At 44.2% G+C, this 288,358-nt stretch overlaps 1 protein-coding gene across 3 annotated transcripts; it reads left to right on the top strand.

Moving 5' to 3' along the window:
• Positions 1 to 92,945: 92,945 nt before the first annotated feature.
• On the top strand, positions 92,946 to 240,872 carry spop (speckle type BTB/POZ protein). 3 transcript variants are annotated; one of them, XM_072487099.1, is made up of 11 exons: positions 92,946 to 93,076; positions 138,449 to 138,535; positions 163,043 to 163,191; positions 167,915 to 168,036; positions 176,966 to 177,117; positions 181,282 to 181,409; positions 202,761 to 202,938; positions 204,725 to 204,780; positions 205,540 to 205,662; positions 221,037 to 221,179; positions 238,830 to 240,872. In XM_072487099.1, exons 3-11 carry the CDS (start codon positions 163,114 to 163,116, stop codon positions 238,972 to 238,974), a joined length of 1,125 nt encoding a protein of 374 aa, XP_072343200.1. In that variant the 5' UTR covers positions 92,946 to 93,076; positions 138,449 to 138,535; positions 163,043 to 163,113; the 3' UTR covers positions 238,975 to 240,872. The 3 variants fall into 3 exon arrangements, with proteins under 3 accessions (XP_072343200.1, XP_072343199.1, XP_072343201.1); XM_072487100.1 differs by lacking the exon at positions 92,946 to 93,076 and adding an exon at positions 105,573 to 105,627; XM_072487098.1 differs by lacking the exon at positions 163,043 to 163,191 and having other exon boundaries at positions 92,952 to 93,076.
• Positions 240,873 to 288,358: the final 47,486 nt, after the last annotated feature.

Genomic DNA, 288,358 nt, shown 5'->3' with positions numbered 1-288,358 from the left:
AACCCCCTTCACCTTGTTGTTGGAGGCAACAGATAATCTATTGACAAGCCGTACGTTTGATCTAAAGTGGCATCTTTTGATCAGTGAAAAGGACCAGAAAAATAAGGTAGTGGTTGCAGTTTTGATCAGCTGGTAACAAATATGGCCTCGACTTACACTATCTCAAAGAACTCAAGGCTGCATGACATGCTCAGTACCATTATTCTTCAGTTGACCTCTTAGTTCTCCAGAACAGTCTTCAAGGTTTCGTCCTCGTCTTTTCTTATCATTCCTTTGTGGTGAATGTATTATACCAATAATCCACCACTGTATCAGTACCATGCTTTGCCTTTGTATTTGCATCTATGCTATGTTGTGGGCTCTACCTATGGGCCATTGTATGGCATCATCCAGAGGGGAACATGTTGGGACATGTATGGGCTCCGCCCATGGCTCCTCCCGTTGAGGCGGCGCACAGTATTGTATCAGTCGCAGTCAGGCACTGTTCTAAGTTGATTAAAGCCACGGTTTACCTTTACTCTTGTCTTGAGTGAATTGATGGTTGAATCATCCTTTTAAAAATGTGAGCGAGGTTTCGCACCAAAGTTGGAGATAGTGGCAAGGGGAGGACTGCGAAGATGACAACATCACTGCAAGCATTTGGACAAAGAATTGTGAGATGTACTCTGATACAGTTAAGGAAAAACATTGGCGCTTAGAAAAATACACGTGAGTAAATTCACTAGATTGCGAGATTGAGATTGTGCTAATAATTTTTAAAAATAAATTTAGAGTACCCAATTCTTTTTTTCAATTAAGGGGCAGTTAGAGTGGCCAATTCACCTAGCCTGCACATCTTTTTGAGTTGTGGGGTGAGACCCACGCAGACACAGATAATGTGCAAACTCCACACGGACAGTGACCCGGGGCCGGGATCGAACCCGGGTCCTCAGTGCCATGAGGGAGCAGTGCTAACCACAGCGCCACTGTGCTGCCCCCGAGATAGGACTGAGAAAGGCCAATTTTCTGCTCTCTACTCCTGTTCAGTGGGTCACTGCACTGAGAGTGGAATTCCAATGAATCATAGAATCATTGGATTCCTACAGTGCAGAAGGAGGCCATTCGGCCCATCAGGTCTGCACGTACCCTCTGAAAGAGCACCCTACCTAAGCCCACTCCCCCGCACCATCCCCATAACCCCACCTAACCTACACATCCTTGGACACTATGGGACAATTTATCATGGCCAATCTACCTAACCTGCACCTCTTTGGACTGTGGGAGGAAACCGGAGCACCCGAAGGAAATCCACGCTGACACGGGAAGAAAATGCAAACTCGGCAAAGTCACCCAAGGCCGGAATTGAACACAGGCCCCTGGTGCTGTGAGGCAACAGTGCTAACAACTGTGCCACCGTGCCCCGGTGGTACAGAATTAATGTATTGCCTCTACCAATCAGAATCCACTTGTCAACCAGTCAGCACTCTCTTCTCGTGCAGTATAAATTGTTGGTATTCTTGCATTCTGTCCTGATGAGTACAAGGTGAAAAACTTCAGCAGCATGTCTATTTTTTCAGCAACAAACTAATATTTTTCTTTCATCTCTAAAGGAAGTCATGCTATAGCACCAACCAGTATCTCCGGCTCTGCTACTGCCCCTACCTGCAGTGACCTGTTAACAGATCAACTATATTGTTGATGATCTTCACTAGCCAAGGGCTGAAAATCTGCATGCAGCCCAGTAAACAACAGTACACAGCATAAGTGATGAAAGACATTACAAAGAATGAGAGTTTTCTGGCAGAGATGCAAGATAGTAGTTAAATCCAGTGGTTCTGATGACACTGAAAAAGCGACTCTTTCACAGTTACACATAATGAGAAGCCCTTGATTCAATTACTGCCTTGTGTTCTGCTGCTTGCTATCTATTATCCTGTAAAGTCTACGTTCATCCCTTTTAGCTGGAACACTCTGGGTAGAAATTCCTGTCAAGTGGATGAATAAAATTATTCAAATGTAAATTGTGACTTTTGTGTTGTGTGTTTTTTGTCTTTCACGTGAAGATAGAAGATACATGTGCTGTGCTGAATCATTGACAACTTAATGCTATCGTGCCAAACTCATTGCCGACTGGGTGAGTTGAGACTGACCAAACCCATATTAGGGTCCATGCAGCCTGCAGATAAAGAAGAGTTTGACTCATCAACTTAGCCAATATTTATTGCTCCACCAACATCACTAAAAATAACAGATGATCCGGTCATTATCACAAGGTTGTTTAAGAACAGAATTGGAGTAAGAGATTCATGTCCTTGGATGTTGGACATCAACACTGACCAATGCAGGGATTGAACCTCTGACCATGTTGCATAGCAGTCTACTCAAACTATCTGAGCTGACCCGGCAACACCATTTTAAATGTCTCCAGTAGCTGTGGTCCGATTTGAACTGATGCCTCTGTGGCAATTTCCAAGCCCCTGGATTATTTCTGCTATACTACTTTACCCCATCTCTGACAGACATCTGATAGCGAGTGTGCAATCAGTGATGGCACCTCCAACAGTGCAATATTCTCTCAGCATTTCTCTTCAAACTCCTCTTTGTCGCAATGCTCAAGGAAGCCACCAGGGACAGGTCTGCAGGTTTAGCTTTCCAGTCATGGATACACGTCAACCTCCCCGGTATTCGTGCCTCCACCAAAGTCACAATATCACAGAATTGTTACAGTGCAGAAGGAGCCATTCGGCCCAGGATGTATCAGCCTCTGGAGTGGGACATGAGCCCACAACCTTCTGACTCAGGAGTAAGAGTCCTCAACAGAGCCACACCTCAGCAGGTTCTTTGCATTAAGTCGAGCAGTTGCATGGGCAGGTAGGGGCAGTAGCAGAGCCGGAGATACTGGTTGGTGCTATAGCATGACTTTCTTTAGAGATGAAAGAAAAATATTAGTTTGTTGCTGAAAAAATAGACATGCTGCTGAAGTTTTTCACCTTGTACTCATCAGGACAGAATGCAAGAATACCAACGATTTATACTGCACGAGAAGAGAGTGCTGACTGGTTGACAAGTGGACTCTGATTGGTAGAGGCAATACATTAATTCTGTACCACCGGGGCACGGTGGCACAGTTGTTAGCACTGTTGCCTCACAGCCCCAGGGGCCTGTGTTCAATTCCGGCCTTGGGTGACTGTGCCGAGTTTGCATTTTCTTCCCGGGTCAGCGTGGATTTCCTTCGGGTGCTCCGGTTTCCTCCCACAGTCCAAAGAGGTGCAGGTTAGGTAGATTGGCCATGATAAATTGTCCCATAGTGTCCAAGGATGTGTAGGTTAGGTGGGGTTATGGGGATGGTGCGGGGGAGTGGGCCTAGGTAGGGTGCTCTTTCAGAGGGTAAGTGCAGACCTGATGGGTCGAATGGCCTCCTTCTGCACTGTAGGAATCCAATGATTCTATGATTCATTGGAATTCCACTCTCAGTGCAGTGACCCACTGAACAGGAGTACAGAGCAGAAAATTGGCCTTTCTCAGTCCTATCTCGGGGGCAGCCCAGTGGCGTTGTGGTTAGCACTGCTGACTCACTGCTGAGGACCCGGGTACGATCCCGGCCCCGGGCCACTGTCCGTGTGGAGTTTGCACATTCTCTGTGGCTGCATGGGCAACTGCTCGACTTAATGCAAAGAACCTATCTCTTCCTCCTTCCACTGAAGTGTGATAAAGGCAATCAAACCAATCAAAGCCCTTGGCCCAGATGGCATTCCAGCAGAGATTTGGAAGTGTAATAGCACAGAGTTTATTAACAGCCTTACCACCATCCACAAGTATCTGTGATCAGGAAAATGTTCCCCTGGACCACAAGGATGGCAAAACAGTCAGCTGGAAGTGGGAAAGATACAAAAATGCATGCAGCAACTATGGAGGAATAAGTTTTCCCTCAATCACTGGAAAGGTCACTACAACGATCCCATTAAACTATCTACTAGTCAGCCTCGCATGGTGCCCTTCTGGAATCGCAGTGTTGTTTTAGGATTTTGTTATATTACGGTGATTGGTAATATGTTGTATTCTTTGTCTTTTCTTACAGAATGACCCGATGTAGTGTTGACAAAGAATATACCAATCAAAAGATTGAAACAAAACTAATTTATTATTACACTACTGATTAAATGAAGTTTGCACTCTCTGCTGAGCTATAGATGATAATAATTGACATTGAATCTGTCTTACAGTATTCAATATTCTATCTAGTCACTAACTACACTATGATCTAACCTCGTGCTATCTATCTCTACTTAACATTCAATCCGCTCTAAGCGCCTCCTTGTGCTTCTCACCATGCTTCTCCCAGAATTGCTTGAGAGGCTGTCTTATATACAGAGAAGTAGTAACGCCCTCTGGTGTTTGATTTACACATAGATATAATTACTAACCCTTCACTAACCTGACTAAATACATATCATTACAAGTTTAACCATGATGCAGCCATTATAGTGTTCGCAGCAAGACAACAAGGAAAGTACAGACTGAGAGCCAAATCAGGATCAATAAATGCTGTTCATAGACCTAAGTAAATCTTTTGACAGTGTGAGTCAACCTGGTCTAAGGCACTTGCTCTCCAAGCTAGGATGGCTAAATCAGTTTATTAAAATCCTGTGACTACAGCATGATGGCACAGTGTTTGTGCCTGTGGCGAGATATACAATGCCTTTGCAGTAACAGCAGTGTAAAGCAAGGGTGTGTCATGGTTCCTCAACTCTTCAAACTCCTCTTTGTTGCAACGCTTAAGGAAGCCAACAGAAACAGCTATGCAGGTTTTAGGTTCCATTGATGGATGCATGTCAACACCTCCCCCCCCCCCCCCCCCCCCCCCAGTATTTGCGTCCCACCAAAGTCGCAGTACCACAGATTCCCGCTTTGACAGCCCTCCAGACTTCAAATGTTAGCTCGCTTCTCTCTCCATACATGCTGTCAGACCTGCTGATATTGTCCAGTATTTTCTGTTTTTGTCACAATATCACAGAATTGTTACAGTGCGGAAGGAGCCATTCGGCCCATCGCGTCTGCACCAGCTCTCCCAATGGGTATCACCATTCTCCTGCCTTTTCCCATAGCTCTGCGATGTTTCTATTCAAATAATCATCTAATGTCCACTTAAATGCCTTGATTGAAGCTGCCACCACCATTCTTCCAGGCTTACTATAAACTATAGTCAATATTCCTCCATGTTGAACACCAACCACTTGGAGGCAGTGCTGAGGGTGACAAGATTACAGAATGTACTCTGGGTGGGGGATTTCAATGGCCATCTCCAAGAGTGGCTCAGCAGCACCACTGTGGGTGGCACCGTAGCACAGTGGTTAGCACTTCACAGCTCCAGGGTCCCAGGTTCGATTCCTGGCTTGGGTCACTGTCTGTGCGGAGTCTGCATGTGCTCCCCATGTCTGCGTGGGTTTCCTCCGGGTGCTCCGGTTTCCTCCCACAAGTCCCGAAATACATGCTTGCTAGGTGAATTGGACATTCTGAATTCTCTCACTGTGTACCCGAACAGGTGCTGGAATGTGGCGACCAGGGGCTTTTCACAGTAACTTCATTGCAGTGATAATGTAAGCCTACTTGTGACAATAATAAAGATTGTTCTTATTGTAAAAGACTTTGAGTTTCCCCTTTATGTTAACTACCACGCTTTTCTCATACTACCTCTTCACTTTTCTAATTTTCTCCTTCACCTCACTTCTGGAACTTCTGTAATCAGCTTGTTCTCAATTGTATTCTCTACTTGACACCTGTCATAGGCACACTTTTTCTCCTTTGCAATAATTCATTTTTCATCCAGGGAGGTCAGGATTTGTTTCCCCCACGTTTCCTTTTTGTGGGAATAAATCTTGACCGTGCCTGAACCATTTCTTCTTTGAAGGCAGCCCAATGTTCAGCTACACTTTTTCCTGCCAACCTTTGATTCCAGTCTAACCAGCTCAGCTCCATTCTTGACCCATTGAAGTAGGCTCGTCCCCCCCCCCCCGCCCCCCCCCCCCACCCCCCCAACCCCAGTTAATTATTCTTAATGTAGATTGCCCATTGTACTTTTCTACCATCCTAAACATTACGATATAATGATTACTGTCTCCTCAGTGTTCGCCCACTGACCCTTAATCTGCTTGGCCCATCTCATTTCCAAAACCAGGTCTAGCAGCGCCTCTTTTCCTGCTGGAACTGAACACTGGAAATTCTCCTGAATACACTGTAGGAATTCTTGTCCTTCTCTGCCCTTTACACCACCACTATCCCAGTCTATATTCAGGCCAGAAGTAGTAATCAGACAGCTTCTGCATGTAGATAAACAGTGCCTTAGCTGCCCCCATCGAGGTGCTCAGTATAAATGATACAAACATGCCCTACGAAAATGAGTCTTCCAAACTTCCGCATTGCAGACCACGTTGCTTGAGAAAACGCTGCAACTGACTGGCCCATGTGAAGGCAAACACTGAAATTTGGTTCAGCATGCTTCGAGACCATTAAACCCACAACATTCAAAGTGCCTGGAGGTGGCACAGCTGAAGAATGTTCCCCCAAACACCAACAATCACGTACATGAACTGCCAGTTCTGTGGAGGTCGATGCCGATCTTGCATTGGACAAATCAGACAGGAGAGGACCCCCCAGAAGATGATGAAATTGTTCAGAGCCTGGACATCCGAAAATAACGAGGGAGATACCACCACAAGGCTGTTTGTGGGGCCTTACTAAAAAGGCTCTGCCTTTCCTCTGTTACAAGAATGACAATACGTCAGATGTATTTCATTGGCTGCAAAGTACTTTGTGCTGAGGTTGGGAAAAGCATTAGAAAAATCCATTTTTAAAAAATCTTTTCAGTCGGTTGGCTTGAATTTGTATTGACTTCCATAGTTGAAAGACACAATGAATTATAGTTATTTGAGTGGATCCAGCCAGTTTTCCATTTCCAGCAGAAATGCAATACATTCGACAAAAAAAATGAAGTGCGGGGCGCGATTTTACTAAAAGGGAACAAAGTCCCATAAGACGCCACTCACGCTAGAATAGGGGCCTCAGCGGGAGATGCACAGCCAAGGCCGCACATAGCCCTGTTTTGTGCACTGAAGAGCTCCGTTCGCTGGAACTCCTCAGTATAGCAAGAGATCGGGACACCATTTTTAAATGGCATCCCAATCTCGAAGGCCGCCAAAACAACCCTTGATCCCCTCCAAGCCGCAACGCATTATGGTACGGACTCCGCCCATCACACTCCCTTAACACCCACACAGAGTACCCACAGCCCAATCACCAATGCACAACAAATGTCAGCTTGGCAGTGCTAACCTGACACCCTGGCAGTACCCATGTCAGCTGGTAGTGTCACCTGAGGCCCAGAGGGCATACACCTAGGAGCCTCCAATCCCCTGGGAGACCCCCACAAGTGGCAGTCCATCTGGCCCCCATTTCTGGAGACCAGTGCTGAACAGCACTCGCCCGTGGTCCCCGAGGCAAAGGAAATTGATCCCATGCCTCAGATAACTCAGGAATCTGCACATTAAAGTGAGACTAGCTGTCTCGCTCTAATATGCAGATTTGCTAAAAAGTGAAACCGCCCACAATGGGTGGGATTTACATAGCAACATCTCGCAATATCGCGTTAGATCTTGCGAGGCATTGTGAGCCGGGTAGATCACAGGAGCGGGGTCTCCCGGCTTTGATCAGCCACGCTGCGGCGAGCTGCTTTTTGGGCGCAGCGTGGCCATAAAATCGGTTTGAACAGAAAGAAGTTGGCAAACATTTTCCTCAAGCATCTTGGTTTCCTTACATTCATTTCAGGGTCATTTTACTGTAACCCTCTGCATATTGCCAACCCCAGCAGCTTCAACATCGTTATATACAGTTGTGACTTTAAGATCAGTTCCTATGTAGAGATGCAAAATATCTCCTGGTAATTGGAACAGGACATGGAATTTCAATGCATTTTTGTAATGTTTTCTGTCGTTAATTGTATCTGTGCGCCCAAGCTTAGGATCAGGAAGGTTAACGAGGTTGTTTAGTCCCCAGTCACAGAAGTGGCAGAAGCAATAGCTCAGCACAAATTGGGAATTCTACAGTTTTCCCCTTATGGTTACTTGAAAGAAATAGTGGCCGAGTAGCACACATAGATTTGTTCAGGAGCACGGTGTAGTGCTGAAACCTGTATCCTCCTTGAATGCTCTGAATTCTCCATGGCCACCTTCCAGTGTTGCCAACCCTCCAGGATTGGCCTGGAGAAAAATCCTCGGGACATTGGATAAAATTGTTTCTGTTTGCCATTTTCTTTGAATATTTCTCTTTACCAGATATAAAACTGTTGAAAATGGGAGAAAGGAGAGCCTGTTTGGCCGACAGCCAGGCATCATCTGATTGGGCAGTCAGCTTTCCAATTGGCGTAGGAAGGCAGTACGTCACAAGGACGGCTGGGTTGGCTGACTAACGGCAGGAGTGTGGGAGCAAGTCAAGTCCAGGATTACATTTAATGACTGTTCGCAACCCTACCACCTTCCCCAGCCAGCCGCAACCCACTCCAATCCCCAATGCCCCCACTGTGGCAGTATGTCACGAATATCACAGCAGCTTCGAGTGAGATCAGACACTTTGTTCAAGTGCTGTACAACTGCTGTGACTGCAGTTCTTCAATAAAGTTCATCTCGCGCCATGTAGCTTTATGTAAGCAATAAAGTACGATGACTCAGTCATGAAGCAGTTGGACACTGTAACAGCAGGAACATGAGGGCAATGCTGGATAGGTGAACGAAGGCGGGTTGAATGACCTTTCTGAATAGTAATTAACTTGTGATCTTGCAATTACTGGGAAATAATGTCCATTTCTTTTCCTATCGAACACTTTTGGTAATAGCTAGAGAGCATTGGAAGTACAATTTGATCTATTTGCGATTTTAAAAAAAATCTCCACACTCTCGAAGTTGTTTCTTTTTCCTCTCCTTCAGGTTTTGCCCATGCTGCTGCAGCCAGCTTTTTGTACCTCCTCTCATTTTTTTTAATAAATGTTTTTTATTGGGTTTTTGAACAAAGTATATTTACCGTTATGTTCACAGGATAAAAAACATATATATATATATATACACACATATATAGAAGAGAAGGGCACACCCAAACATACCAGAGAAAAGAAAATAGTAAATAGTTTTTAAAAAATACAATAAAAAATAAAATAGGATAACTGGTAGGGTATGATTTGTTCTGTTGTAGGTGTAACATAAGCGGAGATCGCCGTGGTACTGGAGCTGCTGCGGAACACGGATCTCAAACATTTTGCCTGGGTATCGTTGCTGGTTGTCACTGTACGCTGAGGTATGGCTATGTGGATTGAAACAGTTCACTCCTGGTACCATGATTTGTTATGTTGTAGGTGTAACATAACCGGCTTCCATGTGGTGCACTTGACAAAGGAAGGTTCAGACGTGGAGATAACTTCAACACGTTTATTAAACTATTTACACTTCTATTACTCGGGTTCGACATGATTGCTAATCCTATTATAGCTACCCAGACTGACTAACCAGTTGCTGCACTCCACGTGGTGGGTGTAATATTGAATCAACCCTGTGTCTGTACTCACTGACTGTCTCCACTGGAAAGAGGCAGATCATGTGTGTGGTGTCCTTTATATATGGGTTGGTGTAATGCCCTCCTGTGGTGGTGTCACCTCTGTGTGTATCGTGAATGTCCATTGGTCATGTCCCATCTAACTGATCTATTCGTTGAGTGTGTGCGTGTGATGTCTCCTGTGCACCCTCTAGTGTCTAGCTAGCCTCCATGTATTTACATTGATGCACATCACCACAGGGGTTGCCCCATGACAGTGAGGTGGGGGGGGGGGTTCCATATCTGTGGAGGGGGCTGGGGGCAATTTATTTTAATGTAGATCGGTGTTGCTCCATCATGCCGAGCCCCGCCCCGCCAGCATGACGACATCAGAGATGCCATTAAGTGCAGCAGTATCTGGCGAGAAAAGCCAGCTGTGCAGCTGGGGAGCTGCACTCTGGTTTTCTCACCAGAACATAGAGAAACAATTGCAACATATCACCAATTGTCTTTATGCAGGAAAATGCAGCCCACAACAGGAGGGAGGGAGAGCAGATGGGAGGGAGGGTACCGACATGCCAGGGGAGGACTGTGACCTTGCCTGTGCCAACAGCAAAGTCAGCCTCCCCCAAGCATTTAGCGAGGAAGCAGACATAATCCAGACAACTTTGGAAAATCGAGGCGATTGATGAGTACCATGTTTGAGCCAACCTAGGCAGCCGCTCATTCTCTCTTCTCTCCATTCCAGGTGCCAGCAGGAAGAGGGTGATGCCAGCCCCTGCCTCTGAAGTCAGCCCCAGCCCCCAGGACACTTCAGAGGAGGACAAGGACTGTTTCATACCTGCACAGGCATCACAATGTTCATGTGTACCCCCTGCCAGCCCAGAGACACACACCTCGGTGGGACATTTGACTCGTTTAGGCTCAGACTCACACTCTGCTGGTCACCTCACACACACGTATCCACAGCAGGAGAAGGCAGTGGTGGCCAAGTCTCGGGTACTCGGAGGAGCTGGAGAAAAGGCCCTTACTAAGGTAGATTCAGATGACGGGCCACTGGAAGTGGCTATGGAAAAGATGCTGAAGTGTCAAAGATATGCAAGGGAACATCAGGCAGAGGTGTCAGAGGCCCTCAACAGAGTCCGACGAGAGATGGTTGAGTACATCCGATGCTTTCTAATATCATGGCCCTGACACGCAAGTGTATCAAAGTCTCCATTGGGAGGATGGTGATGCCATGGAGACAATGGGCCAGCAGGATGCCCAGTTTCTCCCTGATTTGCACTCGGACCTGCTCACCATCGCTCTAGCCATGGGTGAACTTCTATAGTGGCTATTGTCATAATATACACCAGTATATCATGGTGCAGACACACACACTGAGGGACACACAGCAAGACCAATCAACACACACAACACCGCAGCCAATCACCAGTTAGAGCACACTCACTATAAAGACAGGGGCATCAGAGTTCCCGCTCATTCGGGATGCAGCCTCTTAGAAGGACAGAGCTTACAGCTTACAGCACAGATCTTCACCATGTGCTGAGTGCATAGACTGGTTAGGACAGGCATAGGTCTTTAGTTTAATCTAACATCGTGTTAACCCACAGTGAAAGTATGTTCAACAGTTTCTAACTTAATAAAATAGTGTTGTACTATTTTAAGTGTTGGTGGCCTGTATGTGTTCCACGGGTCCAGAGCACCCAACACATCAGCTATGTGAGAGAGGAATGGGGCATCCTGACATCCTCCAGGTACCACTTCTCCTCAAGGAGTTAGGGAGGGGCACTCATTCACCCAAAGAGAGGAGGATCCTCTGGTGGACACTCCAAAGGTGTCCATGCATTCCCATCCCCTTTGCCTGTGATCCCAACAGCTCCACTGTTCAGGCTGAGAAGGTGCACCAGCCCCTGAGCAGGAGAGCTAAAGCAGTCCAAGGCCCTGCAGATGATGCCCACCAAAGTCATCACAGACAAGAGGGTATAGTGGTCAGATGGATGTCTCCACCTCTGCTCCGGATGTTAGGATTGCACTGAGAAGTAGTGTAGAGTTAGGTTTCTCCACCTGACACTTCATGATGCCGGCGGGAAAGTACGCCATCATGAAACACTTTCGGAACAACATGGCATGAGGATGTCGAGACTCATCTGAACGATGCCTGAGGCTGCATCTGGAGTTCAGGATGGAGGCTGCTCACAGCCCTGGGCCCTGGAATACCACAGCAGTGGGTGGGGAGGAGAAACTGCAGATGCATTTTCCAGAGTCGGTGACATGGAGGAGATCCACCTTGCCATCTCAGAATGATCCCAGAGATCTAGCTTCATTCTCAGGCAGTCCACCTTTTTTCAATAGTGGGTCAGTGAGGTTGGGTGCCTTTTCATTATGACACCCGGACATGACTGCGGACTACGCACCATCCAGGTCTGCCCTGCCACTGAGTATGGCATAAAACTCCCAGGTGCAGAGTTGGTTGGGGACAGAAGATTTGGCTATTTTCCCGCCCGCCTCCGCAGCAGGAAACATTCCACATTTCCACCCCCTGCCATAGGACATAGTCGAAAAATGGGAGAGTTCCACCCATAGTTTAACAAATAAACTTTTCACGGGGACCATGGGGCGGGATTCTCCGTAATCGGCACGATGTCCGCCGTGAGTGGCCGCTCATGGCATCCCCGCGCATGCGCAGTGGAGGGGGTCTCTTCCACCTCCGCCATAGTGGAGACCATGGCGAAGGTGGAAGGAAAAGAGTGCCCCCATGGCACAGGCCCGCCCGCGGATCGGTGGGCCCCGATCGCGGGCCAGGCCACCGTGGGGGCACCCCCCGTGGCCAGATCACCCCGCGCCCCCCCCCCCCCCCCAGGACCCCGGAGCCCACCCGCGCCGCCGTCCCCCGGCGTCCCAAAGGTGGTTCAATCCACGCCGGCTGGCGTGGGTTGACAGCGGCGGGACTTCGGCCCATTGCGGACCGGAGAATCGCCGGGGGATTCCCGCCGACTATCCGGTGGCGGCGAATTCACGACACGGCGGGGCGGGATTCACGCTGGCCCCCGGTGATTCTCCGACCCGGTGGGGGGGGTCGGAGAATCGCACCCATGGTGTCTGATCTAAATTGACAACTTGGAATCTAAACTCACTACAAGTTTTGCAAGTTGATGGCTGTTACTGGAAAGTGAGGTAGTAGAATCTGACAAAGCAGTTGGACAAACATTTACTCACCAATCCTAAGTGTGCTGGAAAAGAATCTTATAAGATACTAAGTGGAATAGAAAATAAAAGATTGATCTAGAGCATTAATTAAATGAAAACCTTGACTGTAAAACATAGAGACATGGATAAAAACTGTTAACATCGAACTTGGGACTGATATGAGGAGATACACTTTTGCACAAGGACTGATTAATACTTGAAAGACTTCAACTTCCCACAGCAGCATTCCAGGAAAGAGGAAACAACAGCTACCATTTTAAACATCGCCAGCCGAGAGTCAAACCTTTTAGGTTGCTGCAGTCGAACGAGCAATCAGTGACTTCTTTCTAACTTTGCCTTTCCTGATTGAATCTTAATTTGTGCAAAAGCTAACCTCTTTTACTTTGTAATTCGTATTTGTCACCTGTGTGTGTGTGTGTACATGTGTGAGTGTGTTTGTGTGTATTTGTCTGTGTGTTTATGTGTTTCTGTATGTGTGTGTGTTTGTGTGCATGTGTTTACTTGTGTGTGTGTTTATGTGTATGAGTATGTGTATGTGGTGTATGTATGTGTGCATGTGTGTTTGTGTGTTTTGTCAACCACAAAGGAGTCCACACCGAGTTGTTCACAGGAAATAAAGGGCGCAATCATCTGGCCCTGCTGCACCAGAAAAGCATCTCGCCGCGACGCAGCGTGGCCAGTGAATGCCGGGAGACCCCTCTCCCAGTACCTACCCAGCTCGCAACGCCTCCCGAGATTCAACAAAATCTCGCGAATCGTTGCAATGGGAATCCCGCCAAGAATGGGTGGGATCAGCTTTTGGCAAATCTGCATTTTTGAGCGAGGCTGTAAGCCTTATTCTAATGTGCAGATTCCCGAGGTACCTCAGACTTTGGGATTCAATCCTTTTGCCTCAGGGACCTCGGGCGAGCGCTGTTTGGCACTGATCCCCACAATCGGGGACCAGACGGAATGACACTCGTGGGGGTCTGCAAGGGGATTGGAGGACCCCACCTGCATGCCCTTTGGGCAGGGTGGTGCCTTGGCACTGCTGGTGCCAGCTTGGCACTACCCAGGTGGCACTGCCAACTGGCAGGGGCACTGTCAGGTTGACACTGCCAAAGTGTCAGGCTGGCATTTTTTGTCCAGTGTGCGTGTTGAAGAGTGCGGGGACCCTCCCATGTTGCGTTTGGGCTGGGGGGGGGCGGGGGTAGGTTGTGGAGTTTTTTGTGGACCATGGAGATCGGGACGCCATTTGAAAATGGCATCCCGATCTCTCATGACAACAGGGAGTTCCGGCAAGTGGAGCACCCCATTGTAAAAAACGGGGATATGTGCGGCCTCGGCCGCGCGTTTCCTGTTTAGGCCCCTTATTCAAAGTGAGCCACGTTGAATAGCCATGTGATTCTTTGCACTGCAAGTGCCGGGAAACACGCAGCTCAACGCACTCGCTTGGGGACTTTGTTCCCTTCTGGGAAGATCGCGCCCAAAGATTTATTACAATAACTATTATTTGCACAGTAAGAAAGATCCCAGCCGGGTCTCTGCTGTCCATACCCAAACTGGCCAACTTTATACAGAAGATAACGATACATGGTTTCGGGTTCCCCGTCCCTTTAACGTGGGAACGCCTATTCCGCAAGTCCTCACGGGGAGTTTAATCATTGCCACCTCGTAATTCCCGTGTGGGATGTGGCAGTGAATGTATGTGTGTGCTCGTGTATGTGTGTTTATATTTGTGTGTGTGTGTGTGTATATTTGCATGTGTATTTGTGTGTGTGTGTTTATGTGTGTGTGTATGTGGGTGTGTATTTGTGTGTGTGTGTGTGTTTGTGTGTGTGTTTGTGTGTGTATGTTTACTTGTGTGTGTATGTGGGTGTGTGTTTATGTGTGTGTGTATTTCTGTGTACATTTGTGTGTTTATGTGTGTGTGTATTTGTTTGTGTGTGTTTGTGTGTGTGTTTATGTGTATGTGTTGCGACCGTCAGGACGTTTACTTTTAAAATATTTTTTGAATGCCTTTACCTGGGTGGATTTTTAGCACAATAGATATGTATTTGTTTAAACTCGCAGAAGCCTGCATGACTGAGATATTTGCAATCAGCAGGTTAACAATCAAGTATATACACTGAAGTGGGACATTCGCATTTTACATTTCAAAAGCTTATTCTGATCAACCGAGAAGTGGAAAAAGAGGCGGAGACCCTCCACCCATTCACACCTGGTTGTAACACTGTCATTATCTCTCACGTAAACATGAATTCAAATCCTACCATGGCAGCTGGGCGAATTTAAATTTAATTACTGAATAAATCTGGAATAAGATGCTCGTCTTATTAATAATAATTATGAAACCACTCGATTGTTGTAAAAGCCCATCTGATTCACCATTGTCCTTCACGGAAGGAAGTTTTCCGCCCTTACCCAGTTTGGTGACTCCAGACCCACAGTAATGTGTTGACATTTAACTGCCCTCTGAAATGGCCGAGCAAGTCACTCAGTTCAAGGGCAATTATGGATGGACAATAAGTCCTGGTCTTGTGAATGATGTTGGCATCCCAAAAATGATTTTTTTAAAACTGCTGGAAAGGGGTAACCAGTGGCAGAGAGGAACAGCAACAGTTTTAAACTGTTTTCAATGTCTTTGGGACATTGAGGAGACCCAAAGAGGATTTTTTCATGAGCAGGAATCGAACGCATGAGATGCTTCAGCTTAACTGATAGACCATTGTAATGATATGTATATAGGCAAGCTAGTAAAAGGTTAACTATTATATCTCTGTGTAATTCAAACACTAGAGGCCATCACCATTTTTCGATATATAAATCAGACCTCAGGGAATGCTGGGTAGTTAGCAAAGGAGAAAACCTGAGAACAGTACAAGGAGTAGATTAGAGAGAGTTAACATGAGGATATTATTAGTGACTACTAGATTATTGATTACTGCTAGACAGATTCAGTATTACTTTATTAACTGTAGTTCAGTAGCATGTGCAAACTTCATTTAATTAATCGTTACACAGCAAATTAGTTTTATTTCAATCTAATGATTGGTGGATTCTTTGTCATCAACTCAACGGACCATTCTGGAACAAAAGATAAAAAACGCAAAGTATTTCCACCAAGGGTAATATAACAACCATAACATATATAACCTATTTAGACAACAGACTATTCGAGTACAAACTCTGATGAATATTCCTGCAAATATTTCTGGGAAAAGAGATACAGGCCAGGATTTAAGAACCTCTCCCACCCGACAGGATATATCGGGCGGCACTGAGGCACAATGGTTAGCGCTGCTGCCTCATCGTGCCAGACACCCGGGTTCAATTACTGCCTTGAGTGGCTGTGTGGCGTTTTCACTTTCTACCCATGTCTGCGTGGGTTTCCACTGGGTGCTCCCGTTACCTCCCACAGTCCAAAGAAGTGCAGGTTAGGTGGATTGGCCATGCTAAATTGCTCCTTAGTCATCAAAGGGGATAGGGTGGAGAGTTGGGCCTGGGTAGGGTGTTCTTTCAGAGAGTCGGTGAAGACTCAATGGGCTGAATGGCTTCCTTCTGCACTGTAAGAATTCTATGGTTGCATGGTACAGTTGTGTCGAAGTAAACGCCAATTCAAACAGCCTGCGAAATCACACTAGGGGAGACACAGCAGGGCGTGCCCATAAAATCCTGGCCATGGAATACTCCACGCAGTAAGATGTCTTGGCTAAACTGTTGTAACAACTAAAAACGGTGCTTTTATAGATGGAAATCGCAGTCGCTAAACACAACCATGTGCTGAAAATACTACCTTGTCTAGGCCAGCCCAACAGTGTAGATAAATAGGCACTTATATCACAGCACCGAAAATAACGAGTAGTTCTCAGAAGATAGTGATCCTCAGTTTAACTTAAGCATTGGAAGCAAGTGCACATTTTTAACCATTAGCACTTTTGTCTTTCATCTTTTCACAAAGTTATTTCAATAATGGTTAATCACCTCCTATTTAAAGTAATTGAAACCATTTGTCATTGTGCTAGCTCGGCCCCTTTAAGGGGGTGGGCCTGGTGGATCACATGACCGGTTTGGGGCCAATCATGCGGAAGCACGTGAATCCCGGCCAATACTGAGATAGCGCGGGATCCTGGGAGCAGAACACTGGGCAATGTGAACCCTGGAGCCAAAGAAACAAGACCCATCCTATTGAGTTCTGTGCCTGTATTATTACTGATGTGGAGATGCCGGCCTTGGACTGGGCTGAGCACAGTAAGAAGTCTTATAACACCAGGTTAAAGTCCAACAGGTTTGTTTCAAATCACTAGCTTTCGGAGCACTGCTCCTTCCTCACCTGAGGAAAGAGCAGTGCTCCGAAAGCTAGTGATTCAAAACTAACCTGTTGATCTTTAACCTGGTGTTGTAAGACTTTTTACTGTATTATTACTAGCATTGGCGTTTCATCAATAAACCCTTTTGTTACTACTGGAAGCCTCCAGCATGTTTCTCTTGCCACCACATTGGCAATGAGGTAAAAGGTTCGATCGCAGCTGGCAGTACTTCGTGGTTCGAGGAGGGAAGGAAATAGCCATCGTAAAGAGAAGAAAGGGCCAACGAGAGTTGAGAACCATTAAGTCGTGAGTGAAAATGCCTCTCATCGGTAAATGGTAGACCTGTTTGACCCAGGAGCTGAGGATTTGAGCCAGTACATTGAACGAATCTGCTATTTCTTCACTGCGGATGAGATCACAGCAAAAGACAAGTGTAAGGTGATACTTCTGACAGTTTGCGGTCCCCAAATGTATAATCTAATTCAGAACCTCACCCTCGGAGGCACCCAACTTAAAGATCTTTGATCAGGTAGTCAAGGTGGTCAAACAACTCTTCAACCCAGGGCAGCACGGTGGCGCAGTGGTTAGCTCTGCTGCCTCACGGCACCAAGGTCCCAGTTCGATCCCAGCTCTGGGTCACTGTCCATGTGGAGTTTGCATCTTCTCCCCGTGTTTGCGTGGGTTTCGCCCCCAAACCCAAAGATGTGCAGGCTAGGTGGATTGGCCACACTAAATTGTCCCTTAATTGGTAAAAATGAATTGGGTACTATAAATTTATTTTAAAAACAGAACTCTTCAACCCAAGGCCCTCTGTTATCCTCCAACGTAATAAATTTAACTCTGTGGTTAGGGACCATGAAGAGTCCATCTCAGCTTGCTTGGCCACGCTTCGTCAGCTTGCTGAGCACTGCGATTCGGGACCACGCTTAGTGATATGCTGTGCAACCGGCTGGTTTGTGGGATCCATAACCTTAATATCCAGAAGAAATTCCTGGCTGAAACTACCATAACATTGGAAAAAGCGATCGAGGCAGCTCAGGAGATGAAGTGCTCCGAAAAAGGTGCCACTGAGCTCCAAAGCGTGGCTGATGGGGAGGTCAATCAAATATGGGCCGGTATGGTCACGAGGTGCACAGCAGGATCAACAGGCACAGCAGAGAACCAGACTTGATCATCAGAGTCAAAGGACAGGGTAAAAGGACAGGACATCCACCTAAGACAGAGGTAGACTGCTATTGTTGTGGGGGGGACCATTCCCAAGAGATCTGCCATTTTCAGGGGTCTTTGTCTTTCCGACGCAATCTTAGGAGGCATTTTCAAGCATGTTACTGCACAAGGCAAAGCACTGGAATGTAAAACAAACCCAACAGCACCAGCTTTCCACTGCACCACTGATCATAATGGAGAAAACTCTGAAGGGAGCATGCAATGTACCATTTGAATCAGTTTAGTTGAATAAGATGGCCCCGATTGAAATTGTCCTAAAGTTAAATGGCAAATCTTTGACAATGGAAGTCGACACTGGAATTTCAGTAACAGTTGTGGTATATCCACAAGTATATCCGTGACAGAACTTATCCTTTAAAATTGAGCAACACCACAGCCAAGCTTTCCACTTACACAGAGGGGAACCCTGAAAATCCTTGGGACCACAAGCACACCCGTGGCTTATAATGAAATGAAATGAAAATCGCATATTGTCACAAGTAGGCTTCAAATGAAGTTACTGTGAAAAGCCCCTAGTCGCCACATTCCGGCGCCTGTTCGGGGAGGCAAGAGGCCCATTTGCCCCTGGTTGATGTGTGAGGGCACAAACCCAGCCTCATGGGAAGGGACTGGTTACAGAAAGTCAAGGTCAATTGGGTGGAATTATTTTAATTTCCAACAGTCTTTCAAGAAGTCCTGAGAAGGTATGAGGATGATTTTCACAATGAACTATGCCAGAAGGGGCTGTTTAGCACAGGGCTAAATCGCTGGCTTTGAAAGCAGATCAAGGCAGGTCAGCAGCACGGTTCAATTCCCGTAACAGCCTCCCTGAACAGGCGCCGGAATGTGGCGACCAGGGGCTTTTCACAGTAACTTCATTGAAGCCTACTTGTGACAATAAGTGATTTTCATTTTCATTTCATTCAGATTGAAGGCATCAGAGCCATAATATATGTCAATCCAGATTCAATGCCCAAGTTCTTCAGAGCCAAGCCAGTTCCCTACGTCCTTCATCAGAAGGTTGAAGCTGAGCTTCAGAGATTTGAAGAGCTGAGCCCAATCATAGATCAATGAATTTACAGTGCTGAAGGAAGCCATTCGGCCCATCGAGTGTGCACCGGCCCTTGGAAAGAGCACCCTACCCAAGCCCACACCTCCACCCTATCCCCGTAACTCCACTTAACCTTTTTGGATACTAAGGGCAATTTAGCATAACCAATCCATCTAACCTGCACATCTTTGGACTGTGGGAGGAAACCGGAGCACCCGGAGGAAACCCACGCATACACGGGGAGAACGTACGGACTCTGCACAGACAGTGACCCAAGCCGGGAATCGAACCTGGGACCCTGGAGCTGTGAAGCAACTGTGCTACCCACTGTGCTACCCACAATTAGACCACTCAGTTCTCTGAGTGGGCAGCCCCCATTTTCAAAACGGATCGATTCATAATGAACTGAAATTACCCATAAATCAGCTGTCCAGGTGGGTAGGTACGTGATTCCCGTATTAAGGACCTCTATGGCATGCTGGTGATTGGAGGCCTCACCCACTCTAATTTAAATCTCAGCCAAACATACCTTCAATTCAATTTGGACGAAGAGTCTCAGACGTTTACCACAATAAAAACTGACAAGGGCCTTTATCAGTGTAAGAGGTTGCCATTTCCTATCATGTCAGGTTGCGCTATATTCCAATGTATGATGGAAAACCTCTGCCAAGGAATTCCCAAGGTGATGGTCTCCCTTGACGACATTTTGTTACACCTCTGAAGAGCACATGACTAGCCTGGAGGATGTTTCGGGACGCTGGGGTCCGTCTCAAGTGTGAAAAATATACATTCCAGGCCTCAGAAGTGATGTATTTAGGATTTCACGTTGATGCGGCAGGGCTGCATCCCCTGGAGGAAAAAGTCAAAGCTATCCATGAAGCCCCAACACCCAAGAATGTAAGTGATCTCAAATCTTTCTGGGCATGGTAAATTATTTTGGAAGACTCATTTCAAATTTAGCCACAACATTGGCACCATTACTCCAAATACTAAAGAAACATCAGCGGCAACAGAGGGAACCCCAAAATGAAGCTTTTCGAGTGGTGAAATAAGCTTTTCAATCTTCAAACCTTTTGGTTCACTTCGCCCTGAGAAACTGATTGTGAACAAAGAACAAAAACAAAGAACAGTACAGCACAGGAACAGGTACTTTGGCCCTCCAAGCCTGCGCCGATCATGTGTCCTATCTTGACCAACCGCCTGTATCCTTCTATGCCTGCCTGTTCATGTGTCTATCTTAAAGGTTGCTAAGGTATTTGCCTCAACCACCTCACTTGGCAGTGCATTCCAGACCACCACCATCCTCTGTGTAAAAAACTTCCCCCGCGCACATATCCACTGAACCTTTCCCCCCTCACCTTGAACTTGTGCCCCCTTGTAATTGTCATTTCCACCCTGGGAAAAAGCCTCCAACTGTTCACCCAATCTACACCCCTCATAATTTTATAAACTACTATCAGGCCGCCCCTCAGCCTCCGCATTTCTAGGGAGAACAATCCCAGTTTATTCAATCTCTCCTCATAGCTAATACCCTCCATACCAGGCAACATCCTGGTAAACCTTTTCTGTACTCTCTCCAAAGTCTCCATGTCTTTCTGGTCATGTGGTGACTAGAATTGGACACAATATTCCAAATGTGGCCGAACCAACGTTCTATATTACTGTAACATAATTTGCGACCTTTAATACTCAATGCCCCTTCCGATGGAGGCAAGCATGTCATATGCTTTCTTTATCATCATTTCATCCTGTGCTGCCACTTTTAAGGATCTGTGGTGCCTCCCCTTATGAAATGAAATGAAAATCGCTTATTGTCACAAGTAGGCTTCAATGAAGTTACTGTGAAAAGCCCCTAGTCGCCACATTCCGGCGCCTGTTCGGGGAGGCTGTCACGGGAATTGAACCATGCTGCTGGCCTATCTTAGTCTGCTTTCAAAGCCAGCGATTTAGCCCAGTGTGCTAAACAGCCCCATGGGGCAATAGTATCCCACAAGATGGGAGATGGTTCTGAACACCCCATTGCCTTTGACTCAAGAACCCTTGCAGAAGCAGAGCAGAACTATGGCCAACTCGAGAAAGAGGGCTTAGCAGTCAGAAATGACCTGAAGAAATTCAATTAATATGCCCTACTGGGCCTTTTGAGAAAGGAAAACAAACGCCACTGATATCCCCGTCTAGGGTTCAGCATTCAGCCTTGCATCTACCGGCTGACAATTATTCTTTCCAGCACCGGCCAGGCACGCAGATTGCCAATGCAGATGCATTGAACAGGCTCCCCCTGTCGAAGAGCGTCCCGCCTCCACCAGCACCCCAGGAGATAGTGTTGGCGTTGAATTTCCTGGACACCTTGCCCATGTTCGCTGTCTATATAGGAGATGGTGACCATAACCTCGGCGGCCACAATGGACGCTTTGCGCCAAGTGTTCACTCTTCTGGGACTGCTGTAGTCCAATGTATCTGAAAAAGGTACTGCTTTGACAGGGGATGACTTCCAGGCTTTTGTTTGAGCTAATGGTAAACGCCACGCTAGGACAGCCCCGTACCATCCTGTGTCTAATGGATTGGCCGAGAGAGCCATTCAGATCTTCAAGAACCCATTTGGCTCTAGTATTTCGGAACTTGGTTTGGAGGGTGGAGGCGCATCAGGACTCCCAGAGAAGTCAACAGGTTGCGCGAAGGGGCGATAGATCATTCCAGGTAGGGAACCCAGTTTTGGTCCATAACTTCTTCTTGAGGCCGTTATGTTTAACTGGATGGATTGTGTCCCAGTCAAGGCCTGTGTCAAACGTGGTGAATGTAAATCGAAGGGCTGTCAAAAAACACATAGACCATTTGAGGAGCCGGGGGGGGGGATGTTGAGCCTGTGGGAGTTCCGGAAGGACTTGAAGGTCTCCCGACCCAGTGACTCTTTGATGCACTCTCTTCCCGCAAATGTCTTTTGTCACGTACATGGGGCTGGTTTAGCACAGTGTGCTAAATAGCTGGCTTGTAATGCAGGACAAGGCAGCAGCACGGGTTCAATTCCCGTACCGGCCTCCCTGAACAGGCGCCGGAATGTGAAGACTAGGGGCTTTTCACAGTAACTTCATTGAAGCCTACTTATGGCAATAAGTGATTATTATATTATTATAGAATCTGTACATAGTTATTGTGTATGATATTATAAGGGACTTACGGGGGGGGGGGATGTGGTAGCCTGGCCTCTTTAAGGGGGTAGGCTTGGCAGACCATGTGACCGGCTCGGGGCCAATTGCATAGGAACGCGCGAACCCCAGCCAATAGCGAGTTGGCACGGTGAGCTTGTATTCTGCAAAGTCCACGGGCTAGTGAATCTATCCAACCTCGTAAGACCCATCCCGTGTGGGTTATAACGCACGCCTTGTAACCAAAGTTGCTCATCCTTGATGTCCTTTTATTGAACAACTGCACCCTCTCAGGGGTTGATGTCCTTTGTAAAGTTAAGACAGTCAAAATTGGACACAACATATACAGGTCGAATATCCTTTATCTGTAAATCCCAAAACTGAATACATCCAATGAATGCACTCTTTTTAAACCTTTAGCACGGGAAGTCTGTTTGTCTGCACTAGGTTTCTGGTGAACATGTCAAAATAAACTTTTTCAGGTACTCTATATTCAGTGATACATCTTACTTTTCCAGCCATTTTACTTAAATATTGTGTTGTAAGTTTATGTATGAAATTATCTGAAATCCAGAATGCAATTGGCCCCGAGGGTTTCAGATAAAGAACACCTGACTTGTACTAACTGTTGTCAAAATAATGATCGATATAAATTTAGTATTACCTCTTTACTATTCTGTTTATAAGGTCTTGCGTGCATACTTAAACAGTTTTATCGATTTATCTTCCCACTTTTAAAGATTTGTGTGTCCATTAGTGGAGGGAGCCAGCGTTTAGAATCGCAATCAGAACAAGCACCAGTGTAAAATGCCTGAAGCACTCACCGTATAAACTCACTGATTCATTGAATTACCTTGCCCTCAACTCGTGATTAGAGTCAGCTATTAGTGATAAACCCTATGGTTTCTACCTTTCAGCATCACCTGCTCACCCAGTTCCTCGATTCACCAGTACTTCAATTTTAATCAGGAGCAAGTACCAGAAGTGCTGCTGTTCCCTCTCTCTTTCGGTCCAACTAAGGGTGAAAGAAACTTCTAACTGATTACTGTAACAGTCAGCACGCACTCTGCTCAGCAGCGCTTTCATTGAAATTCTAATTTTAAACATTGGCTTTAAGTTGAGTGCTTTGAAATATATGGCTGATTCAAGTGCTGGCGAAGGGAAAAAGTGACTGGAGAGCAACAGAGATTTTCTCTGCATTTGCCCAAGGTTTTAGCTGTTTCCTGCACACCTTTCAGCATCCTTTGCCATTATAGGCCACTTGCCCCGCATGTGGTGACTTTTAAGCTTTAGTAATGCTGTTGATTAGATGCATCTCTCATACTGCACACAGGCCAGCTCAAAGACTGCACTTAGAAAGCAGTAGCCCTCGGGAAATGTTGATGCATTTTCTGAAGCCGGGTTGCCGTAGCTAACGCAGGAGCAAGGACGGAGTGTAGTGGAGTTGATATCGTTAAAATAAACAACCTTCATTTAACATTAAACAAAAGTTTGTTCTGGCTTGTTGCTGGATTCTTTCAAATCAAAATAAAGTGCTGGAATGAATTCAAATAAAACGAACACTGCTCACAATTATTTATATGTCTGCTACATGTTATCCAAGCTAAATATTGAAATGTAAAATGACATCTTGACAATAGATCTTGAGGGAACACAGAGCCTTGAAGGGAACTGCTACTGTATTGAGATTGGGAGGAATTTGCCGAAGAGCTAGAGCAGAACAGAAAGTTAGTTCGATAATAAATAATAAGATAAAAGCAAATTACTGTGGCTGCTGGAATCCGTAACAATAACGGAAAATACTGGACAATCTCAGCGGGGCTGACAGCATTGGTGGTGAGAGAAGGGAGCTAATGTTTCGAGCCTGGATGACTCTTTGTCAAAGCTGTCAAAGAAAGTCAGTTCTGCTGATCTCAAAGAGACTGAGTTCCTCTAATAGCCAGATGTTTCTCACACAGCATTTTAGAGGCATTCTCACTAGAAAAGTTATACTGCACTGGAGGTGAGACATCTCATCATGTGATCTATCATGGAATGGTTTCCACACATGCATAGGCAGAATTTTGTGCTCTGCTGTTGTGAATTTGGAGGCGGGAGGGAATTTAATCGGGCGGATGGCAGCGAGTGATTCCATCACCTTGCCACCTCCACCCTGATTAAGTCATTGGTGGGAAGGGCCATGGACGTCTGTCCCATCACACCTCCAATTGTGGTCCATAATGGGGCAATTAATTCCTACTTAAAAGTTTCATCCCATCACTGTTAGGATTGATGTAACAGCAAACAGGGCTATCACTACACAGAGCGTACACAGTGGACTGTTTGTGATATTCTAAGGGTGGCTCCTTCATTCAAAGGCACCCTGTGGAAGGCAGTCCTACTGAAAGCTGCTCCCCAGCCATTGCTGTGACTCGCCCTACCACCCCTCACCTGTGATGCTTCCCCGCACCCCTCAAAACGCCTTCGAACCTCACTCTGGCCACGCTTGCTACATGATCCTGGGCCTCTGACGGGTGTCAGCCATTTACCACCCAGGTTGCACGACTGAGCAAAGAAGCTGCCAGCCTCTGATCGGCAGGTGGAACTTCCCTCTCCCTGGTCCTGATCCCATGGACTGCCCACCGCTGGCCTCTTAATTGCCTGATTTGCTTGTAATTTGGTGTGCCAACCCAAAGGAAACAAGGTGGGTCTCTTCCCAACTCTTCAGCCCACAACAGAGACCCCCATCTGCTTCATAAAACTCCCCCCATTCTATTTCCCAGCTTTCCCGTTTCTCCATTGAAGGTGGTGATCTGGTGAAATACCACTCCTTGGATTCTCGGCTTGGGTCACTGTCTGTGCAGAGTCTGCACATCCTCCCTGTGTCTGCGTGGGTTTCCCCCGGGTGCTCCGGTTTCCTCCCACAGCCCAAAGATGTGCAGGTTAGGTGGATTGGCCATGCAAAATTGCCCTTAGTGTTGGGTGGGGTTACTGGGTTATGGGGATAGGTGGAGGTGTGGGCTTGGGTAGGGTGCTCTTTCAAAGAGCCGGTGCAGACTCGATGGGCCGAATGGCCTCCTTCTGCACTGTAAATTCTATGATTTTCTATGATTGGGTATAGAGAGCTTTATGGTAGCTTGTCCAACCTTCACCTGCCAACCCTAGACAGTCAATGTCTCTGTGCTATCTGGCTCCATAGGGGGTAATGCAGCACTTGTTCATTCCTGCTTTTACCTGATATCCCCACAGCAGTGTTTCTAGCTGCCTCTTGTTTTCCTCTCCTAGCCTTGGATGGCTGAAGCCAGGTAGAATGATGCTACTGTTGTACCAGCTGAGATCAAGCCAGGGCTGATTGAATGGTGAAACAGACTCGATGAGCTGAAAGGCCTAGTTCTACTCATACATCTTGTAGCCGTGTGGTCCCTCTCACCTCTCTCACTTGTTTCTGATTAACTCGCCCAGATTTTCATGAAACCATTCCAAACCTACATTGTTTATGCTGTAGACTTGACTATTGCTGAGATAATGTCACTTTAATGAATTTGGTTGCCTTTCGTAAAAAATGACATGCAGGTCGCTTTATCAGAATGATGGAATTGTCCTGACCAGTCAACTGGAGCTGATATTAATGTTTCAATAAAAACAGGCATTTGCTGCTTGTTCTTTATAAACAGGGGTCCCAAATATAGTGCAAGTTCTATCAGTGTGGAGGTGAGTCCAGCTTCTATCTGATGTATCTACACAGCGACAGTCTTGGTTTAGTTGGTAGCACTCTTGCCTTTGAGTCACAAGGTCAGGGCTTCCTTAGCCTGAGCACAAAAAGCCAGATTGATGTTCCAGTACAGTACTGAGAGAGTGCTGCATTGTTGGATGCACCACCTTTCAGACACGCCAACTGCTTAATTGGGTGGATGTAAAAGTTCCCATCACACAATTTGGAAGAAGAGCTGGGGAATATACCCCCACCACCCCAACCTATCTTGGCCCATGTTCACCCCTAAATCGAACTCACAAAAGAATAGATTATCTGATTATTACACGTTGCAATTTGTGGGTCTTTCTGTATTAAATTGGCCGCCGCAACAGTGCTCAAACTTCAAAAGTTGTTCATTGGCTGTAAAGCGTTCTGAGATTTTTGTTAGTCATAAAATGAGCTGCAAAAATGCCAGCTTTTCTTTTCCTTTTCAGTAGATTTAGCAGCACTGAAAGAGAAAAGTCAAATGGTAGGTGAGCAAATAATAATCTTTATTGTCACAGGTAGGCTTACATTAACACTGCAATGAAGTTACTCTGAAAAGCCCCTAGCCACCACATTCCGGCACCTGTTCGGGTACACAGAGGGAGAATTCAGAATGTCCAAATTACCTAACAGCACGTCTTTCGAGACTTGTGGGAGGAAACCGGAGCACTCGGAAGAAACCCACGCAGACACAGGGAGAACTTGCAAACTCCGCACAGACAGTGATCCAAGCCGGGAATCGAACCTGGGACCCGGCGCTGTGATACAACAGTGCTAACCACCGTGTTACTGTGCCGCCCGTAAAGGCTTAGGATGTCCAGCCCACACTATTGGTATTGGCAGCAGAGATGGGTCCTGCCCTCATTCATGTTGGTGCATTTTCTATGCACGGGTTACCAAAAGTAGCATCTTGATTCTTTCTTAAACAACTGTGGTATGTATAATTCAAGCTTGCCATTCCCGTAATTTATAAAAATTATATTCCAATAAATGCCATAATAAGTATCACAAAGAACAAAGGGTAAGACATGAGAATATGGTTGCCCCTCTGGGGATTCTAGATGCAATGTGGAATTTCTTTGGCAGCGCTCTAATTCTGAAATTATAGTCCAGAACTCATAGTACATCGTAAGCAGCGATTAAACAGTTGCACTTACGCCAGTCTGGTTGATATACTTACATCCAGCTTGTGGGTGACTTATGTTATTCCACGTATAGCTGCTGGTGCACAAGCTATAAAATGTAAAATGTTGATTAAAAATTCTCTTCTGTTTTGGAAGAGGATTGACTTGCAACAAAAGGAGTTAAGAGAATTAATGGTCACTGAAACCTCAACTCAAATTTAACATATCGACAGAAATAAATGCCTCCCGTGGCAACCAACTCCCGCCCTTCCAGCAACCCTCCCCGCTCCACCACTACCTGACCCTTGGCCTTCACTTGCTTCTCCCATCATTCCATGAGGCAGTATTATGTATATTAGTGAGAATGGCTCTCAAGCCAGTTGCCTTACAGTGCCATACCTGTTTAGAACGGAAAGTGGAAAAGAAAATTGGGAAGAGCACCAAATCAAGTCAAGTTTAGCGGGTTGCAAGTCCTGGAAAATCGCGGGATCTGTCAATTCAAATGATGTCGATAGGGTGGGAGCAAGAGACCTACCTAGAGCCAGATACATTGGGGAAGGTGGAGCCCCGCCTCACTCCACCTCTTATGGGCAAGGCACCACGGACCCAACAGCCTGGGAGACCCCCCTCGCACCCCCCCCCCCCCCCCACCCCTCAGATGCCGTTATGACAAGTCCACGTTTGAGTGGACTGGTACTAAATGGCACCCTGGCGAGGTCTCCCAATCTCGGCCGTTAAGTCCTGGGAGAATCCAACACAGACATACTTGAATGAGCCTAAAGGCTGATTTAAAAATGTTGATCTGAATCTCACCCAATGAGGGCAAGATCCAGATCGCGACATCTCGCGAGATTCCATTGAATTTCGCAGAAGTTTTGAGTGTCGGGAATCTCGACAGAGGCCTCACGTGAGATTCAACGGCTTCGTCGTGTCACCAAGTCGGGTGCGATGAGGCCAGTAAATTCTGTCCTTCAACTGCAATCAAGATAATCTTTTAATCAGTACATAACAAGCCCAATGAGACGGGGTGAAATTCTACATATTGTCTTTGGATATAAAGCTGGGTAAGTGGATGAAGTAGCAGTGGGGGACTATTTTGGATTTCGTGACCATAATATAATTGGATTGAATACATTATGGAAAAGAACAAAGATAGAACAGGAGTACAAATTCAAAATTGGGCTTCGACAGATTTAACAAAGCTGAGAGATGAGCTGGTGAGATACAGCTATTTGAAGGAAAACTGTGTCAAAGCAGTGGGAGGCATTCATAGGTGAAATTCTATGTGCACAGTGTAGACATGTCCCCACAAAGAAAAAGGGTGGTACTGTCAAATTCTGGTTATCCAAAAGCAGACAGGTCAAGATAAAGCAGAAAAAGAAAGCTTATGATAGTCACAAAAGACTTAATACCGGAGAAACCAAGAGGAGTATAAAAAGTACAGGGGTGAAGTAAAAATGGAAATTACGAAAGCAAAGTGAGGTTACGGAAAAATATTGGCAGGTAAAATCAAAGAAAATCCTAAGATGTTTTACCAATACATTAAGAGCAAGATAATAACTAAGGAAAGGTTAGGGCCTATCAGAGATGTACATGATAGTTTCTGGATTGATTCAGAAGATGTGGATAGGGTTCTCAATGAGTACTTTATCTCTGTCTTCACTGAGGAGAGGGATGATTCAAAGATTCTAGTGAAAGAGGCGGGGTGTGAAATATTAGATGGTGAGAGGAAGTACTGGAAGGATTGGCATCCTTGAAGGTGGATAAATCACCAGCTGTTGAAGAAACTCAGGGAGGAAAACGTGAATGCTCTGGAGATCATTTTCCAATCCTCACTAGATACACATGAGGTACCAGAGGATTGGAGGTCTGCAAAAGTTGTATCATTATTTTAAAAGGGTGCAAGAGATAGGCCAGAAAACTATGGGCTGGTCACTCTTATTTCAGTGGTGGGAAAATTAGGATAATTCAGGATAAGCTGCCACTTAGAAAGGCATGGATTAATCAGCTATAGTCGACATGGTTTTGTTAGGGGAAGATCATGCCTTACTAACATCATATAATTTTGTGAGGATGTAAGAAGTGAGAAGGATAGTGTAGCGGATATGGTCTACATGGATTTTGACTAGGTGCCACATGACAGATTGGTCAGAAAAGTGAGATCTCATGGGATACAGAGGGGGATGGCGAATCGGACCCAACATTGGCTCAGTGACAGGAAAAAATGGGTAATGGTTGATGAATGGTTTTGTGAATGGAAAATAGTTTCCAATGGTATTCCACAGGGCTCAGTGTTGGGGGCTTTGCTGTTTGTTGTGTATGTTAATGTTTGAACTGAAATGGTGGAGGCATGATTGGGAAATTTGCAGATGACACAAACATTTCATTTCATTTTTTCATTTCATTTCAATTGGCCATGTAATTGACGGTGAAAAGGATCACTGTCAATGGTTTGTTTGGGTGTGTGGAAAAGTGACAAATGGAATTCCATCTGAAAAAGTGTGAGGTAATGCATTTGGAGAGGGCATACAAAGCAAGGGAATACTCAATGGATGGGAAGATATTGAGAGGGGATAAGGAAGTGAGAGACGTTGGAGTACATGTCCGCAGGTCCTTAAAGGTGGCAGGACAAGTGGATAAGGTGGTTAAAAAAGCATATGGCGTGCCTTCCTTTCTTGGGTGATGTATTGAATACAAAAGCAGGGATGTAATGATGGAACTGTGTGAAACATGGGTTAGGCCACAGCTGGAGTTTTGTGCACAGTTCTGGTCACAACATTATAGGAAGGACATAATTGCTCTGGAGAGAGTACAGAGGAGATTTACAAGAATGTTGCCAGGGAATGAAAATTGCAGCTATGTTCTAGATAGGTTAGGGTTGTCTTTGTTTGAACAGAGGAGGTTAAAGGATGACCTAATTGAGGTGTACAAAATCATGAGAGGCCTAGGCAGAGTAGACAAGAAAGACTATGTTTGCTCTAGCTGAGAGAGTAATTGCCCACTTGACCAGACGTCGCAACACAGGTGAAATTAGAGTTTATATTAATACACATGGTTTTGAGTTAAATTGACCACAGTCACCAAACTTTAAACACAAGTAACCTTTTATTATTAACAGTAATTATAATTAAATAGGCAAAAATACAACTGGCTTTCTGCCAAGTGATTCCCATCCCTCCCCCTCAACACTTCCAAGTCCTCCCTCTCTCGATATACACACAAACAAACAACACAAAGGGAAAAAGGGTGGTTGAGTGGTAAAGAAAATATAATAAAATATAAGGATAAAGGATCTTTGACTCAGATCAATATCTTCCAGTTTGTTTCCTTCTCACGGTTAGGCCTTCAGTTGGGCACTTTCTTTTCCTCCAGCTTGTAATGATCTTCACTGCAGGCAACCAGCAGCAGAGAGAGGGAGAAACACAGCTCCTCTTCCTTCGAGGGTCTCAAAGCTTCTGGCAGTTTCTCGCCGAAAAAAAACACCTGATCACCGTCTGGGGTCACATTTGAAGAAAGTTATTTTGGTGATGTCCAGTGGCATTGTCAGTGTAGGAATCCGTCTGTAAAGGATGCGGCAAACATCCATCATGAAAGATGATGATTTAACTGCCATGCTGCAACATCTTGAGTTTCTGAAGTGTTCAATTGTTGGAGTGTCAGTACTTTTCAAAGATGGTGCAAGTGTAAGCCACAGGTCCCAGGTTCGATTCCCAGCTTGGGTCACTGTCTGTGCGGAGTTTGCACATTCTACCCGTGTGTGCGTGGGTTTACTCTGGGTGCCCGGCTCCCTCCCACAGTCCAAAAATGTGCAGGTTAGGTGGATTGGCCATGCTAAATTGCCCGTTAGTGTGCAAAGGATTTGGATGAGGTTGCTGGGTTGCGGGATAGGGTGGGGGTGTGGGCTTAGGTAGGGTGCAGACTCGATGGGCCGAATGGCCTCATTCTGCACTGTAAATTCTATGATTCTCTATGATTCTATGACAGGAACGAATCGCTGACTGTTGTCAGGCAGAACACAATCCCTGGCTAACCTACCAGTTGCCAGTTAGCCAATCAAACCGACTTCCTCCAAAGCAGTTTCTATGATTCACTACCCTTTGGGTAGGGTGGTGCCCTGGCACTGCTAGTGCCACATGGGTACCCTGGCACTGCCAGTCTGGCAACTTGGAAATGCCAAGGTGCCCAGGTGACACTTCTAGCTGGCAGGGGCACTGCCAGTTTGCCAGGTTGGGACTGCCAAGCTGGCATTGTTTTGCACGTTCGCAATCGGGTCGGGGTTGTCCAATGTGGGTGTTGGAGGGTGCGTGGGGGGTGGGGGGGGAGGACCCTCCCATGTTGCGTTCAGGCTGGGAGGAGGTCAGCTTTTTTTGTGGGCCTCGGAGAACAGGATGCTATTTTAAAATGGAGTCCCGATCTCTCGCCACAACAGGGAGTTCTGGCGAGAGGAGCTCCCCAGTGTAAGAAACTGTGCAGCCTCAGCCGCGCATTCCCCATTTAGGCCCCTTATTCAAAGCGAGTCGTGTTGAATAGCCATGTGCTTCTCGGCACTGCGAGTGCCGGGAAACACGCGGCTAAACGTGTTCGCTCAGGAACTTTGTTCCCTTTTGGGAAGATCGCACCCTTTCTTTCAACAACTGGCTGGAACAGCCTCATGAGCCAAGTCTAATGATCTCTATATGTGCATGTACACAAGGGGTTAATGTGTAATCAGTAGCACCACATGATCACTAGAGGGCCGGACCAACAGGGGTATAAAAGGCAGCCACATTGTGTCTCTCTTTTGGCTGCACTGTGACCAAGGCAATAGCAGACTAGTTTAGATGGCTCGTGGAGTTACGTATAGTTACCGTAGTTAGATCTTGTTAACCTTATCACTAGTATCAAAGTTAAAGTAAAGAACCCATGTAAATATTGTTGTAGTTACTCAATAAACCTTTTGTTACTACTGAACGAGTTTGAATCGTCTTCATCAAGATTCAGAATACCTCATCGCTAACCAAGGTTTGAGTAGCACATGTTACCTACCACACAGGTAACAAAACACCAAGTCATTATTTTTACTCGCTTCTCTTAATATGTTGTACCTGTAGCTGAACCATTCTGCTCCTTCAAAGTAAAGATCTAACTAAAGAGAGCCTAATGAACAAATAAAAGGCTGCTATTTCACCAAAGGCAAAGGGAGATGTTAAGACAGACGGTTTGCTATCATGCAAAGATCATTACAGGTTTTCTCTCATTGATTGATTGATAGTTTGAGGGGTGCAGAACTCTCTATTTTTGTGTCTTAATTTGAAAGGAGATTCTGATGCCAGCGATACCGGGTGGGAGGATTGATGTCAGTGATCCTTGGAGGCTGGGGGCTGATGCGTGTCATAATATACATCTATGTATATAATGGAGTGCAGACAGGCAGTGATTGACACACAGGATGACCAGTAAGCACACAGAACAGAGCAGCCAATCACCAGACAGGACATGACCACTATAAAGCCAGAGGGCACCAGTTTTCCCGCTCTCTCGGGACCCAGCCTCTGAGACAGTCAGAGTTAGTGAGCTGGCCAGTGCAAACACCATGTGGTGGCTAGTACGTCTGGTTAGGCTAGTATCAGGTCTCCAGTCAAGTCAGCATAGTGTCAACCCACAGTTGAACATGTATAATAGTTTGAATGTTAAATAAAATCGTGTTGCATCTTATCAAGTGTTGGAGGTCTGTCTCTCGCTACACTGCATCAAGTGCAGTCCACATCGACCCAGCCTACCCAACACATCATGGTACCAGTGAGTGATGCTGACAATTGACGGACCTACCTTGAGTGAATCAGCGTTGACCAGCAAACAGCCATCCGGTGACATGGAAAACGTCCGCCCTCCTCCGCAGCTCCGCATCGCCGGCAACCTCGGTGCAAATTGGAAGGTCTTCAAACAAAAGTTCCAACTCTATCTAGAAGCCACCGACCTCGAGGCCGCATCGGACGCCAGGAAGATCGCACTATTCCTCTCCACAGCCGGGGACCACGCCATCCACATCTACAACTGCCTTACATTCGCTGAAGGTGAAGACAAGACAAAATTTAAAACAGTCCTACTGAAGTTCGACAGCCACTGCGACATTGAGGTGAATGAGAGCTTTGAACGGTACGTTTTCCAGCAGAGGTTTCAGGGTAAGGATGAACCTTTTCAATCCTTTCTGACCCATCTCCGCATCCTCGCGCAGTCATGTAACTATGACTCGACCACTGATTCCATGATCCGGGATCAGATCGTTTTTGGGGTCCACTCCGATTCCCTTCGCCAGCAGCTCCTGAAAGTGAAGCAGCTCACCCTCACCATCGCCATCACAACGTGCGTCCTCCACAAACATGCTAACAATTGGTACTCCCACATCAGGGCGGCAGAAACGGCAAAGCTAACTTCCCATGAGGCTGAACGGGATGCAGGCCATCGCACAAATGCAGGGCATTTTTTTGCCCTGCAAATAAGTAGCGATGAGAGTGGCCATTGCACACGCTATTCCTGGGCCCCTGCACATGCGCTCCACGACCGAGGGGACGGCGAGACCGACGACCAGACTGCGCAGGTGTGTACGTCGTTCGACCGCACTGCGCATGCGCGATGGCGCACGGAACACGCTGACGTTGGTGTCATGACGTGTCCAAATTGTGACTCCGCCTATTTAAAGTGGCAATGTCCGGCAAAATCACAACGGTGTCTAGTGTGGCAAGCTTGGCCACTACGCAGCCCTTTGCAGATCTGCTCCTCTGCCCAGCATCCAGCGATCCCAGCCGCGGCGCAGAAGCGTCCGTTCAATACAGCAGGCCATGCCAGACCCCGACGGCCCAACAGATCCTGATGTTGCGTGCCTCAAATCTCCATACCGGGTGGGCATCATTACGAAGCATGCGCTGCCTTTCTCCTAGACAGCGAAGCACCTCCCGATCCTCAGCGTGGATCCCGACGATGAATGGTGTGCTGTCCTCACAGTCAACAAGGCTCGCATCCGGTTCAAACTAGACACCGACGCATCAGTGAACCTCATCTCCATATCCGATCGTGACACCATCCGCGTCAGACCAAGTATTCTTCCACCGGCCTGCCAGCTCCTTGACTACAATGGCAATGACATAGCTGCCAGTGGCTCATGCCAACTCGGAGTTTCCAATAAGTCATTTAAAGCGACACTGCGATTTGAGATCGTAGGACCTGACAGAGCATTCCTGCTCGGTGCTCGGGCCTGCAAACTCCTGAACTTGGTTCAGCGAGTCCACACCATGTCATCCTCACAGGCGACGGCCTCACCTGATGAGAACTTCCAGGCTGAAATTGATGACATCATCACGCAGTACCACAGCGTGTTTGACGGAATGGGCACACTCCCATACCGATACAAAATCCTGCTCAAACCAAACGCCACCCCTGTGATCCACGCACCACGTCGGTTGCCAGCACCCCTCAAGGACCGCCTCAAGCAGCAGTTACAGGACCTCCAGGACCAGGGCATCATATCAAAGGTCACAGAACCCACGGACTGGGTCAGCTCCATGGTCTGCGTCAAGAAGCCATCAGGGGAGCTTCGAATCTGCATCGACCCCAAGGATTTAAACCACAACATCATGAGGGAACATTACCCGATACCAAAACGAGAGGAGTTGACCAGCGAGATGGCTCATGCCAAACTATTTACGAAGCTGGACGCCTCCAACGGGTTTTGGCAAATACAGCTGGATGCATCCAGTCGCAAGCTGTGCACATTCAATACCCCGTTCGGTCGCTACTGCTACAACCAGATGCCTTTTGGCATCATCTCTGCCTCAGAGGTATTTCACCGCATCATGGAACAGATGATGGAGGGTATCGAGGAGGTGTGCGTGTATGTTGACAATGTCATAATCTGGTCTACAACTCCTCAAGAGTACATCGATCGCCTCAAGCAGGTATTCCACAGAATCCATGAGCATGGCCTCCAACTCAACAGAGCCAAGTGCTCGTTCGGTCAATCAGAAATCAAATTCCTTGGTGACCACATCTCGCAGCAAGGCGTGCGGCCAGATGCTGACAAGGTTTCGGCGATCAATGCCATGAAGACCCCAGAGGACAAGTAGGCGGTCCTCCGCTTTCTAGGGTTGGTCAACTTCCTTGGGAAGTTCATTCCCAACATGGCGGCACACACCACAGACCTCTGCTATCTCGTCAAAAAGTCGCGGAATTCCAGTGGCTGCCCGATCATGAGAACGAATGGCGTGAGCTGAGGGCAAAACTCACCACAGCCCCGGTTCTGGCGTTCTTCGACCCTACCAAAGAGACCAAAATATCCACTGACGCAAGCCAGGACGGTATTGGGGCAGTGCTCCTCCAACGGGATGACTCCTCCTCATGGGCCCCAGTTGCGTTTGCCTCCAGACCATGACGCCCACTGAGCAACAGATCAAGAAGGAATGCCTGGGCCTCCTAACGGGAATCAACAAGTTTCACGACTATGCGTATGGCCTCCCAAAATCCGCGGTTGAGACGGACCACAGGCCACTAGTCCACATAATCCAGAAGGATTTGAATGACATGACGTCTCAGTCACAACGAATCCTTCTCAAGCTCCGCCGCTATGACTTTGAACTTGTCTACACGCCAGGCAAAGAACTCATTGTTGCAGATGCCCTTTCCAGGTCTATCACCACACCGTGTGAAAAAACTGACTTTGTCTGCCAAATTGATGCGCAGGTGCAATTGTGTGCCTCCAACCTTCCGGCCACTGATGAGAGGGTCATCCAAATTCATGAGGAAACGGTCAAGGATCCTCTGCTACAGGGTGTGATGCAGCACCTCACGAATGGCTGGCAGACAGTGCCCCCAGTTTTACAAAATCAAGGACGACCTGACGGTGGTGGACGTCATCCTCATGAAGCTCGATAGGATTGTGATTCCGCAGAGTATGCGAGCTATGGTGCTCGGCCAACTCCATGAGGGTCACCTGGGGGTCGAGAAATGTCGATGCAGAGCTCGAGAGGCAGTCTATTGGCCGGGCATCAGCCAGGACGTTGCCAACACGGTCCTCAACTGCCCCACATGTCAGAAATTTCAGCCAGCTCAACCCAAAGAAACTCTGCAGCAACATGAGATAGTGACCTCCCCATGGTCCAAAGTCGGTGTCGACCTTTTCCAGGCCAAGGGGCGTGGCTATGTCCTCCTGGTCGACTACTTCTCCAATTACCCTGAAGTGGTGAAACTGTCCGCCCTCACGTCGAAGGCGGTGATTAAAGCATGCAAAGAAACGTTTGCCAGGCATGGGGTACCGCTCACGGTGATGCGTGACAGCGGTCCCTGTTTTTACAGCAAGGAATGGTCTGATTTTGCCCGCCTATACAACTTTTATCACGTAACCTCCAGCCCCCTCTACCGCAGACTCAGGCTCCGACTTCAACCTGACGCTGCTGGCATACAGAGCATCCCCGCTGTCCACTGGGTTGTCTCCCGCGCAGATGCTCATGAATCGCACTCTGCGAACCATGGTTCCAGCCATCCATGTTCCAGACCTTGACCACTTCACAGTCATACAAAAGATGCAGCAGTCTCGGGCCCAACAGAAATCAGCATACGATGCTCATGCCACGGATCTCCCCGAGCTGGTCCCAAATGATCCGCCACAGCTATGGTGGTCAAGCAAGTGGCCCCGAGATCGTTCCTCGTCCGCATGGCTGATGGCCCTTCCTACGACGCAACAGACAGGCGCTGCACAGAGTTCCACGCCCGCCACTTAACCATGATGTCTCGCCTCACACAATGCTTCCTCCGGATGTGCTCTACCACGAGGCCACCGATCTACCAGCAATCCTGCCGACCTCTGCGAACACCGCATTGGCGGCGGTCCCGCCTATCCAAGTGCAGGGGGCCCCTGATCCACCCTTGAGGCGGTCCACCAGAATTCATCGCTCGGCACAGAGACTAAACTTATAGACTGAACTTTTGCACAACTTGTTACCTTATCGTTTTGACCTCTGTAAATATCGTTGTTATCGTTTCATCTGCCCTATATCTGCACTAGCGACACCTTCCTGTGTACATAAGGTCATTTTAGCATATTGTGTATATAGTCACGCAAATATACACATCCATACGCACATGCACTTTAATATTTATTATCTTAACACACACAATACAGAACAAAAAAAAAGGGGGTGAGATGTCATAATATACATCTACGTATACAATGGAGTGCAGACAGGCAGTGATTGACACACAGGATGACCAGTAAGCACACAGAACAGAGCAGCCAATCACCAGACAGGACACGCCCACTATAAAGCCAGAGGGCACCAGTTTTTCCGCTCTCTCGGGACCCAGCCTCTGAGACAGTCAGAGTTAGTGAGCTGGCCAGTGCAAACACCATGTGGTAGCTAGTAAGTCTGGTTAGGCTAGTATCAGGTCACCAGTCAAGTCAGCATAGTGTCAACCCACAGCTGAACATGTATAATAGTTTAGATGTTAAATAAAATCGTGTTGCATCTTATCAAGTATTGGAGGTCTGTCTCTCACTACACTGCATCAAGTGCAGTCCACATCGACCCAGCCTATCCAACACATCAATGTGTGCAATCATTGATGGGGGGGCCCCAATGCCCATGGTGTGGGCAGGGGGGGTCATTGACTTCATTCTGAGACCGGGGCCTCCTTTAAAAAGGGCGCCTCAATCTCTCTGAGCTGGGCTTGTCAGCATCTTTAGGCCCCGCTCCTCACAATGGTGCCGCACGATATGCCCCCCCCTTCTAAAAAATGGCAAAGGGTAGGAAGGTCTAACTAGAAAACCTGCCTGTTTCTCTGGCGAGAAACACGCCGGTTTTCAGTCAGAACCTGACACATTGCCGTTTTTTGGCAGAATTCCCGCCTTAATTTTTTTTTTTTATAAACATTTTATTGAGGTATTTTTTGGCATTGCAACAGCAGTAGTATAAATAATGTACATGAGACTATAAACGTAGTGCAAATACCACCTCCCTCCCTAACAGGTTCCACCATTAATTAACCCTCTAATCTACGCTAACCTACCCCACCCCCCACCTTCCCCCTCCCTCCCCCCCCCAACCCCCTGCTGACGATTAATTTTCCACAAAGAAGTCGATGAATGGTTGCCACCTCCGGGCGAACTCCAACAGTCACCCTCTGTTTGTGCGCGCTTGTGCGAGTCCAGGTCCGGAATCTTCCCCAACATCCTCTTTATGAATTCCACGTCATCCCAATTTGGCGCATACACATTAACTAGCACTACCTTCATCTCCTCCAGCTTACCACTAACCATAATATATCGACCTCTAACATCCAAAACTATTCTGCCTACCTCAAATATCACCCGCTTATTAATCAAGATCGCACCCCCTCTAGTCTTTGTGACCTGCCCCGAGTGGAAGACCTGACTGATCCAGCCTTTCCTCAATCTAACCTGGTCCACTACTCTAAGGTGCGTCTCCTGCAACGTTACCACATCCGTCTTCAGTCCCCTCAGGTGCGCAAACACATGTGCCCTCTTAACCGGCCCATTTAACCCTCGAACATTCCAAGTGATCAGCCTAGTTAAGGGGGCACAGTGCCCCTCACTACGCCGATCAGCTATCCCCTTTCTTGGGCCCGCCTCCTGGCTGCCCCCGCCACAGACCTTCTCTCTGTCCCTCCCTCGTCAGCAGAAGTCCCTCCCTCGTCAGCAGAACAATTACCCCCCCTCCCCCCAACCCCCCCTAGCAACACCACTCTGAAACCTAACCCATACAATAAACTAAACATATGCACACACCCCCACTGCACTTTCATGAGCTAGCTCACCCAGCTAGCTTGGTGGCCCCCGCCCCCAACGCCAAATAGTCTTCCACCTATTGTTCTCTCACTCCCCTCACCCCCGCTCATACAAACAAATTCCCTCATCGAACAATCCCCACACAATCACCCAGCTGAAAAGAAAAACACTGAAATCCAAACAAGCACGACTCCATCCCACAATAGTGCATATCAAATCAAAAGGCATTGCCAACATTCACCAAAAAGAAAACCCAAACACGAAAAACCTTTTTCCCCCCTTCTTAAACAGAATTCAAAAACAGAAGAGAAAAATACAAAAAAATAAGTCAAAAAGTTACATCAATGTTCAAATGTCCTCAGTTCACCACCAGTCCTTTTCGCGAAGTCCAGCGCATCTTCGGGGACTCAAATTAATAATACTGGTCCTCATATGTGACCCAGAGACGAGTCGGATACAGCAGTCCAAACTTCACCTGCTTCTTGAAAAAGATTGACTTAATCTGGTTGAAGCCTGCCCTTTTCCTGGCCACCTCCACACTCAGGTCCTGGTAAACCCGCAAGATACTGTTGTCCCATTTACAGCTCCACGTTCGCTTGGCCCACTGCAGAATACATTCCTTGTCCAGGAACCTGTGGAATCTCACCACCATTGCCCTCGGAGGGTCCCCCATTTGCGGCTTCCTTGCAAGCGCTCTGTACGCCCTGTCCACCTCCAAGGGTCGGGAGAATGTCCCCTCCCCCAGCAGCGTCTCAAACATACCCGCTATGTATGCCCAAGCATCAGCTCCCTCAGACCCCTCCGGGATCCCGACAATTCTTAAGTTCCGATGGGACCTATTCTCTAGGTCCTCCACCTTCTCCAGCAGCCTTTTCTGCTGGTCCCGCAGCATCCCCACCTCCAGCTCCACTGCAGTTTGATGCTCTTCCTGCTTAGCCAGCGCCTTCTCAACCTTCTGGATCGCCCGATCCTGGGCATTCAACCTGTGCTCCAGCCGATCAATCGACTCTTTTATCAGGTCCAGGCAGTCCCGTTTCTGCTTGGCAAAGCCATCCTGGATGACCTGCATCAACTGCTCCGTTGATCGCTGGGCCACCACACCAGGGGTCCGATCCTCGGCCATGCTGTCTTTTGCTGCAGCTTCAGTCCAGCCCTCGCCTGTCTTCTTATTTCTGCCGTTTCGTGCACTTCTGGTTCTTTTCTCCATACATCGATACGTGGAAACGGTGCCCAGTTGCCTCAGTCTTCGAATTTACCGTTTAAAACCGGAAAAACGTCGGGGGGAAAGGTCCAAAAGTCCGACCAGAGCGGGAGCAACCAAATGTGCGACTTAAAACTTCATAGCCGATGACACATGTGCTTCCCTTTCCACATGCCAACCCCCCCGTCCCCCTCCGCCACAAGTTTTTTGCCAATTGAATCTGGTACATTTGGAATCCTGTGACTGACTTATTGAATCACTAGGGAATAGCTTTGGCATCGCTAACAATTTATGACCCTTTGCTTCTCAATCTCATGTTACCACTTCCTAGGGCAATTAACCAAGAGGTTTTACGATTTTAATTAATTTATAGCCTTTAGGCTGCTTGGAATAGCTAAGAACATGTGTTGGCTGAAAGCATTTTTTTTGGCACTCAGTTTTGTGTGGTCAGCTTTCAAGCTCCTTTTCCATTTTAGACACAATTTAGGGTATTTCTGTTCCGAATCCCAAAGGAATACTTTGGGCAATTTACCAAACACTGTTCCAACAAAACTATCTTGTGAATCAAAAATGTTTCTTCAGTGGATATAATCTTGATGCAAAAATATTATTCTCAGTCTTACGTTTTGATAGATAAGAACAATAAATTTGTCAAATTATCATTGCATGATCTATAATACAGTTCACTTTACCAAATGTATGAGGAAAATCGTTAGTCCCACAAAATAGTTATGTATTTGAGTACTTGCTCAGTTCTATGTTTTTCTATTAAAATAGTTCAATGTATATCATTGTATTGAGAGACACAGAATAATAATTGGAAACAGAGAACAAACTCCTTCAGAACAGGCTATCTTATTTATATTATGTTGCAAATCAATGGACCTGAACTGATAGAATCTCAAGTTTTAAAAGATAAAATCTATCCAGGGTTAAAAGGCAGGTCAAAGACTTGAAGGGATTTCTTAAATGAAAGTGTCTGCAAAAGGCAGATTCAATTTCAACTCAACTATTTCCATTTGGATTTAATGTGGCTCCACTTTTAACCCGAAGCTCACTTCTGTAATAGATTGCCTTTAATAAATTGGCAGATTGAATACGGATTTACTTCCTTTGCATAAAATGGACCCAGCCCAGGACTGTTGGTCAAGCTACCATCTACCATGTAAATTGCTGCTGTTTTGCGCAAGGCATAAGCAACAAGCCCAGATTTAAATCCAATCAATGGTATTATCTGTGTGTTCAGGAACAATTTGACCCAGTTTCAATTGTTTCATGTTTGGTGCTGTCAATCACTTTATTAAAAAAATTCTACAATGCCATTTTCTTGTTGGAACTGGCAGAGGTGGTAATCAAACATTAGGTTTCTCTGACCAGACGGCACCGTGGCAACTGTTCCAGTTCTGACCAGCAAGAAGCAAGGAGCCATTGAAGCACTGGAGAATGTTCAGGGAAAATCCACAAGGCTGATTCCTTGTGGCAGCAATCTGAAATGTGAAGAACCTTGGGATTGTCAGCCTGAAAGGGTGACTTAGAGAGACTAAAATGGTTCAGGAGATGGAAAAGTAAACCCAGACTATGCACTTTAAATTGTGCAAGTAGAAGAAGAGGACATTGAGTCAAATTAGTATTTTTAGGAGTGATTGTAGCATGTGGATCAGACTTTCAAAACAATTAGTGGAAGCAAAAATCCTGGGGTAGAAATGCATTCACCTTTCCCTGCTGATGTGTTGGGTAAGCTGGGTCTGCGAGGACTGCGTTTACTGTAGCACAGAGAGAGACAGGCTTCCAACACTTGAAGAAATGCAACTCTATTTCATTAAACTCTTAACTATTAAACATGCTTGAACTGTGTGTTGACACTATGCTGTGAGTTGACTGGAGACCTGAGGCTAACCTGACCAGACTATCTTACTACCACATGGTGGATGTTCTAGTTGTTGCTCACAGGCTCTGACTGTCTCAGAGGTTGCATCCCGAGAGCGGGAAAACTAGTGCCCCCTGGTTATATAGTGGCCGTGTCCTGTCTGGTGATTGGCTGCTGTGTTCTGTATGTTCATTGGTCATCCTTTGTGTCACTCACTGTCTGTCTGTGCACCATCATATACTTGTGTGTATATTATGACACCTGCCTCTCTACTTGTTAAAATCTGTTACATCACAAATTATTTTCCAGTTCTGATGAAACCTGGTAGTATTGTGAACCATGAGTAGGATAGTGTAGAACTTCAGAAGGATATAGACAGGTTGTGGAATGATCAGACAAGTGGCAGATGAAATTCAATACAGGGAAGTGTGAAGTAATTCATTTTGGTGGAATGAATGAAGAGAGATAATATAAAATAAACGGTATAATTCTAAGGGGGTACAGGAACAGAGGCATTTGGGTATATATGTGCATAAATAATTGAAGGTGGCAGAACAGGTTGAGAGCACAGTTAATAAAGCATACTGCATCCTGGGCATGAAAAACAAGGAAGTTATGTTAAACATTGGTTCAGGGCGGCATAGTGGCACAGTGGTTAGCACTGCTGCCTCACAGCACCAGGGACCTGAGTTCGATTCCAGCCTTGGGTGACGGTCTGTGTGGAGTTTGCCCTTTCTCCTCGTGCCTATGTGGGTTTCCTCTGGATGCTCCGGTTTCCTCCCATAATCTAAAGATGTGCAGGTTAGGTGGATTGGCCACGATAAATTGCCCCTTAATGTCCAAAAATATGCAAGTTAGGTGAATTTGCCATAATCAATGCGTGGGGTTACGGGGATAGGCAGGGGAGTGAGCCTAGATAGAGTGCTCATTCAAAGTGTTGGTGCAGATTTGATGGGCTGAATGGCCTCCTTCTACTGTGTAGGGGATTCTATGGAACTCAAGTGTTGAGCACCGCTTTTTAGGAAGGACGTTAAGGCATCAGAGAGGGTGCAGATAAGATCCACGAGAGTGTTTCCAGTGATGAGGAACTTCAGTTACATAAACTGAGAACACACACGAACAGACTCAAAAACAGCTTCTTCCCTGCTGTTACCAGGCTCCTAAACGACCCTCTTATGGACTGACCTCATTAACACTACACTCCTCTATGCTTCACCCGATGCCGATGTTTATGTAGTTACATTGTGTACCTTGTGGTGCCCTATTATGTATTTTCTTTTATTTCCTTTTCTTTTCATGTACTTAATGATCTGTTGAGCTGCTCACAGAAAATTACTTTTCACTGTACCTCAGTACATGTGACAATAAATAAAATCCAATCCAATCCAGGATTGGAGAAATTGGGACTGTCCTCTTTAGAGAAGGGAAGGTTGAGAGAAGACTTGACAGAAGTGTTCAAAATCATGAGGGGTCTGGACAGGCAGAAAGGGAAAAACTGTTCTCATTGGTGGAAGGATAGAGAAACGGAGGGCACAAAGAAACTGTTAGAGGTGAAAATATTCACACGAAGGCCTGAGTATAAGTTTTAAAAAGCAGTTTATTATATTTGAATTCTGGGAGGAAAGGCCTGTGTCTTTTGCTCACTTGGCCTTGATACCAGATTCGTTGGATGTTGCTTCGCCGTTCGTCCATCTCGCCATGTGACTCTAATTTCTGGCAGTCAAAGGTTTGACTACTCACCTTGTCCACCGGCTCGAGCGGCGTTCAGCTCAGCAACCTCCTGTCGGACTACGCCAAATGTTAGAGGTGAAAATATTCACACGAAGGCCTGAGTATAAGTAAAAAAAAGCAGTTTATTATATCAGAATTCTGGGAGAAAGGCCTGATGCTCCACAGCCTTTGACAGCACATTTTCTCACTTGAGCTAAGGCTCACACGGGTTAATATACAGATTCAAGAGGCGGAATTAGTTGTATTCTCATTTACATACAATTAATCAACTATATTCATGTCACACTTTATTACATGCAGTCAATCAATTTTCCTAGCATCCCAGTTATCACATGTATGATTAAAGTGGGTGTTGTCTTACCCGCCCCTAACTTCATACAGAAGTAATTCAAAACTAACATAATGATGTCCTGTCTACAGCTCGGGTCCTTGGGCTTATCAAGGACACATAGCATTTCTTGTTCTGTGAAGCTGTTATCAATGGCTGTTTAAATACTCCCTAGGTTCTCATGAGGTAGTCTACACAGTTTGTAATTTATTGTTAAAGGAAAGTGGCTAGTTCAGCCATTTTGTGTCTTTAGTATTGCTAAAATAGTTAACAGCCATTTTGTGTCCTTTCTGATATTAACAAGCATTGTGTAAATACTATCTATTTCTACAAATTGCCTCTTCTAAACAGGCATCTAAACCAATGAGTACCTTTTGTCTCATCAGAACTCTTCAAAAGTAATATAGGAGCACAAATGTAGTTACAGGGCCACCTATAATTTATATCATAGTCCAGTATCAGAAAATGCCCTCCAACAGAAGCAATGGCAGCGATATGAAGAAAAACCTTTTTCAGGCAAGTGGTTAGGATCTAGAATACCCTGAGATTGTGGTGGAGGCAGGGTCGATTGGTGCTTTTAAAAAGGACTTGGATCATTATCTGTCAAGGAAAATGTTTCAGGGGTTCAGGAAAAAGGCAGGTTAATGTGTGGATATGATTATTTGAGTCTGGAACTCTGCCTCCCTCAACAAAGGCTAAAATCATGCTGAGATCATTCATCTCCTCTACTATGAGGAGAAAAGAGTGAATCCATGGAATGACATATCAAAAGATCCTCTTAGTTGGAATGAAATAAAATTATCTTTTTAGTAGGCTTTTTTTGAAGCTATAGCAGCAGGCACCTTAACCCTAAACTGGAGATCAATTCAAAATCTTAGCATTGGATGCTTCACCCTGTAACACTTAACACCTTCAATCACAGATTCTCTTTTGCTTCTCTTATAATGAGGCTCTATAATTTTGTATAATAACTACAAATGGGGAGTATTTTAAGACGAGCTGCTTTTACAAAATCTCCACCCGGCTAATCTCGTGTGCTACGAGACTCTGCCCCATTCGGGTAGATTGTGTCCAATGTAAGTAAAATATGTATCAAAAATGACATTATTCAGGATTTCTTTTACTATATTTTACATTTTTCCTTTACCTTGTCCTTCTCACCTCTATGGCTTTCTGAAGTCAGACTGAAATGAAAATGAAAATCGCTTATTGTCACAAGTAGGCTTCAAATGAAGTTACTGTGAAAAGCCCCTAGTCGCCACATTCCGGCACCTGTTCGAGGAGGCTGGTACGGGAAATGAACCGTGCTGCTGGCCTGCCTTGGTCTGCTTTAAAAGCCAGCTCTTTAGCCCTGTGCTAAACCAGCCCCAGACTGCACTGAATCTTTATGATGTTTTGCATTTGACTGCTTTTCAGAGTCGCTTTTGGGTATTGTTCTACAAAGGAATATACTCCAAACAGATTATATATTTTTTAAATGTAACAATATTAATAATGACAAATGTTTCACATCTAATGACACTGTTCCTTTACGGGATGATTGACTTTGCATGCAGAACATTTCACTGACATCTTAAAATGCTGAACTTTTCAAAATACCAAGGAGGGGGAAGTTCAGAAGTCCTTGGGGCCATACTCAGGGAATTGGTGATAGGAAGTGTTATGGTCCCAGATAATGTTAATATTTGATAAATCCAAGATTTTTTTATTAGAAACCACGGAAAACAGTTACTAAACACATTCACAGGAGTCTGCTGTTGAACTTTTAACACAGAATAAAATGTTTATCAAACAATAAAAAATTAACTATATTACATTCAACAAAAAGGTTGGCAAGATTTCAAATCACACTCTTCTCTCATCCCAAATATACCTTTACAGATAAAGCTAGCACAATATATAATACCTACCTATCTTATACTACAATATTCAGGGTGCATGCGGTATATGTGAATCAATAGACGAACAGTGGTTGGACATACCACACCCCAAAATGAGAGACAGATGCAACCAAAGTTGTTTCCATGGATTTCTCATCAACCACCAAGCGTTGGTTTGTTACACTGTGAGCCAACCAGTCTTACTGAAACTCTGTGTTCGCATGAGTGTTTCCAATCTTCACACTCTAAGAAACCGCCTTGGAATTCTTTCTGAGATATTGCTTCTATTCAGACACCTGCAACAAGAAATCACCTCCAGGTTTTCAATCTCTACGTCTGATGTTGCTTTCCCCTGGATTGTCCCATACATCAGGCTTCACCTTCTCAGAACACTTATAGATATTCGGCCATGCCAAGCAGAAACCACTGCTCCAAAGATCTGTAGTAAGGAGTCACAAACCTTCAGCTGCCTCCTCGAATCTTCTGACTTCTCTCAATTCCACTTTACTTCACGTCTGCTCCCGGGAGCTTTCTTTTTAACTCACAACCAATTGCTCCACTCATTTCTCTCAACTTTGTTCAACAGGAACTATTTCTAATCTCTGTCCGTGTCCTTTAGCCAGGACCATCTTCTGAGATCTTTTTCCGATCCTCTCTTTGTCCCTGCCTGGGACTTAAAAAAAAAAAATTTGTACTTGGGATGCGAGCATCACTGGCTAGACCAGCACTTATTGCACATCCCTAATTGCTCATCAGAAGGTCATGGTGAGCCGCGTTCTTGAACCAATGCAGTCTATGTGGTCTAGGTACACCGCTGCGCTGTTACCAGGATTACCAGTAACGCGTTCCCTGTCCTCTCCCTGTGTTCTGCACTTCTTTCCAATGGTGCGCCTGTTTAGGTCACCTGACCTGCAGTTTTGCATAATTTCTCTGCTGTGCTTATTTTTCTCGATGCAGATCTAGCTTCCCAGTCTGAAGAAATCAAAAAATGAGCTGCGCATATGCGCATGGCCGGTTTCTGTCTAAGGTTGAGAAAAAGCACCAACTGTACATGTGCGGCATACTCTTCAATCGATGCGTGCGCAGAAACCCAAATGCCCGCTGGAAACTGTAGCTGCCAGCCTCCAAATTCCCCATCTCCGATTTTATTTGTTTACTTGGGGGTTCGTGGTGAGGTTTCAAGGGACAATCAGCGGCTGAGGGTTCAGTGATGCTGTGTGAAGCAGTGCAGAGGGTTGTTGGAGGGGATGCGGAAGGAGAGGCAGATTCTGGGGGTTAGCAGAATGAGGGTGGTAGATTTACAGTCACGGGTGTGGGCTCATTGGGCAGGTAGGGGGAGCACAGTATGATAACAATACAAAGCTCTCTTCCTGTCACTTTGTCTACTGAACCATGACAGGAGCAGCCATTTTAAAATTTGTTTCAGAGGGCTGTTAAGAATCAACCACATTGCTGTGGATCTGGAGTCACATGTAGGCCAAAGCATGGAAAGACATCAGATTTCCTTCCATGAGTGACCCAGATGGGTTTTTATGACAATCAATCATAGTTTCACCAATGCTGAGATTAGCTTTCTGTTGGGGGACATTTTCTGATACTGGACTATGATATAAATTATAGTTGGCTCTGTAACTACATTTTTGCTCCTATGTTACTTTTGAATAGTTCTGCTGAGGCAAAAGGTACTCATTGGCTTAGTTGCGTGTAGAAGAGGCAATTTGTAGGAATAGGCAGTGTATACACAATGCTTACTAATATCAGAAGGGACACAAAATGGCTGTTAGCTAAGATAGCAATACTAAAGACAGAAAATGGTTGAACTAGCCACATTCTTGATTTCTAGGGAGTATGTTAACAGCCGCTGATAACAGCTTCACACAATACCTCAAGGTCGCAAGCTGCAGACAGGACATATCCTTAAGTTAGTATTGAGAGAGGGCAGCACAGTGGGGCAGTCGCTTAGCCCTGCAGCCTCACGGTGCCGAGGTCCCAGGTTCGATCCTGGCTCTGGGTCACTGTCTGTGTGGAGTTTGCACATTCTCCCCGTGTTTGCGTGGGTTTTAAGGTTGATGTGCAGGCTAGGTGGAATGGCCACGCTAAATTGCCACTTAATTGGAAAAAATGAATTGGGTACTCTAAATTTATTTTAAAAAGAAGTTAGTCTTGAGTGACTTTTGCATGAACTTAGGGGCGGGTAAGACAACACTCACTTTAACCATATATGTGATAACTGGGATGCTAAGAAAATTGATTGACTGCATGTAATGAATTGTGACGTGAATAGAGTTGATTGATTGTATGTAAATGAGAATACAACTAATTCCGCCCCTTGAGTCTGTATATTAACCAATGTGAACCTTAGCTCAAGTGAGAAAGAACACTGCGAGGCTGCGGAGCTTTCAGATCTTTCTCCCAGAGCTCTGATATAATAAACTGCTTCTTTACTCATTCAAAAAGGCCTTTGTGTGAATATTTTCACCTCTAACACTTTCAATTCCAGATTTCATTAATTGATTTAAATTCTACCATTTACTGTGGTGGGATCTGAAATGTGTCCCCAGAACATTAGCCTCTGGATGACTAGTCCAGTGACATTACTAATATGCCACCATCTCCCCCTTCAAATATAAATAGTATAAATGGTGTCTACATGAACCAGTCGGAGGCTGAGAATTCTACAGTGAGCACCTCACCTTCTGACTCACCAAAGTCTGTCCACTACCTCCAAGTCACAAGTCCGGAGTGTTCTGGAATACTCTCCACTTGCCTGGATGAGTGAAGATCCAACAATACTTAAGAAGCTCAACACCATCCAGGTCAAAGCATCTCACTTGATTGGCATCCAGTCAACTAACTTAAACATTCTGGGTAGCAAATAATTATCCAGACTCAAAACATTGGCTCCTTTGTCTTTCCAAGATGTTACAGACTTGCTGAGATTGTCCAGTATTTTCTGTTTTTGTTAAACATTCACTCCCCCCACTACCAATGCACCATGGCTACAGTGTGAACCATCTACGAGATTCAATGCAGCCACTTGCCAAGGCTTCTTCGACAGCATCTCCCAAGCTCACTGCCACTACTAACTATAAGGACAAGGGCAGCAGATAAATGAAACACAACCATCCATAAGTTTCCCTTCAAGTTACAAATGGTAGTATCCACGCCAAGAGAATAGGCATGAAATGGCAAATGGGAGGCAAACAATACTCTTTTATTTACGATACACAAATCTCCTCTCCCAGAAGGGTCTCCCTCCTCGACCTGCACCCAGGTCAGGGTTTTCATTCTAAGAGGCTCTCCTCGTTAAAGGAGAACCCCCACCCCGTTATCGGGGATGTTCGTATTCTGTGGAGGTCACAGGGAACTGAATGGTCGACAGCCCCTAGCCTCCATGGGGGTTATAACACTTGAGAATAAATGACAGTCTTTCATCTGCACTGGGTCAAAGTCCCAACTACTCCAACATAATGGTAGTGTGGCTGCACTTACATCACAGACTGCAGCGGTTCAAGAAGGCAGCTCACCACTAACTTCTCAAGGGCAATTAGGAGTGGGCAATAAATGCTGACATGGTCAGTGCGATCCACATTTCTTGAACAAAGTAAAATCTACAGTAGTTGCTTTCGTGCTAATGAAATGGATTTAAGTTTGAATATTTTTATTTGCTGATGATCGCTCAGAATCATGACGACATTTATGTCACAGAGCTATAATATTAGCAAAGATTTTTGGTATCTTTCATGTCTGGCTTCATCGCATCCTCTCTTTGAGAATAATGACAATGCTTCTTTAAGTGATTCCTTCTCCTTGCTTTGGAATGGCAGTTTTGCAGAATGTCTCCTGCATTTCAAGTGCGCTATGAAAAAAATCCATGTTTCTGTTTGCGCTGGACCATTTTTTAATGTGTTTGCTGATGCTTTTAATTATTTTTCATGGCTCACCGAGTATATTGAGTTTTGATTTGATTTGCAAAGGTGGTTTTCGTGCTGAACTATCAGCTGTCACTGGCTGGTTTGTTTATCATGTTACTCTTGATGTTCTCCGTATGTGAGCAGTACTTTCTGTTCAAGCTGTGCAGATATTTTTTGCTGCGCTGGGTTCAAAAATGACATGCAATGTTCACTTGACCTCACAACATGACCGTTTAGAAAATATAATCAACAGTTCCAGTGACTGGCAGGTTCTAGAACCAGCCGGTGGTAAGCCTTTGTGTAAACTTCCACACTTAACATAGATTAATTATGTCTTGAAAATGAGCATTTTATCCCTGTAGTTGTCATGCTGCTTACCAGCAGGTTTTGCTCAGTTTATAGCTTTCCCTGACTTATGCTCTATATATTTTTTTAATTGGTCAAGTTTCCACAGAGCTCAGGTAAAGCTCAAGACATAGCGGTATATTTGGTGGAGCAGGTTTCCACTTTTGTAAGTAAGTTATTGGGCAAAGTTCTTATTAAGGTCTTTCTGAGATATTTGTAGTCTTGGGTAGATCAACAGGAAGTATTTATTAATGACTAGTAACATATAAATGGTAAAGGTTTAAGCTAGGAGCTGTCTTCTTGCTTTCCGCTACACACAGCTCAGTCCAACACTGCACCCTAGGTCCGGGTCATGTGTTCTGTTACATCACTGAATGGGCGGTACTGTACTCAGTCTCACGTTTTCCCTTTGTGTGCCCTTATACTACACATCCCCCAAGTCTTCATCCAAAGTAGTTACAAATAACTCCATTTACCCCATGTATTTCCAAGACAACTACTCCTCCATCTCCGCCCTCTTAAGTCTCTGAGTTAGAATTTCAATGTGTCTGGAAGCCTTATAATCCTTCCATATCTTGTTCTCACTGTTGGAGGAATGGTAAACTCTGTGGCTGCAGGTAAGTTTTATTGAATCAAAGTTTGTTCTGGGGTCTGAGTCTCTTTTCATCCGCTTTCTTTTCCATTCTTTGGCATTAAATCACTCTTTGCTGATTCTCTAATTGCACTGATACATGGTGGTTCTTTTATCTTGCTCCTTACAGGGTGGATGAACTCTGGTTTCACCTCTATAGATTTTTTTTATCTCTCTTACTTCATGTGGCTCGCCATGATGCACGCTGGGATGGAAGATGGCTCTTCCTGTTGCGAGGGTCTGACTTGGTAGTAGGTTCACCTTGGTGCTTGGCTGTGTAGTGTGCTATCATCAATGGCTGGCTGCTACTTGGTTCCAACATTGTTTGTGGCACTGTCCTGCTGGCTGGGGATGGCTGGCTGCTCTCTGGTCTCAGGGTTTACCTTTCCAACTGGCGTTTGAGTTGGAGGTTGAGTCTCTTCATATTGCTGGTCCCTCTCTTGACTGCCATATATTTGAAGTGTTGTGGTAACCATCTGAGTGCTTGGCTGCTCTGACCAATGAGGGGCTTCTGGCACCTGTAATGAAAGTGCGAGCAAAGAGAAAAGACAATTCAGAGCTGAAGTTCCAGTCGAGAGAATTGTTCCTGTTGGAGCTCTCAGGAACCTGCAATTCTATATCATATACAATAGTGGCTGTCTTGACCTCTTCTTCTACTTTGAGGAGATTCAAGGTTACACAGGCATCTCTGTTCAAGAGAGAAATAAACTGGATGACTTGGAACAACTTGAATATTTGTTTGCCGCCATACCTTCATGCTTCTGGATTCTTCCATGTGACCAGAGTTCAGATTTCTCCGGCCCATAGAGTGGCGTGTATGTTGTTTGTAGCCAAAGGTCTCTCAGCCATGGTTCTTTTTTTGTCTGTTAGAACTGTAACACTGGCTTCCTTGTCCAATTTAACGTTTGTGAGATGGACGTTAACCAATATGTTTGCATTCACAATGAAAATCCATCACCTTTGACCTCAGCCAAGAATCATGGCTGAATGTCTTCTTGGTGTACTGTCTCGACCTGGTGAATCCTCGGGATCTTCCTGTGCATTTTGGTGTTTTGACGTGGCACAGCTTCCCTAAATGTCCTATTCAGTTACATTGAATGCTTTTGGCTCAAGGTTTTGGTCATTGATCATGCCTGTAGGGGCGCCTTGCTCCACAATGATGGCACGGTTGCTCTTCAGGTCAGTTCAGGTATTGCTTTCCTTGGCATGGAGTTTCTGTGCTGTTTCACTAACCGAACAGTGGGGATTTACTTTGTTCCAGGGTCTGTTTTCTCCCCTTAATATGAATCTAGGCTGCAAGTGGATTTCAGATTGCCTGACAACCTGGATGGATTTTTCGACGGTTAGATCTTCCTTTGCTTGGGTTGTGTCTGAGAATGTGTCGACCGCCACTCCTACAACTCTTTTAAACTTCCTCAAATTTTTCAGATGATTTGTTGATTCCTTGTCTAGCTATTATATCATCAGGTATCAGGCCTACTGAATAAAGCGGTGTGTTAGCTTGTGGGTGGCACAGTGGTAGCCAGGGACACGGATTCAATTCCAGCCTTGGTTGACTGTGTGGAGTTTGCACGTTCTCCCCGTGTCTGCGTGGGTTTCCTCCAGGTGCTCTGGTTTCCTCCCAAAATCCAAAAATATGCTGGTTAGGTGGATTGGCCATGCTAAATTGCCACTTGTTCAAAAGTTAGATGGGGGGATAGGGCTGGGGAGTGCGCCTAGTTAGGGTGCTCTTTCAGAGGGTCGATGCAATCTCGATGGACCAAATGGCCTCCTTCTGCACTATAGGAATTCAATGATTCAGCTTCTGTCTTTTTATCCAGACCTGAAAAATCATGGGCGGGATTCTCCGAGCCTGCCACGGGTCGGAGAATTCCTGGGGGCGCGGGAAATTCCCGCTACACCGCTCCGACGCTGGGCCGCTGATTCTCCAGCGACCGCTGAATCGGCACCAATTGCGCCAGTGCGGTCACCGCGGCGCCGGTTGGGGGCCGCTGAAATAGGCCCCCGCGGCGATTCTCCGCGGGCGACCGGCAGAACTCCAGCTGAGTTCCGCCAAGTCCCGCCGGTGTGGTTCCAACCTGGTACTACCCAGCGGGATGTCGGACCCGCGGCCGCGGTCGAAGTCCTGGTGGGGGGCAGGGGGATCTGACTCTGGAGGGGGCCTCCACGGGGTCCAGGCCCGTGATCGGGGGCTTCTGATCGGCGGGCAGCCGTGATCTAGAGGGGCCTACCTCCTTCCGCGTGGCCCGCTGTTAGGTCCCCGATATGTTGCTCCGTGTCGGCGCAGGGAAGGCAACCACGCGCATGTGCCGGCGTGGAGACGACAACCACGCGAATGCGCCAGCGCGGAGACAGCCATCGTGCGCATGCGCGGACCCGCGCCGGCCGTGCAGGGCCACCTTTTGGCGGCGGGGCAGCGCAAAGCATTCCGGCGCCGTGCTAGCCCCTGAACACCGGTGAATTGTTGGGCCAGGAGGCCCGTTTACGCCGGCGTACACCACTCTGGTGTTTACACCGGCGTCAACACTTGGCCGGGATTTCGGAGAATCCCGGCCCATAGATAGAATTTACAGTGCAGAAGGAGGCCATTTGGCCCATCGAGTCTGCACCGGCCCTTGGAAAGAGCACCCCACCCAAGGTCAACACCTCCGCCCTATCCCCATAACCCAGTAACCCTACCCAACACTAAGGGCAATTTTGGACACTAAGGGCAATTTAGCATGGCCAATCCACCTAACCTGCACATCTTTGGACTGTGGGAGGAAACCGGAGCACCCGGAGGAAACCCACGCACACACGGGGAGGATGTGCAGACTCCGCACAGACAGTGACCCAAGCCGGAATCGAACCTGGGACCCTGGAGCTGTGAAGCAATTGTGCTATCCACAATGCTACCATGCTGCCCATGTATCCTGCAATTCTCTTTCTCCAGAGTTCCCAATTATGTGATTGATCTGGGCCTTGGAAATGTTCGAATTGATCTGAAAGAGTGGATTTCTGATCCATGGTAAAAACTTTTAAATTTTAGGTTCAGCTTTATGTGTCTGAAAATCCAAGATGGCGCTGCCGTACGCTTCTTCACAAAGGGGTTTCCTGCCCTTTCCAGTCTTGCCAGGCTCTAGCAGTAATTGGAATCTTGAGTTTAATTTATTTTCACCAATGGCTCCCTGGAGCGACTGGTCAGTCTTCCCTGCTTTATTGCAATGTTCTGGGGTCTTTGGAGTATCAAACCCAGGATCTGCTGCGTTTTTAAAGGTGTCAACATGGTAATTGGGTTTCTGGGACTATGATTTAAATGGCAATTTCTGACATTGCAATATTTTGTTGTCCAGGAATTTAATTTTTTTTAGCTCACCCCTGCTAAGTCTACAGACTCTGCAGGCTCTGGGTATTTAAGCTGGGCTCCCATGGGATTCAATAGAGTCTTCCGCTGCAGTGAGGAATTTAATTTCTACGATCAACTTCCAAGCCTTTTTTTTGGCGTTTTTCTCTGGCAGTTTCCTTCTGCACCTTCACCTCTTGAACTTTTCTTCAGGTCGCACTTTTTCTGTCAGTTTTCCTGGATTTAAATTTTCTTCTGCAGTCTCTGTGGGGTTGTGAGTTGCTCCATTCACTGCCACCATGTTTTAAAGTGCTGTGTGTCGTTTGGTAGATCTTATTAAGGTATTTGTGGCCTTAAATAGTTCAACAGTAAGTACTTAATAACTATTAGAAACTATGTACAGAGATACAGTGAAGGTCCAAGCTAGGAGCTGTCTCCATGCTTGCTTCTACACATGGCTCTGTTAAACACTATACTGACTACTGGGGTCAGGTCATGTGTTCCCTTAGGTCACTGTGTGGGCAGTACTTCACTCAGTCGCACATTAACTCTTTAGGTGCTAGATCCTTATACTGCACCCATCAGTTGTGATATGTGGTGATATTGTAAATAAATGAATCTCTCACTGGCGTTTCTGCTAAAATCTTCCCCCATTTGTTAATTGACATTACCAGCCAAAGTGATGAAAGAGTTCGTCTCCTCAGATGTTTCTATTTTGCTTACTCTGGAAAGTCCTACATTGGCTTTTGCTCAATGTGGGCTAAACTCACAGACCATTGACTTTAAAACATAATCAAGCCTGACATTCCACTGCAGTATTGAGGGAGTGCCGCACTTTTGGAGATGCCTCAATGTTAAAACAAGTGCCTATCTTCCCCTTTAGATGAATGTAAAAGATTTCATGACACTATTTTGAAAAAGGATACTGACATGACCTGACCTAACCAATATTTATCCCTAAACCAACATTACTAAAAAGCAGATTAGCTAGTCATGATTGCTCACTGCTTGTAAGACCTTCCTGTGTATAAATTGACTGTTGCGTTTCCTTTCTTACAGAAGTGACTACATTTCAAAAGCACTTCATTGGCTGTAAAACACTTTGGAACATTCTGAGGTTGTGAATGTGCAAATCTTTATTTCAAGGGGAAATTCACACCCTGGAGATTTCCAAGAATAGAAAGTGAAAGATCTTTCTTTAACCTTAAATACTTAGTAAAATGCATCCTAATAGAAGAACTATCAAGGAAAATACAAAACAAGGGACACCATTCACAGATCAACATTTTCCATACTCATCTGTGAAGCATGAGATTGGCCCTGAAATGTTATGCTCTGTCCCTCCTTAATGTTTTATATTTTGGGATGATTTGTGCTTTTTAAGCATGGTGGTTGCCATTGTTACTGCATTGAACACCTTCCGCAAAGTGGTTGTACAATTAATACTGTGCACAAAGAAATAATAAAATAAAGCTCATAACAGAAAAGGCAAAGTGCATCTGGGAACAGTGTGTGGATTGGAGGTCCAAAACCTTGCACAATGGAGCAGTGGAGAGTAAGGAGTCATGCCCGTAACCTCCACAACTAGCCCTACCAATGGAATTTTGGGGTAGCTACAGTAGAGAGTTTAGAGATGCCTGACCTCTCCATATGGGCACAATGGGCGGCATGGTAGCACAGTGATTAGTACTGTTGCTTCAAAGCCCTTCCCAAATGCCGTAATGCGTTCTCCCAGACCTGATATGTTTCAAGTCCATCAATATAGAACTCAATGTTTACTAACTGATATGTGGTTCAACCCAGTAATTTATATTTTGCCCAGTTTTTTCACAGAGGGACAGGTACTATTACTGGGGAAAGAGCTTTTCACTCCCATCTCCTGACAGTATCAGGATCTCCCAGGCAGGATATGCCACTATCAGGCACACTGCAACTTGTACACACTGACAACCTGACAATGTACTTCAACTTCATTCTGAAATGAGTGTTCCATCCCTATCTTTGATTAGTCCTGTGTGACACATTATTCACCACTTCATCTATTCTTATAGTTGAGTGACGGTGTCAAAACCTAGTGACACATAAAGGGTAAGCATCTGTATTTTTAAAGTGGGTGCTTATACTGTATCCACATGCCTTACTTTTCAGTTTGCTAATCGTGTTGCTGTTCCCTGGCTGGTGTACAGAATTACAGTTGGCCAGATTGGTGCATGCGTCTGCCAAAATGCTTATGTTAAATTCCAAATTTGTGCCAAATTTCAGGTTGTTTTTCTTCTGCTGCATAATTTTGTCTCTTGGGAACTGGATGAAAACTGCCCAACCTGAGCTCCAAAAGGACTTGTAGCAGCTGGTGGAGCGAGAATAACTTCTTCCCATCTGCCTGCACTGGACCGCCTCTCAGAGATGCAAGGACAATGTTCAGATGTATCCTACAAACAATTTTCTGTTGAGTTCAAAAACAATTCTGTGCTTTTTAACTGTAAGTAAAGATTAAAGATAAATCAAATTGTGGCTCTTTTTTTAACCTGTATACAAAGAAATAAAGCTGAAGAGACAATTGTTGGCCAGATTAAGGCGATCCTATTTATTTTGTATTTTTTCAATTGAGATTGCCAGGAAGCAAAATGTTAATACTTTTCTTTATTTTTATCCTTTGTATTAAACATTAAAATTAGTGAGGGGTCGGGGAGGTATGTGGCGCAGTAGTTAGCTCTGGGACTGCGGCGCTGAGGACCCGGGTTAGAATCCCACCCCTGGGTCACTGTCTGTGTGGAGTTTGCACATTTGCCCCATCTCTGCGTGGATTTCACCCCCACAACCCAAAGATGTGCAGATTAGGTGGATTGGCCATCTTAAATTTCCCCTTAATTGGGAAAAAAATAATTGGGTACTCTAAATTTATTAAAACAAAATTAGTGAGGGGTCTCAAGATTGCACAGAATCTCTACAGTGCAGAATGAGGCTATTCGCCCCATCGAGTCATCACCGACCCTCTGAAAGAGCACCCCACCTAGGCCCACTCCCCTGCCCCAACCCCATAACCCCACCCAACCTGCACACACTATGGGGCAGTTTTTTCTTTTAGCGTGACAAATCCACCTAACCTGCACATATTTGGACTGTGAGAAGAAACCGGAGCATCCGGAAGAAACCCACGCAGACACGGGGAGAATGTGCAAACTCCACACAGTCACCCAAGGCCAAAATTAAACCTGGGTCCCTGGTGCTGTGAGGCAAAGGTTCTGGACACTGTCCACTGTGCCAGTGGTAGATGGTTTTATAAATGTGAGCAGTGAGTACTGCGCCCAAAGGTAGATCCGGAACTCATTATCTGCTGATGCTTCATCCCTGCTGTTTTGTCAGCAGTTTTTGTGAGTGGTGGTTTGCCACTGCCTTCCACTCTCAGGGGCAGGGCGAGGAAACAGGTCCCAAATCTGCTCAGCTGGAACAGGAATTGAACCTGCACTGTTGGTGTTATTTATGAACCACACATTAGCCAACGATGCAACTGAGATGGAGGGGGAAATTGGGGGGCAAAGATGATAGATTTAGAGGAGAGAGTGGGAGAGACAATACCTTACGACAGAGAACTGTTGGTGACATCAACTAACATGGGCACCAGGAGGGGAAGTTGGGGTGATCAGGCGGTTTTGTGAGGATAGGTTCAAGAGAACCAAAGGTGGATGCAGAGTGACAGGGAGCTCTGCATAGTCCGTGGCAGGGTCAGCAGGAGGGCGAGGCGACACTGGAGGATCACGTGGCAGGCGTGTCACTGCGCTAATGCAGGAAACACAATGGCCAATTTGCACACAGCAATCTCCCTCAAATGGCGATGTAATCATCATCAGTTTATCCATTAGGTATGTTGTCGGATAAGGGTTAGATATGGACCAGGGTGATGTGTTGGGTGCTCTGGATCTGTGGAACACATACAGGCCACCAACACTTAAAATAGTACAACACTATTTTATTAAGTTAGAAACTGTTGAACATACTTTCACTGTGGGTTAACACGATGTTAGATTAAACTAAAGACCTATGCCAGTCCTAACCGGTCTATGCACTCAGCACATGGTGAAGATCTGTGCTGTAAGCTGTAAGCTCTGTCCTTCTAAGGGGCTGCATCCCGAATGAGCGGGAACTCTGATGCCCCCTGACTTTATAGAGAGTGTGCTCTAACTGGCGATTGGCTGCGGTGTTGTGTGTGTTGATTGGTCTTGCTGTGTGTCCATCAGTGTGTGTGTCTGCACCATGATATACTGGTGTATATTATGACATCCTCCCTTTTATAAAAAAAATGCATGTGTGTGGCAATAAATAATGTATGGTGAGAATGTTCCTAACTATGTGTGGGGTGCAAAGACATATTTACAGGACTACGTACATGAGAACTAAGCTATTTACATGGGAAGGTGCCTGGTGCAGAGAAGCAGTATGCAACAAGAATAACGAGATCAACACTATATACAAACCAGGGGAACGATCAGACAAAGCCACAAAACAAATTCAGAGAGTCCATCAGTTCGCAAAGTTCATAAATTTAGTCTCTGAGGTGGGCGACAAATTCTGGTTGACCGCCTCAAGGATGGGTCGAGAGCCGCCGGTTCAGGAGCGGGCTGGACTGCGTCAAAGTCAGGGGGATGCAGAGTGACAGGGAGGTCTGCATAGTCCGTGGCAGGGTCAGCAGGAGGGCGAGGCGACACTGGAGGACCACGTGGCGAGCGTGGAACGAGACGAAAGGCGCGTAGATTGCGGCGCAGAATAGAGCCATCTGGTAGACGAACCAGGAACGAGCGGGGGGCCACCTGCCGAAGGGCAACAGCGGTTGCAGACCAGCCACCATCCGGAAGATGGACGCGGACGTTGTCATCTGGAACCAGAGCAGAGAGATCAGCTCCACGGGAGTCATGAGCCGCCTTGTGCTGTGCACGAGACAGCTGCATCCGGCGAAGGACCGGAACGTGGTCGAGGTCTGGGACATGGATGGATGTCACCGTCATCCTCAGGGTGCGACTCATGAGTAACTGGGCTGGCGACAGGCCAGTGGACAGTGGGGCGGAGCCATAGGCCAGCAGGGCAACGTGGAAATCAGACCCAGCATCGGCAGCCTTGCATAGGAGCCGTTTGACGATATGTACTCCCTTCTCTGCTTTGCTGTTGGATTGGGGGTACAGGGGACTGGACGTCACATGGGCAAAATTGTACCTCCTGGCAAAGTTGTACCATTCTTGGCTGGCGAAGCAGGGGCCATTGTCCGACATAACTGTGAGCGGGATGCCGTGTCGAGCAAAGGTTTCTTTACATGCACGAATGACTGCAGAGGAGGTGAGGTCGTGCAACCGTATCACCTCCGGGTAATTTGAAAAGTAGTCCACGATCAGGACATAGTCTCTACCCAGTGCGTGGAACAGGTCGATGCCCACCTTGGTCCATGGTTACGTGACCAACTTATGGGGCTGCAGGGTCTGACGTGGTTGGGCCGGCTGGAAGCGCTGACAAGTGGGGCAGTTGAGCACTGTGTTGGCTATGTCCTCATTAATGCCGGGCCAGTACACTGCCTCTCAGGCCCGTTGGCGGCACCTTTCCACGCCAAGGTGGCCCTCGTGTAGTTGTTCCAGGACAAGCTGGCGCATGCTATGCGGGATGACAATGCGGTCCAGTTTTAGAAGAACCCCGTCTACTACTGCCAGATCATCTCTGACATTATAGAATTGAGGGCATTGGCCCTTGAGCCACCCGTCCGTTAGGTGGTGCATGACACGCTGTAGCAAGGGGTCAGCCGCCGTCTCATGGCGAATTTGGGCGAGGCGTTCATCCGAGGCAGGTAGATTTGAGGCCGCGAATGCCACATGGGCGTCAACCTGGCAGACAAATCCCGCTGGGTCACATGGAGTGTTGACTGCCCTGGAGAGAGCGTCAGCAATGATGAGGTCCTTGCCTGGGGTGTATAACCAGCTGGAGGTCGTATCGCCGGAGCTTGAGAAGAATGCGCTGGAGACGAGGCGTCATGTCCTTCAAGTCTTTCTGTATTATATTTACCAGCGGGCGATGGTCGGTCTCGAAGGTGAATTGCGGAAGTCCGTAGACATAATCGTGAAACTTAACAACACCGGTCAGAAGGCCCAGGCACTCCTTTTCTATCTGCGAGTAGCGCTGCTCCGTGGGGGTCATCGCATGTGACGCATATGCAACGGGGGACCATGCTGAGGCCTCATCACGTTGAAGGAGCACTGCCCCAATGCCGGATTGACTGGCATCGGTCAAAATTTTGGTCTCCTTTGCTGAATCAAAGAAAGCTAAGACCGTGGCCGTGGTCAGTTTTGCCTTGAATTCTCTCCATTCGCGCTCGTGGGCAGGGAGCCATTGGAAGTCTGTCGTCTTCCTGACCAGGTTGCTGAGAGCCATGGTATGAGAGGCGAGGTTAGGGATGAATTTCCCTAAAAAATTGACTATGCCCAGAAATCGGAGGACCGCCTTCTTGTCCTCTGGTGTTTTCATAGCTGTGATGGCAGCTACCTTGTCCGCATCCGGCTGCACACCCAATTGGGAGATGTGGTCCCCGAGGAACTTGAGTTCAGTCTGACCAAAAGAGCAATTGGCCCTGTTGAGGCGGAGGCCATGCTCATGTATACGTCTGAATACGCACTGGAGGCGACTAACATGCTCCTGCGGGGTGGTGGATCAAATGATTATGTCATCGACATAGACGCGAACACCTTCAATATCTTCCATAATTTGTTCCATAATCCTATGGAACACTTCTGATGCAGAGATGATCCCAAACGGCATCCTGTTGTAACAATATCTTCCAAAGGGGGTGTTAAATGTGCAGAGTTCCTGCTGGATTTATCAAGCTGGATTTGCCGGGATCCTTTTGAGGCGTCGAGTTTGATAAAGAGCTTGGCGCGAGCCATCTCGCATGTGAGCTCTTCGCGCTTGGGAATTGCATAGTGCTCTTTCATTATATTGCAATTTAGATCCTTGGGATCAATGCAAATTCTCAATTCGCCGGAAGGCTTTTTTACACATACCATGGAACTGACCCAGTCGGTCGGTTCCGTGACTTTGGAAATCACTCCTTGGTTCTGGAGGTCCTGCAGCTGCTGCTTGAGGCGGTCCTTAAGGGGTGCTGGGACCCTGCGAGGTGCGTGCACCACAGGCGTGGCATTCGGTTTTAATAAAATCTTGTAGGTGTACAGGAGCGTGCCCATGCCCTCGAAGACGTTGTGGTACTGGTTGAAAATAGCGTCGAGCTGCGCCCTGAAGTCAGTGCCTGAAAGGCAGACGCGTCAGCAGGAGAGAGAGTGAACTCTCTGAACTAGGTTCAACAGCTTGTATGCCTGCGCGCCAAGCAGGGAGGCTTTCGAGGAGCTCACGATTTCAAAGGGAAGGATGGCTTTGCGTGACCTGTGCGTCACTTCAAGTTGGCATGAGCTACTGGCAGCAATGGCATTGCCATTATAATCTAATAGCTGGCAAGCTGATGGCAGGATAGCTGGTTTGACACGAAGGCTTTGGAGGTCAGACCGCGCAATGAGATTGGGGGAGGCACCGGTGTCCAGGCGGAATCGTATTTGGGACCGGTTGACCGTAAGGGTGACACACCACTCATCGTCCGGATCGATGCTGTTTACCGATAGAGGCTGGATTCTTTGCTTCAGGGACACCCTGTCTTTTGTAATGATACCGACTCGAAAAGGCGCCTTCGGTATCAATAACGGGTAGCAGGTCTGAATCGGGCTCGGTGACCGTGGGTTGAATGGCCTGGACATTCCTGCGAGGCTGGCTGGAGCGACGAGAGTTGGCAGGCTGAGTTGATCTGCATAAAGCAGCATAGTGGCCAAGTTTGCCACATCGCAGGCATCGTCGGGATTTGGCAGGACATTGCCGCTTTAAGTGGGCGGAGCCACAGTTGCCGCACATTGTAGCGTTAGTATGTTCGCTGCACCACCGCGCATGCGTGGTGCGGCCGTACGTGGTGCACGCCTGCGCAGTATGTTCGTCGAAGTCGCCGTCCCCTCGTTCGGTGCGCACAAGCGTGGAGTCCGCGAAAAGCGCGCAAAATGGCCGCCCTCATCCAGGCTGAGGCCCTGGAGTTGCTCGATTGCTTGGACCCGTTCTACCTCATGGGGACCTTGCCGTGCCGTTTCAGCCGCTTGGATGTGGGAATACCGACTAGTGGCGTGTTCATGTAGCACGCAGGTCTCGATGGCAATCGCTAGGGTGAGCTGCTTTACCTTGAGGAGCTGCTGGCGTAGGGGGTCCGACTGAACACCGAAAATGACCTGGTCGCGTATCATGGAGTCGGAGGTGGGCCCGTAATTACAGGACTGCGCAAGGATGCCGAGGTGGGTGAGAAAGGACTGGAAAGGTTCATCCTTACCCCGCAAACGCTGTTGGAATACATAGCACTCGAAACTTTCATTTACCTCGATGTTGCAGTGACTGTCAAACTTGAGGAGGACCGTCTTGAATTTTGATTTATCTTCACCATCAGCAAAGATGAGAGAATTGAAAATGTGGATGGCATGTTCCCCGGCCGTGGATAGGAAGAAAGCGATCTTCCTGGTGTCTGAGGCAGCTTCCCGGTGGCTTCAAGGTAGAGGTGGAAGTGTTGATTGAATATCTTCCAGTTGGCCCCTAGGTTACTGGTGATGTGGAGCGGCGGCGGCGGGTGGACACTGACCATTTTGCAGGATGGCTGTGTGCTGGTGGAAGGCAGATCACTTGCAGGTAGGTCTAAGAAGTTCCAACATCCCTCAACAACTGGTACCATGATGTGTTGGGTGCTCTGGATCCGTGGAACACATACAGGCCACCAACACTTAAAATAGTACAACACTATTTTATTAAGTTAGAAACTGTTGAACATACTTTCACTGTGGGTTAACACGATGTTAGAATAAACTAAAGACCTATGCCTGTCCTAACCAGTCTATGCACTCAGCACATGGTGAAGATCTGTGCTGTAAGCTGTGAGCTCTGTCCTTCTAAGAGGCTGCTTCCCGAATGAGCGGGAACTCTGATGCCCCCTGTCTATATAGTGAGTGTGCTCTAACTGGTGATTGGCTGAGGTGTTGTGTGTGTTGATTGGACTTGCTGTGTGTCCATCAGTGTGTGTGTCTGCACCATGATATACTGGTGTATATTATGACCAGTGAAAACTCTCTTGCTTTTCTGCAAAATAGTGCCTTGGGATCTTTCCACATCCACCTGAGAGGACAAGCGAGGGCTCATTTTAATCTCTCTTCCTGAAGACGGCACCTCCAACGGTGTAACAATCTCTCGGGGCTGCACTGGAATGTCCAATTTGATTTTTGTTCTAAAATCCGAGAGTGGGAGCTTTTTGGCTTTGCGGTGAAAGTGCTATCAGATGAATCACAGGCTAACATAGTGAAGTGAAACTGAACATAGTGCATTGGGAAGCATAAGGAGGAATCAGACAAATGTGAAATGGAAACAACAATCATTCATAATGATAGTATTCCAAAGTGCTAAATGTGAGTCTCCTTTTCAAAGTAGGAGACAGGATTAAGACAACAAGTGTAGACTTTTAACCTTACCTTCAATTATCAGTAAACTGCCAGGAGTTGAGAAAGGGAGATTTATGTGGTATATTATGTGGTATGAGGGCAGCACGGTAGCCTTGTGGATAGCACAATTGCTTCACAGCTCCAGGGTCCCAGGTTCGATTCCGACTTGGGTCACTGTCTGTGCGGAGTCTGCACGTCCTCCCCGTGTGTGCGTGGGTTTCCTCCGGGTGCTCCGGTTTCCTCCCACAGTCCAAAGATGTGCAGGTTAGGTGGATTGGCCGTGATAAATTGCCCTTAGTGTCCAAAATTGCCCTTAGTGTTGGGTGGGGTTATGGGGTTACTGGGTTATGGGATTACTGGGTTATGGGGATAGGGTGGCAGTGTTGACCTTGGGTAGGGTGCTCTTTCCAAGAGCTGGTGCAGATTTCCAACATCTGCAGTATTTTTTGCTTTTGCTACCCCAGGTTTTCAATAATTAGAGGTGTCAAGGGATATTGGCAAGGCAGGAAAATGTGGTACAGATCCATCGTGGTTTGATTGAATGAGGAAGAAGCCGAAGGGGCTGAATGGCCTACTCTATTTTCTATGCTCCTATATCATTATTGCCGAGATAAGAACCTAGCTGCTGGCATCATGCAGAGAAAAGATGGTCCTGGGAGTTAAATAATAATGAATTAAACCCAACAATGTAATGATTTCTTCGATGAAAAGTTCCAGTTTTAACAATATAGTTACAGACCAAAATGTTATAAGAGAATAAGAGAACAATTAACTGTTCTCTGAGAAAATCAAAGTAAGAGTTGTTTCTGCGCGCCAGCTCATTGTTTCCTGGTAGCAGGCTCAAAGTAGTCTCCCTGGAACGTCCATTTGATACTTGATATACTTGAAAGTACTATTAAGTGTGGAATAACCTAAAGGGGAAATCATATGGGACAATCATTCCATGGAACAAGGAAACCTACCTATTAAGATGGCAAAGTAAATTCTGGAGAGGAAAAGGACCAGTTTTTTGATGCTCAGAAAATGTAATTTGACAAAACAATTTCCAAGTTGGATAATTGGCTCAATGGGCAAAATTTACAGGGTCACTGGGACAGACTGAGTTCTGGGTCGAGCTGAGTTCCTCTCACAGCGAGCCGATACGGACAGAGCAGGTTAAATTGCCTCATTCTGCGCTGTAACCATTCTATGATTCGACAAGTTGGAAATGACTTTTGACAAAGGACCTTGCTAGAAAACACTAGCATCGCCCCAGTTTCTAAAGATTATTTAAATAGCCAAATTAGCATAGCTTAAGTTTTAATACAGGACAAAGTATCCAGAACAGATTGTGGTATCTGGCACATCTTACCAGCCTCAGCATATTGAGATATGAGGAAAATCAAAGCATTGATGAATAAATTTACAAGAGCATGAGATGCAACGAGCAAAACCTTTTTTCTGAGGATTTATTCCAATTCGTTAGAGACCCTTTGCAATTCTGTCAGCCCTTATGTGTCTGCTGGTACTGGAATACACTCCCAAATGTTCATATAGTTTAGCTCTTAATAATATTTTAATCTGACATTATAAGCATCATTACAGAGGAAATGCACGTTAGATTAGTACAGATATACATTACTGATGTGTTGGGTAGGCTGGGTTGAGGTGAACTGCACTTGATGCAGTGTAGCGAGAGACCTCCAACACGTGATAAAATGCAACACGATTTTATTCAACATCCAAACTATTATACATGTTCAACTGTGGGTTGACACAATGCTGACTTGACTGGAGACCTGACACTAGCCTGACCAGACGAACTTAGCTACCACATGGTGTAGGCACTGGCTAGCTCACGAGCTCTGACTGTCTCAGAGGCTGGGTCCCAGGAGACCGGGAAAACTGGTGCCCTCTGGCTTTATAGTGGTCGTGTCCTGTCTGGTGATTGGCTGCTCTGTTCTGTGTGCTTACTGGTCATCCTGTGTGTCAATCACTGCCTGTCTGCACTCCATTGTATACAATTATGAAGCTACTTTAGGGAAATAAAAATGGATGCTAAAATCAAGAAAGCTACTGATGGGTTCGAAGTGTAGTCATCTGGGATGGCCACTTACAACCAGGAACAGAGAAGGTCGCAAAGCACAGCGGGAAAAATGGACAATGCGAGATTCAGGCAGGCTCATAGCCTGAAATGTATATTTGCAAGTGAGGAATCCAGACGGTATCGAAACCCCAACCGATTAGCATTTGATGGACCGATTAGCATTTGATGGCCGATCTCCGCCAGACTTGAGCTGGTACTTGAGCGACCGGTACAGTCCCAGACATTTCGGTGCCACTCCCTGTACTCGAGAAGTGCAAACAACAGGGTCAATGACCGCTTGGGACATGCCCAGCCATCAAGGCACCCGCCCATTTATTGGTTCAAATCGAACATAGTGATCTGGGAGCCAATTAGTGGGGTCCAAACTGAAGGACCGCCCAAAAGAGCGCAAAAACCCCCAAGCATAAGAAGAGAGTCCACCATGTGTTTGGCCTCATTTGGACCTGGCGCTCCGGCAACGTCCATATTCAATCGCAGCACCAGAGGCAAGTTCAAGTTCAACGCCCGCTACCAGACGGATGAGCCTAGCTGAGCAGCAGTTACTCCTACAGACCCGATAGATCCAGAATCGAACAACGGCCACTGTTCCTTTGACCTAAGCTGGGTGCCTGAAGTTAAGTACAGGTTGTCATAGTTGATAGGTGTAGTTTAACTAGTAGTGTTTATGTTGCATGACTAATTGTGTGTATAAATAAAGTACCCTTGACCTTGAACTAACTAACTGGTGTTTGGCTCTTTGATCGATAGCCGGTTGAACCTTGTGGTGGTATCATTTGATACCTGGCGACTCTGAGCATTAAAATATTGATATCCAAAGGAAGGAGGGCAACCTCACTGACTGCCATATTTACAGTAGGTAAAAAAAGGCAACATTTATTGGCGACATCTGATGGGACTCAACCCAGAAGTGACTGTGTCACTCCGAGAGAACCCACAAAGCGTTTGAATTAGAAATCCAAATTGGCAAAGTAAAAGAAACCACAAGCGAAACCAGTATCGATCAAACTTCCAAAATTCGGAAGTGTGCAATTTGCATGCGTACTAACAAAGGGATATAAGGTAACCTCGATAGATTTTGTTGCGTGAAACTTTCGGGAGTTGCGTAAACCGGCAAATAGCTTGAGCCGTACCCGTGTTTGCACCACCGCTTTATTCCCCCTTGTTCCAAATTCCCGGTAGAGACAGAGATAATTGTAGGGATGGCCATGAAGGCAATGGAACACTTTATGCATCCACAAGAGCCCGAGGTCGCAGTGACCAACAGAGCAGAACAGTGTCCTGTCGTGTTGGGTGTTCCGCTATACAGATGAACCAACACGGTTGTCGATGGTACAACTCAGTTTTATTACTCTTAATAACAGCATCTGTAAACTTATGACTGTGGTTCATAATTTACCCGTTAACCTGTGGACCTAGCCCTAACACTATCTTTGAGAGGCACTCAGCACATGGTGTATGTCTGAGTGGCATGCTGTGAGCTCTGTGCCCTGAGCTGTCTCCTGCTGGAATGAGCGGGAACTGTGGTGTTCCCCGTTTTATAGTGCGTGTGCTCTCACTGGTGATTGGCTGTGATGTTGCGTGTGTGTTGATTGGTCCGTTGATCTGTCCATCAGTGTGTATATGTGTTTGCACCATGATATGTTTATCTGAATATCATGACATCCCCCCTTTTTACAAGAATATGTGCCTATGTGGTCATAAATATTGGTGTGTACTGAGTTAAGCTGAATATGTGTGTGCAATATCTACAACATGTACATGAGGCTAAATTATATACATAGGAAGGTGTCAGGTGCAACATAACAACGAGGTTGTACCATAAACAAAACAAGTGCAATCATCAAACATTGAAAACGAACTCCTGTAACGACAAAAAGAGAAACACATTAACATTGTGGCATAACACTTTAGTGAGTCCAATGTGCAAACAGGCTCATAAGTCCAGCCTAGTAGGTGGGCGACGAATTTGGGTTGACAGTTAGGGTGGCACACCATTCATCACCCGGATTAACGCTGTTGACTGGCATCGGTTGGTGGGGCCTGCTTGGGGACATCCGATTCCTGTCAATGACCGCAACGCGGAAGGCTTCCCGGTCGTCGGTATCGCCGGTCTGTGCGTCGTCAGGGTATGACTCGGTGTATGGAGGCTGAATGGCCCGCACGTCCCTGCGAGGCTGGCGGAATTGGGGAGCGTTGGCAGGTTGAGCTGCTTGACAGCAGGCAGCGTAGTGTCCCATCTTGCCACAGCGGAGGCAATGTCGATTCTTTGCTGGACATTACCGCTTTAAATGTGCGGATCCACAGTTGCCGCACGTCGTGACGTCATGGCGTTCGTTGCGCCACCGCGCATGCGTGGTTCGGTCCTGCATAGAGCACGCCTGCGCGTCACGTCCCTCTGTGTCGACGTCTCTTCTGGCGCATACAAGCGTGGGAGGCCGCAGAATGCGCGCAAAATGGCCGCCCTCGTCCGGGCCATGGGCCGGGAGGAACTCGATCAACTGGACCGCTCGGCCTCGTAGGACCCCTGCCATGCCGATTCGGCCGCCTGCAATTGGGAGTACCGACTGGTCACGTTTTCATGGAGGACGCAGGCTTCGATGGCGGTGGCTAGGGTGAGGCTCTTAATTTTGAGGAGCTGCTGGCGTAGGGTGCCCGAGGTGACCCCAAAAACTATCTGGTCGCGAATCATGGAATCAGAGGTGGCCTCATAGCCGCAGGACTACGCGAGGATATGGAGGTGTGTTAGGAAAGATTGAAAAGGCTCATCCTTACCCTACAGGCGCTGCTGGAAGAGGTACCTCTCGAAGCTCTCGTTCACTTCGACGCTGAAGTGTTGCTCAAGTTTTAGAAGGACCGTCTTATACTTCGTCTTGTCCTCACCTTCTGCGAACACCAGGGAGTTGTAGATGTGGATGGCGTGTTGCCTGCCGTGGAGAGGAGGAGGGCGATTTTCCTGGTGTCCGATGCATTCTCCCTTTCTGTGGCTTCTAGGAAGAACTGGAAGCGCTGTTTAAACAGCTTCCAGTTGACGCCAAGGTTTGCAGCAATTTGGAGCGGATGCGGCGGGCTGATGGTGTCCATGGCGCAGGATGGCGGATCCCTGAAGATGTGCAGGTAGGTCTCACAGTTGCTGGGTTCCACTCCTGGTACTATGTCGTGTTGGGTGTTCCGCTATACAAACGAACCAACACGGTTGTAGATGGTACAACTCAGTTTTATTACTCTTAATAACAACATCTGTAAACTTATGACTGTGGTTCGTAATTTACCCGTTAACCTGTGGACCTAGCCCTAACACTATCTTTGAGAGGCACTCAGCACATGGTGTATGTCTGAGTGGCATGCTGTGAGCTCTGTGCCCTGAGCTGTCTCCTGTTGGAATGAACGGGAACTGTGGTGTGCCCCGTTTTATAGTGCATGTACTCTTGCTTGTGATTGGCTGTGATGTTGCGTGTGTGTTGATTGGTCCGTTGATCTGACCATTAGTGTGTGTATGTGTTTGCACCATGATATGTTTATCTGAATATCATGACATATGGGAGGAAGAGATTAGGAGATACCTAAAGGGGAAAGGATGGCCCCTATGGTCGGAATTTTGCGAGGACGCTCCGTAGACAGCTTGAGGATAAAGAGAGAAGTAGAGAGGGAAACATGAGCGAATGTGAGAGATTAAATGAGCAACTCAGGGAGCAGCTAGTGGCGGAGGACAAGGAGATGGCTGATGTCAAGAGGGCACACCAATCTTGTCTCGCCCACCTCAGCAGCTTTCAAATTCAATATGATAAGGCCTACCAGGCCACGCAACGTGCGGTGTTGGTAAGAGAGGAAACAGAGAACCAGGTAGAACAGTTGAGGAAACAATGTGAGGATTTCAAGGCAGCCCTCCGAGCACTCCACAGTTCCACCGCAGAAGAGAGGCAGGGTTCGGTGGATCATGCCAAGTGCAGGCAGCAAATTGCAAAATTGCAATCCTTTCAGAATGGGTTCAGAGACACCTTTGGCCCACAGCTAGATTAGGAAGATGGCCCCGATTGGCAGTAACTTAGTGAAACGGCCCAACGGTACATGAACAGGACATAAAGTCAGAATAGAGCCCCCCAGGCCCTGAAAAGAAAAGCACCCGCACCACCGACTGCACAGGCAGCGCCCAACCCAATGAACCCCATCACTACGCAGCGCAGGATCACCACGGAAGACCAACCCGATTTTGTGTACACCACCCCACTAACCATCACCCAGGTAAGAGATGCCCGTGATAAAATTGAGACTTTCCACCCCACATCAGACCCACACCACTTTTTCGAACTAGTTAAGCAACAGACCCTCATGTACGGTTTGGACGAGCAGGAAGAGGTAAAGCTCATAGTGATGTGCCTAGACCCGTCAGTTAGTTCAACCCTTCCCGACCCACAAAATGTAGGAAGAGGTAGCCTCCAAGACATGAAAACAGCCATTTTAGACGCCATTGGCTTCGATAGAGGAGATCTGGTAGAAGGACTTAACCGGTGAAGACAGAAAAAGGGAGAGCATCCAAAAGCATTTGCTGGACGCCTCTGGATACACTTTACCGCTGTATTCAGTGAGTTAGCCCGTGCCCGTTTATCAGCAGACGATATGGCCAAATGGGCCCGTACTCTCGTATCCCATGCCACAGAGGCAGGACAGAAGGCATGTGCCAGTTACGACCCCTCAGATTCGGCACACAATGAAGTGTGGGTACTGAAGCGATTATCCAGAGCTTGGGAACAGTCCGTACAGAGAAAGACAGTTTAGGAAAGAATAGACGCCACAATGAATCCAGTAAGGGCACACCAAGACCCCGCATGGGTAAATAAAGGCAGAAGTAACGTACAGCACCCTAATGTGCAGGAATGTTACAATTGTGGACAGAAAGGACAATACGCATGAGAATGTCAAGCCCCCCCGAAACAGCAACGGAATCAGCACACAAATGCCCCCCCAGAAACAATGCCAGACCTATCCACAGTGTTAGCGCCCGAGCAGATAATTTGGCCATAAACGGCACCGATTGACGGTGTTCGGGCTCCCCAACTTGGGTCTGCGATACCCTTTGGGATAAGTCCGGAAGACTGGTAGTTGCAGGCACAGTCTGGGGACACCCAGTAGAGTTCCATTGGGACACAGGAGGGTCCCGAACCACGTTAAACTCCTCCACGATGTACCAGCAAGATATATGGCCCACTACAGACACCATTACCCTTAGTGGCTTTACAGATCACCTCCAGCAGGGACACATCACAGCCCCTGTGGATGTACAGATCGGCAACATTAAAACGAAACACTCAGTCGTTTTGCTAGATTTACCCCAGACAGCAGAACACATCTTGGGAATAGATTTTATGAGTGCACACAACCTTTCCTTCGACCCCGTAAATAAATGTGTGTGGAAAATGGTTAGAGCAGCACGAGCCCCCGCCACGCTCACAGTAGGAAACTATGCACACAGAATTAGCTCAGTAGGAGAGTACTGGTTTGATCCACAAACCATTATCACAGACAAAACGGTTAGAGAAGTCTTGAAAAGACATAAAGCATCATTTGCCCAGCACAAGCACGACTGCGGCAAAATCCCAGGAGTGGTTAACATTACAGGTCCCGATCCTAAGCCCCAGAAACAATGTGGCTTTCCCCAGCAAGCCGAGGGAGAGATAGCCAAAGTAATCCAGAGTTTATTGAACCAAGGAGTGATTCGACCCATAGCATCAACGAATAATGTCCCGATTTGGCCTGTAAGGAAACCAGATGGTTCATGGCGACTGACCATCGATTATAGGGAATTTTAAAAAGTGACTCCATTAGCAGCCCCCACCATTGCCACGGGTCCTGAGACCATGTTAAAACCAGGACTCCAGTCAAAATCTTTCATGGTATTGGATATTAGCAATGGCTTTTGGTCCATTCCACTGGACAAAGCGTGCCAATACAAATTCGCGTTCACTTTCCAGGGACGGCAGTACACATGGACGTGCCTTCCACAAGGCTTCCACAACTCCCCCTCCATTTTTCACAGACAATTGGTGAACGGCTTTTCAAAATTTTCCCGCCCTGAATGCCTTGTTCAGTATGTGGATGACTTGCTCCTACAGACTGACACCAAGGAAGAGCATATTTCGCATCTTTCAGAACTATTAGGACTCCGCAAAGAAATTGGATGCAAGATTAACCCCAAGAAGGCCCAAATTCTCCAGGAAAAAGTCACTTATTTAGGTACCGTCATCATGCATGGTAAGTGTGAAATAGAACAAAAACGGATAGATTCGATCATAAAATTGCCCTTGCCCCAAAATGTTACAGCACTCCGGTCATTTTTAAGACTGGTCGGTTACTGCAGGAATCACATGGACGGTTTCGCCACAAAAGCAGCCCCACTTTCCGAGCTCCTTAAGAAACAGGCCCCATGGAAATGGCTTCCACGACACACAGATGCCTTAGATATATTGAAACGCGCCCTAAGCACAGCCCCCAGATCCACAATTCCCATATGCGATAGAGGTAGCGACCACCGGCCAAACCCTTTCGGCCATACTCCTGCAGGAAAGGCACGATCGTTTAGGCCCCATAGCCAATGCCTCACGAGTTTTAGATCCAGTAGAGCACCGATTTTCAGCCTGCGAAAGGCACCCGCTAGCAGTTTTCTGGGCGGTATAGTACTTCTCGTACATAAGCAGACGCAACCCCGTAACCATCCTGACCGAGCACACCCGACACAGCTTTTATTGGACGATAGACTAAAAGACAGCACAGCAAGCCAAATTCGAGCAGCGCGATGGACCCTACTGCTACAAGGACGCGACATTACCGTAAACCGGACAAAAATGCACACGTTTCTGGCCGACAATTTACACTATGCAGGAACCCCACATGAATGCGAGATCATAGCCCTCAAGCACAGCACAGGCCCCATTGTTCCTAAGTCGGTACCGAAAAAGACAAGCATCCGACCACAGACGACCCAGCCCACAGACAAAGCTTTGAAAATTTATGTAGATGGCTCCTCCACAGTCCTTGATGGAAAAAGAATCACAGGATGTGGGATTTATGTAGAGGATGCGCAGGGACGCGCTTTAGAAGAAATCGCATTAAAGTTGCCTGGACATTTAGGTTCACAGGCAGCCGAGTTAGCAGCCATCGCTTACATTGTCCAACACTCAGATTCGTTCCCGACCCCAGCAGACATATATTCAGAGAGTTTGTACGTCTGCAACAGTGACAGAATTCCTGCCCCTTTGGGAATCTGGAGGATTTATATCCGCCGACGGAAAACCTCTACCCTCAGCACCATTACTCAAACACATCCTCCAGACAACGAAAGGTAGAAAATATGGAATAGTTAAAGTTAGAAGTCACCATCGTTCCTCCCCACCCGGTAACATGGAAGAAGACGCCCAAGCGAAGGCAGGCTCACGACATGGCCACTTTTGGCAACCCCCCGAGAGTGCCCCAGTACATGCGGTTCAGGTCTCACAGACCAACATTCAAGACTTAGCCCAAGCACAGAAAGAAGACGAAACATTAAAGGAAGTTTTAAAAGGAAACTTCCCAGCTCCCTACGAAAAGTTTTAAAATTCTTTAATGATCCATGAGGGAATCGTTTTAAAAGATGGTATTTATGTAGTCTCCACCCAGGATAGGAACGAGATCATTTGCAAATTCCATGACGGACATGGACACCAAGGGATAGAATCCATCCTTGCCCACCTCAGACCTTTCTGCTGGTGGCTAGATTTAAAAACCGACGTATCTCATTACATTGAGAATTGCTTGACTTGCGCACAGAACAACCCGGACAGATCTGCGAAGAAAGCCCAGCTAAGACACATGCCCTGTAAATGGCCTGTGGACAAACTTGCAGTTAGACTATATTGGTGTCCCCCCCCCCCCCCCCTGCAGAAATGGATGCAAATATGTGTTGGTTGTCATCGACACATTCACGGAATGGGTAGAAGCTTTCCCTTCATGAACAAATACGGCCAAAGCCACGGCAAAAATTCTAACTGAGCAAATGTTCACTAGATGGGGACTCCCCCGTAGTATTGAGTCGGACCAGGCTCGCACTTCACAGGCAGGGTCATGAACAATGTCATGACGATTTTTGTCATAAAACAGAAGTTTCACATTACCTATCACCCGCAGTCCAGCGGTATTGTGGAACGCATGAATCGGACACTAAAGGCCACACTTAGAAAGATGGTACAGCAACATAATACGACATGGGACACAGTGCTCCCATTCGCACTGATGTTTATTAGAAACACGGTGTTGAGTTCAACAGGTTACACCCCCCATACCCTCATGACCGGACGGCCCATGAGGGGTACCGAGTATTTATTTGGACTTGATTTGGCCAGCCCCGCATTCACCGCCCTGACCCACAAGAAAGCGGTCCAAGACATGTTAGAGAATATTAAAGCAGCACAGCTCGCTGCAGCTGTTCCATTAGGCGCTAAACGAAAGCAGAGTAAGGCCTGCTTTGATAAGACAGTACACCCGACAGAGTATACAGTTGGACAGCAAGTCATGATCTCCCTCTACAACCCAAGCTCATTCCTCTCCCCTAAATTTACAGGACCCTATTCAATCTCTGACAAAATAAGCCCCTCAGTGTATAAAATCACATATCCTAATGGAAAGTCAGGATGGTTCCATGTAAACCAGCTTAAGGATTATGGAACGCAGTGCAGCCATTCGCACCACCTCTCATTGGCAATGGCAGACAACGGAGACCCGCCCACTGACAACCTAATCCCGCCCTTCCCCAACAGCGGCAGCACGACCACAGACATGACCTTGACCCCGCCCCCAGAGTCAAATTTCACGCTAAAGCTTGATTTGGCTGCTAGCGAGAGCGATAGCGACAGCAACAGCACAACTGACGCCCTTAATAGACCCGAACAATGGAAACATAGACCAGGCCCCAGTCACTACGGCCCCAGTGATACCGACCACGGTATGTTCAGCCCCTTAGAGACAATTTATTTGCCGTTACCAGAACCTGACCCACCACCCGACGATAGCGACACTCCTCTTGCCCCTACCGCCCTACAGAATTCAAAACACTGGCACCGCGACAATTCCTGTCGTCTGACATGGAATGACGAGATGGCCCCCACATCGGCACACGCCGCATTGGCACTAAAACTCCAGGCACATGTTTGGCACCCGGGAGATGGTGATGACTCCGAGTCTGACTCCCACCATGCTAACCCCTTTGAGACCCTTTTTGGAATGGAACCTTGAGGTGTCCAGATGATGAGAGAAAGGAACCGATTGAGATTTACGGTGTCCTACTCCCTGATGGAACCTGCCCGCTTTCTTCTTTAGTTTTTTTTTTTGATGTTGTTTGTTCTCTCTCTTGTACGATTTTGTGTGTCGGCCTCACGAAAATTTCTTGATACAGTAATGACTACTCTTCTGACGTCACACGGCAGTTAAAGAAACAAGTTTGCTGAAGTCCATATATCTTCAAATTCTTACCGCTCTTGGAAGGTCACTCAGGCAGTGGAGTAACGGCACTGATCCCGCCCTGCCTGAGGACCCCCTATACATTTGATCAGCCAAGCTCAGGTAGTGGAGCAACGGCACTGGTCATCGCCCTACCCGGGGATTCCACCCATTCTTGCCCTGCCGCGGATTATACGCACCCCATTCGGGGAATTATTTTCGAAACTCTTTTGCTGTTCTTTTTACAACTGTGGTTTAAAGAATGCACTTTTGCCACAACCTCTGCCCCCTTTCCAGCGACCCTTCAGTTGCTATCCCCCCACCTGCTATTTACATGTTCAAAACACGTGATGGAAACAAATTTGCAGAGGACGGAGAAATTGGCCGCCCACCCAGCCCATCAAACACAGGCTGCGAGAGTGCTCGCACTGTGCCAGAATTTTCTTTCGGATGTCTTGTCTCCCAAATGGTTGTTTAAAAAAAAATGAGGGAGTCACATATGGTGACAATTCTAAATGGGAAATTGACGTTAAGGAGAAACAGACAGGCAAACGAGATATTAATCAACAAGATAATAACAGATATTATGCTTGTACCCCCAGGAAGATACGGAGATACCTGAAGACAGAGAAAAGTATGGACAAGATGAAGACGAACCTGATGATCTGCATCATGATCGTCGTTGGATCAATACAGTTTCGCGCATTACCCATCCCTACACCTCTCACCACACAGGCCCTGAACATTACTACCCAACATGACACCCCTAGCCCGGACACTACATCACACACATAGACACAGCCACTGATACCCCCACATGGTGTGAGAAGATCATAAAATGGTACTCCCTGTCATACACAGTAGAAGCTATACTTTGCAGTGTCATTCAGACGATCAGACTTCGGAAATGGAGAAGGAGAGCCTCCCGCCCCCCAGTATACACACTTAGAGCCCCTTTCCTCGGACTCCAGCAACCCGCACACTCTTTCTGAACCTTTCCTCCCTAATAAATTCCGCGGTTGTTGTTTTAATAAAGTTACTTTCTTTGTACATAGACATTAGTGATAAGTAGGAATGTGATGCTGCTATTAGTTATTTTGTATTGTAAGATAAGTTCTTTGGTTATTAGATAGCAGCATGAGTGTAGTCTAGTTAGAGACAGTTAGAGGTTCCCCTTTTTGTGTAAAGAGACTGAAATGTAGGTTTGAATGTTAAATGCCCCCTTCGGATTTTTTAGTGATATGTGTTGTATTAGGGAAACTTAGGTAAATATTTTGACCCACAGGACAGGGTAGGGTAGAACCTGTTCTTGTTTGAGGGTACCCGGCATGTCAGAGAACAGGAAAAGATCCAGTAGTGTGATCCTTCACGCTTCGCATTGAGGATCAAGAGGACGGAGTGTAGCCATCTGGGATGGCCACTTACAACCAGGAACAGAGAAGCTCGCAAAGCATAGCGGGAAAAATGGACAATGCGAGATTCAGGCAGGCTCAGAGCCTGAAATGTATATTTGCGAGTGAGGAATCCAGACGGTATCAAAACCCCAACCGATTAGCATTTGATGGCCCGATTAGCATTTGATGGCCCGTCTCTGCCAAACAAAGGACTGGTACTTGAGCTACCGGTACAGTCCCAGACATTTCGGCACCACTCCCTGTACTCGGGAAGCGCAAACAACAGGGTCAATTACCTCTTGGGACACGCCGAGCCATCAAGGCACCCGCCCATTTATTGGTTCGAATCAAACATAGTGATCAGGAGCACCCAATTAGTGGGGTCCAAACTGGAGGACCGCCCAAAAGAGCGCAAAAACCCCCAAGCATAAGAAGAGAGTCCACCATGTGTTCGGCTTCTTTTGGACCTGGCGCTCCGACAACGTCCATCTCCAATCGCAGCACCACCAGAAGCAAGTTCAAGTTCAACGCCCGCTACCAGACGGATGAGCCTAGCTGAGCAGCAGTTACTCCTACAGACCCGATAGATCCAGAATCGAACAACGGCCACTGTTCCTCTGACCTAAGCTGGGTGCCTGAAGTTAAGTACAGGTTGTCATAGTCGATAGGTGTAGTTTAACTAGTAGTGTTTATGTTGCATGACTAATTGTGTGTGTAAATAAAGTACCCTTGACCTTGAACTAACTAACTGATGTTTGGCTCTTTGATCGATAGCCGGTTGAACCTTATGGTGGTATCATTTGATACCTCGCGACTCTGAGCATTAGAATATTGATATCCAAAGGAAGGAGGGCAACTTCACTGACTGCCATATTTACAGTAGGTAAAAAAAGGCAACAGAAGTCACCCAGAGATACGAGTTTATCAGATGCAGATGATTTTTTTTTACCAGAGAGGCGGGAAACATGAACCAGGGTTTTAAAAAATCTGGCCTAAAACCTGCCTCGCATGGGAAAATTATTAAGTTTAAGATTTTCAAGTTGGTGTCTCCATTGGCATGGAGACATTTCCCTAATCAATTAAACCAAATGGGAGGTGTGGGGGGTAGGATCTTTAATCCGGAGGGCCAACCAGAGGCCTTCCAGCTTAAGAGAGGCATTCATCTGCAGTCTAGAGTAGGTAATTGTCAGGGTGCCTTGACAAGAAGGAGCGGTCTCAGCCACTTTTTGAAACTTCACTTAAAAAGCACAAAGAGCACCCAGGTCACCTGTGTAGGGGATTTAGTGGAGAATCCATCTATAGGTGACCTTTAGCGGTATCCACCCAGGCAAGCAAGGCCTGACAGGAATGGTGGTATCCCAGTCTGCCAAAAAGTGCCATCTGTAGTATAAGGATCTTGCATAGTGAGGGTGAACAGTACTATCCACAATGTGAGTTAAAGTAACATATGACCCAAGTCTAGAGGACAGACTTGTACTAGACAGAGTTATGTGTAGAGGCAAGCATGGAGACAGCTCCTAGCTTAGACCTTAGTCTGTACTTATGTACATAGTTATGAGTAGTTAATAAACAGTAATTCTGAAACTACACAGGACTCTGAGCCTCTTCATGAGATCTAGTGAACGACACACATCATCAACATGGTGGCAGCAATTGGAACAATTGAGAACCTCACAGAAACTGGAGAAGAAGTCTTAAACCTGACAGATTGAAAAAGCAGCATTCTGACCTGACAAAAAGCATCAGAAGTGAAAGCGCAGAAGGAGATTACTAGAAAAGAGCTCCAAAGCAAGGTTGGAAGCAGAAGACAGAAGTAAAACTTTACACTCTTGAAGAAGACTCCATTGAATCCCATGCAAGTCCAATATCCAAGCAGAATGAGAAAGCCTAGCAGGGGTGAGCTGAAAATAAAATGTAAGTTCTTGGCTAGAACAGGTTTTTAAAAAGTTTTTAAGTCAGCAGCCTTCAAAATTACCATTTTAAAATGCACGCGAACAGCCCGAGTTCTAAGTTTGTGTCTGACCATATTGCGCTGAGCTTACATCGAACATTTAAACAAAAACATTTTAAAGACCCAGTAAAAGCCAGGGATCAATGGTTTCACAAGCCAAACTTACAGGGAAGACTCAAAGAAGGTCCATTCGGCGAGTTGCTACTTATTTAAAACATAGAAATTGTGACCGCCATTACTGCTCTATCTTACCAGACCAGTTTGGACTGATCCCATGCACAACACTGGGGACATTGAAGAAAGAGATTCCTTAGATCCTCGATTGCTTCAGATCTCGACAAAGAGACAGAAGCTGAGAAGGTAACACATTGCTTTATTCGGCATGACAGATGACAATATAATCGCGAGACAAGGAATCAATGCACCCTCAGCAAATTTTGACACAAAGTTTAAATTATTTGACACATATTTTAATTTGAGCAGTAACAAGGTCCTTGAAAGATCAAAGCTTAACAAATCTGTCCAACAGCCAGGAAAACCTGTTTCCTCCTTCATAATGAGCTGTACAGAATGGCTGACGACTGTGACTGGTGATCTGAAATCTGAGCTAATCTGGAACAGAATTGTTGTTGGCATGGCGAATGACACACTCCAGACATACTTCAAGCAAAGGAAAATTTGACCCTTGGAAAGATTATTCAGAATATCAAGCAATCCAAAATCCGTTTATAACGCAGATCCATCTAAAGAGGTGAAAGCGAGCCATGGGACACAGCAATGTCCATTGTCTGGCTAGTAAAACAGCAGAGCAGGGACACTTAAGGCCAAGGGAAGCAATACAGTAACCAACCACGAGCGGCTAGGCGGCCATGCCAGCGCTGTGGACCAAGCAACCTCCCCCCCCCCACGGGCATAATTAATGTCCGGCTGTCTCAGCAACATTTTAACTGTAACTGCACAGGATAGTTTGGAAAACGATGCAAAGCTAACACTGCCAGATGCACAGATGATCCCAAGATGATTCACAAGGTCAAGGCACCACACCAAAAGAGAACAAAACAATGCTGCTTGGGTGAGGTCAATGATCTTGGATTCATATTCTGGAATGCGGACATCTCGGTCAATGGTCATCTCACAAACTTTATGTTGGACATGGAAGCCAATGTGCTGATTTTCTCAAACAAGGAACCATGGCTGAGAGATCTCCGGTTCTGAATGACAGGCATAGCACTCTATGGGCCTGGAGCAATCCGACTTCCAGTTATAAGCATGATTCTGGAACCATTAAGGTATGGCGGTGAACAAATCTTTAAAGTAATATACGTCATCCGTAGCTAATCTTTTTCTCTTTCAAGCACAGATGCCTAAATTGCCACGAACTATCTAAAAATGGCAGAAGATGTCAAAACAATCTCTGTCGTCAATTACTTTGTACTGCTGTTTACGGCACCCTGGGCAAATGCGCAGTCAATTCCAACCCCACAGACCCCAGAGTCCCAACATAAGTGAATTAACCAATACTGTGCATTTTCCTGAGATCTTTAACCCTTGACTGCTCCAATGAGTTACAGGCAAAAGGTGCGGGATTTTCCGTCAGACGCCGCCGAAATTGGGAAAGGCAATTGGGCGGAGAAATGGTCTTGATGCCGATATCGTGGCTGATGGCAGGTTCATGACAAATCGCAATTCTCCGGTGCCTTGACAGTGGCGTCAGTGCGCTCTACTCTGACATACAGAAAACGCCTTTCGCGTGTCATTAGCGGGCCTGGGCCAGTGTTCTCCGGGGCCTACGCGATCTACCCCCACCACCGGGGGCAGGGGGGGGGGGGGTTCGCGATGGCGAGGTTCACTTGTGCTTTTAGAAATCGGGAGGAAACAGGCGCCTTAGCTGATGAGGGAGAGAGAGGAGGTAGGTCACGCAGAGGCACGGCCGTGGGCTAACGGCCTTGACACTGGCAGAGCTGGCTAGTAGGGCTGGAGGGGAGGAAGGTGGTGACAAGGGTGGCCAGGGCATGGGCCGTGGGACCCCCCATGGGACTGGAGTGTCCAGGCAGGAACCGCATTTGCCATGGCTTGCAATGTAGCCATCTTGCTGTGCACCCCACTGACCACTCACCTTGGCCCATGGTTCTGCAGTGACATTGGCTGTATGGGTGCCTCCACCATGGCCATATGGCGGCCCTCACCCCACCACCCCTCGTACCCCAGCCCCCACCCTCCAGCCCACAACCCGCGCACAATGCCACCCCTCTACAACCAGCCGCCACCCGCTGGCAGGGCATCACGGACGCCACCCAAGCCCAATGCCTACAGGGGGGCCACCAGACGGGGGACGCCATATGGGAGCCGCGGAGCATACTGCTGGCATGGGCAGTGCCAGCCAATGGTACCCCTGGCAGCAGGAATGGGCGCCAGGGCCATAGACCCCCAGAGTGATGGGCACTGACGTGTGTCATGATATTCAAACACACACATCATGATAGATAGACCAACAGGCCAATTAGCACACATAACACGACAGCCAATCACAGACAAGAGCAGACACGGTATAAGACAAGAAACACGACACCTGGTGGACAGTCCATCTGGAGACAAGGACAAGGACAGGAGTGATTAACAAGACACTCACACAGTCACCATGTGCTGAGTACCAAGACAGATCTGTAAATAACAAGTTGGAATAAAACTGCGTTGTACCAATCGCAACCGTGTTGGTTCATCTGTACCTCAGAGCACCCAACACCACATGATACCAGTGAGTGGATCGATACCTGCCGGCAAATCTGCCATCCTGAGCCATGGACATCAACAACAAACCGCAGCCGTTGCAAGTTGCTGGGAACCTGGGCACCAATTGGAAGCTCTTCAAGCAGTGATTTGAACTGTACATGCGAGCCAACGAAAAACAGGGTGCCTCGGACGAAACAAAGATTGCCATGCTCCTCACTACCGCAGGTCAGCACGCCATCGATGTATACAACTCCTTGGTGTTCGCCGAAGGCGAGAACAAATCTAAATATGACACGGTCCTCCTCAAGCTCGACCAGCACTTCAACGTTGAGGTAAATGAAAGCTTTGAGAGGTATATCTTTCAGCAACGCCTGCAAGGTAAGGATGAGCTCTTTCAACCCCTTCTGACGCACCTCCGCATACTCGCGCAATCCTGCGGTTACGGCACCACCTCAGAGTCCATGATCCGGGACCAGATCGTTTTTGGCGTTGCCTCCAGTGGCCTACGCCAGCAGCTTCTTAAAATTAAAGGCCTGACCTTAGCATCTGCGGTGGAAGCTTGTGTCCTCCAAGAAAATGCGACCAGCCGCTTTGCCCAATTTCAGGCGACCGAATCGGTACGGAGGGGGTCCCAAGCGATCGAATCGGCAAGCCAGGCCGCCCACGAGGCCGAACGCATCCAGGCAATCGAGTTTCTCCCGGCTTGCGGCCCGGACGAGGGCGGCCGTTTCGCGCGCTTTTTGAGATCTCCCGTGTTTGTGCGCACCAAAACCAACGGCAACATCGAGGGACGCACTGCACAGGCGCAACCGACGCATGACCGAACTGCGCATGCGCAGTGGCGTAACGAACGTCATGACGTCATGACGTGCAGCAAATGTGGAGCTGCACATTTAAAAGGCAATGTCCTGCAAAAACCCGACAATGCCTACCTACGCTGTGGCAGGATGGGCCACTACGCTGCCTACTGTTGAGCGGTTCAACCGATGGATCCTCCACATCTCTGACAACCTCGCAGACACGTGCGAACCATCCAGCCTCCACATCAGGACATCCAACCCAACGACACAGATGACCAAGACGCCTTCCGGGTTGCGGTCATTGATGTGAACCGGGTCAACACCATCAATCTGGCCGACGAATGGAGTGCCACCCTGACGGTCAACCGATTGCCGATCACTTTCGGCCTGGACACTGGCGCATCCGCCAACCTCATAGCATGGTCAGCATTCTCTGCCATGAAGGTCAGACCACCAATCCAGCCATCCCGGTGCAAGATGGTCGACTACAACGGGAACATTATCCCGGCCATGGGATCCTGCCAGCTCCAGGTGACACACAGAACACACACGGCCACACTCTCGTTCGAAATAGTTTGCTCATCGAAGGACTCCTTGCAGGGCGCACAGGCATGTAAGGCTCTCCACCTTGTACAACGAATTCTGTCTCTCTCTCCAGACGACACATCTGACTTCCCGGATGCTGAGTTCAACGCACAGCTCCAATCGCTCCTTGCCCACAACCAGGAGGCATTCGAAGGCATGGGAACACTGCCATACACATACCGAATTCGCCTCAAACCGGACGCCATCCCAGTCGTTCACGCACCTCGCAGGGTTCCTGCGCCACTTAAAGACCGCCTCAAGCTGCAGCTGCAGGATCCCCAGGACCAAGGGGTCCTATCCAGGGTCACGGAGCCCACGCCATGGGTCAGCTCCATGGTGTGTGTCAAGAAGCCCTCTGGCGAGCTCCGCATCTGTATAGACCCCAAAGACCTTAATAATAACATTATGCGGGAACATTATCCCATACCAAAATGGGAGATCACCAGTGAAATGGCCCAAGCGAAGATATTCACGAAACTGGATGCTTCTAAAGGGTTTTGGCAGATCCAGCTGGACACGTCCAGCCGAAAGCTGTGCACCTTTAACACCCCTTTCGGCAGATTCTGCTACAACCGGATGCCATTTGGCATCATCTCGGCATTCGAGGTCTTCCACAGAATCATGGAGCAGATGATGGAAGGCATCGAAGGGGTGCGCGTATATGTGGACGATGTCATCATCTGTTCCACCACACCGCAGGAGCACATACATCGTCTCCAACGCGTTTTTGCCCGCATACGGGAAAACGGCCTGCGCCTCAACCGAGCCAAGTGCGCCTTTGGCCAGACCGAATTGAAGTTCCTGGGGGACCACATCTCCCGGTCAGGGGTCCGTCCGGATGCAGACAAGGTGAGCGCCATCACAGCCATGCCGCGGCCGGCCGACAAGAAGGCTGTCCTACGATTCCTTGGTATGGTCAACTTCCGAGGGAAATTCATTCCCAACCTTGCCTCCCACACAACGACTCTGCGCCATCTTGTAAAAAAATCTACAGAGTTCCAGTGGCAAAACACACACCAGCTGGAATGGGAGGAGCTCAAACACAAACTCACCACGGCACCAGTGTTGCCGTTCTTCGACACGTCTCGTCCCACCAAAATCTCAACTGATGCCAGCCAATCCGGCATTGGAGCAGTGCTCCTGCAGAGGGATGACACGTCGTCATGGGCCCCGGTTGCCTATGCATCACGGGCTATGACTCCCACAGAGCAGCGCTACGCGCAAATCGAAAAAGAATGCCTGGGCTTGCTAACCGGTTTGGACAAGATCCACGATTATGTATATGGTCTTCCACGATTCACGGTCGAAACTGACCACCGCCCACTGGTCAGAATAATAAACAAGGACCTGAACGACATGACCCCTCGTCTCCAGCGCATCCTACTTAAACTCAGGAGGTATGACTTCCAACTGGTCTACACTCCAGGGAAGGACCTCATTGTGGCGGATGCCCTATCCCGAGCAGTGAGTACACCACCAGATGTGGAGGGGTTCGTATGTCAGGTCGAGGCACAGGTGGCCTTGACAGCGGCAAATCTGCCGGCTGACGACTCCAGTCTGGCCCGCATCCGCCGAGAGACAGCGGTCGACCCCCTTTTACGGCGAGTGATGCGCCACATGACGGGAGGATGGCTCAAAGGGCAGTGCCCGCAGTTCTATAACGTACGGGACGACCTAGCCATCATTGATGGGATCCTCCTGAAGCTAGACAGGATTGTCATTCCGCACAGTATGCGCCAGCTGGTTCTCAATCAAATACACGAAGGCCACTTGGGGGTCGGGAAGTGCAGACGGAGGGCCTGAGAGGCGGTATACTGGCAGGGCATCAGTGACGATATTGCCAACATGCTGCTCAACTGCACAACCTGCCAAAGGATTCAGCCGGCGCAACCTCCTGAGACGCTTCTGCCCCATGAGCTGGTGACGTCCCCCTGGGCGATGGTGGGTGTCGACCTATTTCACGCGCTTGGCATGGACTATGTTATCATCATGGACTACTTCTCCAATTACCCAGAAGTCATACGCCTACACGATCTGACGTCGTCTGCTGTCATCAGGGCCTGCAAAGACACCTTTGCTCGCCACGGCATTCCGATGACTGTCATGTCGGACAATGGGCCTTGTTTTGCCAGCCATGAATGGTCATCCTTTGCCACCTCGTATGGCTTCACACACGTGACGTCCAGCCCTCTGCAACCCCAGTCCAACGGAAAGGCGGAGAAGGGCATTCACATTGCCAAGCGGCTCCTCTGCAAGGCTGCTGCCGCCGGATCGGACTTTCACCTCGCCCTGCTCGCCTGTCGCACGGCCCCGCTAGCCACGGGTCTCTCGCCAGCACAGGTGCTGATGGGTTGCTCCCTCAGAACCACTGTGCCTTCCATCCTGGCACCAACAACAGACCATGCTCCGGTACTGCATAAGATGCAACTGCAGCGTGATCGCCAGAAGAGATCGTACGACGCAAGGGCAACTGATCTTTCCCCCCTGGCCCCTGGAGACAAAGTCCGCATTCATCTACCAAATGGTGGCTGGTCAGCACCTGCCGAAGTTCTCCGACGCGTGGCTCCCCGCTCGTTCCTGGTACGCATGACGGATGGATCCGTGCGTGGGCGCAATCGGCAAGCCCTTCGCCTACTTCCACGCTCGCAATGGAACCACACACAGACGCCGTGTCCTCCAATGGTTCCTGATAGTGACTTCGTGGAGCTGCCATATACCATGCCCCTTCTGTCGCCACCCGTGGCCAGGCTCGCACCTCAGCCGGTGGTTCTCGACCCACCCTTGAGGCGGTCAACCCGAATTCGTCGCCCACCTACTAGACTGGACTTATGAGACTGTTTACATGTCAAAGTTTAGCAACTATTGTATTGTAACATGTTACTGTTTTATCGTTCCAGGCCTCGTTTGACCGGACCACACTTCAAAGTTTTTCTTCTTTTGTTATGGTACAACCTCGTTATCATGCCACACCTGACATCACCCCATGTATATAGTTACGCCACATGTACATGCTGTAAATATCACGCACACACACCTTTAGCTGCACTCAGGACACATTCATATTTATAACCACCTAGGCACATAATCTTGTAAAAAAGGGGGGATGTCATGATATTCAAACACACACATCATGATAGATAGACCAACAGACCAATTAGCACACATAACACGACAGTCAATCACAGACAAGAGCAGACACAGTATAAGACAAGAAACACGACACCTGGTGGACAGTCCATCTAGAGACAAGGACAAGGACAGGACCTGATTAACAAGACACTCACACAGTCACCACGTGCTGAGTACCAACACAGATCTGTAAATAACAAGTTGGAATAAAACTGTGTTGTACCAATCGCAACCGTGTTGGTTCATCTGTACCTCAGAGCACCCAACACCACAACGGGGCCTGGGGTGATGGGGAAGGGGAGATGGACATGTGGGGACATGTTCCACAGTGCCAACCGGGGCCACCATGTAGTCCGTTAGGGAACACTAGAGCGGTGAGCGCTGGCTGAACTGCGGTCCCTGGGCCAATTCCACAACATCTGCCTATTCCACCCCCATCCCCTGAGCCCCTCTGTGGCCAGTCCAGACCAACCCATCCCTCACACACTTCTGACAGAGCACCAAGACTGGTTGTAACGTTGTGCACGGGTGCTGAATGTGAAAAGTTATATGCAGGTTTGTGCCTTAGCCCCCATCAGTATGCTGTGCCCTGCACCAACTTATTTGATGTCTACTTTTCTGGCCTTATGGGCCCTAATGCTGCGCCTTGGTACATCCCCAGATGGTACATCATGAGTGGAGGCGGCCTGCTGTCATTACGACCCTGTGACCTGGGTCCCCTTTGGCGACCATCTTCTGGGGCGACTGGGCCTGGATGGGCCCAGCTGCTGCTCAGGTTTCCCTCTGGGGAATTGCCTTCACACAGAAGATTCAGGTCTGTGCAATTCTATCATGTGACCACCAGATGGATTCTCAGTCTCCCTGAGAAACTACTGGAGTTTTCTGCCTGAGAGTTCTTACAGCAGATTTTACATCCACTCCGTCTTTCAACTGCTTGTCTGATCTCTGTGCAGACATTCTGGCTGTATCGTGTTCTCAGACTGTGTTTTCCCCAGCCATTCAGACAGAGGGGTAATCTGTTACAGGCCTGGTGGGAGAACCTGATAGCAGCCTTTCAAACCAGTAGTTCCCTTCACAGGTCTGGCTACTGCCTGCAATCTTTTAAATAGGAATGCCTTCCACAAGTCTGACTGGGAGCCTCTTAAGTCACCTGGCAGAGAGAAGAGTGCCTTAAATCTGCTTCATGCTTGGATCTTTCACAGAACTGACAAAATTGGGGCTTGCTTCTCCTGTTCCAGAAGTTTCTCAAAATCTCCACCAACACCAAACGAGAATCAGTTCAAGGCCCGAATTTCAAATCAGTTGACTGGCTGCTTGCCACGTCTATTAGCATGACATCACGGGCTATGCCACAGAGCATACTGAATCAGAAGGAATTTTCTGCATCACTCCAAATAGCAGCTTGAGGGTGGGGGGCAGGGGGAAGGTGGGCAGCCAGCAGAACATGCATTAAAACAGAAACACGAAACAGTCAAAGGTTTTTTTTAACAAGTTCCTTACACTTCACGTCCTCGAGAGACCCAACAGAAAAGACTGGAATTTCATCTCTGAATGTCTTCATTCTTTGCAGAGCTGGTTTGTCCATTTTCTTTACAGGTGCCATATGCTTCTCATTGGTCAGACCAGGCAATCATTCAGATGGTTACCATGACACCTCGAGTAAAGGAAACCCAATAGATGAGCCAACAGCAAGAGGAGCCTCAACCTCCGGCTCTAAATCTGTTGGTCAGATACCTCATTACACCACAACATAGATAATGCAACCTCTGGCTAGTACAACTGGCCGATGCAGACTCGATGGGCCGAATGGCTTCCTTCTGCACTGTAGAGATTCTAACTGTTAGGCATACAATGCTGGAACAGAAAAGCAGCCATAAACTAACCACAGCACAACCCAGTGAGGTAATGAAGCAAACCAGTGAGAACTTCCATTGCACAGAAAGCTAAACTGTAAGGTGACCCCATTGATAGGTCACAGCCAAACAACAGGAAGATACATGTTCCATCCAAATGTTCATGATGGAGAACCACACATAGGAAGAAAATCAGAATGAGGACGATAGGCAGGCTGCGAGTTTGTTCTCTCTCCTAAGGAATGGATAAACTAATGACCATTGATAACATCATATGTGGAGTTGAGAAAGAGCGGTTCGACTCCAAAGAACAAAAAAAGAATTAAGATCAACTCACCAAATACCAGAATAATCATTTTCAAAACAAGCTTCTTTTCATCAAGTTTTACCCAGTACAACAGAGTTTACCCTTCCTCCATTACTTATAAAGCTTCCAGACTTCCTGAACCTGAGGAGAGGGGATCGTAGAAGTAATGTAAATACATTAAGTAAACAGGAATGCTGGTTTAGCTCAGTGGGCTAGACAGCTGGTTTGTAATGTAGAGCAAGGCCAGCAGTGCAGGTTCAATTCCCATACCAGCTTACCCAAACAGGTGCTGGAATGTGGTGACTAGGGGCTTTTCACAGTAACTTCATACTTATGACAATAAAAGATTATTATTAAATACATTGGATAAAGACTTGCTGGAGGTGTCGTCTCAGAGTATGGTGTAGATCGGGTTCATATTGAACTGGGTTCAGTACTGCCCACAGTATTATGTAAAGGAGCACATGACCTGAGACTAGAGGGCAGTCTTGTACTGCACAGAGTCGACTCTGAGACAAGCATGGTGACAGCTCCTAGCTTACACCGTTTACAAGTAGTTAATAAACACTTACTTTTAAACTATACAAGACTCAACCTCTTCATGAGATCTACTGAACTACAGGCATCATTCAACAACCTTTTCGGTGCAGCTGAGCTGCCTATCATCATGTTGGGTATTGGGAAACATTGGGAAAATCACAATAGGCCTCCCAGGACTCATCTTTAGCAAGGCTCTGATGAGCCAAATTGCCCGCCCGCCTGCCTCGTGAGGGTGGGAGGCCACACTGATCCCCAACATTCTCTTTCCAAATGTCCTGTGTGGGAATGGCATCTTGCGACTGACATGCTGCCTTTGCCTGTATTCCTGGGGCCAATCAATCTCCGTTCCTGCCTTTGAGATGGCCCGAAGTGAAGCTACAACATATAGCTGATATATGCTGATGACACCCACCAAAAAAACCACATTGGGGTCTAATGTTTCCAATGCTGGAGACTCTAATGTTTTTTTCCCCCATTTTTCTGTAATGGAATGGAAAGATTATTTTTCAGCTAAACCACTAATTTTGTTCCACTATATTCAGGTTATCTTTTTAGATGTTCCTTCTAATCAATAAAGTTGAATAATTGCTCAAATGTAGTGTCATTTTGAAGTTTCTGGCATATTATGAGTAGGGACATTAGTTTACAGTGACTGAACTGATAAAATGATTTTTTAATTACATTGGGTTCCAAGATATTTGCAAGTATTTGCAAATCACATGCTGTGAGCTTTCCATGAAAACTGGTTATGGATGAGGGATTCGAATGAGACAAAAGAATCAGATGCTTTCTAACATAATTACTGAAAAATTCAATTAGGAAGAATGTTAAAAATGAACTCTTCCCGTTACTATGGCGTGGCCAATGCTGCTGATTAAATTGCTTTCACTGATGGGAACAGGGCAAGAGGGTGCCTGAAAGTTGTACATTTACAACCCTAGCATTCCTGCCTGCTTTACATAATGTACAAAATGATGGACCTGGCAGTCCACCCCTTCTACTTTCTTCGATGAGGAGATGCCGGTGTTGGACTGGGGTGAGCACAGGAAGAAGTCTTACAACACCAGGTTAAAGTCCAACAGGTTTGTTTCAAACACTAGCTTTCGGAGCATTGCTCCTTCCTCAGGTGAATGTTCACCTGAGGAAGGAGCAGCGCTCCGAAAGCTAGTGTTTGAAACAAACCTATTGGACTTTAACCTGGTGTTGTAAGACTTCTTACTCTACTTTCTTCAGCAGAGATTGTGCAAGAGCTTCATTGGATACGTTGTTTTCATTCAGCTGAAGGAATTGTGAGACTGCCCTCGAATCTATTATATTGCTGATGCCAAATTGCTGCAAACAGAGCTTGCATTGAAATATGCGCGTGCAATGCTTTTGTCCCCGTGTTTTAGGGAGCAAATTGGGAGGAAAGTGTAATAAGTGTAGGGTGACAATCGTCCTGAGGTTCCCTATGCCATAGAAGCTTGCATTCACAGGGATAGCCAACCCTCTTCTAAGATAGTGAAGAACAGGTTATTCATAGGCCTCCAGTTTAAGTGTGTTTCCTTTTATTATATTCCATCGTGTTCTGGATGCAGATAAGTAGCCTTCAGAAGTTACATTTTTGAGGAGCATGTATAGTGACAAATATTTGACGAACATGTTGCCAGTCTATCAGCAACTGTAATTGTAGTGGTATCACACAGCCAGGGTTTGTTGGAAATATTTGCTGTCTAAAGTCCATTGGGCTGGTTTAGCTCAATGGGCTAGATAACTGGTTTGTAATGCAGAACAAGACCAGCAGTGCAGGTTCAATGCCTGTACCAGCTTACCTGAACAGGTGCTGGAATGTGATGTCTAGGGGCTTTTCACAGTAACTTCGTACTTGTGACAATAAAAGATTATTATTATAAATTGAATTTCTGCATGAGATAGCTTCTTGGGTTTAGCATCAGGTCTCATTACATTATATCTTATCATAAAATACCACCATTAACAATAATGAACTCCCGCATGTGTGTGATCTTACATATGCCCTCATGGCGGGTAGCACAGTGATTCGTACTGCTGTTTCACAGCGCCAGGGACCTGGGTTTGATTCCCGGCTTGGGTCATTGTCTGTATGGAGTCTGCACTTTCTCCCCGTGTCTTTGTGGGTTTCCTCTGGGTGCTCCGGTTTCTTCCCATAAGTCCCCAAAGACGTGCTTGTTAGTTTTTTTGAAATTCTGAATTCTCCCTCGGTGTATCCGAATAGGACCGGAGTATGGTGACTGGGGGCTTTTGACAGTAACTTCATTGCAGTGTTAATGTAAGCCTACTTGTGACACTGATAAAGATGATGATAATTATGTACTGTCTCCCATCTTTGGAAAGGTGAATCAGTGACTGTTTTTAATGGATTGAGACCTCTGACTGCTCGCTAGCTTTCCAAGTCTGGGGATTGGCCATTTGAGATACCACTTCTATCTACAATCACTCTCCCTGGTGTGAATTCATTGCAGCTGCCCTTGGATTCTCCTGAATAAAGTCAATTCATCATAATACGTGTGAATTAATAAATTCACATTGTCTCGAACTAATACGGTATGTTGGAAACACCTCTGTGACAGAAGTCTGTGCCTGGCTGTTGTGTGAAAATGCTTTCTCAGGGTCCTTGTGAGTTTGGTGGGTCTGATTCTTAATGTTCTGATTTAATAGCAACACCTTAATGTACATTTTCCCAGTTGAATAGTCAAAAATCTTTCAATGTGATCATTTCCCATGTTGATGCCAGATTGGCTGTATGTCATACCGCTGCTTGGCCCTCTACATTGAGCAGTTGATGGGCTGTAAGGTTGTGCAAAAACTTTTTGGCGGTGTCAAGTAATAAGAGTAACTGTTTCAGAGAACATCTTTGCAAGCAGACGCTTCTTATGGGAAGGTGTCATTACTCAGATATCTTGTCTTAGGTGAATGATTTTGCTGTATATATTTGAAACCAGTTGTAACCTTGTCAGTTAATTCCTGCTTTATGTTTCAGATGACTCTTGTCTGGGTAGAAAGCCCTGAAATGCAGCCAGGAGAACTTGCCTTTTCAGCAGCACCTCGAGGGTGCCAGCCATGAATGTGCTCTTTGTAATGTCATGATCCTTCCATTGGATAGAGTGAAAAGCTTGTTCCTTTTGCTAATTTTACATCCAATTGTTTTAAATAGCTGTCTCCTAGCTGCGTACTTCTTGGCAGCATGCCTTTTGCTGGTGGCAGGATTCTCTCTTCCCACCGCTTGTCAGTGGGATTTCCCATTTCAACCACTCCACGTGGCCAGGAAACTTGGGCCGGGGTGCGCTCCGAGCGGGAAAAGGGAATCCCAACAGTCTGAGAATTCCGGCCAGTAAGTAATAAAAACACAAAATGGTGGAAAGATTTGGCAGGTCTGGCAGTGTCTGTGGAGAGGGTCTGAAGAAGTCACATTGGATTCAAAACATTAACTCTGTTTCTCTTTCCACATTATGTTGCTTTTACTTGCAGGTAATAGTTTATGTAAATTGAATTTCAGACTGGGATCTTCCACATCACATTGTTCCTGCCATGCTAATGTTCAGCCATTAATTTTTGCCCTTATATTGCAGGCACTTGGAGCTTTAATATTAGCAGTTAATGTTATAATATCCATTTTTAAAAACTAATTCAAGGCACGTGGGTTTCACTGGTTAGGCCAGCATTTAGTGCCCATTCCTAATTGCCCCTTGAGAAGATGATGGCGTGCTGCCTTCTTGAACTGCTGCAGTGGGAAGACTGGAGCTAATAATATTAGTTTGTGTTCAAGAAATAATAAAATGTACAAGGGTTAGAAATAAGTGAGTAGATGAGGATTTTACTTTAAAAAAAAAATCAGATTCACGCTCAGAATTACAATCGGCTTCAGAATGCCAAATAAGTACATCGAAGCCAACGTCAAAATCGAACCTTTTTAGGGCCATGCACGTATGGAAAATGATAATGCAAATGACTCATCTGTGGACAGAGAAACAACGTTTCAGTCTATGACCTTTTATCAGATATTATTAACTCGAAAATGCCTTTTCTGCATCACTCCTGTTGCTAACTATGCTTTTGTGTAAACATATGTATTTTGCATATAACATTGTGACAATTAATGAGTTTTGCTACATTGCATTGAGTTACTCCTTTGCTTCTTGCCTTTATCAATGATGGCGACCCCCCTCCCTTCAAATGGACACAATAAGGGAAAAACGCATGCGCCTGATAGCAAGGCGGCAGTGGGAGGACAGCGTGTGCGCAGGCGCGGGGACGAGACGCCATTTCCGGCTGGGCACTTGCGGGTCCCGGATGGGATGCGAGACGCTTGTTTAACTCGTGAGGTCCCGGCTCAGAGGCGGCGGCGAGAGGTCGCTGGGGGGTGGGGGATGGTGGCAAGGCCCGCAGCAAAGCCGCGAGAGTCTGTGAGTATGTCGGCCTGGGGGGGATGAGGAGGAGGAGAGAAAAAAACACGGGCAGGTTTTGTTTTAAAATAGGGCGAGCGGGGGGGGGGTCGGTCAGGAGGTGGGGGAGGCTTCCGCCTTCCCTCCGCAGGCTGCTGCAGTCCCGCAGGCCGCGCCGCCAGCCCCATCAGCGCTTTATAAACTTTCCGCTCGCCCCATCCTACAACCTCCCCACCCCCCCAACATCCAGCACCGACACCCAGCCACCCACCCACTCCGGGGAGGGTGGGGGCTGGAGGCCAAGGCGAGTTCCAGTGCTTGCATCTGCCCCCTCCCCCCGGCCTCAGTTAATGTTCTGGAAGCATCTGGAGCTGCTCTCTCCTTTAAAAGTGACTTGTCGGCCTATTTACCTTTGTATTCTTCAATAAAGCGAAAGGCAGCGTTTCAGAGTCTGCCTGATCGCATTAAATGCACCAGTGGGGGGAGGGGGAGGTATGGGCCTTTTTCTGACTCTTGACAAAGTATTGGTGCAAAGTTTTGCGTGGAAGTTGCCCTGTTTATCCGGCCATTTGATCTGCGTTTGACGCAGATATTTTTTTTGGACTCGAATTGGGGATGGTGGATCAGTCCTGTTAACTCCTGAGGTCACCAACTCCTGTGATGTCACAGCAGTTCCCCTTGAGATCAGGCCAAGATAGTCTTAACTGCCCTCAGAGCATCACAATTCCAGTCGGTTTTAACTGTTGGAATACAAAGTGGCTCTTTTGACCTTCAGTCGAGCAAACTAAAATAAAAGAAACCCCTGGTGAGTCTCACTCCTGAGCCTATCCATTCAGCAGCAGTGGCTGCCACTTTCCATCAGTCTCATTAGCTCACCGTCACTGTCAGAAGTGTCACTTTCGGGGCAGCACGGTGGCGCAGTGGGTTAGCCCTGCTGCCTCACGGCACCGAGGTCCCAGGTTCGATCCCGGCTCTGGGTGACTGTGTGGAGTTTGCACATTCTCCCCATGTCTGCGTAGGTCTCGCCCCCACAACCCAAAAGATGTGCAGGCTAGGTGGATTGGCCATGCTAAATTGCCCCTTAATTGGAAAAAAAATAATTGGGTATTCTAATTTTTTTTTAAAAAGTATCACTTTCTATCGATTTCATTGGTCACTAGTGACCATGTAGCTGCATGTTGCACCCTCTTCAATTTACCAGACCCTGGACCAGTGGTGGTAAAGATGGATTTAAGTCAGGCTGAGGATTTGACCGTCCTCAGCTTGTGCAGTAGTGCTAATGTTGTTCTTGGGGAAAGGACAACTGTCCTGTCATTGTGTAACATCTGTGGGTCACTTGCGCAGTGGTGTTGCCAGAATTTTATAACTACCATCAAAGGTTTGTTTTGTTGAGCAGGAAGGGCAAAAAAACAATTGAGGTAGCAACAGAAAAGAGGAGAGTGAGTGTTGACATTGTGGCAAACATGGGGCAAGGGTGTGGAGTGTGTGTGTGGGTGTGTGCAACCCAGATTCAGTCCTGTGTGCAATATTAAGTGAAATAGACCAGTATTTTTATTCATAAATACATTTTTGCATCCAACAAATAATCCTGACTATTTCGGTTGACTTTGTTGAGTCATTCTGATTTGTGAAAATATATAGTATGTCCTCTTGTTAGCTGTCAGAATTGGGATTTTTACAATTTGTAAGCATCTTTATTGCTGTGAAGGATTGAATCAGTCCAAGCTAAATCACCCCTCCTATGCTATTATTACATATACAACACTACTCCATGGTGTGAAGTGTTTCTTTTAAAAGGTAATTAAATTTTAAAAAAATCAATATAGATTTATCTTCTCCCGCTTCCCCATTCCTGTTCTTACTCCTCCAAAATTGCTGGCTCATAGCAAATCTAATTCATTTTTATAATTCCACTGTATTTCAGGTTTAAAAAAAATACATTTGTTCAGCTGTGGTGGTCTTCATGCAGCTACATTTTTCATACTGCTATCCTGAACTGAAGCAATAGTAATACTGATGTGCATGTTTATGTAAAATGAAGTGATTTAATCTGCAGCTGCTGTCGTACTTGATACTTTGAGATTGTGAGCTGGGTGTTGGATTGAATGGTGGGTGGATCTGCTGAAGTTCATTGGTTGAGTCCTGGCCAGCCATTTTTAGGAAATGATCATAATATTCATTGTTCCTGACAACATAATTTTTCTGTCCAAAATGTGAACCAGATAGGCGTAACCAGCTTTTCCATGATATTTGTATTGGTTACTTTAAAATGTTTCTAAAGCATCATTTCATGGCGTTGACTGAAATCTCCAGAGTATCAACCAATAAATAAAATTTGAAAGCTATTTGAAGCCAACATTGAGAAAAGGGAATGGCACTTTATTGTGGAAGTTGTTAACAACCATTGCAGCATGGATTATTTGCATCTTTTTTTCTTCTCACCAGGAGCACTTTAAAAACAAAAATAGATAGATAAACTTAACAGTGAATGAGAAATGATAATTTGTTTCATAGAAGTTCAGCTGAGTATCCAACTGCATTTTGAATATTTTTAATGTCCAATACTCTGTACTCATTTGAAAATGTTAGATGTAATGCAGAGATTATGAGCACTGTCGCTGCCAAAACATTTAATGACATTTACTGGAAATAATGGGAGGAAAACAGAGCTACTTGTATTCGAGGGCCATGGCTTGAAATCATCTCAAGACGAACATTAAAGTATTGAATATCAAAAAAGGGACTCGGGATTGTACTTGATGTCCACGTACGGTAATTATTTAAAATAGGAGACTTGCTTCCCTTGTGACTCTATGGTAAATGCACCACCCTGTATGACCTTCATACAAAGAGAAAAAGATAATTCTAGATTTAGTTCCTAATTTGTGCTAAGCTAGCTGATCCCTGAGCTTTTTGTTCCTTGACTGATAAAAGTCTTTTTCTGCTTGGTGATCGGAAACAGGATTGGACTGGCTGTGATGCTCCCAATGGTGGAATAACCTGTCAATCCCAATCACCGTCTAGGGTCACATTTGAAGAAAGTTATTTTGGTGATGTCCAGTGGCATTGTCAGTGTAGGAATCCGTCTGTAAAGGATGTGGCAAACATCCATCATGAAAGATGATGATTTAACTGCCATGCTGCAACATCTTGAGTTTCTGAAGATTCAATTGTTGAGTGTCAGTACTTTTCAAAGATGGTGCAAGTGTAAGTCACAGGTCCCAGGTTTGATTCCTGGCTTGGGTCACTGTCTGTGCGGAGTTTGCACGTTCTACCCGTGTCTGCGTGGGTTTCCTCTGGGTGCTCCGGTTACCTCCCACAGTCCAAAAATGTACAGGTTAGGTGGATTGGCCATGCTAAATTGCCCGTTAGTGTGCAAAGGGATTGGGTGGGGTTGCGGGATAGGGTGGGGGTGTGGGCTTAGGTAGGGTGCTCTTTCCAAGGGCCGGTGCAGACTCGATGGGCCGAATAGCCTCCTTCTGCACTGTAAATTCTATGATTCTCTATGATGAAGCTTGCAGATTATTAATTCTTGAAGCCTGATGTGCTTTCCTCTTTGCTATTCTATCTTTTCCCTCTTAATCGCCACTCTTTGGCTCCCATTACAGCACAGCCCTCTAGTAAATGTAAAGTCGCCAGATGACCATTGGTGCTATCCCTTTTGAGGGGGAGAGCTGACTGGTGGTGATTTAACCTGAGGATGACCACACCTCAGGTGAGGGGCAAGGTTGAGAAGGCGAGGTCTTCATGAATAACCTCAGCCAGTATGGGAATTAAATCCGCGCTGCTGGCATTGCTCTGCACCACAAACCAGCTGTTAGCCATGTTTTTCCAGCATTCCAATTACAATTATTCATAACCAGAGACTATGTCAGATTAGTGGCCTTAAAGCTTCTTCAAGTTCTCCATACGAAGGATTCTATTTGCGTTTCCTTTTAGGTAACAAAGCCATCGGCAGGCCTGTATTTCAGTAATGTTTTTCAACGTAGTAAGACCATATGACATAGCAGAATTAGGCCATTCGGCACATGGAGTCTGCTCCACCATTCAATCGTGGCTGATATGGTTCTTATCCCATTTTCCCTGCCTTCTCCCCATAACCTGTGATCCCTTTATTAATCAAGAACTTAGCTATCTCTAATGGTTTTGATTTCTTAGTATAACAACGTGAGGATCTTTAACTTCCCACTTGATATGGTAGATAGGCAGCATCTATGAAGCGAGAAATAAGAGTTAACATTTTGAGTCCATATGACTCTTTGCACCGTTGATGGCAGATTGCTTGTTGGGTTACCAGATCTGGCAGTGCAAGCTGGAATAATATCGCCAGAGGTAGTCGTTTAACATTGGGTGCTAAACATTGGATCATTTTAAACAGGTTTGGCATCTGCTTCAAGTTAGGTCCCAAAATCATGTTCTACATTTTTTTAAACAATTAACAAGAAACTGGTTTCAATTTCATTTTTGTTTAAAAATTAATTCATTTTGAAAAACTCTCTTGAAGTAGTTGAGATTGATGTAGCTTGTTAATGTATACATATTTGCTCCTCTGTCAACCTTGATGTTTAAGCTAGTTGTCATTGTTGGGTTGAAGTTCTTGACCAATTAGCTGTTGGTTTTTCAACGGTAGAATCAGTAGAATCAGACCGATGGAAACTCTCTTCTAGTTTTGTGTTGTCAGAGCTGCTACCTACTGGTTTTCATAAATCTTAGCAAATTCATCTCATCCTAGCCGTCTTTTAGCAGATCAATTTGGCATTTATTTTCCACGTGCAGGTCTGTACTGTTTTAATATAAATGGCAGATGTATTCTTCTGGTGTGTGCTGGTAATTACACTTAATGCATACTGTTTCTCTGAGAACCTTGGAGTTGAGCAGGCAGAGCATTGTCTGGGTTGAGATGGAAAGCGAGCCAGATATTTGGGAAGCTTTTAAGTGCTCTGAATAGGAAGTAGAATTTTGGTTTTCAAAGAAGAAGGTTACAACAAAGGCAGGCATGTCATTGATGACACGGTACTTGGTGATGGAAAGTAAAGTTCTTTTTTTCTTGTTGGAGGATTTGCTGGTAGCAATCTTAAAAATATTTCACCCCATTAAAGGAATTTCCACTGCACTGTATACATTTTTCTGTGTTATAGATGATGACTGGAATTGTATTGCTCGGTAGCCAGTACCAGCAGTAATCTGTACTTATTGGCAGCTGCTTGATAATGGATTCTCTGGGTAAATTGTGTAGTGCACAGACTGAGGTTGAATGGGGGTTGGGGAACGGTTAAAATCCATTCAGGGGGTTCGGATGACAAAATCAGCTCTGTGATAGCAGTTACCAGTGGATTAGCCGGGGCTGTTTAGCACAGGGCTAAATCGTTTGCTTTGAAAGCAGACCTAGGTAGGCCAGCAGCATGGTTCAATTCCCGTACCAGCCTCCCCGAACAGGCGCCGGAATGTGGCGACTAGGGGTTTTTCACAGTAACCACATTTGAAGCCTACTTGTGACAATAAGCAATTTTCATTTAATTTCATTTCATTTGGGGCGTTTATAATTTTATCTGTGGTGGATTATAGGGAAGTGGCATTGCCTTTTGTATGAAATAATCTAATTGAGGGGTTCAAATAACATCCTAAACCACAAAAGTACCATCTGAATTTCACAATTGGATCAATGCATTCAGTTTCCTTCAGTCCCCATATCTTCAAATTGTGTCTTTTCCCTCTGACTGTGATGCAGTGGAGCTTTATGGAGCTTTTCAGTATAGTGGTGTGAGAAAGGTCAAAAGATGTGTCATTTTAATGACATACCTGAAGACATTCTACATTTAATCAGATGATGGGTTTTGTACCAGTTAATTATTGTCAGTGGATCAGTAAGTTTATAATTGCGAACTGTTGTATTGCGCCAACCTGAGCAGGCAGCAGAAGCATTTAGTCTCCAAACTGAAATGTTGGTTCAGATACAGAAGGAACAACAGAAATGAATGCAAATGTTATCCGAAAGGAGCACCAGACTTAATAGTGGCTACTTCACTCATTCAGTGTGTAATTTACTCACTTATGTCGACTTGCATTAACAACTGATTCTTTTCCTTCCTTGCACTTGTTTTCAAATTTCCAATATTCATTGTTGCTCCATAATGGGAACTCCAGGAATTTCACTGCCATCATCTTGAATTTGAAAGAAAGTCTTGAGTGTGTAGCATTTAATTACCATTAGCACAGCCAATTCTATGCTCCACAGCCTGTGATGTTCATAATGATTATTTTCACACTAGACTCCCACTGTGTACTTTGTTCTGTGTGCACAGATACAGGAACACTTGTGCTTTTGTAGGAGCCAAATGGAGTACTTCGACTGAAAGTACTGGAATTACTCCTTATAGTTACATTATCAAACATTTGCATGATTGCAAGCTAGAAGGCCAGTTTATGTAGTTTGAACCTTTCTCCTAGTCGCCCAGTTAGATCTGAGATGTTTTATCCTTTTTGCATTAGGGTTCTATGTCTCGTTGTTTGCTGTGAACCAAGTAATAGTAATAATGAAGTTACTGTGAAAACTTCCCATTAAAGTAGAAGCCTTCCTCTGCTGAATGCCACTTGCCATACTTTGAGTAATAATGGTCACCTACTTCTATTGCGGAAAGCTAATAGACTGGTAAACTTCAGGTTCATAGGTGGAGAAACTTGGAACCTGGTGTTTCCCACAGTGCACGATGGTTTCAGTACATATTTGGTTGGCACCACCCTCAAATTTGTCCATAACACTAATGACATGCCTGTTCTAGTTGGTTTCCAGTCTCGCCTCAATGAATTGTTGAAGAAAGTTAAATTTGCTGTCCAAACTAGCTGGAGCACTCTTACATGTCCCCTGTAAATCAGTTTGTTGACGACCTGCATGGAGATCCTGAACAAGATGCTGACTTTAGTGGCTTCAGTGACTTATTTACTGCTTTCATCTTTAAAATCATTGCGCATGTACAAACTTCTGTTTGTACTTTTACAGTTGATTGGCTGCTAGGGAACCCACAGTGTAAATTGATGAGAGCAAATTACTAGGCAGTACGGTGGCCCAGTGGTTAGCACTGCTGCCTCACTGCGCCAAGGTCCCAGGTTCGATCCCGCCTCTGGGACACTGTCCATGTGGAGTTTGCACATTCTCCCTGAGTTTGCGTGGGTTTCGTCCCCACAACCCGAAGATCTGTAGGGTAGTTGGATTGGCCCTTTAATTTGGAAAAAATGAATTGGGCATTCTAAATTTTTTTTAAATAAAAAGAGCAAATTACTGCGGATGCTAGAATCTGAAACAAAATCAGAAAATGCTGGACAATCTCAGCAGGCCTGATAGCATCTATGGAGAGAGAAGGGTGCTGAAGTTTCGAGGCTGGATTACTTTGTCAAAGCAGGAGAGAACTGGAAGTAGGGTCATAAATATACTGTGTGGTGGGGGTGGGGTTGGAGCAGTGGGATTGGATAGGGACTAGCGATAAGTGGAGATTGATAAAGATATGGACAGAAAGACAAAAGAAATGTAAATGGCGATGATTGATTAAGGTTAAGAGATTAGAATGCTTGAATGGCAGAACAAAGGTGAGCAGTGTGTCAAAATGGCAACAGGGAATAGGGTGTGTGTGTGTGTGTGTGCAAGGGTTCACAGTCTGAATGTTGTTGAACTCAATGTTACTCTTGGAAGGCTGTAACGTGCCTAATTGGAAGATGAGATGCTATTTCTCCAGTTTGCGTTAGGCTTCACTGGAACATTGCAGCAGGCCAAGGACAGACATGTGGACATAAGTGCAGAACGGTGAGTTGAAATGGCAAACAACAAGAAGGTCTTGGTCCTGCTTGCGGACGGACCAAAGGTGTTCTGCAAAGCGGTCACCCAGTCTCTTCAATTTAAAGTAGACCGCATTGGGAGCAGCAAATGCAATAGACCAGATTGAAGGAGGTGCACATGAAGCACTGATTCACTTGAAAAGAGTATTTAGACCCTGAGATGGTGAACAGGGAGGAGGTAAATGGCCAGGTGTTACACTTTCTGCGATTGCATGGGAAGTTGCTGTGGGAAGCGGGTGAAGTTATGGAGGAGTAGACTAGGTATCCCAGAGGGAATGGTCCCTGTGAAATGCTGATAGGGGGAGTGAGGGGAAGATGTGTTTGGTGGTGGCATCATGCTGGAGTTGGCAGAACTGGCAGAGGATGATTCTATGAATGTGGAGGCTAGTGGGGTGAGGTGAAAAGTGAGGACAAGGGGTGCCTTATCCTTGTTCTCGGTGGGAGAGGAAGGGGGTCAAAGCAGAAGTACGGGAGATGGGGCGGACACGGTTGAAAGCCCAGAGTGGGTGGGAAACCACAATTAAGGAAGAATGAAAACATGTCAGCAGCGCAGTTTTTGGAAAGTGGCTTCATCAGAAGAGATGCGGCGGAGGCGAAGAAACTGGGAGAATGGGATGGAGTCCTTACAGGATGTGGGGTGTGAAGAGCTGTAGTCGAGGTAGTTGTGGGAGTCTGTGGGTTTGTAACTGATACTTGTGGAAAGTCTGTCTGTGCCTATGCTCCTGATGGTTCTGCCATTTATTTTATAGCTCTCATCTGAATTGGATCTACCAAAAATGCATCACCTCGCATTTGTCTGGGTTAAATTCCATCTGCCATTTCTCCGCCCATTTTTGAAGCCCATCTATATCCTGCTGTATTCTCTGACAATTTTCATCACTCTCCACAACTCCTGCAATCTTAGTATCATCTGCAAACACGGTAGCATTGTGGATAGCACAATTGCTTCACAGCTCCAGGGTCCCAGGTTCGATTCCAGCTTGGGTCACTGTCTGTGCTGAGTCTGCACATCTCCCTGTGTGTGCGTGGGTTTCCTCCGTGTGCTCCGGTTTCCTCCCACAGTCCAAAGATGTGCAGGTTAGGTGGATTGGCCATGATAAATTGCCTTTAGTGTCCAAAATTGCCCTTATTGTTGGGTGGGGTTACTGGGTTATGGGGAAAGGGTGGAGGTGTTGACCTTGGGTAGGGTGCTCTTTCCAAGAGCCGGTGCAGACTCGATGGGCCGAATGGCCTCCTTCTGCACGGTAAATTCTATGATAATCTATGAAACTTGCTAATCAGACCAGCTACGTTTTCTTCCAAGTCATTTATATGTATTACAAACAGCAGAGGTCCTACTACTGAGCCCTGCGGAAGACCACTAGTTACAGACGTCCATCGGAAAAAACACCCTTCCATTGCTACCTTCTGTCTTCTATGGCCAAGAAAGTTCTGAATCCATCTAGCTCATTCACCCCTGACCCTGTGTGATTTAATCTTTCACACCAGCCTGCGATGCGGAACCTTGTCAAATGCTTTACTAAAGTTCATGTAGACAACATTCACAGCCCTTCCCTCATTAATCATTGTTGTCGCCGCCTCAAAAAAAACTCAATTAAATTAGTGAGACATGCCCTCCCTCATACAGAACCATGCTGTCTGTCGCTAACAAGACCATTCACTTCCAAATGTACATGGATCCTATCCCTGAGAATCTTTTCCAACAATTTCACCATCACTGAGCGTCAAGCTCACTGGCCTATAATTACCCGGGTTATCCTTGTTACCCTTCGTAAATAATGGGATAACATTGGCGATCCTCTGGGACCTCACCTGTGGCCAACAAAATTAGAAGCCCAGCGATTTCATCTCTCGTCTCCCTCAGTAATTGGGATTTATCTACCGTAATGCTTTTTAACACTCCTAACTATTCCTCCCTCTTAATAATGACGTGTTCTAAAGTGTTTATATATCCCTCGGAGACACCACCAATCAACGTGTCCCTCCTTTGTGAATGCCGATTCAAAGTACTCATTAAGGATCTCACCTACTTCTTTGGTTCTACGCATAACGCACTCTTTCTCCCCCCCCCCCCCCCCTACGCATAACGCACCCCCCCCCCCCCCACGTCCTTGAGTAGACCAATTATTTCTCTAGATACCCTCTTGTTTCTAATATATGTATAAAATGCCTTGGGTTTCTCCTTAAAATCCTGTCTGTCAAGGACATTTTGTGACCCCTTTTTGCCCCCTCAACCTGTTTTGAGTTCTTTTCCACTTTCCCTGTATTCTTCAAATGCTTCATCTGATTTTGGTTGCCTATACGTTATGTATGCAATTTTTTTCTTTTTGACTAGACTTGCAATTTCCCTGGTCATCCACGATTCCTGTTGCCTTTCCTGTCTTTCCTTTTTATCAGCACATGCCTGTCCTGCATTCCCATCAACTACTCCTTAAAAGACTCCCACATGCTAAATGTGGATTTACCCACAAACAGCCTCTATAAGGGGTTGTTTAGCACAGGGCTAAATCGCTGGCTTTGAAAGCAGACCAAGGCAGGCCAGCAGCATGGTTCAATTCCCGTAACAGCCTCCCCGAACAGGCGCTGGAATGTGGCGACTAGGGGCTTTTCACAGTAACTTCATTGAAGCCTACTTGTGACAATAAGCGATTTTCATTTCATAGGGCTGGCTTAGCACACTAGGCTAAATCGCTGGCTTTTAAAGCAGACCAAGGAAGGCCAGCAGCATGGTTCAATTCCCGTACCAGCCTCCCCGAACAGGCGCCGGAATGTGGCGACTAGGGGCTTTTCACAGTAACTTCATTTGAAGCCGACTTGTGACAATAAGCGATTTTCATTCATTCATAACAGCCTCCAAATCCTGCCTAATCTGGCTGTAGTTAGCCTTTCCCCAATTTAGCACCTTAACCCTGAGGACAACACTCCCCCTTTTCCATGAGTATCCAAAAGCTTATGAAATTGTGGTCATTGTTCGCCACATGTTCCCCCATTGCAACTTTGATCTGACCGGGCTGGTTCCTAGTACTAGGTCCAGTATAGCCCCGTCTCTAGTTGGACTATCCACATATTGTCCCCAAAAACCTTCCTGGATGCACTAAACAAATTCCTCATGATCCGGATCCCTAGCCCTTGGGAATTTCCAGTCAATATGAGGAAAATTAAAGTCTCCCACTACAACTACCCTATTATTTCTACATCTATCCAGAATCTGCTTACATATCTGTTCTTCAACTTTCCATGGCTGTTGGGAGGCCTGTACACCCCCATCATAGTGACTGCCCCTTCCTGTTTCTGGGTTCTACCCACAGTGTCTCTTGATTCTTCCAAGGTGTCCTCCCTCTGAACAGCTGTAACATGTTCTCTAACCAGTATTTCAACTCCCCCACCTCTTTTACCTTCCCCTCTTGACTCACCTAAAAAGCATATATCCCGGAATATTTAGCTGCCAGTCCTGTCACTTTTTTAACCAAGCTCCATTACCGCAACCACATCCAAGTTCTGTGCATGAATCAAGTTCATCTGTCTTACCTGTTATACTCCGTGCATTGAAGCACATGCACTCCAGACCTCCAAGCCCACTGAGGTCGACCTCCCCAGCCTGCCCTTCCTTTTAGCCAGCCTGGTCCTGGTACCATGCTCATCCCCAGGCTCTACATTTGCTGGCTTACTGTTTTGATTCCCACCCCCCTGCCACATTAGTTTAAACCCACCTGAACCATACTAGCAAATCTCCCAGCCAGGATATTGGTGCCCCTCCAGTTCAGGTGTAACCTGTCCCATGTTAAAGGAGAAATTGTTGAGTGAGAGGGCAAGTTCAGCCAGACGGAGGAGAGTGGTGGTGGATAGGGAGTGTTCAGGCCTCTGTTCGAGGAAGAAGCATAGAACCCTCATCAACCTGGTGGGGAATGGAGGTAAAAAGGATTGGACATCCATGGTAAAGAAAAGGTGGTTAGGGCCTGGGAACTGGAAGTTGTTGATATGATGTAGCGCATCGGAGGAATCACTAATGTAGGTGGGAAGGGACTGGACAAGAGGAGGGAGTATGGAGTCAAATTGAATATAACAGTATAGGTTTCTACAGGAGCAAGAACTTCAGGAAGTGGTTCTGTCATATGGAGCACCTTGAGAGTTTTTTGCTAAATTACTGAATTGGAAATAACTTTTTTGAGCACTTTATATACTGAGCTGTTCAGCCACTGTGTTGATTATAATTATTTTACACCTGAAACAAGTAAGGCTGAATGGTGCCCCATGTGCAGCAGAATGGAAGGATACCTCAATCCCAACTTGCTTCAGTGTTGGCAGAATGGCCTCTGAGTCAGAATGTTGTGGTTCAAGGTCTGTTGCTTGGTTGGGAACACTATCTTGGTTAATGTGGCACTGAGGGGGTGCTCCATTGTCAGAGTTTTGCAGATGAGTTGCTAAATGCAGTTTGCCCATTTGAATTGCTGTAGCAGGCCTGGCATTTTTGGAAGAGGAACAGGGCAGTTCTATTTGTCTCTCGAGTAACACTATCAAAAACCTGATTAATCCGTTGTTTATCTTATGACTGTTTGCGTGACCTTGCTGTATGCAAAATTACTACTGCTTTGCCTTAAAAGCAATGATGACTACATTTCAAAGGTAGTTCACTACTTGTGATTTGTGAGGTCCTGACTATATAAATGTAGTTCTTTATTCTTTACAGACTGAGGAAGAATGGGAAAAAGTTTGGATGGAGGTGTGATGTGATGTCCCATCACGAGGTAGGGCATGAGAAGACATGGAGAGATTTAAAAAGTGAAGATGAGGATCTGCCCTGGGGCATGGCAAAACAATGGAACCTGGTTTGGGTCTTGGTGTAAATGCAAATTGGAGCGTTCTGAATAAGTTTTCATCTGGAGATTGACTCAGCCTGTTGGAAAATGTGGATATTGGTGTCGTAGAAAACATAGGGTGGCACAGTGGTTAATACTGCTGCCTCACAGCTCCAGGGCCTCGGATTCAATTCCAGTCTTGGGTCACTGTCTGTCTGGAGTTTGTTCGTTCTCCCCGTGTCTGTGGGCTTCTCCCGGGTGCTTCAGTTTCCTTCCACAATCCAAAGATGTGCGTGTTAGGTGGATTGGCCATAATAAATTGCCCAGGGATGTGCAGGTTAGGTTATGGGATTACGGGGATGGGATGGGGGGAGCGGGTAGAGTGCTCTTTTGAAGAGTCCTTGTAGCCTCGATGGGCTGAATGGCCACCTTCTGCACGGTAGGGATTCCATGGGATAGGTAACGGGCAGCACTGGAACTTCGAGTTGAAGCTTGTGATATTTCAGAGGTGCAAGTAAGTGACCTTTATATGGGGGAAGTAAGCTCTGTATGTTGAACCATGTTGAAGTGCTCAGCTTTGGACTTGGTCTGAGGTGGGAGCTGAAAACCATGCTGGAGTTGATGGCAGAGCTACAGCATTGCAGGTGGGAGGGGAGGGCAGTGACTTTGATTTTGTGGACATTTAAATTAGATGAAATCTTGACTTAACCTTAATGTATGACAGGAAGCTGGAGAGTGTAGCAATAGTCCTGGGGCAAATGGAGAAGTAAAGTGGATTGGTGTACAGATACAATATGATCTGATACTTAAATCCCTGGTGGAAAATGCCAACCTAATATGCAGCAATTAAGGATGAGGATAGTGTACACTGGAGATCGGAAACATAAACTGGTAGAGGGCATGTTGTTTTTAGTGTGAATCAAACCAGGAGACAGCAGAGGAGCTATAGTTCAGAGGAAAGGAATAGAGTGGTTGATGTGAATGTCTATGGAGTGAGTTGCTGAGGAAAGAGAGTAATACAGAATAATTGCGAACTCCATGCCATTGGAAAGCAGGCGTGCTTAATTGAAGAGTTTGATATGGCAGTATTGGTAGCAGTTATGAACAATGTGCTCTCGGACTTGAAGACAAAGAAAATGGTTATGGTAGTTTGACAGAAAGGAGCAATGGCTGAGGCTAGGAGTTTTTCTTGAGGCCAATTTTGTTTCAAGTGCATGTCTGGTATATTTGTATTTAAAATGCCACCCAGTGCTAAATTACTAAAATTTTTTGGAAGAATTAATTTCTAGGTTTGTTGGTGCACTGCCCAGTTGTGTTCAAATTAAATTCATTCTCACAGTGTGGCTTTGCCTGTTGAAGCCAACATTTATTCCCTATCCTCGGTTGCTTTTGAGAATTTTGTGGTGGGTCACTTCTTGAACTGCTGCACTCCCATGTGATGAAGAGACTTGTAGATAGTTCCAGGCCTTTTATCCAGCAACAATGAACAATCTGCGGTATGTCCAAGCTGGGTTAGTGTGTGATTTGAAGGATTTAAAATGCTGTAAATAATGTTCCTTATACACAGTACACATTGTGATACTGTTATGATGCATGGATCATATGACCTTTTCTACTGTATGGTGATCACCTTTATGAATTGTGGTTTTGTACACCAGGGAGGAAAATAATTTTTTTTAAAACCAAAGGTTTATATATAGAACAGATGGTTCAGCGTGCATTAGAAAATGTGATCTAATTGTCTGGGTTCAAATAAAATTAATAAACTTCTCCAGTTTCATCCCTGTGGTTTGTGATGCATCTGAACCCCATAATTGTATAAGGATCTGGAATACACTTCCACCATCTGTTTCAAGTGCATACCTAGTGTATTGTTACAGCAGTGGCAACTACTGCTGGAGGGCAAGTACATAAGATGTAGCAGAATCAAATGTGACAGCTTTCTTTCTAAATGCACTATCACCCAACCTTATTGTATTGTGCAAAGCTCTTAAAATGAATTATTGTCCTTCCTGTGGCAGTTGAACTAAATCAGAAAATGGATTGGTGCTATGTTATGTGGGCAGGTTCACAAAATGATTAGTTATTCTGTATTACTGCGAATATTTACCTGCACTATCTTCAAGTTTACTGACATAAATATGTTGCCATTAGCTGTTTTGATTATTCAATGCAAGCTAATAGAGAGAACCTTGTAAATTTGAGAAATTTATGCATCGTGTGTGAGACTTGGGGCGAATGAGGTGAATGTTGAGAATAAATCAAAGAAATAGACAATGTTTAATGAGCAAATTAATTCAGATTAGATTTTAAGATTGACACATTTTCAGCTAAACAAAGGGAGTCTTTAAGATAGATCTGCACTGCAGAAAAAATTATATTGTAGTTTAATGATTTTTAGAAATGTTGGGTTTTGAGTTTTAGAAGTGACTCGTGTCCTGAACTGTAAAGAATTTGCAATAGGGTAAAATTAAGTTCAATGCTTGGAATTCTGAGGTGAAAATGCCTATCCTTCCACTCGATTCAGAATTTTGCCTTTCTCCCATAAGTAAAAAGATGCAAGTTGTAGTCTGAAAATTGAAATTATAGGCTCTGTTGGACTTTCAAGTGGGTTTGGGGTGATCTCAGTGTGATCATTGAGTACTTATCTTTCTATTGTAAATTACAGTTTAATCTCATTTTAATGTATGGTTGATAAGAGACAAGAATTCATTTGTCAACTTCTGTCTCAAGTCTTATCTGCAGTATTAAAACAATGTTCTTCACAATGAATATGCATGTAAAAAACACATCTATTTTACAAAATATATTTTGTTTCCAATTTGGTAATTGGTCTTGATACCTTTTATTCAGTGATTAAACAAGACTAAGTGCAAATTTACACTACAACTTAAGCATTGGTACAATGATTTCCAATTTAGCACCAACAAATTTTCAGTCAGAGTTCAGAGCTGGGTGGGCCTGACCTGACTTTGAAGCAGTAGTCTTCCATCACTTTGCTTAATGCTACACGTCCTGTACTGCAGATGTCTGCTAACAAGTCAACTTCTGGGAAAATTCCTCCAAAGATGGGAGTCGACTTGTATGCCAAATATAAAAGTGAACTGCTGGTATGGGTGGATGCCATCTTTTGTTGTTTTCCAGGTGGAGTTTGCGCTTTGTGGTGTGTCTTAAACTCCTGAACATCTTCGCAACACAGTCCATATTGCTTGCTTGAGCTTTTACACCCAGTTATAAGGTACTAGTCAGGAAAACATTCATTTTTATGGGGTAATAAATTGAGCCTGACTGTTTTGTGGCTAAAAAGGGAGTTCAATTTGTATGCCAAGTATATGTGAAAGCATGATTTTAGGGGTTGAAAAAATGGGCTCGTCCTTTATGCCGGGATGTTACATGTCATGATGTACGGCAAGTCCAGTTTGGTTAGCAATGCTGAAAGTTTGTTAAACCGTCTTGGCTTTGCTTAGGCATGCTTCTGTATATTTAATCGTGAAGAAAGCAGGGATTATCCTATGGAAAAGATCTCTGCGTGTGATTATATCCAGGCATCCAATCCAATCCAATGTACATAGCTCTCCCTAAAAAGAACGTTTTGCATTTTTCTGCCAGGCAGGATCCAGCAAGGGTAAACTTTGTTCTGTCTGGCTTGCACCCACAGCAATTGAAGCACACATGCACTTCAAAATGTTTCTTTTTTAAACGGATTGCAGTAGTCACTTGCGAATAATTGAGTCATAGTGTAGCTGGAGCATCTCTAACCTGGTATTGTGAACTTGACTCTGGTGGTTGTTGAGTGCATGGCAGGACATGGATAAATCTAGAGCTTTTTTCTCATCTGGACCCAGGTTCTGAAAGTTGAATAAACTTGTGTCTGAATTTCTGCATGCAAACTTCTCAGCAATAACAATATCGTGATTGCTGCAAGTATACAGCTTTCCAGCTGATGCTTTGTGCTTACCTCTTGCATGACACTCAGCTGTTGCTGATTTGCTTTTAGCAGCAAAAATCTTGGAATCACTGGATGATGGTGATTAAATGTAATCATGATGTAGTTTGGTTATACTTTAGTTTTGTATTCTGGGTAGATTGAAGTAGTGAGAGCATAGTGATTAACTTGTGGGCTATGCATGGAATTGGGGTTTTAATTTCTCTGAGAAAGGGAAAGAAAGCTAGGTACAGTTCTGACCATTTTTAAGTGGCCAAAGTAAACTGATTATTGTGGATTAATTCTCTTGACAGAATTTGTCGAGGTGCGTGCTTCACGTTTAAGGAGAAACAGGATAATTGATTTATGAACAATTGCGTTGTGTCCTTTTTGGAAGTGTACAAACATAATCTTTAACATATTGAGTGGGAGAAAAAATGGCAATTAGCACTGATGTCATTCCTTGAAGTTTGCCACAATTTGGATCAAGCATGTCGGTATCCTTATTCAGATCCATCTTTTTGGGTCAACCAAGCTTTGAGGAGGTTTATGGCAATTGTATGTTGTTATCAAGTATGAGCAACTCCTTGGTGTTGCTTCCACTTGGGAATGGAAGTGTGGCTGCTGTAACAATTTTAATCCAGCGTTTGTGCTCTATCTATCCTGCATCTGTATCATTAGTCTGAGGTTGTTTAGCTTCCACCCAGTGTAAATCAAAATTGAGGCACAGCTTAATTGATGAAAATGGCACAAGATGGTATAACAGGAGATGAACCAATCCACTTTGTTGCATGATCAGGTTGAATCGTGATTATAGATTTACCCTTCGAATCACCAAGAGAAACTTTATTCAGATACAGTTGTAGTAAAGTGGGATGACTTGGTGGACATGGATTTGAGCCTTCATTAGATGCAAAAAGTGCAAGGATTGTCATGGATCTCTATAAGGCGTGTGTGTTTTTCCTTTTTGTAATCTGGCTGAACGTTCAACTCAAACCACCAGTGATGCTCATTTTATTCCTCTCCAGGAACTGTGCATTGAGTACAACAGACAGGAATTTTGTAACGTAACTCTATGCTACTCTGTCTACAGCTGATCTCCGCTTCTCTTCGGTTCCTGCATTTATTTGTTCCTAAACAGAGCCCAATCTGCTCGTGGTACGTACTTTGGAAGTTGATCCTCTGTTTTAATGTTCAGGAGGTGTGTTGCTCAGGCTGACCCTCGATAAGGGCCCGGCTTCTCAGGCTGACCCTTGGTAAGCGTGTACCTGTCTTTGCCATGAGATTAATTTCTGGCAATTATGCAGGCCCAGTGACATAGGAAAAATATGGTTTCAATGATGCTGATTCATCAGTAGACATGGCATCACCTTTATAAGCAAAACTGGGGTCTACATATACTTCATATGTAAGGCTCACTCGATTCATTCATTCATGGTTGTCTTATGAGTAAAGGTTGAACAGGGTAGTCCCACGCTCATTGGAGTTTAGAAGAATGAGAGATGATATTAAAACATATAAGATCCTGAGGAAACTTGATTGGGTGGATAGTGGGAGGATGTTTCTTCTTGTGTGTGGGGAGACTAAAACCAGGATTTTAAAAATGAGATCTCTGCCCTTTAAGACAGATGAGAAGAAACTTCTCAGTGGACGTGTTCTTTTTCCCCCCCCCCCCCCCCCACCCACATACACATACACACACACACACACACACACACACACACACACACACACACACACACAAAAAGCAAAAATAGTGGAGGCTGGGCCTTTGAATTTATTCAGCGTAGAGTTAGACAGATTTTTGTTCAGCGGTGGAGTCTAGGGTTACAGGCAGACAGGAAAGTGGAGCTGAGACAACAACAAATCAGCCATGATCTTATTGAACGGTTGAGAAGGCTTAAAGAGCAAATGGCCGTCTCCTGCTATGATCCTATTCCAGGTTATACTTTAATGTTCCATTCCTGTAGATTTTTCTATACTGAGAACGTAGGCTATTGTTGACTGCCACAATGCATGAGTGAGGACAGGGAACCATTGCGCCTAACCAGATCTTTAAAAAAAAAAACAATTCTAATAGCAACTTGGAGAGGGAACAACCATTTTGGAGACCCAATGCCCAGGTTACGAAACTTGTGTATGATCTGTCAATTATTAAAATTGGTATGGGGAGAGGGAGGAAATAAACAAACAAATCCAGTGGTAGCTGTTTGACTACTCTAGTCGTTGCATTCTTGAGTTCTCTGCCCAAATCCTCGTCCAGCACACAACACCCTGACCTGCACCATGGATGATAGTGACCACAATTCGGTTACGTTTACTTTAGCGATGGAAAGGGTTAGGTATCTACCGCAGGGCAAGAGTTATAGCTGGGGGAAAGGCAATTATGATGCGATTAGGCAAGACTTGGGATGCATAGGATGGTGAAGGAAAGTGCAGGGGATGGGCACAATTGAAATGTGGAGCTTGTTCAAGGAACAGCTACTGCGTGTCCTTGATAAGTATGTACCTGTCAGGCAGGGAGGAAGTGGTCGAGCGAGGGAACCGTGGTTTACTAAAGTAGTTGAATCACTTGTCAAGAGGAAAAAGGAGGCTCATGTAAAGATGAGACGTGAAGGTTCAGTTTGGGCGCTTGAGAGTTACAAGTTAGCCAGGAAGGACCTAAAGAGAGAGCTAAGAAGAGCCAGGAGGGGAGATGACAAGTCCTTGACAGGTAGGATCAAGGATAACCCTAAAGCTTTCTATAGATATGTCAGGAATAAAAGAATGACTAGGGTAAGAGTAGGGCCAGTCAAGGACAGTAGTGGGAAGTTATGCGTGGAGTCCGAGGAGATAGGAGAGGTGCTAAATGAATATTTTTTGTCAGTATTCACACAGGAAAAAGACAATGTTGTCGAGGAGAATACTGAGATACAGGATACTAGACTAGATGGGATTGAGGTTCATAAGGAGGAGGTGTTAGCAATTCTGGAAAGTGTGAAAATAGATAAGTCCCTGGGCCGGATGGGATTTATCCTAGGATTCTCTGGGAAGCTAGGGAGGAGACTGCAGAGCCTTTGGCTTTGATCTTTATGTCGTCATTGTCTACAGTAATAGTGCCAGAAGACTGGAGGATAGCAAGTGTTGTTCCCTTGTTCAAGAAGGGGAGTAGAGACAATCCCGGTAACTATAGACCAGTGAGCCTTACTTCTGTTGTGGGCAAAGTCTTGGAAAGGATTATAAGAGATAGGATTTATAATCATCTAGAAAGGAATAATTTGATTATGGATAGTCAACATGGTTTTGTGAAGGGTAGGTCGTGCATCACAAACCTTATTGAGTTCTTTGAGAAGGTGCCCAAACAGGTGGACGCTATTAAAGCAGTTGATGTGGTGTGTATGGATTTCAGTCAAGCGTTTGATAAGGTCCCCACGGTAGGCTATTGCAGAAAATACGGAGGCATGGGATTGAGGTTGATTTAGAGGTTTGGATCAGAAATTGGCTAGCTGGAAGAAGACAAAGGGTGGTGGTTGATGGGAAATGTTCAGCCTGGAGTTCAGTTACTAGTGGTATACCACAAGGATCTGTTTTGGGGCCACTGCTGTTTGTTATTTTTATAAATGACCTGGAGGAGGGCGTAGAAGGATGGGTGAGTAAATTTGCGGATGACACTAAAGTCGGTGGAGATGTGGGCAGTGCGGAAGGATGTTGCACGTTACAGAGGGACATAGATTTTTCATAAGCTGCAGAGTTGGGCTGAGAAGTGGCAAATGGAGTTTAATGCAGAAAAGTGTGAGGTGATTCATTTTGGAAGGAGTAACAGGAATACAGAGTACTGGGCTAATGGTAAGATTCTTGGTAGTGTGGATGAGCAGAGAGATCTCGGTGTCCATGTACATAGATCCCTGAAAGTTGCCACCCAGGTTGATAGGGTTGTTAAGAAGGCGTATGGTGTGTTAGCTTTTATTGGTAGAGGGATTGAGTTTCGGAGCCATGAAGTCATATTGCAGCTGTACAAAACTCTGGTGCGGCCACATTTGGAGTATTGTGTGCAGTTCTGGTCGCCGCATCATAGGAAGGATGTGGAAGCATTGGAAAGGGTGCAGAGGAGATTTACCAGAATGTTGCCTGGTATGGAGGGAAGATCTTATGAGGAAAGGCTGAGGGACTTGAGGCTGTTTTCGTTAGAGAGAAGAAAGTTAAGAGTTGACTTAATAGAGGCACACAAGATGATCAGAGGATTAGATAGGGTAGACAGTGAGAGCCTTTTTCCTCGCATGGTGATGTCTAGCATGAGGGGACATGGCTTTAAATTGAGGGGAGATAGATATAGGACAGACATCAGAGGTAGGTTCTTTACTCAGAGTAGTAGGGGCATGGAATGTCCTGCCTGCAACAGTAGTGGACTCGCCAACATTAAGGGCATTTAAATGGTCATTGGATAGACATATGGACGATAAGGGAATAGTGTAGATGGGCTTTAAAGTGGTTTCACAGGTCAGCGCAACATCGAGGGCCGAAGGGCCTGTACTGCGCTGTAATGTTCTATTGTCAAGGAAGGGTGATCCAGTATCCATCCCAGCCAGAACAAAGATCAAATCCTGTGCTGTTGGTCTTCCGCCTCTCTCTCTCTCTCTCTCTCTCTCTCTCCTCCTCCTCCTCCTCCTCCTCCTCCTCCTCCTCCTCCTCCTCCCCCCCCCCCCAAACAACCGCCACCATACCTCACTTCAGATTTAATGTATTAAGATTAAAAGGTTCTAAGGTAGGCCTGAAAATTGTTGAACACTATCTTAACTGTCTACAATTATTTACCAATTCATGTGGGAAATTCCATTATTGTTGAATGCAATATTCTGGCTGAGGTGTGATAAGTGGTTTATAAAGATTTAGCATTGCATTATACTGTTTACTCGGCCAAAGATGTTATGCTTTTTTAAGCGTTCTTCCTTAATTGTCTTGTCACCTTCTAACCCCCGGGTTCCTCTCTGTTCCTGCACTTCTTTTAAGATTTAATCATTTAGTATTGTCTCATTTTTTTTCCCGCTAAAATATATAATTTCACATATTTTGTTTAATTTAGTCTGTCATGTACTTGCCTGTGTACTACTGAAGTTGATTATTGTCTACCTCATTGATTAATACATTGACGAGATTCATATCTTTGCAAACTTTGAAATTATGTCCTGTGTGCCCACGTCCGTCCAGGGTATGAATAGGAAGGAAGATTTTTGCTACAATGTATTCAGGAGGGAATACATAGAATACTTCTCTGATTCTTGATCTGAGAATAGGGGAACAGAATTGATGAGAAATAGTTGCATTTTCTGACAACATGCAAATTAGTTTTCCTACAGTGCTCATCCTGTCTATAAATTTTGTCCTGATGTTCACTGCTAAATGCATTGTTTTATCATGCGATCCAAGTTCAAAGGAAGCAACTTTCTGTTGATTTGAATAAGCAGCAGGTAAACCTGACAGTAATAAGTAGTGTGTATCTGTTAAGGAATGCACTAATTTGACATTGGTTGTCTGGTCATAAACTGGTTGCAAAATCTGCCAAAATATATGTTGCATGAACAAGATTTATTTGTGCTTCAACGCAAATGTATTTTTCTACAATTTGTTGAATGTTGTGGCAGTGCTAGCCATGAAAAATTGACATGGTCTGTGCACTATTGTTTAAATGGTGTGTGAAGTATGTGACTGCCCTTGACATCAAAGCAGCATTTTGTCTGAATGTGGCATCAAGGAGCCCCAGTAATTAATGTCAATTGGAAGCATAGAGAGAAAATTCTCCACTGGCTGATTTTGTCCTAGGGCCAAGGAAGATGGTTGTGGTTGTTGGAGGCTAATCATCTCGGCACCAGAATATCGCTGTTAGAGTTCTTTAGGACAACGTCCTAAACTCAACTGTGTTATCTACTTCCACAGTGATCTTCCCTCCATCGTAATGTTAGAAATGGAGATGTAGAAATGGAGATGTTTACTGATGATTGCAAAGTGTTCAGTTGTTATGGACCAGGGTTTAGAGAACCCCAACGTATATCATGGAGTTCACCTGACCACAACTTTTAATAGATTGTGGTATGGGGAGCACACGGCTCACTCTACAGGTGTGGTATAACAGAAATGGAAAAGTAGTTTTAAAAGCAAAACAATGTTTATTCTATGAACTCAAGTTAACCTTTTTAAAACATACAATGAACATCTTAGCAACCATCAATTCAGATACAACCCCCAAAGAATACAACACTAAGAAATCCTTAATAACTTCCCAAACAACATCCAGAAGACAGAAGAAACACCTTTTCAACAGCAGCACAATAGGTTTACATTCACTACTGAGAACATTTTTATAATTCTGAATTCACCAAATGACCAAGAGATAGTCTTTTCATGGCAGAGGAATCAACAGTACACTTGCTCTGTCTGGCTTCAGCGCCAACACTGAAAACGAAACTAAAACACACCCTGCAGCCTGCTCAAAAACCAAAGTAAAAAGCTGACAGACAGCCCAGCTCCACCCACTCTCTGACATCACTGCAGTAGTAAACACCCATTTCTTAAGGGTACACTCACTGCAAATATTTATATACACACCCATTTATAAACACCCATTTCTTAAAGATACTCTCACATGACACAGTTCTGTTCACAACTTCTCAGATGCTGAGGAAGTCTGTGTCTGCAAGGACCAAGACTTGGACTGAGAAGTAGCAAGTAACAAGGGAGAATGTAATCAAATCCCATGAGTCAATGGCGTTACCATCACAACCCCCAGCACCAACATTCTGGGGTCACTTTTGACCAGAAACCTGACTGGACCAGCCACATATCCACTGTATCTACAAGAACAGTTCAGAGGCTGGGAATTCTGTAGCAAGCATCTCACCTTCTGTCTCCCCAAAACCTGTCCCCCCATCTACAAGGCAAAAGTCAGGAGTGCAATGAAATACTGTCCACTTGTCTAGATGAGTGTAATCCCAACAACGCTGGAAGCTTGACACAATTCAGGAGAAAGTGGTTATCACCCCCATCCCCACCATATTAAGCATTCACTCCTCCACCACTGGTACACTGTCGTTGCAATCTGTAACCCCCTCCAAGGCATGCACTGCAGCAATTAGCCAAAACTTCTTCGGCAAACACCTTTTAAAGCTTATGAACTGTCACTATCAAAAGAAAGGCAGCTGGCACGTGGGAACACCACCACCTGAGAGTTCTGCTCCGAATTGCTGATTCACGCTAATGCTTTGACAGAAAACTGAAACCAGCACTGTGGATGTACCTACACCACATGGACTGGAGCGGCTGAAGAAAGTGATACATCGCCACCTTCCCGAGGGCAAATAGGGATGGGTAGTAAACGCTACCTTTGAATGTGATATCCACATTCTGTGAATTAAAAAATGTAATCTTTGACAATTGAAATAGTTATCTGAACAAAGCATAATTTCAAATCAGTAAGCGGTTCCTCAGGAATTATTGGGAGCAAGAATCCTGGCTGTCCATCCCTGCCCAAGGACACTTCCTGTTGTTATCCTATCCTATCTGGATCCATTAAGGCCTTGTTTGAATTTGGGTTATGGGATACTGATGAATCCAGTGTTTATAGTATCAAATGCAGTTTCTGTATGGTGGCAGGTTTATAATCCTGAGTCCATGTGCTGACTTGGTATAAAACAGTTGGATTTAGTTGTATGAATGCTTGAACTTGGCTCATGAACATGTTGCCAAATCTGAATGCAGATGAAAATAATTGAAAACTGCTAAGTACCTCATGCCACAGGTCAGGATAGAATCAAAGATGTCTTTGATCTGATAGTTCCATTCTACATAAATGTTATGTTTCTGTACTGAACTACTGAACAGCTTCTTGGCCCTTATTCCCCCAACTGTAGCCATGCCCTATATCAAAAGGGCACCTCCTATTTGACTAATTCATTCTTCACTGCAGATCAAGAGTGTAGAGATGGATGATGCACACATACATACTCAAAGACCTTTGATAAGACACCACATGGGAGACTACAGTAATGAAGACACATGGTTGTCGACCGCTTCCCTTCTTTATCGAACATCGTCTTCTCTATTGAAGATGGCCTTCTCTGTGTATGTGCAATATAATCTTTTGTACATTTCAGCGTGGCTGTGGAGCTCGATTACATATCTGCATGTCTTTCCACGATAAGTGGGAGGTTGTATTCTTCTTTGTTTTGTTTGTGTCGCCTACAATATATTGTAGTTTGTGGGTAAATATTTTTGGGATAGAATGGGTTGTGTGAGGGAGTTGGTAAGGAGTGCACACAAAAAACACGTGCGCGTGCATTTATTACAGTGGAGATGGCTTATGCTTGGTTAACCCCATTTTCGGTTTTGCACATCTGTTTCCACTGGCTTGTCAAGTCAAGATGATTGAAGATGTGCTCAATTGTATTGAATGATTTGCAGCATCTTTCACGCCTGCGCTGATGAACTTCACAACTGTGCTTTTGGTGCTTTCCAGTGTTGGTACTGTGGCATGATGCTACACTATGGTACATATATTAAATGCAATATAGCTATAAGTTAGATTTGGTTTTTTTTCCAATAAATAATTTGAGTATTGCTGAAAAAATTAAATTTTGTTGAAGCTTTTTGTCTTGCACTCATCAGGACATTCGCAGGAATACCAATGTCAGGAGAAACAACAACTTTATACAGTATGAGATAAGAGTGCTGATTAGTGGGCAAGTGGACTGTGATTGGTAGAGGTGTTTCCATGGACAATGCACCAGTTATAATGACTGTCAGTTAACCGCCAAGCATTGTTTTAAAGTTTAAACCTAGTAGCTTGACTCTGGTCAAGCCATTGCACTGAGGAATGAACTAGCGAATGGCTATTGCTTACTGTGCCTGTTTAAGTTAAAACAAAATGTGCACACATGTGCGTTCTGTTTGTGAAGAACAGGGCCCGGTGTATTAATGCATGTAGCCTCCAGTGCGCGCACGTGCACCACCCGACTGACTATCTTAAATTGGCTGTTAGTGTAATTTTAAGTACACTGAGAATTATTTAGCACATGGGTCCAATCAAAGAATCACATTTTTGTAAGGGGCAATTTAGCGTGGCCAATCCACCTACCCTGCACATCTTGGGTTGTGGGGGTGAGACCCATGTAGACACGGGGAGAATTTGCAAACTCCACAGTGACCTAGGGCCGGGATCAAACCCAGGTCCTCGGCATCTTGAGGCAGTGCTAACCACCGTGCCACCTTGGCACTCTCCAGAATCACATCTAATGTTGGACATTGCTTTTGAGTTCTACAAGCACAGGCTGGTTGGGTATGGTCCGTACCTTTCCTGTTGTGAGCAGCGGCTGGAACATGTTGTTTGATACAGTCCGCCAGTCTTTGGGACATATATTTAGCATATCACTGGCAGTGACATTCATATACCACGTTACTCATTTGTGTGATGCGAGATATCTTGTTATTGGCGGATACCACTCGTTTTGCTACTGCATAGAAGCAGTGTGAAACAGCTCCCTCCACTTGTTCAAATTTTCAAGACATCGTGCCCTTCCAGGGTAATCTGCGGTAGACTGGCACATCTCAGAGTTTAAAGTGACAGTCTTTGGGTTTTTCATGAGTTTGTACTCAAGAGTTTGTGCGTAAGGATCTGACCAGAGTAGTTATTATCCCATAGAATGTCTTTTGAGTATCAAGCTTGCATGGTGAGCAAGTAACTTGGGTCCTATGAAGTTGCTGATGAGGGCAATCTTATTTTGTGTGTAACTTCAAGAACCCCAAAGCATGTATTGACGAGAGAATGTAAGCTTGCGGTAGACAAACCCTGGCAGATTCATCAACCAGCGCATCAAAGAAAGGGAATTTATTTGACTGCTCCATTTCAACGATGAATTTAAGCACAGGATGAAGCACATTAAGACATGCAAAGAAATCATTACATATTGCTATGGATTTAAATATGGCAAACTTATAAGGGTAGTAGGATATTCGGTTTCCTTCCATCAAAGACCTGTTTCTCATGGGACTCAACAAAGATGTTTCCGAGAACTGAGCCTGGGGGGAGGGGGTCCTATTTGGGCATACTTCTTCAACGATCACTCGCTAACTAGTATGATTGCCACCTAAGAAACTCTGTGCTTGTTCATGGGTTCTGTTGGTCCTTGCTTTGAGCCAAATCCTAAAGCCGCTCTTTGACTGTACAATTGACGTTTTTTTCTGGGAGGTGGGATCAGTCCTTGGACGCTAGATCGCTGATGTTCCTCTCTCAGGCTCATTTTACGGGCCTCTTCTTGCCGTTGGGTGTCCTCAAAGAATTGTGTTCCTTTAATCAGGAGGTTCCTCCAAGTAGGTCTCTTCTGAGTATGATGAATGGAGGATTTTAGGAATATTGGTGTCTAAATATTGGTTTAATGTAAGGATTAAAAACCTGAGGTTATAGTATGCTTGACTGCAGTGGTCATATTGTTAAAAACTTGTGAAGGCCTGAGAGCTTCTAAGAGCCAAAAGATGAAATTGATCAAAGGATTGTGGTTTTTCAGTCTGGGTTAATGTACTGTGGTTTGACTGGGGCAAGTCCCTGGGGAGTTAATGTACTTCAGGCTGCAGAGGCAATTTTTCTTTTACCTTGGGAAGATGAAGTAATTGCTGGGGGGAGCCAAGGGATGTAGAGAGACATTTTGAGAAAGATTTAGACAGACTTGTGGTGAAGGTTTTGTAGAAGGCTTTGGAGAGGGAAGAGGTGAAGTCTGTCTGTCTGACACAAGTCTACAATTCTCTTGCAGTAGTTATAAAACAGAAATAATATTTAAACCAGAGCAGTCTTGTCTGGGGACAAGAGAGAATCTGAAACACACCAGGAGAACCAGTTTTCTTTAAAGGCATTCAGCCAGTGTCTGAAGGGGTACTAACTAGCAGGAGTTAAATCATATTGCTGCATGCCATGCTGATTTTAAGACAGATTAAGAGCTGTATATTTCTTGTTGTTTAATAGCATAATTGTAAGCTGTTCTTTTTGGGTATGAAGTTTAAAAGTTTGATATTGTATTAATAAAGTTTAAAGAGCCCTATTTCTTCACGTTAATTACTTCTGGAGCAAATCATTCTTTCTGCATAGTCTTAACAAATAAACTAAAATATTGGTGTTTCGGTCCAGTATCCTAGCCACTGTTGAGGTCTGGGCAGGGATTAATATGAGCAAGGGTCTCCCAGGCATTGACATCTGTGTTACCTTTATTGGTTTAAACCTTCAAAGTGTCTTTGAAGCGCTTCCTTTGTCCTCTTGTCAGGAGCCTTCCTTGAGCTGCAAAGAAGATTTTCTTTGGCAGTCAGGACTCTTGACATCCAAAGTACATGGCAGGCCCAGCAGAGTTGGTTTTGAATGATCGTGGCCTTGATGTTGGTGCTCTTGACTCCTTCAAGTTGCTGATGTTAGTACCCCTGTCCTCCCAACTGATATGGAGAATCCGTCTCGGACAGCGTTGATGGACCCTCTCCACGGCCTTGAGGTGGTGTCTGTATACAGGTTTCTGAGCCATTTAGAAGAATTGTGAGAACAGCTGCCTTGTACACTTGGATATTGGTGTCAGCATGAATGTCTTGATCGTCAATGACTCTTGGGTCTTGGGCGTCCGAAGGAGGCGCTCGCTGATTGGATACGATGTTGAATCTCCGCATCAATGTCAGTCTTGGGTAAATGGTGGCTCCCCATGTAGAGGAAATGGTTCCCCGTTGATAGGGTTCCCCCGTTGATCTTGATGGCGGGAGAGACCGGATCTTGCTCCGGGTTGGTTAAGGTTATACATTTGATTTTCTGACATGTACTTGAGCTGGCTGGATGCAGTTTTTCAGCCAGGTTGGGGATGGAACAGACTATTTTTAGGGTACCCTTTCTAGCTCTTCCATCTGATATGCCCTTGAGGACTTGTTTTGGATTGGGCCTTGTCTGATACCTCTCCCACCTTACTGTCATGGGTGACCCTGCCAGGAAGGATCCAGACTCCCAATGCCATTTCTCATGGGATCAATGGAATGTTCAAACCTCGTGGAATGTTCAAACCTCATGGAAGGTGGCAATCCAAGGAAAGGATTTAGGCAAACTTAGTGTATTTAAAGCTGAACTCAAATGTGCGAGTTGCTGAGTTCATAAGCTCAATGAATACTGATTTATGCAATGGTAGCTGGTCTAGATTGCCAGGATGTAGTGCTACAGTACAAATATCTATGGCTTCCTTAAGTGCAACATTGATGAATCGGCTAGCAATATCAAATGATCACATCGATGCAGGATTATTTTCAAGGTCTGTATGGTCTTTGCAAATGTGAAGGAATCCTTCACCATGTATCTGGAAAACTTGTTGAAAATTGATTATACCTATTTACCCAACCATTTGGTCAATTCATGCTGTGTAGAACTGGTCATGGACAAGATGGGGCATAAAGCACCATCACTTTGGTGCATTTTCCATGGCAACACCGCTACCCATCAGTCTACGTACCAACCAATCAGCACTCTTTCTCGGGCAATATAAACGTTGGTATTCTTGTGATTGTCCTGATGAGTGCAAGACAGAAAGCTTTGAGAAAATGTATTTTTTTAACGATACTCCAGTTCTGTACTATCAATGTAACATAGAACATACAGTGCAGAAGGAGGCCATTCAGCCCATCGAGTCTGCACCGACCCACTTAAGCCCTCACTTCCACCCTATCCCCGTAACCCAATAACCCCTCCTCACCTTTTTGGTCACTAAGGACAATTTAGCATGGCCAATCCACTAACCTGCACGTCTTTGGACTGTGGGAGGAAACCGGAGCACCAGGAGGAAACCCACGCAGACACGGGGAGAACGTGCAGACTCCGCACAGACAGTGACCCAGCGGGGAATCGAACCTGGGACCCTGGCGCTGTGAAGCCACAGTGCTATCCATTTGTGCTACCGTGCTGCCTATCAATGTACTATAAATAAATAATTTACTGGGGCATTGTAAAGCTGTAGTTCGGCGAATTATTTTCATTAACCTTTTGAAGCTAATTTGGAACTAATATTTTTATTTTTATTTTGTTAAATTTTCTTTCAATACTAAATATATCTTCTGACATATATTGTGATTTGGATGTTATCATTATTCCCAGTTGTAACCATTACTGTTTTACCCTTATTGTTATTAGAAATGATCTATGAGCTCCAAAGCTTCATCTCTTTTTTAAAAAAATGTAAATTTAGAGTACCCAATTCATTTTTTCCAATTAAGGGGCAATTTAGCGTGGCCAATCCACCTACCCTGCACATCTTTGGGTTGTGGGGGCGAAACCCACGCAAACACGGGGAGAATGTGCAAACTCCATACGGACGGTGACCCAGAGCGGGATCGAACCTGGGACCTCGGCGCCGTGAGGCAGCAGTTCTATCCACTGCGCCACTGTGCTGCCTTAAATCTTCATCTCTCTTGCTTCACCTGCAGTTTTTAAGTCAATCCTTGTTATTGGAAATTATAACAGATTTGCAACGTGATTGGTATTCATTCAGGAAACAAGACTCTTATTAGAAAGTCCTTCCTGGGCTCGAAGCGAAAGTGACAGATTGAATTAATTTATATCTTAATGTGATATTAAAGAAATTGCATCGTCCAGCATGTTCTTTTTAAGTTTATTTTTTTTTTAAAAATCCTACCGGTGGCATTGTTGTGTAAGGAGATAGTTATAGAATGTGCAAACCGTACTGGGCCTGCATTTACTTGTGAAATAAAATAAACTTAATCCCCCCAAATTATTGTTATGGGTGACTGGTATCTCATGCAAAGAAAAAGTAGTTTTAACATTGCTGATGAGGGGTAGATCTGTGAATTAACTAAGCTGGGCACTAAAAATCTTATTGCCAACAATAGGTATATAAAACACACTAAACAAACTTCCTTCACATAACCAGGTATGGTTATTTGCAGACTTGTAAATAAATCTACTATCAAAATTGGGGTGAGTGGGGGTGGGCGGGGGAGGGGGAGCTTTACTCAGAAAACACATTTATGCTTAAGTTGCAAAGTTAGACAATAATTCAAATAAGTTCTTTTGAGTTGGTAGCCTACAGTGGAAATTTTAAAAGTATACCAAGGAAGTTTAGATTTTGTTGGTGTTGCAGTACATCAGTCCGTTGGTTGTTTGTGGTCCTGCTGACCCACAGTTAGATAAAGCAAGGGACAATGTCATCATTTCAGTTGGTGTTTGTACCATTTTTATTCTGGTCGTTGTTCCAACAAAAACAATAACCATGCACTGCACAGCTGTAAATCGTTAATCTGCCAATGTATTACCACAGCTGTTAAATACAGTAAATGATTTGGGAGCACTTAACTGCTAGTTTTTGTGTCTAGGACTACTTCAAATACTGCAATTTAATCTTTCTACTTAGCTTTTTATGCTGGAGCCTTTGCGCCTTCTAATGCTGGCTCCAGCAGGGATAATTCCAGCACAGGCAGATCCCCTTCTCTCGTCATGAACTGAAGACATGTGTCTTAACTCATTGTTTTACATGGAGCTGTCATTCTCTAAAAATGCAAAGCCTCACCCCACTGACAGTGCTAACCATCCTTCGCTTCCCACCATACCCAACACTGTTTTTCTCCCTCACTGACTTTGACTGTTCAAACCCCTCCCTCACACCTGCAATGTTTAGTCCCCTGCATTCCGCTTCCTTGCCCCATGAAAATGATCATCTCCCCTTGCATTCTCCAAAAATGCTGATGCGGACTCTTCTGTGGTGCATCAGGAGGAGGGGATGCGGGAGGGGGTGTGCAAAACAGCTCAACGTCTCTGTGGTCCTCGAATCCTGATTCCACTATCAATGCAATCAAGGAGCAGTCCGCACATTGTAAAACCAACAATCGGAACTTTAAGCTTCTCGCGTAGGTATCGTGGATCTGTGTTGTTGGGACTTACTCAGGGTCCTGACGTGCACCAATGGCTAAGTTGAGTTGGAGGCCTCTCTCCCTCTATTGTAAATTTGAGCAAGAGTAGCTTAATAACATATTATGGTGAGGTACATCATATCAGATCATTTGATCTAGTAGTATTGCAGAGTCCGGACGGAGTGCTGGAAAATGGGATTAAAATAAATGCTTGATGGTCTGCGCAGATGTGATGGGTCGAAGGGCCTCTTTCTGTGCTGTAAAACTTTATGACTGACTAAAACCTGACCTAAAAGCCTGCAGGACTGTGGAGCTTCAAATTATATGTCAGGATGCATTAAATATTGCACTTGGAGCAACATAACCACAACTGATCATCATAGTTAGGATAATATCGTATATTAATAATAAAATACTGTGGATGCTGGAAATATAAATACAATGCTAGAAAGACACAGTAGCAGTATATTTATTTTCTGCAGGAAATGTAATGTCTTTCTGAGGATTAGTGTACTGAAAGGATGAAGTGATATAAATATATAACAACTTTTTGATTTTTATTTGCACATATATTAAGTAATTGTCAATGCTGAGATTAGCATTGTCTCAGATATATTCACATTACAATTACTCAATTAACTATTTGGAGGGAACATGAATCTAGATTGAATAGCTAAGCAGATGGGGCTATGGGTAAGAGTTATTTAATTCAATTTACAGTTACATTCACGGTGAAGTAAAAGAACATAGGAACAGAAGTAGGCAATTCAGCCCTTCAAGCCTGCTCCGCCATTCAATCAGATCATGGCTGATCTCTTCCTGGTCTCAACTCCACCACCATACCTGTTCCCCATATCCGTTTCACCCATTTTAAAAATCAGAAATATACCTATCTCCTTCTTGAAACTATTTAATGATTCAGATTCCGCCGCACTAGGGGGCAGCGAGTGCCACAAATTCACCACCCTCTGAAAGAAGTAGTTCCTCCGCATCTCAGTTTTAAATCTACTGCCTCTCAACCTATATGACATCTCGTTCTAGATTCCCTCCTAACGGGAATCATTTGGTCTGTGTTTACTTTAGCAATCTCTTTTTGTATTTTATGTACTTCAATCAGATCCCCCCTCATTCTTTTGAACTCCACCAAGTATAAGCCCCAACTGTTTAATTTCTCCTCATACATCAACTTTTTCATCCTCCGAATCAATCTGGTGAACCACCTCTGAACTGCCTCCAATGCCACCCCATCCATCCTCAAATAAGGAGACCAAAACGACACACTACTCCAGATGTGGTCTCACCAACACCCTATATAATTGCAATAACGTGTCTCTACTTTTATACTCCAGTCCTTTTGCAATAAATACTAGAAGAAACATTAAAGCAACTGTAACCTCAATCTATGGGCTGAACCTTATAGATCTGGCAGGTGATGAAATTTACCTTTTGGATTGTTTAGTCCTCATGAGCTAGGTCTGGGTTTTAATTAGTGTCATATTATTCAAGTCTGAAGTAGATTTTGTCAGACTAAACGTGTAGTAAACATGTGCCTTTTGTTGTCCTCTTGTGTTATTTTCAGTAAATTAAGTAGCTATTAAAGGTACTAAAATTTTATTTACTTACAAGATCACACCTTAGTGCTGTTTTTCACTGGACATGTTTGGCACCCTCAAATGCTGAATTTGCTGAGCTTGTTGCTGTTTTGAAGATCTTTACCTGATTCATGACTGGCTGAGGCTGTCAGTGGAACACAACCAATGTTTCTACTTGAGCAACACCGCTTTTAAAGCTTGTTAAGAAGTGAATTAGTCAGTGAGGAAGATAAGCACGAGGTACAGGACGCCATTAAGTCCATTGAACCTGCTACATGTTTTCACCATGGAGCTTGTATCTTTTTAATTGTAATTCTCTGCCTTTTCTCCATAATCCCTTAATGCACTTATTTTCCAATTAACTATTTATCTCCTTTTTAGCTGTCTTAATTAACTTTGCATCTGTGGTCTTTTGGAGCGGTTTCTTCATTCTATTAGCCATTTGTAGGGAAACTTATTTTTGGATTTGCTTTTAACTAGCTTAACTGGAATTTTATGATATCCTCTCTTGGTCTACAGAAGGGGACAGCCAATTAATTCCTCATCTGTCAATATTCTTTTTTATTTGAAATGTCGCAATCATATAAACCTTCAGACACCTTATCTCTGATGAATATACCCATTTACACATGCCCTTTTTGAGTTCTGTCATCCCAATGTTTCTAGTGATGTGCTGCTAGATTGTTACTGAAACCTCATACACTCTTCCAGTAGTTGGATAAACTTGGAGCAAATAACTTTTCAAATGTAGTCTGTATTGCTTCCTTTCTGTTATATGCTGTGAGGAGCTCTCTTGTACTGTTTGCATTTTTTTGATTTTTGATTTGACCGGAAAACTGGAATAACCTGGCATTCAAAATTCATAGAATCCTGGAGGCCATTCGGTCGATCGAATCTGCACTGATCCACTCTGCCCTACACCTGTAATCCCATAATCTAACCTACACATCCCACGGTGCTAAGGGGAAATTTAGCATGGCCAATCCACCTAACCTGCACATCTCGGGACTGTGGGAGTAAACCGGAGCACCCGGGGGAAACCCACGAAGACACTCGAATGTGCAACTCCACACGGACAGTGACCCAAGACCGGATTTGAACCTGGGTCTCTGGCGCTGTGAGGCAACAGTGCTAACCACTGTGCAGCCCTCTTAACTTTGGGAGAACTGGTTTACGATGGGAAGTCAAATGATGACATCTCCTTGAATATGTCCAGCCAGAGTTGGCAACACTAAGTCATTGGTTGAACAAATGATACCCTGATCAATGAACCCTGGATAATCTGATCTCATTGGTTGTCCTTTGTGAATGGCCCATACTGCTGCCAATCGCCCTCCCATCCACCCATGCCTTCGTGGTAGGTGTAAATAAAGTTAATGCAGCTGACGACAGTGCTGGAAAACAGACAGACGAACACAAAAGTTTCACAATTAGAGCTGTCTCATTGAGGACCATTTTGGGGAAGAAAATCTGCCATCGAGAAGAGTTTCTCTGCATGCGGAAGTGTCCCAGCCCAGCCACTTAATGATCGTTGAGTAGGCAGTCATTCCAATTCAGGCTGCAATGCTGCGCAAGAGGGTTTTTTTTGGGGGTTACTAAACGAAGCGCGAGATAAAGGGGAGAGGAAGTGAAGAGAAGCTGAGGTTGTATGGAAAGGAGAGGGAAAATCTGCAAACCTGGAAATTGAGTTATTTTGAGCACATAGTCAGGACATCGGGGAAGTAGTAGTAAAATCAGGATGTCTGGTCACCGTATTGCAAATTGGAATTAATGACTTCTTGGAGATCTCAATTATTTTGATAATCTAGAACTTCTTCCCACCATCCCTGTGTTTTACCACTTTAAATTTAAGAATGACAATCTAAGTGAACTACTTCAACGGGTTACTACCTTTATTTCACACGCTAGTTTTAAGCTATGCTCTCTTACCTGTTTCTCTTTACAATTGACTGCAAGATTGCCCTTAGTGTTGGGTGGGGTTACTGGGTTATGGGGATAGGGTGGCGTGTTGACCTTGGGTAGGGTGCTCTTTCCAAGAGCCGGTGCAGACTCGATGGGCCGAATGGCCTCCTTCTGCACTGTAAATTCTATCTATGAAACTTAATCAATTTGGATATACACCACCCTTTGGACATGCCTGCATTAGTCGCCTGTGCCGAATTGTAATCTTGACCTGTTGGGTTAGTATTTAAGGCAATATTTGCAGTGCGGGGAAAAAAATTCCACTGGCATGTCTGAAACTGATAAAATGTTAACTTGTTTCTATCACCTAAATATTTTGAAAAATGTAGTCTGGCATGTTGGTTCGGCATTATGCTAAGGAATGTTGAAAGTATTTTGTCTTGACTCCTTCATGTTATGAAAAGAGAGAAATGCTATTTTTGTCTTCGGAAGGACGAAGTGCTTTATTCTCCAGGTTACTTGTTTTCTGACTATGAAAAGGCAGAAATGTCTCAACAGGTCACTTGTAAACTTTACGGATTGAGTTGACTTTCGAGAAAGTGATATAATTTTCCTTTTGTAGAAAATGATGCCCTTGGAAAGTATTATTCAAATTCTTAAGTGAATCATTTTGTTATGCAAAGCAGTAATCTTTATCCCTGCTGATGCTATTGACTCTGGTTTTGCGTAAAACAAGCTTTACATTGACATACATAATAATAATAGCCTATTGTCACAAGGAGGCTTCAATGAAGTTACTGTGAAAAAACCCTAGTAGCCACATTCCAGCACCTGTTCGGGGAGGCTGGTATGGGAATTGAACCTGCACTGCTGGCCTTGGTTGCATTACAAGCCAGCAGTTTAGCCCACTGTGCTAAACCAGCATATATCTGTGCTGTGCACCTGACGAGTGGCGTTCTACTCTGTAATTACAAGTATTAGGCAGGTTTCAAGACTGCATTTTGCGATGTTCAACAGACTCTTTAAGTAGTATGGGGGGATGGAGTTGAAAGGGAAGAGGAAATGTCCATACTAAAACGGTCCCCAATATTGATCTCTCTGGGATTCCGATTTCTTATCAATGGTTACCTTTATCTGTTTTTCTTATGCTGCATCTTATGTCTGCAATGCACTGCCTGAACGGGTGATGAAAGCAGAATCAATAATAACTTTCAGCAGGGTATTTGATAAATACTTGAAGCAAAGAAAAAAAACAGGGTTCTGGGGAAAAACTAGGTAAATGGAATTGAAAGCAGAAAATGCTGTTATGTACTCAGCAGATGTCTGGTGGCATCTGTGGGGAAAGAAACTGAGTTAATGTTCTGATGAAAGGTTATTGACCTGAAACGTTTACTGTTTCTTCCACCACAGACGATACTGTCGACCTTGCTGAATATTTTCAGTGTTTCCTGCTTTTGGTTCTGTTTTACAGCACCTGCAGTATTTTGCTTTTGCACAAGGGAATGTGACCAACTGGATAGTCCTTTCCAAGAGCTAATATAGATACAATGGCTGAATAATCATCTTCTGTGCCTTTATAGTTGATTAAAATACAAACATTGTGGGTTTGGGAATTTATAAAAAAAACAAGACATCCAACTTTAATATTAAATTTAGTAGGTTAAATATCCATCCTTCAATTATTCTATTGTGTTAGCACTGCTGCCTCACGGTGCTGACGTCCCAGGTTTGATCCCGGCTCTGGGCCACTGTCCTTGTGGAATTTGCACCTTCTTCCCGTGTTTGCGTGGGTTTCGCCCCCACAACCCAACGATGTGCAGGGTAGGTGGATTGGCCTTGCTAAATTACCCCTTAATTGGCAAAAATGAATTGTGTACTCTAAATTAAAAAAATATATGTTCTATCGTAGTTTTGGACTTGTACAGCATGTTTCCACAGTGGTTAAAATAGGAAAGTAATGCAATTATGAAAACAAGCTGGCAATGCTGTTAGGACTCACAGGATCTTGGGTTATGTCAACGTCAGTTTCTAGTGCAGGAAAAGTGGAAATCCTGTTTTGTAATACAACATGGTAGGATTTTGAGTTTCATTTTAAACATTGCAAGATTGAAATGAAACTCCCGAATTTTGTTTTTCTAAGCAAGTATGGGTATAGTGTCTCAATTCCGGCCATCCAAAAGCCTGTGGTTGTGTGAAAACAGGACATTTTTATAAGTTATAATGCATCAATTTAATTGTTAAATAAGTAAATAACTTATCAGGGTGCTGCATTGGTGCTGTGGTGCACTAGACTAGTTATTGGCCATGTGCACCATTCCTTCGCTTTTAAGCTTCAGATACACTTAACCTCACCTGACCTGTATTCAGCACAGCCTGTGTCTCAACCGTACTTAGCTTATTATTCTAACTTCTTTTCAAATGTTATTTTTAAATTGTTTTTTAATAAATAAACTTATCAACTTGGTTTCATGCATCCTATTAATTGAATTAAGGTTTTTCTCTGAAAAATTGCAAGCTCCAGCAGGGACTTGGTACCAATGTTGCTGGTTTTGAGGCACTGAATGAAATCCGCCATAGTCCCCGAGGACCATAGGCTGCTCTCCCCTTTTTGAGAGAGAGAGAGAGAGAGCTGACGGCAGTGATTTAACCTAATGGTCACCACACCTCGGGTGAGGGGCAGGACTGAGATGCTAGGACCTTCATGGATAACCTCAGCTGGCATGGGAATTGAACCCGTGCTGTTGCTTCACTCTGCATCACGAACTAGCCATCCACTCAACTGAGCTAACCGCCACTATACCTGTATAAAGCTGTGCCTAAGGTGCCAGCCATGTTTGTTTGTAGTGCCATTGCATCGGAGTCCTACGTTTCAAGTCTTGCCCAGAAGCTTGAGCACAAAATCACGTTTGTGCACAATACCTAGGTTAACCTTCCAGTGCAGTATTTCCCATGGATTAGTTTATAAGAACAAACCTGATTTTCTAACACAATTTTAATTGTAGCAGTAAACCCATTGATTACATTTATGCCACATCTTGATTTTTAAGTGAATAAATAAATTCATATTAAATAAATGTCATTGCAGTCTAATTTAACAAATTAATGAAATTTAGTTAAATAAATTTCAATCAAATAAATTAAGCCTTTGTGAATTAAAAGATGAAGCTGCTTATTTAGGGAGCAACATAGAGTGCCAAGATGTGAGTTAAATTACGTTCTAATGTTACAGTTTGATTTAGTTCTCAAGGCCAAGGTTAGGAATTGTTTCAGTTTTGTACTGGGTTACTGTCCTGCTGCTTTGTTTTCTGCGTCAGCAAGGGCAGAGTTGTCAAGTGTGATTGAGCGGTAATGATTGCATATGTATGCAGTTCAGAACAGCAACACTGGGGGCAGTAATGATGTCAGAAACGTTGTGCATGTGTAAAGGCCCAAAATGTATTGCTGTGAAAGCCCAATGGAATAATCCTAGCTTGCGAAGCAGAAGGAATGCCCAAGACACTTGGGAGTTGCTCATTGTACTATATGACAAGTTGGCTTTTTACCGTTGGTGATAATGAATTATTTTATATATCATATATAAATTTTGCTTCCAGGGACTTTTTTTAATATAGTGGACGAAGGACCAACCCGGTTGCTGAAAATGACTTGGGGCTGGAATTAGTTCCTTTTTTAATGATAGCGAAATGGACAGTGAAACAACTTTTCATTATTTAGTAAGTGTGATCTTTGAACCTCCAGATTTATGCCAAATTAACATCTTTACATAGGCATATGTTCCACTCGAGCCGCCTTCCATCTTTTCTCACTTAAATATACCATTGTACCCATCTACTGCCTTCTCCCTTAAATGTTTTGTCTAGCTCCCCCTTAAATGATTCTATGCTGGTTGCTTCAACCACTCCCTGTGGTTGAGAGTTCTTTTTAGGTGAGAATTTTTCTTCTAAGTTCCCTAATTGATTTCTTGGTGACATTAAATAAAGAGGTGAAGAGTATAATTACTATTCATTATTGTAATAGAGATTTTCAATAAATGGTGTTTTAGATCAAGAATTTCATCTCAAGTTATTCTCACTCTAATGGTATTGTAAGATGCTATGCATGTTCTACACTAATGAAACATTTATGTCATCTTAAACGCTCTTCAAAAAGAAATCCAAATGGACCTGATGGATCAAAAGGATTGTGAGACATCTTTATTAAATACAGATGAGTAATGCTCCTTTGTCAAGATTCCTGTGGAATTTTAGCTGCAAGCTTAAGAAAATCATACTGCTGTATTTATAAATTCAGTAATTGTTTCTTTAAGGGTAAAAGGGCTCTAAGCACTGCTATATGAATAACAGTGTTGTTCCTACATTCTTCTACAATACTTGGAGCAAAGTAAATTTCAATCTGAAAATCTTCTGAAATTTTCAGTAAGAAGCTGATGATCTGATAAATTTTGAACTGTACAAGCAAATTCCAAGTTCAACGTACAGTGAAAATGTGATGACTGCTAGACACTGACTACCTTTTGGTAATTCGCTTTGAATATAGTTAATCAGGTTATAAGTTTCTATTTCGGATGCATTTGAGTAGCTATAACACAAAATAGTAATTGATATCAAATTCAGCATTTCAGTTGGGTCATGACTGACCTGGGAAATGAAAATCTCAATACTATAGTTGTGAAATGCATTTGAAGTTGGGGAAGAGAAAGCTTTGCTTTTGCATCTATATGTCTGTGCTGTGGAGCCCGTGAGGCTGAAGATGGATAATAAAAAAGGACATTGTTTGATTTTCCAGGGTTCACAGTCCTCACCCATACAAGTGGAAACCAGGAGAATTGGAGTGAGCAGTGAGGTTTGAAATATAGTCACAGTACAGAAGGGGGCCATTCGGCCCATCGAGTCTGCACCGGCTCTTTGAAAGAGCACCCTATCCACAGTAACCCCACGTAACCTTTTTTGACTTAAGGGCAATTTAGCATAGCCAATCCACCTAACCTGCACATCTTTGGACTGTTGGAGGAAACCGGAGCACCTGGAGGAAACCCAAGCAGACATGGGGAGAACGTGGCAGACCCCGCACAGACAGTGACCCAGGCCGGGAATCGAACCTGGGACCTTGGATCGGTGAAGAAACAGTGCTAGCCACTCTGCTACCGTGCCACCAATGTTAAATGAACAAATGATGAATGAATAATTTATATTCCCTAAAAACTGATCGTGATTTCTGAAAATGATATAAGTGACATGGCTTCATTTAATTGCAGGCATATTTTGCTTCTTTGAGGTTCTATAGCGGAAGCAAGCCGTGACCTGAATTCCCTTCCCTTTGCAGCAGTAGCATTCCAAATGGTAGTAATTACAACGCTTGTTGGGATTGACATGGTAGCACAGTGGTTAGCATTGTTACTTCACAGCAGCACGGTCCAAAGTTTGATTCCTGCTTGGGTCATTGTCTGCACGTTCTTCCCGTGCCTGCGTGGGTTGCCCCCGGGTGCTCCGGTTTCCTCCCACAAGTCCCGAAAGATGTGCTTGTTAGGTGAATTTGATATTCTGAGTTCTCCCTCCGTGTATCCAAACAGGCGCCAAAGTGTGGCCACTAAGGAATTTTCACAGTAACTTCATTGTAGTGTTAATGTAAGTCTACTTGTGACAATAATAAAGATAAAGATTGTAAAGTACTATTTATTGGACTTTCACTAAGGGTATTAATTTACAATCGTATGAATTAGGAGCAGGAGTAGGCCCATTGAATCCTGACAGTGCAGAAAGAGGCCATTGGGCCCATCGAGTCTGCTCCGACCTTCTGAAAGAGCTCCCTACCTAGGCATTCTCCTGCCCTATCACCATAACCCCACATAACCTCCACATCTTTGGACTGTGGAAGGAAACCAGACAGAGGAAACCCACACAGACACTGGGAGAAACTCCTTACAGACAATTACCCAAGGCAGGCACCAAACCCTGATCCCTGGTGCTTTGAGGCAGCTGTGCTAACCACTGTGCTTTGAGCTTTCCCCATCATTCAGTAAGATCATGCCTGACCTGATTGTAACTTCATCTCCACATACCTGCCTAGCCCAATAACCTTTCATACCTATGATTATCAAGAATATATCTATCTCTACCTTAAAAATATTCAAATACACTCCTTGCACTGCTTTTTGAGGAACAAAGTTCCAAAGAGACCCCACTTTGAGGAAAAAATTCACTTAACCTCCAACCTAAATGGGAAATCCCTTATTTTTAAACAGTGCTCTCTCGTACATGATATTGCCACAAGAAGAAACATCCTCCACGTTCACCCTGTCAAAACCCCTCAGGATCTTGTATGTTTCAATCAAGTAATCTATTACTCACTCCAGCAGCTACAAGCCTAGCCTGTCTGATCTTTCCTCATAAGACAATCTGCCCATTCGCGTCTTAGTTTAGTAAACCTTTTCTGAACTGCTTCTGACATATTTACATTCTTTGTTAAATAAGGAGATGAATAAAACACACTACTCCAGATTTGGTCTCACCAATGCACTGTATGACTGAATCGTAACCTCCCTACTTTTATATTTAATTCCCCTCTCAGTAATTGATAAGGTTCTATGAACTTTCCTAATTACTTGCTGGACCTGCAGACTAACCTTATGCGATTCATACACTGACCCCATGACACCTCTTCATCTCCGAGCTCTGAAATCGCTCACCATTTAGATAATATGCTTTTTTATTTTCCTGCCAGAATGGACAATCTTACACTTTCCTAAGTTACTTTCCAGGTTTCTCACACTCCTGTACATTCTATGATAATCTATGATTAATCTAGGACAAGGGTTCGGCACAATATCATGGGCCGAAGGGACTGTTCTGTGCTGTATTTTTCTGTGTTCTATATACTTGAGTGTGTTAGGGTGTGGCAGCTATTATAATGGCAGCCAAATTGAAAAAGAATATACATTAGATTTCAGGGTGACTTAATATAACTGATTAACCAATTACCATTATTTTAGAAATTACACATTTTTAAAATGGCAGTAATTAGTTTGGTTTATCACAAGTTTTTACTTGTTCAAATTGTTATAATAGTAGAATTCAGCTTGTATATTACGTATGCAGAGTCTGATAAAAATCTTTGGAATTGACTACAATGGGAACCAGCCATCTGAATGCTGCCTTGTCTAGCTGTAAGCCGTTGTAATAAATCAGACTAATGCTTTGAGAAAGGGTCTATTTAGGAGCAGCAGCGAAAATTCATTATTCCCTTCTGTAAACACCAGATTGCCTGCTTAGCAAAGTCAAAGTACTTTATATAATTTTTGCTGAACTATTTAATGTCTGCTTCAAGTTTAAATTTGTATATGTTACATGTTTTGGTTATATTATGCAGATGAATAGTTATTGAATTATTTATATTCAAAAAAAAAATTCTAATTAGTGAAACATTTGCAGTTTATATGATGTTTGAAACTACTTTCTAAATTACTTAAATTGCCATGTCACATATTGATATGGGAGCATTGTACTTTTGGGTGATGAGTGTATTCATTTTCAAGGCCAGTGTGTGCTTGGTTGCCTCTGAAGGCCTGCTTGTATGGTAGTTGGTCCAAAAACTAGATATATTTTTGTTTAGAAAGATGCAGCTTTTTATCGGTAAACCATGAATGCGAAATGCAGAATTTGTCACGATTGCTTTTCCTTCGACCGTTCTGATGAATTACCAGTTACTTTGGCCTTTTATGCTTTCTGGAAAGTGGATTCAATGAAGTTGCAAAGTATTTTACTTTCTGAGGTTAAAGTAGATAGAGCTGTGTGCTGTAGGAAGGAAAATCGTGATTGGTTTAAAAAAAAGTGCTCAATGTTGTAAATCACCTTGTTCCATCACATCTTAGAAAGTGTACACTTAAAGCAGCCAGAAATATTAGTTTCTAAGCTGCAGGTTAAGAGCCTGTTTTATATTGTCTTTAGTGTTGTTCAAAGCACAACATTTGAAATTCAGTGTCTTGGTCTCTTTAAATCATTGAAATATCTTGCAAGTCTTGGTATAGTGCGATTTCTCCAGCTGGTCGGGTATAAGCACAGGGATCTACCATTGCACCTCTCAGCAGATTGTCCATAGAGTTCAAGCGCTACTCCAGGAATGTGAACCATCTAAGTTGGCACTTTAATGCAACAGAAAGTACTTCTGCATTGTTGGAAATACTATCCATCAGCTGAAACGTTTCACCTGATTAATAGTTGCACTCCTGCCATTAATTGGTTCAATGATGCATGTTCTTCAGAGCATCCATAATGTTTATGAAGGGTTTTTTTTGTTATGAAGATTTGCAGCATGTAACCAGGTTTCACACTCCAGTTATATTTCACTTTTAAGGAAGAAAACAATGTGTGGGATCTATGGCTTTAAAATAGAGGTGTAAAGTGTAAAAACAGATTCCTTGTACTTCATGATAAACTCTGTCTAAGTATTCTGTCTAAATAGATGCCAAGGCCTAGGAGAGGGATGCAGAGGTGATTTACTGGAATGGTACCAGAGATTAGGGAGATGAGGGAATGTTCTAAGAGCAGAAAAGGTTAAGAGGAATAAAAGGGGAGAAATGGTTTTGCACTGGAAGGAACTGTGGTAGCCAGAGGGACGTAGATTTAAGATAACTGACATTATCCTGGGGGATATGAGGTTATGCAGAGTGCTGGAAGCAGACTCCATCGTAACTTTCAAAACAGAATTGGCTATATAGTTAAAAGGAGAATTTGCAGGGCTGAGAAAAGAGGGTGGTAGGGTCAAAATGATTGCATAGTTCTTTGAAAAATCTAGTACAACCACAATGGACCAAATAGAATCGTATAGGAGAATCCAACTGAAAAATATATCCAATTTTTGTTGTTATTTGGTATAGGTATCTTATTGTGCCACACAAACAAGGGAAGCTGCTAAGTTCTTGAATTTGTTAATGTGAACTGAGTTAAAACAGGGCTGTTAATGTAGCGCAGGGATTCTTAAACATTTGCAATACAATTGCTATCCAGTAATCCTAGGTTGACCTGCTTATGTGCAGGTATCTGGGATGGGATAAGGCTCGGCTATAAAATCCTTTCTCGTTGAATCGTAGAAGCAACAACAAATCCTAGGCATATCTGTGAAGACTAACTATTTTGACAAGATCCTAAATGATTACTGCTTCAGCTAGGATAGCATATGTCATCCATGAAGGGGTTAGTGCTGGAAGTTACCTCCTGAGAATTTACACAAATGACAGGCTCTTGAAACATGTACAGACCAAGAGACATCAACTTGAACTGCTCTGCTGGCAGCTGAATTGCTACATGCAACTGTGGTTACTTTGACATCAATAACAAACCTAAGTAAAGTCCTCCTTGTTCCTGCATTTATCATCAATTGACATTGAGTTATTGTACAAATAGAAGACAAAGTAGAATGGTGGACCTGACAAAATACAAGCAGCAAGTTGTGGGTTGTTTGTAACAAAGAATGTGATGCCCACTATAATGAAACCTCAGAGAAAGTGGAACATTTACAAGATTAACCACGTAGACTATCTCCAAGGAGAATGCAAAAACTGAAGGGACTACAGTCAAGACCTATTGGGTGTTATCACATGAACAATGTATTAAACCTGTTTTGGAACTGTTAAAAGCTTGCTATCTCATCCAGATTCCTGACCAATTCTGAAACTAGCTGTTTATTCCTGAAATTTTTCATGAATCTTCAGGAAGAGAGGTGTGAGGGTTGTTACATTTTTTGTAACCAGCTTGTGTAGTGACTTTAAATAAAAATAGAAGATGCTTCTCTGTGCTCTAAGATATTTTTGGAGTGCACTAGGTAGACTTGGTGATTTATTTTTCTCCAACTGGCAGCTCAGCTTAAATTGCAGGCCTCTCATTTTAGGAGTTAGGAGCATTGAACCCTGCATTATTCGTTTGACCTTTTTAAGATGACATGCAAAATAGTAGCTATTAATTGTTGGAACATAATTGTTTCGTTTGAGTTTTATTCAAATAGGACATAATTTGTAATTGCAGCAGATGCTTACCTCAGTTTGTCAAATATAGAGTTGGGATTTTCTGGAATGTATCTCAGCCCCAGCGATCGTTGGGATTGTCAGTGTTTGTGCTATTGTCTCATTACCTAGAAGGGAAGGAAGTTCTGATGAAAGAGCCATCCTCCGGCTGCTTCTGGGATCTCAGTAGCTGGTTTCAAGGTAACGGGTGGCTTTGGAGCTGAATGCTTGCAGATGACTTGGTGACAAAGAAGGGGAAGAAACGGTGTTTAAAATAGGGAAGTTCTCCCTCTCAAAGGAACTTCTTTGCTTTATTGCCTAAATTCACACATGCTGGAATGATTTCAGATGCTCTTACCATGGGTTGCTAAGCTACTATCTGGCATGACTAATACCCATGGACAAGTTGCATGTAATAAAAATAAAATGAAGCCAGTTGAGCAACTTCTTTTTTTTTTTACACAGGCATGGTTCTATCTGAATATTGCAGTGACGTTTCCCACAGCAAGCCATTGTGTTGAAGTACGCAAATACGGTGATAAATCAGGAAAGGTGAGTTTTATTCTACTGAATATATAAATATATATATAATATATTGCTAAAGTCGGATCAAGTGATGTTGCATACCTTTGTTAGATGTGATTGAATTATTGAAGCTGTCAACCATTTGTGGAATTTCCTTTTTCATAAGTTCACCCCAATTTTTACTATAAAGTATACAGGTGGGTGTTCCTTTGACATTGCCCGCAGCAGCAAAGATACGAAAAATCAATGTTGAAAATTTAGACTAGACTAGATTTCTCTCCTATTCTTTTGTTTTTTAAAGGCTGCTATTTTGCAGGCCCAGAGCCCACTTCTTACTTAAGCTGCCCACTACTGTACACTGCTGGTATGAAAGGACACAGAATATGGTTACATATACTATTGTACTTAATTCAAAAAATCATCAGCCAAAAATGCTTTGGAAAAATATTGGCAAGCTCTTGGCCTCCACCAATATTAGTTCATAACCCAGCAATTTGTAATGATAGAGAGATGGTATGAATTGCGATTTGCCACAAATTGCTGGGTGATTTGTGCTGTATTAACTGAATGGTGCTGTTTATCTCGAGGGTTTGTAACACATGGGGAAGCAGTTGTGTGGAGGCTTTGGCAAACTTCATCTTGAGTTCAGTTTGGGGCACCAAACCTCAGGGAAGATATATTAGGCTTAAATGGGGATCAGTGCAGATTCACCAGAATTTGAACAAGGCCTAAATATGATTGAGGACACAGAATTGGCTTGTATTCCTCTAAACTTTGAAGAGGTAGTCAAAATTATTTGTTAGGGGAGCTGCAAACAACTTGTTTTCTCTGGGGAATCTCACATGGGACGCAAGCTTAATATTGAAGCCTGGCCATTTAGGAGTAAATTTAGGAAAAGTTGCTTCAACAGGTTTTGTAAATTTGGATAACTCTTCTCCCCCCCCCCCCCCCCCCCCCCCCCCCCCCCCCCCGGATCCCATATATATTGGAATACTGCATATTTCAAGACTCTTGGAGATCTTTTGTTTGCTGGAATTAAATGATGGAGCAAGTTTCAAGGAGTTAAATGGCATACTCCTGTTTCTATTTGTTTGTGTCACACTTCAGTTTTAAGTGTTGCCAGTCTACACTGATCTGTACACTGCCAGGAGGAAAATCAAATGATGTGAAAGAAGAGGGTTAGATGAACACAAAGCTGCAATTAAAAGCTTGTGGAGTGCGCATTTAAACAAGTACTTTTGATATCATTGCCATGAGTGTTTAGGTGGTACAAATTTGACTATTTTAAATATAATCTTCCTGACAGAGAGAGACAGTAAGAAACATTATTGTCTTGATTAAATGTTAGGTTTATATGTAAATCTGGTGTATTGTTGGCAGTGTTGTCACACACACGCACGCGCACACTTAAATCTATAAGCAATATGCATGATTTTATGTCTACCCAAAATTTACTTCAGCCATTATAAAAGGGAAGAAAAGAGCATTGAAGCCTTTGCCTCCGAGAATGTTATTATCGAGTGGCCCTGAGAGAGAGTGCTGTGCCATGCATTAACCTTTTGGTAAACGACCAAGTGCTGCCAGAGCGGATGATAGATTTTAAAAAAAATGTTAGTCGCTTCTGTTGTCAATATACATCGTGTGTTCTTTATACTCCTCTTGGTTTAATCTCTGAATCAGAGTCCCTTAATGTGGTGTATTGATGCTACCATCTTCCAAAGTAGGTTGGGGAGAAAATTAAATGCAGTGGTACTAATAGTTTAAAATTGTCACTACAGAGGAGAAAAACTGAAAGACTGCAGATTTATAGGGAATATGAGATCACTGACCGGATGTGCTGCATGAGGGATTAGTTTACTGAAGTACTCTGAAATGTCATCATACTGGTGAAGGTATTTTGAGAGACATCTGGGCTACCACAAAATGATATGAATCAAATTCAATTTTAAGTCACAAATTTATTTTCTGTTATTAGACTACTTTATTGCTAGTTTGGAATACTAATTTGGTTTGGTTAATACTTGACCTCTGAACCAGATTGATTTTTGCAGACCATATTGAAAACCATTGCAGATCCCAACAAAGAAATGGATAATTTTACTTTTTGACTAATTAAAACTTCCTTTGAAGGTAGTGACAAATTTGGTTTTATTTGATGTTTGCGCGTTGTCCAATTTGTTCATTTCCGTAGTGGACAATGAATAACAAAACTAAATGCTCTCATTCTTACAAAACTTTGCATTCTAATTTTGTTATAAATATTTAAGAAACTTTTTATGTAGAATGAATTTTGGGTTTGAAGGAGGGATCTTTCATTTCTGAAGCGAACATGACCACTGCTACAGGTCCCCAAGATAATAAGGTGTTCTCAGTGGGAAAAGCCATGGTTCTTTATGGTAAAATTGCAGTTATTTGTTGCTGTCCCTTTTAGAGGAATTCACTTGCCAAAATTAATATAACTTGCTTAAATATCAATTACTTTATTGAGAGTTAAATCAGAATCTTGTCAAATATATTACTAAAGATTTATTATAAAGTCATCTATTATATATAGTTTCCCCAGTCAGACCAAGACCTACACACAAGGATATTTGATATAATTTTGCTCTCGGGTCACAAAATGTATCCCTGGTTATAAACTAATTACAATAGCTTTTCATTTGTTTAGCACTTAAGGTGCTGGAAAGTGCTTCATCACTTGTGTGGTGGATTTGGGAGATTTGAAAACTTATGGATCTCAGTATTTTTGACTCACTTTGCTGGTAGAAGTAAGTACTTTAACTTTTGTGACCACATAGCTTCACAATTCCCATCAGATAATCCAAAAAATTTCAGAAAATTTATGAAGCAGACAGATATTCAATAGGTACATGGATTACGGTAGAATGATATAGTGTAGATTAATTTGTTCTTAAGGGCAGCATGGTAGCATTGTGGATAGCACAATTGCTTCACAACTCCAGGGTCCCAGGTTCGATTCCGGCTTGGGTCACTGTCTGTGCGGAGTCTGCACGTCCTCCCCGTGTGTGCGTGGGTTTCCTCCCGGGTGCTCCGGTTTCCTCCCACAGTCCAAAGATGTGCAGGTTAGGTGGGTTGGCCGTGATAAATTGCCCTTAGTGTCCAAAATTGCCCTTTGTGTTGGGTGGGGTTGCTGGGTTGTGGGGATAGGGTGGAGGTGTGGACCTTGGGTAGGGTGCTCTTTCCAGGAGCCGGTGCAGACTTGATGGGCTTGGTGGCCGCCTCCTGCACTGTAAATTCTATGATCTATGATTAATCTAGGACAAAGGTTCGGCACAACAACGTGGGCCAAAGGGCCTGTTCTATGCTGTATTTTTCTATGTTCTATGTTCTCTCTGCAGTATTATAATAAATGCCATTGGACTGAATGTCCGGTTACTGAACGTTAGATGGATTAGATCTAACCTATGCCATGCAGGTTATATCTTGACTGCATCACAGTTCTGGAGAGATTGTTCTGAGACCTGCAGCCTCACATGCATTTGTCAATTTGGTGTGATCTCACCAAGGCCCTGTTTAATTGCAGCAAGACATCCCTGCTCCTGTACTCTAATCCTCTCTCAATGAAAGCCAGCATACCATTTGTCTTCTTTGCTGCCTACTGTACCTGCATGCTTGCCTTCAGTGACTGGCGTATGAGGACACCCAGGTCGCTTTGCACATTCCCCTCTCCTAATTTATTGCCATTCAGCTAATAATCTGCCGTCTCATTTTTGCTACCAAAGTGGATAATCCAGCATTTATCCAAATTATACTGCATCTGCCATTCATTTGCCCACTCACTCAACTTGTCCAAATCACACTTAAGGATCTCTGTATCCTCCTTTCAGCTCACCCACCCATTTGTGTCATCTGCAAATTTGGAGATATTACATTTTGTTCCCTCATCTAAATCATTAATATATACTGTGAGTAGCTGGGGTCCTAGCACCGATCCCTGCAGTACCCCACTGGTCACCTCCTGCCAATTTGAAAAAGACCTGTTAATGCCTACGCTTTGTTTCCTGTCTGCCAACCAGTTTTCTATCCATCTCAAAGCACTACCGCTAACCACATGCGCTTTAATTTTACATGCTAATGTCATGTGGCTTTGTCAAAAGCCTTTTGAAAGTACAAATATACCACATCCACTGCCCCCCCACTTGTCAACTCTACTCATTACATCCTTGTAGATTTGCCCCACGTGATTTCCCCATCATGAATACACGTTGACGCTGTCCGATCCTGCCATTGTTTTCTAAGTATGTGGTGGCAATAGTTTAAGATTATTGGAAAATATGGGATTCTTGAAGATACACTTAAAATGAATCATATGTTTTAATGGCAACTGATCTAGCAGTGAAAACTACTCTCATTTTGTGAAAAAAAACTGATTCTTCTACCTATTCAAAGAGCTGTAAACACTTCCATCTATCAGATATGTCTAACTTTGTAAAAGTAGGTTTCATAGTCTCACTTTGTAAGGCTCAAATTAATATAAATTTAGATTCAAGACCTTGCAGCTATCATTGATTTATTTCTTGCAAATTCAACTTTTTATTTTGTGTATTATGTTCGTTAATGCACAATCCCATGGTATTAAATAACAAGGTAATGACAGATTTATTAAAATACTTGGAATCAGTTTTCACAGTGGCGGAAGAGGATATAATACTGGAGATAGAATTAATCAAGGGAAGGAACTTTCTGCAGTCAATATTAGTTTATAAAAAGTAATTATGAAAATAATTGGTCTTGGGATAAATAGATAAATCTCCTGAAGTAGATGAGGAAATTGTGGAAACGGTGATAATCTTTCAATCCCCTCCTTTTGTTTCGCGAATTGTGCTGTTAGACTGGAAAATTGCTAGTGTCACTCCATTACTTAGGAAGGGTGGGAGGAAGAAATCAGATAAATATAGGCCTGTTAGTTTGTCAGTTGTGGGGAAGTACTAGAATCTACCCTGAAGGATAGAGTAGCTTGAGCACTGGAGTAAATATGAGCTGATCAGAATGAGTCAGCAGTAAATTAGGTTTGACTAATCCAGTTGATTTTTTGAAGTTGGATAGGCAAAGGACTGTTATGTACATGGACTTAGAAAAAGCATTCAAAAGATTTCACACAAAGCTGTAGGCAAAAAAAAGTGCCCTGAATTGGAGATAGTTTTTGACTTGGGCTAGAAATTAGTTGGGGGAAAGGAGGCAGAGTATGGCTGTAAAAGGGTATATTCAGTTTGGCAGAGTAAGATGAATGGTGTTCCCCAGGTATCTGTTGGGTCTTTTTTTTTTTTTAAACTATCACTACAGCAACAATTTATACAATGCAAAGTGATTGCCCAAGGTGCTTCACAAGAACATTATAATGATATGGGGATATTAGGTTCAAAAGGTTAGTCAGAGGAGATAGGTTTTATGGAGTATCTTAAAGGAGCAAAGTGAGGCAGTGGTCAGGAGGGAATTCCACAGTTGTGGCCTGGGCAACTGAAGGCACGACCACCAGCGGTGGAACAATTCTAATTGGAGATGAGGCAAGGGTGGAAACCTGATTGGAGGGATTCAAACATGAGTTCCAGAAAGATGGGAATCGATTTATGAGTGACAGCATGTTTAAGGACTTCAGTGGAGAAGAAGAAAGGAAGACTGGAGATGGGATGAGAGTTTGCAAGGACAGTCGGGCCAAATGTTGCTTTTTTGAGGAGGGAGTGATGGTTGATTTAAAGGCGAGAGAGAGAGACAACACCTGAAAAGAGAGAACCATTTACAATATTGACTAAAATGAGGGCCAGGAGGCGAAGTTGTGGGAATCGGATCTAAGAAATAGGGGGTGATTCTCAAGGGCAAGATGAACTCTGAGGGTATGAGGGGAGATAGCAGAGAAAAAGAGAAATCCAAATTCAGGACTAAGGGCAAGAGAAGGATTAAAGGAACTTTGGCCAGGTGGAATAGTGGAAGGGAGCGACATGGCAGAGCCAACTGATTGGATTGTTGCAATTTTAGTGATGGAGAAGTCCATGCCATTCTTGCACTTGTTGGAGGCGAGTATGGAGGGTAACAGAGAAGGATTTAAGAAGATGGTTTGTGGTTGAGAAAAGAAACTATCTTTGTTCCAGAATTATCCTGGAATACTGAACATTTTTAGCAGATGAGAGCAGGACATGATACAGTTGTCCAGCCAGACCTGGTGGTGATTTCCCAACTGATTGTCCACTATATCCTTTCAAGTCAGACCCTAAAATTACATGAGCGGAGGTGAGAATTATATCTGGGGCCAGGAGTGAGCAACAACAATGCTTTTATTGGAGGCTAGGATATCAAAGGTGGAAGTGAGGGTGCAGTTGAGTAAATCAATAGCTGCAGAAATGTTGTGGCAAATGGAGGGCCATTGGCTAGGTAGTTGGAATTTAGAAAGTGCAGTTGCAACTTGGTTGGGGGTAGTTTTTTCCAGGGACGGATACAAAAGGAATTGGGTTATGGGCTTTGGCGGTGAGTTATACAAGATGAGATGACCTTGTGTGATTTTAAACTGAGAGTACCGAGATGAATGGAGCATAAGAGCGCAGTGAACTTAGAGGAAAGAGAAATTGATGAGCTGAGGATGAAGTTGAAATCATGAGAATGAGAAGTAGTTTACAGAGCTGATCAAGCAAACAATGAAGAAATCTTGGTCATAACACAATTGAGATGGCAATACAAATCACTTGAGGGTGTGAGAGGGATAGAACAAGGTGACACACTCGAGGGAGGAGGAAGTGCCGATGGAGTAGGTGGTCGGGCCAAGGTGCTAAGTTGTGGTGAGCGTCATACCACCACCACTTTGGTCATCACCGAGCAGCTGGGAGATGTAACCGGGCGAGGAGATTTCATAAATGGGGAAAGTATCATCACTTCTCACCTAATTTTCGCTAAGGCCATGATGTCAATGCAATTATTCAAATTCCTGGGTGGCGTGGCCCTTGTTCACAAGTGAATGGACATTCTAGAGGATGCTGCCGAGGGATAATAACTGATACACCGGCAAGTCAACAGAATCAGCAATGGGAGGAGAGGTGTTGGGTAAGATTGGCATGGTTAGTGCCAAGTGGATGCAATAGGTGGGAAGGTTGGCGCGTGTGTGGTAGGGTAATTAGCGATACTGCTCTTAATGAACAAGCACTGAGTGCCTCAATGAACCTGTCTAGAAGATACCACCAGAAATATAGAAAATAGAAGTTGGATGAAGCCATTTGGCCTTTTGAACCTGCTCTGCCATTTATTATGATCCTAGCTGATCATCCAACTCAATAGCCTGATCTCGCCTCCCCTAACCCCCCCTTCCCTTTATCCTTTGAATCCTTTCGCCCCAGCTATACCTAACTGCTTCTTGAAAACGCAATGTGGCAATAAGCGATTTTCATTTCATTTCAATCTCATCAATTTCTCCAACACCATTTTCCTACTAATAGTGATTTCCTTCAGTTCCTCCCTCTCACTTAGACCCTGTGCTCCCCAGCACTATTTGTATGTTATTTGTGTCTTCCTTCGTGACGATACAGCTGAAAGTTGTAAGATTTTAGTCAAGCTTGGCACGATGCCAGGAAAGCAGGAAGCTGAAGTAGTACTGAAGGGGTGGGGGAGGGAATTGGGAAGGGCGAGCACTAGAGGATGGCAAAGTGAAAGGAGGTATGACCCTCTGATGGCGCAGCACACCCTCATTACTGACCCTCTGACAGTGCCACACTCCATCAGCACTGACCCCTTTAAAAAATATTTTTATTCTCCTTTTTCACATTTTCTCCCACATTTACACCCATCAACAATAAATAATAATCAGCAAGATATGTCAATCCCCATAATAACAACGATCCCATCCGCCCACCAACCCCCAAACATCAGCCCACATGTTTACATAAACAAATGACAAAAAGGAATCAGGGATTACCCGTAGTCACCCTTAATCTACACAGCCACCCCCCCCCCCCCCCCAAAAAAAACTAATGTTTGATGTTATCCAGTTCTTGAAAGTGCATAATAAATAGTGCCCATGACTTTGTAGAACCCCTCCGAGCTTCCCCTCAGTTTGAACTTAACCTTCTCAAGGGTCATGTATTCCAACAGGTCCCCCCCGCCACGCCAGGGCACTGGGTGGAGAGGCTGCTCTCCATCCCAGCAGGATCCGCCTTCGGGCGATCAACGAGGCGAAGGCTATGATATCTCCCTCCGCTCCCGTTTCCAACCCTGGCTGGTCTGACACCCCGAATATGGCCTCCTGGGGACCCGGGTCCAGTTTCACACGCACCACCTTGGAAATTACCCGAAGCACCTCCTTCCAGTACTCCCCTAGCTTTGGACAGGACCAAAACATATGAACGTGATTCTCCTCTTTCCCCCCCCCCCCCCACAAAACCCCCGGCAACGCTCTCACACGTCCCCTACTCCTTCAAAAAATCAGTTCATCCTCGCCCTCTTGAGGTGTGCTCTATATACCTTCAGCTGTATCAGCCCCAACCTCGCACATGAGGTGGAGGCATTTACTCTCTGGAGCACCTCACACCAGACCCCCCTCTTATCAGTACTGACCCTTTGACAGTGCCGCATTCCCTCAGTGCTGCACTGGAGTTTTATCTTAGAGTTTCGTGCTCAAGTCGTATTTATTTTAAAGTCCAAGGATGTGCAGGTTAGGTGAATTGGCCATGCTGATATTGCCCAAATGTTAGGTGTGGTTACGGGGATAGGAGTAGGGATTGGGCCTCGGTGCTCTATCGGAGAAAGGGTTGGTGCAGACTCGATGGGCCGAATGACCTGCACTGTAGGGATTCTATGATAACAATAGTAGAGTGTCTAGGAGGGGTACAGAGAAAGGAAGTTAAAGAGTAAAAGTGGAAATAGATTGATGGGCTCGGGTTTGGAGGAGCAGTCAAAGTGCATACATGAATGGATGCAAGGAGAATGCAAGTTACATTAGTCTAGTTGCATAAAAATGAGGATATATAAAAACATGATAGTAAATAGGCAGCAAGGAATGGATGGTGATGAGAGGAAATAGTATAGAGTTGAATTTGGAGGTCCCATGGTGGAATAATGATATAGGATGTGTGGAATTAGCATAAAGCATCAACGAACTGCTGTCTGAATTTGAAGGGAGTAAAATGCGGAAGATAGTTGAGGGTAGCATTGGAGGGCAGACTGATAGAAGATATTTTCCTTGGAATAGATATCTAGCAAGTGTACTGAACAAAAGTTGTAGAACAGAAATATGATGGCAAGTTTGAGGACACCACAAAATACAAAAGCCGCTGTGGTTAGTTCTTACAAACAGAAGCTGAAGAACCAGTAGCAAGACAGAGGCTTAAGATGAGACTGAAATCTCTTGATCATAGCAGTGGTGGCAGTGGACTGATTCAAGATGCTTACAATATTGAAACAGAACAGCAATTACAGACAGAAATTGGGTCTTGTGGTATAACCAGTGTTGTCCGGAGCTGAAAGGCCATCTTGATGCTGTGAAGAGTCCAGGAATTTGAAGCCAAGCCAGATCTGGAGATCCAGAAAGTCCATAAAGGTTGAGATTCAAGCTACCTGCTTTTGGAATAAACCCATAAGGTTCCATAGGTTTTGAACAAACAGAAACATACTTTGCTATACAAGTTCAGAAAGATAGAACGATTGCAAATCTGTCTTGCACTCTCAATATTCAAGGTAAGTATAAGTTACATTTGAATTAACAGAAGAACTGTGGTGGAGTACACAACGCTGAAGAGTAAGTGCAACCAAAAGTCCTTGGATTTCTCAAGAACCACCCAGCCAGTAAAACAATCTTGTTGCAATTCTACACGGTTGGACAGTGGTTAGCACTACTACCTCACGACACCAGGGACATGGGTTCAATTCCAATCTTGGGTGACTGTCTGTATGGAGTTTTCACTTTCTCCCCTTGTCTGTGTGGGTTTCCTGCAGGTGCCCCAGTTTCCTCCCACAGTCCACAGATATGCAGGTTAGATGGATTGGCATGCTAAATTGCCCCTTTGTGTCCAAAGGTTGGGTGGGTTTACGGGGATGGGGAAGGGGAGTGGGCCAAGGAAGGGTGCTCTTTCAGAGGGTTGATGCAGACTTGACGGGCCTAATGGCCTTCTGCACTGTAGGAATTCTATTCTATGTCTCGTGAGGTATTTCCAGCTTCACCTTTGAGGATCTCTCCTTGGAATTCTCCGACAGTCGCTCCCACTTGGACAGTTTTAACAATAGCTCACTTCACCTTCCTAGATTCCTTCTCCCTGGTTTCCCAAGTATTCTCAAACACTAGCGTACAAGCACACTTTCCAGTCTTCTGTCGTGGCAAGCAGAACACCACTAAAGGGGGTATATTTGCCCAATGGCCCTCTTTATTTAAAGTCTCTAACCTTTTAACTTAACTGGGATCTGTTCCAGTCCCTGTCTCTCTGTTACCGGTTGGACGACTTCCTGAGATTGACTCTTGAACTGATCTGGGGACTTAAATTGGAACATCCTGTAACTTAAATGTTGCAGTCTCCCATACTTCTAATTTACTATCCATGGATGCACGGATGAATGGATTTCATGACCAGATGTAGATAAAGATGTTCCAGGTCTTTTCCACAGGTTGTACATTTGGAACAAAATTGGACAGATAAAGGCAGAGTCTTACGCATTTTTCTGATGTAGTCCAGTGCAGAAATGTGCGCATGATATTTTGTGAATTTGCATGAAGAAACACTGGTATATCTAAGTTTGCATTTGGCATTAAATTGGGAGAGAATATATAATGCAGATGAAAGTAGGAAGTTGCAAAGAATCATTAGCTTGAGCGGTCAGATCTGTGACCGGGATGTTGTTTAAAGTGGGCAAGTGTGAGGTCATCTGCTTTGGAGCTCAGGAAGTTAAATGTGTATATTTTCCAAATGACGAAATAGTTCCTGAAGGGGAGCAAAACAATTTGGGGGTTCAAATACACAAATTATTTAACATTTGCAGGCAGGTACTAAAATGAATCGTAAAGACTAATGGTATGATACCTTTTCCAAAGGGCACTGTATACAATGGGGAAGAAGTGTGTCAGTTGTTCAAAGCCTTGGTCTGAGTCCATCTGGACTACTGCAATTCAGTTTGGGTATTGCAAAGAACAAAGAAAAGTACAGCACAGGAACAGGCCCTTCGGCCCTCCAAGCCCGTGCCGACCATGCTGCCCGACTAAACTACAATCTTCTACACTTCCTAGGTCCGTATCCCTCTATTCCCATCCTATTCATGTATTTGTTAAGATGCCCCTTAAATGTCACTATCGTCCCTGCTTGCACCACCTCCTCCGGTAGCGAGTTCCAGGCACCCACTACCCTCGGTGTAAAAAAAATTGCCTCGTACATCTACTCTAAACCTTACCCCTCGTACCTTAAACCTATGCCCCCTAGTAATTGACCCCTCTACCCTGGGGAAAAGCCTCTGACTATCCACTCTGTCTATGCCCCTCATAATTTTGTAGACCTCTATATCGGGTCGCCCCTCAACCTCCTTCGTTCCAGTGAGAACAAACCGAGTTTATTCAACCGCTCCTTATAGCTAATGCCCTCCATACCAGGCAACATCCTGGTAAATCTCTTCTGCACCCTCTCTAAAGCCTCCACATCCTTCTGGTAGTGTGGCGGCCAGAATTGAGCGCTATACTCCAACAAGTGTGGCCTAACTAAGGTTCTATACAGCTGCAACATGACTTGCCAATTCTTATACTCAATGCCCCGGCCAATGAAGGCAAGCATGCCGTATGCCTTCTTCACTACCTTCTCCACCTGTGTTGCCCTTTTCAGTGACCTGTGGACCTGTACTCCTAGATCTCTTTGACTTTCAATACTCTTGAGGGTTCTACCATTCATTGTATATTCCCTACCTACATTAGACCTTCCAAAATGCATTACCTCACATTTGTCCGGATTAAACTCCATCTGCCATCTCTCCGCCCAAGTCTCCAAACAATCTAAATCCTGCTGTGTCCTCTGACAGTCCTCATCACTATCTGCAATTCCACCAACCTTTGTGTCGTCTGCAAACTTACTAATCAGACCAGTTACATTTTCCTCCAAATCATTTATATATACTACAAACAGCAAAGGTCCCAGCACTGATCCCTGCGGAACACCACTGGTCACAGCCCTCCAATTAGAAAAGCATCCTTCCATTGCTACTCTCTGCCTTATATGACCTAGCCAGTTCTGTATCCACCTTGCCAGCTCACCCCTGATCCCGTGTGACTTCACCTTTTGTACTAGTCTACCGTGAGGGACCTTGTCAAAGGCCTTGCTGAAGTCCATATAGACAACATCCACTGTCCTACCTGCATCAATCATCTTTGTGCCCGCCTCGAAAAACTCTATCAAGTTAGTGAGACACGCCCTCCCCTTCACAAAACCATGCTGCCTCGCCCTAATACGTCAATTTGCTTCCAAATGGGAGTAGATCCTGTCTCGAAGAATTCTCTCCAGTAATTTCCCTACCACTGACGTAAGGCTCACCGGCCTGTAGTTCCCTGGATTATCCTTGCTACCCTTCTTAAACAGAGGAACAACATTGGCTATTCTCCAGTCCTTCGGGACATCACCTGAAGACAGTGAGGATCCAAAGATTTCTGTCAAAGCCTCAGCAATTTCCTCTCTAGCCTTCTTCAGTATTCTGGGGTAGATCCCATCAGGCCCTGGGGACTTATCTACCTTAGTATTTTTCAAGACGCCCAACACCTCGTCTTTTTGGATCTCAATGTGACCCAGGATATCTACACACCCTTCTCCAGACTCAACATCTACCAATTCCTTCTCTTTGGTGAATACTGATGCAAAGTATTCATTTAGTACCTCGCCCATTTCCTCTGGCTCCACACATAGATTCCCTTGCCTATCCTTCAGTGGGCCAACCCTTTCCCTGGCTACCTTATTGCTTTTTATGTCCGTAAAAATGCACTTCAGGAATGGTAAATTGACCTTGGATAGACTGCATTGCAGATTCACTGGCATTACATTGGGGGTTTAGCGAATTAAGTAGTGAGGGCAGACATAAACTCAGCTTGAATGTAGAAGGCTGAAGGGTGACCTGTTCAAGGTGTTTAAATAGTTAAATTATTTAGTTACATGAAGTACAGATAAATTAGTCCCGCTGAAAGGAACATCAGGAAGGAGGAAATATTCTTGATGAACATCAGGAAGGAGGAAATATTCTTGATATCACAGCGGGGCCAATTTGGAGTGAAATCAGGAAGCACTTTTTCACACAAGTTAGTAAAAATCAGGAATTCTCTTTCAAAAGACTGGATGTTTGGAAAATTGGAGCTTACAAAACTGAGGATTTTTGTTGGGTATAGCTGAGGTGGATAAATTGAGATTCAGATTAGACCTGGTCTATTTAAATAGTGGAACATACTTGACAGACTGAATGGTCTACTCCACTGGTAAATGCTATTATTAAAACAGACTTGAAATGTAGGTTTTTGTAAGAATCACATTCTGGCTGTTTCAGAAATACACACTTTACCAAAAGAAACAGAAAAATAAGAAATGCAAAATGGCAACATTTAACTTGCTGTTAGCTTCTGAGGTAATTTGTTCATATTTTTATTTTCTGAGCTTGATTCTGCAGAACCACTTGTTAGGGTGTGGTTATACCAAGAAACTTCATTCGGGTTTGCTTATCTGTACTGCTTAGAATCTTTGACATGGTCTCCCGAAGCCACTGAAAATATTCATTATTTCCTTGGAAACCCACACACACACTGGGAGAACGTGCAGACACATTCACGGACAGTGACCCAAACCGGGAATCGAACCTGGGACCCTGGAGCTGTGAAGCAATTGTGCTAACCACTATGCTACCGTGCTGCCCATCACTTGTATCCTGTTCTTGTGGCTTTCCAGTGCACGTTAAAATTATATTGGTTTGATCGGCAATGATACATTTTGAACGTGAGCATAAAGGGTCAGAAATCCATTTCATTCCACTCGTTTCGTTTGTAGCACACCGGCTTTTTAAGATCTCTATTAAATGTTGAAGGCACCTATAGCGCTTCTGCTGTTGGCACAAAAAAATGTTTCTTTACATATACTTGTAATTCAAGTAGTGAAAGGGAAGGAGGAACGTTAAAACAATTACAATCAGCAGGGAAAAGGTACTGAGTAAACCATTAGAACTAAAAGCTGACAAGTCCCCAGATCCTGATAGACTTCATCTTAGGGTTTTAAAACAAGTGGCTGTGGAGATAATAGATGCATTGGTTGTAATTTTCCAGAATTTCCTAGATGCTGGAACGATCCCATCAGTTTGGAAGATAGCAAATTTAACTCCCCAATTCAAGATAGGAGGGAGCGAGAAAGCAGGACTACAGGCCAGTTAACCAAACATCTGTTGGAAAATGCTAGAATCTGTTATTAAGAAGGTTACAGCAGGACACTTAGAAAATCTCAAAGCAATCAGGCAGAGTTAACATGGTTTTTTGAAAGGGAATTCATGTTTGACTAATTTATTATAGTTTTTTGAGGGTGTAGCACGGATTGTGGATAAAAGGAAAATTTGTAGATGTGGTGCACTTGGATTTCCAAAAGACATTTGATAAAGTATCAAAGGTTACTACACAAAATAAGGGCTCGTGAAGTAGGAGAAAACCTATTCGTAAGGATAGAGGTTGGTTAAGAGAAAGCAAAAGTATGGATAAATGGGTCATTTTCAGATTGGGATGCCACAGCCACAATACTGGAGCATGAACTATTTATAACCTATATCAACGACTTGGGATGAATGCAGCAGGTGTCTGGTTACAACATTTGCTGATGACACAAATGTAGGTTGGAAAGTAAATTGTGAGGAGGGCATTTCTTATTTACGATTATATTATAAATATTATTCACTGCTGCCAACAGCACTGAGGACCTGGGTTCGATCACGGCCCTAGGTCACTGTCTGTGTGGAGTTTGCACGTTCTCCCTGTTTCTGCATGGGTCTCGCCCCCACACCCCAAAAATGTGCAAGTTGGGTGGATTGGCCATACTAAATTGCCCCTGAATTAGAAAAAAAAATTGGGTACTCTAAATTTATATTTTAAAAAATTATTATTATTATTTATGCAGACTCTCAAGTGTAAGCCTGCAAAGAAATAGGTTAAGCATATGGACAAAAATTGGTAATGGAGTATAATGTGGAAAATGTGAACTTGTACACTTTGGCAAGAAGATTAGAAAATAAGCATATTATTTAAATAGAGAGAGATTGCAGAACCTGGAATGAAGGGGTTATTTTATGAGGAAAAGTTGGGCCTGTAATTTACCAACTGAGGTTATTCATGAAGGCCTGCCTTCTCAACTTTGCCTGTCGCCTGAGGTGTGGTGATCCTCTGGTTGAATCACCACCCAGTACCAGCCTCCTTGAACAGGTGCCGGATTGTGGCGACTAGGGGCTTTTCATAGTAACTTCATTTGAAGCCTACTTGTGACAATAAGCAATTTTCATTTCATCAGTCAGGCCCCCCCCCCACAAAAAAGGGGCGAGCAGCCAATGGGTCATCTGGGACTATAGTGACTTTACTTACTTACAGTTTAGAAATTGAGTGATTCTTTAAAAACATACAAGATCCTGAGAGAACTTGGGTAGATGTCGAGACGATGTTTCTCCTTGAGAGAGACTAGAACGAGGGGACATAGTTTAAAAATAAGGGGTCTTCCATTTAAGACGGAGATGTTTTTTTTCGAGTCTAGTGAGTCTATGGAATTCTTGTCCTGAAAGCTGTGGCGGTAGGTCGTTGAATATTTTTTGGGTGGCACGGTGGCGCAGTGGTTAGCACTTCTGCCGTACGCCACCGAGGACCCAGGTCCGATCCCGACCCTGGCTCACTGTCCGTGTGGCGTTTGCACATTCTCCCTGTGTCTGCGTGGGTCTCGCCCCCCACAGCCCGAAGATGTGCCTGGTCGTTGAATTGGCCACACTAAATTGCCCTAATTGGGAAAAGAATTGGGTATTCAAAATTCTTTTTTAAAAAAAAAAGGCTAAATTAGATAGCTTGACAAGGGAGCAAAAGTGTATAGAGGGTAGATAGCAAAGTGGAGTTGAGGCCACAATCCGATCAACCATGATCTTATCAGATGGTGGAGCAGGCTCCGGGCTGAATGGCCTGCTCCTGCTTTTAATTTGTATGTTTGTATATTTAGTGTCCCTGATTGCTTTGCTGCATTAGCTGAGTGCTTATAGAAAATGAACAGCCTGGAAATGTCTTTCTTAAATTTCATAACGTGTTAAACAGACCGTCCTGATCTAGTCCACTGTTTTATAGATTGTGTTGAGTTGAGCTAAATAAATAAAAAGGACACAGGATTTTTTCCTGTGACTAAACTAGCTTCCCTCTGACTTTCGTATTGTATTTTGGATGTTTTTGTAGTCTGCCAATTTTAAAGCACCGAACATATGACTAGAATACTTTTACTCGTGTTGCATTGTCTAAATTTTAGAGTTAAAAAACATAAGACTACAGGCACAGAAGAATCCAAAGATACCTACCATTTTGTAGTTTCTGTTGGCAGCAGAGATGGCCTCAGCTTCATCAGGCCACATTCTCACTAACAACAAAAAAAATTGTGGTCATTTGCAGCCAATCACCGTAATGTCTTGTTTTAGTCTCTCCTCCTCCGCTGTCATTTCTGCCTCTGAGCTCGTGACCCTGACCCCAAATGCTTGTCCAGTGACCCCACTGGGAGTCACAACTCACAGTTTGAGAAGCCCTGCTCTAGGTTTCTGTCCGTGGTATAGCATCTTATGATCAGTTCAAGGCTATGTATATCGTAATTAATTAACCATACATGCTAAACGGGATTGGACTGTCTTGAGATTGCACGGCCACAAGTGATAACATCTCAATCTTTTCTGTTGTCACCAATGTCATTCCATCATGACACTTGTAGCATGTGTTCACCTCAGTGGTCTGTAATCTTTGGAGAAAAATATCCAGGTTGTTCAAAGATAAATTTCATGACCTGGATTGCATAATTAGAATTTTAAATTGACTTAGCACAGGAGGAGGCCATTTGACCCATCAACTCTAGTCTGGTACTCTGCGAGAACTATTCAGTTAGTCTCACACCCCAGTTCTTTGCTCCAGCCCTGCAATTTCTTTTCTGCAAGTGCTTATCCAATTCTCTTTTGAATGTCACAGTTGAGGGTGGCACAGTGGTTAGCACTGCTGCACTACTGAATGGAGAGTGCTGGAGAAGATTCCTGGAATCATTGAATTTACAGTGCAGAAGGAGGCCATTTGGCCCATAGAGTCTGCATCGGCCCTTGGAAAGAGCACCCTACTTAAGCCGGCACCTCCATCCTACCTCTGTAACCCAGTAACCCCATTTAACCTTTTTGGACACTGAGGGCAATTTAACATTGCCAATCCACCTAACCTGCACATCTTTGGACTGTGGGAGGAAACCGGAACACCTGGAGGAAACCCACGCAGACACTGGGAGAACGTGTAGACCCTGCATAGACAGTGACCGAAGCCTGGAATCGAACCTGGGACCCTGGAGCGGTGAAGCAACTGTGCTAACCACTGTGCTACCGTGTTGCCCTATGCCAGTGATCTCAACTTTGCTGACAAGTCTATTATGTGCCACTTTGTCAAACGCCTTGAACTCCTTCCGTTACTTCATCAAAAAACTGAATCAAGTCACACATGTTCATCAGGATTAGTTAGTGCATTGGGAAATAGTTGGTGCAGCTGACACACTGGCAATGCAGTTTATATGGTAACGGTCTAATTTCACGGCAGTTTGTCCTGGACTTTTTTTTGTGAGCTACGTTTTAATAATGAATTACTCTGTTTTTGGACGTAGATTGTCCTGATAATGCTGTCCTGTTTGACTTTGATTGCTGTTTGATTGCCAGTCTTTTTCCACTGGAATGAATAAATGGTTGAGTGTTTGGGGTATGCATTGAGGTTCAGGATGATGCCCACAAACTTCAGCACTGTCTGAGCTTTGCAGGGGAATCCTGGCCATGCATGGGTCAAGGGCAACTTTACAAGGAAGGGGAAAATGTTCAAGTTCTCAGTGTGACTTGTTTTGTTGTGTACCTCATTGTAGTTGGCTTCACGAGGACAGGTTCTCTATATTATAGAAAGTTTGCATTCATCAGATTTTATGAACTGTTGCATTTTCTAGTCAACAGTCACCTGATTTCTTGAATTCTAAAGCTTTGCAAGATGCCTTTATCAACATTGGACTGGTTTTTACAGTCAAGGAAACGTGATCCTCACCAACTGTGCAAAAAAGATCCATGCAGCAAGATGGTGTTCAAAATACACAAAGGGGAGGGGAGGATGGTGGGGCAGTAGGTTTACCCTAGAAATTTCACAAATTGCCTCCAAAAAATTCAAGATAGGTTGCCCCCCCCCCCCCCCCCCCCTTGGATTTGTACTCTAGTATCATTAGGCAGTTGTTGGTGTTGCTCTGCTAACTTGTGCGAACTTGTTTCTGCTAACCGGAGGCCTTGTTCATTGCGGCCGGGGACTTCAACAAGGCCAACCTCGAGTGTGCTGCCAAAATTCCACCAGCACATCTCTTGTCCCACCAGGGGTGACAACACTTGACCACTGCGACTCAAAAATCAAGGGCACCTACCGTTCCAACCCCAGACCACACTTTGGGAAATCAGACCATAAGACGGTGCTCCTCCTCTCGACATAGAAACAGAAACCCAAGCGGGAGAATCCAGCTAAGAAGGTCATGCAGTGCTGGTCTGAGGAACCAGAAGGGCCCCTACGTGACTGCTTGGAGACAGTGGACTGATCCATATTTAAGAACTCGGCGACTAACTTAAATGAGTATGCCACCACCGTCACAGACTTCATCAGCAAATCTGTAGATGAATAACCATGGCTCAATCACGAGAATGACTCCCTACTGAAGGACCGGTCAGAGGCGTTCAAGTCAGGCGACCCTGACCTATACAAGAATTACAGGTATGACCTCCGAAAAGCCATTGGGGATGCTAAGAGAGAATATCAGACCAAGCTACAGTCACAAACTCTCGGCGGTTGTGGCAAGGCTAAACAACATAACAGGCTACAAAGCGAAGCTGAGCAGTATCTCCAGCAGCAGCGCACTGCTCCGATGAACTCAATGCATTCATTGCTCGGTTCGAGCAGGAAACCGAACGATCCGTTGTCGAGTGCTCCAGCATCCCATAACACACCAATACCCACCGTCACAACTTCCGAAGTCAGATCGGCCTTCCTGAAAGTAAACCCTCGGAAGTCGACGGGTCCGGACAAGATCCCTGGTTGTGCACTCGAGCCTGCACGGTCAGCTGGCAGATGTGTTCGCGAACATCTTTAACCTGTCCCTTCTCTGCTCCGTGGTCCCCACCTGCTTCAAGAAGACCACCGTCATTCCGGTGCCAAAGAAGAACCAGGCAACGTGCCTCAATGACTACCATCAGGTGGCCCTGACTTCAGTCGTAATGAAGTGCTTCGAGAGGTTGGTCATGAAGCGCATCAACTCCATACTCCCAGAACGCCTTGATTCCTGCAATTCGCATACCGCTTGTAGAGCTCAACCATGCGGTTCAAGTGCATTCTCACAAACACTATAGAACTCGGTAGAGATTTGAGATGCACTTCTCGGATGCAAGTAAGAATCTTTTATTGCCTCTACTGATTACAATTGAGAGAAACTTAAATCTATTCTCAGTAAAGCCTTGCCAGCAAAAGACTTAGAGAAGTAATTTATAAAACAATTTTAACTTTCAAAAATAAGACCGAAATGGTTTCTTGCTTAAAGCAAAACAGCTTGCGAGAACTTCAAGAGTTAGAGTGGAAAAGTGAAAATACGAAAATAAGGATAACAAGTAGTTAGATCGAAGTATAGAGTGATTCTGGATAGAAAATGGCTGTCATGTTTAAGGAAAATGTTATCAGTCAGGCCAAAAGTCCATACCTCTTATATTGTCGTAATTGGTTTGGGTGAGTTTCAAGTTCATTTGATTCGATGGTTAACTGTCAATCCTCAATGTGCAACATAAGTTTTAAATGTTTCATGTTTGAATATTTGTGTGTGCTATGGAATGTGATTGTGCTGTAATCAAGTCTGTTTTTTACTGGTTTTCTGCTGGCTTTCCTTTATCAATATTCTGTACAATGGTGGCTTCGTATTGCTATGGTGCTTATTTCGACCTTGATCTTGATTACTGGTACAGCACATTTCTTAATATGAAACTTACTTTGAAGAACAATAGTCCGTTCATATTATCAGTAAAAATGTCGTTTTTATCTTCAATTAGTTTGTGGATGTGTCAAGCTTTGTACCTTTGTTTAAGTTATGTTTTGTCATGACCTAAGGTTATGAATAGTGAAATCCTTATTTTAAAATGGGTATTAAAGACTGGGCTTTAATATTTACATTAAAATGGCCGTTTACCTATTAGAAATGGACAGTTTCCTTCATCGCCACAACCTGTCCACAGCAGATGCCATTTCCCTGGCCCTACACTCATCCCTAGAGCATTGTCGACAACAAGGACTCCTACATCAGACTCCTATTTATTGACTACAGCTCCGCCTTCAACACCATTATCCCAGCCAAGTTCACATCAAAGCTCCAAAACCTAAGACTTGGCTCCTCACTCTGCAACTGGATCCTCGACTTTCTGACACAGACCACAATCAGTAAGAATAAACAATAACGCCTCATCCACAATAGTCCTCAATACCGGAGCCTCGCAAGTGTGCGTACTTAGCCCCCTACTCTACTCCCTGTACACTTAAGATTGCGTGGCAAAATTTGGCTCCAACTCATCTACAAGATTGCTGACGACACGACCATAGTGGGCCGGATCTCGAATACGAGTCAGAATACAGGAGGGAGATAGAGAACCTAGTGGAGTGGCGCAGTGACAACAATCTCTCCCTCAATGCCAGCAAAACTAAAGTGGTTTGACTTCAGGAAGCAAAGTACACACCCCTGTCAGCATCAACGGGGCTGAGGTGGAGATGGTTGACAGCTTCAAATTCCTCGGGGTGCACATCACCAAAAATCTGTCCTGGTCCACCCACGTCGATGCTACCACCAAGAAAGCACAACAGCGCCTCCTATACTTCCTCAGGAAACTCAGAAATTCGGCATGTCCACATTAACTCTTACCAACTTTTACAGATGCATCCTATCTGGTTGCATCCCAGCCTGGTATGGCAACTGCTCGGCCCAAGACCGCAAGAAACTTAGGAGAATTGTGAACACAGCCCAGTATTATCAGTTTTCTGTACTAATTGATTTCTCTGACCTTTTTATTTCTCGAGGAATTATTTGGAGAGGATAACATTTAACAAAAGATTTCTAGGTCTTGCAGTTGGTGCCATTCTTCAGTAAATTTAAAACCTTGTTTTGAAGAGAATCCACTCGCCTCCAGTCTTGATCTAAGCTGCAGCATTTTTAAGAAGAGCAGGCTTGTACGATCATAGCAGCTGGGTTGGCCACAAGACCCTGGAGCTACATTTAAAATAGATCAAAGTGCATTTGTTTCCTTTAATAATGTGCACATGCATGTTTGTTGCTGTAATGTTTGTATGTGAGATGGAAAATTCTCTTGCTATATATTTGCTACTGGTAGTTTGTGGGCAGCTTTTGGCATATGTTGAAATGAGGAACCACTGCAACAATGTACTCATCTTGGCTTAGCAGCCTTTTCAAACGTAAAGCTAGTTTGATGCAGGGTTATGAAGAATTAATTCTGTAGTTTGAATTTGTGACCTTGTTTTAGATTATCAGGTGTTATGGTACCTCAAACTGCATGGGTGAGATGGGAGAAATCTGCAGCTTACAGTCACAGTCTGCAACAGAATTGGTGGTTTTTTTTTGCCATTTCTTGAGATTTGCAAGAAATTAATAAACACAATTCACCATAATATGGGAAAAGCTCTTCAAAATATCAGTCTGTAGTTCAGAAATTGATAATGTAGTATGCCGGCTTGACAAACTTAAAGTGTGCATGCAGTTTCTGCTAACTCGTATGCCATCCTGCAGAGTCTCTTCCGAGATTAATTTTTTTTAGTGCATATACCAGAAAGAAATAGAACTTTCTCTAGCCACCGGAAACACTATTTTGGAGGGCATTGGTGCAAACATCCTTTCAAAGCAATTTGTTGAATTAATAATTGGGGGTATATTAAAGGATATAATTTCCTCTGTGGCTTCAATGATGCAAAAACCACATAGCAAATTTTCACTCTGCAACTGGTGTAGACAACTGTGTGAAGGCAAAGCAGCCAAAGGTGCTCATTTTATGTTGTGCGTGCAGTTTTCACAGTTCTGTTTTCATTGTTGAGTTTACTTAACCACCTAGAGTTGTTCACCGGGTCATTATAATGTAGTCTTCAAGACAGACTTTGACTTTGCTCGGGAACGTTTCTCCTGATCCCTGCCCACCTAAGAGTATATCCGTTCAAATATCCAAATCATGTAAATCAGATGTCCAAAGTTCAATTCCTGATCTACATTGATTTTGATGGATAAGTCGTGGGGATATGATAATTGGCCATTGTGCTCCTGAGTTCGAGGGAGAAATTTGGCTAAAGTCTTTGTTTGTCTGAACATCAGGTGATTGAATCGGTGTAGGCTATGAAGTTCTTCAGCCACTCTACTGTTGAAGTATTTGCATAAATAATGGGGTGAGGCCTTTGGAAAGCATCCGTAGTTGTCATTGGCCAACGGGATAGGAGAAGGAGAAAGAAACATTTTGGTGAGGTGTTGATATTTTATTTTCATTAGAATAGCAATCCTGACCCATAATTATACAATTATTTATGTTGAATGCTTTTAAAGTTATACAAACTCACATTAGGTAATAGTGTCATGGAATCTGTGTTATTAAATGGTTTCAAGAAGGAGATAGATATATTTCTAATTTAAAAAACAAAACGGGGAATAGGTAGGGAGGTGGATTTGAGACCAGGAAGAAATCAGCCATTATCTAATTGAACCGCTGAGCAGGCTTGAAGGGCTGAATTGCTCCTTCTCCTAATTCCTATGTTCCTATGTAATATTGCTTCATTTGTACTAGCTTGGATACCCTCATTCTGCAGTGTTGGACACTATAATCTGCAGGCATGTAATGACAATTAAGTGTCTGGAGAGCTGTCATTCCAGACTCCGCAGGGACCCCTGGTTAGGATGAAAATCCTTGTTCCAGATGGACAAAAGGCCACAACGATGTTCCTCCACTGGGCCATGTCTTGTGATGTGGTTTGTGCCTTGGCCAATGCAAGTCCCATCGTTTCTAGATCAGTCACCTATACCATGTTGGTTTTGGCCCAGTTTACATGTCCTAGCTGGTGTCCAGCTTCAAGAAATCTTCGGTATTCTCTCTTGGGTCATCTTTAACACGTGTCCAAGCCATTTTATCCGCCACTTCTTGATTTCTTGGACAATGCTGTAGCAACCAGCCTTGTATAGGTCCATGTTGGAAATTTTATTTGGTCAGTAGTTATTGTGGATCTTGCATAGGCAACTAATTATGAAAGGCATTGTCCTTGCTCATGTCTGTCTTCGTTACCCTCCAGCACCGAGATCTGTACAGCAGGATTGACTTTATTGTTGTAGGGTCTGATTTTGGTCTTAAGATTGAATTGTTTGGACTTGTAATGAGAAATAAGTGAATGATGATTTGTAACACTGGATATCTGGGTATCTGTTTTCCTATATCATTCGGCAAATAGGCTTGATTCCTTCTATGTACTCTGGGCAGCACAGTCCAACATGACTGGCTAGTGCAATGGCCTTGATCTAGCACCTGGTCGCATTGGTTGTTGATAGAGAGATCTTGACAAAAACAAAGACATTTCCTCATCCAGCCCTCGCTATCTCTTCACAATCCCATTTTTCTCTATCTCACCTGCTTTCCCTTAGAAACCTCCCAGTGGCCAACGCCCAACCCTTCATAGGACTGCAATTTTGAGTATCAGTAGCCAATCACATCATGAGCAATACATTGGATGTGTTATAATGACATGATTTTGGAACTGTTTGGATATGGCAAGCAGGATGTAGGTGTAACCCCACTTTAACTATACACCCACCATTAATATATTCCTCCTGACGTTTCTACCCCAATTTCTGGTGGTAGAAGTTTTGTTTAAGTTTACCCTCCTTGCAGATGGTAGTTATGTAGCAGACTCGAGCATCCAACAATGGAAACTCTGGTTCAAATCCAGATCTGGAAAGCTAAACTCTGCCAGTTTGTCTGTTAAAATTAACTTCCAGCAGGTTTGCATAACCTTTGATGCCATCAATTTGTTGTCAGATTGTTGAATGTTAAAGCATTTCTAGGCTGATGAAAGAGATCTAGTTACATTTGGTATTTTAATTTTTGCAAAATGCAATAGTTAGTGTTACATGATTAAACACAATATTGTAAGTTTCTTTTGGCCGATAAAATTTCTCCATTCTCTAGAATTTAAAGGGAACCATATTGATGTTTTGAATGTAAAAGAGCCAAGAAAATGCAAACTGGTCCCTTTAATAAATGCATTCATTTTCTTTACAGTAAAGGATAACATTTCTACAGAATTTTCTTTCATCTGTCTTGAGAAAACCTGCAGAGTAGTCAAGCTGGCGATGTCCAGGGTACCGAGTCCGCCACCCCCGGCTGAAATGTCAAGTGGGCCTGTGGCAGAGAGCTGGTGCTATACACAGGTAGGCTGGTTGTTTTAAACAGTCCTATTCCTTGGCTGTGGGAGATGGATGAAGAAATATGTATTGGCACCATCAGCTGCTTATGTCAATTTTTAGAAAGCTTTTTGGCTGTATCTTTGTTTTCAAGTTCTCATTTCCGAGAGGTGTTGATTTGTCTGAAGTTTGATTTGATGGGCAACATCCAGTAGCTGCCTATTCTTTTTGTGTGGGGTAACCATGGGAGGGCATTGCTGCCAAACAATCTTGGGTAACTTAGATAGTGATCAAGGGGATCAATACAGATTACTTACTGCTGGTTAGGAACAGTACCTGGAGCTTCCAGATCTGCGAGACTCAATTGCTGCCTTGCCATGTGGCAAATCGTCACATTATTCCTGTGGGCAACCTGATGTTTCAAAATTGTACTATAGTGTCGAAGAAGTCATATTGGACTCAAAAAGGTAACCCTGTTTCTGTCTCCATAGATGCTGCCAGACCTGCTGAGTTTTTTTTCCAGTAATCTGATTTTTATTTGTAACAGTGTCTTAGTTCTAACCTTCCAAATTCTGGTTCTGTCAAATGCTTGACCATGTTGTGTAAAATGCACTGAAGATTGGAAGTTTTTCCACACCAGCTGCTAAAGCTATAAAGGATTCAAATTACAAACCCTAATGTAGGGTGCCGAAACGTGTTGTATTTGTGGACCACAGAAGTACTTGTGCGTTCTTCATGGCCTCATGAGTATGACATTTAAATCCATGCTCTTGGTAATTTGAGTGTCTTCAGTTGCTGATGATGATCAGTCTTGGTGTTTTGATTTAGGATTGATCTGTCAGTGAGCCAAGTAGATCTAGGACAGCCGTTTCGAAACCTTCAATGCTACAAAGTTCAAGGGACAGAAAATCAATAAGTGCCAATAGGGCTAGATAGCCTCCGCTTTCTTGGCTGGATTATCAAAGTTCAGGAGCCAATGGCTCAGTTTGGACACCTTTGCCCTTTTTGTAGCTGGATAGCTGATTCTTCTTTTCTTTTGTTTACCCAATTGCAGATTTTTTTTAAAAGTCCCTGGTATTGTACTGTTTTATACATTCTGCCAGAGCTGTGGCCATTTTGTTAATACAGTGTTTATAATAATCTTTATTGTCACAAGTAGGCTTACATTAATACTGCAATGACGTTACTGTGAAAAGCCCCTAGTCGCCACATTCTGGCGCCTGTTCGGGTACACAGAGGGAGAATTCAGAATGTCCAAATTGTCTAACAGCACGTCTTTTGGGAGGAAATAAGAGCACCCAGAGGAAACCCACAGAGAACATGCAGACTCCGCACAGATATTGACCCAAGCCGGGAATCGAACCTGGGACCTTGGTGCTGTGAAGCAACAGTGCTAACCACTGTGCGGATTTCATCCTCAATTTTTCCCTAATGAATGATTTAAACAGTCTTTTGTCATATATAGGACACAGAAAACTGTAGATAAATACCCATATTTGCCAAATACAAAATTCGCAACAGCAGATTATTTCTAAATTAAAATCTGCCTCGAATGAATCCTGCCTAAAGCTCAGTATCTCTGATATGGGTAGAAATCTCTAACCATTGCATTGGAATTCCAGCCTAAGCTATGAGTTCTGACCCAATAGTTAAAGCTGCCAATTGGTGACTAGGCAACAGTCTCATTTATTTTGTGCGAATGTCATCTCGCACCCAGATTGTATGTACAATCAACACTGGTGCCAGAATAAAGCAAAATGCAAATGTTACTCTCCCTCAAACAGCTGTGAAGAGTTTTTTTGCAGAGGAGTCTAAATTATATAACCCTTTCTGTTCCTGAAACATTAATTTCAAACTAAATTTCTTCAAGACTTTTTTTTTGCCAGTAGAATTTCTAAAGAACTATATCTTATGACTTGATAAGAAAGGCATGGTAGGATTCATGATGAATTGTCAAGAGTAGCAAGTTCACATGTGAGGCAACCAATAACAAGTATTTTAGTGCCCTGCTGAGAAAAATAATCTTTTTATATTCACAAGTAGGCTTACATTAACACTGCAATGAAGTTACTGTGAAAATCCCCTAGTCGCCACACTATGGCACCTGTTCAGGTACACTTGGGGAGAATTCAGAATGTCCATTTCACCTAACAAGCACGTCTTTCGGGACTTGTGGTAGAAACCCAGAGCACCCAGAGGAAACCCACGCAGACACTGGGAGAATGTGCAGACTCCGCACAGTGACCCAAGCGGCAATCAAACCTGGGACCCTGGCACTGTGAAGCAGCAATGCTAACCACTGTGCTACCGTGCCATCCTAATACCAAATGCCATGTCTTGCATATGAATTCGAAAAAGCTTTCATTAAATAACTCATTACAGAGAGCAACGTTACACAGCGCCTGGGACCAGGGTTCAGTTCCAGCTTTGGGTGACTATCTATATGGAGTTTGCATATGCTCCCAGCGTCTGCTTGGTTTGCTCCGGATGCTCCGGTTTCCTCCCGCAATCCAGATGTGCAGGTTAGGTGGGGTTGCAGGGGTAAGGTGGGGGAGTGCGCCTAGGTAAGGTACTCTTTCAGAGGGTCGGCGCAGACTTGATGGGCCAAATGGCCTCCTTCTGCACTGTAGGGATTCTATGAACAGTCAAATCTAAGAGTAGCATGCTTTTATAACTGTATAACACATCAGGATATTTCAGTACACAGTGCAAATTGAATTACTTTTTAAGTTCAATGACTATTACATGGACATGGCCATTGCACCAACAATGTTGCCCAAAGAGCAAGATGCTAATTGACCAGTTAATTGCTTTTAGTGATGTTAGCTGAGGAATGAATACTAGTCAGAATTACAAAGGAATAAAAGAAATTGTCCCTATTTCTCATTGAATAATGCCGTGGGATCTTCAAAGTCTATCTGAATCAATGGAACAGGCTGAAAGGAATTCTCTTTAGTGTCTATTCCAAAGCTTTGTAACAATTTCTAATCATTGCTGTGGAATTCTAACCTAAAGTCACCTCTGAACCAGTAGTTACAACTGCAAGTGAGCTATCTCGTAAGGGATCATTAGGAATAGAAGTTGGAATGGGCATGAAGAAGAACTCCATCTTCAATGGCGCACTAACACCTACAGCCACACTGGTCTGTAAACGCCTGGTGTTGGAAGTTAAGGGGACTTGGACCATGTTGGTACTTGAATGGGAGATCGCCTGGGCATACTAGGTACTGTAATTTAAGAAAGTGGGGACAGTGGTATGGTAGTAGTAATGTCACTACTAGTAATCCAAAGCCCCAAGCTTAATGCTTTGAGGTGTAGAGCTCACCATGACAGTTGGTGGAATTTAAATTGAACTAATTAATAACATTTGGAATTAAAAACTCCGTAACGGTGTCCATGAAAGAATATTTGTTTTGCCAATCTGTCTGGTTCAGTAATGTCCTTGATCTGGCTTATATGTGACTTCAGATCCACACAACATGGCCAACATTTAACTATCCTCTGAAATAGGAAGCCAGTCAGTTCTACGAAACTGCTACAGAAAAGTCAAAATGAGATGAAATTTGATGGACACCCAGCATCAGCCGAAGCACCGGAAATTATAATGGCTCAAAGTCCTGCAAAGTCCTCTTTCCTAACATCTTGTGGCAAAAGTTGGGAAAGCGCCCACAGACTAGTCCAGAAAAATCCTGAAGTAGTCATGTTCATCGTCTCGTACCGTGCATCCAATATCTGAGACCCTCCATCACTATCTCTGGATATATCCTGTCCCACCAGTGGTAGTAGCACAGTTGTATAGAATCAGCAAGGATTTGCCCTGAAAGTTTAACATTGACTCTGGATCCTGTGAAGGTCTCATGGCAACAGATCAAACATGGACGAGGAAATCACTGTTGATCGTCAACTACTGCTCTCCCAGCTTATGAATCATTAATCTGCCATGTTGAACTCCACTAGTTGAAACGCTAAGGATAACAAGGGCACAGAATGTATTCTGAGTAGGCGACATCAGTGTCCCCCACTACTGATTGAGTTGGTTGAATTATGAAGGACATATCTGTCAGAATAGTGAAACAAACTGCAAAGGTGCAAGTACAATAACAGATTTATGCATCAGGTGATGAGGGAACCAAGGAAGAAAAACCCCCTTGACCTCCCCCCTATCTGACAAATGCATCAGTCCATTTTAGGACATCAGTCCTAAAATGGCCAACCTGATGTCCTAAAATGGTCGACCCCCATATACTGAGGCTGACCCCATCCATATTCCAGATTCCTCAACCAGGTAAAATGTTTTCTCAGCATCAGTCCTGCCAAGTCCCTTAAGAATTTTACATGTTTCAATTTGATTATCTCTAATGCAAAACTCCATGGAATAGATAATCCTCTTGGGTCATCTGTAATAGACTGCACAAGATAATTAATAACAGCACAGTTCAGGTTGCAAGGACTTGAATTTTTCAAAGCAGTTAAGTGGTATTTAGAAATGCTTTATCTGTATCTGTTGCCAACTGATTGGTTATTTAATGAAGTTGGAAGTTCATTATTGTCTGCCGTGGAGTTATACTGCACTAATCTAAATACCAATATAATTTACTCAAAGGTGAACTGCCACTGTAGAATTTCTTTTGATGGACTCAATGGCCTCTCCCTGCCCTTAGTTAATTATAAAGTTATTTGTAGTTTGTATCATTGCAGTTTGTTTCAATATTCAAGTATTTATTATCTTTCCCTTTTTTCTTTTTGCTAGATAAAAGTAGTGAAGTTCTCCTATATGTGGACTATTAACAACTTCAGTTTCTGCCGAGAAGAAATGGGAGAAGTTATCAAGAGCTCAACTTTCTCATCCGGAGCAAATGATAAATTAAAGTGGTGAGTGTGGAACTCCGTGTGATAATGTTTGCATTTCTAAGTGGGGATTTGCTTATGAGTAGTTCTGGGAAAGGCAAAATGATTGAAAGGCTTAGTGAAGCATGTAGCGAAATGAAATTATATTATGGTTTAATGCATTTGACCTCATCACTACATTGCTGATGAACCCGAAGTCCCTTTCCAAGGCCGTGGAAGCCACGGCACCTAATTTGAAAATTTCCTTGCAATGGATCAGGTACAGTGTGTAATTCAAATTTCAGAATTCTCCTTGAACCCTTGCGTGTAATCCTCCATGACAACCTTGTGGTATCCTGCAAACATTTAAATCAAAAGAACATATTTGTACTGTAGGCAGGATTATGAGATCAGGCGCCAGATGTTACAAAGTTAAAACCCAGCAAATTGGCTCAAGGCTTAATATTAGCCAGTTTTGCTCCATACCTATGAGCAAGTCTTTTGCTATCTTTCACTTTCAAGCTAGCTATTTTAATTCTTTGCACTAGTTGGACAGCATTTCTGTAGCACTTCATTGGTTTATATTCAGAATCAATCTTTTGTACAATAGATGCTGAATAATTATATGTTCTGAGAGTTAAAGCACCGTTCTTTTCTCATCCCAATTTGTACTTCAATGCCTTCTAGGCTGTGAACCGAATATTAATTGAAATTAATTAAGCAGCCTCACAGAAAGATCCCATGAAATGACCAAAGGACTAAAATCTGGGGATACCTGACACGTGACTTATTTCGTTTTCTGTAAATATAACTCTTGCTGTTCCTTGCAAATATTAGTACTTCATTTTTCATGCCCTTCTTCCTGCTCAAAGTTCTTTGGTTTGAGATTTAGTTATTCATGCTTTCTCTCCTTCTGCTCTACAATGAGGGAAAGTAAGAGGAATTATTTGTTGCAATAGCCTTTCGCCTGAGTTGTACAGCCCATCAAAAGATTAATAAATTGCTGAAGGACATAAACATCTTGACAAACATTAAATATTTTGATAGTTTTCTTTGATGAGTCACTTGCTGAGGTTGTTGCACTTTCCAGTGATATTTCTAACATTTCATACCTGGTCAATGTATTGGATATTATTTAATTGCAAGGTAAAAAAGGTGGGATTGGTTGAGGAATAGAAGAAATTAGTATTTCACTTATGTAGTGAGTAATGCAGAAATATTTGGTACAGGGTAGTACGTATGGTTGCCTTTTCCAGAACGATTGTTACCACAATTTTGAAAATTTTTGTTTCACTTAATGCAATCTTGCGTATATTTTGTTCAAAGTTTCATGCAGGATTATGCTTTTGCAGTGTTACTGAATGTTATGGTTCATCCTCATTACTAATAAGGGAACAAATTTTAGCTTTTATAAAAACCAATTGGAAGTCCAGTGTGCGCTGGAGGACTAGGCTACACCATACCGTTGCAGTATATAGATTCCAGAATGCACAAATTCCAAACCTTTAGGTAAGGGTAGCATGGTAGCACAGTGGTTAGCACCAAGATCCCAGGTTCAATTCCCGGCTTGGGTCACTGTTTGTGCGGAGTCTGCACATTCTCCCCGTGACTGCATGGGTTTCGTCCGGGTGCTCCGGACAAGTCCCGAAAGAGGTGCTGTTGGGTAATTTGGACATTCTGAATTCTCCCTCATTGTACCCGAACAGGCACCGGCCGGAGTGTGGCAACTAAGGGAATTGCACAGTAACTTCATTGTGATGTTAATGTGAGCCTACTTGTGACAATAATAAAGAGTATTATTATTTATTAGTATTAATAAAGTGGATGTGCGATAACAAATGATCTTGACCTTATTCGTGAAGTTTGCAGTTTTTACTTTTGGTTTCTAAAAGTGATGGATTTTGTGGATGGGGAACACTTTTTTTTTTTGCTAGGCTTATTTTGTAAACAGCAAGTTGAGAGACATTACATTTTCCATTATTGGGTTCCCGGTGAACAGGTCAGATGAAAGTACTGTTAAGTATGCAGTAAACTAAATTCTGTGCCTCAACAATGTGTGTCAGCAAAGCTTACTGCTACAAGGTACCAAAGTGCCATAGATTGAGACTGGGGTTTAAGTTGAATAGGTCCACGTGAGGCAGGAAGTATTATATGTTTGTATTTTTTCAGTGAAGTCTGGAAATAAAGATAGGGTGCAAGTTTCTGGAAGATTAGTTTGGCTATCACCTATTTGATGTGACATAACACATCATAAAGGCTGGTGTCATATCCTCCAAACGCAAGGTTGCATTCATAGAAGAAAACCCTGCTAATTGTGAGTTTGCATTGAAAGTTCTTTCCTCTCTCCTTCCACGTTCTTCCCATTCAAAATCATTTCCACATAGTTTCTTCACACAGTGACCTGAGTTGTCAGTTTCTAAAATAATCCATCCTAATTTAACACGTAGCTAACACAAAAATAACCTGTCCAACTTTTGGAACATGTTAGAAAAATGTAACATTGCTAACTGCCCATTTGCAGGGAAAATTAATAATCCTATTTATTCTACTTTAAAAACATCAAAATAGCTCAAGTTGATATAGTGGTTAGCCCTGCTGCCTCACAATCCCAGGGACCCGGGTTCAATTCCGGCCTTGGTTGATTGTGCAGAGTTTGCAAGTTCTTACAGTGTCTGTGTGGGTTTATCCCAGGTGCTCGGGTCCTCCCACAGCCCAAAGATGTGCAGGTTAAATGGATTGGGCATGATCAATACACGTATGGGGATAGGGTGGGGGAGTAGGCCTAGGTAGAGTGCTTTTTCGGAGGGTCAGTGCAGACTCGACGGTCTGAATTGCCGCCTCCTGCATTGTAGGGATTCTATACATTCAAAGGGGAGCATTTCTGTAAATTGGCAGGAAGACATTGTACTTTCAAATTATATCTTTTTCCTTTCCCCTTACCCCAGACTGTGCACAAAATAGATTACCTTGTGATGCATATTTCATCTTTTCCCACCCTCCAAGAAATAGAGACTTGAAATTTGGTATATTGTGCACAGCTAGAAACTGCTTTGTGGACATCCCTTATGAGGTCATAGGTAAAATAATTTATTGTTTTGGCAAAAGGGCTCCAGTATGGCAAAACTTTCTAAATATTCCTGAAGCAGTTCCAGGAACCTGATGACTTGCATGTGGATGGGGCAAAGAATCATGCTTTAAAAGAAAAATGCATTTTTGAATATTTTTTCTCCTACCTGAAGGCGACAGCACTTTGACAGAGTAGTTCTATGGATGCTGGGGTGCTATCCAGTATGTCCTCCAACTGGATAGTAGCCCATCTGGATGCGACTCTGGATGGTGAATTTTGATTTTATTGTGCAGGTATAACAAATGTTCCAAAATCCAGTTCTTACTCCCATGTCCACCCACACAGTTCCAGTAGGATTAGAAACATAGAATTCCTACAGGATAGTAGGGGGCCATTTCGCCCATTAAGCCTGCACTGGCTCTCCGAAAGAGCTCCCTAGCTGGACCCTATCTCCGTGACCCCACCTGACTGCACATCTTTGGACAATGAGGGGCAATTTATCATGGCCAATCCACCTAACCTGCACATCTCTGGACTGTGGGAGAAAACCATAGCACCTGGAGGAAGCCCACACAGACACAGGAAGAAAGGGCAAACTCCACACCGTCACCCAAGGCCGGAATTCAACCCGGGTTCTCTGGCGCTGTGAGGCAGCAGCGCTAAGCACTGTGCCGTCCTAGAGAACAATTAAGTGGGGAAGACTGGGCTGATTTTCTATTTCCTAAATAATTAGTGTGCATAGACCAATTGCAGACTGTCAGTGCAACTTAATCTGCTAATTTCATAGGCATTTTGAGGTTAATTTTAACCTCACAGGGCAGATGAGGCTTTGTTTTTTGATGAGGGGTTGAAATTAAAAGGAAATCCAACTCTGGAATCCTGGGAAGGGCTGGATTCTTGAGGTAAGTTACTTTATTGCACTATCCACAGGACAGTTGGTGACCCCCAGACCACTGATTTTACCTTTCAAACAACCTTTCAAACACCTGTGATGTTGGACTTAACTGTCATCCGCACCCTGGCTGGTTTCAATGCTGTTAATCTGGCTGTCTGTAATCTGGCTGGCTGTTGGGGAGGAAACCTGGTAAAGAAATCTAAAATCCTTCCGAAAGTTTCACCCGACTCTTCCTGACGCAAAGTCAATATTGGGTCCTCCAGATCCAAGTCCTGACTGCATGGGTTCAGCCATTGGGGAGCTTGCTTTTTATATAAGGTGCATCTTCTACCATAATTGTTTTCCTCCTGAATTTTTATTTTGGGTGTTATGAGAGAGCAGTCCTTGCATTAAAAGTGCTTCCATGCTATCATGTTCTTGTACCTCAAACTGTGTAGAGTAAAAATTTGGTGAATTTAGAGGGTATATTCTGCATGAGTCGTAATTACTAGATGTACAATTATGAAAAGTTTATTTTCACTTTCTCTAATCTAAAGGAAATATGTGCTGTGTTTATGCAGGAGTATGATAGATTATGTCAAATAGTTATTTTACATATACAAAATGAAAACGTTTTGATTTTTGCAACCATTTTATGTTATCCTAGCAGAATATATATATTTAGTATAATTTGCCTTTGAGCAGATTTGTACTGGATTTAAATCAGGAATGAAAAGAAATGCTTACAGAGAATTCATTTTTTTCTGACTGTCTTGGTTCTATTTAACAGTTAAACTATGTTGATCGCTTAATTGAATATACTAGCAAGGTGAGAACACAGGATGAACATCAACTATATTGGTTACATCTTGTCTTTATAATTGTACCATCAAGTATCATCAGTGCTCCGCTTTTAAAGTTAAAATTAGAAAGGATATCCGTTTAATTCATTCATCTTGGAGTTTAAAAGACAAACAAAATTCTAATATTGGAAGATCCTTGATGTGAATGTATTTTTGAGCTCACTTTACAAATCAGACATACCATTTTTAACCTCTTTTTTTGTTTCTGTCAATATTTAAAATATATCTTCAGAAAATGTAATATAATGATCTTTAGTGTCACAAATAGGCTTCCAATAACACTGCAATGAAGTTGCTGTGAAAAGCCCCAAGTCGCCACACTATGGCACCTGTTTGGGTACACTGAGGGAGAATTCAGAATGTCCAATTTACCCAACAAGCGTGTCTATCAGGACTTGTGGGAAGAAACCGGAGCACCCGGACGAAACCCACACAGATACGGGGAGAACATGCAGTCTCCGCAGAGACAGTGGCCCAAGCCGGGAATTGAACCCGAGTCTCTGGCACTGTAAAGCAACAGTGCTAACCACTGCTACCGTGCCGCCCATATCTCAGAGTAATGAGCTTAAGGGGCTAATAATGTAATGCACCTAAATAACATAGACAGCAGTGCAGTATGTTAGTTGTTAATTCAGGTTCCTGGAGGTGCGGTGACCGAACAAATATCAACTGTAATCACTGATAAAATAAAAATGCTTTTTTAAAGGAGCAATGGAATTTGTTCCCTTGGCCACCTCAACTGAAACATAGTGATGAAATGAATCCTATATCTTGTAGCTTTAATCCTTCCAGGTGATTGTCTTATTCTATTTTGCAATAATATTTTAAAGCTTTTGAGTTTTGAAGTCATAGTAACGAGAACTCTTGGTAGAAGTAGAGCCCCCAGATCCCAAATCTTGCGGGAGACTGCTGAAAGTTTAATTCTGCAAACAGGAAAGCATGAATGCAAAATTCTTGAAATAAGAAAATACCCTGCATCAATAAATTTGTGATTAGGTTGAGGTACCCATAATATTTCCGTGTTCGAGGACAGTCCGAGCAGCACCAAAATCAATTGTCGGAAAAACGGCATTTGCACCAATTTTGGAATGCCAGTCTACTCATGTCATTGCTGACCGATGATGGTACCGATTCGTAATGGTGTGTTTGAAAAGACACAGATTGCTGCCTTCATTTCAGTCTCCCAACAGTGAAAATGATTCTACATCATCCCTTTCCCCTTATTGAGAATGGAATAGGTAGAATGTAAAAAGAAATACACAGGATACTTGTTAACATTTGGAGAGAATCATCGAAAAGATTGGCACAAAAAAAAGGCCATACAGCCCATGTCTGTGCCAGCTGAAAAAATACAACAGCCCATTCTATTTCCTCCTTCCAACACCTGGTCTGTAGCCTTGCAGGTTACAGCACTTCAGGTGCAGAATAAAGGTACCTTTTAAATGAGTTGAGGGTTTCTACCTTGACCACCATTCTAGCAGTGAATTCCAGATACCTACCACCCTCGGTGAAAAGGTTTTTCCTAATAGCCCCTCTAATCCTTCTACCAGTCACCTTAAATCTGTACTCCCTGGTAATTGAAACAAATCTTTCCTGTCTATTTAGGCCCCTCATGGCTTTATCAACCTTGATGGAAGTCACCCCCTCCGCCGCCTCTGTTCTAAGGAAAACAAATCTAGCTGATCCAATGTTTCCTCATAGCTGCAATTTTCAACTCTGACAACATTCTTGCAGATCTCCTCTGTACTCTGTCTATTAGGCAATTATGTCCTTCCTGTAATGCGGTGATCAGAACTGTGCACAAAATTCCAGCTGTGGCACAATCCATGTTTTATACAATTCCATCATTACATCCCTGCTTTTGTATTCTATGCCTCGTCCAATTCGGGAAAGCATTCCATATGCCATTTGTATCACCTTATCTACCTGCCCTGCCACCTTCAGGGACCGGTGGGCATGCATCCCAGGGTGTCTCACTACATTTATTTCGCTCAAAATCCTCCTGCTTATTATATATTCCTTTTCTTTGCCCTCCCAAAATGCAATACCACAAGTTCGTAAAATTGATTAACGATTTGAGTGTCGATTCCTTTTTCAGAACTGAAATTTGAAATGTCTATCTTTTCTCTTTCCAAATGCTGAATTGGCATGCAGTGCATTTCCGCTGTCTTTAAAAAAATAATAAAAATCCAATTAAGGGGCAATTTGGCGTGCCCAATCCACCTACCGTGCACATCCTTTGAGTTGTGGGGGATGAGACCCATGCAAACATGGGGAGAATGCGCAAACTCCACATAGACAGTTACCCGGGGCCAGGATCGAACCAGAGTCCTCAGCGCAGTGAGGCAGCAGTGCTAACCACCATGCTGCCCCATTTACAGTGTTTAATCTTATTTTAGATTTCCGGCAATTGAAGTCTGTCATTTCCTCAAAATATTGTGGGGTAGGTTCTTTTTTGGGAGCAAGAAGGACCCTCATCCCTCCAAACTATAAGTTACAAGAACTGATGAAGCGCACCCCCAAACCATTTGATGTTGCCTTGATAGTACTCCGGGCTACACTTGCTTTCGTATTCAAAACAATCTCTTACCATGCAAATGTCTGGTGAGCTTCAAATGGCAGGCTTGGTAGGTTAGTGGTAATTATTGCTTAATTAAAGGGAGCAATTGATAGGTTGGAAGGGCAGGTGCGTTATTGGTGAGAGTCTATCCGGTTCAAAACTGTAAACTGTCTCCATAATCTTGGGTGGGAAAAGTATTTGCATTTGTTTGGCTTGACCATGGTACATTGATCGAGATTGTCTTCTTGTCATTGTATTGCTTGTGGACATGATCTTTCACCTTCAGTGATGTTAAAACATTTATTAATGTGACATTTAATTTCAAACAGTCAAAGTTTATGATAATGCTGCAAGATTTTCCAAGTGGACCTTTAAGTAATTGGAAGAAACTGGAGAAATTATATTGTACCAAATCATCCATCATGTAATTATCTTCAAAAGCCAATACAAGTGCAATTGTAATTTGATGCAAATGTACTAAGAATCAACATTCAAGTATTCCCAACTGTTCTGTTCAGCATATCAACATTTTAACACTCTTCAATAAAGCTATAAAAGATCACGTCTTAAAGCTTCTCTTAACTGTAGATGGGTACATAGTTGAGAATTGTACTTGTTTTCTGAACCTGCTTTTATATCATTTTAATTGGTATCCGCCACTTTGTTTAATATAAATTTTAGCATTGCTCATGCTTCTTGCCAACTTGAGTGACTATACAGGACAAGCGAAGGCACATACATATAACAGGATTGTGAGCAGTTCTGTTTTCATGGCATTCAAGTACTTTGCAATTTAAAAAATGTTAAGTTTACATTTAGCAGACCAGATTTTTTTTTTTTACTTCACCCATTCAGCTTTTCACTGGCTGGTAACTTTAATAGTAGCATATGAATGCTTAAAGGCAAAATAATCTACTTGTAATAGATGATGAATTGGAATAGGGTGAAAAGGAGATGAACTGAGGGTAAGAGGCGGAAAGATAATTGGCATTAAAGTGCGCAGGGATAAATTGAATAAAAATGCTCATGAGGAAAGAGTTGCTATGCTTTTCAGTTCATCAGAGTTAAAAAGCACCATGTCTTACCTAAATTGAATAAATATTCCCATATCTCCAAGTGTTGCATGATAATTATAGAGAAAATGGTAAGTACGACAAATTCATTGTAAAATGGAATAAATTATAAGTTAGGAGGAGGGGACTGGAGACATTCAAAATGTATTTAAGTACAACTTTAAACATTAGCAATGTTTGTTGGCTTGTCTTGTCTTGTTTTTGTGGCAGTACTCTAGATAGTTGGTGCATTCAAATGGTTTGGGAAGTGCAGTTAAAATGTGGTAGATAAATCATGGCCCGAATACAGCATGGCAATTGTTGAACAGGGCTACTGAGTGTGTGTGTGTGTGTGTGTGAGAGATAGATCGTCCTTTTTAAAAATGAGTTGGACTTCATATACAGTAACTAGATGCAGTTATGGTCAAGCCATTGTGAAGAGAAAAACATGGGACAGACCAACCCTGCATCAAAATGCTCTTTTTTTTTTATTTTTTAGTCTGTATGTGATTCATTCATTTTCTTTTTAACATATTTCATTTTTTATGTATATTTAAGGTGCCTCCGAGTGAACCCTAAGGGTTTAGATGAGGAAAGTAAAGATTACCTATCACTCTACCTGCTGCTAGTCAGCTGTCCAAAAAGTGAAGTCAGAGCAAAATTTAAATTCTCCATTCTGAACGCAAAAGGTGAAGAAACTAAGGCAATGGGTAAGTGAAGTGACAGTATGCTTCAGATACAGGCTCAGCGTTTAAATGCAGTTCTATTCAGTTGTGCAAACTGGTGTAAAGGAACAATTATTTATGACCAATGTTTCCCCTTTTTCGACTTCTTTCCCCCTTGGTCAGCTGGAAATTTGGGATTGTCTTATTCTTGAGGCTGGAGTCCTTGCAAAAGCAGGTTTGCCAAAAACTGTTTTAATGCCCCTTCTCAGTTTTATAATTCGATGCAGACTAATTGATTACGTTTTAGAAATTGCCATTTATATATTAAATTTGGAATTCACCACACCCTGCTCCGACTTGATTCTTGAGTAAGAATTGTTTTCATATCAATATGTGCATCTACTATCAACAGAAAAATATGCTTCCCTTCCGTCTCAACCCCCCCCCCCCCCCCCCCCCCAAAAGCACCACCACCAAAAGTAAGAAATGACTTATCATCTGATTTGCTTTCTTTATAAAAATAGATTTACTGAAATTATGCACTTGTGTCTAAATTGAAATGTTTTACATAGTATATACAATGCAGAAGGAGGCCATTCGGCCCAACGAGTCTGCACCGACCCACTCAAACCCTCACTTCCACCCTATCCCCGTAACCCAATAACCGCTCTTAACCTTTTTGGTCACTAAGGGCAATTTATCATGGCCAATCCACCTAACCTGCACGTATTTGGTCTGTGGGAGGAAACCGGAGCACCCGGAGGAAACCCACGCAGACACGGGGAGAACGTGCAGACTCCGCACAGACTGTGTCCCAGCTGGGAATCGACCCTGACGCTGTGAAGCCACAGTGCTATCCATTTGTGCTACCGTGCTGCCCTTAGGTTTTGTCACTTAAGACCGAGAAGTTTCAGCAAATACACAATGCTCACAACTGCAATAAAAAGGCAAAGAAGCCACAGCATTTCATTAGCCTCCCCTTTAATAGCTTTAAAAATGCTGAGCCAAGAAATGTGGCTCAAGCTGAAGTTTAAATTAATGAGGAATCGTGCCTAGATTCAGTCGTTGGAAGAATCCACTGGTTGCATAATGATTCTGCTGCTGACTGCACTGTTTATGCAGCACTTCTTTAAAGAATTGTAGGGAAGAGCCACTACTGTTTTGACTAACCTTCCCATTTCGGCAGCTTTGTTGGGATCGTAGCTTCATGTTTGATGTTCCTTGTAGCCTCGTCATGGTTCTGTATTGTCGGCAATGGAACAAATAATCTGACCAATGGCAAGTCTACTACTGCACAAAGGCAAAACTAAAGCTACAGAATGATGCAAACTGCTTTTTGGTTCTGTCTCTAAGATTGGGAGGAAGGTTAGAGAAAGGTGCATTTATCCTTTCTAAGAGATGGAAGCCAAGCATAAAAGAAATGTAGTGTTTTTGTTCTTTACAGCATGTCTGCATGTACCTCTCATCCTGTTTGAACTACATTAAAATAATTGTTTTCAAACTACCCGTTACCATCGAAGGGATAGAAATCCTGGGTATTTATTTTAAAATTGGAGGAGAAAACATGCATCTCAGTAACTTAAAAAGATAACTAAACAAAATTGCCCTTGTTTGAAAGCCAGAGAAAGCTTTCAGTTTAATTCTCTTGCCAGGCTATCTCCTACAGGTAGATTGTAAGGGCTAAACCATGGACCTCAGTTTAGATTTCATGGTCGGCTTCCCAGCCGATGAGGTAAGCGTGGACAAGTTGCACTCTGCAACATTTCGTTTTCACAGGATGCTTTATCTTTACTCCATTAGCATCTGACAAAAATTGCACAATTGGAACAGTCCAAGTGATTGAAAATCTGAGAGTCAAACAGCTCTAACCTTTTGAAAATGCAAGGAAATGTACAGTAGGTCTGACGCATTTGGGGGGGGGGGGGGGGGGGGGAGGGGAGGAAAAAAGAAAGACTAGTATTTTGGGTAGAGAATTAATAATTCTTCATGCAAAGTATTCATTTGCCTTTTCTCTTGGAAGTTGAAGGACCTATTGTAAATGTTCACGTTTGTTTTTTGATTTCATCACTTTATTTAATTGAACAATCAGGCAATCATTTTAAGAGTAATTAAATGTTGTATGAAAGTTACTCATCACCAGTATCATAATTTAGTTATATGTTTTTGTGCATTGTTAATGCATTGAGCAGCGAGTTCCGTTTAACATGCTGTAACTGCAGCTTAATCACTCTAGATATTCATCCTGAATAAAGTAGCCTCTATTTTGAACCTCACAAGATTTGCATTAACTTTGTTGGTTTACTATCAAATAGATTGAAATGCTCTACTGAGATTCTATGGTTTGGGCCTCACTTTAAAAAAAAAACCATACTGTCTTGTGCAGTGCACCTTGGTCAATATTTCTTTCGCAAAACTAAAACTTTAGTTCCTTTTTTCCCTCTTTACCAGTATTTTTGCATTACATGGGCAAAGTAGTTAGGTTTGCCATTAATAAGGTGAGAGTTGCTAGATCTGGAAAATAGAATTTGATTTGTGGCACCTACTAGTGGTATCAAGCACTCCCACCATTGGCATTGCTCTTTTTAGAAGTAGAATTAACTTTTTTACTCTTTTAAAAAAAAATGTTATTAGCAATGTGCCTCTGTTTTAAGAGGACTTCTTGCTTCACTTTCTAAATTAGCCATGTTGTTGTATGTGTTGGTATCACTTAGTGCAAAACTATGACACTGAGTGATCGGAAACCGGATTGGACTGGCTGTGATGCTCCCAATGGTGAAATAACCTGTCAATCCCAATCACCGTCTAGGATCACATTTGAAGAAAGTTATTTTGGTGATGTCCAGTGGCATTGTCAGTGTAGGAATCCGTCTGTAAAGGATGTGGCAAACATCCATCATGAAAGATGATGATTTAACTGCCATGCTGCAACATCTTGAGTTTCTGAAGTGTTCAATTGTTGAGTGTCAGTACTTTTCAAAGATGGTGCAATTGTAAGCCACAGGTCCCAGGTTCGATTCCGGCTTGGGTCACTGTCTGTGCGGAGTTTGCACGTTCTACCCGTGTCTGCGTGGGTTTCCTCCGGGTGCTCCGGTTACCTCCCACAGTCCAAAAATGTGCAGATTAGGTGGATTGGCCATGATAAATTGCCCGTTAGTGTGCCAAAGGGATTGGGTGGGGTTGCTGGGTTGCGGGATAGGGTGAGGGGTGTGGGCTTAGGTAGGGTGCTCTTTCCAAGGGCCGGTGCAGACTCGATGGGCCGAATGGCCTCCTGCACTGTAAATTCTATGATTCTCTATGATGAGTCATGCGCACTCGGGACTGGATTAAGACTGCTTCAGTTAATTTCATAAAGGATCTTTTATATCCAGTAGCAAAAGTGACTTTCATTCCATCAATTTGGGCTGGAATTGAAACTCTGTTCCAGAAATGAAAAGCCTTTGTGTTAGCTCATGGTGTGTTTCTGTTCCTGATTCTTTACAAAACTCATAATTGTCATAAGAAGCCAAACTCTCAGTTTATTATGAATAATCACCAGCTGGAGTTAATACAACAGTCTGAACTCTGAAATGTGAAATGGTCATTTTGATTACCATAAAGGAAGTAATTATTCAATTTGCAGGATTACTTTCATATTTAATTTGCATATTTTGATTGGTCAGCCCCAATACAGACTTTGCTAAACCCTGAACTAGAATGAGGTTATAGTATTTAAGTTGCTGAGAGAATTCATCTGGTAGAATTTTAATATGCTAGACACTTTAAAAAAAAAAAAAAATCACATTTGCAATACTGTCCTGTTCAGATAAGAGTATGTTTATGATAACTTATTAGGTACAAAGTAAACTTTCACTGATGGTTTTTGTCGAGGTAGCTTTACCACCTTTACCAGCTTTGATCCTTTATGACATCACCAGAAATTCTAATTTGAAAATGCTTACTGCTAAAAGCTATATGCATTTTATTAGCCTTGCGTGCCATAAGCTGAAATAGTTTTGTCAACATATTTTCCATCCTGTAGAATCCATGTGTATAATACCTTGTATCATGTGACCATGGCCAGGTACAGGCTGATATTCGGATGACTCAAACTGTTCTGCTAAAATCCAAGCTGATAGATGTAAATAGGAGAAGCTGTCTCTTTCTAGGATTGATCTACTTTGCAGAGTTGCAGCTTGAGCTAAGTAGAACGGATCTAATTTTGTTTTGCAGAGAGCCAGCGAGCTTATCGGTTTGTACAAGGAAAGGACTGGGGTTTCAAGAAATTTATTAGAAGAGATTTCCTACTAGATGAAGCCAATGGGCTCCTTCCTGATGACAAACTTACATTATTCTGTGAAGTAAGTTCTTAACAAGTGTGATTATGACTTGACTGTCTAAGATGTTTACTACATAATAGAAACAACAAGCAGAATTGGTTCCATGACTAACAGGCTGGCAACAATGTACTTTGTCGGGCAATCAATGTCAAATTTGCCTCAAACTGAAGTACTTCGCAAAGTTCAGTACATAATTCTGTAAATTACACAATCTTGGTCAATACGGTGATTTATTGTTTTCGAGAACTCAATTACTGTCTGGTCACTCCCTATAAAGAATAATTTAATAGTTGCACTTTTTGCTTTCTCCTGGCTCATCAATTTATGATAGATCTGTACTGTGAGGCACTCTGATATGTTGAAGGCCATGCCTTCTGTAAATTGCTTGAGTAAACTTGAAGCCATCTAAAACTTCATGTCTCCTAATTCGTAACAAGTCCTATAACCCCTGTGCCCACGATCTACCTACATTGGCTCCCAGTAAAGAGATGCCTCAATTTTAATTTTAAACCTGTCTTGCCTCCCCTTGCATCTGATCTCCTCCAGCCCAACAACTATCTGATATCTCTGTGTTTCTCCAGTTCTGGCTGTTTTGAACATTCCTGAATTGAATCACTCCAGTACTGGTGACTGGACCTTCAGCTGCCAGCACCCTAAGCTCTGGAATTTCCTCCCTAATCCCCTCCACCTCTTTTGCTCTCAAACTCCTTTAAGATACTCCATACTGCTTACTCTGACCAAGCTTTTGGTCATTTACCCTAATTTCTCCTCCTGTGTTTTGGTGTCAGATTTTGTTTGAAAATGTTCCTGTGAATCACCTTGGGATGCTTTGCTGCATTAATGGCACTATATAAATACAAGCTGTTGCTGTTGAATCCTTGGATTCTATGTGGAGTGTATATCTACTTCCTGAGACTAGAAGGATTGTGCTACGGTCTATTTGTTGTATTCTGAATCTTAAATTACAATTATTGGAAAATTGTCAACATTAGTTTATATTCCCTAATATTCTACTTTGTGCTGAAATGTGTGCACACATGTCTTCGATAAATCTAAATGATAATGCATATAATAGAATATTGAACAATTGAGCAACATTGGCATCAATAAACCCATGTATTTTAGATGCTATAAATCATTGTATCAGGCAGCTAATAGATGTCATCTGTGGCTGAAATTAAGTTATAATACTGTATTTCTCTTTAAGTTTTTTTAGAAAGTAAATTAAACTCACTAGTTTAAATAGTGGGCTATATTATCAACATTTCAGAAAGTATTCTGACTTTATTGCCACAGAATAATGTCATGATTTTCACAATGGTATATTAAAGAAACTAATTTGCAGTTGTGGCACAAATTGAGAAGGAAATTAAGAGCCCGGTGTACATTATAAATCAAAGCTGCCAACCCCAATTACATGCTAGATAACCCACTATTCGCTTATTGATTTAAAGAATTAAATTGAGGTTTTCTTTTTTATGCTTTATGCACTAGTAGTGCTTTTTCTGCTGGCTAACGTGTATATGCATAGCTGTTGCAATTAACCCTCGTCTTTGAACCAGCATTAGATTTTACAACTGATGGAGCACAGTCTGTGATAGAGCACAGTCCGCCCTTAAGTTTATAATAGTTCAGCTCTTAGCTATATTCCAAAGTTTGGTAGCATCAAGCTTGGAGATATTCCATCTCCTATTGCCAGATATTGCATTCACGCAAGCTTATCCAAGAACTAGATATTTTTAAGCAGTCCACACATGGCTGAATGTCATTGTTGTTCATGGCCAGTTTCTGAAATATTGTTCTTTAAATATAAGAAGTATTGAATAGGTGGCACCTATTATTATTCAAGTGTTCCTTTGAGGTTGCTCTGCTGTGTAAAGTCAGCAGGTTCTCCGACATAGTCACAATGGCATTGGTTTATTCGCTGTGATTTTAATGAACAATATGAGAGTAGTCAGTTAATATTTGCCTTTGTGGCAACATTGTGACTCAATGTTGATTCAGGTTTAATGGATGAGGTAGATGTCTAACTGTGTCTAGTAATACTGGTGTCTAATTTCTAATCCTAATCTTACGGGTGCTCGTGATTCAATAGACTTCCATTTTAGTTTCAGTGGGCTTTTCTGTTTTTGTGAAGCTGGATGGGGATTTATCCAATTTGCCGTTTTGAGACAAATTTCTATGAACGGGAAGTTCTGACGGTGGGTTCAAACAATTGAAGTGATCCTCCTCTTAAGTCATCACTAAAATGTAATGCGCCTTAGCTATTCCTATGGCACAACCCTTAACTCTGCTCATTTAAGTCCAAGGGAAGCAGAATTGAATATGGTGCAAAACTGGTTTAGCCATCCACTGCAAAATGTTGCTGGAACTTTTGAAAAAGAAAACTACTGGATCTTACTCTCATCTGCTAAATTGCTCATCCTGGATTGGAAAGATAACACCCCACCTGGCATCTTTTTTTTGTTTGCCAGGCTGTTATCTTAAACCCCTTTCTGCATCCCTTCCACCTTCACCTCCAACAAGTGTGCGGAGCTCATCGGCTTCTCTACCATTAGGATTGAAGCAATCTAATCAGCTGCTTCTGCCACATTCCTCCCTTCCAGTAGTCCACCTGATCTTGCCCTAGCCCTGTATTTGTATCTTTAGTTTCTCTCCTACCTCTCCTGCCTTTTCTGAGCTAATCCTGCCTTTTCTGAGCTAATCCTGTCTATGAGATCCAACTCCTAGTTCCTCGACCTTATTCCCACTAAACTGCTGATAATCCAGCATTCCCGACTGGTGCCTGTGATAGCAGATATTGAAAATGGTTCTTTCTCCAAGCGTTGTCCTCCTTTAAATCTGCTTTCATCACTTCCTCAAAAAGCAGCACTTTATCCCTCTGTCCTTACAAACTACCACCCCATCACTAATTGGCCTTTCCTCCCAAAGCCTTTATCTTTCCCGGAACTCCATTTTCGAATCCCTCCAATCAAGTATCCTCCCCTGCCACAGTACCGAAACATGCCCCCCTGCCCCCCCCCATTCTTCTCTTCCTATCTGCAGCCTTTGCCATGGTTGACCACACCATTCTCCTCCAACACTGTCATCCAGCTGTGTGGGACTGCTCTCATGGTTCCATTACTGTCTATCTAAACATAGCCATGGAATCACTTGCAATGGCCTCTTGTCCTATTACTGCACTGTTACCTCTGGTATTCTCCAAGGATCAATCCTTGGGCCTCTTATTTCACCTGTACGCTGACGGCGCCTAGCTCCATCTCACCACCACTTCTCTTATTACTACATTATCAGACTGCTTATTTGACATCTAGACTATAAGAGCAGAAATTGCCTCCAATTAAACATTGGGAAGACTGAAGCCATTGTTTTCAGTCTCCACTCCAAACTCTATTCCCTAACTATTCCATGGAACGCAATATCAGGGATGGATGTCTGGAATATTGTGTCAAACCTCTGAATATCACAGAGTGGAAGATATTTTAGCTTTCAAATCACTTAGTCTGAGCACAAAAAAATGATTGTTTAAATACTAGTTAACAGGGCATCCGAGTATAAATAACCGATTCAGAAATCTAGGGATCAGTGTCTATTATTGTATTAAAAGGTCCAGTCATAATTGTGCTGCTTTATCAACCATAATTGAAATGACAACTGCTATGACAAAGCTATCTGCAAAGGAAGCTGTGAGAATAAGTTTTGTTCTTAAAAATATTTTGTAGACTTTTTAATGACTTGCTGTTGAGATTGGCCATCATTTAGACTTGCAACCATGTGCTGTTTGCCACCCCTCCATGAATAGACGCAGGTGCGGTAACAGCTTCTGGCGTAATTCCAATGAACGTGACCTGTAAAGAGATCCCTCAAGATGTCTTTATTCTACATATCTAATAATTTCAGAGATCAAGTGGGCATCTAGTAGCCCCCTCGGTAATGATTGGAGCAACCAGCTGCCATCTGTTTAAATCCTTCCCTATTTATATTCAAAGGTTATCACCTACATAGAGCATCATGTTACAATATGCTTCTACCAGAATGCTAAATCTGAGAACAATTTTGATAAAAGAAAGACTTGCATTTTATAGTGCCTTTCATATGCTCAGGACATCTCAAGCACTTTACAATGAAACATACATAGAAAATAGAAGCAGGATGAGGCCATTCTGCCCTTTGAGCCTGCTCCTCCATTCATTATGATCATGTCTGATCATCAAGTTCGATACTCTGATCCTGTTTTCCACCCCCATATCCCCTGATCCCTCTAGCCCCAAGAGCTATATCTAATTCCTCCTTGAAATTACACAACGTTTTGGCCTCAACTACTTTTTGTGATGGTGAATTGGTACCAATTTGCACACAACTATGTCATAATGACCAGATATCCAGTTGTGTGATATTGAATGAGCGGTAAATAAATATTAACCAGTACACGGGGATAACACCCTTGCTGCTTTTGCACATCACGCCGGAGAATCTTGAGGTCCACCTGAGAGGGCTAACGTTTCATCCGAAAGATGGCATCTCCAATAGTGCAATCCTTCCTCATTCCCTTGATTTTTGTACTCAAGTCCTGAAATGGGACTTGAACTCGCAACCTTCTGATTTCCAGGCATTAAGGCTACCATCTGAATCGGGTCTGATATTTATTAGTGTGTTTTAATTATGGTATGTACCTGATTGTGTACCAGATTGAAGACCAGTTTCAAAGGCTCCTTTGATTTCATTTTAGTGTATGGTACCTTTTATGTGTGGCTACAATGCAATTTTAAACAGGCCTGCATGGTACTTTCTGGGCTCCTGTACACACATGCACCTCAAAGGTAATTTTCCCTGTGGTGCTTTTTGATTTGACTGAAATATTTTCAGGGAATGTAGTAAATATTTTCAAAATTTAGCAATATTTTTCCATAAGCATTTTCCAGAACTCTTTTGTAGCAATTAATTGGATTACAAGTTCAGTTGGTAAGATTGATGAACTAAGATCACCGGCAGGAGTATGAAACACGATACCTTCCTTAAAACAAATTCTGTAGAAATATTTGCCAAAACAGTTGGAGATTTTTCTTTTCCTGTGTCAAAATCCTGAACTGCTTGATGGTGAAACCATTCAGTGTTCCGTTTGGAGTATCTACATGATTAAGAATAATTTTCAAAATGTTTTTCTTTTTAAGTATCTTGTGGAGGAAGAAGTTTGAAAATACTCATGTTAACCCAAAATGGAACTGTATTTACAAGGGTGCATTTATCTTTCAATTTTACCATGGGTGCAAAACATTTTCACTTTATGCTGGTAATGCCGCAATGAAATGAAAATGAAAATTGCTTATTGTCACAAGTAGACTTCAAATCAAGTTACTGTGAAAAGCCCCTAGTCGCCACATTCCGGCGCCTGTTCAGGGAGGCTGGTACGGGAATTGAACCGTGCTGCTGGCCTGCCTTGGTCTGCTTTCAAAGGCAGCGATTTAGTCCTGTGCTAAACCAGCCCAATCTGAATCTAGAGGCTTGACACTTGAAATGGAGTGCGATTACTCTGGTGAAATGTGCCTCATTACTTTACTTTAGACTCAGTTTGAGCCTTTATGCCTAATGTACCTTGCACGGGTTTGGCATTGGTGCAAAGCAAGAAACTCAACCCTCTGAAGGTAACTCAGTAGCAGGTTAAATTGCTACATTTCCCCCTAACACCTAACATGCTACCAGTTATCTTATATGATGAATCTGGAAATGCAATTGTGTAGCAAAATAAGGTCTTATGTTGGTACTGGTTTTACTTAAATTGGGAGTATTGTTTTTTGGTCTACCTCTTTTTGATAGTAATTTTGTGTTGACCCACGAAATGCCAGCAGAAACACTTGATCACTCCTACAAATGGCAGTTTAGCTTTCCAGAATATATTCTGAAATTTAATTTGTCAATTTTCAAAAATAAAATGTTTTCTTCATTTAATTTGGGAATTTGTCAAATGTATGTATGTGTACTTGGAAAGCTTTTATCCAGTTTTAATTTCTAGTTTCTCCCTCCACGTGAATTCATTACTAGGCCAAGGCTCCATGGCTATAACCCACTGTTCCTTCATTCAAGTATGAAGGTGATGATAATGTTTGCAGGTTAATTGACAATGGGGTTATTGTAGCTTGTCTGGTCTTATTTTAATGACCATGCAAGGTATTAAATGGAGATTAGGAAGAGGAATTCTTTCTTCACTCGTACTAGATTGCACTGCAGATGTAGAGCCCACCTAGGCAAAAGCTTGCCGAAACAAATTGAGAAATCCTTTCTAATGATTAGTATGTAACAAACATGCTTGAAAGTAATTTTAGCAAGTGCAGAATTACTCCGGAATAAAGTGTGTAGTGGCGCAATGGGGGGAGCAAAGCTTGACAGTGTTGCAGATGTGTGGTATATAATCTGGAATTTAATCACCCAGTGTCTCAAAACACCATGGATATCATGTAATGCTGGTGCAAAACTAACTCAATTGAGCAGCCACTTCGAACTCTGACGGCATTGAAAAAGCAGTACAGATTATTGACGAACAATGTCCAGCCAATTATCACTTAGAGACAGTGGGTGCCAACTACTGCAGGTGTAACTTCTTGACTATGACATTACTGCACTCTTAACGAAGCGGCTGTCAGGGGGTTATATTCTTCTGTTGGGGCAGAGCAAAGTATGCTCTGTCGATCCCAATTTGCTTTTCAAAAGGGCTGACTTAAAACAACTGGGACTACAGGAATTGCCAGTAATGACAGTACTGGTCTTTAGGAAAGCCTGCATTGTGAAAACTTAAAACAAGTAGTTATAAATATCATGACCGTCATTTCAACCTACAGGTACGTGAAGTATCAAAGAACCTATTGTAACCACAAATACTGATGGATGAGTGATTCAAACAATAGTTTTTGTTTCCAACCTCGGGCAGTAACTGATGGAGGAACTTAACTTTGTGTTCAGTTTGTTTTCATTGGTCTCCATTACTTGCTAATTGTTTGATCATTTTCAGCATGTGGACAGGATAATTTCTCCAACCTATTGTATCTGCCTGAATTTATTTGACTTTAGTTTGCCTGAATAACTTTAGCCAGCACCTACCGTTTCTTCCATTCTGAAGATTTGTTCCTGCACTTGGTTGTTATGTGCAGATAGGAAGGAGAATTTATTTTGGAACATGGGACTTTTGGAAACTCTTGGCGGCAGTTGACAAATTGGGTAGTATGCTGTATCTTGCTCAATAGTTGGCAGGGCGCATATACACAACAATTTGACTGCCTGTTATTAATTTCACAAGCTAACTTTCACAGGGATGTTTGTGAGGACATTGGCAAGATAAATGTCTTGGACCAAATTTTCATTGAAAATTATTATCTTAATGCACTTGTGCTTAAGGCAATGATGTTCTCCAACTTGAATTTGAAGGTGTGGGTCCGTGACCTTAGCACCAGCTTTTGTATTGCTTTACTCTAGTTTGGAGACTAAATGAGGTAGGTGGTTTACTGACATTCTTTCTTCATCATTCAAAAATAATTTGACCTTTTGCATTGGAAGCTACTTCCTGTCCTCTCCCTAATTGTTTGTTCTGGCCCCGCCTACCATTACATATCATGAATATATTTTTGGTGCCAATTTTAATGAAATGCTTTAGTGTCTTTAATGATTCCTGAAGTCTCTTTGCCTCCTCCTTGCAGATACATTAAGGTTTGCCTGATCAATCCTATGATTTTTCAGAGCAAAGATTATTCAATGGCAGAAAATGTATCTACTGTCCTCCAAATGATAATGGTCTTATATGCTGTAAGCTGGATAAAAAAACATTCAAACACTTGGATCATGCATCAAGTTAATTGTGTAGAATATGTGGGAGCTTGGAGGAGACCCGTGGGAGCTCCAAAAGAAAAGGTTTTATCAGATAGATGCAAGTCCCTCCCTGTAATAGTGCAAACAAGCAAAGTTTGAGAAATAACAATGAGGCAGACATGATTAAGGCTGTTCCTGCAAATGTTTACGTATAGTTTCTGATCTACTCTCTTGGCATCCCGGATGGCTTTTCGGAGGTCGTACCTGTATTTCTTATATAGGTCAGGGTCGTCCGACTTGAACACCTCAGACCTGTCCTTCAGTACGGAGTCAATCTCTCGATTGAGCCATGGTTTCTGGTTGGGGAACTCACGTACTGCTTTCTTTGGCAGGCAGCCGTCCACATAGCTGATGAACTCTGTGACGGTGGTGGCATACTCATTTAAGGTGGCATACTCATTTAAGTTGGTCGCTGAGTTCTTAAATATGGACCAGTCCACTGTCTCCAAGCAGTCGTGTAGGAGCTCTTCTGTTTCCTCTGACAGCACTGCACGACCTTTTTAGCTGGATTCTCCCGCTTGAGTTTCTGCTTGTATTCCGGGAGAAGGAGAACCGTCTTATGGTCTGATTTTCCAAAGTGGGGTCGGGGGGATGGAATAGTAGGCGCCCTTGACTTTTGACCATCATTTTTGAGTGGTCAAGAGTGATGTCACCCCTGGTGGGATAAGAGATGTGCTGTTCGAAATTTGGCAGTACACTCTTGAAGTTGGCCTTTTTGAAGTCCCCGGCCACGATGAACAAGACGTCCGGTTAGCAGAGAAACAAGTTAGCACAACAAGTTAGCAGAGTAACGCCAACAACTGCTTAATGAAAATCCAAGGAGGGGAAACCTATCTTGACTTTTCTGGAGGCTGTTTGTGAACTTAATAGGGTGAACCTGCTTTACCCCCCCCCCCCCCCCCCCCCCCCCCCCCGCCTCGTGTATTTTGAACACCGTCTTGCTGCAGGGTTCTTTTTGCGCAGTTGGTGGGCTTGGCTGTTCCTTGGCTGTAAAATCTAGACCACTGTTGATAAAGGCATCTTGCAAAGCATTAAAATTCAAGAAAGCAGATGACTGTTGACTAGAAAATGCAACTGTTCGTCAAATTGTATAAATGCAAACTTTCTGTAATAGAGAACCTGTCCTTGTGAAGCCAACTACAATGAGGTACCCAACAAAATACGTCACGTTGAGAACTTTAGCATTTTCCCCTTCCTTGTAAAGTTGCCCTTGACCCATGCATGGCCAGGATTCCCCTGCAAAGCTCAGACAGTGCTGAAGGTTGTGGGCATCATCCTGAACCTCAATGCATACCCCAAACTCACAACCATTTATTCATTCCAGTGGAAAGAAGCCTGGCAATCAAACAGCAATCAAAGTCAAACAGAGCCGCATAATCAGGACAATCTTTCAAGTCCAAAAATGGAGTAATTCATTATTAAAACGTAGCTGACAAAAAAATCCAGGACAAACTGCCGTGAAATTACAGATCGTTACCATATAAACTGCATTGCCAGTGCATCAGCTGCACCAACTGTTTCCCGATGCACTAACTAATCCTGATGAACATGTGCGACTGAGTTTTTTGATGAAGTAACGGAAAGAGTTCTAGATGTTTGATAAAGTGGCACATAATAGACTTGTCAGCAAAGATGAGATCACTGGCATAGGGCAGCAGGGTAGCACAGTGGTTAGCACAGTTGCTTCACAGTTCCAGGGTCCCAGGTTCGATTCCTGGCTTGGGTCATTTGTGTGGAATCTGCACATTCTCCCCGTGTCTTCATGTGTTTCCTCCGGGTGCTCCGGTTTCCTCCCACAGTTTAAAGATTTGCAGGTTAGGTGGATTGGCTATTCTAAATTGGCCTTGGTGTCCAAAAATGGGTGGGGTTACGCGGATAGGGTGGAGGCGTCGGCTTAGGTAGGGTTCTCTTTCCAGCGGCCGGTGCAGACTCGATGGACCGATTGGCCTCCTGCAGTGTAGATTCTATGATTCTGATCTCCTGCGACTATTGCTTCATCAGAGGAGCGCTTTCTAAGTTGTCTGTAGGAAGATATCTGCTGCCATATTCTACAATGCTCTTAAAAGTATTGTTAAAATTTGGGGGAAATTACCTCGGTGACTATAGGAAAACAATGGGTGTATAGAGAAAAAGGTCATTTCAAAGTGGAAAGATAAGGAAGTTGACAGGTATATGCAAAAAGCTGACTTCACAGGGTGGATAGCATCAAAGGGAAAAATGGTATTTCCATAGCACAATAACTGCAGTAAAAAGAAAGACTAAGACAGACACCATCTACCATCAGCAGAAGCAGTCTCCTGAAATCATATTTATTGCTAAACAGGCAGTCAGTTAAGATCAAAACTTGAATCGAGCAGATTTAATCTTTGCTGAAACTGAAGATCGTTTTCTCAAACACGACCAGATAACCTGTGCGTGATTATTGCTGGATTTTGCTCGTAGTGTTATATAATATTGGATGTTGTTTGCAAACAAAGAAGCATCTCAGAATTCGGGGTATATAGGTAGTTGGAACCAAGAGGTAATTTCCTGTAATACTGAGTGTGTAGCCATCAGTGTACTTGCCGTGTCGTTGTGTATTATAATCCTCCTTGTAGTGTATTTTTCCTTTTACATTAATAAACATTCTTTATTAATTGTTCACAACAACTGGACTATTCCTCTCCGATTCACATACTTTTCTCAGTATACCAAATTAGAAATCTACAGCGCTAAGAACCTTGGTTCCAAGTTGCCCTTCTGGGTTTTGGGATACTCTTGCATTTAACATCAGTGCGGTTTGTAACAAAAATTGGGGACTGGTCCAGGATTTTGAAAGGCATGGTTGTGTGTAATTTGTTAAGTTTAATGTGAGTGAGGGACGTATGGAACTAAGTGAAGAAATGTGTGATTTTAAAATAAGGTGACTGCAATGACTCTTGCCATGGCTAAGGCTTTCTAAAGATGGAAGGTGTAACTCTGTCTGGTTGTCAGAAAGTAACTGAATTGGCCGATACAATTGGAATTAGGGTTACCCACAGGGTAAGGAAAACTGGGATTATTGAAAGCATAGCGAAACGTTTAAAATTGCAAGGTTGCCTGATAGACCAAGTTCTCCAAAAAGTGAGGCAATTGAATTGGCTAAAATTCAGTTGCAGAGAGAAATAGAAATGAAGAAATTTGAAATGCAGAAAAAAGAGAAAGAAATAAGGAAGCTTGAAATTCATGTTAAAGAAAGGGGAAAAGAGCTTTTAAAACGGAATTGGAAATGGAACCGTTAGCAATGACGAGGAGAAAAGACAGAATTTCAATATAAAATGGGGGAAATTAAAACAGAAGATTAGAGCAGGTGAGGGAGAAAGTAGTTCTTGTCATGAAGCTAGTGAGGAGATGTTTAGATTTGTACAAAATTTGACAAAGGATGTCCAGGCATTTTAAAATTCATTTGAGAAAGTAGTGAGATAAATTAAATGGTCACAAAATATTTGGATGCAACCCTAGAGCAAACTTGTAGGTAGGACTAAGGGAGTCCATGCGTCTTTGTCAGAGTGGAAAAGTCTAGGAAGTGACTATTGTGTGCTCATGAGTTAGTCCCGGAGGATTACAGGCAGACATTTTGAAATTTAAGAAAATAGCCTGGACGGACTTGTATTGAGTTTGAAAGGGTTAAACAAAGTAATTTTGATATATGGGAGAGAGCATTAAAAGTAGAAGAAACCTATGAAATGCTTGGAGAAGTAATTCTGTTGGAAGAATTCAAAGATTCATTACCTGCAGTGATAAGAACAAAGAACAATACAGCACAGGAACAGGCCCTTTGGTCCTCCAAGCCTGCGCCGATCACATGTCCTATCTAGACCAACCGCCTTCTATATCCCGTCTGTTCATGTGTCTATCCAGATAAGTCTTAAAGGTCGCTAACGTATCTTTCCCCACCACCTCACTTGGCAGTGCATTCCAGGCCACCACCACCTCTGTATAAAAAAAAACTTCCTCCACACATCTCCACTGAACCTTTACCCCCTCACCTTGAACTTGTGCCCCCTTGTAATTGCCACTTCTGCCCTGGAAAAAAGCCTCCAACTGTTTTCCCTATCTATACCCTTAATAATTTTATAAACTTCTATCAGGTCGCCCCTCAGCCTCCGTCTCTCTAGGGAGAACAATCCCTGTTTATTCAATCTCTCCTCATAGCTAATACCCTCCATACCAGGGAATATCCTGGTAAACCTTTTCTGTACTCAGCAACGCTTCCACGTTCTTCTGGTAGTGCAGTGACCAGAATTGGACACCGTATTCCAAATGTGGCCTAACCAATATTCTATATAATTATAACATAATTTTCGAGATTTTATACTCGATACCTCATCCTATGAAGGCAAGTATGCCATATGCCTTCTTTACCACCATTTCCACCTGTGCTGCCACCTTTAAGGATCTGTAGACCTGCACACCCAGATCTCTCTGTGTCTCTATGCTCCTGGATGGTTCTGCCATTTATTTTATAGCTTCCACCTGAATTGGATCTACAAAAATGCATCACCTCTCATTTGTCCGGGTTAAATTCCGTCTGACATTTCTCTGCCCAATTTTGTAGCCTATCTACATCCTGCTGTATCTCTGACAATCTTCATCACTATCCGCAACTCCTGCAATCTTAGTATCATCCGCAAACTTGCTAAACAGACCCACTGTTTTCTTCCACGTCATTTATATATATATATATATATTACAAAGAGCAGAGGTCCCAGAACTGATTCCCGCGGAACACCACTAGTTACAGACCTCCATTCAGAAAAACATCCTTCCACTTCTACCCTCTATCTTCTATGGCCAAGCCAGTTCTTGATCCATCCAGCTAGTTCACACCTGACCCCATGTGATCTAATCTTTTGCACCAGCCTGCCATTAGGGACCTTATCAAATGTTTACCACAATCCATATAGACAACATCCACAGCCTTTCCCTCATCAATCATTTTTGTCACCTCCTCAAAAAATTCAATCAAATCAGTGAGACACGACCTCCCTCGTACAAAACCATGCTGTCTGTCGCTAATAAGACCATTCACTTCCAAATGTGCATGGATCCTATCTCTGAGAATCTTTTCCAACAATTTTACTATCACTGACGTCAAGCTCACTGGCCTATAATTAACCTGATTATCCTTGCAACCCTTAAATAATGGTACAACATTGGCTATCCTCCAATCCTCTGGGATCTCACCTGTGGCCAATGAGGACACACAGATTTCTGTCAGAGACCCAGTGATTTCATCTATTGCCTCCCTCAGTAATCTGGGACAGATGCCATCTGACCCTGGGAATTTGTCTACCATAATGCTTTTTAACACACCTCACACTTCCTCCCTCGTAACAACGACCTGTTCTAAAGTATTTACACATCCCTCGCCATCAATCAGCATGTCCCTCTCCTTGTGAATATCGATGCAAAATACTCATTAAGGACCTCACCGACTTCCTCTGGTTCTATACATAATTTCCCTCATTTGTCCTCGAGTGGGCCAACTCTTTCTCTAGCTACCCTCTTGTTCCTAATATATGTATAAAATGCCTTGGGATTCTCCTTAATCCTGTCTGCCAAGGACATTTCGTGACCCGTTTTTGCCCTACTAACTCATTGCTTGAGCTCTTTTCTACTTTTCTTGTATTCTTCAAATGCTTTTTCTGTTTTTAGTTGTCTGTACCCCTCATATGCATCTTTTTTCTTTTTGACAAGATTCTCAATTTCCCTGGTCATCCATGGTTCCCGAATTCTGCCTTTCGTGTCCTTCCTTTTTACCGGCACATGCCTGTCCTGCACTCCCATCAACTGCTCCTGAAAAGACTCCCACATGCCAAATGTGGATGTACCCTCAAAACACCCTCTCCTAAACAACAGCCTCGGATCCTGTCTAATCTGGTTGTAGCCTTCCCCAATTTAACACCTTAATCCTAGCACAAACTCGTCCTTTTCCATGAGTATCCGAAAGCTTACAGAATTGTGATCACTGTTCGCCACATGTCCTCCCACTACAGCGTTGGTGACCTGGCCGGGCTTGTTCCCTAGTCCCAGGTCCAATATAGCCCCCCCCTCTAGTCGGACTACCCACATATTGTTCCAAAAAACCTTCCTGGACACTTTTTTAAAATATAAATTTAGAGCACCCAATTAATTTTTTTTCCAATTCGGGACATCTTTGGGTTGTGGGGGCAAAACCCACGCAAACACTGGGAGAATGTGCAAACTCCACACAGACAGTGACCCAGAGCCGGGATCGAACCTGGGACCTCGGTGCCGTGAGACTGCAGTGCTACCACTGCGCCACTGTGCTGCCCCTTCCTGGACACACTTAACAAATTTCTCACCATCCAGATCCCTAGCCCTAAGGGATTTCCAGTCTATGAGGAAAATTAAAGTCTCCCACTACAGCAACTCTATTATTTCCACATCTATCCAGAATCTGCTTGCATATCTGTTCCTCAACTTCCCGTGGGCTGTTGGGAGGCCTGTTGTACACCCCCACCATAGTGATTGCCTCCTACCGGTTTCTGAGCTCATCCCACAGTGCCTCATTATTTGATTCTTCCATGGTGTCAGCCCTCTGTACAGCTGTAATATGTTCCCTAACCAGTATTGCAACTCCCCCACTTATTTTACCTTCCTCCCTGTCTCGCCTAAAATACCTAGATCCTAGAATATTTAGCTGCCAGTCTGTCCCTTTTTTTAAACCAAGTTTCCATTACAGCAACCACATCCAAGTTCCTCGCATGACTCAAGGCTTTAAGTTCATCTGCCTTACCTGTTATACTCCGTGCATTGAAGCAGATACACTCCAGACCTCCAGTCCCACTGAGTTTGACCTCCCCCAGTCTACCCTTCCTCTTAGCGAGCCTGACCCTGGCACCATGCTCATCCCCAGTCTCTACACTTGCTGGCATACTGTTCTGATTCCTACCCCCTGCCAAATTAGTTTAAACCCAAATTAGTTTAAGAACACGTATGGAGGAACAAAGAGTTACAACTGCAAGGCAAGCTGTGGAGCTTGTGGATGATAATGAACTGGTTCATAGGTCGAAGCTTTTTTTCGACACACTTCTAAACCTGCGAAAGATAGAACATGAGAAGGTGTGAGAAAAGACAGTCGAGCACGGAGGGAGTGGTTGAAAATTCCAAGGAGACTTCACCTCAAAGTAAAAAAGATGGTGTTGAGGGAATGAGAGATATGAGGAAAGTTTAGTCTCTTTCATTGTAATGAAGTAGGCCACACCAAATCATTATGCTGAGCATTACATGGAAAGTTGGGTGGAGTAATTAGCCTTAAAGAAGGAAATAATAAATCAGAGACTGGTGAACAATTGAAGCTGGTAGGGTTTGTACATTGAGCAGAACAAGCAATAGGAGTGAAAATGTATGCACAGAAGTAGAGTGAACTGCAGGTGGCTGATGTGTTTCAGGTTTTTGTATGTGAGGGTAAAGTTTTTTCACGTTGGCTGAATAGAATGGGGAAAGATAGTTAAATCTGATGAAGGAGCTACTCTCCGAAAGCTAGTGATTCCAAATAAGCCTGTTGGACTTGCTTCTTACTGCGCCCACCCCAGTCCAACACCGGCATCGCCACATCATAAATTTTAAGAGATACAGGAGCAAGTCAATCTCTAATGTTGTGATCCAAACATTTTTGTTGTCCAGAAAAGATATTGAAGGGAGAGATTCTGATTAGCAGTATTCACGGGAAAACAAAAAATTATTTTGTGAAAATAACCTTGGGAGTAGCTGGAGGAAGGGAGAAATGGTTGTAGCAGTATTAGAAACCATTGCAGGGATTTAATTAATCCGAGGGAACAAAATGGCTTGAACACAGATGTGTGTGATGCCTACAGTGGTTGAACAGCTGGGAGATAATTAAGCTACAGAAAACTTGTAAACAGACCATCCTGGCGTGTTTCCAGATTTTGTGGTAACGTGATCACAGGCAGATAAGATGAGACGAGAACGAATTAAGAGTACAGGATCAGAAAAGTAAGATATGGTATCTGATACAATCTTTAGTAAGCTGAATGAAGATGGAAAAAATGAAGGAAAAGAAACCTATGTGTTTGGCTCAAAAAGATTGGTAGAATTGCAGCAGGGTGTTTTCAAATTAAAACAAATCTATCAAACGGTTTACTCTTAAGTTGGAGGCTCTGTATTCCTGAATGTTAGAAAACGACCACATATTAATGAGAAAATGGCATCCAATGCATCTTGGTGCAGATGTCAAATGTGCACCAAGATGCACATCAAATACATCAAATTGTATTACCTCCTGAGTATAGGAAAGAGATTCTAAAGATACCTCATGAAATTCCACTAGGAGAACATCTAAGAATAAAGAAAACACATGTGAAGATAGAGAACCAGATTTACTGGCCAGAACTGAATAAAGATGTAGTTAAAATATGTCGAGCATGTCACACATGTTAAGTAATTGGGAAACCTTTTGGCATGCTGGCACAGTGGTTAGCACAGCTGCCTCAGGGCACCGAGGATCCGGGTTCGATCCCAGCCCCAGGTCACAGTGTGGAGTTTGCACGTGTCTGCGTGGGTCTCACCCCCACAACCCAAAGATGTGCAGGGTAGATGGATGGACACCTAAATTGCCCCTTAATTGGGAATGTAAATAAATAATTAAAAAGTAATTGGTAAACCACAAGCAAAATAAAGCGAGCAGCTTTGATCCCTATTCCAGCTTTTGAAGATCCTTTTGCAAGAGTTCTAGTCTATTGCATTGGACCACTCGAACACAAAATGGAAATCAATACTTGTTAACTATTATGGATATATTCACTAGATTCCCTAAAGTCCTACCATTAAGCATTACAGCCAAGAGAGTGGTAGAGGAATTAACCAAGTTCTGTATTAGATATGGCTTAGCGAAAGATTTACAATCCGATCTTGGGTCAAATTTCATGTCAGGATTATTTGGAGACTGCAAAAAAAAACGTACAGATCATTGTCATATCATCCAGTGTCACAGGGAGCATTAGAGAGGTGGCACTAAACTTGATGAGAGTGTATTGCCAAGATTATTGCCCTCATGATTGCGATAAAGAGATTAATTTTTTATTATTTGCCATTGGGGATGCACAACATTATTCTACAAGATTTAGTCCTTTTGAATTGGTTTATGGATATGAGGTTAGAGGACCACTGAAATTAATCCGAGAAAAATTGTTAGGAAGAAATTAGAGACTACCCTTTTGGACTACATATCGAATTTCAGAGAAAGACTGAATGAGGCATGTGAGGTGGCAAAGAAGCATTTAAAGATAGTACAGCAGGGAATGAAAGCAATGGCTGACAGGAGAGCACGTAATAATTTTGTTATAACCTCTGTCTGGCAAACCGTCAACCTAGATAGTGGACCGTATCCAATTGAAAGAAAACTGAGCGAAGTAAATAATCTGGTGGGCACACCAGATAGACTTACATCTCTGAGTGTGTCATATTAACATGCTTAAGAGATATTGGGATAGAGGAGATGAGGACAAGCGTGAGGTCTTGGTAGTAAAGAAACAGGGAAAGAGGAAGGGTTCAATTCTGAGAGTGGTTTCCCTCTAATTCATTTGGGTAGCAAGGAAATATTGGAAAATGGTTAGGGCTTTTCACAGTAACTTCATTGGGCTGTTTAGCACAGGGCTAAATCGCTGGCTTTGAAAGCAGACCAAGGTAGGCCAGCAGCACGGTTCAATTCCCGTAACAGCCTCCCCGAACAGGCGCCGGAATGTGGCGACTAGGGGCTTTTCACAAACTTCATTGAAGCTTACTTGTGACAGTAAGCGATTTTCATTTCATTTCAATGTAAGCCTAATTGTGACAAAAAAGATTATTATTATAAAAAATATCCTCCAGATAAGACCCAAGCTGAATTGGAAGAGTTGCTGCAGTCTTATAAATTTATTTGTGGGAATAGATTGGGTAGAACAGAGATAGCGATGCATGATGTAGATGTAGGGGAAACTGTTCCCGTAAAGCAACGCATTCATGTAGGTTAAATCCAGTGAAGTTATCACGAGTGCAGAAAGATATTGAATATATGCTCCAAAATGGCACTATTGAATTGAGTTCTAGTGATTGGAGTTCACCGATCGTAATGGTGCCGATGCTGGAAGGAACAGAATCTTTGTGTGGACTATAGGAAAGTGAATTCCATTACCAAGATGGATTTGTTTCCTATACCACGGCAAAGAGAATTGCATTGAAAGAGTTGGACAGTCTAAATTCATCACCAAAATAGGCTTGCTAAAGGGATATTGGCAAGTACCTTTGTCCCACAGGGCAAAGGAAATTTCTGCTTCATGATACCAAATGGACATCATCAATTTAAAGTTATGCCATTCAGGATGAAGAACGCATTCGTAACATTTCAGAGATTAATGAATAAAGTTATTTAAGGACTGAGTCACTGTGCAATGTAAATTTCCGATTTAGTGGTTTTTAGTCGAAGTTGGGAAGAACATCTGTTTGAATGCTTAAAAGAAGCTAATCCAGTCATGAATTTAGCAAAAAGCAAATTTGCTCAACCATGAATTTCACATTTAAGACATATTGTAGGATATGGTCAAATGATTCCACGAGATGTGAAAATATAAGCCATTTGGAATTTTCCAAACCTACAACAAGAAAAGAGATTTTAAGATTTCTGGGAATAAGTGGATTTTATCGCAAGTTCCTGTCAAAACGTTAGCAGTGTAGTAGCACTGCTAACCGAACTCTTGAACAAGAACAATAACTGGACTGACAAACTGCATCCCAACATTTAAAGAAACTATGTTCATGACAGAACAAGTGTTAGCTGCACAACATTATTATAATCTTTATTGTCACAGGTAGGCTTACATTAACACTGCAGTGAAGTTTCTGTGAAAAGCCCCTAGCCACCACATTCCGGCGCCTGTTCGGGTACACGGAGAATTCAGAATGTCCAAATTACCTAACCACACGTATTTCGGTACTAGTGGGAGGAAACCCACGCAGACATGGGAGAATGTGCAGACTCCACATGGCCAGTGACCCAAGCCGGAAATCGAACCTGGGACCCTGGAGCTGTGAAGTAACAGTGCTATCCACTGTGCAGTTTAAGCTGGCAGTGGGTGTGAGTGACATTGGTGTAGGGGCTGTGTTGTTACTGGAAAATGAACTTGGAATTGAGAACCCTGTAGGGTATTTCTCAAGGAAATTAAATCCTCATCAACGGAAGTATTCTACAATTGAAAAAGCGATTTTAAGTTTGTTCTTGGTATTGCAACATTTTGACACTTGTGTTGCCAGTAATTCAGCAGAAACAGTCATACATACAGATCATAATCCTCTCAGATTCCTGGAGAGATTTTAAAATCGGAACACGGCGTTTGTTTAATTTGAAAATAATTAATGTTTCCGGGAGAGGGAATCTCATTGCGAAAACCATATCACGAGTGTGAAAGACACTATTGCGAACCATGTGAGTAAATTCTTTGGGGTACACTTTAATGTCGTTTTTACATCTTTGCAATGTTATTTAAGGTAGAACTGATGAGAAATCTTACAACACCAGGTTAAAGTCCTACAGGTGATGAAAGGAACTGCGCTCCGACAGCTAGTGATTCGAAATAAACCTGTTGGACTTTAAACTGGTGTTGTAAGACTTCTTGCCGTGCCCACCCCAGTCCAACACCGGCATCTCCACATCCTGATAAGAAATGTTTGAGTAATGAAATTGGTTTTCATATTAAGATGTTTTCATTTTTTAAAAAAGGGAATGTGTTAAGAATTGGGGAAAACTAAGAATAAACAATGAAATTGGGACATAAGAAAATAAAATCGATGTCTGAAAAGATGTTGAGATGGAAATTAGCATATCCGAGAAATTCAATGGTTACAAGAGGAAACCAATGGCAGTATAGAAAAGGTAACTTCAAAATGGAGCGAGAAGGAAAATGACACAGATGCAAAAAGCTGATTTCACAGGGTAGATAACATCAAAGAGAAAAAATGACTGGAGAAAAGTGGATACGGCGACAAAACTACAATCGGCCACTGCAAGCTGCAGAAATGGTCTCCCCAAATCAAGTTATTGCTAAACCGGCAGCCAGCTTAGATCAAAACTTGAACCAAGTGGTTTTATCTTCGCTGAAACTGAGTACTGTTTTCCCAAACGTGACCACATAACCCGTGTGTAGTAATTATTTGCTGGCTTTACTTCGTAGAGTTATATAATATTGGATGTTTGCGAACAAAGGGGTGTTGGAGTTCGGGGAACATAGGTAGTTGGAACCAAGGGGTGTAATTTGCTGTAATACTGTGTGTATCGCTATCAGTGTACTTGCATGTAGTGTACTATAGTCCTCTTGTGCATAGAGATAGATATTCGCACAATGGCTGGACTACTCCCCCCTGGTTCATACATTTTTCTCTCCGTATACCAAATTGAAAATATACATCACCAAGAACCTAGGTTCCAAGTTACCCGTCTGAGTTTTGGGATATTCTCGCATTTAACATTAGCGGAGCTCTTGACAGTATAAAGAGCTGAAGTCCAATATTGTATTAAAGTGAAAAAAGCTTCAGTGTTTCACTTACATTACCATATTTGTCAAAAATTCCACCTCTTGGCTAAAGTTTTGCACCAATTCCATCAGTTAATTTGACTTTAATAAGTTAATTATTAGCTTTTTCCCTCACCAACTGTTGGGGATATCCACCAACTAACTAGCTTAAAACACTCTTGTAATGTCTGTTGTCGGGTGTTTGTTTCACTATGGTAGGTTTTAATGATGTCTTTTTCTGAAGTAGGCTAACCAAGTCTTTATTAACTAGAATTATTTACAAATATATAATAAAACGTACAAGCTAGGTGCTGTTTCCATGCTTGGGTCTAATGCATGTCTTTCATTAGTAGGTAAATAATGTCAGCATAACTATATGTTGCTCTATTCAAAAATAATTTTTATATCTTGTGGTTTTTTTTAAATCCGCACCGTTTTGAACACGTTTACTTAACAGGCTGTTTGAACTAGTATGTGCATTAGCAAACTTTCTGGAAATTAAGCTGCAGGCAATTGTGAAAGAATAAATCTTTTTTGGAAAGACAGTAAAAACGTTTACAGTGATTTTGATTGGAATTGACTTTGACAAATTGTACTGCTCTCTTAATGCACAAATTGCTGTTCCAGTTGCTTTCAAAGTTGAATAAATTTTGCAGGCCATGAAAGTCAAGCTTTGGGCCATATTCTTGTATTGACATTTGAATTTATAAGAAAAGTGGTATTTCAACAAATCAATAGATTATCAAAGTAGGAAATGCATTGTAATGATTTTCCTCTGCCCTTTTAACCTGTATTATGTTGACGCACCCTGGCTACAATGGTTTTGTACAAACTGCACAAAAATACTTCCCAATTGGCATTATTTTAAGACTGATCGTGCTGCATTTATTTTGCAAAATGCCAATTGGAAAACAGTAACTATGTGTTTTGGTGTAGCATTACTATGTTTGTGTCTTCTTTTACACCCTAGGTTAGCGTGGTCCAGGATTCAGTGAATATATCAGGCCAGAACACCATGAATATGGTAAAAGTTCCTGAATGTCGGTTAGCAGATGAACTTGGAGGATTGTGGGAGAATTCTAGATTTACAGATTGTTGCCTTTGTGTAGCTGGCCAAGAGTTTCAAGCACATAAAGCAATTCTCGCAGGTTTGGAACATTCTTGCACCCATATAGCTTCTTTCCAGGCATATTTCTAAGGATTGAATCAAATCATATTTCAGCATTGATGAATTTCTTTTAATACCATGTATCAAAGTATTCAATTGTTTTAACCTAGAGGCAGCACGGTAGCACAAGTGGCTAGCACTGTGGCTTCACAGCACTAGGGTCCCAGGTTCGATTCCCCGCTGGGTCACTGTGTTTGCATGTTTTCCCCGTGTCTGGGTGGGTTTCCTCCAGGGTGCTCCGGTTTCCTCCCACAGTCCAAAGACGTGCAGGTTAGGTGGATTGACCATGATAAATTGCCTTTGGTGGCCAAAAATGTTATATGGGGTTATTGTGTTACGGGGATAGGGTGGAAGAGAGGGCTTAAGTGAGTCAGTGCAGACTCGATGGGCCAAATGGCCTCCTTCTGCATTATATGTTCTAAGTATGTTCTAGTGTGTTCTTATTTCTGATTTTCCACCATTTGAATGAAATCAAAAGCATACCAGGGATTCTGTAAAATCTGAGGTCAAAACAAAGCAAGTCATATTTCTTGGAACATTGATTGGCATTTGTGAAAGAAAGATTAATTGATATTTTGGGTGTGGCAGTTCAGAATTAGTTTTGGGGTATAGCACCCTTTATTTGGATTTGCTGCATAATAATGAGATGGGGTCCAGAATTTAACTCAAAGATGAGAATCGCTAAAGTTATAAATATGTTGTGTGGGTTCACTGCATGAAAGAGATGTCATAGTCTATGTTTTTCATCACGAATTCTGTTTATTGCAAGAATTGTGTGCAGTAATATTTTTAGGATAATAAATTGTATTAGTTAAAGAAAATTAAATCCTCTGCTTTTAAGTGAAAGATTGTTCATTTTCTGGATGGTTTTAATGAGCCACCTCTGCTTTTTGATGGAATTGATTTACATTTCCATCATTTTTTAAAAAACTTTCTGGTTACAATATTTTATAAGTATGATTGGTAATTCCCTCCAACTTAGGAGTAGTATTGGTAATTCCCTTCTAAACTAAACTGAGGAATTTTATGTATAGAAGGGCCTGAGATGGAAATGTAGCTAAAACATATGAACATTACAATAAGAACATGAGCTGAAGTGGTTTTGGAGGCCAAGTTACATCAGTGATCTTGCTCCTTAATAAATGGTGTAGATGAGAATACTAAATAAAAGTGCAACTGCCTGCCAGCTTTATCCTCATACACCTGTGGCGCATTGTCAAATGAGCATTGAAGAAATGTGTACGCGGTGGATCAGTGCTATGCAATATTACAGCAAATGTGTTCCGGCAGAGTGCCAACAGATTAATTTAGTTTGAACTTCAGACCGATTGTGGCACCGAAATTCAGCATTAAAGCTGTCAAACCCATCGGCTTGATTCCAGAACATCTCTGCTGCAAATGTTCCTTTATGAATTTATGCTTAAAACTGTTGAAACTTTGACCCATGTGTGCTTTTGTGATCGTACAGTTTGATCGTTTCTAGAATACTTGGGAATTGATGATTATAACAAAATTTAGATGTTCAAATATGATATGAACAATTTAAATATAAGGTGGCAGTTTGAGTCTCCTTTCGGGTTTTGTGTTTTAAAACTGTCCAAAGTGCATATGCATTAGCTCATTTTGATAAGTATTGTGTTTATGTTTGCTACCGTCATTGTAAATGTTTAAACCAATACATTTAATGCAATCAATTACTGATAGTTAATGGTACCTAGTTGCTTGAATTAGAATCGTTAAAGTTTTAAAAATTTCTTTACATTTAGCTCGTTCCCCAGTCTTCAGTGCTATGTTTGAGCATGAAATGGAAGAAAGCAAGAAGGTATGTATATATTTAAACCGAAATGATCGACACTGTACCAGTACAATGTTGCAAAAAAAATTAGGTTAAGAGTTATTTAAAACACTTGCTGAGTCGCCATTTTCCTTAAATAAGATGTGTGTGAAAAGGCCAGTTATTGCATTCATTTCATGATTTATCATGCTAAGTGATTTTCTCTGCAGGCTGCTCTGGTGTAATCCATTACCGGGGTATGGTTAAATCCTGGAACAATCACTTATATTTTAGCTGGGTCCTTAAGTTCAGCATAGCCTTTGTGCGGACCTCAACCTGCCTTTCTCTGGGGAAACATGCTATGGGCTGTTAGCTGTATACTCCTAACATACAATGTATCCTCATGTGATATTCAAAGTATTCCACCTCTCAAGCCTCTAAGTTTTACTTGTGTCCTTTGCAGCTTCTAATAATCAAGGTGCACAGAACGTTACTAATTTTATCCAGCAGAACTTTTTCTACTGTTGAGGTAATAAAGTATAATTAGAAGAAATTATGGAGCCACAGATAGTTCTGCAACAGTGTTCTTCACATAAAAGCTGTAACTGTGTAATTAAAATACTAAGAATTGAATTCCAAATTCCATCTTGTTCCTTAGGTTTGTCAGAAAGAAAATGGTAGCAACGGCTATTTATACTAATATAATAATGGCAATTTAATTTAAAAGTCTCTCTTTTCTCTCTCTCTCTCTCTCTCTCCTTTTTCTCTTTCCCCCCCCCCCCCCCCCCAAAAAACAATTTTCTACAGAATCGAGTGGAAATTAATGATGTAGAGCCGGAAGTATTTAAGGAGATGATGTGTTTTATTTATACGGGGAAGGCACCCAATCTTGACAAAATGGCAGATGACTTACTTGCAGCTGCTGATAAGGTGAGTGGGAAAGTTAGAAAGAGACTGTAGTTGGCCAGTATTTAACGAGGGAACAAAATAGGTTTAAATGCCATTGAAATAAGAGCACTGGAAACTTTTTACTTTGCATATGTGTACCTACCCCAAAAACAAAAGCAAAGTTTTAATTCCAGCTTTATCATTGGAGATTGATTTTGAGTTGTTGGGCAGCTCATCAGACGAGTCATCCTCTGATTTTTGTTTTTACATGTTGGGCTCCCAACATTTTTTTAATCCTGGAAAAATCTGTTCCTTGGTTTATTTTATTGCCATGCACAGCAATATCTGAAGCAATCCAGATTTCCTAAGTTTAACATTTTCATGTCAGTTCATGTCAGTATTCCTGTTGTAATTGATACTAGTTAAACCATTTATCCATAGACGTGTCTATGACTTGTCACCTACTCGATGTTATAATCTAGTGGTGTTATATCAACAAATTCGATGCTAAACCATCACAAAAACCATTGATTTGTTGCATCATCGGTTGCCTGTATCTTCTGTTAAAATATGAACTTGCTACTGATAGTTTTAATTTGCTTTCACAGGAAAAGGCAACGTCTGTAAGCAGCCTTATCCCCACTAACCCAAACCCATCCAAGGAGCTTAAACTTGTGTACCATTAGGCATAGGGTGTATTCAAACTAAAACTGATGGTTAAATGTATTTACAAGGAAAATAATTACAAAAGGTAGAATATAGGATATAGAAACTAGCAAGTGTTGAGCATCTCTGATCCGAAATCCGCACTTTTTTTCGAGCGCCGACGTGATGTCACGAGTAGGAAATCCCACAAGGCCCTGGGAAGGTTCCTGGGCAATGCGCAGTTACTCATGTACCACATCCCCCGTGCTGTACATGCGCAGTTCCCAACACGCTGCCCACGCACAGTATAATCTGAAAATTCGGAAACTGACACCCAGTTGGGCCCCAAGCATTTCAGATAAGAAATGCTCAACATGTACAATACTTACTTTATAGATAACTGTTCCACATCAACATAATTCAGGAATCTTAGCAGTGCTTCTGACAAATTTTCTTGATTAAATGATACACGGGTGATGACTTCAAAAAACCCTTCTTAGCCACCTCGTGCAGAATAAGTAGTGTGAAGGAAGAACTTGAGATCTTAAGTACTGCTGCCTTATTTTGTTAGATCTTTTAAATGCAAACAATTAAGATATTAACTATTTTTAACACTTGAGACAAATGGGTGAACAGCACTGTTTTGAACCAACCTGTAATTTTTGTGCTTATCACACTTACAAACATATAAATTAGGAGGAGGCCACCCAGCCCCTTAGGCCTGCCCCGCCATTCAATAAGATCACAGCTGATTTGATTGCGACTTCAATTCCCCATTCCTGTCTACCCTGGTAACCTTTCATCCCTATGGTAGTCAATAAACTATCTAGCTCTGCCTTAAAAGTATTCAAAGACTCTGCTTCCACTGCCTTTTGAGGAAGAGAAAGGACGAGATTTCCAGAGACTAGATTCTCTGAGAAACAATTTCTCCTCAACTCTGTCTTAATGAGCGACCCCATATTTTTATATAGTGCCCTCTACTTGTAGATTCTCTGAGAAGAGGGTCGCGGAGCGATTGGTTGTGGTGTTCCCGCTCTCAGGAGAAGGTCCTAACAGCTGTGACTGGCATTTAAGAATGTTGGCCTCGACCGGCCTTTAAATGCGAACGCTGAAGTGTTCCCACCAGAAGCAGCGACATAGAGTATGTCACGCACTCGGCATGTGCACTAACGTAAGGTAGAGTCCAGATGGCCAGAGGCTGCTTTCCTCTTTTAAAAAAAAATATATATATTTATTCAAATTTTTAACGATTTTCCACAAAACACTCCAACCAGAAAAAAAAAGAATAAAGCACAAAACAAGCAAAAATTATACATGAGATTTCCAACAAAATACAATAACCCCCATTTAACAAATAAACACGCCAGTAAAGAAAAACGCCCCACTCTTACCTAAACAGAACAGAAAAACCAACCCCCCCCCCCGCCGGGTTGCTGCTACTGTTGACCTCCACCTAACGCTCCGCGGGAAAGTCTAGGAACGGTTGCCACCGCCTGGAGAACCCCTGCACAGACCCTCGCAAGGCAAACTTTATCCTCTCCAGCTTGATGAACCCTGCCATATCGTTAATCCAAGCTTCCACGCTTGGGGGCTTCGCATCCCTCCACATTAGTAGGATCCTCCGCCAGGCTACTAGGGATGCAAAGGCCAGAACACCGGCATCTTTCAGCTCCTGCACTCCCAGCTCGTCCGATGCACCAAATAATGCTATCCCCCAGCTCGGCTTGACCCGGGTGTTCACCACTTTGGACATAGTCCCCGCAAAGCCCCTCCAGAACCCCTCCAGCGCCGGGCATGTCCAGAACATGTGGGCGCGATTTGCTGGGCTCCCTGAGCACCTCACACACCTGTCCTCCACCCCAAAAAACCTGCTCACCTCGCCCCTGTCATATGCGCCGTATGGACAACTTTGAACTGTAATAGGCTGAGCCTGGTGCAAGGGAGGAAGAATTAACCCTACTCAGGGCATAAGCCCATAGATTTTCATCCAGCTCCTCCCCCAGCTCCTCCTCCCACTTACCCGTTAACTCCTCCACTGAGGCCTCCTCCGTCTCCTGCAGCTCCTGATAGATCGCCGAGTCCTTGCCTTCTCCAACCCATACACCCGAAATCACCCTGTCCTGAATCCTTCGTGCTGGGAGCAGCAGAAATTCCCTCACATGCCGTCTCACAAACACCCTCACTTAAAGCATTCCCGGGAGGTAACCCAAATTTCTCCTCTAGCGCCCCTAGGCTTGCAAAAGTCCCATCGATGAATAGGTCCCCCATTCTTTTAATCCCAGCCCGATGCCAGCTCAAAAAACCCCCATCCATCCTACCCGGAATGAACCTGTGGTTCTCTCGTATCGGGGACCAGACCGAGGCCCCCACCTCGCCCCTATGTCGCCTCCACTGCCCCCAGATATTCAGAGTCGCCGCCACCACCGGACCCGTGGCGTACCTTGTCGGCGGAAGCGGCAACGGTGCCGTCACCAGCACCCCCAGACTCGTACCCACACAAGACGCCACCTCTAGCCTCTACCACGCCGCTGCCTCTCCCTCCATTACCCACTTACGGATCATCGCCACATTAGCTGCCCAATAATAGCCACATAGATTCTGCTGCGTCCGCCCCCCCTGTCCCTGCTACGCTCCAAAAACACCCTCTTCACCCTTGGGGTCTTATTCGCCCATACAAATCCCATAAATACTCCTGCTTACCCGTTTTTAAAAAAGCCTTGGGGATTAGAATGGGCAGGCACTGGAACACAAACAGGAACCTCGGGAGGACCGACATCTTGACCGACTGCACCCTACCCGCCAGGGAGAGGGGCAGTATATCCCATCTCTTGAAGTCCTCCTCCATCTGCTCCACCAACCGTGTCAAATTGAGCTTGTGCAGGGCCTCCCAACTCCTAGCTGCCTGGATCCCCAGGTACCGGAAGCTCCTCTCCGCCCTCTTCAGCGGCAGCTCGTCTACCCCCCTTCCCTGGTCCCCCGCAAGCACCACAAAGAGCTCACTCTTCCCCACGTTGAGCTTATAGCCCGAGAAGTCCCCAAACTCCCTAAGGATCCGCATAACCCCCGCTCCGCCACCCCCCCTCCCAGCCAGATCACCGTCCAGCCATTTTGCTCCCCCATTACACTCCCGTAAGTCAGCTGACTCCTGCTGACCCCGGCCACACCCGCCATTCCAACGACCCCCCAGTGTGGGAATCCCCCACCTCCCCTGTCGATCAATGTGCGCTCTCCTCCAGCACCACCCTCCCCCCCCCCCCCCCCCAGGCCCCGCCCCTCCCTTCCTTAACGCGAGAAAAAGCCCGTGCTTTCCATCCGAACCGGCCCCACCTCCTGTGGCGCAGCTCCTTTTTCTGCGACCTCGCTGCAGCTCCCCAACCCCGAACTTCCAACCTTCATCAACGGAGGCCTGCCCCTTCGACAACAACTTAGTGTCTACATTGAGCAGCGAAATCGGCCTATACGATCCACATTGCAATGGATCCTTATCCCGCTTCAAAATCAACGAGATCAGCGCCCGGGACATTGTCGGGGGCAGGGTCCCCTCCTCCCTCGCCTCATTAAAAGTTCTTACCAGCAATGGGCCCAGCAGGGCCACATAGTTTCTGTAAAATTGAACCGGGAACCCGTCCGGTCCCGGGGCCTTCCCCGCCTGCATGCTCCCCAATCCTTTAACCAGCTCCTCCAGCGCAATCGGTGCCCCCAGAACCTCAGTTGGTCCAAGAATCGCCGCATCTCTTCTCCCCTCCCCCCCCCCCCCCTCCCCCCCCCAAAGACCTATACAGATCCCCATAGAAGTCCCTAAATACCTTGTTTATTCTCTCCGCACTGTATTCCCCCCTCTATCTCTAATTCCACCAATCTCCCTCGCTGCCTCCCTCTTACAAAGCTGATGTGCCAGCATCCGGTTCGCCTTCTCCCCATACTCCTATACCGCCCCCTGCATTTTCCTCCACTGCGCCTCTGCTTTTCCCGTGGTCAATAGATCAAATTCCATTTAGAGATTTTGTCGCTCCCTAAGCAGCCCCTCCTCGGGGGCCTCTGCATAGCTCCTGTCCACCCTTAATATCTCCCCCACCAATCTCTCCCTCTCCCTCCTCTCTCTCTTCTCCCTATGGGCCCTAATGGAAATGAGCTCTCCCCTAATCACCGCCTTCAGAGCCTCCCAGACTACCCCCGCCTGCACCTCCCCATTGTCGTTGTCCTACATGTATCTTTGACTATATCCCTGGATCCGCCGCACACCACCTCATCTGCCAACAGTCCCACATCGAGGCGCCACAACGGGCGCTGGTCCCTCTCCCCCAACTCCAGCTCCACCCAATGCGGGGTGTGATCCGAGATGGCTATAGCCGAATATTCCGTTCCCTCCACTTTCGGGATTAGTGCCCTACTCATTATAAAGAAATCTATCTGGCTTTATGGACGTGGGAGAAAAAAGAAAACTCTCTGGCCGCCGGCCTGGCAAACCTCCACGGATCCACTCCCCCCATCAGGTCCATAAACCCCCTGAGCACCTTGGCCGCAGCCGGCCTCTTACCCATCCTGGACCTGGAACGGTCCAGTGCTGGGTCCAGCACCGTATTGAAGTGTCCCCCCCCCCCCCCCCCCCCCCCCCATTATCAAGCTCCCTGCCTCCAGATCCGGGATCCGCCCCGACATATGTTTCATAAATCCGGCATCATCCCAATTCGGGGTCTATACGTTCACCAGCACCACCCGCGTCCCCTGCAACCTACCACTCACCATCCCGTATCGACCTCCATTATCCGCCACAATATTCATCGCCTCAAACGACACGCGCTTCGCCACCAGTATCGCAACCCCTCTATTCTTCGCATCCAGCCCCGAGTGAAAGACCTGCCCTACCCATCCCTTTCTCAGCCTGACCTGATTTGCCACCTTCATGTGTGTCTCCTGGAGCATGACCACGTCTGCCTTCAGTCCCTTTGAGTGCGCGAATACCCGGGCCCTCTTGACCGGCCCATTCAGGACCCTCACATTCCATGTTATCAGCCGGATCAGGAGGTGAACCCCCCCCCCCCCCCTGCCGACTAGCCATCCCTTTTTTTAGGCCAGCCACGTGACCGCGCCTCCCGCACCCTCCAGTCCCCCAGGTGGCGGACCCCCGCCCCGACTCCCTCTTCTACCTTCAGCTCCCCTTTGGCCAATACAGCAGCAACCCAGTTCCGCCCCCCCCCCCCAGCCAGATCACCGTCCAGCCATTTTGCTCCCCCCATTACACTCCCGTAAGTCTGCTGACCCCGGCCACCACTGCCAATCCAACGACCCCCCAGTGTGGGAATCCCCCCACCTCCCCCTGTCGATCAATGTGCGCTCTCCTCCAGCACCACCCTTCGCCCCACCCCTCCCTTCCTTAGCGTGGGAAAAAGCCCCCTCTTTCCATCCGAACCAGCCCCGCCTCCTATGGCGCAGCTCCTTTTTCTGCGACCTCGCCCCAGCTCCCCAACCCCGGGCTTCCAACCCCCCCTTCATCAGCGGGGACCTGCCCCCTTCCCATTTCCCCTCTTCCCAACCTGAAACCAGAAGAATACCCCCAAAATACAGTAAACACCCCCCCCCCCACAAGAAACCCTCAGTTCGAGTCCAGCTTTTCAGTCTGTATAAAGGTCCATGCCTCTGGCGTCTCAAAATAGTGGTGACGGTCCTGAAACGTGACCCACAATCGCGCTGGCTGCAGCATTCCAAACTTCATCCCCTTCCAATGGAGACCCGCCTTGGCCCGATTAAAATCAGCCCTCTTCTTGGCCACTTCCGCACTCCAGTCCTGGTGGACACGGACCTCCGTATTCTCCCACCTGCTTCAGAAAGTTCTTTCTTCGCCCATCTCAGGACGCACTCTCTATCCATAAAGCGGTCGAACCTCACCACTACGGCCCTTGGCGGCTCGTTGGCTTTAGGCCTCCTTGCCAGGACTCGATGAGCCCATCCAGCTCTAGGGGCCTCGGGAAAGCTCCTGCGCCCATCAGCGTGTTGAGCATTGTAGCTACATATGCCCCAGTGTCGGACCCCTCCACTCGTTCAGGGAGACCCAGAATCCGAAGATTCTTCCTCCTCGACCTGTTCTCCAGGTCCTCAAACTTCTCCTGCCACTTGTGTAGCGCCTCGTGCGTCTCCACCTTCACCGCCAGGCGCAAAATCTTGTCCTCGTTCTCTGAGGGCTTCTGCCCCATGGGCCAGCTTTTCGATCGACGCCTTCATTGGCGCCATCATTTCTGCTCTCAGCTCCGCAAAGCAGTTTTTAAGGAACTCCTCCCGCGACCTACTGCACCCACACTGCTTGATCTCCACCCGCCGTCTACTGCACCCACGCAGCTTGATCTCCACCCGCCGCCAACTTGCTTTACCATCCCCGCTCTCTTCGCTGCTCCAAAACCACTTTTGTGATCGCTCCACTCCTGGTCCACTCCATACAGTGTTGGGGGAACCTTACTATCACCTTCCCACACTGGGAACCATCGTACAAGTGCCGCTGGGGCTCCTCAAAAGGGCCCAAAAGTCCGTTCTTGACGGGAGCTGCCAAATGTGCAACCTACCTAGGCATAGCCGCAACCAGAAGTCGCTGCTTTTCTCTTTTGAGGGGGAGAGCTGACTGGTGGTGATTTAACCTGAGGAAAACCAGTTCATTGCAAGGACCAAAACTGTCCAGCAATAAAGCTTGAGATTGCTTTGTAGTTATAAACAGTTTAATGCTTCATTTGGCAAACAGCACTGCAGAAATAAATTGACTGGCAATATCTTGTACTATGATCTGAACGTCGCACCTGGTTTTTATAAATTTCTGAATTGTTTACCCATTTGAGATTGTTACATTTGTTATGGGCCAGGGTTTTAGAGAACCCCAAAGTGTATCATGGAATTCACCTGACCCACAACTTTTAATAGATTGTGGTATGGGGAGCACAGGACCCACTCTACAGGTGTGGTACAGCAGAAATGGAAAAGTATTTTTTAAAGCAAAACAATGTTTATTCTATGAACTCAAGTTAACCTTTTTAAAACATACAGTGAACATCTTAGCAACCATGAATTCAAATACAACCCCCAAAGAATAGAACACTAAGTAATCCTTAATAACTTCTCAAACAACATCCAGAAGACAGAAGAAACACCTTTTATCAGAAGCATATTAGGTTTACATTCACTACTGAGAACATTTATAATTCTGAATTCACCAAATACCAAGAGATGGTCTTTTCATGGCAGAGAGATCAACAGTACACCTGCTCTGTCTGGCTTCAGCTCCAACACTGAAAACGAAACTAAAAAGCACCCTGCAGCAAACAGCCTAAAGTGAAAGTAAAAAGCTGACAAACAGCCCAGCTCCACCCACACTCTGACATCACTAAGAAACAACCATTTCTTAAAGGTACATTTCTTAAACACCCATTTCTTAAAGGTACTCTCACATGACCCACCCCCCCCCCCCCCAAGAAAAAAAACCCCATCAACTTCAAGATGGTTTCATTTTTCACCTTTTCACCGTTCTTTAAGAAATGCACACAGTAAATATACTTTTTAGATTCAAAAAACAACACACGCAAACAGATATAATAATATAGTCCATCTTTGTTCTTCCTCCAACTGAAATCTTTCTCGATTGACGGTCTCTTTGAACAAGAAGGTCCTTGCACGATCCGTCCATTTCTCTACGCCTCGGCATGTCTCTTTAAAGTCAGATACTTTAGTTCAATCTGATCACAGAGTCCCTTCCAATTCTCCAACACATGAGCATTGGTTATCACAGCTTTCAGGCAGTCAAATGCCTGTTGAAACTCTGCTGTCCATTGAAATTTTCAACGTTTCTTCAGCAAGTCCATCAGTGGAGCAATCATGCTACAAAATATTTGCATAAATGTTCGATCAAATCCACTCATGCCAAGAAATCGCATTATTTCCCTTCGTCTTGAGGATATTGCAAACTCCTCAATAACTGTTGGTTTCACATCCCGTGTGACCATTCGACCGTGTCTGATTGTATGGCCAAGGAAAGTGACTTGGGCTTTTCCAAATTCACTTCTGGCTAGGTTTATCACCAGACCCGCCTCCTGAAGTCGATCGAATAACTCCATCAGACATCTTCAATGTTCTGTACATGTCTGGCTGAAAATGACCAGATCGTTGATGTATACCGCACAATTGGGTAATCCGGAAACAACTTTGTTAGTTAACCATTGAAATGTGGTGTTTTTCATGCCAAATGGCATAACTTTGAATTGGTATTTACCATCTGGAGTCACAAAGACTGAAATCTCCTTCACACATTTGGATAAAGGTACCTGCCAGTAACCTTTAAGTAAATCCAGTTTGGAAATAAAAGCTGATTGTCCCACTTTCTCAATGCAATCCTCCAAACGTGGGATAAGATAAGAGTCCGTTCTTGTAACTGCATTAACCTTTCTATAGTCCACACACAACCGTTGGGTACTGTCGGGTTTAGGCACCATCATTATGAGTGAGCTCCATTGGCTGCAACCCACTTTAATTATGCCATTTTTAAGCATACGCTCAATCTCTTTGTTAACCTGTGCCAATTTTAAAGGGTTAAGTCTGTATGGATGTTGTTTGATTGGATCAGCATTTCCCACATCTACATGTATAGCCATTTTAGTGCTCCCCAATTTATCTCCACAAACTTGCCCATGTGTTATCAGTAACTTTCAGGTCAGTCCATTTTTCCTCTGGAAGGTAACTCAACAATTTATCCCAATTTTTAAGAACATCCTCGTTTTCCAATTTAATTTGAGGTATGTCAAACTCAGTCACCTGGATTTGGTTCGTCACTTTGAGTTCGAATCATTAAAACCTCCTCCTTTTTCTCTCCTTCCCTTTCAAAGTACCTTTTAAGCATATCCACATGGCACACTCGGTGAGTTTTCCTTCCATCCGGCCTTTTTACCACATAATTCACCTGACTTAATTTCTTTTCAATCTGATCAGGTCCACAAAACCTTGCTTTTAAAGGTTCACCGACCACTGGTAACAATACTAAAACTTTATCTCCAATGGCAAAACTACGACTTTAGATTTCTTGTCTGCTACCCGATCCATCACATTTAGTGCAACTTTTAAATGTTGTATTGCCAATTCACCTGCTCTGTTTAATCGTTCCCTAAAATTTGACACGTAATCCAATATTGTAAGTTCTGATTTCTCACTCACCAATTTTTCTTTAATCAATTTAAGTGGTCCTCTTAACTCATGACCAAAAGTTAGTTCAAAAGGACTAAATTTGGTTGACTCATTAGGTGCATCCCTAATTGCAAACAGTACAAATGGAATTCCTTCACCCCAATCCTCTGGATAATCTTGACAATAAGCCCTCAACATTGTCTTTTATGTCTGATGCCACCTTTCTAACTCTCCCTGCGAGTCTGGATGGTACGCAGTTGATTTAAATTGTTTTATTCCTAAGCTATCCATAACTTATTTGAATAACCTCGAGGTAAAATTTGATCCTTGATCCGATTCTATTTCTTTGGGTAGTCCATATCTAGTAAAGAATTTAAGTAACTCTTCCACAATCTTTTTAGCTGTAATATTACGTACTGGAATGGCCTCTGGAAACCTAGTAGACACATCCATTATCGTCAAAAGATATTGATTCCCACTTTTTGTTTTAGGAAGCGGTCCTACACAATCAATTAGGACCCTTGTAAAAGGTTCCTCAAATGCTGGAATGGGTATTAAGGGCACTGATTTTATCACTGCTTGAGGTTTCCCTATCACTTGACATGTGTGACATGGTTGACAAAATGTAACTACATCTTTATGTAGTCCAGGCCAATAAAAATGTTTCTGGATTTTAGCTCGAGTTTTCCTTATTCCCAAATGACCTTCCACTGGTACCTCGTATGCAACTTGCAACACCTCCTTTCTATACCCTACCGGCAATACTACTTGATGAACTTCTGCCCACTTTTCATCTGCCTGCATATGTAAAGGTCTCCATTTTCTCATCAGGACATTACTTTTACGATAATAACACTCTGGTATCCACTCCGATTCCTCTTCCGTGTATGCTTTCTGACACATCCGTTTATTTCTAAATCTTTTTGTTGTAACTCCTCCAATTTTCCTGAACTAAAAATATCTGCCTCATCCTCCACCTGTTCTTGTTCTTCTTCAACCATCTGATTTAAAAATCGTTTCTGATAATTGCAGTTCAACTTCATCTTCACTCTTTGATTTCTCCTCTTGTCTTAACCTGTGACTTTGCGACCTTGTTACTACACAATCCGGAAAAATCCCAGGATATTCGTCCTTCAACACTTCAGTTGTCTGATTTTCCACTGGCTTATCAACCACAGTAGGCATCACTCCCGCCTGCCATCCAGCTATATAATTATCCAAGATAAACTATTCCTGGACAAGATAGTTTATCTATTACTCATACTACCACTTCACCACTCTTCACTGAACTTTCCAACCTTGTCTTATGTAATGGAACACTACTCCTCTCACCCTGAGTTCCACATATTACCACCTTTTCCGGCAACATTCTTCCCAAACTACATAATTCCTCATCTCTTACCATTAAGGATTGACTAGCTCCCGTACCTCTTAAAATTGTGACTTCTTTACCTGCTCCTGATACACATGAGTAAACTTTACCCACACAAGTAAATTCTTTAAAGATATCTGGCACCTTCTTATTAATCACCTCTTGATCAGGCTGTACAATCTTTTGCACTTCCTTCGCTTCACTTGGGCTTTCCTTTACCACTTTAACAAACCACACTGTCTTATCCTGTTTTACCACATCAGCCTTCGCAGTGTTTTTCTTCAACCACCAAGACTGTGACTTTACATGGCCTAGTTTATTACATTGAAAACATTTGAAACTTTTCTTGTCTCTTCCACCCTCCTGGATTTCTTTTTTAGTCTGAGGTACACTCTCCTTACTATCTCCCATAAGATCACCTTTACCTTTGCTACTTGAGTATTTCTCATGTCCCCAGTTTCTATTCCTCACAGGCTGAAAGTGATGTCGGAAACCAAGCTTTGATTTATGAACTAATTCATAATCATCTGCCATATCTGCTGCTAATCTTGCAGTTTTAACCCTCTGCTCTTCCACATGAGTTCTCGCTACATCAGGAATTGAATTTTTAAACTCCTCCAAAAGTATAATTTCTCTGAGAGCTTCATACGTTTGGTCTATTGGCCCTTATCCACCTATCAAAATTACTCTGTTTGAGCCTTTCAAACTCCATGTATGTTTGACCAAATTCTTTCCTGAAATTTCTAAACCTGTAGGCTTCGGGCACCAGCTCATATGAAATGAAATGAAATGAAAATCGCTTATTGTCACAAGCTTCAAATGAAGTTACTGTGAAAAGCCCCTAGTCGCCACATTCCGGCGCCTGTTCGGGGAGGCTGGTACGGGAATATGCACCTAAGATGGATTTTTTCACCACCTCGTATGTCCCAGATACCTCCTCCGGTACTGATGCAAACACTTCACTAGCTCTGCTTATCAGCTTTGTTTGAATCAGTAATACCCACATGTCATGCGGCCATTTCATTTGTTTAGCCACCTTCGCAAATGAAATGAAAACGGCTTCAACTCCTTCTCATCAAACCTTGGCAATGCTTGGACATATTTAAATAGATCCCCACCAAGCCTTCGACTGTGACGCTCTTTCTCACTATCCTCATCTCTACCATCCAACTGTACGTTTCCCTTTACGCCTGCCAATTTTAACTGACTGTCATGTTTCATGGCCATTTTCTAAAGTTCAAACTCTCTCTCTTTATCTTTTTCCCTGATCTGTATCTCCCATTCTCTTTCTTTTTGTTCTGCTAGGCTAGTCTTTTCTCCTTTCTTTCTCTTTTTCCTCTCTCTCTTTCGTATTCAAGCTGCTTTAATTCTTTCTCATGTTCCATTTGTTTAAGTTGTAACTGAATTTTTGCCATTTCCAATGAGTTAGTGTATCTCAGGCAGCTTTAAATGCTTAGCCACTGCCATAATTACCTCACCTTTTCGCATTTTGTCAGGTAATGTTAACTGCAATGTTTTTGCCAAATCTAACAGTCTGCTTTTAGTCTCTGTCCGTAAGGTACTGCGTGTGACCGTCTCCATCCCCAAAAACCTCTGAGCCTCTGAAAGAGCCTTTGTCCACAACACACTCCCTTCTTAAACTAAAATACCACATCTGAAAAGCAACCACAATATGCTCACTCCTCGCTGTCTTTAAGTTCACTAAGCCAATCCAATAGATAGACTTTTATCCCCCTCGAGCCCCCAATTTGTTATGTGCCAGGGTTTAGAGAACCCCAAAGTGTATCATGGAGTTCACCTGACCCACAACTTTTAATAGATTGTGGAATGGGGAGCACACGGCCCACTCTACAGGTGTGGTACAGCAGAAATGGAAAAGTATTTTTTAAAGCAAAACAATGTTTATTCTATGAACTCAAGTTAACCTGTTTGAAACATACAGTGAACATCTTAGCAACCGTCAATTCAAATACAACCCCCAAAGATTACAACACTAAGTAATCCTTAATAACTTCCCAAACAACATCTAGAAGACAGAAGAAACACCTTTTATCAGAAGCACATTAGGTTTACATTCACTACTGAGAACATTTATAATTCTGAATTCACCAAATGACCAAGAGATCGTCTTTTCTTGGCAGAGAAATCAACAGTACACCTGCTCTGTCTGGCTTCAGCTCCAACACTGAAAACGAAACTAAAACACACCCTGCAGCAAACAGCTTAAAACAAAAGTAAGAAGCTGACAGATAACCTAGCTCCACCCACGCTCTGACATCACTAATCAACACCCATTTCTTAAAGGTACTCTCACATGACACTTTTCAAAACTTAATTACTACCACATAGAATAATAGAACCGCTACAGTGTGGAAGGAAGCCATTAGGCACAACAGGTCTGCACCATCTACATCAGCTCACTTCCCCGACCTATCCCTGGCCAATCCATCTAACCGCCAATCCACCTAACCGTTGGATTATGGGAGGAAACCGGAGCACCCAGAGGAAACCCACACAAACACAGGGAGAATGTGCAAACTCCACACAGACAGTCACCCAAGGTTGGAATTGAACCCGGGTACCTGGTGCTGTGAGGCAACAGTGTTAACCACTGTGCCATCGTGCTGCTTGCATGATCAGATTAGTTTATAAAAATATGACATGAACTCATCAATGTTGTCTCGTTTCATTATTTCTTCTTGGTTTGGCCCATCTATAGACTATGGTTATGGAAGTGTATTTTTTTTTTATTTTGAAGTCGAATACAGCAACCATACAAATAGCTAAATGAAAATTAACCTGGAAATTGCACTTCCATTTTAATCAGGCCAGGTATGGAGTAGAGAAGTTTTGATGATATATAAGGTGTTGGTGAGACCACATCTAGAGTATTGTGTCCAGTTTTGGTCTCCTTATTTAAGGAAATAGTGGTGGCATTGGAGGCAGTTCAGAGGACGTTCACCAGATTGATTCCGGGGATGAAAGGGTTGGCATATGAGGAGAAATTAAATAGTTTAGGCTTTTACTCGCTGGAGTTTAGAGGGATGAGAGGGGATCAGATCGAACTATATAAAATACCAAAAGGGATTGATGAGTAAACATAGACTAAATGTCCTCCCTTGTAGGGCAATCTAGAACGAGAGCTCACAGGTATAGGTTGAGAGGCGATAGATTTAGAACTGAAATGAGCAGAAACTGCTACACAACAGAGGGTTTTGAATTTGTGGAACTTGCTGCCCCATAGTGCGGTGGAATCTGAGTCATTAAGTGGTTTCAAGAAGGAGATAGATATCTTTATGATGATAAAGCAGGTTAAAGGGATGTGGGGAAAAGGTAGGGTGGTTGATTTTAGATCAGGAAGTGATCAGCCATGATCTGATTGAATGGTGGAGCATGCTCGAAGAGTTGAATTGCCTACGTTTGCTTTTAATTCCTATGTGGCTACAATGATGCTTCCTATGCGGCTACACTGATGCTAACATTCGACTGGTAGCACGCACACATTTTAGAATTGCAGAAACCAAATTCAGAAACTCTGTTTAGAGTGAGTATATATCTTCGATCCGAGTTAGAAATGAATATGGTCAGGGCCAGTGCAACCACCAGACAAACTAGGCAATTGCCTAGCGGGTCAAAATTTGGGAAATTTCAGCAGTGGGAATGAAAGATCTAGATCTGCTGATATGTAACCACAGACTGACACATATAGATTTCCACTACAGTCTTTCCCAAAATTTAATATTATATTTCTCATTCTGTTTATGCAACAGTTTTACAAATTTGTACATTATGACTATTTCAAAATGGCAAACCAGTAAATAATTTCAAAGAATGTAATTTAATCTAGCCCATTCCTTCGAAATGATTATTGATTATGTAAATTACACATCAAGTCACCTGTTGCAGGGACACAATATTTATTACATTGTGTGAGCCATGTTAAAAGTAATGTTCATTTCTTCTAGTGCACATCCTGTGAAAAGTTCAGAATTTTTATTTATGCTTGTGTATAATCATTTTTGAAAATTAATTGTGAGGGTGGAGAGGACACAAGGCTGATGGTTTGCCTAATACTCTTGCACCAACCCTGGATATGGTTGGATGTGCTATGATTTTCTTTTCAGTTGAATAGTTCTTTTACCAAAAAAAAATGTTTTTGACCAGTTGCAGTGGTAGTCGCTGAATCGCGGTAATTTAATATTTGCCTGGTCTTCCGTTTCTAAATGATCCAAACACTTTATTGTTTCAGTATGCTCTGGAGCGCTTGAAGGTGATGTGTGAGGATGCTCTTTGCAGCAATTTGTCTGTAGAAAATGCAGCAGAAATTTTAATTCTGGCAGATCTACACAGTGCAGATCAACTCAAAACTCAAGCAGTAGACTTCATAAACTAGTGAGTACCAAAATTCAGCACTAACAGACTGAAACGTTTTATAATTATGCTTCCAGGCTGACTGTCACAAAGTCAGTCCCAACCCCTTTCATCTCTGTATCTCAGTTTGAGCTCGGGCAGCTTCTCTCAAGTCGTGGATGAAATCAATCCTGGATGCACCAAGCAGCAGACTACCCACAGTTTAGCATGATGTGCTGTGTGAGAGTTAAAATCTCAGAGTTACAGCTGGCAGTAATTTGCTGAGGTCAAGGCTTTGCTTGATGTTTAACATTGAATTCCCAAAATGGAAAAGTCATGCTCGCCATTGTCAGCTCTGCTTTCAGAAGCCCAAAAAACATACATTGTGACTCCCATTACAAACCATTTACCTGTTTTCGATACTGCTTTTAACTTTTTTTGTCTGCTTTGTAGCTTCGTTTTTTTCAGTTTTCTTTGTTCAAACTTTGGACTAAAAGTTGGTCATTACTGCCTCACGCTGATTTTGACTTCAAATCCCTTGAAGTTTCAAATTGCTATCCTCTGAATCTAAGTTTTTTTTTCTCCACAAACTTGGATTTAAAGTGGCTGGTTGCACCTCTGCACCCTAATTCCTGGATGGTGTTTTTGGTTGGGCTGATTTGCAGATACATAACAGCAATGTGAAAAGCTGCAGTGTCTAAAAAGGTTAGAACTGATATCGGGAGGTGGTATAAATTATTTCAAGGCAATATTTGGCAGTCAAGTGGAGTTATGAATATCCATATTACAGAACAAAAATGATAAAAAAGGTGGTATGGCTTCAATTTGTTTACTATTTACTTGACCTACTTTTCTACCATGGTAATTAGTCATAAAAGTGTAAACATAGAGCAGCAATTTGATCACCAAAAATTAATGCGGTGTAAATTAAATTATTAATTTGCAATAAATACTGCTTAAAACTTTTTCATGTGTTGCTCATAGTTCCATATTTTACACAGGAAATCCATTAAATGGTTCTGAAAGCAAACATCAAATAACCAATATTCTGATTTGCTTGAAGAGTTACAATTTGGATCAGATATCAAATGTACCACATTAAAAAAATTAAATGGTTGAAATTTGAACATTGGGCAAAGAGCAATCGGGTCATTGAATGTATTCAAGGTTGAGTTAGATCAATTTAGATCTACAAGGGACTTGAGGGTTATGGGTGAGGTTTGAGGGTGTGGGAAGAGGCAGGAAGGTGGAGTTGAAGCCACAGTCATATCAGCCATTGTTTTATTGTATGGTGGCAGAGCAGACCCAATGAGGCAAATGGCTTATGATCGTCTGGCAATTCCACGAAGATTTCAGTTCTGGCTACCATCCTCTTAATACATTTAAACCTCCCTTAGCACAGGGCTAAATCGCTGGCTTTGAAAGCAGACCAAGGCAGGCCAGCAGCACGGTTCAATTCCCGTAACAGCCTCCCCGAACAGGCGCCGGAATGTGGCGACTAGGGGCTTTTCACAGTAACTTCATTTGAAGCCTACTTGTGACAATAAGCAATTTTCATTTCATTTCATTTCAGTAGGTGAGAAACTAATAAACACTGGAAGCCTTTTTTTAAAAAGCAATGCTTATGGAGGTAGAGCTTATAACCTTTTTAATATATATTGACTGGGATAACACAGGATAAAACTATTTATAAAACAGCATTGTGGGAACAGAAGACATTCTTTATGGCTCAATACTGTCCTTGCTGATTGGCTTATAATGCTTCAAGGATCAAGATATTTCCTTTCGGGAGAGATGCAAATCGGAGATTAGAGTTAAATAGTTATTAATGTTTTTTTGGAGAATTCTGGTCACCATGCTAGGTTCGATGGCAGTAAAAAGCAGTGCAATCTAGGATTATGCAATAAGTCAGAACAGATCGAAACCTCTGTAAAGCAGATTTTAGCAACCTATATAACTAAAATAGGGACAGATTGGAGTACTGTACCAATGTTTTTGTACAGTTGAATCACCGTTTAAAAGAAGACGTGGAGCAGGATTTGAATTGTGTAAATGCAAATATTTTCCATTAATAAAGCAGCAAATATAAACTGCATAGTGTGTTTCAGTGAGTGATGAGGGTAAGTAAGCAACCTGTCTTTTGGAATAGTTTGCCATAGTATTCTACTCTGCATAAAAGGATCTTTCAGTGGGAAATTTCCAACTGATGATATTAGGTGTGTGTTTATTTGGAACGGACAGCATTAGCAATCTGTGCATATTTTGCTTGAACCCAAATATTTTCTTGTTTAAGCAGAAGTTTGCATTAAATCCATTTAGATGTTAGGAACTGCGGCTAGTGATCTTTGGCTTACCCCATTTCTATTTATAACATATATTACTTTGCATTCACTTATGTGGGGTACTGACCCCTGAGGTTTGCTGAATGTTTTCACAGGATTCTTGTTATAAAACAGCATCATTGTCAGCAATGATCAGGTGATCATGTGAAAATTTCACATTAACAAATACGATAAAATAATCAATGCCATCATAATTTTTTGCAGTATTAAATTATGCCATAATGGAAGTTTAGGGACTTGCACTTAAGGTTTTAAAAATGTTTAGGTCTCGTATTATGTGATCTGCATCACAATTTCTATCGGCTTGTTGATTAGATCCCAGCGTTTTTTGGGGTGGTAAAGAGTGTACAGGTCCAGCACTATCAAAGACTGAATGCAATCTGCTAAGGCAGATGAGGGTGATAATGTATCAAATGAGAACCAGAAAAATTCAAGTAATCTAAATTCTAAAAATGACTAGTGTAGATAAACTTATTCAAAATAATGTCAATACAAACCTGTTTTCACATTGCATTTTTCCTGTATATGATTAGAATCGAGCCAAGAATGTTGTACATAATGGAAAGTCTGGGCTTGCAGTTTTTTGAAGTTGTGTCAAGCTTTCCGCATTAATCTCTGCTAGTTATCCCATTCTGCTCCTCTTGATTCTGTTTGGTTGGCATTAAATACAATCCAAAACTTGTGGAGCTTGCTCTGCTCTACATGATTGAAGGGGCCATGTTCTCAATTTCAATTTTAAGCCGATGTGTGTTCTAGTTTTCCTGTTCTCCGGGTAAAGGATTGGTCTATATCTAGTTAGAAATCAACTATTATTAACCATTTTGCCTTCATACTCTACATCAAACCTAATGGTGATTTTTAAAAAATCAATTTGAGTTATGAATTCTAGTATTATGTAGCTAAAGGTTGCCTGTTTGGTATTAATGAAGGACTCCTGGACAATTAATTAAAAATGTATGAATCCCGTTTTAAAGTAAAACAGCACTCCAGGATCACAAACTGAAATTCTGGTGTTGAGGGTTCTGCATGCAAGTAAACTTGTAGATGCTTGTTTTGTTGGACATTTGATCTTGTAATGACATTTAATGTGGAATGATAACTGCTCCGAGAGCATAAAGTAAAACCATTAGTTAGATTTCTTGTAAATCTTTTCTAAAGGAAATTTGACATTTAAGTTAATGGAGAGAGATAATTAGAACAAGATGTTCTGAATGCCCTTACAAAACAAGGTGGAAGAGCTGCAAGATCACATTATATCCAGCTCTTTAACATGATCAGTAAAGAAAATGATAATATGCCTATCCGTGGTAAGTCAACTGAGAAAAAGGATGTTTGAGGGCCAGGATTACAAATTGAGACTACGGTTCTGGTTTACCAGGGAGGGGAGCAATCAGTCTACCATGTACTGCTGCATGCACCTGACAACCTACAGCAAGCATTAGAGAAATGCCACCAGCGCTGCCTTCGCAAGATCTTCCAAATCCACTGTCAAGAAAGACAGCTGTGTCCTCTTCCAAGCCATTATGCCTAGGAGTGAGGTGCTAATTGCTCAGAACCAACTTTGCTGGTCAATTGAGTCACCAGACTCTCAATGCAACTGCTCTACTCTGATCTCAGGTCATAGCAGGAGCCTCTTGGGACAGCGTAAACGATTCCGGAATGTCCTTGAAACATCTATAGGTCGGACATTCAACCAACTCGTGTAAATGAATCCCTGGTCTGTGACAGATCAAAATAGTGAAGGTTCTCTGGGGAAGGCACCGAACGCACGAGACTTCGGAACATGCAGAGGTGAAGTTAAGGAATCCGAGAGAGTACACAAACCACCAAACAACTCATCTACCTGACACTTCAAGCACCGCCTGGCCATTATGTGGTTGAGACTGACGATCATGCATTAGTCTTATCAGCCATTTTAGAACCCATGGAACTGAGTGGTAGCAAGTCATCCTCCGTCCCAAGGAACTGAAGAGGGAGAGGGTCACGCTTGCTTTTTCAAAAAGGAGCTGAACTTGGGGGCAGAACTACTACATGTGAATATTGTTCCTTCAGTGTTGATAGGTGGGGAGGGCACTCATTGGATAATTCATTGTGTACATTAGAGAGATGTTCCCGGATGGGTCATGTGATTAGAGCTGCGATTTTGCAACCTCTGGCTCTGCTCATCTTTTAATCAGTCTTTTCATCCATGTGCATGTGCACATTTCTTTGGTCTTTTCTTGGTTTACATAGTTTATACTAGGTCCCGAGATTATTGGTCAGTGCTTCTGTATGATAGAGTCGAGTTATCGTGTTTAAATCCTTGCTTATTTGTAGAACCTGGAAGGAGTTGGGGTGAGGCCCTTCCTTTGGCGCAGTTGCTTTTGAGCAGGATCCCACCCTGATGGTGTGGTGTGCATCGACGGATGATGGCTGTCCGCGAAGCTGCTGTTCTGGCTGAAACTTTTGGCTTTGAGATATAGGTTGTCAAAGCCAATTCAAGAGTTGTGAGATGTTTTTATGCAGGCAATGGTGTACGGGTATTCTTGCAATAGAGAGAGTACTCTCCCTGGTAGAAGCTCATATCCACGGTTGAGTTATTGCTGAATAGCCTACCGTGCATCCTGACCGAGTTGGGAGAGCTAGAAGGAGAACAGGAAAAGGGGGGGCTTCGGAGTTCAGTTTCCAAGGCAAGATGTTGGAGAGCTTCCCAACTGAGTTCGAGAATTAGGTGCCTTGTTTTGGGAATCTTGATCTGGAGGCTGGGCAAATTAAATTTGATGGAGAACATTTAATCCTGTCTTCTAGGCCTGGGGCTGGTATGGCCTTCCAACTACTGTCCTGTCTTTATCCTGTCCACTACCTTGCATTTCTGCATCTCGGTTGTTGTCCGTGAGGGGCTGGTTTAGCACAGTGGGCTAAACAGCTGGCTTATAATGCAGAACACGGCCAGCAGCGCGGGTTCAATTCCCGTACCTGCCTCTCCAAACAGGCGCCGGAATGTGGCGACATGGGACTTTTCACAGTAACTTCATTGAAGCCTACATGTGACAATAAGCGATATACGGACATTACGCCCTCTTGATCATGTTGTCTGATTGATTTGTCAGTCTTTTCCCCCCATTTACATGGTCGTGAATAAAGTGGATATAATGAGTACCATTGATTATCCTGATTTAACAAGTTCCTATCATGTTAAGCTGAATGTTGAATACAGGATTTGTGCACTGTGATTATTCTTTATCCTAAATGTATTTGGCTTTGCATGGTCTGACAATCCTTGTGGTGGAGGAAAGGGGGTGCTTTTTGTTGTTTTCCCCCCCGCCCCCCTTCCCTGTCTCGCCTAGTAGGAAGATGAACAGATTTTGGGACAACCCTCACCCCGATGGCCCCTTCTCTACAGCGGGGTTCCCCCTTTCTGGCTGATATCTGACTATGTCCTTCTTGGCCTCCAGCCTCCTGGCTATTCTGGTGCCTCCCGAGGCGATGTGTCATTATTTATTGGTCTGGTGGCCTGTTCACTCCTTGGATCTGAGACCTGGTGGGTGGGGTTTGGTAGCTAGGATCTTGCTTGTTTGTTCCTTACTCTTTTTAAAATTTTCAATGGGGAGCCCTGGGTTTCAGATTTGAGGTTCGAGAAAATCTCACCTTCAGACTTGTAGAACCCAATCCTCTCCTTTTTGTCTTGTGTGGTTATATAATGGTTGTCTGCTCTGTTCTGGGCCTGGAAGGGAGTTTGATTGAGTTGTGGGTATTGGTATAATTCCACCTTGGCTCTGGCGTTCTCGGGGTTTTTTATTCCTCTGTTATTCTTTTTGAAGCTATGGGTCTGATGTACCTGTTGTTGACTGTATCCTGCTTGGTGCAGGTGAATTTGTATTTGTGGGAGGAACATATTGGGGATTTTGCCCCTGACTCATCCGGTCTTATCCGTTCCTATGTTGGCAATGACTTCTGTTATGTGCTGTACTGTTATGCATTGATGTTTATGGCTTTTTACCCCCTTTTGTTTTGTTTTGATGCGACTGTTGCAAAAAAAATTTGAGAACTTCTATAATAATACATTTTTAAAAAAGATGTTCCCGTCAAGCTAAAGCCTCTGGCGACAGGATGGGGACCTGTTCCAGGAAAGGCTAGCTATAGAAACGGACATGAGCACTGCCGTTTGTCTTCCTTGTGTCATTCAACTCTAAAAATTTTAACATTCTGAACTACAGGGAGCAGAACATCCTGGTCTCTGCTCGGTTAACTTGATTTCAATGGGGATGGCTACAATATATCTCCTAGCCCTAGGTTGAGTTTTAAAGAGAAAGTATAAAGAAGCACCTACTGACACTGGTGATGGGTTGTTGTAGGATTAGGAGTTACACTTTGTAATGTCTCATTTCGTGAATAATCTAAAACTGAATAAAGATTTTTGATTTCTGGTGGTCTCCTTGTCAACTGGCTGTAAGAAGTGTAATAGGTATTTTCTCCTGAGGATTAACTAAAATAATTTTAAGTTGACTGTTGCTGGGAGGATAGTTAACCAAAATTCTGGCAGTTGTAATTTTGTTGAAAAGTTTTTATTCATGGCAGTTATATTTTACCCCTACGTTCTCTCTCTTCGCCCATCCCCAAAGATCTATCCTTCTCCTCAGTCAAGAAAACAATTAAATTTATCCTACAATTTACTTCTGCTTAAGCACTCATTGCCATTCCTTAGGGAAGTTATCTTGTTTATAGGGAGAGACTCAGGATTAACAGGTTTGCTCACCTAAAATTACCTAACTGAAATTAAAGTTTGAAGATGAACACCAGTCAAGGTTGATCTTGCATTAATCTGCAAGTGCGTTTTGATGATTTGGAGTTTGACTGTCAAATTTCTGCACTAAATTGCTGATGAACAAATGAGTCATTTACCTGAAAGGTGGGAAGAGCTCTGAACGCTGAGACTGTTTGCAGTGTGTTGCTTTAATGCAGACCAGGTTTACCACAGATGTAGCTCCAGCCCAAGACTGAAACCTATGTGGTTTACCTGTAGTTCCCAGCAGCAGTTTGCAGCTAGGAGCATTTTGGTTTTCAAAAGGGAACTCTCAGATCAAAGAAAACTACAGAGTACATTGTGTTAAAGAATATTTTTTTAAACCTTCTGTCGGGTTCGGTGTATCTGTAAGGCTTTCCCATTGGAAAGACATCCTAGTTTATTCAATCCAAGTGCTAACAAGATATGTCAATTTTTAAAAAATGATCATCGTAGATCTCCAGGGAAATGTAAGATGGCGTGGGTATGAGAAATGAAAATTTCAGATTTTTGAGCCACTTTAATTTTAAATCTATAACACCTCTGTTAGACATTTTTTTACATCGTATTAACATTTTTCTAGCTTTACTGGTATCCCGTCACTGATGTAGCAACTTCTCTACACCAGTTGGTCGGGACTGGTACCTGCTGCTCTGTTTGCTTTCATGATGAGAGTTAAATATCCTTAATGTTGAACATTTTAATTGCATTTTTTTCCCATTTACCTTGTAGGTACCCAATATTTTCTGCTTAATGATTTCTAGAATGCATTTTCTAGGTTATTGTTGATATTTTCAACATATTTTTCATTTGTTCAAAATATTTTTAAATTAACTTTAGTTAACCTTGCTGCCCAAGGGACTGGTGGTTCACGAAATAGCCTAGCGTAATTGAAAGCTGCACGGGCTGAGTTTGCATTCTGCTCTGCTGATCTCAACCAGGACACCAATTGGGACTACACTTTCCCTCACCTGCTGTGTGCTAGACAGGAAAATAAATCAGCCTGAATTCCCACTCCTTGGTCACTGTTCACCAACTCCTGCTTAAAACTGCAGATGTCGAGTGCAAAGATGATTGAATCATTGGCTGCTCACTGCTAAGATTCATAGCAAAAACAGTGACCCAGGCAAGGTGTTAGAGGCAGCCAGTGCCTTTGTGAACTCTATCGTAGCAAAGGTTGACAGCCTTAGGAAGGGATGGGGAGGGTGCCATTAAAAGTAACGTTGTTTGGCTTTCTGTTGGCTCCTTTCCAAGAAAACCGGTCTGTTAATCTTTCCTTTGATTTAAAAGAATCATAGTATTTACAGTGCAGAAGGAGGCCATTCGACCCATCAAGTCTACACCTGTCCTTGGAAAGAGCACCCTACTTACGTCCACACCTACACCCTATTCCAGTAACCCCACCAACCTTTTTGGACACAAAAGGCAATTTAGCATGGACAATCCACCTAACCTGAACATCTTTGGATTGTGGGAGGAAACCGGAGCACCCAGAGGAAACCCACACCGACATGGGAGAACGTGCATACTCCACACAGACAGTGACTCAAGCCTGGAATCGAACCTTGGACCCGGGAGCTGTGAAGCAACAGTGCTAACCACTGTGCTACTGTGCCAAAGCTTTCTTCCTATTCAGCACTGTCACACCTGACAGTTTGCCTGAAATCAGTCAGACTGTATGCAAAATGAAAGACTAGTTGAGTAGGCAGGATCTCATTGATATGGGGTTTTTTTGGCAGAAAAAAGCAATAAATGATTTGCATGGCAGTATATACTGCATTGTGAAACAGCTGGAATAGCTATGCCACTGATTTTATCTTGCTTTGAATTCTCAAAAGTGCCGTCACAATTTGGAACGGTTCACATGTGACTGGGAGGAGTGCATCAATTTATCCAGTTTTCGTGGCGTGGCTCAGGTGGGAACAGACAGTTCTTTGGTCGTTGCTTTTGGGAATTTGTTATACTTGCGGGCAGCTGAGAAGGCCCCAATTGTTCATGATTGTGTTGGTTGAAATCATTGCCCTTCCTGATGAGTAGGGTGTTTTGCTGTGATGTGCTATGCTGGAGAGGCAGTTTATGCTGAGTGAGCCCATAAGAATGTCCAGATTCCATTGTATTTATCCAGTTTTTGGTGGAGGCACCTTTTCTAATAGGTTGGTGCAATGCGCACAACTGGATCTTCTGGAAACACTCGCACTACTCGCAGTTTCATGGATTGCTATCCAGAACATGACTAAAATATGTACAGGAAGCAGCTCTTCTGGCCAAAATACCTCTAGTGGGAAAGACAGTAGAACACCAATGGCAGGAGTTTCTGGGAGTAATTGAGGACACAGTACAGAGGTTCATCCCAAATAAAAGAAAGGTTATCAGAGGGGGGGATTAGGCAGCCATGGCTGACAAAGGAAGTCAGGGAATGCATCAAAGCAAAAGAGAAAGCCTATAATGTGGCAAAGAGTAGTGGGAAGTCAGAAGATTGGGAAGGCTTCAAAAACAAACCGAGGATAACCAAGAGAGAAATAAGGAAAGAGAGGATCAAATATGAAGGTAGGCTAGCCAGTAACATTAGGAATGATAGTAAAAGTTTCTTTAAATACATTAAAAACAAACGGGAGGCAAAAGTAGACATTGGGCCGCTCCAAAATGACGCTGGTAATCTAGTGATGGGAGACAAAGAAATAGCTGAGGAACTAAATAAGTACTTTGCGTCAATCTTCACAGTAGAAGACATGAGTAATATCCCAACAATTCCGGAGAGTCAGGGGGCAGAGTTGAATATGGTAGCCATCACAAAGGAGAAAGTGCTAGAGAAACTAAGAGGTCTAAAAATTGATAAATCTCCGGGCCCAGATGGGCTACATCCTAGAGTTCTAAAGGAGATAGCTGAAGAAATAGTGGAGGTGTTAGTTATGATCTTTCAAAATTCACTGGAGTCAGGGAAAGTCCCAGAGGATTGGAAAATCGCTGTTGTAACCCCCCTGTTCAAGAAGGGAACAAGAAAAAAGATGGAAAATTATAGGCCAATTAGCTTAACCTCGGTTGTTGGCAAGATTCTGGAATCCATCGTTAAGGATGAGATTTCTAAATTCTTGGAAGTGCAGGATCGGATTAGGACAAGTCAGCATGGATTTAGTAAGGGGAGGTCGTGCCTGACAAACCTGTTAGAGTTCTTTGAAGAGATAACATAGGTTAGACCAAGGAGAGCCAATGGATGTTATCTATCTTGACTTCCAAAAGGCCTTTGATAAGGTGCCTCACGGGAGACTGCGGAGTAAAATAAGGGCCCGTGGTATTCGAGGCAAGGTACTAACATGGATTGACGATTGGCTGTCAGGCAGACGGCAGAGAGTTGGGATAAAAGGTTCTTTTTCGGAATGGCAACCGGTGACTAGTGGTGTCCTACAGGGTTCAATGTTGGGGCCACAGCTGTTCTCTTTATATATTAACGATCTAGATGACGGGACTGGGGGCATTCTGGCTAAGTTTGCCGATGATACAAAAATAGGTGGAGGGGCAGGTAGTATTGAGGGGGTGAGGAGGCTGTAGCAAGATTTAGACAGTTTAGGAGAGTGGTCCAAGAAATGGCTGATGAAATTCAACGTGGGCAAGTGCGAGGTCTTGCACTTTGGAAAAAAGATTAGAGGCATTGACTATTTTTAAATGGTGACCAAATTCATAATGCTGAAGTGCAAAGGGACTTGGGAGTCCTAGTCCAGGATTCTCCAAAGGTAAACTTGCAGGTTGAGTCCGTAATTAAGAAGGCAAATGCACTGTTGTCATTTATCTCAAGAGGCTTGGAATATAAAAGCAGGGATGTACTTCTGAAGCTTTATAAAGCACTAGTTAGGCCCCATTTAGAATACTGTGAGCAATTTTGAGCCCCACACCTCAGGAAGGACATATTGGCACTGGAGCGGGTCCAGCGGAGATTCACACGGATGATCCCAGGAATGGTCGGCCTAACATACGATGAACGTCTGAGGATCCTGGGATTATATTCATTGGAGTTTAGGAGGTTGAGGGGAGATCTAATAGAAACTTACAAGATAATGAATGGCTTAGATAGGGTGGACGTAGGGAAGTTGTTTCCATTAGCAGGGGAGACTAGGACCCGGGGGCACAGCCTTCGAATAAAAGGGAGTCACTTTAGAACAGAGATGAGGAGAAATTTCTTCAGCCAGAGAGTGGCGGGTCTGTGCAATTCTTTGCCACAGAGGGCGGTGGAGGCCGGGACGTTGAGTGTCTTTAAGACAGAAGTTGATAAATTCTTGATTTCTCGAGGAATTAAGGGCTATGGAGAGAGAGCGGGTAAATGGAGTTGAAATCAGCCATGATTGAATGGTGGAGTGGACTCGATGGGCCGAATGGCCGTACTTCCGCTCCTATGTCTTATGGTCTCTTCCATGCTCCTACCAATATTTCTTTGGGGTTAGAAATAAGATTCTCTGAACTTGGCTGGAATGTGTTATGTATTATCTTAAGCTGGCTGTTGTGCATTTGCAACTTGCGGCCTCAAACAAAGGATTTTGTATCTGGGAGGAAGCTTTTTTTGTGTTTTAATTACATTTTCAAATATTCATTAGCATTATAGCGGGCAACTTCTGTAAACATTTGGGGTAATTACTGCTAGCCTCATAATTTGGCACTCAGGCTTGCAAATGTAAAAATATGAAGCAAGTTCCTAAACCTGTAAAAACCTGGTCAAGCCACAAAACATTTCCAGTGAAAAGAAAGAACATTTGCACATATATACCATCTAAACATGTCTCCTAGAAATGTGCCAAAACACCTTCACAATGAATAAATTAAATATTGTGTGAAGGAAAGTGTGGCAGTCATTTGGCACAGTGCAGGATACCATAGACAGCAACAAAATGAATAACCAGTTAACCTGTTTGTTGGTTTTGGTCGAGGGAAGGACACTGGATGGAAGAACCACCAATGGTGCCATAGAACCTTTAGTGTAAACCTGAATCACTTAAAGAAAGTTGAAACTGGGTTTGGTGCCACATTTTAACAGATGGCACTCGAGACTCTGCTCAATTGGAAGCCAGAATCAAATTATTACCTCTAACTGAATTTAATGATTTCGCAAAAGATGATCCTGTAAATTTCCCTCAAAATTTCCAATTTACTCTGGTTTGATATTTAAAGTAGATGTTTGCAGGATAATTGTCATTTTTGCACCCTCTGCCACCAGTAATCGCACTTGCATCCATGTTAAAAATGCTGATTCAGACGAATGGAGGTTCCACTGAACTCCAGTGAAAGAACAATTAAAGGTGACATCCTTCCATAAATTTGTTAATCAGATTATGTTTAAAAGATTGTGAGGACTCTCATCTTAGCATTTTATTAGTTTTAAGGTTAGAAAGGCTTTATTTTCTGAATCTTTGTGCACAAGTCGTGTTTCTAAGCATTGCTGTTTATTCATGATCCAATCCTGCATTTAGCGAGAGAGAGGATAAAGGCATTATTACGAGTCTCTCTCTCTGATTGACATTGTGGGCAATGAAGTGACATGAAGAAAAACATGTAAATAGAGCATGGACTCCACGATGGAGGGATTTAAAAGATTTCAAAGGAGAGACCCGGACAGCACGGTAACACAGTGGTTAGCACTGTGGCTTCACAGCACCAGGGCCCCAGGCTCGATGCCCCGCTGGGTCACTATGTGTGGAGTCTGCACGTTCTCCCCCGTGTCTGCGTGGGTTTTCTCAGGGTGCACCGCTTTCCTCCCACAGTCCAAAGACGTGCATATTGGGTGGATTGGACATACTAAATTGCCTTAAGTGTCCAAAAAAGGTTAGGAGGGGTTGTTGGGTTTCGGGGGTTGGGTGAAAGTGAGGGCTTAAAGTGGGTCAGTGCAGACTCGATGGGCCAAATGGCCTCCTTCTGCACTTTATGTTGTATGTTCTAACAAGGTGGAGCATCATACAAGGAGAGACCCTGAAATGGGGAAGAGTCGTATAATAAAAGGAGAGATCTGGGAGCAGAGCAGCATAAAAGGAGGGATGTGGGAGGAGGTCTCTGATCAGGCAGAGAGCCTGAACCAGAGGAAAAAAAGTGAAGTGATGACCACAGGTCTAGTAGTTACTTGGGATGAGTATGCTAGTTAGCTTCTAGATTAATTTAAGTTAAGCGACCATAAATTGAGACCAGATTAATTCATTCATATATTTTATCAAATGATTACAATCTGTGTTCAATTAATCAGATCTAGGAGCTGAAGTTGAAATTAAATACCAAGATGCCGTACATATATTTTAATGAGTTTTCAGTGAATTAAAATGAGATTTTTATATAAGCGTTAAGTAAAACGCTTATCTTTGCCTCTATAAAATGAAGTGACATCAGCATATTGAAACCTGCTGATCAGTGAGTCTTCATTTATTGGACTTAACTGAAATAAGCACCAGATTTAAATAGAGGCATGGTAGGACATCTTGCTCTCCATTAGGCATTCGGTTCTGAATACTGGTGAGAGTGATGGTTCCTCTGGCGAGTGGAGCCAGAGCAATGACTGGTTCTCCTGCATGACAGCATGAGGAAGATTGTGAAAGCAATAGAGATGAGGAACTATATAGTTGGAGAGCAGATGTTTCTGAACTGGGGTAATGTGTTCAGTGTATAGATCGGTATGTTTCTGGCTCAGCGGAGGAAGGCTTTGCTGGGTCTAGTTCTGGGGAATTAGGTGTGCCAAGTCAGTGGAGAATATTTAGGGACGGTGATCATTGTATCACAAGATTTAGATTAGCTGTGGAAAAGGATGAGGAGCAATCCAAAGTGTATATTAATTAGGGAAGGGCCAATTTAAATGGGGTGTGAATGGATCTGGCCCAGCTAAGTTGGAATCAAAGATTGATGGGCAAAACTGCAATGGAACAAGGGGCTGCCTTTAAAGAGAAAGTTCAGGCATGTTGAGGTATATTCTCAGGATGGAAAAAGGTAACAGACAAGATTAGAGCTCCCTGGATGACTAAAGAGTTGGAGAGTAAGATGAGTAGGGAAAGTGTGTGTGCAGCAGATATCAGGTTGATAATAGAAGTAAGAACCAGGCTGAATATAGGGGAAGTGTAAAAACGTGTGTGAGAGAAAAGCCTGGCAGTTAACTTAAATAAAAGGGAATCCAAAAGTCTTCAGGCAAATAAATGGTAAAAGGAGGAGTTGGGCCAATTAGGGACCCAAGAAGAGATTTACACATGGAGCTGAAAGGCATTGCTGAGATACTGAATGAGTACTTAAAATCTGTCTTTGCCAAGGCAGAAGTTGCTACCTACGTCGTGGTGAAAAGGGAGGTAATTGAGACAATGGATGGGCTAAAATTGACAGTGGGTATGAGGCTGGCTGTGCTTAAGTGTTGATGAGTTACCAGATGGATACTGAGGGAAATAATGGTGGAAGTTGCAGAGATATTGTCCATATTCTTCCAATCCTCCTTGAATTACAGAGGTGGTGTGAAAGGACTGGAGAATTATAAATGTTTGCATCCTTGTTCAAACAAACATGCAAAATAAACATGCAAGGGTAAGCCAAGAAACTGCAGGGCAGTCAGTTTGACATCGGCGGTAGGAAAACATTTAGACACGATACTCCAGGACACAATTAGCTGTCACTTGTGCAAGTGTGGATTAATTGAGAAAAGTCAGCGTGGATATGTTTTATTTGAGACGCCAGGGAGGGTGGTTTGAATTATTTGAGATGCCAGGGAGGGTGGATGAGGGTAGTTGATGTGTTCTACATGGACTTCCAAAAGACATTTGATTTGAGTGTGCAGGGCAAAATTTGCAAATACAAAGCTTCATTGTGACCTGTGGTGAGGTCAGAGGCTGGTGGAATAGGAAGCCATGTACAGCAGATGAAATTTAATTTAGAGAAGTATGAAGTGTTATGTTTTGGTAGGAAGAACTAGGAGAGGCAATATAAAATATTCTCGTCTTAAAAGTGAATCCGCGGAAAGCGGCGGGCGCCGACGGAGTCCCTGGGCGAGCACTCAGAGCCTGTGCAGACCAGCTGGCAAGTGTATTTGCCGATATCTTCAACACCTCATTGCTCCGCTCAGGTCCTCACTTCCTTCAAGAATACCACCGTATTACTAATCCTAAAGAAGGTAGCCTGCCTCAACGACTACTGACCGGTGGCTCTGACGCCTGTTATCATAAAATGCTTCGAGCGGCTAGGATCACAGCAAGCCTCCCAGACTGTCTCGATCCACTGCAATTTGCCTATCACCGCAACCGGTCCACAGCAGATGCCATCTCCCTGGCTCTACAATCAACACTCGAACACCTCGACAACAAGGACACCTATGTAAGACTGCTGTTCATTGACTACAGCTCCGCCTTCAACACCAGTATCCTGACAAGACTAATAACCAAACTCTGCAATCTTGGACTTGACCCCTCCCTGTGCAGCTGGCTCCTTGACTTCCTCACCAACAGACCGCAATCTGTCAAGATAGGCAACAGCACCTCCTCCACAATAGTCCACAACATCAGGGCCCCGCAAGGATGTGTGCTCACTCCTCTACTGTACTCCCTGTACACACATGACTGTGTGGCAAGATTTAACTCCAGCCCAATCTATAAGTTTGTGGGTGATACGACTGTGGTGGGCCATAACTCAAGCAACATCGAATCAGACTACAGGAGGGAGATAAATCACTTGGTTGCATGGTGTACTGAAAACAACCTCTCTCAATGTCAGAAAGACCAAGGAACTGATCATCAGCTTCAGGAAGCGTAGCACAACACACACTCCTGTCTGCATCAATGGCTCCGAAGTGGAGATGTCCTGGTCCACTCATGTTGATGCAACAGCCAAGAAAGCCCAACAACGTCTCTACTTCCTATGGAAGCTAAAGAAATTTGGCATGTCTGCATCGCCTTTCACAAACTTCTACAGATGTGCGATAGAGAGCATCCTATCCGGCTGCATCACAGCCTGGTATGGCAACCGCTCAGCCCAAGATTGCAAGGAACTGCAGAGTGTGGTGAACTCAGCCCCACGCAACACACAAGCTTGCCACCCTCACATCGATTCTGTATACACCTCCCGTTGCCTCAGGAAGGCAGACAGCATTATCAGAGACCCCTCCCACCCAGGCATTGCCTTCTTCCAGAACCTTCCATCACACGGAAGATACAGAAGTCTGAAGATGCGCACATCCAAACATAGGAACAGCTTCTTCCCCACAGCTACAAGATTCTTCAACGACTCCCCCCTCAGACTGATCTGTTCCCTGTAAGACCACTATTCCCTGCAAGAACACTGAGCTCTTGCTCATGTATTTGCTTTGTTTGGCCCCTTGTTCCACACTGTAACCAATCACTGTTTGTCGATGTACCATTTGTCAATGTTCTCTGTTGATTATTCTCTTTGTCTACTATGTATGTACTGTGTACGTTCCCTCGGCCGCAGAAAAATACTTTTCACTGTACTTGGTATATGTGATAATAAATCAAATCAAATAATGGATACAATTCTAAAGGCGGAGGGGGTGGCATGATCAGAGGTACCTGTGTTGCTGAGCATGGCAGGGCAGAGCTTTTTGGGTTCCTGAGCTTTAATAAATCAAGACATGGGTACAATAGCAAATAAATTATGGCGGCCCTTTACAAAACACTGTTACCCCCTCAACCAAAGCATTATGTCCAAATGGACATTCGGAAAGACGTTCCAGGGATGAGAGACTTCAGTTATGTGGATAGATTGGAGCAGCTGGGCTACCCTCTGCTCTAGAAAATAGATGGTATGAAAGGCGAATTGACAAAGGTGTGCTCAAAATCATGAGGGATCTGGACTGTGTAGATAGAAATCGTTTCCACAAACCGAGGTCAAAAGTTTAAGGGGGTTGGTAAATGAACTAAATGTGGAAGGGGAAATGTTTTGTGTGCAGCATCTGGTTATGACCTGGAATGAACTTGCCTGAGTGTGAGGTGGAGGCAGATTCATTTGTGGCTTTCAAAAGGAAGGTGGATATTTATCTGAAGAGAAATTTGCAGGGTAATGTAGAAAGCGGGAGGAAGTGGGGCTAGCATAAGTGCTCTCGCAGGGATCCAGGTATGAGCACAACATGCCCAATGGCCACCGCCTATTCTGTAACTATTCGGAGAAGTGCAAAGGTTAATCACTAATCTCTAGAATTCCTGCTCTTGTACTATAAATGTTACCGTTTATTTCTGTTTAAAATGTAGTTTTATTGAAAGGGGCATTCTCATCTGCTCCAAAATGCTGTGAATGAATATTTATTGCCATACGTGTCAGAATTGGTATAATTACAAGTGCTTACCAGCTCCCATTAACAGACCCCTATTAGAGTAGGATTTTGTTCTTCATGCATTGGTATTTACGTGTGCATGTTTCTCCTCTCTTTCCCACTTTGGGGCATAATTGGATATTGGCAAATTAGTGATTTTCAGCAATGGTGTGTAATGATTACATTTCTTTATGCAATTTATTTTCTTTGTATAATTCTTGTGGATATATGGCGGTGGAGGGGGGAAGAAATAATGGCAAAGTCAAATTTCAGCAACCAATTATGAATACATGTGTATATAATTTACTTATTTTTCTTTTATCTTTATAGCCATGCGTCTGACGTAATGGAAACATCTGGCTGGAAATCTATGGTTTTGTCCCACCCTCATCTGGTGGCTGAAGCTTACCGGTCACTAGCATCAGCTCAATGCCCTTTTCTTGGTCCTCCCCGCAAACGACTCAAGCAATCCTAAAGTGACATTTAGAAAATGGAGCTCATCCTTTTAACAGCACTGACCCGATCACAATGTTGCACAATGCAATGTATGAAGCTTTCTGACGCGCTTCCCGCCCGTGGGAAGGACCGTGCTTGGTGTGCTAATGACCTTTCTGCACTAAGCACTTTGGGGAGAAAAACAAACCACAAACTTTTGCTGCATTGTCTTGTGCCCCCCCCCCCTAGACCTGGCTGAACGGATTCCCGCTGTTTTTTTTAACAGATTTTTTAGATGTTGGCTCAGAAGCTTTCATTATGGGGGGTGGGGGGGAAAGAAAAGGGTAGCCGTTTAACTTGCACTACTTCATCTACTTCATTTTGTGAACTTAAAGCCAGCTTCTGTCAGCACAAGAAAATGGATAAGGGCATCTAGAGTCAAATGAAAGACCTCTGAATGGAGGAGGAGAGAAGCGCACAGGCTGTTGATGCCATAGATGTCAATGGGCTTCTTTTGTCCTTCCAGTGAAAATGCGGATATGTTGGTGTCCTTGGCCACATCTGACCTAAAGTGTGCACGTTTGCAACAACAGTCAAAAGAAAACTGTCTAAGTAGCACTTGTATTATCATTACAATAAAAAAACATTTTTACAAGGAAAAATGAAACCACAGGAATTTGGGTCAAATTTTAAAAACATGGGAAGAATCCATTCAGTTTAGACTTTGTCCACGTGCTCTTAGCAGTCCATGCTAAACTATGTTTAGATACACGAGCTATGACTGTGTAAATGTGTTTCAAATGAGTACTGCGGTTTCATGTGTAGAATGTGTGAAAAATGTGTTAGCGTTTTTCTCGGATGGGTTAGCAAATGGAACAAAAGTTGATGAACACATTTTCTTGTTCAATGAAGAAAAAACGGTCCTACTTCAGCTCTTCAATTCAAGCTATTGTCAAACACTCTCAACCGTTTCTACCCAAGAAGGAAAAGGTTAATTTGTAACAACCTGTTGCCAGGTTGCATTGCCTCCTTTGATTCGTTGCTTTTCAGAAGTGGGGAAACAAAATTTAAAATAGTTAACACCCAAATTTTTCTTTGAAAAATATAAATAAAATACTATTTTGTATTGAAATGCCTTTTGTGTATTTCCTCTTCAGAGGAAATCCTTTTCCCCCCAAAATAATATTGTGAAATATTGATTAATTGTATGGTTTTGACAGCAAATTCAGCTTTTGTTTTAGTGAATAAATTTTGTGCAGAAATTATTTTTAAAAGACTTAGTCACTTACACGGAATTTGTATTGATCTTTTTTTCCAAACTGTTTTATTTATTGGAGCAAAGTCTGTTATTTTGATTTGATTCAATAATGTTTGTAATGTTATGCTTTGAGGGCATCTCAAACTCATGAAAAAACTGATCTCCTTTTGAGATGGTGATTAAAATGGCTCTTGTATTGTCCTGTTACCAATGTTGGGATCTCAATTTTGCAAACATTTTGAAATGAGAATGGATGCCACAAACAGTCTTTGCATCCTGTAAATTTAGTTCTGAAACTTGGGTGTAGTTTCCGTGAAGTCTGGCTGTGCTATCAAAAGCTTAAAATTCTTTATTTACTTAGTCCTTTTTTTAAAAACGAGTTTGAGCACACCGTCTTCTCCCAGTGCTGCTCTTTGCCCCTTTTTGTTCCCCCTCCAAGGTAAGAAGATGGTGCAGAGTAAAAACAAAAAAATCGGACTGGAAACTTATGGTGGTTGAGTTTGCATTGTGGCACTTTATGATTTTGTTTTAAATCAAAGCTATACTCTGTACACCACAGCCGATGGCAGCATAGCTTAACATTCCTGAAACTATAAACTGTATGGTCTGCTTTCATTGCTCATGTGAACATAGCAAAATGATATGTGGATAGGCTGATATATTAAAGTATGTCACCTATGTATTTTGTCCTTTTATCTACCAGCTTATTCTCCATTCCATCATACTACACTGCTTATTCAAACTCTTCCATCTCTGATGCTCTGTTACTTGATGGAGCTTCACAAATTTGCTTTTGAGCATTTTCATTTGTGCAATGCAATACTAATTTGAGCTCTTTAGACAAATGCTGCATTCCATGCAATACTTTGGTAAACAATGATTTTAGCCAGGAAAGTGCTAGGAAAAATTGGTCTCTTCCAACATGGACTTTTTCGAGGGAGGTTAAGAGTTATGATAAAAGTGAAAATCAGTGCCCACTTGAAACTTAATATAAGAACACAAAAAAATAAAGTTGAGACATAACTTTTTATTAGTCAAATCAAAATCTTGCCAAAATCAAAACTAAGCATAACAAAAGGGAATTGGTGCAGATGTGGAGGAAAAAGTTTTGTTTCTTTTGTAATTTGTATTCAATTGCGAGCTATTGAAGAAAACACAAACCGTTAATTTTGAAATCTTTGGCCAGCTGAAAATTTGCGACATCAGAGTTGCTCTATTGTAGTTCTCAGTTGACTATAGGTTTCCAAAATTTTTTTTTGTACACAATGGTAATGTGAGAGAAAAAATGTCCAGAATCAAGAAAATTGAATATCGTTTAGTAACTTTGAGCTAGGACGGCACTCCTTGACACTTCATTTGTGCTACTATTCAGTAATTTACTGACTTTCATATTTTTTTTATGTGCTCATATTAGTCATAATTTTGCTGTTTTATTTTCCGAATGGCATCCTACAAGAGTATAAAACCGGATGGACCACCCGGCGTCGACCTAGGCACCAGAAACGGCAATTGTCAACTCAGCCCTGTTGACCCTGTAAAATCTTCCTTGCTAACACCTCGGCTTGTGCCAAAATTGAGAGCCACAGACTTGTTAAGTAATAGCCTGACATAGTCATACTTATGGAATCATTCAGATAATTTCCCAGATACAACATCGCCATCCCTGAGTATGGCCTGTTTCATGGGCAGGAACAGACACAACAGAGTTGGCAGCACAGTGGCATACAGTTGGGAGGGAGTTGACCTGGGGGTCCTCAATATCTATGCTGGACCTCATGGCATCAGGTCAAACATGGGCTGATAAATTGTACTACTCCATGTTAAATACCACTTGGAAGAAGCACTGAGAGTGGCAAGGGTGCAAAAATATACTCTGCGTGGGGGGCTTCAATGTCCATCACCATGAGTAGCTCGGGATCATCACGCTACAGACTGAGCTAGCTGAGTCCCAAAGGACATAACTGCTAAACTGGGTCTGCTGCAGATGGTGAGAGAACCAACAAGAAGGAAAGACATACTTGACCTCAGCTTCATCAATGATCTTCCAGCATAAGATCAGAAGTGGGGATGTATGCTGACGATTGCATAATATTCAGTATCATTTGCAACTCCTCAAATACTGAAGCAGTGCATGTCCGAATGCAACACCTGGACAATACCCAAACTTGGACTGACTAGTGCCAAGTACCATTTGTACACAAGTGCCAGACAATGACCATTAACAACACTGAATCCATAAACATCCTGTGGGTTCGCATTGACCAGAAAGTGAACTGCCATATGAATACCGTGCTCCAGGAACAGGTCAGAGGCTAGGAATCCTACGGCGTGTAACTCACCTCTTGACTCCCCAAAGTTTGTCCATCATCTACAAGGTAATGAGTCAGCAATGATGAGTGCAGCTCCAACACTCGAGAAGCTCAACATCATGCAGGACAAAGCAGCCACTTGATTGGTACCTCTTCTACAAACATTCACTCCCTTCAACACCAACGCACAGTGGCAATTGTGTCTACCATCTGCAAGATGCACTGCAGGAACATGCCAAGGCTCCTGACAGCACCTTCCAAGCCACCAACCGTTATCAACTAGAATGACAAGGGCAGCAGACACATGGGAACACCACCACCTGGATGTTCCCTTCCAAGCTACTCGCCATCCTGACTTGGAACTATAGTGTCGTTCCTTCACTGTCGCTGGGGCAAAATCCTGGAACTCTCCCTAGCAGCACTGAGGGTGTACCAACACTAGAGGGACTGCAGTGGTTCAAGAAGGCAGCTCATTACCACCTCTAGGGCAACTAGAGATGGGCAATAAATGCTGGAAGAGCCAGTGCCATCCACATCACGTAAATTAATTTAAAATAATTGCAAACTATAGTTAAGTTCTAACAAAGTCTGGGATTGTACCTTATATACCAGATTTAATATTGCATATTTTACTCCTAAATATTGTTAACATTAGGACTTGCTTTAATGTTAAATAATGGGCATCAAAAGGCACAGGGTGGTGATGTGTTTGCGGTTCCAGATGGTCTTAAGTGGGCACTAAAATTCAGTCACAGGTAAATGTGAATCTGCGTATAACTTGAGGATAGCATTGAACCCAGAGCCTCCAAAAGGTAAACCTATCGAGATACTTTCAAAGGAATAAAAGTGCAAATACAAGTACAGCACATGGTCTGCTTTAAAAAAAAGCAGATTTAAACTTTATCCCACAACTTAAATGGCAAGCAGAAATTCATGCTGTAAAAATGGCTGAGGTCTGTATCTTGGTGCACTGTGGTGTTCGGGTTACACGTGATTAATACATTTGTGTCTACTTTCTTGACAGTTTCTTAATTAAGTTTCAAAGACTTGAGTATCACCATTCAGATTTTTTCAAAAAAATAGTTGCAAAGATGATATTTTTATGTTATTTCGGAATTTGTATTTGATGTGGAAGATGCTTGTCTCGAAAAATCAACTTACCGGTATTGAATTGTGCAAACTTGCTCAATAGATATGCCTAGTTAAAGCTGATGCATTATTACTAGGTAACAACTACCAATAATTTAGCTCTCCTGATTCCTCTCCAATTTTTTAAAAAGAACTATTACTATCTTTCATTAAAACGTATGTATTTTGCTTCCATACTTGCAGTCCACCATTTGAAATCATGACCTTGTCACACCTCAACCAATACACTCCTTGCTCCAGAAATGAATGGTCGCTTAAATAAGCACCTACTTGCTTAGTTATCCACTTTGTTCAAAAGCAGTTGATTCAGTTGATAGATAGCATTGGGAACCAAGAAGAATTGGAATACCAGACAAAGGAATTTCTCAATTTCTTTCAAATATACAAATCCTGAACCTGCAATCGACAGAAGCAGGGCAATCAATTTGCCCACATAATTTTGTGAACAGGTTGAGCTGCCAATTTAACTTTCTAGTAAGCTGGCAATATACCAACAGAAACACACATTTTGGCATGAATCTAGGGATAAAGTAAGTTTTCAGAGTAAAATCCCTGATTTGTGTATTTCTTTAGTGTTGGGAGGTCATGAGGGGCTCAACTTGGTGTTGACTCAAAAACAACTTCCCTACTGTCACCAGACTCCTAAATGACCCTCTAATGGACTGACCTCATTAACACTACACCCTGTATGCTTCATCCGATGCCAGTGCTTATGTAGTTACATTGTATATGTTGTGTTGCCCTATTATGTATTTTCTTTTATTCCCTTTTCTTCCCATGTATTTAATGATCTGTTGAGCTGCTCGCAGAAAAATACTTTTCACTGTACCTCGGTACACGTGACAATAAACAAATCCAATCCAATCCAATAACCTACATTTTCAAACACTGAATTAGGCTGTTTTCAAATCTGCTCATGCTTTGTCTACCCCCGATTTCAAATTATTCTATGGCATACTCTTTCAATTTAATATCATTTTATTGTTTTATATTTCTGTGTCATCTATTATCTTAGTAAGAAGTCTAACAGCACCAGGTTAACTTCCAAGAGGTTTGTTTAGAGTCACTAGCTTTCGGAGCACAGCTCCTTCATTATCAGAGCTGTACTCTGAAAGCTAGTGACTCTAAACAAACCTCTTGGACTTTAACCTGGTGTTGTAAGATTTCTTACTGTGCCCACCCCAGTTCAATGCCGGCATCTCCACATCATGGCTACCATCTATTATCTTGTGCTCCGCTTAAGGTCACCTTTTAGGTCTTGACTTCCTATGACCTCTACATGTTATAACTATTAGAAATGTCAGTTATTGTGCAGCATGAGCCTTTCTGTTTCTAAGGCAGGAGGTGTGGGTTCAAGTTCCAGGCTGATATTGGAGTGCAGTCGTGGATACATGCTAAATTGCTATCATTCATATGACTCATTAAATAGGCCTTAGGGTGCCTCCTAAGGTCCTCAGTATCACAGCTGCCAGTCTTCAGCCAATTTGATACACTGCATGTGATAGCAAGAAATAGTTGAAAGCACTACATACTGCAAAAACTTTGGTCCCCTGATGAACATCCCGGGTGTCATACTGAAGATTTGCGTTCCAGTGCGAGCAACTACCACACCCCCAATGCATGCTCTTCCAGTACAGCTAAACACTGGTATCTACCGAACAATGGACAATTGTGCAGATGTTCTGTCCATAAAAACAGGACAAATACAATCTGGCCAATAATATGCCAAAACAGTGAGGGAAGGTGCAGTTAACAGTGCTCATCAATAACATGCTCATCGGCGCTCAGCTTGGGTTCCTCAAGCAGTGCTTGGCTCCAGCACTTACTACAGTCTTGATCCAAATATGAATTCCAGAAATGAGGTGAGAGTGACTGCCCTTGACATAAAGGCACAGTGTGTAATGGAGTGGCATCAAGGAGCCCTAGCAAAGTCAATGGGAAATCGGGAAAACTCTCCACTATGACAGGTGTTATACCTAGCACAAAGGAAGATTGTTGTGGTTGTTGGAGTATTATTATCTCAGCCTCACATACACCACTGCAGAGGATCCACAGGGTGGTGCCTTAGGCCCAACCATGTTGAGCTACTTTACCTTTAGAAGTGGGATGTTCAGTTCACAGTGTTCAGTACCATTTGCAATTCCTCAGATACTGAAGCTGTCTATCAACATGATGAGTGGAAAATAACATTTGAAGGCTATAACCATCTAAAACAAGAGGCAATATAACCCTATCTCATTATTGGCCAGATTGACACTATAACTCATTACCATTGCTGAATCTCCCACCATCAACATTCTGAGGGCAAATGTTGATCAGAAAGTTAACTGGACCAACCATATATGTACTCTGCCTACAAGGTCAGGTCAGAGACTGGGAATTCTGCAACACGTAACTCATCCCCTGATTCCCCAAAGCATTTCCACTATCTACAAGACAAGTCGAGTGTGATGGAATATTCCCCATTGATTTTGGTGAGTGCAAGCAACTACCAAATGCATGCAAGAAGCTCAATCCAGGAGAAAATAGCCACTTAAGTTTGCACCTGACCTACCACTTTTAAGCATTCGCTTCTTCCACTGCTTATGCACAGTGACAGCAGTTTGTACTATTGACAAGATTCACTGCAGCCAACTTGTTTTAAGTGTTGGTTGCAGTTTGTAGGTCTTGAGGTGTTCATAGTCTTAGATTGTTCAATGCTAAGTAGTTATTAGCTACCGGAAACTAGATCCAAGGGGGACATAGAGATCCAAGCCAGGAGCTGACTCCATGCTTGCTTTCACTCAGAACTTTGTCTAGCACTATATCGACTCCAAGGTGCGGGTCATGTGACTTCTTACATCGCTGGGCAGCACGGTACTCAGTCCCAACCATATTAACTCTATGTGCCAGATTCTTGTACTACCACCCCGCCCCCCCCGCATCTTATCCAACATATTTATAAGTTATCCCAGTTTAGAATATACATTTACATCATTGCTACTATCCTGTCTCCTCTACCCCCCACAATTGTCTGGGTTCATAGGTTCAGGCAGTCTATATATTGTCTATATAACCCTTCTACATATTGTTTGTATGGCTGTTGGAGGAATAATGGGCTCTACCACTGCTAAATCGGAGGTTTTCATCTTTTTTCCATTTTTTGACACTAAACCGTTTGTAGGTTGACCGATTGTAGTGGTGGTTGGTCTATCCCGCTCTTTACGGTGCGGACAAACTTTTCATTTCCTTCATGTGGCTTGCAATCTCGCATGCTCTTCCCATTCTGAGAGTTTGACTTGGTAGTAACTTCACCTTGGTGTTTGGCTCTGTGATGTGCTGTCATCAATGGATGGCTGCTACTTGGTTCCAGCATTGTTTCTGGTACTGTCATGCTGGTTTGGGATGGCAGCATCTGATCTGTGTCAGGGATCCCTCCCAATTAGAGCTGGAATTTAGGGTTCTTCTTGTTGCTGGTTGCTCTCTTGATTGTTATCCACTCAAGGTTTTATGATAATCATATGCATGGTTGGTTGGTCTGGCCAGCAACATTAGTTAGCACTGCTGCATCATAGTAGCAGGGACCCGGATTCCATTCCGGACTTGGATGACTTTGGGGAGTCAGGGGATGGGTTACGTGTTGCAGCATGGATAACCGTGGAGTTTGCATTTTCTCCTTGGGTTTCGTCCGGTTTCCTCCCACAGTCCAAAGATGTGCAGGTTAGGTGGGATTGTTGAGATAGGGCAAGGGAGTTGGCCTAGGTGGGGTGTTCTTTCGGAGGGTCGGTGCAGACTTGATGGGGCAAATGGCCTCCTTCTGCACTGTGGGGGTTCTATGGACCAATGAGGGACTTCTGGAACCTGGACAAAACTAGAGAAAAGGCAATTCAGAAGTCCCAGGCGAGAGAATCATTCTTGTTGGAGCTGTTGGGAACTTGCAATTCTGATTATTTACGACAGTGGTTGTCTTGACATCTGCTGTTTGAGGCGATTCAGGGCGACATGGCATCTCTGTTCAACCCTGTTTTTCTTCTGATAGATGCTGCAGCATCCTCTGTTCTTGTTTCAGATTCCGGCATCTGCAATAGTTAGCTCATTAAAGCTCATGAGATGGTCATTAAAAAAATCTCCACATTCTAGAACAGAAATCCAGGATCATTGCCCTCAGCCAAGAAGCATGGCTGTGTATCCTCTTGATGTGCTGCCTCAACCTTATGAATTCTCTTTGGATCTTCTTTGCGTTTAATGTTTTAAGTTTGTACAGCTTCCTGAAGTGTCCGATTCAGTTATATTGAAAGCACTGGGCTGAAATTGCCGGATACCGATCACACCTATGTTGATGCTTTGCTCCACAATGCAGGCATGATTGCTCTACTCGTCAGTTTAGGGTAATGCTGCCCTTGATTTGGAGTGTCCCTGTTTCTGTGCTTCACTAACTGGACAGTGGGGAGTTACTTTGTTTCTGGGTTTGCTTTCTCCCCTTAATATGAATCTGTTCTGTAAACAGTTTTCAGATTGCTTGACAATCTGATTGGCTTTCTCAAAGGTTAGATCTTCTTTCACTTAACGCTCATATCTGAGGGTGTGTTGTGTGCCACTCCGAGAACAGATTTCAGGTCATTGTAATCGCAACTGTCAGCCATTCTGGAGAGCTGATTAATGAAGACGTTGACATGTTCTGGCTGCTGGACGAGCTTATTAAATTTAGCCCTTTCAAAGATTTTGTTACTTCTGAAGTTAAAATAAGTGTTGAATGATTTCAAAACATCAGCAAATACATCAAATGATTTCTTGATTCCTTGTTTAGGTATTATATCACAGTACGAAGTCTTACAACACCAGGTTAAAGTCCAACAGGTTTGTTTCGATGTCACTAGCTTTCGGAGCACTGCTCCTTCCTCAGGTGAATGAAGAGGTCTGTTCCAGAAACACATATATAGACAAATTCAAAGATGCCAAACAATGCTAGGAATGCGAGCATTAGCAGGTGATTAAATCTTTACAGATCCAGAGATGGGGTAACCCCAGGTTAAAGAGGTGTGAATTGTCTCAAGCCAGGACAGTTGGCAGGATTTCGCAGGCCAGATGGTGGGGGATGAATGTAATGTGACATGAATCCCAGGTCCCGGTTGAGGCCGCACTCAAGTGTGCGGAACTTGACTATAAGTTTCTGCTCGGCGATTCTGCGTTGTAGCGGGTCCTGAAGGCCATGGGGACCAAATTCGCACCCCAATACGCCAACATCTTCATGCACAAGTTTGAACAGGACCTACTCACCGCACAGGACCTTCAACCAATGTTATACACCAGATACATCGATGACATTTTTTTCCTTTGGACCCACGGCGAAGAATCACTGAAACGACTACACGATGACATTAATAAGTTCCATCCAACCATCAGACTCACCATGGACTACTCTCCAAAATCAGTTGCATTCTTGGACACACTCGTCTCCATCAAGGACGGTCACCTCAGCACTTCGCTTTACCGCAAACCCACGGATAACCTCATGATGCTCCACTTCTCCAGCTTCCACCCTAAACACATTAAAGAAGCCATCCCCTATGGACAAGCGCTCCGTATACACAGGATCTGCTCAGACGAGGAGGAGCGTAACAGACATCTACAGACGTTGAAAGATGCCCTCGTACGAACGGGATATGGCACTCGACTCATCGATCGACAGTTCCAACGCGCCACAGCGAAAAACCGGACCGAGCTCCTCAGAAGACAAACATGGGACACAACCGACAGAATACCCTTCGTCGTCCAGTACTTCCCCGGAGCGGAGAAACTACGTCATCTTCTTCACAGCCTTCAACACGTCATTGATGACGATGAACATCTTGCCAAGGTCATCCCCACACCCCCACTACTTGCCTTCAAACAACCGCGCAACCTCAAACGAACCATTGTGTGCAGCAAACTACCCAGTCTTCAGAACAGTGACCACGATACCACACAACCCTGTCATGGCAATCTCTGCAAGACGTGCCAGATCATCGACATGGATACCACTATTACACGTGAGAACACCACCCACCAGGTACGCGGTACATACTCGTGCGACTCGGCCAACGTTGTCTACCTCATACGCTGCAGGAAAGGATGTCCCGAAGCGTGGTACATTGGCGAGACCATGCAGACGCTGCGACAACGAATGAACGGACATCGCGCAACAATCACCAGGCAGGAATGTTCCCTTCCAGTCGGGGAACACTTCAGCAGTCAAGGGCATTCAGCCTCTGATCTCCGGGTAAGCGTTCTCCAAGGCAGCCTTCAGGACCCGCGACAACTGTCCTGGCTTGGTACAATTCACACCTCTTTAACCTGGGGTTACCCCATCTCTGGATCTGTATTTAATCACCTGCTAATGCTCGCATTCCTAGCATTGTTTGGCATCTTTGAATTTGTCTATATATATGTTTCTGGAACAGACCTCTTCATTCACCTGAGGAAGGAGCAGCGCTCCGAAAGCTAGTGACATCGAAACAAACCTGTTGGACTTTAACCTGGTGTTGTAAGACTTCGTACTGTGCTCACCCCAGTCCAACGCCGAGATCTCCACATCATAGGTATTATATCATCAGCTATCGGGCATATTGAATAAAGCGATGTGTTAACTTGTTCAGCTTCTGTCTTTTTATCCGGACCTGAAGCAATTCTGTATCTTGGGATTCTCTTTCTCCAAAGTAACCAATTTTATGATTGATCTCAGCCTTGGCTAAGTCCAAATTGATCTGGCAGAGTTCATTTCTGATCCATGGTGAAAACATTTAAGTCCAGATTTAAGAGGTTTCCAAAAATCCAAGATGGCACTTCGACACGCTTCTTCACAAAGGTTTTCCCACACTTTCAAATTTTGCCACCCTCCAGCAGGAATGGCATTCGTGACCTCAACATTTAAACTTTGTCACCAATGGCTGCCTGGATCAAGTGGTTAGGGTCTTCCCCGCTTTAGTGCAATGTTCTTGGGTCTTGGAAGCATTGAATCCCAGATATTGTTGTTTTTTTAAAGCTGCCTACTTGGTCATGATTAATTTTTAATTAATTATTTTTTGCTTTCTTCGGAGCGACCTTGGCTGCCTTGTGTTCAGGTGCCGACTAGGGACTCGGGTTTCTCGGACTGCAATTTCTGATCACTGCAATATTTAATTTTTTCGGCACTTGTGTTGTCCAGGAATTTTACATTTTTAACTCACCCCTGCTAGGTTTGCTATCTCTGCAAACTGATACTGAGGCAGGGCTTCCATGGGATTCAATAGAGTCTTCTGCAGTGAAGAATTTTGTTTCTGCCAACAGCTTCAAAGCTTTCTTTTGTGCTTTTCTCCAGGAATTTCCTTCTGCACCAACACTTTGTGAACTATTAGAACATAGAACAGAGAACAGTACAGCACAGTACAGGACCTTCAGCCCACGATGTTGTGCCGACCATTTATCCTAATCTAAAATCAACCTAACCTACACCCCTTCAATTTACTGCTGTCCATGTGCCTGGCTTAAGGGTCGCTTAAATGTCCCTAATGACTCTGACTCCACCACCTCTGCTGGCAGTGCATTCCACACACACCCACTCTCTGTAAAGAACCTACCTCTGACATCTCCCCTATACCTTCCTCCAATCACCTTAAAATTATGTCCCCTCGTGACAGCTACTTCTACCCTGGGGTAAAGTCTCTGGCTATCCACTCTATCCATGCCTCTCATCACCTTGTACACCTCTATCAAGTCACCTCCCTGCCTTCTTCGCTCCAGTGAGAAAAGCCCTAGCTCCCTCAACCTTTCTTCATAAGACATGCCTCCAGTCCAGGCAGCATCCTGGTAAATCTCCTCTGTACCCTCTCCAAAGCATCCACATCCTTCCTATAATGAGGCGACCAGAACTGGATACAATATTCCAAGTGTGGTTGGACCAGGGTTTTATAAAGCTGCAGCAAAACCTCACGGCTCTTAAACTCAATCCCCCTGTTAATGAAAGCCAACACACCATACGCCTTCTTAACAACCCTATCAACCTGGGTGGCAACTTTAAGGGATTTATGTATGTGGACCCCAAGATCCCTCTGTTCCTCCACACGTCCAAGAATCCTGCCTTTAACCCTGTATTCGGCATTCAAATTGGACTTTCCAAAATTAATCACTTCACATTTATCAAGGTTGAACTCCATCTGCCACTTCTCAGCCCAGCTCTGCATCCTGTCAATGTCCTGTTGTAACCTGCAACAACCCCCAACACTATCTACAACTCCACCAACCTTTGTGTCATCGGCAAACTTACTAACCCACCCTTCCACTTCCTCATCCAAGTCATTTATGAAAACCACAAGAAGCAGAGGTCCCACAACAGATCCTTGCGGGACACCATTGGTCACTGACCTCCAGGCGGAATACTTTCCATCCACTACCACTCGCTGTCTTCTTTCGGCCAGCCAATTCTGTATCCAGACAGCCAAATTTCCCTGTAACCCATGCCCTCTAACTTTCTGAATGAGTCTACCATGGGGTACCTTATCAAATGCCTTACTTAAATCCATATACACTACGTCCACTGCCCGACCTTCATCAATGTGTCTCGTCACATCCTCAAAGAATTCAATGAGGCTTGTGAGGCATGACCTGCCCCTCACAAAGCCATGCTGACTATCTTTAATCAAACTATGTTTTTCTAAATAATCATAAATCATATCTCTCAGAATCCTTTCCAATATTTTTCTCACCACAGACGTAAGACTGATGGGTCTGTAATTCCCAGGGATTTCCCTATTCCCTTTCTTGAATAGGGGATCAACATTTGCCTCCCTCCAATCATCCGGTACTACTCCAGAGAAGAGTGAGGACGCAAAGATCATCGCCAATGGCGCAGCAATCTCCTCCCTCGCTTCCCGTAGTAACCTTGGGTGTATCCCATCAGGCCCAGGGGACTTATCTATCCTGGTGCTTTTCAAAATCTCCAGCACACCCTCCTTCTTAATATCAACCTGTTCGAGTCTATTAACCTGGTTCACACTGTTCTCATGTGCAACAAGGTCCCTCTCTCTAGTGAATACTGAAGCAAAGTATTCATTTAGGGCCTCCCCCATCTCTTCAGACTCTAGGCACAAGTTTCCTCCACTATCCCTGATCGGCCCTACTCTCACTCTGATTAACCTCTTATTTCTCACATAAGTGTAGAATGCCTTGGGGTTTTCCCTAATCCTTCCCGCCAGGGCTTTTTCATGCCCCCTTCTAGCTCTCCTCAGTCCATTTTTGAGTTCCTTCCTGGCCACCTTGTAACCCTCTAGAGCCGAGTCAGATCCTTGATTCCTCAATCTTACGTATGCTTCCTTCTTCCTCTTGACTAGAAGCTCCACTTCTCTTGTCATCCAAGGCTCCTTCACCTTACCATTCCTTCCTCGTCTCAATGGGACAAAACAATTCCGCACTCGCAGCATGTGCCCCTTAAACAATCCCCACATTACTACTGTGCATTTCCCCAAGAACAATTGTTCCCACTTTATGCTCCTCAGCTCCTGTCTAATAGCAGTATAATTTCCCCTCCCCAATTAAATACCTTCCCATACTGTGTGTTCCTATCCCTCTCCATGACAGTGGTAAAGGTCAAGGAGTTGTGGTCACTGTCACCGAAATGCTCTCCCACCGAGACATTTGACACCGGGCCTGGTTAGTTGCCAAGCACCAAGTCCAATATGGCCTCCGCCCTAGTCGGCCTATCTTCATATTGAGTCAGGAACCCTTCCTGTAAGCACCTGACAAAATCTGCTCCATCCAAACCATTTGCACTAAGGAGGTTCCAGTCAATATTAGGGAAGTTGAAGTCACCCATGGCAACAACTCTGTTACTTCTGCACTTTTCAAAGATCTGACACCCAATCTGTTCCTCTGTCTCTCTGCTGCTATTGGGGGGTCTATGGAAAACTCCCAATAAAGTGATTGCTCCTTTCTTGTTTCTGACTTCCACCCATACTGTCTCAGTAGACAAACCCTCCTCATCTACCTCCTTTTCTGCAGCTGTGGTGCACTCCCTAATTAGCAGTGCCATTCCCCCTCCTCTTTCACCTCCCTCCCTATTCTTCCTAAAACTTCTAAACCCCGGAACATCTAACAACCATTCTGTTGCTAATTTTCTCCTTGGTTCAATTGCTCTGTTTTATTTCCTTTGCTCTCGAGTCGCCAGGTATCTTTATGATACCGCCACGAGGTTCAAGTTCGAGTACTGATCAATAATCCAATACACCGATTAGTAAGATTTAAATCAAAGCACATTTATTATACACAGTAATCGCTACTTATGCACAAATTCTACGTCTAAGCTACTTCTACAACTAACAGAACTATACTTAACTTTGAACTGGCCGCCCAGGTCAGGGGAACAAATGGCCTTTCGTTCGGGTTCTGAGTCGTCGGGATTCGAAGTTGGTACGGATTGGTAGCTAGGAGTGCCTATCTCGTAGCGAGCATTGAATTAAGACTTACGAGTTCGATGATTATTGGAGTCACTGCACCGGTCACGGTCAATGTTGGTTCGTTGTTGCTGGGTGATCCGGGAAGGAAGAAGAGAGCGAAGAGGTGAAGAAGAGAGCTGAAGAGGAGCTGCTGAAGAGTGAAGAGAGTGATTTAAACTTGGGGCTCAACTCTTATAGTCCCCAGGGGCTTCCCGCCTTCGGGGCAGACCCTGTACCTGGTCCCAAGTGATTGGACTTTGTCCCAATCGCTTGGTTCGATTTTCTCCAATACTGGAGCGGTTCCCTGATCGATGGGCGGTCTTGAGGTGCTCGTTCACCTCCTTTGTTTTGGCCCCTGCTGGCGCCGAGGAGTCTGGCTTTGCTTTGTGTGTCAAAATGTTACTTATGGTTCCCGGGGATTGCTCATCAGTATGCAGATGGCTGTTTACTTTGTTATGCTGATGGTCGCTGGTATCAATGTTGTCTGGGTTTTGCAGAGGTAAATACACAGCAAACCTGCAGCTGCTGGCTTTTGTCTTGTCTGACTTTCCCATCCGCCTTTGCCGTTCGCCATTTTAAATTAGGAGTTGGCCACTTTAGGTGGCTACATTCCTTCCTTGTGATCCTAACGCGAAGCGTGAAGGATCACATAACTATGTTGCTTTCCACTCCCTGACCTGGAGGGGGCACTTCTTTTATGGCCTCTACACTGACCATAACTATGCAAATTTTTTTAAACTGACAGTTCTAAGGGGCGCTATGTCAAACAGGGACATGCATTACAAAACAATAAAAATGGGAACCTCTAACTATTCTTAATACACTACACTCACTTAAACATTTCATCATTCTACCTTCCTCAACCATACAAACAAAATCATAGCAGTTTATACAAATTTTTCCTGGCTTGGCAGTCAAGCTCAGGATCGTACAATTTGCTCATGAACATTTCTTTATTTACAATAAAACCGCAAATGAATGCTCTTTATTATAGATCGCGGGGGTCTGGTCGTATCCAAAAATAGGGGATCTGATCCTATATACCAGAGTTCGAGCGCGGTAGGCTCTCCTCCATTTCATTAGACGCATAGTCTGCACGATGCAGCAGAGTATCGCTAATACGAGTAAGGTTTCTATTACATGTGACAGAGAGTACCAGGTTATAAACCTGGCACAGCAAGATGGTGAGGTGTCGCTGGTGACTGGGCTCTGGGTACTGCGGGGAAGTGAAACATTAACGGCTGGGGGGGCTTGAAGTCATGGGGTTCGCGTTCACTCGCAACCAAATGTCCATAAAGATAAGCCATCCAGAGGATGTCCTCATGGTGCTTCTTCTTTACTTTTCTTCTCCTCTCTGGTCCTGGAACTTCTGGAGTTCTGTGGAAACAAGCATAGTGTCTGTAACTATCTTGGTTTAACATCTCGTACGATAGTCTGTCTGCCCTTTAGTGCCAATTACTCCCTTTATAATTGGTCACTATGTGTGACTCCCTCATTTTTTTTTTCAAAAACCAAATGTTAGGACAAGACACAATTCCACATAATGAACCAGTGCGAGCCGTCTCGAAGACTGTGCAATTTACCATCCAAATGTTTCAGGATGAAACAAAACAAAACTTTTTGAACTAAAATTTCCAAAATGAGGTGTGTATGGGCCATGACGGGTACGAGTTGGATGGAGTCCCTGGGTAGGACGGCTACCAATGCCGTGTCTCCCCTACCCAAGCGTAGTTGACCAGAGGGGGGGTTCCCAGGCAGGGCGGGTCCCAAGCCATTTCTCCACTGCCTGAGCAACCGACAAGGACGGGCAAGAAATGTAATCATCGTGGTGGGGCTGCCGTAGTGGTTCTTTCCTTCAACCAGAAGAGCAGTTACGAACGGGCGTCTGGTACCTTAACAAGTCTCTGCAGACAAGCTAGTTCCGCTGAACTAGTGTCTGACAATAGTGAGTCTCTGTGGGCAAGTCCTCCGAGGTTTTGGCCGAAAAGGCGTGGGGCCGTGAAAAATAATTTCCTGTCTGACATACAACATTTAACAAAACACTACAAACAACATAAAACATGCGGCAGGTTCCATCAGAAAGGACATCGTAAATCACATTTGGACTGGGGTGTTACTAGCATATGGAGGGAGTGCAGCGTGACCGAAGAAGAGCGGAAGGAGGAGCAAAAATTAAGTGGCCTTGCTGCGGTATCGCTGCCATGAGAAGTGGTGGGTAAGCGCTCACAGTTTGCATGGGGCAGCTGGGACCTTGTAGCTGCTGTGGGTGGTGTTCTCTTTCATATCTGGGGGCTAGTTGAGCTGGTGGGGGTCTCCTGCAATCTCGGGCGAAGTGTCCTGACTGCCCACAGTTGCAACACGACCCCTGGGGCACATAAGGTGGAGCAGGCTCTCTGGTGCATTGTTCCCTTGGGTATGGTGCCCTGGATGGGGGGTCGGGGCTGTTGGCATCCTCGCTGGTTCGGGGGGCATTTGTGGGCTGATTCCGTTGCAGTTTCAGGGGGGCTTGACATTCTCGTGCATAATGTCCTAATTGTCCGCAATTATAACATTCCGGTGGTTTCGGGGGGGGGGGGGGGGCTGTTCCTTCCTTTGTTTACCCATGCGGGGTTCTGGTGCGTTTTAACTGGATGCATGTCTGCCTGCTCTTCCTCGGGATTTTAACTGCGGGTTTGTTTTGTACAGACTGCTCCCAGGCGCGGGACAATCTTTTTAAAACCTATTTCTCATTGTGGGCTTCCTCTGAGGGGTCATAATTCGTACAGGCTTTTTATCCTGCCTCTGTGGCACAGGAGATAAGGGTGCGGGTCCATTTGGCCATACCGTCTTGGGACAAATGGGCGCGTTCTAAATTACCGAAAACTGCTGTGAAATGAATCCACAGGCGTCCAGCAAACGCTCTGGGGTGTTCTGTCTTTTCCAGCCTGCACTTATTGAGGCCATCTACAGGGTCACCCCGGTTATACCCGATCGCATCCAGGATCGCGGTACGCATTTCTGCAAGGGTGCCTCCTACATTCTGTGGGTCGGGAAGGGCTGCTGCTACTAACGGGTCTAAACTTAAAACCGTGAGCTTTACATGCTCTCACTCATCCAGGCCGTACATGGTCGCCTGGTGCTTAACTGTGGCAAAGAAATGGTGGGGGTCTGAGGTGGGGAGGAACGGTGAGATTTTCGCGCACGCGTCCCGTAATTGGGTCACTGTTAAGGGGGTGGAGTATGGAAATTCTGCATCGTCCGATGTGGCTGTGCGGTGGGTGGTTACTGGGTTCATTGGAGCTTGAACTATCTGCTCTGTGGGGGCGCTTTCCTCTTCTGGGGCTTTCCCTGCGCACATGTTCCCTGAACATATCTCTGGGCTGTTTCATTTAATTCTTCCCAACCCGGGCCGTCTTCCTGATCTAATTTCGCTCCAAAGGTTTCCTGGAAACCTTTCTGAACTGAAAGCAGCGATTGCAGCTCTGCAATCTGCTTCCGACACTTTACGTGATCTAGCGTGCTTTGACTTTGTTCTGTGGTGGCAGCATGGAGTGCTCTTAATGCTGCCTTTAGATCGCTGCACTGTCTCTGCAATGCTTCTACCTGCTTTTCTGTTTCTTTACGTACCAGGACTGCACGTTGCGTGTCCTGATAGGCCTGCTGGCGCCGAGGAGTCTGGCTTTGCTTTGTGTGTCAAAATGTTACTTATTGTTCCCGGGGATTGCTCATCAATATGCAGATGGCTGTTTACTTTGTTATGCTGATGGTCGCTGGTATCGATGCTGTCTGGGATTTGCAGAGGTAAATACACAGCAAACCTGCAGCTGCTGGTTTTTGTCTTGTTGGCTGACTTTCCCATCAGCCTTTGCCGTTCGCCATTTTAAATCGGGAGTTGGCCACTTTAGGTGGCTACAATTCCTGCCCCTGTGAAATCCATGTCTCCGTAATGGCCACAACATCGGAGTTCCAAGTACTGATCCATGCTCTAAGTTCATCTCCCTTATTCCTGACACTCCTTGCATTGAAACAGACACACTTTAACCCATTCCACTGAGTGCAACTTTGCCCTATCAATTGTCTATCCTTCCTCACAGACTTGCTGCATACTATTCCTGCCTGTTCAACAGCTACCCTATCCTCTGATCCATTGCTCTAGTTCCCATCCCCCTGCCAAACTAGTTTAAACCCTCCCGAAGAGCTCTAGCAATCCTCCCACCCAGGATATTGGTGCCCCTAAAGTTTATTCTTCAGGTCGCACCTTCTTTGATTTTCCTGTCCGTTTTCTGGGATTTTAATTTTCTCCGGTTGTCTCTGCGAGGTTGTGAGTCGTTCCATTCACTGCCACCATGTTGTAAAATGTTGGGCATAGCTCAGTAGGTGTTATTAAGGTATTCGTAGCCTCGGGTAGTTCAACAGTAAGTATTTATTAACTATTAGAAATTACATCCATATGTACAGTGAAGGTCCAATGTAGGAACTGTCTCCATGCTTCTACATACGACTCTGTCGAACATTACACTGAGTGATAGGTGTTGGTCATGTGTTCTCTTGCATCACTTTGTGGGGCATACTTTACTCAGTCCAACATTAACCCTTTATGTGTCTGACCATTATGTTCCTTCGATAGCACCTTGCAGACCTGCAATATCAACCATTCAGAAGATATGGGCAGCAGCAGACACATTAGAACCTGACAATCGGCAAGTTGTCTCCAAGGCACATATCATCCTGTCTTGGAATTATGTTGCCATTCCTTCACTGTCACTGGTTCAAATGCCTGGAACTCTTTCCGTGACAGCAATGTGGATGTACTGCCAACACCACATGAACTGCAGCTCTACAAGGAAGCTCTGTCACCTTCTCAAGGGCAATTGGGGATAGATGTTGCCGCAAATGCTCACATCCCATGAATGAATAAAAGAAAAACCGAAACAATTCCATTGTACCAGTCAAAGAAGATCGAGTTTTCTTGGTGTCCGTGGCAACTTTTTCCTGGCGGTTGTAATGATACAAGAAGATTACTGTAAGCAGCTGCTTGTCATTTTTCTGAGGTTTCTACTGATCTGAAGTTATAACAATACATTGGGAGAATTCCTGCAAAGATTACGGGCGGCACGGTAGCGCAGTGGTTAGCACTGTTGCTTCACAGCTCCAGGGTGCCAGGTTCGATTCCCGGCTTGGGTCACTGTCTGTGCGGAGTCTACACGTTCTCCCCGTGTGTGCGTGGGTTTCCTCTGGGTGCTCCAGTTTCCTCCCACAGTCCAAAGATGTGCAGGTTAGGTGGATTGGCCATGCTAAATTGCCCCTTAGTGTCCAAAAAAAACAAGGTTAGATGGGGTTACGGTGATCGGGTGGAAGTGTGGGCTTGGGTTGGGTGCTCTTTCCAATGGCCGGTGCAAACTCGATGGGCCGAATGGCCTCCTGTACTGTAAATTCTATGATTTCTGGCATTTCTTTGCCAATGGAAATGGTATCTTTACTGTGAATATGGATCGCATATGTTGGGGGCAGATGAAGCCTCACTCATAAATGAAATTTCTCAGATTGGGAACACTTGTGATTGAGAGCAAATTCTTCGCACCGTTGGAAAATGTGCTTTGAAGGGAATGACTTGTATGCTTTTGAATTTATTCCCAGAAACTAAATTTCAGCCCATGAAGTACGCAACTGTATCTGAAGGATACTGCAATATATACTGATATTATGGAGTAGGTTTTATGAACTTGTGCTTCTGTCATACAAGATGTAATCCAAAATATTATGTTACATGAGCTAGACTTGGTCAGGAAATATTGCTGTACTATTTCAGGTTAGGAAGTACCTAGGGAAGATTCAGGAAGAAACCATCTAGATGTTTGAAAGACTTGAGAGAGTCCATTTATGAAGATTGGAAGGGCTAGTGATGTATAAATGCTTGTGAATGAACAAGAGGAACAAGGCATGCCAGTTATTGAGCATGTTGGAAGGGGAATTGGATGCCTGCCATTCACCTCAAGGGAAACCATTTGCCAGCCCGAGTGCCTTAGAAAGGGAATGATGAGTTGTGGGCCTCATGGATCAAGCAAATTTAAAGTACAGTCTCTGGTCTGCGTTGAGTTACCTGATATAAGCTGAAGTTGTGATAAGGACAGTGCAACCAGATTTAAGTCCCTGAAGCAAGCAGGGGAAGAGCCAACCCTGGTTACCATTTCTGATCACTATCCAAGTTACGACTGAATGAAAGTACATGAGGACATCAAATGCAGGTAACAATTGCTTCTCTGTTCCTTGTAATCCACAATAGAACTTTGAGGTACTCCAGGTGGGAAATGTACTTGACCAAGAGGATCTATTTGAAAAGCTGAAAGGATAAAGCTCTGGGTGTGATTATTGATGATCCACTGAAAGTTTCAAGGCAATGTGAAATCATTCTTTAAAATATTTTATGTGCGTAAAGAAACTTGGTCTATAGGCCAAGGTTTGCTGTCCAAACCTCATGTGGCCTTTGATTGTACATTCCTTAAAATAAACTTACAGAAAATCATGCATTAAGGCAGAAATATTTACCCTGGTGCTTTAAGATATTAATATTTTGGAGATGGCTCAGAGGTGACTGCAAACTTCAAATTTGATGTTCAGTGTTATATGAAAAATGTTTTGGAAAATAGTTTGGGAGCCATAAATAAATTAGTAGACAAAAGAATATCAAAGGCCATGCCACTAACCAGAGGTATCCTAAAATTACCTTTCTATTGTAGCCTCACAATTTCCATAGCCTAGACTCTTAGTGGAAACATGAATCATAGAATTCCTACAGGGCAGAAGGAGGCCTTTTGGCCCGTCGAGTCTGCACCGACCCTCTGAAAGAGCATCTTACCTAGGCCCAGTCCGCCGCCCTGTCCCCATAACCCCATAACCCCACCAACCTGCACATTTGTGGACAATAAGGGGAAATTTTATCATGGCCAATCCACCTAATCAATTCTGGATTATGGGAGGAAAGCAGAGCGGCCAGAGGAAATCCTCACAGACACAGAGAGAAAGTGCAAACTACATACAGTCACCTAAGGCTGGAATTGAACCAAAGTTCCTGACACTATGAAGCAGCAGTGCTAACCACTGTGCCACTGTACCGCCCTGATGTTTTCCTGCCAGTTTACAGAAATGGTCGCCTTTGAATCCACAGAATCCCTACAGTGCAGAAGGAGGCCATTCGGACCGTCAAGTCTGCACCCGACCGAAAGAACACCCGACCTAGGCCTACTTCCCTGCCCTATCCCCATACGCGCTTTGATCATGGCCAATCCACCCAACCCGCACAACCAGAGCAAACCCACGTAGACATTGGGAGCATGTGCAAACTCCACACAGTCACTCAAGGCCAGATCATGATAACAGAACAACTGTGACTGGAAGTCAAGTTTCCTTTATGCCCATCTACTCATATGCCTAACTTCATTCAGTGCTGCCATCAATAACATAAGAAGTCTTGGCAGTTTACCAGCTTGGGCAAGGTCATGGCTTACCAGTCAGGGTCAGATTTCAACATGATGCTAATCGACTTGACTGTTTCAATGAGCGAGGAGATTCAGCACATGGGAATGCTGTGGTATGGGATAAATGCACACTTACCCTATCCATGTCTGCTATTACGTATAGCTATGAATTTTTAATACTTTTTGATTTTCTGTTCCTATCTGTGAATCTCTTATTTCACAGCAACAGCTCCGATCACCAGGCCAAGTGCGAACTGTGAATTTTACACTCCTTTTCAGCCAATCAGACGTTTAGCCATCCTTCGGTGTCCTTATCGTTGTTTAATCTAATGCATCTTCAGCTAATATTCTCACCAAAGTTATTTTTAATTATCAACTTGACGAGAACAAATCCTTTTGACTGAGGGTAAGTATGAGCTTCACAGGATATGCAGTGTCCACCTAGATTCTTGTCTTATCTTACTATCTTGATCATTTTCAGGTCAAATGAGAATGGCTGCCTAATAATTAATGTCTTGTGTATTTCATGAACAGTTCAAACAATATTTGAGTAACATTGGTGAATAACGGTCGCACATTTTGTTGCCAAAAGTAATTTAAATAATGCACTCATCAACTAATTTTAGCTGGCAAAAGATGACGGAAGGTGCAAACTCAGTGGTTATTTTCAATGCATCTCAGTATTGTGCCTTGAAGTCTGGGTGTTAAATCCTCTCTGCCACTACACTGAGTGCCTGAGGAAGAGTCCTTTGACTCCACAAGAGAGAGGCTGACAGAATTAGTTGAAACAAAAGGGCGGCACGGTGGCGCAGTGGTTAGCACTGCTGCCTCGTGGTGCCGAGGACCCAGGTTCGATCCCGGTCCCGTGTCACTGTCCATGTGGAGTTTGCACATTCTCCCCGTGTCTGCATGGGTCACAGCCCCACAACCCATAGATATGCAGGGTAGGTGGATTGGCCATGCTAAATTGCCCCTTAATTGGAAATAAATAAATAATAGAAATGGTTGAAACATAAGTAACCGCTGGGCTGGATTCTCCGTCGGCAGGATCCTTCCAACACTCACCTAGTTGCTCTCTGATAACTTGAAAATGCCCTACTCTTTGCTTCCTGTCAGTTAACAAATCCTCCAGACGTATTAATAATCTATTATCCCTTTTGCAAAAGCAAAATATTATGGATGCTGAAAATGTGAAATCAAAATAGAAATTGCTGGAAATGGTCAGCATATCAGACAGTGTCTGTGGAGAGAACAGCAGAGTTAACGTTTCAGGTCAATGACCTTTCATCAGAACTGGGAATTTTAAAATGTAATAGGTTTTAAGCAGGTGAAAAAGAAAAAGGAATGTCGGTGATAGGGCAGAAGATGGGATGAGATGGGATAAGCTAAATGACAAAAGAGCCTTTAATTCGCATAATCTCCCCGTGTTTGCATGGGTTTCCTCTGGGTGCTCCGGTTTCCTCCCACAAGTCCTGAAAGAGGTGCTTGTTAGGTGAATTGGACATTCTGTATTCTCCCTCGGTGTACCCAAACAGGTGCCTGAGCGTGGCGACTAGGGGACTTTCACAGTAACTTCATTAATGTAAGCTTACTTGTGACACTAATGAAGATTATTATCATTATTAATAAGATGTGGCAATTACTTGAATGTCTTTTGAAGAACTCAGTATACTGCATCTATTGATTCCCTTTATCTACTAGTTACATCTTCAAAAAACCTCTAAACTTGTCAAACATAATTTTCCTCTGATAAAACAATGTGGACTCTGTCTTGATCATGTCGTGATTTTTAAAGTGTTTTGCTGACTTCTTTAAGAAGCAATTTTCGCATTTTCCGAATGACTGACCTGTATTTCCCTGTTTTCACTCCCCCTTTCTTGCTAACTTACAATCAACTGGGACTGCTGTACAATCTAGGGAAATGTATATAATCATAATCAGGGTATGCACTATCTCTGCAGCTACATTATTTAGAACTCTTGGATGTAGGCCATCAGGCCCTGGGGATTTGTCAGCTATTTTAGTCCATGGTTTTTTAAATACTTTTTCTCTGCTGACCTTTATTACTTTAAGTTCCTCACTTATTAGCCCCTTGTCTATCCTGCTTTTTGGTATGTAATTTGTGTCTTCTACTGTGAAGACAGACACAAAATATTTGGACAGCATCATCACCATTTCCTCATTTCTCCAGGATAATTTCTGTTATCTCTGAGGAACCAATATTTACTTTAGGTAAAATAAAAACAGAAATTACTGGAAAAAGTGCTTATCTTAGCTTTTCACTTCATATATTTGTAAAAGTTCTTACAATCTGTTTTTATATTCCTGGCTAATTTTTCAACATATTTTTTCCCTTTTTATTAACTTTATGGTCACCCTTTAAAACTCTCCTAATTTCAGGCTTACTATAAACTGTAGTCTATATCCTTCATGTTGAACACCAACCACGCAGAGGCAGTGCTGAGGGTGTTAAGATTACAGAATGTACTCTGGGTGGGGGACTTCAATGTCCATCTCCAAGAGTGGCTCAGAAGCTCCACTATGGGCGGCATGGTAGCATAGTGGTTAGCACTGTTGCTGCACAGCACCAGGGACCCGGATTCGATTCTCGGCTTGGGCCACTGTCTGTGCAAAGTTTGCACGTTCTCCCCGTGTCTGCGTGGGTTTCCTCCCATGAGTCCTGAAAGATGTGCTTGTTAGGTGAATTGGAAATTCTGAATTCTCCCTCAGTGTACCCGAACAGGCGCCAGAGTGTGGCGACTAGGGGATTTTCACAGTAACTTCATTGCAGTGTTAATGTAAGCCTACTTGTGACAATAATAAAGATTATTATTATTACTGACCAAGCTGGCCGAGTCCTAAAGGAAATAGCAGGGACCTGGGTCTGCAGCAGGTGGTGAGGGATTCAACAAGAGGGAAAAACCTAGTTGACCTTGGCCTCACCAATTTACCTGTCGCAGATGCATCTGTCCATGACAGTATTTGTAGGAGTGGAGACAAATTCCTTTTTTCATATTGAGGATACCCTCCATGTATTGTGTGGCACTCCCACCGTGCTAAATGGTTTAGATTTTGAACACATCTAGTATTTAATGATCTGTTGAGCTGCTCGCAGAAAAATACTTTTCACTGTGCCTCGATACACGTGGCAATAAACAAATCCAATCCAATCCAATCCAATCCAATCCGTAACCTCATGGCCTGACACATTCCATCCAGGAAAATGCAACCCATTTGATTAGCATCCCATCCATCACCTTCAACATCCACCAGTGTTTTCTGACCCTTATTATTTTTAACTATATCCAGACGACTCTATTCCTGATCTACTGACCTGAGATCCTTTCTTACTGCTGCCCTCATATCGTCCTTTACTATCAGTCTCACTTCTCCCTTTCCATTCTGCCTGTCTTCTTGAAATGATGCATACCTAGTATATTTATTTCCAAAACCTGGTCACCTTGTAACCATGTATTTCTCCAATGACATTTTTAAACCATTTTTGTCAATTTGTGCTAGTAGTTTGTCTATCTTATTGTGAACCTAACATGAGATCCAGTCGAATGGAGAATGAGAGAAGAAAAAAAACCAGTCTCTACTTTGCTTTGCCCTGTGCTGCAAAGTGATACCTGGTCTGTATTGTTGAGCTGCCTTTGTATGCAGCAAGCTGGATTCACAGATTACAAGGAACCAATAACGCTACTGCCTCCCATTCTTCCATTAAGATAAAAGTTACAGCACTCCATTTTGGAATACAAAAATATACCTGAGCTTTTCTCTGCGGTGTCACATTGCTATTAATTATTTCTGGCCATGAATAGCAAATGACGATTCATAAAGCTGAGGTTTCAAGATCTAGTTAACACACAGGATACCTTTGTTCACTTGTATGATACATAATCTATATACCAACCTGTTTCTACAAAAATCTTTCTACTAAAAGTATGCTCAAAGCAAATCTGGTCAGGGCAGATAGAACCATGAAGACATAACCATGTAAATGTGCGGAGACTGCATGTTCTCCCTGTGTGTGAGTGGGTTTCCTCCGGGTGCTCCGGTTTCCTCCCACAGTCCAAAGATGTGCAGGTTAGGTGGATTGGCCATGCTAAATTGCCCTTAGTGTCCAAAATTGCCCTTGGTGTTGGTTGAGTGGGGTTACTGGGTTATGGGGAAAGGGTGGTGTGGGCTTGGGTAGGGTGCTCATTCCAAGAGCCGGTGCAGACTCGATGGGTCGAATGGTCTCCTTCTGCACTGTAAATTCTATGATTAAATAGTACTACTGATATGATAAATTCCTACCCATGTATAGTACTGTATCTCCTGTGTATGTTTGTGATCCTGCGATGTCAAGCTAGACACTGGCATGTGGATCTGCAGCACATAGGACAGTATCTGAAGGTGGATATTCTCAAACTGTGGAAAAGAGAAGGAAAAGAAAATGCAAGGCCCCAACAATCTCTCCTTCTCTTCATGATCCCCCCCCCCCCCCCCCCCCCCGGGCTGCTCTCTTTCCCTTTCTCACATTCTCCCTCATCTAACTGAATGGAAATGGAAATGTTGTGAGTTCAAGTCTCAGTCCAGGGCTTGAGCTCAAAAGATCAAGACTGACGCAGCGGTGCAATACTGAGGGACTGCTGCACTGCCAAAGGTGCAATATTTTGGATGACATGTTAATTTGGGACCCTGCCTTCCCTGTCAGGTGATCATAAAAGATCCCTGACATTATTCCGAAGAGGAGCAGGGAAGTTAACCCTGGTGCCCTGGCGAATATTTATCCACCAATCAGCACCTCAGAAACATGATTTGATCAGCTCATATTGCTGGTCATATACAAATTGTCTGCCCCATTTCCTGTATTACAATAGTGAAGGTACTTTGGAAGTGCTTTGGCTTTATAACACTTTGGGATGTCCTGTGGCCGCAAAAGACCCTGTATAAATTTGTTTTTTTTTTCTCTCTTAAGACCGATTATCTGGTCTAAACTCAAGAACTTCAAGGAGCCTGCTTTCCAATTGCGCATTCACCTGTCACAGAATAGTTGGTATCATAAATGGAAAACAAATGACCTGAAGGTTACCGGTCTGAAGGTAGGCCGGTGAGACTGCTTTGCTTTGCATCTGGGTGTGCTATATCTAGCCTGTGAGCGCTGATGCCGGGTGCTTGAAAGGGAAGAATTTCATTCCTCAGCATCCATCACCAAGAAAATATATTATTTCTTTTAATCTCGAAATTGCTCCTCTTTATATAGGCCATTCAATTATGCTCATTAATAATAATAATAATAATAATAATAATTGCTTATTGTTACAAGTAGGCTTCGATTAAGTTACTGTGAAAAGCCCCTAGTCGCCACATTCCGGCACTTGTTCGGGGAGGCTGGTACGGGAATTGAACCCTCGCTGCTGGCATTGTTTTGCATTACTACGCATTTCAGACTCCAAACCTCTATTGTTAACTCCAGATAGGGGGAGTGAGCAGCAATCCTCCATCAAATCATCAGCGTTAAAATTGCCTGAGACTTGTTTTAGTGAGATTGATGGGCTACCCACTCAAGTAAGGAACGGGTTGCGTATTCATTTTTGCGGCTAAATTTCTGCTGGGCAGCCCCAGCCTATTTAAAATGTGCTCGCATTTCCTGATGCCAGATTTTGATCCCAGAAGAGGGACTATTTAGGGTCGCAAATCGGTCCTCTAGTATTTTTTTATGCCTCCTTGGACCTTCTTGTGGAGACTATTTCCTAGCACCAACATTTGCATATCCAGAGCAACTGTATAGCAAGCTAGAACAGAAGTGGCTCAGCGGATCAAAGATCGCCAACATTATCCCATGACCTTAGTGCAGTATAGGAAGCATTTCAACAACAACTTGTACTTGTATAGCACCATCAGCAAAATGAAGTGTCCGAAGAATCTTCACAGGAGCATTATAAAACTATAAGTTACATAAGGAAATATTAGGGGAAATGACCAAAAGCTTGGACAAAGAGGTACCTCAGAGAAAATAGATGTTTAGGGAGAGAACTTCCGACTTAAGGACACCGCATCTGAAGGCACACCACCCACGGTGGAAAAATTAAAATCACAAATTCTCAGGTGGTTAAAATTAGCGGTGCACAGATATATCTGCAGGTCAAGGGGTTGGAGATGATTGCAAAGATAGCGAGAGGCATGGTCATGCTGGAAGGAAGGATAACCAGGGAGCATCGATGTAATTGGCAAAAGAAGAAGTGGCGACATGAGGCAAAAACAGTTTTACACAGCGAGCGGTTAGGCTCTGAAATTCACTGCCTGAGTGTAGTGGAGTCAGATTGAATTACAGCCTTCAAAAGAAAATTGGATAATTAACTGGAGAAAGAAACCGCAGCTACGCTGGGAAAAGGCCAGGGAGTGGGACATGGTGAGCTGCTCTTGCAGAGAGACGGCATAGAGGTGAGGGGCTGAATGGCCTCCATTTGTGCTCTAGCCATTCTGTACTTCATGTAAACAGCGGGCAGGATTTACCAGCCTCGTTGCGCCCGACTTAGTGACACAAGGCCATTGAATCCTGCGAGAAGCCTCTCGCGAGATTCAACCGAACCTTGCGTGACGTTGTGATCTGGATCCCACCCTCACAGGGTTTTTCTTGGCAGCTGCAGGTAGCTCGCCAGTGCAGGAAGAGTACTTGGGGCACCATTTTTAAAGGCAACCCTGATATTTCACCTTCCTACCGACGCCACCGTGGCCTCCGGGCCTCCCCCCCCCCCTCCCCACTGCACCCATCCTACCCCTTCCGGGCCCCTCGAGTCCCCCACTCATCCCATCTCTTAAGGCCAAGGCACCCCGCGCCTGACCCCTGGCATGGGCAACCTGGTTCCCGGGCACCTTGGCACTGCCAGCCCGGCAGTGCCCCTTCCAGCTTGGCACTGTCATCCGGGCACCCTGGTAGTGCCAAGGTACCAGGGTGCCAGCAGGAATGCCAGGGTACCACCCTGCCCAGAGCCCGACCACCCATGCGTCTCCAATAACCTGGGGAACCGCCCAAGTGTCGTTATGACTGGTCCAATTTTATGTGGACCAGTATTAAACGGTTAAACGGCGCCCAGTCAAGACCTTAGTGGGGAGGCCATTAGTTCCCGGGCCCCGGGAGAATACAGCACAGACATATTTAAATGATTCAATGGATAATTTTACCAAGATGTAAGTGAAACAACTTTACGCCGTTACGTATCCTGGTGAGATACTGTTATAGTGAAGTTTCTGAAGGAACGGGGCAACCCTGCCAACTCCCTCCAGATTCCCACTGTGGATGTGCATCCCCTGTAGGTTGCTGCCTGATTTAAGCTTTGCTTATTTCTACCACAAAATTTGCCTCTAATATATTTAAGAAAGCCCTAAAGTCATTTAATTTGTAAGCTTAGGCCCCTGGGAGTATTTAATGTGATAAGCAAGCAGAAGTACTTAAAAGCAAACTGTGTAATCAGTACATTTACAGCTCTTCTCATTTAGCGACACATTTTGAAAAGTATAAATTAAAAAGCCTGGCAAATGAAAACATCAATGGTCTTGGAGTCCTCAGCAATCTTATTGAAATTCCAGTTCATTTTTATGACAAAATTCAGTAGGACTGTGGCATTAATTTGAATATAATTAGCACTATTTAAATTTCGAGTGCAGGGGATTAGGCTGTGCTGGAAAATAGATAACACTTGTATGAATAGTTTAGAATACATTAATCAACTCAAATTAATTTAAAAATCTCCAATGCCCATAAACCGCACATGTGGCTATAATCCCAATAAAATTCCCTTATCCAGTATATCTCACGCCCTCTTTTGTTTAATTTTTCCCCGCAACCTGACACTATTTTCAATTCAATACTATCAAAGCACTTTATACTAAAGCTCAGTGATTTACACCCAGTGTATGGATGCTGAGCAGCATTTTCTGTTTTGTTTCCCGTCTTTTGTAGATTCAATCTCCTACTGGGGCCAGCCTTACAGGTGCCAGAAAGTCTCCCAAACTCAACCAAGTGGCTGCTCTTCATGTGTGAACGATTAGTGTCAGCAGCCTTTTTAAACATCAAGCTTGATTTCAGGTTCAAGTATGCACCAACAGGGTTCAACAATGATCTGTGTAGTCACCACTGTTTGTATAATACGTGTATTAGAGGTAATACAGTAAGGCTCCTATACTACAGGTACGGGGGTAGATCCCTGCCTGCTCCCAGTAGGCGGAGTATAAATGTGTGTGCTCACCGAGCTGCTGCCATTTCGGTAGCAGCTGCAGGAGGCAACACATTCTGCTTAATAAAGCATCGATTACTCTCTACTCTTGTCTCGTCATAATTGATAGTGCATCAATTTATTAAGCAGAGATATTACAGCGATGGAACTACGCATCAAGCCAGATCGCCTACAGTTGCACCCTCAAGCAGACAATGCCACGTCGGCCTTCGACCATTGGCTAGCTTGCTTTGAACCGTACATCGAATCAGCAACAGAACAAACCTCATAAGCACAGAAACTCCAGATCCTGTACTCATGGGTGAGCTCTGATATTTTTCCCCTTATCCGGGATGCGCCCAACTACACTGAGGCCATGGCGCTTCTGAAAGGGAACTACATTCAGCCGATCAACAATCTCTACGCCAGGCACCTCCTGTCCATGCAGCAACAACTCCCCGGTGAGTCATTGGATGATTTTGGGCGTGCCTGCACATCCTGGTGAGGAACTGCGATTGCCAGGCAGTTTTGGCCGTTGAACATACTAAACTCTTAATCAGGGACGCTTTCATTATGGGCATGGGGTCAGCGTACATCCGCCAGCGCCTCTTAGTAGGGGGTACGCTCAACCTCGCGGTGACCAAGCAACTCGCGACCTAACGGTAGCCTCCCGTAATGTACAATCGTATGCCCCTGACCGCACGGCGGCCCCCCCATGGACATTGTGGGACCCACCAGCGGCCACCCCCAGCCAACCCCAAGCCTGCGCCGCGTGGCAGCCAGCCAACCCCGGGGGGCCCAAGTGCTATTTCTGCAGGCAAACAAAGCACCCCCCGGCAGCGCTGCCCGGCGTGAAGTGCAATCTGCAAGACCTGCGGGAAGAAGGGACATTTCGCTGCGGTGTGCCAGGCCCGGTCGATCGCCGCTGTATCCAGGCCCATTGTTCCTGCACCCCCACGTGCGACCCGTGGGCGCCACCATCTTCCCCCCATCAGACCTCGTGCAGCCCATGGCCGCCGCAAACTTTAACGCCGCCCGCCATGGGTGCCGCCATCTTCGGCGCCATTTTGGATGGCGCCTTAGGACCTCTGCTCGACGGGCACTTCATCTGACCGCTCATCACCCGCCACTGCCGCCAACCAGCCCGGGCCCACCAACATCAGCCGCAGCTCGCCTCCATCACGTTCGACTGGTCCCGGCAGCACAACCTCCCAACCGCGACGACGTCGGTGAAAGTCGATGGCCACAAGACACCTTGCCTTCTCGACTCCGGGAGCACGGAGAGCTTTATCCACCCCTCTACGGCAAGGCTCTGCTCCCTCGCGGTACACCCCGTTACCCAGAGAATCTCCCTGACCTCAGGATCCCACTCCGTGGAAATCCGGGGTTACTGCATTGCCACCATCACCGTCCAGAGCGTAGAGTTCAGCAACCTCTGCGCTGCCTTGCTACTTGGCCTGGGCATCTAGTGCAACCTCCAAAGTCTAACTGTAAAATTCGGCAGACCCCTACCACCCCTCACCGTATGCGGCCTCACGACCCGTAAGGTCGACCCACCTTCCCTGTTTGCAAACATCACCCCGGATTGGCGGTGTGGAGAAATGTGAAAATGTTAGCGTCGTGGTCCTGCTGGTCGTGGCCGCAGATGGTGACGTTATTTAGGTACGGGAAGGTGGCCCGCAGTCCGTACCGGTCAACCATTCGGTCCATCTCCCGGAGCAGACGGTACAGTGCCTATGACAGGATCTTCATCAGGTCGGAAGTCCAGCGGCTACTGCGGGAAGGCATCATTGAGGCTAGCAACAGTCCCTGGAGAGCCCAAGTGGTAGCTGTAAAGACTGGGGAGAAACACAGGATGGTCATTGACTACAGTCAGACCATCAATCGGTACACGCAGCTCGACCCCTACCCCCTCCCACGCATATCTGATAGGGTCAATTAGATTGCACAGTACCGGGTCTTCTCTACAGTGGACCTGAAATCTGCCGACCACCAGCTCCCCATCCGCAAGGCGGACCACCAATAAACTTCATTCGAAGCAGACAGCCGCCTTTTTCCACTTCCTTAGTGTTCCTTTCGGCGTCACTAATGGGGTCTCGGTCTTCCAACGGGAGATGGACCGAATGGTTGACCGGAATGGACTGCGGGCTACCTTCTCGTACCTAGATAATGTCACCATCTACGGCCACGACCAGCAGGACCACGACGCTAACGTTTTCAAATTTCTCCACACTGCCTAACTCCTGAACCTCACGTATAACAAGGAGAAGTGCCTGTTCAGCACCAACTGCTTAGCCATCCTTGGCTATGTTGTGCAAAATGGAGTTCTAGGGCCCGACCCCGACCGCATGCGTCCCCTCATGGAACTCCCCCTCCCCCACTGCCACAAGGCCCTCAAACGATGCCTGGGGTTCATCTCCTATTATGCCCAGTGGGTCCCTAACTATGCAGACAAGGCCCGCCCACTCATCCACTCCACAGTTTTCCCCCTGATGGCTGAGGCCCACCAGGCCTTCAACCGTATCAAGGCCGACATCGCCAAGGCCACGATGCATGCGGTCGACGAGACCCTCCCCTTTCAGGTCGAGAGCGATGCACCAGACGTCGCTCTGGCCGCCACCCTCAACCAGGCAGGCAGGCCCGTGGCATTCTTTTCCCACACCCTCCATGCCTCCGAAATTCAGCACTCCTCTGTCGAAAAGGAGGCCCAAGCCATCGTAGAAGCTGTGCGGCATTGGAGGCATTACCTGACCAGCAGGAGATTCGCTCTCCTCACTGACCAACGGTTGTCTTCATGTTCAACAATACACAGCGGGGCAAGATCAAAAATTATAAAATCTTAATGTGGAGGATCGAACTGTCCACCTACAATTACGAGATTTTGTATCGCCCCGGTATGTTCAACGAGCCCTCCGATGCCCTATCCCGAGGTACATGTGCCAGCGCACAAGTGGACCGACTCCGGGCCCTACACGATGGTCTCTGTCATCCAGGGGTCACCCGGTTCTTTCACTTCATAAAGGCCCGCAACCTACCCTACTCCATTGTGGAAGTCAGGGCGGTCACCAAAGACTGCTAGGTCTGCGCGGAGTGCAAACCGCACTTCTACCGGCCAGACCGTGCGCACCTGGTGAAGGCCTCCCGTCCCTTTGAACGCCTCAGCATGGACTTCAAAGGGCCCCTCCGCTCCTCAGACCGAAACATGTACTTCCTGAACGTGGTCGATGAATACTCCAGATTCCCCTTCGCCATCCCATGCCCCGATATGGCGTCTGCCATAGTCATCAAAGCCCTCAATAGCATCTTCACCCTGTTCGGTTTCCCCGCTTACGTCCACAGCGACCGGGGATCCTCCTTTATGAGTGATGAGCTGCGCCAGTTCCTGCTCAGCAAGGGCATTGCCTCGAGCAGGTCGACCAGCTACAACCCCCGGGGAAACGGGCAGGTGGAGAGGGAGAACGGGATGGTCTGGAAGGCCGTCCTGCTGGCCCTATGGTTTAAAAATCTCCCGGTCTCCTGCTGGCAGGAGGTCCTCCCCGACACCCTCCACTCCATCCGATCGCTACATTGCACGGCGACTAATGAAACCCCCCATGAACATCTCCTTGTCTTCCCTAGGAAGTCCACCTCCGAGGTTTTTCTCCCAACGTGGCTGGCAGCTCCAGGACCTGTCCTCCTGCGCAAGCACATGCGACTTCACAAGGCGGACCCATTGGTCGAAAGGGTACAGCTGTTGCATGCGAACCCGCATTACGCCTACGTGGCGTACCTCGACGGCCGCCAGGACACAGTCTCCCTCAGGGAGCTGGCATCAGCTGGTTCCCCCTCCGATTGCCCCGGCGCAACCCATCCTCCCCTCAGCGCACCTCACTACAGCCCCCCCCCCCCCATGGATGATCCGTCCTCCACCCGGTTCCACCCGGGGATGAAGATCCCGGAGTCACAGGCGACCAAGCCGGCACCTGCATCACCACCGGGACTGCGGCGCTCACAGCGGAGGATCAAGGCACCCGACCGGCTAAATTTGTAAACTTCCACCAAACTGCACACTTTATAAATTCTCACATACATGTAAATAGTTTTTTCACCACCCCCACTGTACTCCTTTTTTTAACAGGGGGTGAATGTAGTCGCAATTGTTTGTATAATACGTGTCTTAGAGGTAATACGGTCAGGCTCCTGTACTACAGGTACAGGGGTAGATCCCTGCCTGCTGGCTCCGCCCAGTAGGCGGAGTATAAATGTGTGTGCTCACCGAGCTGCTGCCATTTCGGTAGCAGCTGCAGGAGGCAACACATCTCGGCTTAATAAAGCCTCGATTATTCGCTACTCTCGTCTCGTCTTAATTGATAGTGCATCATGATCAAAAACGATGACCTTGGTTCATTGTTTTATCTCCATGTGAATTTGCAGCCAAGGGCTCCCGTGTCAGTACAGATTCTGGTGTGTCCGTCTCAGTTCCACACAGTGTGGTGGAACTTACCAATAGCCATTGCAGATCACTTTTTTAAAAAAAACATGTCGTTTAATCACTGGCATCATTCAGTAATCAACCAGGCAATAACTATAGACTAAGAACAGAATAATAGGTGCAGTTGAATAACAACTTTAGAATTTCTTAATGTTTTGGCTTATTTTTAAAGGAGCACTCCCCAACTCTCACTTCATTTTAGCCACATTGCGGGCGCAATTTAACTAAATGGGAACAAAGTCTCATAGCGAGCGTGTTTAACTGTTTGTTTCCCGCCGCTTGCAGTGCTGGGAAACACAAGGGTATAAAACACAGGGAAGGCGCAGCCAAAGCCGCACTTAGCCCTGTTTTGAGTACTGAGGAGCTCTGCTTGCCGGAACTCAGTGCAGCGAGAGATCTCCGAGCCCCCGAAGCGACCCCGACCCCCGGCCCCCAAGCCCCAACACAATATGGGAAGGTCCCCACTCCCAGCGCCCTATGGGAGGGTCCAAACCCACACAGGGCACCCCCAGCCCGTGCACCCTGACAAAGAATGCCACCTGGGCAGTGCCAACCTAGCACCCTGGCAGTGCTCTGCCAGGTGACAGTGCCACCTGGGCACCAGTGCCACTACTGGTGCCCAGGTAGCACCAGTAGTGCCAGGGTACCACCCTGCCCAAAGGGCATGCACCTGGGGGCCTTCGATCCCCTGGGAGACCCCCATGAATGCCATTCCGTCTGGACCCCATTTCTAGAGACCAGTACTGAACCATGCTCATCCAAGGTCTCTGAGGCAAAGGAGATTGATCCCAAACCTCGGGTGCCTCGGGAAACTGCGTATTAGAGTGAGACTAGCTGTCTCGCTTTAATATGCTGATTTGCTAAAAAGTGATCCCGTCCAAAATGGATTAGATTCACATTGCAATGTGATCCCGCAAGGCGCTGCGAGCCAGGTAGATCCTGGGAGCGTGGTCTCTCAGCTCTCAACGGCCACGCTGCGCCACAGCGTGCTGCTTTCGGGCGCAGCGTGGCTGTTCGATCACATCCGCATCTTTAAAGATTTATGGTGCACTTTCTTGCACAGTACTTTACCCTTCATATTTCTCTGCATTGAACTGCATCCGCTATCCATCTACCCACATTTTAAATTAGTTTAACATAGCGCAACACCTGGCGGTGTATTCCACTTTGCGACAAAGTGGCTCACACATCTGGAAGACATTAGAATGCATCTTTTGTTATCAATGGGGTCCCTATGAATTTTGGCTTATGATATTTCTCAAAATGGAGCAAGGGCCCACCAAAATAGCTTAATTTCTTTGACAATGATTAGTAAGATTCCGTTGTCTATTTGAATCCCCATCCCCTCGCCATTAGAGGCAGTTACCATCTAGTATGGGGGGGGGATAACCTACGGCTCAGGGGCGACATGCAGCCCATCTGCGTTCTGAGTGTTGCCCACGAGACATTTTGTTGACTGTTGCCCATGTTTCGGGTTACCACATTCCGCTGTTTTCCATCCGCATAATTTTATTCATTCCGGTAATGTATGCACGCAGGGCAAGGGCAAGTGAAGTGAGGTCTGGGCTGATTGCTCACAATATTGATTGTGATAGCCGTGTGCTGCCTCTGTGTCCAAAGTGTAAATATTTCTTCTGTTTTTACTATTTGAATTGATGATGGTTCTATTAATATATAAATGATAAAGAGTTTTCTATAATTCTTCGCAAAGTATTTGTGTATTAAATGTATTCAACCTTATTCATTGGGTCAAGGTCCGTTAACAAGCCCATCTTCAATCTTGCAGCCCACAAATGAAGGACTCGCTAGCTTAGGTTGCCTATCACTGATCCATTATATCACTATTGTTTGATTTTATAAGTACCATTATAACTCTAAACCCCTTGATATTTCTGCATAGCACTAGTTATTTTTATACACTCTGTCTAGTTAATGTCTGTCAATAAAAATGTAATAAGTTTCAGCATTTGAAGCTTGTTACATAGGTTACAATATGTTGAGTTGTCGAAGCTGCCAAGAAAATTGATTATCCCAAGAATTCATTAAGGGAAACATCTGCTGTGAAAACTCATTCAAAATGGTAGTTGTGGAAGCAAGTTGTTGCCAAACCTGAAAGGAACAGATATCGAGCATGTTAACAAAATACTTTATTTCTTACATTTTCTCCTATATGCAGCTTTTCTTTTATTGGTGTTTAATGTTTTGAGGACAGTGGCAAGCTGCATTTATCATCTGACACTACTTCTTCTTGAGTTCTCTGCCTGAAGGAAGATCCTTGACAATTATTCACTTAACCATGGCAGAGTGTCATGATTTGTTTTACCAGAGTTGGATGAGGAGGTAGGAATGGGAATTGAAGCCTGTGTTTGTTGGTGTTAATCTGAGCCATATGCTCGCCGTCTAGCCAATAGAGCTCATCAGCATTACTATCACCACCACACCCTTCCCAACTCAATGTACTCCTAAAGATAACGTGGACGGCCTTCTTAAATTGCTGCAATCCACAATGGTATTGGATAGGCTTTTTCATCAAACTAACCCTGCCACAACGAAAGAATGACAATGATCAAGTCAGGAAAGTTTGTGATTGGACTAGGGAAGTGGTAGGGTAGTGGTATTTTCACTGGACTAGTAATTCAGAGACCCAGGGCATTGCTCTGGAGTCTTGGGTTTTAATCCACCATGGCAGATGTTGAAATGTGAATTCAATAAAAAACTGAAAAAATATTTAGTTTTATCATCTAATGGTGGCAATCAAACCATTGTTGTAAAAACGTGTCTGGTTCGCTAATGTCCTTTAGGGAAGGAAAACTGCCACTCTGGCCTACATGTGACTCCTGCCCCACAGCAATGTGGTTGACTCTTAATAAAATGCCCTCTGAAGTGGCATAGCAAGTTCAAGGGCAATTGGGGATCGGCAATAAATGCTGGCCCAGTTAGCGAAGCTCACATCCCATGAGCGAATGTTGGTTGATGGGTACAATTGAGAATACAGCTATGTCAGGCTGTTTCTGGACTCATTTATGGCGCTGTTCTTCGAACCAACACTGAAGAATTACCTTGACCAATCAGAGTGAAACTGACTGTATAAGATTTTCAAACAATGCTTGGCTGTTAACTGTCAGTCACCAGGAACTGGTGCATTTTCCTTGGCAATTCTTTTACCAATCAGAGTCCACTTATCAACCAATCAGCACTCTCTATTCATACAGTTTAAAGTTGTTGTTTCCCCTGACATTGATATTCTTGCGATTGTACTGATGAGTACAAGACAAAAAACTTTGATAAAATATACTTTTTCGGCAACACTCAATTTCTGTACTCCTAAATGACTAGTTGTGATTGTTTACTGCCGGGGAGCTTGTTTGCTGATAATACAGTACGGGGCCAGAGTTGTAGGCAAGTTAAATGTGGCAGACTCCCTTTACTGAAAATGCTGTTGAAGTGTTATAGTTATCCCTTGCTAACCCTGAAATTGCCAGATTTATTGAACTCAGTTGTTTTGAATACTGAACGTCTTGGTGCTAGCCATTACCCATGAGGCACTTGATGTACATTACGACAACTTGTCTCATCTTCTTGACAATCCTAGTTTAGAATGATTTGAATAGACTTCAGCACCATCAACGGTCTGATTGCTGATGTGCAAGCTCAGACTGTGGGTCTGAATACCGTTGTTCAAAGGGGCTTCCAGGGTGTCACAGCTCTCCATCAAACTGTTCTCCACAGATCATCAGGATTTCTCAGGTACTGGCCTGGAGAGCATCATTAGCTCCATGGAACATGCAGTTGTTGCCCTCTTTAAGGAAGACAGCATTCCTAACCCTGCCACTCCACCAGCACCCTTTCTGTTGCTCATTCGACAGCCAGCCCAGATTCCTGGGCTGGGATTCTCCCTTTTGGGGACTAAATCACTCCAGACTTTTTCCTTGAATGTCTGGGGTGATTCTCCATTTTTCAGGGGGCTAGCAGGGCCCAGGCATGCGTCCCGCAGCTCTGGCTGCCGGCGGGGCCCTGGTGTACAGACCGCACGGCCGCGCATGCGCATGGTGGCCGCAAGCGGTTCCGGGCACGTGCACAGCGGCCCACTTTGGCGCGGGCGCCGCCGACATGGCGGAGCCACACAGCGGAGTAAGGTCGGTCCCGCACGGAGTAAGGTAGGTCCGCCCCACCGCTGAGGCCCCCCCTCCCCAGAGTCAGGTTCCCCACGCCCCCCACCAGGACCACCACCGCCACGGGTCCGACCTCCCGCTGGGTGGTACCAGATGTAAACAACGTGGGCGGGGATTCGGCCGGTCACCCGCGGAGAATTGCAGCGGGAGCCTATTTCAGTGGCCCCCGATCGGTGCCGCAGCGACCATGCAGGCCCGATTGGCGCTGATGCTTCAGTCCCGTGCTCGGTGAATCCCGGCCCTTGAGTCCAGCCTGGTGCAGTTCCAGAGCTGCTTGAGATGACCCTCAAAAGTTAGTTTGGGGGTATTTTTGTGTGCTGGCGATTGGGCTGGGCGTGCCCTGCATGGGGATTGAGGGGGCGCGGGGGGACGCCGGGGATGCTTCAATAGTCTGTTGGGGTTTTGTGGGGGGGGGGGGGGGGGGGGGGGGACAATGGTCGTGTTGGGTGCCTCGGATCTCAGGATGTCATTACGAAATGGCGGCCCGATCTCTCGCTATACTGAGGAGTTCTGGCGAACGGAGTTCCTCAGTGTTGAAAATGGGGCTATGTGCGGCCTCGGTCATGCGTTCTCCACTAAGGCCCCTTATTTAATGCGAGTGCCATTATAGCCATGTGTTTCTCAGCACTGCGAGCGTCAGGAAAAATGTGGCTAAATGCGCTCGCTATGGGAATTTGTTCCCATTCAGTTAAATCGCAGCCAAAGTGTTGCCACCGGGACTGAACTATGTGCGGTTTGTGTTCCCGTTGGGGGCGCTATTTCTGGAGCAGTTCAGGACATGATAATGAGCCAGCACTCCGCCCAAAGGAATCTAGAGCAATTCTCATTCCCACCGGATTCGCTGGAGACGGAATTGGCGCTGGTGGCCTTGACAATAGGAGCTACTTATTCGCACTCCACTCTCCACACACTCTCATTCCAGTCAAAAATATTGCCCAGAGAAGAGCAGCATCATGCTTCGCGGATATGGAGCTCGATAGAATGTTGGAAGTGGTGGAGGAGAGGCAGGAGAGCCACTTCCCCAGGCTGCGCAGGAGGATACCACCCCTGATCGTCAACCAGCCCTAGCGCAGGTGGCCGAGGCAGTCAGCATTGTGAGCCTCACCAGGCAGACTGGCACACAAGAAAATGAGCAGACTACACCTGTTTCCTGGGATCGGGCAACCCTTCGACTGTCCGCTCTCTCAGGGCTTCCTACATCCAACTCGTTTGTCACTTGGAGATCCAGGCTGCCAAAGGTCAGAGGGCAAGATACGCAGCAGGCTGCCTCCCCGTCTGACGTGCTGTCTGGGGTCACACCTAGAAGGAGCGGTAGGCCACAGAAAATAATGAAGTTAGACAGCAGTTAAGTTGGCACGGGTGCAGCACATAGGTTAGAGGTAGAAGTCAGGGCACTATGTTATTCTCTAAGTCTGAATGAAGACTGAAGACTTACAGTTAACAAGCTCTTTATTCAAAGGGTTCATTCTGCTTCCAGAGCTCAACTAGATATAAAACAGTCAAGATGTATGACCAGTGAAACTAAGGTAAACTGCATATGCTGAGCTGTCTCTGTGTGCTGCTGCTCCCCAGCTCTGTGCTTCTCAAAGAGACGGATCCTACCTTGGGCTCGACCCTTTATACCTGTCTCTGATGCTGCCCTCTAGCGATGCTTTGACTGTTACATCTGTGCTGCAGTCCCTGGTGTATGTGCAGATGTATGTACAGATGTACAGGTCACTACAGGCACAACAAGTGTATATAATCATATTTAAACACTTTTTCACCAACATTCCGACCTGCTTCGATCCTCTATCTAAAGGGTGTGAGGGATGGGCTCAGCTGGACATAGAGGGTGTTGGAGGAAGGGGTGTGGGATAAGGGTGTCAGAGGATGGCATGGGGCAGGGCTCCCAGGATAATTGAACGTTCCTCCTGCGGTCACCCTCACAGGTGGCAGGGAATGGGGGCAGACTTGTGAGACCGCGTCATAGGTCGTCTTACCCAATGAGTACCCAATGCTTACCCACCGCTCACTGTCTTCACCGCCCCCCACTCCCCCAAAGAATATAGAACTTACAGTGAAGAAGGAGGCCATTCGGCCCATCAAATCTGCACCAGCCCTTGGAAAGAGTACCCCACTTAAGCTCCACACCTCCACCCTATCCCCATAATCCAGCAAACCTACCTAACCTTTTGGACACTAAGGGGCAATTTAGAATGGCCAATCCACCTAACCTGCACATCTTTGGACTGCGGGAGGAAACCGGAGCACCCGGAGGAAACACACACAGACATGGGGAGACTCCACACAGACTGTGACCCAAGCCGGGAATCGAACCTGGGACCCTGGCGCTGTGAAGCAACCATGCTAACCATTGTGCTGCCGTGCTGCCAATATATGGAATGGTGAGCTGGAGCAGCCAGAACACATGCAGGGATCATCTGGCTGGACAGTGGAATGTGATCCTGAAGGCAGGAGTCAGACTTTGTCAAATGATGAGGAGCAACAGAGGTCACCTCACAGCAAGTCATCATCATCCACTGTCCCGTGGACAAGACCTGCTAATCCTGCCTGGCCAGGGCCAATATCCTGCAGTGATGCTGGTAGGACCCTTGGAGGGGGAGGGGTAGCTAGGGTGGTGGGATTGAGTGAAGGGAAGAAGGACAGGGGAGGTTGGAAGCGGCAATGGGGAAGGACCTCACTTGGAAGGGGTTGGGGGTGGAGTGGGGGGTATGGAGGGGTGTGGTATGGAGATGTGGGACAGAGTGGTGGAGCCAGACCTCATCGTTAGAAAATCTAGAGGTGATGTGATGGCCCTGATGTGTGGCAGCCCTGGAGCATACATTGGGCAGCCTGCCATGGCAGCCCAGGCTCCATGCTTGGTTCTTCCTGGCCATCCTACTTGTCAGATGAGATATGGCGTTCGTCCTCTTCCTCCAGCGTGTCCCTCTCTATCGCACAATGTTGTGCACGACGCAGGCCAGCACGATGTTAGAGACGCTCCTGGGCCTATATTTGACCGCCCCACTGGAGTGGTCCAAACATTGGAAGCACATCTTAAGAATGCCGACAGGAGTCATCATCCAAGAGCCAACCTCTCACCTGAGGGAGCTCCTCGAAGATGCTGGGAATGGACTAGTGCGCCAGGATGTATGTTCGTGCACCTTGCCTAGACGTGCATGATGTGCTGCTCGTGGTCGCACACCAACTGCAGAGTCAGGGAGTGGAAGCCCTTCCTATTGATGAAGGGCACCCCCTGATGGGTCGGTACTCGTAGACATGTGTACCATCGATCACCTCCTGGATCTGGAGCATGCCAACGATGGCGGTAAATCCTGCTGCCCTGGCATCGGGGTGCGCCTGTTCCAGACTGAAGTTTATATAGTCGGCTGCCCAGGTGCATAGGGCATCTCTCACAGTGCGAATGCACTTTTGTACGGATATCTGAGAGATTCCAGGCAGGACCCTGCTCGGCCCCATCATCTGACGCAGGTGGCACACGGTCTCCTTGGTTAGCTGAAGTCCTTCATGGCACAGGCGGTCCGACATCTCCTCGAAGGACACAAGCTGATGGTATACACGGAGCCTCCTTCGCACCTTCTCCTCGGCCTGTTAGACGACCGGCATTCAAACCTCACCGGCTGGCCTCTGCTCTTGTGGGGCAGGCACCTCTTGTGCTGCTCCCTCCCTGAGCTGGCCCTGTGCCTCTAGCCTTCGTGCACCCACAATGGCAGCTGCAGCCAGGTAGGTAACGAGCATTGCTGACTGTATCCTGAAATTTATTCTCTGCAGGAGGAGAAAAGAGAAGACATGTTAGCAAGATGAGTATTCCCTTGTCCATTCAGATCCAACATGGTGACCCTGAGTTGAACTTCAGATCCGCTCTCCAAATGTCCCCCCCCAACCCACCCCCACCCCTCAGCCATTCCCCCCTATATGTAGCTTCCACATTACACACCTGACCCCATCAGTGAGTGGCACCGGAGATCCTCTATCCTTACCACCTGTCCCTGTCAACAGGGGTACCAGGGCTGCCGCAGCCCATGCCAGCGATAGGCTCTGTGGGCCCTGTCTTCCCAGTGGGGTCTACTATGGGTATCCTTATTGAGTGGGCCTAGTGCCATCCCACCTGCAGGGTGGCACCTGATTGTGCGGTGAAGAGGGTCACCTTGTGTCACCAATTCCCTTCATGCTTAGAGGCTTGTGTGTGGGCAGGTCTGACAGATGAGCATGAGGCAGTGCTGTGTGAGTGTGCTGGGAATGTAGCTGCAGAAGGATATGGGTCCTGGATGTGACACAGGTTGTGACAACCTATCCAGGGTCAGGATGGATGGGACCAGGGCCTTGCTGGTCAGCCAGGGCTTGGAGACAGCTGGTGGTCCTATAGAGTCGGCTAGCTGATAGTGTCACTGGTGAGGCCTCTGCCCTGGGAGGGGCACTGTGCCAGGGAGTGTGCCAAAGGCCAGGGTACATGCATCCTTTGTTTGGGGTGAGCTTTGCTATTCTCCTGCTTCCCCTGCAGTGGGGCTGCGCTTCTGATGACGACATTGAGGAGTGCCAGCACCTGGTGGGCACCTGATTGAGCTCGGCCACGCTCATCCCATTGACCGGTCTATTGGGGTTTAATCATTTTCGGAGTGGTGGCCTGGGTGGGGTCCTCAATGACCAGAGGCTCTGTGAACATTTAAAGGATACCGTGAGCAGCCAGCAGAGTGAGCAGCCAGAGACCTGTAACTTGTACCAAATGGGTGCATTTAAAACAAATACTGCAGCAATGGCAGTCTGAGCCAGGCCACCCCGATCCCGAGGGGCATATCCCAAATCCATGGAGCTGTCAGCAGGTCGATCCCGAGGGACATATCCCAAATCCATGGAGCTGTCAGCAGGTCGATCCCGAGGGACATATCCCAAATCCATGGAGCTGTCAGCAGGTCGATCCCGAGGGACATATCCCAAATCCATGGAGCTGTCAGCAGGTCGATCCCGAGGGACATATCCCAAATCCATGGAGCTGTCAGCAGGTCGATCCCGAGGGACATATCCCAAATCCATGGAGCTGTCAGCAGGTTGATCCCGAGGGACATACCCCAAATCGACAGAGCTGTCAACAAGTCGATCCCGAGGGGCAGACCCTGAATTCACGGAGCTGTCAGCAGGTCGATCCCGAGGGGCATACCCCAAATCCACGGAGCTGTCAGCAGGTCGATGCCGAGGGGGATAACCCAAATCCACGGAGCTGTCAACAAGTCGATCCCGAGGGGCAGACCCTGAATTCACGGAGCTGTCAGCAGGTCGAACCCGAGGGGCATATCCCAAATCCATGGAGCTGTCAGCAGGTCGATGCCGAGGGGGATACCCCGAATCCACGGAGCTGTCAGCAGGTCGATCCCGAGGGGGATACCCCGAATCCACGGAGCTGTCAGCAGGTCAATCCCGAGGGGGATACCCCGAATCCACGGAGCTGTCAACAAGTCGATCCCCGCTACGCCCCCCACCCTGGCAGCCACCCTCCAGCAAGTAAACTTTGCTTACCTTCTCTCCCGCCCTCAGCAACCATGAATTTCTCCCCAGGTCTATGGAGACTTTTTTTGTGCACTTGTATTAGATAATTAGATACCAGGATATCCCTTTGGAGAGGTGAGGCACCGTTGTAGAGTTATATTTCCGTTTGTATTTAAAGGCTGAGAAGTGTGGAGAATTTAACTCATACTGTCTTCTCATAACCCAAGGGAGTGGGGCTGCAGGTCTGGTTTGCCAGGGCGGTTTTTTGTTGCCCCCATTAGCTGTTGCACCCAGGTGTGTGAAAGAAATTAGTGCTTCATTAGTGCACATGGCACTTTGCCAGGGGGAGCAGAGAGGAAGGACATGGTGCCCTCTCATATGGAGGAGGTAGGTGCCAGTCCAAGTCAGCAGCCAGAGACCAAAGGGAAGGCAGAAGTTCAGGGAGAAAAGGCTGTGGCACAAGCAGCAGGAAGGAAGAGGAGAGAGGAGGGACATCCAGCTTCTACTCCGTGTGGAGATTATACAGACCAAGGACATGATGGAAATCTAATGCAGGAGAAGACTCAGTTTGTCGCATGCTGCAGCAGCAGCTGGAGCCACAATCCCTCGGTCCCCATGTCCTGCCATGGCTGTGAATGTAATGAAAATATTGAACTTCTCTGCCTCAGGCTCTTTCCAGGGCTCAACAGGTGACCTGGCTGGTATATCCCAGTCAGCAGGACACAGATGCATTAAGGAAGTGATTAATGCCCTGTTTGCTCATGTGACCACGTATATTAGCTTCATTTTGCACGTCAGCCTCAGAGAGTCACAGTCCTAGAGCAAATTGCAGGATTACCCCAGGTGTAGGGCATCATTGACAGCACTCATGTTATAATGACGGCCCCAACTCAGCATGTCGGTACATCTGCGAACCATGTGCATGTGGCTTGTGACCAGAATCAAGTCTATGTTCAGATTTGTGCAGGATTCCAAGGCAACTGCCATGGCTCCTTTAAACTAAAGATTTGCCGCTTCCCCTTCTATTTCAACCATCAACACGGATTCAGAGATGACTCCTAGGAGATATACGAACATACAAATTAGGAGCAGGAATAGGCCACTCAGCCCTTTTTACCTGCTGCACCATTCAATAGGATCATGGCTGATCTCACTGTAACCTCCCGCCTACCCACATATCCCTTCGCCCCCTAGTAATCAAGAATCTATCACATCTGCCTTGAAAGCATTCAAAGAATCTGCTTCCACTGCCTTTTGAGGAAGGAAGTTCCATAGACTCACTACTCTCTGAGAGCATAAACATTCTTCTCATCTCTGTTCTAAATGGACAACCCCTTATTTTTAAACAACAACCCCTTGTTTTAGATTCTCCCACAAGAAGAAACATCATATCACATCTACCTTGTCAATAGTCCTCAGGATCTTAGGTTTCAATCAAGTCGCCTCTTACTCTTCTAAACTCCAGCAGATACCAGCCTAGCTTGTATAACCTTTCCTCAGAAGACAACCTGCTCATTCCTGATATTAGTTTAGTCAACCTTCTCTGAACTGCTTCTAAAGCATTTACATCTTTCCTTAAATACGGAGACCAACTGTACATGGTGTTCTAGATGTGGTCTTATCAGTTTCCTATACAACTGAAACGTAACCTCCCTACTTCTTGTATTCAATTCCCCTATCAATAAACAATAACATTCTATTACCTTTCCTATTAATTGCTGTACTTGCATACTAGCTGTGATGAATGCTCTGAGAGACGCAGATTCTCAGACCTCTGCAATCTCTCACCATTTAGACAAAATGCTTCTTTTTTATTCTCCCTGTTAATGGACAATTTCACAATTTCCAAAATGTATTAGTGGTCTTTGAAAGAGTCACATGTACTGTGGATAAAGGGGAACCGGTGGATGTACTGTACTTGGATTTCCAGAAGGCATTTGATAAAGTTATTCAAAGATTATTTTGGATAATAAAACCTCATGGTGTATGGGGTAACATATTGGCATGGATAGAAGATTGGCTAGCTAACAGGAAACAGAACGTAGCCATAACTGGATCTTTATCTGGTTGACAGGATGTAACGAGTGGTGTGCTGCAGGGATCGATACTGGGGCCTCAACTTTGCACAATTTATATAAATGATTGGAGTGAAGGGACAGAGGTATGGATACTGTGAAAAGCTGTGAAAGGGGCTGGTTTAGCACAGTGGGCTAAACAGCTAGCTTGTAATGCAGAACAAGGTCCAAAGCGCGGGTTCAATTCCCGTACTGGCCTTCCCGAACAGGCGCCGGAATGTGGCGACTAGGGGCTTTTCACAGTAACTTCATTGAAGCCTACTTGTGACAATAAGTGAATATAAAATTTGCTGCCAATACAAAGATAGGCAGTAATTTGTGAAGAGAACATTTTTCTTAGTGCCCTGCTATAACATGTTTAATAATAGCTTCCATCATTTTCTCTATGACAGATGATAAACTAACTGACCTGGGGCTGATTCTGTGTTCCCCAGGCCTGTGTTTCTCAGTGGCCGCCGTTCACTGTCAGTGTGATTCTTTCTTCCCGCACTTGTCAATGGGATTTCCCATTGAAACCACCCCACGCCGCGGGAAACCCGGGGGCAGGGGTGCGCTGCCAGTGAGAAAAGTGAATCGCAATGGCCTGAGAATTCCGGCCCTGTAATTTCCTGCTTTCTGTCTCCCTTCCTTTTTTAACGAAGGAGTTACATTCGCTATTTTCTCGTCTAATGGCAACTTCCACGAATACCGAGAATTTTGGAAAATTAAAACCGATACGTCAATTATCTCATTAGCTAATTATTTCAAGACTTTAGGAGAAGTCCATCAGGACCCAGGAATTTGTCATCCCACAGCTCCAACAATTTGCTAAGTACCACTTTCCTCACTCCCTTCCAATTCCTGATTCACAGCTATTTCTGGGCTGTTACTTGTGTCCACTCTAGTGAAGACCGATGCAAAATACATGTTCAATTCATCTGCCATCGCTCTATTTTCGATCATTAATTTTCCAGACTCACTTTCTGTCAGACCTATTCTTACTTTGTTAACTCTCCTTATTTGGTGGGGCAGCACGGTAGCACAGTGGGTAGCACTGTTGCTTCACAGCTCCAGGGTACCTGGTTCAATTCCCGACTTGGGTCACTGTCTGTGTGGAGTCTGCATGCTCTTCCCGTGACTGCCTGGGTTTCCTCCGGTTGCTCCAATTTCCTCCCACAAGTCCCGAAAGACTTGCTGTTAGGTCAATTGGACATTCTAAATTCTCCCTCTATGTACCCGAACAGGTGCCGGAATGTGGCGACTAAGGGCTTTTCAGTAACTTCATTGCAGTGTTAATGTAAGCCGACTTGTGACAATAAAGATTATTATTATTTAAATACTTATCGAAGCTCTTATTATCTGTCTTCATATTTCTAGCTAGCTTTCTCTCATATTTAAATTTTTCCTTCCCTATTAGACTTTTTGTCATTTTTTGGTGTCCTTGATATTCTGTCCAATCTTCTGACTTGTCACTTGTCTTTGCTCAATTATATGCCTTTTCTTTAATTTTGATACAGTCTGTCACATTTTTAGCTAACCAAGGATGGTGGGTCCTCCCCTTGGAATTTCTCTTTCTAATTGAAGTGTATTTATTCCTTGTATTCTGAAATATCCCTTTAAATGTCTGCCACTGCACCACTATAGATCTACTCTTTAACCTCATTTGCTAGCTCACTTTAGCCAGCACTGCGTTCATTCCCTTATAATTGCCCTAATATTAGTTTAAAATACCCCTAGTCTTGGACCCACTCTTCTCTCCCTCAAACTGAATGGAAAATCAAATAATATTATGATTACTGCTCCACAGGAGCGCCTTCGTTATGAGGTTATTAATTAATTCTATGTCGTTGCACAACAATAGGTCTGGTGTAGCTTGCTGTCTGCGTGGCTCCAGAATGTGTCATTCGAAGAAACTATCCCAAAGATATTTTATGAACTCCTCATCTGAACTCCTCGGGCTGGATTCTCCGCCGGCGGGATGGCTCCGTTTTGCCGGCAGCCCGGGGGTTTCCCGATGTCGTGGGGCTGCCCCACAATGGGAAACCTCATTGACCAGCCGGCATAACGGAGTATCCCGCCTGCGGGGTGAAACAGAAAGGTGGCATGGCGGGGCGGAGAATCCAGCCACTCATCTTGGCTATCTTTGTCCATCTGATTTTTCCAGTTTATATATATCGATTAAAATCCCCCATAATTATTGCTCTAGCACCTTCCCGTTTCTCGGAGCCTTCCATAGCCCTTTCAGGTGGGGTTATTGGGATTGGCTGCTGGTGGGCAGCTGCCGTCCAATCCAGCAACCGTAGGGCCAGCAGTGCGACCATTCTGTTCAGGGTACGCAGCTCCTCATATATTCCATGGATGTCAGACTGATACAGGTTACTGAGGCAGACCTTCCTGGCCAAGATGCTACTCCTGCATCCACTCCAAGTACTGCTGCATGTGTCTCTC

This window comes from Scyliorhinus torazame, chromosome 21 (assembly GCF_047496885.1).
Source record: "Scyliorhinus torazame isolate Kashiwa2021f chromosome 21, sScyTor2.1, whole genome shotgun sequence".
NCBI classification, from domain to species: domain Eukaryota; kingdom Metazoa; phylum Chordata; class Chondrichthyes; order Carcharhiniformes; family Scyliorhinidae; genus Scyliorhinus; species Scyliorhinus torazame.
This window is presented reverse-complemented; position numbering and strand designations above follow the sequence as displayed.

What these genes read in the sequence shown, in the direction of transcription:
- spop (XM_072487098.1), top strand. Translation starts at nt 92,969, where the DNA reads ATGCGAGACGCTTGTTTAACTCGTGAGGTCCCGGCTCAGAGGCGGCGG. An exon ending in TGAAGAAACTAAGGCAATGG is followed by an intron (nt 177,118 to 181,281) that starts GTAAGTGAAGTG and finishes TTTGTTTTGCAG; the next exon opens with AGAGCCAGCGAGCTTATCGG. An exon ending in TACTTGCAGCTGCTGATAAG is followed by an intron (nt 205,663 to 221,036) that starts GTGAGTGGGAAA and finishes TTATTGTTTCAG; the next exon opens with TATGCTCTGGAGCGCTTGAA.